Raw genomic sequence first — 284,783 nt, forward strand, 5'->3', positions numbered from 1 at the left:
GTTCTCTCTAACTTGAACATAAAATGGTGAAAAATGCAACGTACTGACATTTTTGTTAAGTTAAAAGATTACTGCAAGAAAGCATATCATGGTTTATACTGTCTGAAAGTACAAACTCTCCCCTTTAACATGATGTATAAACTCTTATACTGTGTGATGTTGTCTGACCACACAGAAAGCATTTGGACACACCAGCACCACCTTATGGTACAATCTTGGAATTTTCGTGCGGACTGGAAAAGCTTAAACAGTTTTTCATTGACATGTATACCCTCTTTAATTATTCGTTCAACTAGCAGGAAGAAACAATATATTAGTGAATATTTTTGTCATTTGTCACAAGTCTACACCTCTTCCATAATTTCACCAAAGAGACTATCAGGTATAATCTACTTCCAGAATCCTCCTTGCTATTTATTTCTCCAATCCTACACTCATTCTGTAGAGGGAAATAACAAAACTGAGGCAGAGTATCAAGCTTCAACAGTAGCCTATCAACCTGATATCAAGAGTTTTGACCTGGGCTCTTCTTTTAATTTCTTTTTCATCTTTAATCTGTGCTCTTTTTATGTTTATGATTTATGATTTGTTTGTAGTTTACTCCTCTTGTAGTGCAAAACAGGCAATTGTGAACATTTGCTCTTGCCAGTATGGAAACACTAGGTCCATTATTAGGCAGGTGCACTGTGGGGTGGGTGTGGAAAACTGAGTGATATCAATCCAGCTGGCTGCCATCTTTACGCATCTGCAACATTGGAGGGTCTGAGGAGAGAGAAAACAATAAAGAAATTCCAGGCAAACTGTAGCTTCAACAGAACCAAAGGGCAAAAGTGCCTTTTTAAAAATATTAGACTTACAGCTGGAGAGAAAGTGCCTTGTCTACACCTTTCAGTGGCTGAAAAAAATGCAATAAATCTAAATAAGGGGAAATGTTTCTATATTTACACCTACATCTCCAAAGAGAAAGCAGCGTACATAGTTTTGCCCGAAAATGTGAGGGTCTGACCTGGATGTCCAATTAGAACAAGCTCAAGAGATTTTGCTTGAATCGATTTACCTGACTTCACTACTGAACTTCCTGCCAGCTCATTGCACTCTAAATTTACATCTCCTCCCCTTGAAAAGTTCCTGTTTTGACATAGCGAAATAAAGGGAATGATTTAAATGAATTCCCTCGGTCATGAGAAAACCATTTGCTCTGAGCTGTTTTGATCAGTTATTTATTGCTCATTGTCTGGGTATTGGTTTAGGGAAATAACTCATGGAACAGAGATGAGATAGGTAAGCAATATAAAGGATGATTCAAAGCCTTGGTGCCGTGGTTTTAGCCCTCTGTTTTGGTGAGTGAAGTAACAGGGATGTTACACTATATGCAAACTCCAATGAACTTCCAGCTTCTGTTCCCTTCTGCAGTCGAGCCTGATCACACAGAACAACTCTGGTTAAAGAAGTGCTGTGTTCCTCGCTCTCATCTCTGCTAACATTTAAGGGAAAATCCAAGTTAAAACATACATTTCACATGTGTTATTTCAATTATGTTGGTCAGTCAAACATGAAAAAGCCTTTCCCAAAGCTGGAAACTCAAGAGCCAAGACTAATCTGTGCCATTAAGACACACTTTGTGGAGGGCTGACTGTGTGAACGCTGAGGCCGTACCTGCTGGGAGTTTCCATGGGTATATTTTCTGTTTCAGAACCGTTCGCAATACTATAAAATGAAGCTCGTTTACATGTAAAAGCTCAAATAATCTTTCTAGTCCATAAAATCAGCCTCCATTCTCAATGAAGAAGCACTAAAACTTAACATCATAGCTCTTGTCTCTCTGGTTTCCAGGTTTAAGAGAGGTATGTTTGTGTCCACAAATACTGATTGAACAGCCCAAGGTAAGAATAACGTGGGTTTTATTGTAGGGTGTTTTTTTCCTCTTCAAATGTAAAGGCCAGTCTCCCTTTTTCTTCCTTCCCCAACTATACATTATGTCGGGAGAAGTTCCCAGGCTGGCTTCTCTTTGTAATCTAGTAAATCTCCTTCATGTATGCATTTCCCGTTCTCCATCCATCATTTGGTGCTGACATCTTGGTTATGAATTACAGAATATTGTTGTGGGTGACTTAGGACATTGTGGTGTGCAATTGACTGTTAATTAAGTGCTCTTTTCCTTCCATTAAACCAAGGTTGGTTTCCCAAAAGTGTATTAAACGGAGAAATCGGGATTTTAAAGGATAATCCCGGTGTTTTTATAAATTTGTGCCAATTGTCTAGGTTGTCCCTCTCCTTTCTGTTGTCAGTGTAGTTGGAGATATCAGGGCTCATTTTCCTCCGATCAGAAGCCATTTGCTGTCATTCGTTTTTGTACAGTATGAAAAAGACCTTCCACAGACTTGAAAACTGCCCAAGCTAGATAATTCATGAGAGTAAACATGAAGCCTTAATTGGGTTTTTCAAAGTTTCTGTTTTATCCTTATATTAGGAATATACTGTATATATATATCCATATATATATTTCATTGTGCCCTAGTGCATTATGCTACACTCTGCTTAGTGTCAATCACCTGACCCCCACAGGAAGAAATGGAAGTCTCCTCCAGGAAATAATCCCTCAAAAACACGTTACAAACACCTTACAAACTTTGTAAAATGATTGGGAGGAATGTAAACTAGATGTAGACAGGAGTAAATGGGCTATAACTCTGGACGACACCGGTATTCTCCTTTAAGAAGTCTCCTGACGTATCATGAATGTGGGAGTCCTTTTCGGTCAGTCCAAAAAACACATACCTCAGTTTTTGCTTCAAAACATGGAGGGAAAAGCGGTTTGGATGATTCCCAGTTCACGATAAACTTGAGATATGCTTCTTCAGAATTATCTCTTAAAAATTTTTGGGAGGCTCACCCCAAGTGTAATGGACGTAAAATACGAATGATAAGCTCCACAAGCAGAGAGCATCTCACAAGGCTAACTAAGCATAGCTTTCTTGAAAAAAAAAAAAAGAGACTAATCTCTTTAACACTATTTTCCTATTTGGGAAACCTGGGCCGGAATTTGGGCGGCGGAATTTCTCACCCGTTGTTCACAGAGCAGCCCCCTTTGCTCTTCTTGAATGATCTCAGTATGAGATCTCCAAGGAGCATCTAATATCCCACCTACCTCAACCCCTGAAACCCAATAAATCAATCAGTTGTGCTTTACAAGCCTGTGTGTGTTACCCATTCAGGAAATAGAGAATCCCCGCTATGGATCACAGCTGAAAACTCATCCTGACTGACAGAACAATGAGAGAGACAGGAGATGGAGGAGGGCTTGGAAGAAAGTGTGTGCATGAATGTGTGTGTGTATGTGTGTGTGTGTGTGTGTGTGTGTGTGTGTGTGTGTGTGTGTGTGTGTGTGTGTGTGTGTGTGTGTTGCACCCCTGGAGCAGCTCCAGCGCGAGAGCCCCCATCTGAGTGTGAGTCAGCCTCTCATCCCGGCTTCTCCAGGGAGGCCGGGCTCTTGGCAGAGGAATGCATGGGAGTGGGCTCCTTCAATAAAGGCAGCTCTCTCTCAGGGCCCGGCGACGGCCCTGGGCTTTACTTTTCATCGTCTCCCTCCCCTGTCTCCCTCAACCCAAGTGGGCCGCTGCCTTCGCTGCTGCTGCTGCTGCTTCGTTTCAAGCATAATGACTTTACCTTTAGGCAGAGGGAGAGAGAAACAGAGGGAGGGAAAGAGGGAGGGAAGGGTCCGGAGCTAAACGCATGACTCACCCACTGCATGCCCATGTTAAGCACTGGGTGCTTAACATGTTGTAAAGGCTGAACTTGGTTTTGTCTGCCATTCAGCAGTGGATGGTGATGGGTTGAGATGCAACATGATCTCATAAAATGTCATACTCTGAAACACAGAATAGGTGTTGTGGACATAAATTATGTCAAGATTATGTTCCTCCACCACAATGTGGATTATATGACAATAGCACAAATTGGATGTGGCTTTTTCACCGCTAACGGTTAGTTTTAGGCAAGTAAAACAACTTTGGTTAAGGTTTAGGTTTAGGTTATGGTTATGGTTATGGTTAGGCAACTAAAACAATTTGGTTAAGGTTAGGGAAAGGCTTTGGTCATGGTTAAATAAGAAAAACTTTAGCTAGAAATGAAATCTTCTTGGTACAAGCTGGGAATCAAACCTGTCCGGAAGTTAGAAAAACTTATTTGAGTTATGAATTCTGATTTATTCTCAAAATTTGAGATCCAGCAGCGGTGTAGGTGTATCCTCCTTTATATGAAGACAGAACAGACAACTAATAGTCTGATGAAGCACAACACAACCTTTATTAAATAAATCAAACAAGACGGTAAACAAGAGCTTTGATTGGGATTTTCTTTACATTCAATTTTGGTTTGAAAGACATTGATCAGATAATTAAAAATCAAGCAAATTATACTATATAGTGTACATCTTTAGGTATTCAGCCCTCCTTGGCACGTGACACTGGATGCATAAGAGGGGACCAGTTAAGATAGGGTTAAGGGGAATCCTCCTTGGTGGTATAATTTATTAATTGCACCCCCCTTTTAAGAATAGATGTTACCTTAAAAGTTAGGAAACATAACAGTTTTACAACCTACCAACCCCTGGTTAAATGTGAACAAATCTGCATAAACAATGAGCAAAGTTTCCTTGTTTGCAAGTTCCAAGCCTTGGCCTTACAGTTAAGTACCTCACTTTCAATGGTCCATTTAATGCATAAATCTAAACTTGCACTCATTGCCGCGCACCCAGTAGTATAGCTGAGTTCTAGCAGGCATGTCAGCAGTTGTGTGGGGCAGAAGCACAGCTAAGCTCTCTAACAGCCGTCGAAGGAGGAGAAGAGAGAGCGAGGGAGAAAGACAAAAGAAAACAGATCGACCAGGAAAAGGAGAAAAGACGCGGGGAACGAGAAAGCGAGATGCATTGGAAAAGCAAGAGAGAAAAAGACAACGGGACAACAAAGAGTGCCTGGCATAGAGAAAAGGAGAGAGGGATTGACAAAGATGAGAAAAGAGGAGAGAGGAAGAAGGAGAGAGAGACAAATGCAAAGAAAGAGAGAGACAAAGATGAGGAGAGAGAGAGAGAGAGAGAGAGACAGAGAGGGGAAGACTGGTCCCTGGCCTGCAGATCAAAGCAGGCAGTGAGCAGCAGCTCTGGGCCGGTCCTCCCAGCACCTGCTCCTGCCCTGCAGCCAAGTCAAACACATTATTCCAACAGACGCACGGCTTAATGGCTTCTGTGGAGAGACCTGCACCGGACTGCAGGGGCCGTCCATGATGACTGCCTCTGCAGACACACACAAACACACACATACTGTACTGTACACACAAACCTGCAAACAAACGCATCTTCAAACTTCATGTCCATTGTACGTTGAGTGCTACATAGAGGGAGATACACATGCAAGAGCACACACAGAAACAACAGGCACAACACACACACTTTCCTATTGGTGATCCATCTGATCATTTTATTGCCCACCTGCTTGAACACTGACAAATCCAGACGCCGTCAGAATCGTAAACCCACTTAAAGTACCCACGCACTGATGAAGCATGCGTACAATAAGAGCCGTATTCACAATAAAACACGTACACACCTGGTTCGCGCATTGTGGTCTGAGCCCCTCCACCCCCTCTGCCCACTCTGTGACGCGGTGCTCTGTTAAAGGGACTTGGGTTATGGTTGGACCGGGGTCAATATTGAGCAGAGAACAAATCATCCTTAGAAAAACAGTAAACATCTGTTTTGCGACTTGGCCACCTCTCTCTGGCAATGTCAGCCTGACCTCAACGAGGCTGGGCCCCTTTTTACATTTTCCATGAGCGCGAGGGAGAGAGTACCAGTAAGGAGGTGACAGCATCTGTAATTTCTTTTTTTCTTTTTTTTTTTCAAAAGGGGGGGAAAAATAAAAACAAACCTTGACGCAATGAAGGCAGGTACTAGGGCCGCTCTTTAAGTGTCTTGCAATATGTCCAGAAAGAATAAAAAACATGGATGGTCAGTTTGTACGGTTTCGGCTCTGGCAAGTGAAGCCTCATTGGTTATTGTTGACATTTATGGCTCACCCCATATGAAATACTGTCTGCTGAAATATCACTTGAGAGCCCTACTTTCCTTGTAGCTTCAAGCCTTCATGGCAGCTGCTTGATTTGTAGGTTGTCAATGATATTTGGATTCACCGTGTGTTTAAGCGCAATGTAGGATATCTTTTTTTTTTCATGGAAGCATTATAATGTGAATCTATATTGAATCTCATAGGGAAATTCTCTTTTCTGTTTGTACCACAATGTATATTTTTCTGGCAATATACCCATGGTACCTTATGCTGAAGGTGGTAGATGAATTATTTACTTAAACCCTTTAAATTGGATTGTAAAGGACTTAATATATGTCAGTTTTAATGGCAATGTAAAGCCATAACATATAAGTGTCTCAGGTTTCAAAATATCACATCATATTACATAAGCATGGAGATAAAGTGGATTGTCTTATCTTACTAAACTAAAACATGAAGATAAAATGGAGTCTTTGGCTCCGATCCAATTGTTCTCCTCTATACCTTCACTACATTACAGATGTTATGGCATGTTGGGCCTGTTCTATCTCCAGGAGCCTCATTTACATCAATGTCTTATGATTTCATTTTTCTACACGTCCAAATATTTCCTTTTCACTTAATTAAAATCTGACAATGTTGAGGTTCCCAAGGCTTCAAATAGTTACAATGGCTCTTTTGCCAGCTCTTATATAGGGCGCCTGAGCTGAAATTCTTGGCCAGGCTCTCCCACTGTGGCACCAATGGACTTTGGTGTGGTGATAGACTTTCCCAGCTGGCCTCTCTGCCCTCTGAATGGCTGCATCCAGCCACAGGGGATCTCTCTCTCTGCCTGGGACCTGGAGACACCAGCACTTCCTCCAGTCCGGGCCTGTGGGCTCACTCACTCTCCCATTTCATCTCTTTCCTTGTGTCTCCTTCTGTCCCTGCCCTCTCCCTCTCTCTTCTTCTCTCATTCTCTTTCTCCTCTTTCTTCTTCTCCACCTATCCTCCCTCTCTCTCCCTCTCCCTCTCTCTCCCACCTCACCCCCCACACTCTGGCCAGTATATCCTGATGGCTTTACCGGCAGGAAGAGAGGCTTTTACGGTAAGGGCTGTTGACCAAGCGGCGTCTGAGAGGCAGCCTGCAGGTTGAGGTGGGTCCTGTCACCACGTTTTACATCTCACCTCAGGCGACATGTTTGACAAGGTACGCTGACTGTAGTTCTTACATTTCTCAGACACTTGTTGACATAGACAAGGGAAAAAATGGCAAGTGAAAGCACATGCAGAGAGAAGACAGAGGCGTGCTGCTAGCTGCAGCACCTGAGCCTCAAGCCACAGCTGCTTACAGTGTTATGATGATGTTATCATCATTAGCAGCATTTACACAAGGACAGAAAATCTATTTATTTGTATTCACACAGGAAAGGACTCCTTTCAGATACAGTAGAGGATCAATTGCAAATGGATGGTGCTAGAGGCAAAACCCGGTCACCCAGGCAAGGAAGACGGGACCTCTTCAATTAATGTGAGCTTCATTTATTGCCCAAGGTTTTAACTTCAACCTCACTTAGGCTGCCTGCCATATCCTGATGAGGATCAACTAGATGGAAAATAAAACTTACAGATCTATGCCACAAATAGTTCAAATTCAGCTCACTTGTCATTTAGAAATCTGTCTGGAACAAGCTCTCACCAAACTGTACAGGACACATAATTCAGCGATTATAATATGGTGTCTGTCTCTCATTTATTACTCTATTGTGTAACGAAATACTCCAGGACAGCACTCCAATTAATTAATTTATATTTATTGCCGCACAGACATTCCGGGCAAGACGCCCTTCTTCAGTGCGCTTTTTAGGCAAACAAACAAACACTATTACTCTATTGTGTATTTTTCCATTTTCTGTTATTGACAGTGCGTTGGGCTTACTAGCCATTCATTATTAGAATTTAAACCTCATATAACCTAACATGTAACCACTGAAGTCCATGTTATGTAATCCACATATTGCTGCCGTTGTGAAAAAAACACTTATCTGCAAATGTTTGCTTTTTCTTACTTGAATTTAACATTTACAGGACCATTTATGTGCTGATTCAGTTTCATGACCATTGCACCCTTGAAACCTGTTATACTGTAAACCTTATGCATAATTTGAAGTTTACATAGGCATCCATGAGAAAATAAGCCGTCTTTTCATCCTTCCTGAACAAGGTACCTTTGGTTTCCGTCGAACAACAGCGATATCCAGCCGCACCTGTCAATATGCAACCTGTTTACTGCTTCTACGTGGAGTTTCCACCAGCGGGAATACAGCTGACCCTGTAACTACACAGGCCTTGTGGAAAATGATGGTAATTCCAATAGATACCTCAGGAGACCTGGCGCGGCTTTAGTCATCCGTCCGGATCCAGCAGAGAGAGGTAGAACATAAAAACACTTGGGATACAGCGGGGGTTGTCATGGCAATCTACCTCCGCCACAACCATCTCTCATATCCCTCCTCCCTCTCTCTCTCTCTCTCTCTCACCCTCTTTGTCTCCCCTTTCTCTCTCTCACTCTCTTCTTTCCTTCTTTTTCTTTCCTTAAAGATTACAATTATTTATGTCTCTCCACCTCTCACGTGTGCACTCTCTCCTTCCCTCATCCTCTCGTTCTTCCTTTCTTTCTTCCTTTCTTTCTTTCTTTCTTTCTTTCTCTCCATTCCTCATCAATAAATATCTCCTTCCGTCAACTCAATTCAATGCAAAAGGTGCTTTATTGGCACGAGGAAGACAATATACATACATACAGTATATAACTATCTAACCAAGAATACAGACATGAGCAGATAGTAATGCAAAAAAAGTCTGCACAACTCATAGTAAACTTTAATTCACAATTCACTGAGAGAGACATAAATTGACTCAATCATCGTTTTGGCAAGCTGTTATGAATTTTGCTGCTATGATTCTCTCCTCTCTTTCTTCCTCTCCCTCCCTCCTCTCTCACACTCCCTAACTCTCTCTCTCTCTCTCTCTCTCTCTCTCTCTCCCTCTCTCTCTCCCTCTTTCAGCCGCCCAGATGAAAGGACGTGGCGGTTTCCCATTCCCAGCGTTTAATGTTTTTTTCTGGGAGTGTTCCGATCATGTGGGAGAGCCCTTTTCCCCGCTGCCTTTTCCCAAGACAGGTGCCTGTTGTAGCAGCTCTGGTAGGCCGTCTGCAAATGACATTGGTTCCCCTCCATTGGTCACATCCGTGTCCCGGATATGATACTGTGATGAGTCTCTGTGTTCCTAGCGGACATGTGTCTGGCTTTGGTTTGCATTACGCTCAATTGTGGGAAGACGGCACTCGGGTTGTAGCCGAAAGCATTTTTACAGAGAGAAGCGGTGTCCAACATGGTCATTTCCATATGTTCACATGACAGAATTAGAGATGGTCAGAAATAGCCTCGGAAATGTTCCAGAGAGCCCTCTTAAAGGTTTCGGCGGGGCGTACCTTGGCAGTCTCAAGATGCGGAGTCCAAATTGAAACGGATACTGTTTGTGAGATGCAGTCCGCAGCTGTTAGGGAGGTGAATGGGCATTTGCTTCAGCCGTTTATTTTGTTTTGAGGATGATCAAATTAAAAATGCTTTAAGTTGAACATGTTCACCAGTGACCGTGGACTGAAAGACTAGATACAGTACATCCACCATGGGCAACATTTTATCAGGAAAAGTGGTTAAAAAAAATGATTGTCCGCACATTGAATTAGAGCTTGTTTCTGAATACTTTATTATGCTATTCAGTGCAAAAAAAAATGTTTTTTTTCCCTGACGAAGACCTTAGGGTCAAAATGCCCTAATTCACCATTTTTCATGACTCTGGCCTAAATATAGGTTGGATCTACACACCTGTACTACCCTTTTTTTCAAGATTTTATCTTATCATTACCAAACAAACATGGTTCAAATAGTACTTGGAAATAATTCACAGTTTTTGTTTTAACCTGCTTGGTTTACCAGATCTGTAGAGTTTGCTGTAATGACAATACAATGACATACAAGACAATCAGGAAAGCATTTGTCTTGTCTATGGCCTTGACATTACTTGAATTGTCATTTGACAACTGCTAAGAATCATTTGCAAATACCATTTGACCCCAGTCTGCTACAAAAGCAATGTATTTTCTTCTGAGTAGTAACATTTCTTCACTCAGGAAATGTACTTTTAGGGCAGACCATAGAGGCACCTCATAAAGAAAGCCTTAGCGCCTTGCCTTGAGTTATTGCTCACTCTCCAAACTTAGTGGGCTAGAACAATATCTAAGTATAGCATGAACCTTCCCTCTGAACACACACACACACGCACACACACACCGCTCCTCTCTCTTATTCACTGTCTCTCTGTTCTCACTCTCACTCTGTATACCACCTGCCGACTCATGCACTCTCCGCCACTGGCTTCAGGCAATTAAGAAAATAAACAGAATGTCCTCAGGTCCCCAGGGTCCATTAATCTTTCTTTTTTCCTATTACACCATACTATAGCTGGCCTGGCAAGGTGCCTGGCCATCAACAATGGGTAACCAGTAGACACCCGCAACTATGTGGCCTCCACTTCACGAGGCGAATGTAAAATGTGTCAGCTGCAATTTAGTCATATTTACCACAGCTCTATGACATGTTGAGATTAAATAGTGATGTGTGGTTATTGGCTCGCCATGGTAACAATAGAGCCCCCTGGGGAGAGCCGGGTCCGTGCGTAGATGTTATTTATCATGTGTGAAAGTCAAGGAAAATAATCTCATATATCATTTTTCACCTCCAATTAACTATAAAGGCATTTTTGTTTCCCCGAGCAAGACGCGGCGGGAATGCGATAGGGTGGCGAGCAGCTTTGGGTCGCGAGTGCACGTCAAGGCCGTTTTTTGATATGATAGCTCAAATAAACACTAGTGGGTGGGAGACCTGGCGCTGCCGACACCTTCAGCCAAAGAGTGAAAATGTCAGCACAGCGGACTGACTCAGCGCTGGAGTTCCATCAGATCTGTCACGACAAAAAAATAGCTTTGATGTGAAATTAAAAAGTTCAAGGAGTCGTCACTCAATGCGTACATTCAGTCAGTGGCAAATCGTGCTATATGTTAGAGCAGAGGGTGTTGAACTTTTTCAGCCCAAGGCCAACATGAGAACATTAGTTTCTTGTCCTGGGGCCCAGGCACATGGAAACATATTGCTATATTTCTCATGTGCAGGCCCACATGAGCGGGTTTGGTCCCATCCCACAATTCAAGGAACATTCAGGCGTTAAATTCATTTACCATCACACAACTCCATCAGTTTCTCGTTATATCACAAGGTTTAACTCAATACCAATAAAGATGCTATGCGCCTGTGGCATGTGTATGCTGACTCCTTGGATTTGTTGGTTGTTTTTTCCAGTTTGCTCTCTGCAAGAGAGGTCACGGCCAAAAGCTTAGGCAGTTCACAAAGTTGTTCAAACAGAAAGGATGTTCGGGTTTTGACAGCCAAAGGTTGAACATCGTCCCTCCTCAACCTTGAGGTCAATGTAGCATCATCTATCTCTGTGAGGAGAGTCTCTTACAAGTATATTGCTTCTCCATTGTGTGTGTGTGTGTGCGCGTGCGTAACAGAGGAATTTTAATGGTCGTCCAGGGGAACGGCGGGGCAAAGTCAATCCCCTGACACAGGTCGTCGCAAAAGTACTGAAACACACACACACACACACACACACACACACACACACAGAGTCCAACCAAATCCAGAGCACTTCATAAACGCCTCAGCCTGTAACGTACATATCCAACTTCAGACACTGTCAGTTCATGGTATGATCATTTTCACCCACTTTTAGCGTATAGACATTCAAGGAGACCTGTTTGATGAAAGAGCTGCTGAGCTGCTGCAGTCTGGAATATCAGTATATACAGTACCACAGTGCCGCTCTGGGCGACACCTCTGTCTGTTTCCATGCTGTAACCTCTCCCTTTCCTCTTCCCACTCTTCCTGTTGTCTGGATGAAAGGAAAAAGGGGGGGATGATCGAAAGAGAAATGCATATAAAGGTTGTCTCCATTTGGATTCATGTCCATTTTATATAGGAAACTGTAGGAAGTATGAATAGAATCAGGCTAAAACGACACTGAATCAATCAATCACTCAAGTGTGTTACAGTTTTTCTCGATCGCTTACACACTATAACTGGGCCTATTAACTAAACATCCCAAACCATAACGCCATCTACCAAAAGACAGACACATTTCCCAAAACTATAAACACTATTCCCCTGTTTCCACACATGATTCAGATTTGTTGAACTTTTTGTGAAAAACTCTACACACAAATCCCTTCATATATCACTGGCTGCACCATGTGCTCATTTAGAAAGCACTGGCATTCAATATCATTAACTCAAGTCATCACAGCTCGAACCCAATTAACACACAATTCCCCAGGTGCAAACACTAAGAGTCAAAATTGTTCACACACCAGTCAGAACCTCAGGATAGATAGATAAAAGGGCCATGGGTCAGTTCACTTGTTTTGTGATGTGAGGTGATGTTGATGAGAATCTCTGGCCTGACCCAGACCAGAGACAGGATGCTGAGGCAGAATAAATGTGATTTCTTTCTTTATGTACAAACTGTTTGTTTGTTTTTCATTGGTTTATATTGGTAAATACATGGAAATTATTTTACTGTTCTACGTTCTTTATCAGTTGCATATTTTTACAGTACATTTACTTTTTCACTCAATTTCAGTTTATTTTACTACAGTACGTTGAGGAATTAAAAATGTTGAAAATGTATACGTGTGTTGTGTCTTTATATTGTGTAATTTTTGCATCATGTAAAGAGGTTGTTCTGGGGGAAAACCATAAGCGCCATTATTCATTGCAGTAACAGGTTTTTACGGTAGTGTTTTGAATTGATCTCACCAGTGTGTAATGGCTGTTTTGTAGTGTATGTGTATTTGATGGCTTTTGTGTGATGTCTGAAGGCAAAGTTTGGTTTAGATGTAAGATTACATGGTTTTGAGTGGAGAGTTTGGTTTTGACATGGAAGTTTGAAGTTTGTGAAGATGAGTGTGCAGTTATGCATTTGTGTTTAGAGTTTTGGGAAATGGAGCATAATTTCAAGAAATGTGTCTTAGCAATCAAAAAAAACTGTAAAGAGACTTAGATCATGACTGTATAAAAAGTTAATACAAAAAGATGATAAAAATATTAAGTTTCTATCTGGATACTGGTAAAGTACTGTGTTGAGAGGAGAGAAGAGGAGGGGAGAGGAGAGGAGGGGAGAGTAGAGGAGAGGAGAAGAGGAGAGGAGGGGAGAGTAGAGGAGAGGAGAGTAGAGGAGAGGAGAGAAGAGGAGAGGAGGGGAGAGGAGAGGAGAGGAAAGGAGAGGAGAGGAGAGGAGAAGAGGAGAGGAGAGGAGGGGAGAGGAGAGGAGAGGAGAGGAGAGGAGAGGAGAGGAGAGGAGAGGAGAGGAGAGGAGAAGAGGAGAGGAGAAGAGGAGAGGAGAGGATTTGCCAAAGAGTTGTCAATCCTGTGAGCCAGCAGGTACTAGCTACTTGGGGAATGGACACACACAAACACACTCTGTGGGAATGGATGCATGATTTATACGGAGTGTTGCCATTACGCCAGGTTACAGCCCCCACGAGAGGCACTATTTATCCAATGTAATAAATTGGATTAATTATAATTTCCCAAAATGTTCTCATTCTCAAGCATCATTTCCAGCAGTGATGAGGAGGCAGAGGTAACTCTGACTCATATCTGACCATCGGTGTAGAAAACCAACAGTCCGTCTGTCATTCAAACCAGCAATGATGTGACATCTGAGCCGTGGTCCCGCATTAAGCAAAACACCAACACTGTATTCTCTCAACCTTGGGTCCCTTTTCACAATATTTCATTTTTTTCATGGATGTCTTAATAGATTTATGCTGCACAGCACTTTGAGGGGGGCAGGTTTGTTCCAAAAAGGTGTGAAGGAAACTTGCACTGCCTGCCAAAGAGGCGCAGTTGACCAGAACTTGATGAGGACCATTTATAAGCAACCAATTTGTTTTTTCTTAACCCTACTAGAAAGAACTGTCTCCTAAATTATATCCCATGACAGTTCTCTCACTGAGCTTCCTAGTATGACTTCACTTGGTTTTCCTTCAACATTTGATGGGATATTTCACACAAGAAATTTTGTTCAAATTCACATTCATCACCTAAAAAAATGTTCTAGCCTGTACTTTTTCATCTACCTGTCTGTAAAATGGTCATTGAGTTGATGGGAATGGGATGGATGTGCCATGACACTGCCAAGGTATGATCTAAAATCTTGAAACTTAACAACCTTGGATGTCACATCCTGAATTTAGGGCAACTTTCTCTTGTAAGACTAGTGTGTTTCAAAAAAAGGGACTACGGAAAAGGGAATAAATCTGTAAATCTCACCATTTAACTGTATCTCTCATATGGATCCATAGAAATCCACCATGTGCCCCATCAACATTGTCCTCACCACATTTCTGAAAGAGATGTCTGACACATTTAGTCCAGTATTTTATCTATTATCAGTAGCTTCTTGGCATTTTCCCTTCCAGTCTTAAGCATGTAATGGTCCAACCACTCCTTGAAAAAATCAAGCCTAGATCATTTGAATCCCAACAGTTTTAGACCTAAATCCAAAATCAACATCACAATTTGGGTCAGTATGGAAACTGCCCTCATAAGGGTACTAAATGATATTCTAATGGCAGCAGATTTGGGTGAAAGTTACTTTAATCCTTCTAGATTTTAGACTAGTTATTGTTTACAGACTATAGACAGCTGTTATGTATCGCCTAGGTTGGCATTAAGGACTCTGCACATCATTGGTTCAACATAGATCTACTGTTTCTCACACAAACTTCTATGTTAAAATTATTGGAAACTCATCATCATCCTCAGCAGAACACGTGGGGTTCCTCAAGGTTCAGTTTTAGGGTCCCATCCTTTTTTCTATTGATATACTCCCACTTGGCCATTATAGACACAATATCTCCTGTCACTGCTATGCTGACGATATGCAGCTAAACCTACTTCTGAGATAGCCAAGCCATTCTTAACGAATGCCTTGTCAACATAAAGTTTTGGATGTTCTTTACAACCTAATGACAAATCAGAAATGGTACTATTTGGCCCTATTTGGCAAAATGACCTTGACACTAATATAAAGCCAACTGTCAGAAACATGGGAGTCATCTTTGATGCTGACTTTACCTTTGATGTTCAGGTAAACAGACTTGTGCAGTCTTGTTTCATTTAGTTAAGAACCATCTCTCAAATTAAGCTGTTTTTAGCATTCAACTCTACAGTTATGTCTTTGACCTCTTAACCCTTTATGAGCCCGAGCAGAACCTTAGATTCCTGCACCTAATTCTAAACGTAAGACTTGTCCCAATACAGGACAAACTCTTTGGATTGCCCCCCCCCCCCCCCCCCCCCCCTTTGTTTTTGGCAATGTCCTCTTCTGTTCTTGTATAACCTTGTCTCTCTGTCTTGATTGAGAAGCACTTCTATAGTGTTACAAGTGCTATGGAAATAAATGTATTACAATTAAAGGTATTATATGTATCGATGCATCATATAAAGCTCACAGATGCTATCTTAATGGCTTGACAAAGAAGTAGGTAAACTCCTTGTATAGCTTCAAATATACTGCCATTTGATAGGCTTAAAGCAGTTCCGATGTTGTCTCAGCTTCCAGTATCACAATACTTTGCTATATCTGCCTCTCCTCCCTAAACAAGCAGTTGCTTAGACTTGAAAATTATTTTAATAGAGCCTACCTTTAGACACCAAATGGGATGCTGCAAACAATGAAACATTAAAATATATTTTAAATCCTCTTTAGCTACCAGGCTAGTTTGTTATTAGGCTGGCTGTTGTTAGTTTATTAAGCAACAAACCCTATTATTTTGGAAGTAACATAGTAGCCTATCTGCACAAAATAGGAAATGTCATAACTTAGCTTAAGTCATATGCACATTTTTGGGCGTGCTATTATTTGCGTGCTATTATTTGCATCAGCCCAGTCATTACTTCAGACACCTAACCAAACAGGTTGAAGTAATGACAATATTCAGCAAAGCATAGGTAATGATAGGTAAGTATGTATCTCTCATCATTTGCTTGCATTGTCGTCAGCCAAGTCATTACTTTAGATATCTAACCAAACAGGCTCCCATACTTCTTTAAAGAGTGACACTTGTTTGAGCCTGTCTGCTGCTGGTTGGATGTGTAGCTGCGAAGCGCCTGGGGGCTGCCACAGATCTCGACATCATCCGGACTGTATCTCCACCTGTAATCCCCATTTACATGCGTCCCATCCGGAGTCCACATTCCTTTGAACGTAGCCCTGCTGGAGGGGCGTGCAAGCTGCGAGTCGGTCTTCACACACCAGCCGGTAACTGTTCACACACCAGGAGAGATTCACCATGGCCTCAGCACTGAATTGCACACCTTTTATGTTGTGTTTTATTTATTGTTCGTTACTTATCAGTAGTGTATATTGCGACGACGATGCAGAAGAGGATGAGCATGCTAAACACACGTACACGGTGGAGATGTTCAACGATGCTGTGCACACCGCACCCCACTTTGTCATGTTCTACGCTCCATGGTAACGTTAAGTGAACAATTTTCAAGTTTTTGTAGACGACATTGAATGAATTGATTGCCAATAACTGCTGCCTTTCTTTAACAGCCCTCATATGCACTGAAAATTGTAGACACTGTTTTTTGAAGTGGGATATGAGCTGACCGGCTAGTTAGCAAGCAAGCAAGCTAGTTAGCTAGCTAGCCCCTTCCCTTTGGTCAGCCGGTGCGGTTAGCTTAGCCTGCTAGCTAGCTTGCTAACTAGTTAGCCAGTTGTATAATGGTTTGAAACACTGAAAATATTCACAAGGCCTCGGGGAGCTAGCTTACTTTAGGCGAAAACTTTTTAGCGAATGTTAAATGTTTATGAACTTTGAAGGATGAACTGTTTTAATTGCTTAACATACATTTTGAGAACTCGTGCTTATTTAAAGTGCAGAGAGGATCCACCACTGTTGCACAGTTTGGAGAGCTGTGACTGTGCCCGCTTACGTGGCAAGCACTGATTGACTATGTCAGTGGTTCCCAAACTGGGGTCCAGGGACCCCCAGAGGTCCTTGAGGGGGCTCCAGGAATTCCCCAACAAAATTGGGATTAGTTCAGTTTCACCGTTAATTCACTAGAAATTAGATGGTGAGAGAATGTATATGAAAGATTATTCTGATCAGAGGCTTAACTCCTCCCACTGTTATCTCCTTACTTACAGTAGAGACAAAAAAAATATCTCAGGGGTGTCCCTGGGACAAAACCTTTACGAAAGAGAGGTCTGTGGTGTCCTTGACATGGGAAGGTTTGAGAACCCCTGGACTATGTAACTGTAGAGATGCATGCACTGTCTGCCTTCTCTATACTTGCCCAGCATATCCCATTATAGCAACAAAGCACTTACCACCACTAGGTTTCAGCTCAAATTCCTGCATTTTGCATTTGTCAGTGACACTCTCTTTCCTTAACATGGAAACATCTTCCCTGTTGTGTCTTTACTATGCCATAACACTATGGCTAGCTGTAATCAGATTAAATATTAGATCTAATATTTTACATAGAATTAGAACTCATGTGGCTTTGAGCGCCAATAATAACTACAGGGATGATATTGATATAAGTAGGTTGCATGGTCCTTTCTTTAGAAGAAGATTAGGCAAACATTTCAGCACTAGACCATCGTCAGCATCATGGTTTTCTGAAGAAGGGAATATTGCCTCAGATATAGCAATTTTAGCCTATACATGTTCATATGTCCCATCTCTTTCCCCTGGGCCCCATTGCATGCAAAGCTTCAACCCCTGTATCATCTTAATGGATTGATCTCTAGGGATAAGTGAACAACAGATGTTTGTGGTCAATTGGAAGGAGTTTGCAATCAAATGACAGCCCCACAACCAAGATCAGTGTTAATGTCTAAGCACCATTTGGGTAAAAGATGTAATCAACCAGGCCTCCTGATGTAAAGTTTGTAGAAGTGTTTCTTTTTCTCATGTTTGTTGGAGTATGTCTGTACTGTTGCTCTAACCCCAAGAGGAATTATTTGGAAACTCTCGTTACTAATGCAGGATAGATGTAGGGTGAGGGGGAATCCTCCAGTGGTTACCACTGTACACCGTCTCCTCTCAGGATTCTCCGTCAGACTGGAAAGCGAGGCCAGTTGGTAAAATCAAAGGTGTCAGGAGGGTTGCTAAATATCTCATTGTTAACATACTGTTGCAAGCAAACAATCACTCAGGCTCAAACGTGATGAATATCAGTGAAAATGGGGAACTTAAAAACACATATTCTTCTTTTTCTATAGCACGCTCACAGTGTTTGTACTGTTGTTGTGTCCAGGTGTGGCCACTGCCAGAGGCTACAGCCAGCATGGAATGAACTGGCAGACAAATACAACAGCATGGACAATCCCCCGGTGTATGTGGTGAAGGTAGACTGCGTCCAGGACACCAAGTTCTGCTCCAATGTCCACGGGGTCAGGGGCTACCCCACGTAAGTAGACACTTCAATACTCAGCAGGGCTAATGCTCACTCCAGTTAATTTTCTTCCCTCTAGCATTCATTTATTAATTCTCTCACTCGTTCAGTCTAGTACTCACTCACTCATTGTTATGCTGCAAGGCCAAAAGCAATCCTTTGCATCCACTTGATGTCAGGATTCCCCAGTGCAGCCATTCTATTAACCGTTTGGTTTCATTCAGTTGTGGATGCAAAATGGCGCGCATGAGTTGAATTCATACCTTTTTTCATTTTTTAGGTCAGCTAACAGAACAGAACAATTAATGGAAACTGGTCTATGCAGTGCACCACATTTTTCCTGTTAACTGATCATTGATTTTCAGATAGCAGTAGGTTTTTAGGCTAAAAATGACTCAGAACTCATACACCATAGAAGCAGACAGTCTCCTTCATCACTGATTGACAGATAAGTGACATATATTTAGTTGAATCTTCAACCAGTATCTTAACTGCATCCTCTTAAACCTGACTGCATACCTGCAGAATCAGCAGTCAATGGATACTGTTTGAGTGAAATACTATTTTTACAGCTATAAACATTACTAAACAAGTCCCAGAGTCTGTAATGATGATTGAATGGACTAGTTTCTGTTGAGTATGATTGTAATATAATTGAGTGGGCCAATTTAGAGGATTGTGTGCGCATGCATGGGTCATTGACTTTGAGTACACTTTCATGCGTGGGTTTAGACTTGAATCTTGACTCTACCGTGCCAGAATTCTCCACAAATATACTGTGTGTGTGTGTGTGTGTGTAGGCTGAAGCTGTTCAAGCCAGAGCAGGAGGCAGTGAAGTACCAGGGGCCCAGGGATCTGCAGTCTCTGGAAACCTGGATGCTCAAGACGCTCCAGGAGGAGCCTTCGGTAAGTGTTGTGCATCCAAAAAGTTTGATCAAAATGCACTTTTTGACTCAATACTCCTGCCCCCAGTTATGTAATAGACCACATAAATAATCTATGATAAACAAAAAAAAAAGTGTACGTGTGTGTGTCCAGGAATATCCTGGAGTAAGTTATCAAGTCTGCAAACCAATCCAACCCAAAGCCCCCAACTCATAGGTGTGCGTGTGTTTGTGTGTGTGTCCATCTGCCCAGAAACAGCTACCAGTCCTCCAGTGTGCAGACTTATCTCAACACACTGGTTGATTGATATGTACTGGTATTATTCTTGTATGGTGGTGCTGATAGACGTTATATTGTTGTTGTGTGTCCTCCAGGAACCAGAGACTGAGCTGGAGCCTCCCAAAGCCCCCGAGCCCAAACAGGGCATGTATGAGCTCACCGCACCCAACTTTAAGACACACATTGCCAAAGGTAAAGAAATAGTAGAAAACACTGCTTATAATGCTTTGAGAGAGTGCTATTGAGCCTCCTAGGCAGATAAATGGGTAACTCATGCTGTGTATTTGCCCAGGTGCATCTTGCCTTGACAATTTTTTTTTCTATTTTGTCTTCATTTTAAATTTTCTGTTTTCAACCATACTGAGTTCTGGATACCTCGTTAGAGAATGGAAACACCTCATTGCCTTGTTTTACATGAGTGACATACACAACATTTCATTTCAGCACTAGTACCTGAGCCACAATACACAACGTCAGTCAACGCAAACCCACTCTGTAACATTTGTCTCCTGTCACCTCACGTTTCTGGATTTTCAGACAACGACTGCAAAAATAAACGTTGGTCACGATAATTGTCTCGTTGAAATTACGGCCCTTAAGCCCTGCTGAAGTTGAATGTTTTGGTTTAGAGGAAAAATAAATGGTTTCTTGTTTGGAGACGAAAAAAGGCAGGATATGACATAGGCATTTTTAAAGCCATGTTTATAGGTCCCACCTTCAAACCCTGGCAACAGTGCTGCAATAAATGTTGTGTAATTGGTTGCATATAACCTCCATATAAGAGGTGTATATTTTCGTTCAAGGCCAGCTATGTTGTGTTTGCAGTGGAATCAACTTTTTATGTCGCTCCATCAAATCAAAAACCTGAACCTATAAACTTCTTCAGCCTCACTTTAGTGTAGCATTGTGCACTTGTGTGTAATTATGCTATCCATGTAATAATTGGTATACATTGCAGTGCATTTAACTGTCTCTCCATACTGTATGTATGTATGTATAATTATGTGTTCTTTTTTGCCTCCATATGTGTTTAAGTCTCTTGCTAGCTATTTCTGCGTCTGCTGTCTTTTTTTCTAACGTCCTCCTCTTCCTCCTCTTACCTCAGGTGCCCATTTCGTCAAGTTCTTTGCCCCTTGGTGCGGCCACTGCAAAGCCATGGCCCCGACCTGGGAGCAGCTGGCCACCACCTTTGAGCACTCTGATGACGTCAAGATAGGAAAGGTGGGTTCTTAAAACGAGTAGAGATTCTGTACAGGCTCACAGCACATCCATGTTGTCAGTATGAAAGGTGTTGAAGTGTTTGTTGACTTGGTTTCATAATAACGGATTAATTAAGTTATGTGATATTATACAAATACATCAAAGAGACTACTAAACAAAAATTAAATACTCAGCGGAAACAATATGCTTTGAATCGCCACAGAGACATTATTTAAATTGCCTGTAGAAAGCTTACAGCCAACTGTTATCTCATTTAATGCAACAGGCGTACAGCATGTTCTTGGGTTTAATGTTAATGTATGCATTTGTCTTTCCTGTTGCTCCAGATAGCCTAGCCTACTTGCCCTGGAGCAACAACTAATAATGATGGTTCTTATAATAGCTTTTGTTCTCTGATCAAGACAGCTGTCAGTTTGAATGACACACTGTTCAGGTGCACATCATTGCGCACCACAACAGATGCACAGTAGCCTAAATGATGGGTTTCACTGCATGTCAGAAAGTTGTTGAAAATTCTTTTGAAAATATTTTTTCCACTCCCTGTCCCCTCTCCAAAAGCTCACCACTCTAGTTGCAGCAATTGCCGACGCCACCCATTTTGTTTTGTCTCCTCTTTCACGCCAGCACCCGAAGACTTTTAAGAGACGGGAACTCGGTGTTCCCGTCTCCCGGGGCACATCACTCTATTTCACCACACCCATCCATTTTATACAGAGATCATTAGTGGGGAAAAATATAGGCCTAATAAAGACATAAAGTATATGAGATGTAAATAATATAAAAACAGCCAAATAAACTTTAAACTCTCAAGTTAAAAAGATGCAGTGAGTCCTGCAGGTGAGACGGTGGAGTGTTTTTTTCCTTCTCAAGACGCACTTAGCGTTAAGTTAAGATGCTTTTCGGAAACACCTCACAAACTAAAGAGGCTTCGTAAGATGGATACTACGATCATCTCAGCCTTAAGATGCTTTTGGGAAACGAGGCCATGATCTGTAGAAAATAAGTTTCTCAAGTGTTGTACTGACTCACCTGAATTTGCCTCTTCATGGCCATGTTGCGGTCGCTATGGCAAAAATAGAGGTCATAAAAAGATATTTCAAAGTCAGTAAGATAAGTCTGCATGCTGTTTCAGAGAAAAGGATCTCAAGGACATTAAATCTAACAAATAACAGACATGTCAACTGCAGTGTCCTTTAGGATGTGCACAGCAGAAAAAGGATTCAGAAATGCCTACCCATCTCATGATGGTACTATATCCACAAATCATGTATTTTTTTTTTAATTATTCATGATAATGTTCCAGCTACACGAGTAAATCTGATATTAAAATGTAAACACTTAAAAAAGAGTAAAAGGGTTCACTCTGTGTGTGGTCTTCTCATCTGCAAATATATATTGTAAAAGACACCAAATATTGTGGCATGGCTAAAATCAATAGAACCGCAAAAGTCTTTGTGTTCACAATAATGCCTTTCTTTAAGTGTTCTCCACAAAAGGAGTTCCCTTGGCTTTTTGTGGCTTTCCCTTTTTTCTTTACCCATGCACAATATGTGTTGACTTTCAGAAAATCTGAATCCTATTTCCAAAGAGCATCCTTTTGATATTAAACAGTTTATTATTTTCACAGAGGTGAAGCTGTGCTCCATCTGCTCTCTTCATTTCAACTTAACTTCCTCTGTGGTTAAAAAAAAAAATAACCTGCTTGGTCATGCTGATATCCGTATGACAGAACAGGATACTGATCATATGACAAGATACCTGTTTGCATATTGGGTTATATAAAAGACTGAACACCTCCTAAGCAAATTTGCATGGTCAGTGTTTGAATGTAGTTTAATCACACATACTGTTTGAAAGGACAGTTAGCCCCGAAGAACTTTGGAAATGGTTTGAAATTGTAGACTTTGTGAAAAGCAAGTGTGAGTTTCAGTAACTTGATGTTCCGTCTCAAACAGTACAGCATGATGAAGCCAATGCAAAGGAGCTTCTCTATTCTCTGTTTCGGTAACTTAATAGGAAGTGCAACTCAGAACTTGTTACAAACCAGTTTCAGTTAATGATCCTCGACACCAAGTTTTTCCTGATTTGCTGTGAAGTAACTTGCTTGTAACGTGCTTGTTTCTGATTGGCTAGGTGGACTGTACCCAGCACTATGAGGTGTGTTCTGAGAACGCCGTGCGGGGATATCCCACGTTGCTCTTCTTCTACAACGGAAAGAAGGTATGGAAAACACAATCGCCACAATCTACCTCAGTCCTGCCAGGTTCTACCGTGGCGGCCATGTTGCTTCTCCTCTCTAGAACTGCTATTCCTTGGCTGCAAAACAAAGTCATCCATAACATCACTGTACTGAGATGCCCAAAATCAAAAAAATAATGCTGGCATATCATCACATTTTGTTTATTGTTTTCGCATCTTGTTTATTTGTTTTTGTTTGTTTTTTTCATGCAGATAGACCAGTACAGAGGGAAAAGAGACCTGGACTCATTCAAAGACTTTGTGGACAACCAGGTGAAGGCTGCTGCTGAGGAGCCTGCAGCTGAGGATCCAGCAGCAAACGAGATCCCCACCGATGAGCCAGCCAAAGAGGAGGTAGAGGTAGGTTTGTGTGTGTGTGTTTGTGTTTGTGCAAGAGAGAACAATATCACACACCCCGTATTCATTTCTAAAGCATATTCCTGTTTTCTCGATTTCCCTCCATTTATTTCCTGCGTTTTAGTGTTGTCCTGATCACAATCGTGATGTTGGTGGTGTCTTTCTGCGTAGTGCCAGTGTGTGCGCTCTTTCATTCATTTCATTCATTGAGACTTTAACTTCCTTATTTCAAGCATGCATTGCCAAATACTGCAAGTACATGCCCTTTCAAGGAATTTTCGGTGAAGTGTTTTGAAGACAAAAGAAAGGCAGTTAAGACTCTTTTGCGGTTAAGTGTCAACTTTGGGATCAAATGCAGAGGCTGGAGTGTGTGTGTGTGTGTGCGTGTGTGCGAGCGAGCATGTATGGCATGTTTAAGCTGACAGCGTACATCTCCAGATAGCTACAATGTCTGTTGAGCAGATGTTTGTACAGTCAGAAATGGACAAAACATGTTTGAAAACAGTGTCAAATAATTGAACTACTGCATTCAGATTATCTTGGCAGATTTAGACATGTACACCACACTTGTAAATTATAATAGATTAAGTGCTTCTTGTAATTTATCAGTGTTAAACTACTATTCTGTCCAGGTGTGATGGAAGAGGTCTTCCCTGGTCTGATCTCACCAGAAACATAACATTTGCCATTTGGTAGATGCTGTTATCCAACTGTGTTACAGTAACATTAGAGTACAATCATTCTTATTATGGGTGGCTTCAGTGTGAATCAAATCCTTAACCCAGGCAGTATTGTGTCATGCTCTACCCATTGAGCTATACATGAGCAGCTTTGAAAGTGGAGACATCACTGAACAACCACTGAAGGTCCATCAGACTGAACTCAACACAGCAGATTGTCCCAACCACACAGTTTCTAAAAATAGAGGAACATCAATGTATTCATTTACTACATTTGTATATGAACTAGGAATTTGATCTGCCAAGTTGGTGCCAAAATGTCATTCCACATTGTTTTTTATTCAGTTTCCACAAAATAACCATGTGGCAGCCATCTTTACCTGGGTGTAGTTATGGATCTGTGAGCTTAGCACCCACTCCACTGTGCAATACTCAACTAGCAATTATGGTTAGGCAAGCTATTTCCTGCTGCTGGATGCCAGAATTTCAGATGGGCAGTTCAGCGTGGACGATGACATCATCAAAACTCCCCATACAACAGAGAAGAGGTGTAGCAGTGGGAAGAAAGCCCATTTCCAATATAATTTAAAGGCAATAGCAGTTTCAGGGAAGTAGTGCTTTTCAGGTTACTGCCTTTGTTTCCCTGATGATATCCCTGCACATCATATTTGACCAAGTTCTTTTTTTTTTTTTTTGTACATTTATTTGCATGCATGCTCGGCAATCCATCACACATTACTAGAAAATTTGGGGCTGATCCCCCCCCACCACAGCCAATATGTCCATCCAAGTCAAAGTGTCCATGTGCAAGACACTGAATCCCTACCTGCTCCTTGGTTTTGATCTCAGCTGCCCCTGCGCTCCGACTCCTCTTATCTGTCTTATCTGGTGAAATCCATGTCTCAGGGGGAAACGTGAAGAAGCTAATTCCTAATTACTCTGTGTGGTCTCTGGCGATTGAAGAGCTCAAGAGAAAATGAAAGATGTTGCTATTTTTATTTTTAAGTTCTACTGTAGTGGTGTCACATTTTTGGCATTAAGGGGACCAAAAACAGTGGACATGGCATCCAAACCCTTAGCTGCTCCAACACACCATTTATTTTTGACAGCATTTCAAGCCCGAGGGATCTTAGTCAGGTCAGCATATAGAAGATCATCATAATTCTGCACAGTGTGATATCAAACTCTGTATTCCTCTTCTCCCTGCAGTCCAGTGTGTTGGTCCTGACAGAGAGCAACTTCGACGAGAAGGTAGCCAAGGGCCTGACCTTTATCAAATTCTTCGCTCCGTGGTAAGACCATGATTTGTTTTTTCAACTCATTACATCAATTTAAGAAAGCCAAAACACATTTTAATTCGATAGCTTGTAGCCTGTATTTGGAATAAAGACATGTTTTGCACAATGTCTCAGTGATCTCAAGGCTTGAAAATCCTTTATCTTGTCTCCTCCCCTCAATTTACATCTGCCTTCCCATGAGTGAAGTGGATTTAATAGCTGAAATCAATAAGGGTTGACAGCTTTCACATGGTTAGTCTGTTTCATGGAAAGATTCAGTGTTAGGTTTCTGTGTGTGCTCAGTGTAATGTTGCATTTTGAAAGCCTGCAGCTATGTGGCAGCTTTTATCTTGGGCCATACTTTGTCACCTCAAGGCAAACATTTGAGTAATGCCCTTTATCAAACCATTAAGTGATATCTGGATAGTCAATATAGCCATGTCTCTTGTATCATTATCTTGAATAAACATTTTGATTATTTACATTCATTCCTAGGTCAGCTCAAACATACATGCAAATTAAATAACCTGTGCTGTAACCTGGCTTTATCTAAGACTGTTGATAAATTGGTTATACCATTTGAGGAAGCTAAATTAGTTACATCACTTGAAGAGGTAATATAAGTAATATTTGGTAATACCTATATTGTTTGTGTTTTTGGAAGAACCTGTGATTTAACAACTTGCATAGAGATGGGATCTTTTTTTAAAAAAAAACATAATGGCTGAAAGAGTTGCAATGCTCATTTTCAAGATTACAAATTTATTTTAGTTAAAACCTGACATTTCATTCCTTCCAACCACTTGTCAGACAATACAAGTGGTTTATTTCCTGTGTCATCCTGCTTTCCAGGTGCGGCCACTGTAAGAACCTAGCTCCAACATGGGAGGACCTTTCCAAGAAGGAATTTCCCGGCCTCACCGACGTCAAGATAGCCAAAGTGGACTGTACTGTGGAGCGCACGCTCTGCAACAGGTTCTCTGTAAGTATCTGGACTTGATCCACCATTAACACAAAGACAAACCATCTTAACTGACCATGCTGCACTCTCTGTCTCTCTCTCCCTCTCCCATAGCCTTCTGTCAGTTTCTCCATTTCCTCCAGATTAAGTGTGTCGTACAGGAATTAATAAACCGAGATGGTGGTTTTATCACATAGCAATAAAACAATACCACTGCCTCATACTTTAATTGGATTTTACAAACTCTAATTATAAAGATGTTGTGGATAGAAGAATGTCACACACACACACACACACCATTTAGATTTTATCCAGAAGATTTTAAACATTAGCTTTAAAACGTTTTTTGGAGTTTAAATGCAGTTATTGGAAGGAAAGTGTTCAAATTACAAATTAGTATTTGGCAACACGCACTTCAATCACATTCAATTATCCTCAAGTTTTAAACTATAGCAGACCTGTTTCCAGGTATCAGCTGTTTTATGATCCCACCTCCTTGCTCTCCTTCCTAGCATGGTGAGTCATTGACTGGTTTTATGATTAACAGCCATGAGAATTTCATGCACAGCCTTGGTCTTGACTTGACAGTCTTGGGCTGCTTCATACGAGCCAAACTAGTCTACAACTTAATTTAGCCAAGCACTCAGTTTCACTATCCTCTCATATAGTCAGGTGACGAGAAGCTCTGAAGTTTGTGTCTTTATCACTGAGTTAGTTCTTGAATTTTCCCTTACTATCTCATGTCATCTGCTATTTTGAAGTCTGATGGTAAATCATTAAGCCACTTGTTAATAGCTGTTTACACTAGAAACTGTACAGCTGCTAGATTGCTGCATCAGAGTTCAAGATCCACACTTGGGAGTGGAGGATCCTTATGAATAGAGTGATAATGCATTATTATAAAATTTACAGTTGTTTTAGTGTTATTAAAGCTTTGCCAAAGAACCAAAGATTTTTCATACAAAACAGAGAATGGCAGTAACATAAAAATCAACTTCATAGATGTACATTGACTGTTTAAGCACTAAGAAAATGGCTTTAAAACAGAAAAAACATGGAATAAGACCCTGCTGTTTTCCCCTCCTTCCTTAGGTGCGAGGTTACCCCACCTTGATCATGTTCAGGGCGGGCGAGCAGGGAGACGAGCACCACGGAGGGCGGGACCTGGAGAGCCTGCACTCCTTCGTGATGAAGCAGGCGAGAGACGAGCTGTAGGACGGTCCAATCAGCACACCACCCTGCCCCGCCCACACTGCATATCTGGCCAGTAGGACTCCTTTCTCTCCTGCAGTGGCCGACTCACTTCTCTCTCTCTCTCCCCTTGGTTTCTCTTCAGAAAAGGAGTCAGTTGATGGGCAACGACTCCAATCTGTTCTTTCTCCAGTGTTCATGTCTTGAGAGCAAGGACAGTATGATTCAGTAGTGTGTTTGGGATGTGAATGTATTTCATTGCTGTTGCTCAACCTCAACTATTCTGCAATAGAGAATGGGATAATCAGTTGGCTCTGCAAATGAATATGTCTGACAACCACTTTGCACGCACCACTAAATCGGTCAGAACCCTAATTCCTGGTGCAAATTGAAATATACATTGGTGATTATTACAAGGGTAGCACTGAAGTTTCTGTCTGTGCAGTTTAAAACAAATCTTGGCTGTCTCTGACAGAATTTCTGTAGCCATTTGAAAACTTTTTCAATGAAACATTTTATACGTGGGATCTGTTGTTAAATCATAAGCCATTAATGTAACGGTACTGCCGCTCAAAAGGTTGAAAGCATTTGCCGCGTCATCCCATCGTGAAGTCGAGTGTTAAGTTGAAGGTACTTTTTATCCATGCCAGTGACGGCCTAACTAACTTAACTCTCAGGGAAACGGCCATGCAGACTAGAAGGAGTAGCGATGGAGGAGTCACTGTTGCCATGGGAGTCAGACATGACGCAGACATATGACCTTTTTTTTCTGAATGATCATGATTTATAGCTTTTTTTTTTTTTGAAGACAACAATCAGATTAATTTCTCATGGAGAGCTTTTCCCTGATTGTGCATTAAAATAAATTCAGAATTAGTGAAAATGTCACTTCTCATGCATCCTACTCCCATTTCTGGCTCCTGTGTTTTCATTGAACCATCCTTCACTACTCCTTCTAGCATATGGAGTCTCAGGCCTGCACCATGTTGCCCCATATCTCCGTTACTGACCATATTTAGAGCTACCACTGTTTTTTGGGGTTTGTTTTTTTTAGAAGTCCCCTACAAATGCAGCTTACCCATCTGGATGAGCTACAGTCTTGCTTGAAAACTTTCCTCAAAACTGCACTTTCGCTTGGCATGTGACCCCCCATGATATCCTCAAAAGTATTATAAAAAGTGTGAATGTAAAGTGTAAATTCTTGAGTCAAAGGGAGTTGGGAACCAATAGGAGGAGCAGGAGAGGACAGTTGGGTCACTGGGAGCCAGTATTGAGGGTAAAACACATGCAGTGCGAGATTTTGTTGTCTCACATGTGAAAATGCACTCTTCTTACTGAACCCTCCTTCACAGCTCTTTGTGACGGCTGCATCCTCCTGATCATCCTGTCAAGTAAAGAATAGGAAGTTGCTCCTACCTAACCCTAACCCTTGCAATAATACTCACCTAAAGTTGGACCTGAAAGGAAAGTTGGCTCTGGCTCGGTCTCAGGTGGGCTAGCCGTCATATCACCTCTCTGACTATGATTGTGACTGTCAGGTCGACTCTTGCCTTTATGATCTGAACCCAGATGTGTAAAAATGGTGACCTGTTGGATTGATATCATTTGGTCCTCCTGGTCCCACCCAATATTTCTGGATGTCCTACCATGCGACAGTGACACCATAACACAAGACCACCATCTTTAGGCACCTAATGCACTGGATCGAATAGATGGGTAAACAATGAGCCAAGTTTTCTATACAGATGTTCCGCATGTAAGAATACAGAAGCATCCATAGATAGGCAATGTCTATGCAAATACTTTGATGCCCCCTTTATGTGAAACCCCTCCCCTTTTGACACTCCACTCAGTAAAGTAACTGGAATTCAAGACCAGTCAGTTAACCTCTGCTACATGGATGGTGGGGTGGCTTGATGATGTGTAATAAGAGTAGCTACACCAGCTGGTGGTTTCCAAATCTCACCAAACACTTTCACTGTGCCACCTGAAGTGATTTGGAAAAGAACAAACAAATTCAAGATTATTCAGTCAGTTACCTGCTGACTGACTGCAACCAAAATTGACCAACATTTGGCTGGTGATAATTTCCCACCCTGTATGTAACCTTTGTCCATCAGATGAATTTGAGGAATCTGATCATATTTGACCAAATTGAAATCTCTCTTTTTGTCTAGCGTATGCTGTATCATAAATGCCAACCCACAAATCCAACATGTACAGAAGGTTGATTGGTGTTTTGTGATTGAACAGAGTCAGAGGTAAAGAACATGTCATCTGCCACAGACCTACTAGTCTAATAGTATTTGCAATTTTGACAATAACAGGAAAGTATTTGAAAATCAGTTTAGGACACTTTTCTGTGATTGATCACTGGCGCTATATGAACAGTCCTGGTGTAATAAACCGCACCCAGCTGTTATGCCATGTCCATTAAAATGCTAAGAATTATTTGCAAATGCTGTTTGACTCAAATTAGGTCTGACAAAGTATGTGCTGTATGAAGCAGAGTACAATAGGATTCAGTGCTCAACCAAGGAACGCAAACACATTCACAGAGAAAGCAGTTTTTTGTCAGTAAAAGTTTTTATGGATAGCACATGGTCTAGGCAACTCCAGTGACAGAAAGCAGTATTTTTTTCTTGTGAGTCATGGGTTGTACACTACCCATGAATTTTGTACAAAAAAGAGAATAATGGCAAGTTGTAACATGAGATTTCGTAATAAAATTTCTTTTTCCAAAAATAAGTTTGTATTTTCATTTTGTTCTCGTATCTGTCTCTGTTAATATGGTATGTGATTTTTCTTTTTAATAAAAGGTGCAATAAATAAGCTGAAAATGTACAATTATTTACACAAAACAGTCTAAAAATGATCACAAATGTAAACAGCAGCTTACCAGAGGTATATTTTGTAATTTCTGATTGGTTAGGCACATAAGGTGTTTCGATTCATATTGGTATTAGTTTTTCATTAAAATACGCTCTCTATGAAAAGTCCATGTCATTCAAAGACACTGTACTCTAAGACAAAGCTCACAGTAACACGTTCAATTGGAGATACATTGCCACTTGACACAAATCTCGACATAATTTCACCCTCGACGTTGAAAAAGCAAAGGGCTAATTTCAGAAAGCTGGCACAGAAAGCGTCTTGCCGGCTGTTTTCGACTAGCTAAATGTTTTTCCACAATCTCTTGATGGGTTGTCAAGGGGTGGAAGCGTTTGTTAACTTTGTGAGTGCAGCGACATGGAAATGGCCATTTGCGGTATGTCAGAGGGATAAGGCTGTATTCTTCGGTTCTTTGGAGGAAAACATCACTTTGGCCACAACATGCATCATGTTGAACCAGCTCGGTGGATCGGGGCTCAGCGTGAGCCCGGCAAATATTGACACGGAGGGGATATTTGGAGCAGTTCACTACTAAAATAGCCTGCGGTCACTTTGGTTCAGTCCATATTATATTTTAGGAAGGCAAATATGGCTTGAGGAGAAAATACATTAGGAAGGGGAAAGGAAATGCGGATCTCGACTGACTCCAATGTATCATTCATTTAGTATTAGATTGTTTGGGTTAACAGCCACGTAACACAACGTATACCATGCATTTGCACTGAAAGGAATTCAGGCTCGGATTATTTTCCCCATCTGACACAAAGCATTTCTACACGTTTTCTGTCATTTGACCAGATGATGTCATCCCCCTACTGTTGGTTTCCTGCGTTGTGATTACACACTGAGTCGATTCCCCAGCGTCGGGCGCGAGAAGAGAAGTAGTTCCTCAGTAATTATGTAAGGGTCTTCTGAGAACTGATCCACCATTTTGTTTCTGGAGAGGAGAGGGGAAGGAAAGCAGCACTCGGACCGGTCCCACAACAGTTCGGTTTCCCCCCCTCGCCCCCTTTCAGTGAGGGAGAAGGGGTGCGGTAGCCTCTTCGGCACACACACACACACACTTACATAAACACATAATATACAAACAGAAACACTCGGTCCCCGCACACACACCATCATTCATTCACTCACTCAGAGACCCAGGAAGTGAAGACTCCACTCCACAGCCAATAGGGAAGGTGACAGGCAACTTGGTGGCTCAACATTGGAGCGGGGCGAAGTTGCCTACAGACAACACTCATAATGTCAGTTCTGCAATGTCCCGCTAAGACTGGAGTCTTTGTTTTTGACTTTGAGAGACAAACGTTAATAGATGGATTGATTGAACTGTCCAAGATCACTGGAATAGCGTGTGGAGATTCTCTTTCAGGGTGGAAATTCCTCGCAGGCTGAGGATTTGGGCGGGGAAACTGGTGTCTAGTTAGGGTCAACCTCACCCAGGAGTCCAACGCTGGTGGATTAGCGGCCCGTTGCCAGTCCAACTGCCAGCCAAACACCGCCGGCCCGGAAGCCGCCCGCAGCGTCAGTGGCAGCCGCAGGCCCGCACCACCATGTTCTTGTATTTCTTCAGGATGACGTTGGAGTTGTCGTCGAAGTAGAGCACGGATATGGCGTGCAGCTTAGTCGGGGCGCAGCACGGCTTCGGGACGTTCTCGGGGTTCATCAGATGCACCTGAGGAGGGAACGAAAAAATCACAGCAAAGATTTAAAACTCTGCTGAAGAGAAGAAAAGAAGATTAATTTATTGCTGCTGGGGCGTCGCAGCAGCAAAGCATAGAGCTGCAGGTTGGAGAACAAAGAGTTAGAAAAGGATGTTTTAAAAAAAAAAATGTAAATAATGATGTATTAATGACAGAATATAAAGTGTGAATTCTACTTCAGTCATTGTGGAGCAACACCACAACGACTGAAGTAGAATTCACACTATGATGGCCACTAAAAAGACAAAGAAAAAGATGTCTGCAACACACACGCTACTACATTCTCAAGCTTTCAACTCGATTATTGTGTGGTCGATGTTTTTGGTCAAAGGACCTTTTTTAAACAAGACGAGATATTTTCAGATGTGAAATTAGGTATCAATATATTATGCAATCTACCAGATAGAGCCCCAATATTCACAGTATTCTTTACCATTATTATGAATGCATAGCCATCCAATGCAAATATAGAAATATAATACTTTAATATGGTGGTTATCTCTCCAATTCATTTGTAATGGATCTAAATACAGTCCATCCTTGTTGCACTGTTGCTGCAATGTTCACCACCCCCACGAGGAATTGCATGGGACGTCCTGCAGCGCGAATACATAATACTTGCAGAGAGGGGAGACTTAGACTTAAAATTACTTCCATTGTACCATTTGCTAAAGTCCGGGTCAGTTGGTCTTACCAGTGTCTGTACGATGGCGTGGTTGGTGGCGTTCATGTGGGCGTTGAGGGGGAAGGAGCACTCTCCATCACAGTAGTTGGCTGCGTAGCCCTCCGGAGCGATGATCCAGTCCTGCAGGAAACACAACAGAGACAACACTGAGTAAACATGAACAGCGGGAGTGCTGAACTGAAATCAGCCTGCCTCCTAAAGCCATATTTCACTTCGGTACCATATTAATGCATATTTACATGTCACTTAAGCGTTTGTGGTGTTTTGTCAGTTATGTTCCGGTGTGAGTTCACGCAGCCACTGATGTTGTTTGTCCTGGCTTCCTGTGGAAATGTCACTTATTTTCATTTGGCTTCTGTCTCGGGAAGTCTGAGGTTCACATACTGTACACAAACTACTGCAGGGTAAGCTAGGCGATCCGTCCTGCAGTTCATCATCACTTAAATTCTTATAGTAGCTTTAGAAAAACAGACCCGCAAAGTCAAAGTAGATGGAATCGATGAAATCCAGTCATTAAACAAATCGCAATGTATTACTAATAGGACTATAAATGTTGAAAAGGCATTATCTGCTCCTACAATACAACAATATTAATGCGTTAGTCTTATCATATTATCATATTCCAAAATGAAATAGGATGCAGGATTGTCCTCAATCTTCCAGAGTCTTGTAGGTTGCAGCAGCCCACCTGAGTCCTGTTGGGGGACTCAGTGTTAACCGAGTCTCTCAGGACAAATCCCTGCTGAAACGCTCCTGTCTGTGGAATCGCTCAGCGAAGGAGTCCTTCTCTCCTCCTTCCTTCCTCCCCGTCTGTGCTACTCTGCTTCTCTGTGTCGTTCCGTCTCTCTCTGACAATGTCTGTCTGTCTTTTACCTCCTTCTAACGTGTTTCCCTGCCTCTTTGTGTGTTTGTTTACCCTGTCTGTATCTATATCTGAGTCTCTCTGTCTTTCTCCTCACACTCGCCTCTGTCTCTTTCTCTCCAGCTCCCTTCCTGTGTGTCAGTGTGTATGCCACTCTGTGTGTGTGTGTGTGTGTGTGTGTGTAAAGAGTGTTGGCAGTCTCCCTCTAGATGTCAGTGCTGTGTTAACAGCAGACAGCTTGTTTGGAAGGACGTACGTAGCTCTCTGCCCTTCTCTACTATTACTTCCTCTGTCTGTCTCCCAACACACACACACACACACACAACCTGCAGCCTGACTGAGCCTTCAAACAGACTACTCCCACCACCCTTGCTCAGGTGTACCTGTGTTCATAATGTGTGTATAACTGACAGTTCACCAAAAAATGTCCTATATACACCTTTCATGATGTACATTTTGACATATTTGGCTGTCAACAGACTGTAAAATGGTAAGAACTTCTAACTTTGTACTACTAAACGGCCTAAAGTCAGGTGTAAAAGTTAGGTGTACGCTGCATGTACACAGATGTGTGTGTGACTCTGTTTTTGAAGACTATGAGAAGTTGTTCCTTACCTGCCAGCCCAACTCTCGGAAGCTGACGTAGAGCTCATGTCTCCTGCAAGCCGTCTTCTGATCGCTGCTGTTGTAATCTGCAATGGAAGAACACAACACAGAATACGTTTTTTTACACACAAATCACATTAACCAAGCAAGTCTCTGTGGATAGGAAACCTTATCTTGGAGTTGCACACAGATTTGATCCTGTACTGCTTGTCTGTCTGCACAAATGTGATGGTTATGTCAGTTATGTCCTAGGTGTGAGTGTGTCTTGACTGTGAAGCAGGGCGGCGCTGAAAAAGAGCATGCACGCTCAGCGAAACCCTTCCCCGGGTAAATAACGCTTTCAGAAATTCCCAGTGAAAATATGCTGCGAATGTGACGCATTGCGATCTGAATCCGAGAGCGGAGGAACGACACAGTATGCCTCATGTAATGCACAGGGTGGAGACGCATGTGAAGGGCGTAGACCCCGAGCGCAGGCACAAATGGCCATTACAGCGGTCAGCGCTCGGCGGGCGAGTCGACTGTACGTGCCTCACATTCATCTGGCTGGCTGATGTGTTTGAACGCGCGCCTAATTGGATTCATCAGCGCTCGCATATTGCTTGGCGCGAGCGCAAGTGGTGACACAGCGACGAGCGCGTGTTTACGGTCGCTCTCGCCCTGCGGTTTGTTCTTAATTATCTCTGTTCCATTCTGCAGCCGCCCAGCAGCGGAGCGCAGAGCGAGAGGGAGGGAGGGAGGGAGGGAGGGAGGGAGAGAGAGAGACGCTCCCAGGTACCGGTCTGCTTCTCAGAGTCAAGAAGGTCATTGCTGGCATCGGCCGCCACGCTGAAGTCAAGAGGGTGACAGCAACTTTCCACTGACGCTTCAACTACTCTCTCCCTCTCCTGCCTCATTGATTTTGTTGTTTTCTTTTTTTTTTTTTTCTCCGCAAACCTCACAGAGAAAGAGAATAATTGGGAGAAAGTACAAGCTATGATACCAGCTAGAGTCCCAATTCCTCTCTAAAGCGCCTCGCCCAGAAGGACCAATGTGGTGTAGCAGCATCTGCAGATACTAAGAGGTCCTTACAGCCGAAACATAAAAACATGTAGATGTGTGCGGTGCTGTAATAACAACCCTGAAGATGGCCTCGCATCAAAACGTTGGATGCTATGCTAGCTATCGGACACTCACGTACACATTTGACAAAAGTCGTCACTTGTGGGTGTGTCATTGGGTGTGTTTTATTTGGCATTTTATAATTTTCTTCATTTCATTTCCATTACGTATGGAAAATTAGTTTTGTGCTTTACTCCAACGAGCTAACTAGCTAAGTGGCTACAGTTATTTGGATGTGATGGGATAAGGCTAGCAAGCTAACCGTACGTGTTTAGCCTGCCAGAGCTAAAGTTAGCAGCTAAACTAGTTTAAGCTACATCCAGTAATGTTACAGGAACCCCCCCTACAGTCCCCAGCTTTTTCCCCGAATGTGACTGATTCTCGCAACTGACACGCTCCTTTACATAATATTAAATGTTTTAAACTTTTCTCATTGCGTCGCGGACTTGGTTCATATGCCACCGTCCCACCATGCTGTGCGAACACAGTTATTTGCTTCCAATAGGAAATAAATGGAGGTGAACTGTTCGCCTCATGAAATCACAAGTTTCAATGTGCATGTTCTACAGTTGCAGCATTTACACAAAACAGTTCCAAGCCATGTCATTGCAATAGTAATATAATAAAGTTCTATGTAATGACCAAACATGCAACTCGTCTCTCCTGAAACTGACAGAAAGGTCATGGGAGAATAAAGGTGTGGTGTGTGTGTGTGTGTGTGTGTGTGTGTGTGTGTGTGTGTGTGTGTGTGTGTGTGTGTGTGTGTGTATGAATGTGTATGACAGAGTCAGGCTGCAGATGGGGATTTGTCACTCAGTCACAGCCACCACCCAGAGTCCGCAGCTCACCTCACTAACTCACCAACAGCAGCTTTGTTTAGTCAGCTGGAGTTGGAGGGAGACACACACACTCACACACACAAAAAACACACCCATTCTGTATAGGTCACCGATGTTGGGTCCTTACATCTCTATCTCTATCATTCACTACCAGTGGTGCTTACACATACACACACACACACACACACACACACACGGCCCTAGCTGCTGTTGTTTAAATGACCACTGTAGTTTATTTGTACAGTGTGTCAGCCAATCCACTTAGCCCCTCATTAAAAGGGAGAGTCGTAATTTGAATTCACCAGTGCTAATTGCATTAGGATTTCATCATCAAATCAAATTTCAGTCATTTTGAACAGGCGCACAAACCAGACTGCCCATACCCATGTGTTTCAGCTGGATTCAGCTCGAGAATGGGGAGAGAGAGAGAGAGAGAGAGAGAGAGAGAGAGGAAATTGGATTTGTCACTTGGATTCATCTCAGCTTGAGGCAAATGAGGAGAGAGGGAGAGAGTCAGACAGAGCAAGAGAGGAGAGAGGTGCTAAGTAGAGCATGGCGCTAACAATGCCAGAGTTAGAGGTTCAATTCCCACTGAGGCCACCCATATTAAAATGTTTTCATGGTACTGTAAGGCACTTTGAATAGAAGCATCTCCCAAATAGCATGAGAGACTGAAGCAAGAAAAGCCCCTACAAATATTTACCATATCTATAGTGGATTATAAAGGGCACTCATAAGGAATTATAATGCACCATAAGAGTAAATGACTGTGAACATATAATGCTTACTGATGCATTATATCAGCGCTCATAAAATGTAATAAGACTTGTAAATACAAGCACCTTATGAATGTTTTTATTACCTCTAATGTTGCATGTTTTGAGATCTATCACTCAACATTATCACTCAACCTAATAAAGATGACATTGAAAATGTGTCTATTTCAGATGCATTAGAAGCCACGCCACTAAAGGCATACAATGGTAACTCATGATGTTACTCAAAACTGTTACTCAAAATGAATTATGATGAACTTTCCTTGACAGAATAACACATGCTGCATGGATCATTGTAGCATACTATGAGCACTTCTAATCCTTAGCCCAAGGTGACTCATACTGAAATACAATTTGCTGTAATACATTTATAACTCTTGTCAGACAATCTTTGATAGATAACTAGTCATAAACATTCAGAAGACATTTGTTCTTATGTTTCATTAAAAGTTACAGCTGTAATGTTTTATGAGCGCTGATATAATGCACCAGTAAGCATTATGGGTTCCTATGAGCATGGTCATAAGGCATTATGGTGCATTATATTCCCGTATGAGTGGCCTTAACATGCACAATAGATATGGTAGTCATAGAAAGTGTTACCAAATATTGTTTACACCCCATAAAACCCATCCTGTTTCCTCAACTTTGCCTCACAAATTTCATTAGACAAATCAGATCATCTGTGACCTAATTCTCTCTGAGCCGGGACAACAACAAAACAGTTTCTTCCTACTGGAGCAGGAATACAGCCATCTGACTGGAGGGTTAATTCTGTGAGAGACGGGAAGTGAAAGGTGAGACCGGTCCGTGCGGGCGGGGGGGGTCAAAGGGTCATCCGTACGCCTCGGACACAGTCAGGTGTTTCCCCGCTTCCCTGTTCCTTCCTGCCCGACAGGGAGGGCGGCTCTCTGGGTTGATGTGGAGGTTATGGGTGTGCGTGTGTTTTTATGGGTGCATGTGTACTCAGTGTATGTTTGGGTCCATTTGCTGTCCTTCCCAAAATGTATGCAGGGTCATGTGCGTGCCGCCTCGTCCGGCCTCCCTGTGGATTGGCCGACCTGTCAGCAGCCTGCCAAAGTCTTCAACAGCAGAAAGCTTTCGGTTTGAGCAGATTTACTGTAGGACCAGTTTGGTTTGAGCAGATTTACTGTAGGACCGGTTTCACAAATGAGGAAAAAGCCTGGGCCCAGACCAGTCTCTGCAGAGTTTTTCTGCAATTATTACAACCAAAAACCACTTTGATCCCAAAAACCACTTTGAAGAAAAAAGTTGCAAGGGGTTTTTGCAGTGTTTACAGTTTTTATATACAGGAAACATCCAAGGACTGAGGGAATTCAAAGGACAAAGTTGAGTTGGTTAGCTTGGTTGTAAATGCTTTGATTGGGTGTTTATTGAGACAAATAATGTGATGCATTGTAAAAAAAAAAAAAAAAAAAAGCATTATTATAGGATGATAGTGGTTTTGCAGAGTAAATGTGTAGCGATTTATCAGTTTGCAATGTTTCAAGCACCTTGGTGTTCCTGCTAGAAAGCCTGCAGAAGTCAGAAGTTGCAACAGACTAACTTGGCTAGATGTCTGTCTGTGTGTGTGTGTGTGTGCGTGTGTGTGTGTGCGTGTGTGTGCGCGTGCGTGTAAATAGTTCTGTAAATAATTCTGACATACATACTGTACATAATGCTTCCAAACTCTGACATACACACTGCCTCAAACTGCACACACACACACACACACACACACACACAGTTTATGGTGCGTGACATTCAGCTGCAGGCCAGGTCCCAGAGTGGAGAGTGTGACTGAAGCTGGCTGTGTGGATCAGTCCCAGTAGTCAGACCTCTACACCGGTAGCCATCGTCAAAGTCCCTCATCATGGCTGCATCTAAACTACAGGCAGGGTGACCAAACCTGATCAGCTGATCACTGATAAATTCTCACATGCGGTGAATTTATCATTATTTAAGATTAGTTTATTATTGTGAATTATCAAATAATTAACAATCATTTTTGTCTTTTAACAGTTCAGATTAGTAAATGCTATAAATTATGTTAATTGATCACTAATAAAAAATGTTAAGTTTATTATTTATATATCGTGTCATAACTGATAAGAGATGATAACAATGGCTTTCTGATAATGTCAGTTAACCATTTATCTCAGTTATCTTGGGTAAAAACATTAACAAACATTTTTGGGTTGCTATTATAAAGTGGAACTGATGTTTAGATGTTACTGTAGTTAGTAAGTAAGTGTTTTATGGTGAACGTTTTTGGTGAATGTTGCTGAAGATGAAAGTGTCGGGTCAATTACAACCAACTGTCCCTACCTGCATCAACTCATTCATACACTGATTGTTAAACTGATATGAGTGTTTGTCAGAAAATGTGGAGTGGGAACAAGGATGTCCATGAATGCATGTGCTCTAAAACATCCTGGGCAGTTGAATTTGAAGTTGATATGCTTATTAAAAAAAATGAGGCATTCTGTCTGCCTGCTTGTCTGACTGTATGTCAGTTTCTGTCTTTTTGTCCTTCTCTTTCTGTTGTTGTATCTCTCACATACTGCACACAAGTAAAGGTACAGCACATACTGTACACAATATTCTCTCTTCCCCTCTCTCTCTCTCTCTCTCTCTCTCTCTCTCTCTCTCTCTCTCACACACATACACACACACACACACACACACATCTACACAGCTCATTTTCCTTACACCTCTTGGCCTTTACAGCCATCAGCATTTACAGTCTGTGGGGCTCTTTAAGAGGAATAAAGCTGATATTTACTGTGGGCTTTCATTGAGTGTAAAGGCCCAGATTTGTGGTGCCCATAAACCACATCTCCCCTTCCTGCCTGTAAAAATTTAATGCCACACAGCTACCGCTGAGCTCCGGCTCCCAAGAGGCTCCTTCACATTTCTTTTTTCTTCTTTCCTTGAAAGGGAGCGGAGGTGGGAAGGAACTTGAAACAATTACTCTACTTATTGTATCTTGAGTAGATTTGCAGAGGAATGCTGCTAGTATTTTTAGTCTGTGCTTACTTGAGCATTTTTTAAGTATTGGAGTACGTTTTATTTTTAGACATAGTAGCAGGGTGTACAGTGAGATCAGTATTTACAAGGACACAGTATTTATAGACTTGTTGAGATGAGCTAAAAAGGAAAGATTTCCCAAAGGTTCCCCAAACCTTGGGCTGATAATGATCCATCAAACTATGTGCAACCACACAAAAATGTATAATCTGCTGATTTTGTGGAGGAAGATTTTGGAACATGCACAAAATCTTGCAAGTAACTAAGTGCTTGAGGGATTTTTGCAACTTTTTTACACATGATTTCAACTGAAGTGACAGTACTTCCATATTTCAGTATTCTTTCTTTTTCCTGCTTCAGTATTTTATTTGATTATTTTTCATACTTTTCTAAACTGAAAACAACCCAGTCACACATTACCAATGTGGGATAAATTTAGCTCACTGGTAAATCAGATTTGCATTGTTCTATGGCCTGACAGTAGTCCAGCATGGCAACACATTTCATAATTATTTGTCAAATTGCCCAACAAATCACTTTAAAGAACTGATTCACATTATTGTAGTTGATCATATGACTCCCATTCAATAAGGATTAGCAGTAGCTAAAGAACCAAACCATGAATTCAAGTTTCACCTGGTTCTTGTGCTACAGTCAGGACAAAAAACATCTGAATATCAAATGGAAAGAAAGCAGGGATTCCTTTGAAGAGATGGTAATGGAGAGTCAGTAGCAGTAAACTAATCTATATGCTCCCATCTAACTTTAGATTCCATAACAGTGTTTAACCTGGAAATGCCTCTTGGTGAAAAGACAAAACATCCATTCGACCACGTGACACGAAAAACCAAAACACATTAAATTCAGTTAGGTGGGGCAGTGGCTGCCGGTTCCCCACCCTGTCTATTCAATAGCAGGGGAAATTCTGCTGCTTACTGATACTAAAGTAGCTCTTTAACATTGTGAATTCTGATATTTATGAGTCCTGGGCTGACATGAACACTAGCTGCCGTTCAGTAAGCCCTCCAATCACGTTCAGCAGCACCTCTGACAAGAGGAAAAGGCAATAAATCACATTTATCACTTGTCACTCTGAAAATATAAGAAAGAGTTTAAAGTTATAGCCAGGGTGTTCCATAGAGGAAGTGTGTGTGTGTGTATGTGTGTGTGTGTGTGTGTGTGTGTGCGTGTGTGTGACATGTGACATTAAAAAGCCATCTTAACCCAGGCAGGCCTCAATCTCTGAAACCACTCTACTGTAATTCCACAGTTTGCTCCAGAGCTTTCTCAAAACAGGAGCCATTTTGGAGCGAGAAATAAAATTTCCACTTTTACAGTAGCAATTACACAAACCCCCGCAAGGGTGGCGGTGACAGAAAACTTGGGTGATATGCCCCAAAAAAAAAGCGGGGTCCTTCACCCGGAAGACGGCAGGAGAGACTCCCAACACCATGAAGACATGAAAGGAGAATGTCGCTGTTGTCCGCGCTGTTTCTCCTCTCTTTTCCCTCCTTCCCTCCCTCGCTCCCTCCGACCTCTTCCACTGAAGTTTATCTTTCTTCCTGTCTTTCATCACAGAGGTTATTAAACCCTGCGAGGGAGCTCCGCCATGTCTAATTACTCCGACGGTAAACAAAAGGAGGTCGGGGCGGAGAGGGAGCGAAGGAGAACGAGGGGGAGGGAGGCAGGAGAGGAGAGGCAGATGAAAAAACACAGCTGGCCGAGCGCCGTGTTATTATAATTCTTTAAGCAATACTGTTAGCGCGGTCAGTCTTTTAGCTGGCGGCTAATGACTGGCTAGGGCTAATTACAGGCCGCCGGTGCTGCGCCGGGACGTGATATTCCTTCCCCGGATGGTTGTTAACTTCCCCCACAGCCAGAGCCCAGCCCCACTCCCATTACCTCCCCGGCCCTCTTCGCCCACAAAACCCCAAATTACCTTTAAAGGTGTTGTATTGTTCTTCTGGCAACATACGGCGCAGCCTTTTCCACTCTGCACAGAGCAGGCACACCCAGAAGGGGGAAGGCATCACCCGTGCTGACAAAAACATTCAGTGTATCCTCCTCCGAGCGGAAAACACGGACGAAAAGAACGACTTATCTGCCCGACACCTGCACTGTAAAGTCGGAACAAGATGGCCGCTCCACCACTCACACCTGTTGCTTTACTCAAACACAAGTGGGACAAGCTGCTGATTCTCCCTCATAAGACAAAAAACTGGTCTACATATATAAACTGTTAAAAGAGCACTTTGCTGAAAAACAAAGATGATTTATTGCGCACATAATCACGCCAATATCTCAAACTGTGAACAGCGCTGCACAAATTTATTTGGCTGAATTTGTCCTCATCTGGAAGACATTTAATATCACATGTCGTGTTAAATCCAGCTAGCTAAAATTATGAAAATGAGAAAATAACATGGCCCAAAGCCAGTGGGGAATACAGTGGGGAAAATATAGTTTCCTAGTTATATGAAGTTGTTTTATATCCTTCGCACACTGAACATTTTTTTTTTTTAGGAATTTAGGTCAAAGCATTACGGCCAAACTTGCGATGATATGAAAACTGACATAAATCGTTCTTGTCAGTTCCGCTCAAGATGAGGACAAAATGGCACGGAGCTGATAAAAAGACGCAGTAAAAACACTGCAGCGGCGAACCACACAGGTCAGGAGTGTGCGCTGTGGGCAGGGGATGCAAACTATTTTTAGAAAACATAGAGCAAAGCAACTCATGCTGAAAAAAAAAGTTAAAAAGCCTCTATATGGAAGCTAGTGCACGCTAGAGCAATTAAAAACAAACACGTGGCTGCCTCCTGGCTTTCATTAGATGTGTTTTGGGAATGGTATCAGGGTGAATTCTGGGTGAAATGCTCCTTTAAGTCGAAGCTGCGGCGGGCTGAACTGCTGCAGCTCTGTGCTGAGCAGAGAGGGGGGTACAGCGTCCACGTTTTGCTTCTCCCTCTGAGCACTCCGCAAGACGGATGCTCTCCCCATCCATCCTGTCCTCCTCCCCGTCTCTGGAGTGAGTGATGCGGTATTGGAACCATATGCCCTCCTGAATTCCTCCCGGATCCTCCCGTCCCGTCCAATCCCAGCAGTCCTCCGCTGGCCGCGGACACTCGGCTGTCGCGAGGGGGGCCTCCCCGCTTCCTGTGTAGGATCTAAATATTTACACTCCCCGTCGTCCCGAGTGGCGAGGCGGAGAGGTCTTGATGTTTTGGGTTATGTAAAGTCCAATCCTCCAGGACGCATATTTAACAGATTGTCCTTGTTAGAGTCTCCGAGCAGATTTCTGAGCAGATTCACTTCAGAGGTTTTCTCATCCTCAAGATACTGACTGAACCACAAAAGTAGACTATAGCCTACCCAACGATCATCACACTGTGGTAACAATTTACTTATCAAGGTATTTTGAGGCGTATTAATTCATCAGAATGTATTATACTTTTGATTCACACACATAATAGCCCTAATTACCCTTGATAACCAGTCTGTTTCATAGTTGTGATGATGAAGTTTCCGATGTTCTTCATGAAAAGACAAAACAATTAGCCTGTTGCAAGAATGGCTCAAGCACATTATAATACAGTGTAGCAAAAGATTCAACAAAAGGACTACACTGACTTTATGGGGGTTTGTCCCATTGGTCTCCTTGTCTAATATAAGACATGAGGATTGGTACCAAGATCATCTCTGTGTCTCCAGCAGATAGCTCTGTCCGGTGCGCATGCTAACACTTTAGCATACAGTAAGTAATCATAGTAATCATAGGCGATATGAGGATAAACCTTTTAGTAATCCAAAGTTGGTATTGGGTTTTTTTCTATGGCCTGTAGATTCATAACTTCTGAAACAAAATCTCAATCTTCATCATTAGTGAAGTCTTTTACAAACAGCTCAAAAAACTTCAGCTGCCTCGCTCACAAGTTACGCTCAAAGCCCGCAGGAGGAGAGATCTTCTGCCATTGGTGCTTTCTTTTTGTCAAATTTCATGTCTGTTTTACCAACAAGCCTGGCAGGTTTAGATGTGTGTCATTAAAATGAACTAACCATACAGCCTTAGAGCTACTACAAGTTCTCATTTTCTCACTTTTAAGATAGTGCTAATCGCCTATGGTTACTTAACATGCTATATGCTAAAGCGTTAGCATGCGCAGAGGACAGAGCTATCTACCAGAGACACAGAGAAGATTTTGGTGCGAATCCTCTCACGTCATATTGGGTAAGGAGAGCAATGGGCCAAACTCCCAAAAACCCAGAGTAGTCCATTAAGCGTTTCTTGCTTTTATACAATCAACTTTAAGGCATTTCTGCTAGCTGATATGATAAATTGTCGAGGGACAGGAAGAATGGGAGAGAGGGGGGATGACATGCGTTAAAGGTCGACCTGGATTCTCACCCATGTTGTGAATACATGGTGTGCACCTTAGCCCACCGATCCACCAGTAGTACACCACAGTATCACCATGTCCTCAAGACTTCTTGACTTAAGTCTGAAGACAACTTAAGACATCTCAAGCCAAAGGTGACAGCTGGGTAGAAGAGTGCAGGGCCCGAGCCAAAACTGAACATGTGGTAGACTCTAACTGTCCTGTAGCATAACGGCTGATGAGTCTTTGTTCTCTGTTATGTTAGCCGAAGAAGCTTTCATCTAATGCAATTACTGAGCAAAAACCCTGCAGGAATTTAACCTACAACCTCTTGTGCTTGCAGCAGCACACTGTAACCTACTGAGATGGAGCAGTAGAGGCGCTACACAAACAGAAAATAGAGCCAACAAATCTCAGCAAAGGATTTTCAGAGAAATAGTGAGAACAAACTCAAGTAGCGCTTGTCCAGCAAATACTTTTGTATAGCGTACGCATGGTATAGCCATTAAATGAGGTAACAGAAGCAGCGAGGCAGAGGTAAATCGCTTATCTCCCTCTGTAAACTCAGCAGTTTCTGCTCTGATCCACAGCCTTGAATGAGCGATTAAATACAGTAATACTATAAACGATATACAGGGATGCAGTGGAAGATAAACCCACCCATCTTTTTATACATGGAATGGGTCTACCTACCTTTTTAGTCCATAAATCCATAGTGTACACTACGAGTCAAAAGTTTGGACATGCCACATTTTTCTTTATTTTGACTATTTTCCACATTTTAGAATAATAGTAAAGACATCAAAACTATGAAATAACACACTTCCCTGTGGGGGAAGTTAACGAAATATGCAGCGACCAAAAAAGTGTTAAACAAATCAAAACTATCTTATATTTTAGATTCTTTAAAGTAGCCGCCATTTGCCTTGATGAATTCATACATAGGCATCAACTTCACTATTTATATTTGTCTAAGAAGCAAATTTCAAGCATTTAAGCATAAGCCTTTAGATCAAAATGGCTTTAAGATAATGAAAAACATAGTACATTCAATCAGGTGTATCCAAACTTTTGACTGGTAGTGTATATAATAGAAAGTATTATCTGACTGATGTGAAGTTACACAATGATATGATGTCTTAAGGCGAAAAGGCATGCATTAATGGAATTTCTGGAAATATAATAGATTTTTGTTTATATTGGTGGTTATTTGCCTTATGATGATCACCAACAGGTCATAGTTAACCCACCTTTTTGTTTAGGCTACCACTACATCACTATATACAGGGCTCTGCTTTGACATAGTAGAGCCAAAGCATTAGCATGATGCTTCATCTGTCAAATTAGCCAAGATCAGACAGATATTAGCAGCAGGCTCATTGAGCGCTGGCTTTACCTGCTACAGTAGTTACACAATGAAGCCTCACAGGAGCAGATTAGTTTTAAGCGCTATAAAGGCTAGCCAGAATTACACAGTGGGCGAAAGGTGGGAGGATTAGGGTTTGATTTAATTTGGACGGCTTATACAGCTCATAACATCAGGCTTATACCTGCTCATTACATCTGCTGCTGAGTAGGGAGAGGGGGGAGCAGAGATTGATGAGGAGGCTCAGAGGATGAGGTCACCCGTCAAGAGGGATTCTCTCTCTTTTCATGCCTCTCTGTCTGAATTCACTCTAAACCTCATTTCACTCTCTCTGGCAGTCTGTCTCTCTCTGACTTCATTTTCTTTGCCTTTCTCTCTTTGACCCTCAATTCTTAAAAACATAATTTATCCATCTCATGCTCTCTTTAGCTTTTCATCTTTTACTGTCAAGTCACTTTTTAACTAAAACCAACCGCCCTCCTATTCTCTGTCTCAGCCTGTTTGGAGAGTTGCCGCAGCACTCCCCATCATTAATAACACACCTTACATAATGCTCCGAAACCCACTAAAGACCCTGCTCAAGATGCAGGTGTTGGGATGAGCTGAAAGTGATACTTTGATGTACAGCGGTCCCATGATGGTTTATGTACAGAAGTCCCATTTGTCATATTATGTTGGCGGCACTGCTCTTACACTGCTGCTCCACCCCCAGTAGAGAGGAAATGGAATATCCTGCAGCACTAATGCAAGATAGATGCAGAGTTTGGGGATTTCTACAATGCCTACTACTGTATTCGTGCAACGACTGTGGTCATGTGTCCACGTCTGCTTTCAGTACCCTTAATCCATACAGAGTATCTACAGTAAAAACAGATTTTGGACATCGTCCCTCAGCTAGGATTTTCATCTGATGTGGGCTGATTAGAGAAAGATCCAGCTGAAGTCAGGTCCAATTTATCAAGCCTCTCTGAGGGGGATACTTCAACCAGACTTCAAACACATGCTACCCGTCCATTGATCTCAACAGGTTTACCATCAGTTACGGATGTAGCGAGGTTAGGCTGCGGTCAGTTGTGTGTCTGGTTGTGTTCATGGTTGCATTGTGTAATGAGGTCAGTTTGCGTTCAGTGTCGGTGCGGCTGACGCGGGACCGACCTGCCGGGCTCGGCCCTCTGGATCCCTCCTGCGGCTGTGTGGATCGGTTGCGGTTCTGCTGGCGCCGTTTGCCGCCGGTGGAGCGGGCGGTGCGGATGTGCACCTCGCTGACCTTGAAGAAAGCCACCATGAAGGGTTGTTTCTCCAACGCACCGTCACGACCCACTAGCCCCGCCTCCTTGGAGCTGATGCTGCGCCCTGTTTCAGAGGACATAGGACCTTAAAACCTTTGTCAAATCATATCAGCCTAAATCACAAAGTGGGGCTACAGAGAGGAGCGTCCTGTCTCCAAAGTTGCCTAATGTAGCTTTAATAAATTGCTGTTGGATGATCATGGCAGTGTAAAGTCATGGGTTAATTTGAGGGGCAATGAGAGGCCACCCATTTAAGGCTCTCATAACACAAATTATGAAATGCATTCACCTTGTTAACTTAAGATTTTGGGGGAAAATGTAAGGAAAAACAAGAATTTCCCTCCCCAGCATCCCCCATGTGAAATCTAAACACACTGCCCACTGTTTAAAACTTATGAAATTGTTGGATACTTGTTGTTTGATCAATATACACAATGAGGCTTGAGGCGTGAAGACAAATGATCAGTGACAGATTTTCTAAAATCCCTAAGCCTTATCCCCCAAAAATGTACAGAAAAAAACAAATATACTTTAATTGGTAATAATTAAAAATGTTAAATGTACTTTAAACTATTAATTGATGTTAAGTTTCATGTGAAATTGTGTGCATTATGTGCTTTAAACTTGATATGTAATCATATAGATCCACAATGGCCTTGACTTCCTAACACCCTATAAAGTCCTGATTCCTACACTCACACAGTGCATGTGTCCAGGATGAGACAAAAACAATATGTTAATTGCCGAGAGGGATATTTGGTGTCCATGAGCTTTAAGTAACCTAACTCCTTACCGCTGCTGGTCTCCACGCTGATCTGCAGGCCCAGGTTGTGCACTGGGCTCATCACCCACAGGTTGCTGGTGGCTGTGATGTCAAACTCCAGCCAGCCCTCCTCAGCCGCCCACAGCCTGCGGGACTCCAGCAGGAACAGGTCTGCCTCTCTGGGGGAACATGGGAGAAAGTAATACGGGTTGGTCAGGCAACAGCAGGCCTCTATCATATCCATGCTGGGGTGAATAATGTATTTTTCATATTTATATATTTATTTATTTATTTATATACATATATATATATATATATATCTGTGTGTACTGTTTAATATGTTCTGTTGAGTGAGGGTTTTCTGCCTACTTGCCTGCATGTATTGAAGAACTACAATAGAACTTCATGATGTGACTTTACAGAGGCAGATTGTAGTTTCAGTAATACAAACATTTCTTGGAGGCAGAGCTGCAGAAATAATCTCATTGGTTGAGTTAAACCTCAGTGGGCGGAGCCAAAGCACCACAGCTTTTCTGGCTGAGTAACATTAGACTGAAGCCCAGTGAAAAAGGTAAGAGGTAAGAGAGGACGTTGCTAATATTATGAAGCCTAGCTCACTGCTACTAACTGAAAAATGCAGCCTAGCCATACTAAATTAGGTTAGGTTAGGTTAGGTTAGCTAGCTAGCTGACCTTCCAAGTTCAAATGCATACTAGCCTATAGCTATCTAGGTAAGCTAGTTAGCTAGCTGCTAATATCATGAATGCCATGGTCACGAATGAATGAAAAAAACAAAGACTACAGTTCCTTCTTTGTCATTCAACTTTGCCAGTTAGCTAACTTGCCCTTTGAAAAACTGTGGTTCTTTGGCTCCGCCCATTGAGGTTTAACTCAACCAATCAGATCATTTCTGCCTCCAGAGCAGCTCTGCCTCTGAGAAATGTTTGTATAACTAAAAGTCCAGTCTGCTTTACTGTGCCCACCTGATCATTATGATGCTGTATGGTTGTTGGTACATGCCATTTTAAATTATCACTAAAGTGAATCAATCAACCCATCATGTCAACACCATAGAGTATAGAGTTATGTAGCACAGAACAGTGACATTACAGTACATGTTACAGGACAGCGAGGACAGGTCTGCCTCTGGGGAACAGAGGGAAAGGAAGGAATTCTGGGTTTGTATCAGGATAATAGTATCAACAAAATGACAGAAAGATGGATCACTGTGTTGGGATGTTGGGATATACTGTATTGTATTCTGCTGTAGTCTACCTCTCTGAGGGACAGGGAAGGGATTAAGGCTTTGGTGTCAGGCTACAAGTATGTTAATATCATTCACAACATTTTGTGTGAGGAAAGTCAGGCTACAAATATTCTAGCAAGAATGCACAGAATGGAAAGGGAAGGAACAAAGTAATGCAGCTGCTCATAATGAAAAGCGAGCAGAGGAGATGTAAGGAGAAGACAGAGTGTGAGTGATAAGAGGGCCTGTCCTCCCTCTGTCCCATTACAGTAGTAATGACACAGCGCCGGGGCCGTCCCATCCTCCTCCTGAGCCAACATCAAAGCCTCGCAATCACCCAGGTGTTCTGGGAATGCCCCTGCAGTCATGCATCGGCAGCCCCTCTTTATTGGTCATTAATGAGAGTGTTTCTGACGGCTTCCATATGAGCCTCTATTCCCTGTTCTCACCCCTCTCACACACACAGACACACACACACACACACAAGCGCACTCCACCCCGTTGCTAAGTTCACACGTTTGACACAGCGTGGGCCAGTGTACCGATGTTTCCGCCTCATCGTCCCAGCCGCCGTTCGGCCGGCGAAGGACCGCAGGGGGTCCGTGGCAGAGCCGCCTGCGGGGTACAAGGTACTAAAGGCCTACTGTAAACCTTCTTATTGACTGACTGCTTAAATGAACTGGAATAATAAGGTCGAGGGTCAAAGCTGTGTTTTTCATTCCAATAAATCTCCTTTATAAGCCTTGTCGATGACTGTTGTTAAAAATGCGGCGCAATGTGGGTGTCGCTCGCAGCTGGTCTGCTTATTTCATGTGCTTTCATCTTTTAAACTGTTGAAAAGCCTTGAAACGCTGAAGACTGACGCAACATACAGTAATAACAATAACAGTGTTATAGCTGAAAGTGTTACAGCAATATGTAACTCAGATATTTGGAGGGAAGGGACTTCAAAATTCTCCATACAGGACGGAGATTAATTTAATTTTGGATCACTTTTGACAGAAAGAATGTGGGAAATATTACCTTGAGCGGGAATTGAAATATAAAGAAAAAAAGTGTTATGAAAAAATCCAGTTAGTCATAATGGCTGGCGACCTGTCTATCTACATTGGCTCTAGATGGTGTTCTGTTGAGTGTTGAATGTGTTTTAGTCAGTGCAGAAACAGCGTTCGCCAGCAGCCTGCCCTTTCTCATACGATGTCAGACACGCCACATTTTCGGCATTGTAATCGCTCACATTCCTCGCCTGCTGTTAGAGAAACCGCCCCAATCAAATTAAAAGTACAAAGGGTGTTAGGCTAATTAACCACTCTATCATTATGGCTTAGAGTCAAAACAGGAGTCAGGTTTTTACGGGAAGGAGGGGCACGAGAAAGTTAATAGGCTCCCTGCTGATCGACCATTACAAAAGGTACAGTTTTTCACAAAGTGAAGTAAAGTCAGCTTTAGTGAAAAAAAGAATAAAAACAAATGATGTCCTTAGTATAGAGCAAATGACTCCTCACACATGGAGTTTATTTTTGCTTATCTTGTTGATTCTGTGAAACTTCAGACATTCAGAAGCTTTCACTAACTGAATGTGCTTATTAAAGATGCGTATGTATAATCAAAGCAGTCACGACTCATACAAAGCATGTAAATGAATTAGTCAGTGAATGCACTTTGCACATCATGCCTTGAATTCACTCTTACAAAGCACAAACACAGCAATTCCTCTCCATCTGATAGCCTGCTGTCCAGGCTGTAATTTTCTTCAAGGTAAAAAACCTGTCCTACAATAATACAGAAATTGGAGATATATGGGCCCTTTAATCTCCAAATATCTCCAAAAATAAAAGGCTTCGCCTCCAGGCTGCGCAGCACAAACCACCCATTGTAGGGATAAAGGAATGCAGCAAATAAGTAGCTCTTGATACCCGTAGAAACCCTTTGACGGACAGAAAAATATACTTTGCCAACATCTAAAGCTGGGGATCTTAAACTTTTTCAATCCGAGGACCCCAGAATGGATCAACTTTAGCCTGGGACCCCAGTCTGAGAAAATTGATTTTGGGGACCCCCACCTGAAGCTATATCATAATTCAGTACAAAATATATACATAATATGATAATATCTCCATAATCTCCATACAGTAGGTGAGGACAGTAGAGAGAGTGAACTCTATATGATCAGAACAACAATTGGTACACATACATACTCATTTTCCTCAATTCTGTCTGAATTAAAAAAGAGCAAATGTATTTATTCTTCTAATAATCTATTCTTAATTTTAAAGGGGAACTCCTCAAGAAGCCCTGGAGGTCCTAGAGCTTCATTTTGAACCACTGCTCTAAGGATAAATATCTGTGCAGTGTTGACTGAATTAAGACTAGAATGCAGTTAATTTGATAATCGTGTATTCATTGATAAAAATGTACTGACCTAAATAAGATATTACCCTGACAGTGTAGCTCAGTGATTCTCCTCTGGTAGGTTCTCATTAGTCAGGCTTTGACAAAACACAAATATCATTCAGCAATCTTATTGGATGTTTGTCTTCCTCCTGCAGCTGCAATGTAAATGTTTGGCATGCGTTAGCTGCTGCTCTCTTGGGGGCCGGGAGGATATTGATGCTGTGCTATTTCGGTCAAATGCGGTTTTGTTTGATTTTACGTAAAAAATATGGCAAGAACCCAGAGTCTGTTTAACACAGAGAGAGAGAGACATAGAAAGAGAAAGACATACAAAGAGACACACAGGTAGAGGGGAAGAGGGAGGGGTCTGGGCTGTGTTTATTTTTTTATTTCATAACTTTATGTATCAAAGGAAAGTCAGACTTTTCACCTCGTTTCATAGTCACACAGTTACATTCTAGGGATTTTTAACCTGTGTGTGTGCGTGTGTGTGCGTTACCTGTCGGGGTGCTCCTTGACCACCTGGTAGACTTTGAGGAGGAAGGTGTCGTTGCGGAAGGCGCGGCTCACGCACTCCTTGTAGAGGCGGAACTCGGCGGCGGTGACGGCCTCGCCCTCGGGGATCTGAGAGAGGTTGAACTTAAACTCCTTGTGGTGACGCCGCTGCGGAGAGAGCTCCCTGTCGTACTCCACTGTGGGGCGGCAGGAAACACACACACACACACACACACACACAGGGATACACACAGAGAGGAAGAGAGAGAGAGAGATATGAGTGATACAGTGGAGTGGAGGAAAATTAAACACAGGGACACAATTTTCTCCTCCAGTTCATCGCAGGTCGCGTCTTAGACATGGCTTGATGTTAACATGTAATTAGGTTAGCATAATAACTAAGAGTGTGCCAAAGATGGATCTTAATTGAAGGCGCCACAATTCCTAAGTCAGACTAAACCAGGAAGTGAATCTGCTCTATATTGTCCTCTGTAACAGTTTATGCTCTCCTGCATACTTTGATACTCAGTGTTTTCTAAAGCAGTGTGATGTTGAGCATTAAGTAAAGAAGGAGTGTCATATCAGCACTGGTTCGGGGTTTGATCCTCACTGTGTTGTTCAGCAGCTGACCTCTGACCTCCGAGGAAGGAGGCGAGCAAAAAGAGATTTACCCTACTCAGATCAATGAAGTATCACCTAATTTTCCCATTGAGAGCAATGCATTTTTTGGCTTTTACAATGCCCTTTTAGTGGTTTGGCCTTGTCCCAGAGACATGACACATCATCTACAAATGGGAGGAAATATGAGCTGTCAATTTCAGAGAGAAGGAGCAAATTGCAGTTTTGCAGACGAGGTTTCTACATGAATATAGTGGGTGACGAGCGGATATCCTATTCACAGACGCAGCGCTGAGGTTGACCGTAGAAGCCTTTAAAACGATCACATGTGATTTATACTTAAGGCCTAATAGGTTTCGTGGCTCCCGGTTTCCCTAAATAAACCCCTCTGTTATCATCCGTCCGAAGCGAAAGCCCATGATTTCTTCGGCGGCAGCGAACTTAGAGACGTCCCGCGACCACTTCTGACGGCGCAAAATGACAAAAACCAACAAATGCGCTCCCTCCTCGGCTTTTAAGTGCAACATGCGCCGTAATGATTATGTGTTCTCCGTGGAATCGGTTCCTGTCGCAGCTGGAGGTTTTCTCTCCCACAGCAAAGGGCCTGCAGAGTCAGTTTGTCCCCGGACACACTGCCACACAGAGAGAGGAGAGGGAGAGGACGAAAGAGGGGAACGTCGACCGCAATGAGGAGGTCTACCCATGCACACACACACACACACACACACACACACACACACACTAGATGTAAAGCCCCCAGTATGTGCTGTGTAAAATACACAAAACCTAGAAACTTAACTGCTTGTGAGCACCACAACACACACTCACACATGCTTCCCATCCTGCATGGACTCACTCTTACTAACAGACATAAACACATTCTCTTAGCCTACACACTGCACATATACAGTAGACGCACCATCAAGTACACACACACACACACAAACACTCTATCATCATCTCCACTCTAGTTTCCAGTCAGTGTAGCTTGGTTCCACAGGCTGTGGTTGCACCGCCACATAAGTACAAGTCCGACCGGATGCCCTGCTAGGAACCACGAGCTGGATTTACGCTACAGCTTTTCACCTGCAGTGGGAACCGGCGTAGAAGTCCGCCATCATGCTTTTTCCTACATCTATCCTCCACTACTACTGCAGCAGCTGTTGCAGCCCACAGTATTCTAGTAAAAAAAAAAGTGAGACCATAATAGCTAGATCTGAACAGACCTTGCCACAGGACAAGTTGTATACAAGATAAACACATGAGCAGAGCTTGATTTGCTCATCACACAATATGTCCACCTTAACAAGTCTGTCTGAGGTTGGGTGGCCTTGTGGTTATAAACCGTCCCGAGACCGAAATGCCACAGGTCAGATCCTCACAACAGCCACTGGTCCTGTGAAAGTGTCCTTACATAACACACTCGCAACTTGCACTTAAAAGTCTGTAATGTTACTGTTGAATTGTCATGTATGCTTAATGTAATGTTTTGTAAGACTGAGGCAAATTACTGTACTTTAAATACATCGAGCACACCTCAAGTCCTTCACATATTAGAGACCGTATTTCATTTGCCCTGGTCTTTGACCCCTGTGATACAAATCTGATCTTTTCATTGCTATCAAAACAAAGTAAAAATCATATTCCATGTGGTTTATTCATTTTAAGACAGCAATGAAATGATCAGATGTGTGTCACATAGGTGATATAATCCGATCGGCGAGTGTAAATCGATCCCTGGATCCAGAATGGGGTGTCTGACTCTGATGGGATTTCCGTGTGTGTGTGTGTGCGTGTGTGAGAGGTGCAGAGCTGGAGCTAGTGGCCCACATTTGACTTCCGCTGCCACTTCAGCCCTCCATCCTTGGAAATAGATGAGAAAGACTGTAAATTCACCAGCATAGAAGAGATGTGTGTGTGTGTGTGTGTGTGTGTGTGTGTGTGTGACACACTTTGACACACTGGCAGCAGAGAGTAGGGGGCCGACATGAAGAGTCTTCCTGACTTGATAAACAACAGCAGGCCGTCCACTAGAAACATCATGGAGTCTTCCTCCTTCCTACATTCCCCTAACACATGGCTTCCAAATTAGTGTGAGTGTGTTTGTGTGTGTGTGTGTGTGTGTGTGTGTGTGTGTGCCCAGCAGTGTCAGTTGCACCGCAGACTGCAATACTGAAGTAGTCAAAAAGTAAAGGGGTAATGCCAAGACTATCCTCCCACACTTCCTTTATTTAACCAGATAAGACAACTGAGAACAGCTTGTCATTTATAAGACGACCAGGCAAAGTGACGTAAGCTGATGTGCAGAGAAAAGAGACAATGAGCTCTGAACACAGATTGAAGTTTTACTTATACAAACATTTATTGGTGGCAGAGAGTCTGGAGGGAGAAATAATCTGATTGGTTGAGTTAAACCTCAATGGGTGGAGCCAAAGAACCAAAGTTTTTTGGAGCGTGAGTTAGCTAACTGGCAAATTGGAATGATGAAATATAAATGTTAATCGCTTCTTTGTTTTATTCATTTATACCGTGGTGTTCATGATCTTAAGTCAGCAAGCTAGCTAACTAGCTTCCCTAGATAGTTCTAGGCTAGTTTGAACTTCTAACTATAGCTGCTAACTAGCTAACCTAGATGACTTGGCATGGTTGCATTTTTTTTTTTTTTGTTAGTAGCAAGAGTGCTAGCTTGATCTTGGAAGGTCAACCAGGATAGCTAGCAAACCTAGATAACCTAGATTGCATTTTTTCAGATAGTTGCAAGAGTTACACTTCATAATATCAGCTCCCTCCTCTCTTACCTCTTATAGTGCAACTCTTTTCCAAGGAAAGTAGCTATTGGCTGCTCAAAAAGTCACTAGAAGTCGGCAGCATCAGCTATGCAGATTTATCATCAAATGCTTTGGGACTTGGTCAGAAAAAGTCGCTACATTTGTCTAGAAATAAAGTTGCCAGGAGGATCTGAAAAGTCGCTAAATCTAGCGATAAAGTCGTCAAGTTGGCAACAGCGCCTCTTGCCTTTTTCACTTGACTTCAGTCTAATGTTACTTAGCCAGGAAACTTCTTTGGCTCCACCCACTGAGGTTTAACTCAACCAATGAGATTATTCCTGCCTGCTGAGAAGCTCTGCTGCCGAGAAATGTTTGTATAACTGAAACTCCAATCTGCCACATACACACACACACACACACATAAGCACATATGCGTATACATATGACAGTACAGCCTGGTGTCCCAGGAGATACTGTAGCCTCGTTACACACTAACACACATGCAGCACACACACAAACACACACCACACACACAAACACACACCACACACAAATTATGTGTCTGACGGTCCTGTGGTCCAGGTCTTCCACCTGCAGAGGAAAAAGAGGGGGAGGAGTGATGGAGGACGCTGCTCAGTCCAGCTCATGTGTGGAGCAACAGGGTTCACTAAAGGCCATCTGTCCCTCCTTTGATCTCCACGTACTATTTGAGGGATTCAGCTTCTAAAAATTGATTTTTTTGTGGAGATTGATTGCTTTTGATACTTTTACAGCCCAAGCGTGAAGTAAGTAAAACGTTGTACCTGAGCCAGGCTTGTTAAAACTCTGGTAATTTTATGATGTGGGGACCCACCCAAAAAAGACCCATGACACATTTTGTTCCCCAAGTCACAGCTGAAGAGAAAATTGAACTAGAGCATTGGAACCAATCAGACTATCCCAGAAGTGGCAGCCCCGCCTCGCACCCACACCCAGGAAGGTCAAAGCTCACCTCTTCCCCAGACGTTTCCAAGTTACATAAACGGCGGACTCGAATAACAAACCGAGCAGAGCGGGGAGGGAGGGAAGGCAGGCGCGTCTTTCCGGCTACATCGCGTCCCCTCTTGACGTTTTTCCGTGGAAGGGGCCAGTGTTGAAGCATATATTGCTGCGGCTCGGTCAAAACGAATGATTATAGTAATTGAAAGCATCTCAGTTTACGACGGAGCCGGTTCTGCCTGTCTGTGCTGCGTGCTTCCAACACTTTCCACCGAGGCGCGGGGAAACCACCTATACAGAATGAGATGTTATTCGCATCAGCGTCAGTGTGACTGCTATCGCTTGTGACAGTGACTATTTCATCATCGTACTCCGCATGCTGCCCACACACACACACACACACACACACATATTCCAGCAGATGTTGCAGTGAGTGTCTGTGATATCGGGCCCGGGTTTGTGTTGAAGGGAAGATAGATCAGCTCGGCTCTGTGTGTGTCAGCGGAGGCTTTAGCCAGAGGTCACGGCACTCTAAACGACTTTCCAACACTCCCTCCAACACCCCCGGGCTTCAAGACTAGCAGCTTGAAACTTTATATTCCCCTATTAAGGAATCTGCTGAGGTTTTGGCAAGCCTTTGATCAACTTACTGTTGTGTGATGAGGAGGTCAGTAGCAGTTTCACTTGTCTGCATCCATTTTTTATTCCGTTTACTGCCACTGAATATACAAAATATTAGGAACACTTGCTTTTCATGAAGTACACTGATGAGGCGAATCCAGGTTAAAGCCATTATTCCTTATTGATTTCCCTTATTAAATCTCTACCAGTTACAAAGGAGGAGATGCAGATGAAGAGAGAAAGATTTTTAAGCTTTGAGACAATTGAGATGTGGATTGTGTAACTCAATATGAGGAAGATGTCCTTAATATTTTGTACATTTAGTGTATGTTTACACTAAGTTGAATATGTTTGGTGGAAGGGAGCAGAAAGTTTAGCATCATCCCAAAAGTGTTAGCGCTCTGCACCACATGCTAGGCAAACAGAGGTGAATCTTTTATCAGATTTCTTATTGTGCAAGAACTTATTTGTGAAAATGTTGGTGCAAGAGAGGGGAGAGAGATGCTGGCCAAGGAGAAAACTGCATTTCCACCGAGGTAAAATATGTCTGCACTGATTTCATTAGGCTTTAATGACACAGGACACAGGACACACATAAACGTTTGACATTTGTTTTCTTCACATCCGAGTGAACTCTCAAAGCAGCTCCTGAGCTCACTCAACAACTCACCGGCCTCAAATTCATCTTTTTTTTATCTCAGAGAGGGGAGCCGCTCAGCACCGGCGGCCACGTGAAGACAAACAATTAAACCGATGAAATACGGAGACAAACGTACGGCGACCGATGAAACGTCTCACATTATCGCACACGTTATCGCCGCGATTTAAAGAAGAGCGGCATGGGAGCCGCAGCGCTGTAGCCGCTAAGTAGCATTCCAGCCGCCTTTCCACCTTCTCGGCTTGAAATTCGATTGGAGCCCACTGAGGGTTCGCATCTGAAATCAAAGGGAAGCGTTCACACGATGTGTTCGGGGAGCGTAACCTCCACACTAATCTGCCGTGACTGCAGCTTTGAGAGGGGAATAAGCACAGAGGGGGAAAGGGATTTAGATCTGGATGATTCAGAGAGGAGCGTTCAGAGTGATTCTAAAGATGGGAAAGATGTGACACAGTGATTATATTAGTGATATGGTGCAAACAGCGGGCAGTGGAAAGTGCAGGGAAAGTGTGTGTGTGTGTGTGTGTGTGTGTGAGAATATGCGTGTGTTTATAATTGGCTATAAGTGGCTCTATTTGTTCTCAAGCTCCCATCTCTGGCCCCCCAAACTTCCCTACATTTACAGCACACACACATACACACACACACACACACACACATACACACAGAGAGTAATTCATGAGTATATACACACAAATATACACAATGACCAAGTTAAGGTTCAATGACACACATTTTCTCTCTCATTTTCACTCTCTCACTTAAACAAACACACACACACACACACACACACACACAGAGCGTAGAGACAGTCATAGCAGACCTGAGAATAGAAAGGAATTTTCTCTGGTGATTCATCCAAACACTGTGGGTGATTTAATCTCCTGAGAGACAGAGACACACAGGGAGGGAGAGAGGAAGGGAGAAAGAGGAAGAAAAGTAGAGAGAGTGAGAAAGAAAGAGGGTGTGAGGGAGGAGAGAGAGGGTGGGAAGAAGGGAGGAGAGAGAGGGATGAAAGATGACTAGTAGTAGCGATGAAGGCGCCAGGAGACAGAGAAGGTGTGAGTGACGTTTTCGTGAGAGAGAGAAAAAGATGAGGAAGGAGAGAGGGAGAGGCAGGCGGAGAAAGAGAGAGTAGGGGAATGTTAGCAAGAGAGAGAGAAAGTGTCCAAAAGACAGAAGGGACAGCAGATAGACAGAAGGAGGGGAGAGGGAGAGAAGGGCAGTGAACGAACGAGCTGAAGAAGAAGAAGAAGAAGAAAAAGAAACAGAGACAGAGGGAAGAGGTGAAGAGAACTACAGTGAGAGGATGATAGAGGAAAAGAGAGAGAGACAGGCAGATGTGAGGAAGAGACAAATTCTGATATATCAAATTAGAAAAGCTGAACAAAGAAAAAATGAAAAATTTCCTCAATATGAAAAGAAAATAATAATAATTACGCTTGCTTGAAGCAGATTTTTTCTTTGACCAAAGAAATTATGTAACACACAGTGATGAAATGCATTTGTTGAATAAATAATGATGTAGGCTTGGCATGATCAGCTCTATGAATGGTTCAGTTTCACTGCACAACATTTCAAAAGTGGCTTTGAATGTTTTCTATAAACATTTCTATATAGTTTTTTTGACGTTCAAGAAGCCTATTTGCTTTAACCCAGCTGATTTAAACGCACCGAATTCACATTTTATTTTTTGCATCATTATCATAAAACATAGCTAGTGAAGGAGAGAGTAACAGAGAGAAGAAAGAGACAAAAAGACAGAAGGCAGAAGAAGTGAAGAAAACAACAGAGAGGAAAAAAGACAGAGACAGAGGGAGACGGGGAGCGGGAGGGACGAGATGGAGAAAGCCACTGGGAGGGAGGTAGAGAGGCGGTCAGAGAGACAGAAAGAGAGAGGGAGAGAGAGAGAGAGGGAGGGAGAGGCGAATGAGATGAGGAGAACTTCAGTGAGAGAAGAGAGAGGAAGACAGCGTCAGTGACGGAGAGACGGAGAGGGTGAGACGGACGAGTCGCAGATCCTCTTGGACGCTTTGATTGGAGCTGTTCTCTCGTTTCCACCTGCGCAACATCTGGCTCTGCTGTCCTGTCCCCAGTGCCGAGGTTATTATGGCAACCCACACACACACACACACACACGCACATGCACACGCACACACACACGCACACACACAAACACACACACACACTGTAGAGTTGGTAGGCCCTGGGAAGCTTTTAGTACCAAATTTATTCATATGGTCCCTATATTTACAGCCAATGCCCACTGCCTAATTATTAGCACATATACCCAATGAACCATAGTATATATTAGTAATACCCAAACATTATTATTTCAGAAAAGAGCGCAGTACACAGTACACACTCACACAGATAACTTTCAGCCCTATCATTAAAAAAAAGTACGATTAAACGGTTTCAAAATGCGGTAACACTTTACAATAAGGGTACATTAATTATGGGTTAGTTAATGCTTAATAAGCATTAACTAACCCTTAATTAACAGTTAACTAATGTGTCTGGTAATCATTTACTAATGGTGTTCATGTTAACTAAGGTATTAATTTATACATTATTTAATAGTCATCTTTATAAACTATTAAATAATGTACAAATTAATATCTTAGTTAACATGAACACCATTAGTAAATTACACATTAGTTAACTGTTAATTAAGGGTTAGTTAATGCTTATTAAGCATTAACTAACCCTTATTAAGCATTAACTAACCCCTAACTTAGTGTACCCTTATTGTAAAGTGTTACCCAAAATGCTTTATAACTTTGTTTTGTTTTGTTTTTTTCTTTAAAATATGACCTGAAATTTATTACTCAATATTTTAAAATTCCAATCATTACAAATTTTAAAAATGTTGGTATTTGGTATAGGAGAAAGTCTAATAATATCTATGTTTTACAATCATGCAATTTTGCAATGAAACTCTTTAGTTTTCCCCTCTTTAGTTTTATTTAATTTGTGAAGTTGAGGTTTCCTCCATCCCTAAGCCAGATAAAAGTAAGGGAGGTCAAACAACAGTCATTAAAATAAAAGTCTATCTCTATATGATTAAGCTGGTTAGAGTAAAGAGTTGTGTGAGAGGAACACCAATGAAAAGTATCCTGATAGTACATACAGTAGCTAAGTATATAGGATGAGGGTATTTTCTCATAATAAAAGGCATGATAAGGCCATATTTTCTGATTCACAACACATAACATTATGATATAGAGTGTACAATTCAAATGAATGACCTATGAATCCACAGACAGGTCAGCCCTCATAAACTGTCAATGAACCAACCTCCAGACTCCAGACTCCAAAACATCTCAATACTCCAGAAATTAGCTTTGGAAGAGCTGGAAGAGCCACTCATGTTTGCAAACACTGATTGCAACATGGGGATGACAGGTAGAGTTTTTTTCCAGTTGTGATGCATGCCCCTTTAAGAAGCAAAGGAAGGAAAAGAGATAAGGTGCTGAAAGAAAGACAAGTGAGTGAAGCTGTGAGCCAGAAGGCTGTCTGTTCAGGGAGAGGCCGGCGGATGAGCGGACAAACAGGCGGACGGGACAGAAGAAGAGAGGAAGATGAACCCGACAATGATCCACATCCACGGAAATGAAAAACGAAGAACGGCGGTTGTTGGAGTCATTCAGTAAACGGTTACAGTAATATTGCCACTTTTCCTGGTAACAAGCAGTGTGACAAAGTATTATTTCAATTTCAGTTACCAATTCAAAAAGTTATCATACCCTCTGAACCAGACTGAAGCTGAATTATCCAAAAAATTGCTTTCCTTAATCATTCAATCAAAGCGCACTGGCAAGAAAACTCGACAAGCTCGACACTGCTGAAGAAAAGAACTATGATGATGAATAAAAGGATAGTATTGAGAGAGTGGGACAAAAGGGAGAAGAGGAAGAAAGGAAAGAAGGAAGACAGACTGCAAGAAAAAAACATTAAAACAAACAAAGCTCAGCAGAGAGGCGGCCGCTGAGCGAGGGAAGAGTAATGCTCTTGGATGCGAGGCAGGAAAGCAGGCTGTGCCGGAGAGGCATGGCAGCGGTTGACAGGCGGACTTGTCTGTGGTCAGTGGTCAGCGCTTTCTCTCACACTCCTGATGCCGTCCAACCAATCCCTCCGAGGGACGGCTGGCGGCCGGCCGCCTGCATCACATCCCCGCTGCCTCGGTTTCTCTTCCTCTCACCCGTCCCACAACCGCAAAGGAAAACAAACCCGACAACCGTCTCTCTTCACTGCAACGCTCTCTCTCCCTTCATCAACACTGTCGGCAGCATCTGACGGGACGTTACGGATGCTTTTCTCCAAAGTGTCTGTGTGCTGGGATTGGTTTTGTAAGGGGTACTGAACTTTTTTCAGCCTGAGATCCAGATGAGTAAATTAGTTTCTCATTCTAATGCTACTGTTGTCATGCAGGAGCCCACCAGAATTAGGCTCTGTCACCCATTTGTAGTCCAAACTCACTGTCAAAAATCAGTGTCTTTTATAGGTGTATCTTCATGCTGAAATACTTTTCCAATTTGACTGTATAGATTTTACTGTAGTATCCATCCTAAAGTGCTGCAGCCTAAAGTGCTGCAGTGGACTGCAGAGTACAGAACACCTGTGACCCAGATAATAGGGTCTTAAGGGAACTCTTATTAGATCTGTCAGTAATATTTTACTAAGTACCAGTCTGATGACAGACTGTTAAAGACAGAGAGAGGCCAGCAGTAAAATTACCAGTCTATGGCTCAGCTCATACTGCCAGCTTAAAAACATTTTTTTTCATTGTCCTCCAGTTACAGACATTCAAAACGCTCTGCCTATCATCCCACTTCAGACAGCAGTACACTGAACCAGTTCTGCAATATATTGTGCCACATCATGTTAAACAGATCAGGGACTGGAAAGGAGTACATGGACTTTACTGTGGAGGGACAATCGATCTCAGATTAGCACAACTACCCAGAAATATCTTGTGCACACCGGCCCTGACCTCTTCTTGCTGTTATAGAAAATAAACCAAAAACACATTGAATCTAAAAACAGAAAAGATTGTACTCGTGTCACATATTTCTGTAAAATAACCAATTTTTGCATTAATCCAACTACAGATGTCCCACAAAATGGGGGGGGGATTAGTACTTATTTATGTTGGTAATTCCTTGCAGTGGGAGAGCTTTATTGTTGGCGCTGTCCGCTGATGGAGGATAAAGCGGCTCTGATGCCATTTGGAAGGTGTACAGATGTTTTATGGACCAGGTGTGTGGATGCAGCCGCCTACTGGACTGCCAGAGAAGATTTGCAGAAAATATGACATTTTTCAGCAAATACCCTGTTACAGACATTCAAACCATTACAGTCTTCTAAGGCTGGTCACTAAGCAGCTCCACTGGAGTGTTTGAGGGTTAGGTGCCTTGCTCATGGGCAACTTGACACTAATTGTTCAGGGAAAAGTGTCTCGCTCACTCTCCCTTCCCCCAAATTTCCCCAGCCAAGATTCAAACCTGCAAGCCAAGCTCTCCTCTCTCATCGTCGGGCTAACGCCGGACGAGACTTTGTTTGTTCCTCCCGGCCCTATCCCATAATGCACCACACAGCCCGGGGTTTACTCGCCCTCTTCCTCTTCATCTGAACAGGAAACAGTGGATGTTGACGTTTGGATGCTTTGGTTTGTGGGACAGGTATGATTAAAGCAGGATATAAAAGAGGCTTCTATCTTTACGCACTGGCACACTGTAGGTGTAGCTGTAGGAGGCGATGTTTAGTTTGAGTTTTTCCTCTCGGGGTCCGCTGAAAGGAATTAGGATGATTGCAATCCTGCAGATGAAAGGCAACACTGACCTCGTTGAACTAAGTTGGAAACTAGTGTAGCTGCACTTCTCTCAACAATACAGCAAGGCTTCCAGCATCTTCCCAATTATCAAGCTTTACGGATATGTGGAGCGTGCCAACTCTGGATACTGAAGATACTCATAAAAAACTGCTTTGTAATTAAATCAGTAATTCACTATTCCCCTCCACATCGAGTTGCCTGACCCACAATGCATCACAGCGGACGAGCATGCACAAGAGCGATAGAGAGTGAATTAGAGAGATCGAGTGAGAATGAAAACACACCCTTCAATTACATTTTCGCACACCAAGAAACTGTCAACATTGTTAAAGACCTTGCGGACGGTTAGACCAATAAAAAAAATGTTCTGGAGTCCAAGGCATGAGAAGAATCCATCTGTGTTTATGTAATTATAGCCCATAATCTGTCTGGTTTTTCTCTCCGACTCGATGGTTTCTGAGGATAGGTCAGATATCTCGATGTCCTCCATTTATCGTTAATTGCTCCGCAGTCCCATCTAATTAAAGGTCTGGCTCGTCAAAACGGCTTTCTCGGGAAGCTTGCGCCGCTCGCTCGATCGGAGCTCTTCGCCCGACTGCCGCTGTTTCAATCAAAAAGAAAAACATCTCATTAAGTGGAGATCTTTATGGCGTAAACACTAGTCTTTCTGCGAAGACTCGAGCCAGCGTTTATACTTCAAACTCTGGCGTTGAGACCTCATGGAAAGATTGGGCTAAAACGCGGAGACCTCTATTGATTCCCGCAAGCTTGCCTCTGACATACAGTACACACACACACACACACACTCATACACACACACACACTCATACACACACACACAGCGCTGTGGTGTGAGCAGCCTGAGGTGCTACCGCTATGCTTGGCTGCCCCCAGGACCAGTTTCCGCCTTCTGCTGAGCCTTCTGGGTTCTTTGTAGTCGGGCAGCTGGCAGGGCAGCTCGTGGGGTCGTGGTAGGGACGGCACGTCCCTGGGGGTCCACTGGGAGTCATCATTAGCTCTGAGCCAGTGTGTCTAGGTATGTGTGTGTGTGTGTGTGTCTTCGGAGACTCATCCTGTGCTCTGATCTTCTCCCCTGACCCAGCATCAAAGCCGACATACTGGGCGCCACAGGACCAGCCAAGGGCCACTGGCAAGAGTGAGAGTTTATGTCCGATGCATGTAGGCACACACACACACACACACACACACACACCATTAGGCAATTTGGAGGAGGGCGTACACACACATGCATATGGGATGGCAAATATGGACAGACACACACACGTAAATGTCAACATGAGAAGAATAAAACAGCACATAAAGAGGGAAGGATAAGGATATTGACACATGCATAAGGGATGGGTCACACACACACACACATTCCCACACACACACACACCCTCTGGTACGCAGTATTCACACACAGTCCCGGAGGTCAGGGATGTGGGAACAGAAGGCCAGGCAGCAGCAGCAGCCCATAGCGAGGATATGAGGCAGTGAGACCAGCCCATTTGCAGACTGTCAAGCCCCATTAGCAAACACAGGACAGCGGCCCAGAGGCTCCGAGCCTGTGTGTCCAGCAGGGATCTTCACACTGATTACACCACTTCTGATTACTGTTGTGCGCTCCCGACAGCGCCGAGAGCGGAGAGTGTGTTTAGCGCTCAGCGGGCCGGGCACCGAAAGTTAGTAATATTTCAAGTTAAAGTCATAATAGTATCATTAAATGTCTGTTTTTCCACTCTCTATCACCGGTTCATATAGCAGAATAGTGATTCAGCCTATATCCAGGTCATGGAAGCTTTGGCATTTGCTATTTTAAATATCCAGTGTGTACTAGGTCTTTCCTGGGAAAAACCCTCTGCCACACAGGAAGTGTTTTATGTTTCCTGCAGCACCAACAGCAGCTTGTTTGGAATCAGTAGAAGAAGAACTGGGTGGTTAGCATGAGCAGCGATAGCCACCATGGCTGAACAGACAAAGAAAAGAGCGCCACCTACAGAAACTGCATCAACAGAAAATCCAAGGAAAAAGACACAGTCACAGTACTGGACACGCTGTTTGATTGACAGCTGATCTAGTGCAGAAACTCCACAGCAATGAATGAAAATGATTTGAGGGTTGCGGTGTATTTGCTGAGGACACACAGCCTTCTCCAGCACACACACACACACACACACTGGATATCTGCTCTTCTTCCATTCCCTCCTACAGGTTACATCATGACCTCACCAGACAGGAATCCCCGAGAACACAGGCCCCATTTGAACCATATAATCACATTTTTCTACAGCCATCATCCTCCATATAATCCTTTAAAAACCATTAGGGTTTCAGAAGACCCATCCAAAACCTTGACACGTACTGTCCCAGTACACACACACGCAAAAACACACGCACACACACTACCAGATTTCTTCCCACCACCCTCAGGTCTATCACCACTATGTTGCATTCCATACAAAAGGATAAAATGGAATCTGGACACACTTCTATCTTTTGTCTTTGTAGGATTTCCAGCTAGCGCAAAATGTGCGTGTGGGTTTGTGTGTGTGTGTGTGTGTGTGTGTGTGTGTGTGTGTGTGTGTGTCTAACCCAGAGGGTAGGCGGATAATTTGCTGTAATTGCTCCTCCGTTGGGGCTTTTGCTAACAGATAGATATCCGAGGTATGGCTGTTGGACTGAGGTCTTGGAACCATAACGCACGCACGCACACACACAGACACACAGACACACACACACACACACAGAGACTATCAGTACTCTCCATCGATGGACTGACAGCTGAATGGCTGTTCAGTCTCCACCAGTCAGCCTGTAGGGAGCTGGATGGTGCGGTGTCATACCTGTGTGTCAGTGGGAGATTTCATTCCATCTCTTCAACGGCTCTCACTCAGGACCCACTGGTGTCTGAACCACGGGGGGGAATATTTGTGTGTGTGTGTGTGTTGTGTTGTGTGTGGGGGTGTGTGGGTATTCTTGTTCTTTTCTATCCTTGTGAGAGCCAGTTTGAGGTTTTAGACCTTCGGAGTGAGGACAATTTTGCGAACTGAGATCATTTTGACCGAATATCACAGGGGTTAGGATTTGGGTTTAGGGTTAAGACTGGAATTAGGATTAGGTTAGTTTAAAGTTAAAGTTAGGATTAGGCATGTAGAGGGGAGGGTTAAGGTTAAGACTTGGATTTAGGGTTTTAAGATTAGAATTAGAACTAGTTTTAGGCAAGGATAAGGGTTAAGGGATAGGTAATGAATAGCCAATCGAAGCTCCTCACAAGTACAGCAAGACAGTAAGTGTCTGTGAGGGAGGGGCCAGTGTGCAGGCGCATATTAACCATTTGCATCTGCGTGCATGTATGCGTTCCATCTTTATGCTCACGTCTACAATCAGTCCTTATATTCATGTCTGCCTGAACACTTGAAGCTCTAAGTGGCCGCAGAGAAACACTCATTGACATTAACGGCCGGTTGCGATTTCCCCAAAAGCCCTCATAAAAACAAGCGCTCGTTTCATTGGACACCAAATCGAGCCAACGACCTGTCAACAAAAGACGGTGCAACATCTTTTTCAGATTTATAAGGAAATTCCATGAAATCAGGAAAGAAACGAGCTGGAAAATAAACAACACCCAAGTTCTTTTTTCCCACTTTCTGGGGATGTTAATAAAAATGTAATTCTACAGCGGAGCAGCTGTCACAACAGCCTTTGGTCAGACTAATGGTGGCCTATACTCTGCTTCAACTTATTATATGAACCCCTATGTAGTTTAACATGGCACTCACACTTCATTTCCAAATGGTAAAAATAAATGGATTCCTGGATCTTTGGATAAAAGCATCCACCAAATAGGATGCATAAGATTTCTGGTGTCTCCATCTTGTCCTCTCTCTCTCTCTCTCTCTCACACATCTTGAACTCTTTGGGGGCCATTTTGGCAGAAACACTACTGGCTGTTTCAGATAGACACGAACAAGAAAATAAACCCAACCAAACACTGCAGTCATAAACAAAAACCAGCGACACCAAACACTTGGCTGTATAATGTATATAACTAACAACAACAATTCCAAAACCAGAATCATTAATCTTGCGATGCGTTGCACGCTAAAGGATGCGTTGTTTACTGCGGGCCGAGTTTTCGGGATTTGCTGTCCGTTTGTTGCCATCGAATACAGGGGGAGAACCATTTGGGTGGCCGACAAAAAGAGGAGGGGGGGGGCGGGGGGTGGAGAGGAGGGGGTGGGGGTGCAGGACCTACAACTCTCTGATATCAGGATTTCAAATAGAGGCTGTAACTTTCCAGCCAAGCTGCAAATCTATAAATCCATCATCGATTTTTGACCATACAGTGATTTTTGGCTACGCAGCTTGGACACAAAGTGAAAACCGAGTCCCAGGATAGTTTTCTAAGATACCATTACTGTCAGTATTTATTAGGAAAATCAATGACCATGGCATATAGGGGATCTGAAGGTTTGAAAAAAAAAAAATAAGCAAACCCAAAAAAGCCCTCTGATCTTGTTTCTTCTTCCTGCGAGATTGTCTGTCCTTGATGTTCGGCTCCATTTCCTCTGCGATTTATACGGCCGATGAAGGCTACTGCTTTCCTCCTGGGTCACGACCGCAGACCCTTCTCAGAAACGGCTCCCTCGGCTGCTGTAGAGATCGGCCGCCATTTAGCGCTAAGTAAATATTCCGTAAACAGAGATGTACTCCCGCGGTTGCTGATGGGAGTCCATTTTGAACGAAACAAAACATTTCTGCGGGTTTTCAGCTTTCGCCAGGCCTCCTTTTCTTTTTTAATGCTGTGCCAAATGGAGGACGATTATCGTCAAGGATCCTCTTTTATTGGCCTGCCAGGCTTTAAGGAAATCTATTTGAAGATTACTCCCTCAGGTCAGTGTGTGTGTGCGAGTGTGTGTGAGTGTGTGTGTCACTCTTTATAGGTATTCCATATACAGTCTTCATTATGTGCACAGTGCAACGTGTAACTGCTTGTGTCCCTGCCTGTATGCGTGTGTGCCTTCACCTGTGTATATTTGTACGTTTATGTTTACCTATGTGTGTATTTGCACCTGTGTGTGTGTGTGTGTGCGTGTGTGTGTGTGTGTGTGCCTCTATTAAGGGGCAGCAGCAGAGGTAGCAAGGAAGCCTGCTATAGTGATCTGCTGTGTACGTCTGCTTTCAGGCAGCAGGTGTGTGTGTGCGTGTGTGTGCATGTGTGCACGTGTGTGTGTGTGTGTGTGTGTGTGTGTGTGTGTGTGTGTGTGCTCGGCTGGTCTGGTCCCAGATTTAGAGGAGGAAGCCGGTGTCAGGGCCGGGAGATGGATCTCTCCTGAGGGATCCGATAAATAAGGAAAAAATATCTTTGAAAAAGGGAAACGCAGCTGTTTCCAAAGGAGAAGTCAAAATATTGGTGGCTTTGCATTCCACAGCCGCAAGGTAGAAGGCCAGCAGCACTAGAGCTCGTTGTGTGACGCTGTGTTTGGGACTCTCTCTCTCTCTCTCTCTCTCTCTCCCTCTCACTGTGCACGCCTCCCTCTCTTTACTTTCCCGCCTCTCTATATGGCCCTCTCTCGCTCTCTTTCAGTCTCCTTTTCCCCCTCTCTGCCATTACACATCCCTATCTTCCCCCCTCTGCCTTTCTTTACCCTCCACTCTCTCTTTCTCTCTGTCATGAGGAGAGTTGAGCCTCAGTGCTATTCCCTTTGGAAAGTCTGCGTTGACCACAATGCATTTCAGCGGCTTAGAAGCAGAGCATATGATCCACTGATAAATCAGTCTAGCCCGGCCTCAATCTTCCCCCTGGGCTGACTTACATGTAAGTCCGACTGCTTGTTTTACACACACGCACAGCTCCAAAAACAGCGACGGTAACCGGATACCTGGATATTAAAAAAGCAGGTGGAGCTGGAGGAAAATCTAGAGAAAATAATCGATGTTTCTAACAATACATCTGTCCACAATGTCAACGCAATATTGGTGGGATTAGAATGTGGAGACCTGATGCTTTCCTCAAGTTTTCACTGAAAGATGGAAATGTGCATCAGAACTGCCCTTCAAAATTGCAAGTATGTATGTTTTCATTGAGGGCGGCCCTAGAGGGAATTGTTCCCTTGACACCCGTAATGTGCAATGCAATGCTGTGAGCATGAGGTCAAAGGGGTGTGCCAAGTGTAAAATAGCATCTAAACGGAGCAGAGAAATGCTGCAGCAGCGGCCGGAACAGACACACACTAAGGCGCAAATTAGTGTGCATGGTCATAATTTTGTTTAATATTGGCTGTAATATATAGATTTAATTCAATTTGGGGCTTTACAGCTCATTGTTTTGATTAAATAATCTGATATTTCAAAGTCAAACAGTGGACCAAGCCTGACACGTTACTTCTGACTGGCAGTTTCCCAATTCATTCCCACTCTAACACTTAAAGTGTAAACCGCTGCTAACGCTGAACAATGCTCCAACTTGCAAAGCTGCAGCCATAACAGTTGGTTTGTTCATTGTTTGTCTTCTGGGTTTGATTTTCTGAGAAAACAGCATGTGAACGCAACACTGTTTAGCAGCTGACTTCCCGAATGTCAGACCTTCCCACCAGCACATGAACGCAGCATAATAGTTATGGCTATGATTATGGAGAGTGATTATGGAGAGTGAGCATGTGTGTGTGTGTGTGTGTGTATGCGTGTGTGTGTGTGTGTGTGTGTGTGTGTGTATGTGAGAGAGAGAGAGAGAGAGAGAGAGCGAGAGTATATATTTGTTGAACATACTGACCATTTTGTGTGTGCAAGAAAGAGAGAGAGCGATGAGCCTCGCCACAAGTATAAAAAAATAGAAAAACGTGACGCCTTCTCTTGCAGAATGATCACATACTGCAGTTTTTACCAAGTAAACAGTCAGAGCAGTCCGAGGTCTGAGGTACGGAGAGTATCCACAGCGCTGGGCACAGTTTCCCAAACACATCTGAACTGATAAGATCCTCTTTGTTCCCTTGTTCGCCAAAGGCATAAAGATCAATTTAGTTCTAATGGCTTTTGGGAAACTAGGCTGCTACCAAACATCCACATTACCCACATTATCTATCTCTCTCTCTCTCTCTCTCTCTCCTCTGTCAGTGTTATTCTCTCCATCTCACCTGATAATGTATCTCAACTGTCTCAAAAGTCTTCTCTCCTGTATATGTATAAAATATATATCTCCTTTCTCTCTCTCTCTCCTCTATAATTGTGCTTACTTTTTCTCTGTGGATGTTATCCCTATGTTACCCTCTCCCCTACCCTTCTTTACTTCTCTCTCTCTCTCTCCCTCTCTCACTCTCTCTCTATGATGGTGTCTCTTGTAATAGGCTTGTAATATCCCTTCAGCTCTCTCTTTCTCCCAACCTGGGTTTCCGTCCAAGTATTTTTTGCGAATAATGATGGATCGAACTAGAAATGGCAAAATGTGCTAACATTTCCACCAATAACACAAAAAAGTTTTTACGCTCAGGTGAATTGGAAAATCTTTTTGTCAAGAAAGAAATTATTTGATAAGTAGCGAACGTATTAGTCGACTAAATGATGATGCAGGCTGGGCATAATCGTCCCAACAAATGGTTCAATCTCACTTGGAAACGCACCTAATCTGCATTTAATTTTTTTGCGACTTTTCAAATCTGTAAAATTCGCTTGACAGTTGGATGGAAACGTGGCTTATCTCTTCTTTCTCTGTGCTCTCTCTTCCTAATCTCACTCCCCCCCTCTCTCCCTCTCTCTCTCTCTTTCCTCTCCCTGCCTCCCTCCATCCCTCTCGTCCCTCCGACTGTTTTCCCGTCAGTATCGTGTTTGGAAAGTCGGCCCGCGGGTCAGCCGGGGGCTCGTAAATTTGTCAGCGGCAGCGCGGTTGAAAGGGAGGCTACTTGCCGGGGAGTGTCGGGAGCAGGGCCGCTCACGGGGGGCCGCTCTCTCGCCGCGGCCCCGCGCTTGTTGTTTCAGGCACGTCCTCTTCGGAGAGGCGACCGGCCTGGGAGCACGAGGGGCCGAGGGGTAGCAGCTTTCCCTGTGACACCGGTGTCAAAAGACTAATTGTGTAACTAGGTGGGAATCCTGGTTGTCTGACATGTGCAGCCATTCATATTCCTTCGTTCACTCCCTAACCCCTAACCCTAACCTTAGAGGAAAAATACACCCTAAAACACTTTAACAGCTACTGGTGATGTACCTTGCATTCCTGGGTTCATTTTGTTGTTTGGTGGTGTATTTTTCTTATTCCTGTGGATAACTGGTTACACTGAAACAACTTGATGTCATGTCCAGATATTTCACAGCTATAATGGAGTTTGTTAGAAGAAAAATATTCAACTGTCTAAAACATCAACGGTAAACATCAGGTTTTGGTGTCAGTCCCTCAGAGTCAAAGAGCGAGAGCTTCTTTCTAGACTCATTTTGCACCGACATTCAACAATCATACAGGGAGAAATCCATCGTAGAAGAGGCAGAGAGACCAATTTCTCCACTGACAGTAGCCTCAATAGACCAGAATGCATTGCAACTTGTTGTGTTTTGAGTAAGGGGCACAACAACCTCCTTGGGCACAACGTTTACTCTCTTGCTGTCACCATCACTATTGCTCTCGCCACCTGCACACACTGAATACAAGTTCAGGCATGTTCTCTGGGAGTTGCCTAATGGCATTCTGGGAAATGTAGGAAATCACTAAATGAAGTAGAAGTAGACGAGGCAGGTTGAAGGAAAGTAGGTACACCAAAATAGTAAATCACAGCAGCACATCATAACAAAGTAACTCCTGGAATGCACTGAACATCATAACAGTATAACAGTGTGAGTGTCTGAGGGTGGAATTTTCCTTTAACCCTCTCCACTACATGCCTCACCTTAACCTTAACATAAACCTAACCCTAAACCCTAAACTAACGCCTTAAAGACATGAGGACAGGTCAAAATGTCCTCATTTTGGAACATTTTCCTAATCTTTCAATGGTTTTGGACATCATGAATACAGAAAAACAAGATCACACACACACCAACCACACTTACAGCTCTGCACACAAAAAAATCCATATGCACATGAATGTACGACCCACAAAAAACATGCACACTCTCTCGCTTTCTCTCTCTCACTTACACACACACACACACACACCTCCTTCCTCTGCCCCTACTAGGTCACTGAAGGCTTTAAATCACGTCTCATGTGTCTCTGGGTTCCTCACCCCTCGCGCAGCATCTGGGTGTGCCTTTTCTCTTTCCCTTCCTCCCTCCTTTCTTTCTCTTCCTCTGTTGTTTTTTTTTTTGTTTTTTTTATTACTCGCCGGAGATAAATCCCCGCAGGCTTCCCGGTGGCTTCACAGAAGAATGTGACGGCGGGCATGTTCGCCGTGACATTTACGCCATTCCCGTCGGCCGCGGCCACCTCCGTCAACAGAGGGACGGAGCAAACGATGGGGTCGTTATGAGAGTGGGGCAGCTCGCTGGTCACACAGGGACACGCCCTGTCCCAGTTCAGCAGGTTCTGGGGTTCACGGCCTCTTTAATGCCGGGGCACAACACAAATTCCAAGGTAGACCTGATTAGCATTTACTAGAAAATGTCAGAGAGAGCGGTAAATCAGTTATCTATCTTAAATCTATCTTCATGCGATACATCAATATATTAAAAGTTGTTAACCAAGGATCAACTAAACTGAATAAATGACTAAAATGGTACAAATAATAATAGTAATACCTTAATACCAATACAGAGACATGCATAAAAGTGAAAGAAAGTGAAAGAAAGTATTGTATTTCAGTATTGTTCATATTGTCTTGTAAGAACAGAAGATGAGATGAATGTTTCTGGCATCGTGTGTGTGTGTGTGTGTGTGTGTGTGTGTGGTGATTCACAGCTGTTTTGCATCAACATACCACCTATGTGTTGATTCAATGCACACTAACGCCACCTATGGCATCCTAGTGTCCACACTTCCTCTGCGTGTGTGTGTGTGTGTGTGTGTGTGTGTGTGTGTGTGTGTGTGTGTGTGTGTGTGTCTATTATGAGGCTCTATTCTGTTCTCACACTCCCATGGCTGGTTCCACAAACCTCCCTACACCCCACCTGTGCTCAATACACACAGCAGGTGGTTTTCAACATTCAATAGTAAAACCAAATTTCCATCTAAGGCTGTTATTTAACACCTATTTTATTTTAGATTTGTTCTATTAGCACTTGGGATGTAACCAGGAACGCAGAAAACAGGGGGAAAAAGCAGGAAACAGGAATCTTCCACTAAAAATGACTAAAATTAAAATCCTGAAAAACTGAATATAGTGTAAAGTGAATAGACAACATTTTTATACCAATTTTCCACTAACCACATAGACATAAATATATAATCACTCACTGGCACACACATAGCTGTTTGCTCTCTTTGCCTCTTTATGAGCTTCTTTGTCCCTCTCTCTCTCTCTCTCACACACACACACATACAAACCTCACACACACAAACATGGGCTCTGTCTCTCTCTCACACACACACACACACACACACACACACACTGACACTAATTCCAAGTTAATGATCTCCTCTCAAGGGCCCAGTACATGGCCTCCTCAAAGACAGTTAAACACAAGACAAAGGCTGACAGGTTTACAGCACTTTTAGTAGGAGAGAGCTAAGCACTCACACACTCTCTCTCTCTCTCTTTCTCACACACACACACACACACACACACACACACTACACTCCAATGCACATGCACTGATTTAGGTCTTCTTACGATGCACGATGGAAAAGCCTCTGAAACAACATTTAGACCGTCATGGGACACTAAAGCTCTCCAGTGAAACCAGACTAATCAAGTCTAAGGCAGGATGACACACTTATTCAGTGGCAGGGAAACTCTAGTATACATTAATGTTGCTGAATGAAGAATTCATCTACAGATCATTTACATTACAGAACAATTAAATGAATGAATAAAATGTGCAAAGAAAATAGCATTTCACTGCAGGTTTTAGGGACTGTTTTTATGTAGCTGTGGTCCAGGAAGAACCTCCATCATATCAGGAGTGGACGACACTGACTGGCCGATATCCAATAATGAAAGGAGAATATCAGCTCGATATATATGGATCTAACCCTATTTTTTGACCAGCTGCTTCTTGCTGCACAGTCTGTGGTCAGGATTTCCTCCAAGGTTTTTGGCGTGGGCCTTGTTCGGACTCAAGGTGCAAGTAAACACAAATGAACTGCAGCGACATTTTGAGGCCCGGCGAAGAGAGAAAGGGAGAGAGACGTATAGGAGAGACAGGTAAAGACAGAGAGAGAGAGAGAGAGAGACGGACAGATGCGGGAGAGGAGAGTCAAGGCACGGCAGAAGCAAACAGAGCACATTCCTCCGCGCCTGCACACAGCGCTGATAGATGGGAGCAGCGGGTCCTAATCAGATGTCCCGCCGGGGGTTATCGGCTCTCCTCGACAGATCGTTAACGGCCCGGGAGTGCGCCGCGCCTCACCTTCTTATCTCCTCGCACTCCTCCGTCCCGCGCCGCTATCACTCCGTCTGGAGGGGAACTGGAATGTCCGAACGAGACGCGAGACTCGACGGGAGAGAGAAAGACAGCGGGTGGGGGGGTTGGATAATCTCCGCACTTGGGCCCCCAATCGCAGCAGCCATCTTGTCAGGTCGGAGAGTTATGGCGTGAGAAGGAGCGATACCATCGGGGTGGGTGGGCGCGGGGGTGGAGGAGTGTGTGTGTGTGTGTGTGTGTGTGAGGGTGTTAAGAGCAGGGTGTGTGACAGAGATGACTTCAAGTGTAAATGGAATGCTCTCTTAAAAATGGCTATCTGCTGACCTCGGGGTCGTCCGAACGTGCGTGTGTGTGTGTGTGTGTGTGTGTGTGTGTGTGTGTCTCTACCTCCTCGTCTATGCACACACCCAAAGCAAAGTACTCCCTGAAGCAATTCCCCCACTTACTGAGGACAATAAAGTCATAACACACACACACACACACACACACACGGTAAGGAAGAAAATCAGACGGACAATGGAGTCGTTCTGCAACACCTCGCGCTTCATGACAGAAATACGGCCCGACTGGAAAAGACATAATCCAGTCAACCGGAGATGTTTCCCCCATTAACCATGTTTGTTTCTCCGAGGCTGCTGCATGTTTTGCCAGCGGGCTTGACAACCAATACAATCCAAACACGAGAAAAAGGAAGCGCTTTAAAACGCTGTAACTCAATAAGCGGAATTATTTGTGTATCTTGGGCCGCTCCTGAACATCACTGGAAGTTCACGTGAACTTGTAGCGGCGGGTTACGTGTTTGATGCTTTAAACACATGAAAACAAACAGCCAGTTTACAGTTTGTTAATGTAACTCTTCCCGCCGTTGCGAGCGGGCATCGGCTGCCAAGTTCACGTCTCAGAAAAGATCCTTTATTCCGTTGCGGCATATCTCGAATTCCTTGCTTAATTTCGAGCTAGCGCTGTTTGCGGTGCGCGCTCACAGTCGGGGCGGAGCGGCGGGTGCTGTTCTTTTCTGCTCCCGTCTTTAAGGCTTTGCAGGAAGCATTTCAAAACGGTTTAGCGAGAATTTTCCAAAGCTCCCCTCTGCATCAAACAATTGACTCTTTGATCGCACCCAGCTAATTATTTGATCATGCTGGGGCTTTGGGACACGTTTCGGGGCGAAAGACGCGGCTTACCTGGGCTTAGGCGCTGAGAAATGCAGCCGGGCATCATAAGACAGGAAAAACAGCCGTTTAATAAGGGCACTTCATTTCAGAATGAGCCCGGGGTTGTCTAGACCCGGCTAATCTTCTGAAAACCCACTTCTTAAAGCTTTCTGGCTTGTTTGCCTTTAAAGTGTGGGAGGCAGGCAGGTAGAATGCCTGGCTGTTGACTTAGCTAAGAGGGCCAGTGACAGCTCAGCTATAGCCATGCAGTGGGGTGTGCAGAGAGGGAGATGAGAGGAGGAGGAGGAGGAGGAGAAAAGGGCGATGAGGGTAGTTGCGCTGTCAAGACCGGTGCAAAAAAGCATATATTTATGAAAATGACTTCAAATATTTGAGCTGCAGGAGGCTCGCTTGATTTAACTCGCAGGACGCTGGGAAAGAGAAATCAGGTCCGCCGATGAGAAAGGAGGGTGGGGACGAGTTCACCTGTGAATCACGGCAACCACAGAACGTAGGAGGGTATTTAGAACCGCGGGGCAAATTTAAAACGAGATCGTCCCCGAGACCAAGGACGGATTTTCCTGGATTATTACGGGACGTTCCCTCTCCTACGACCCAGCAGGCAAACAGAGACGGATGGGAGGGTAAATAAGGGATGGGGCGCTTTGGCTGCAACCTGCGCCAAGCCAAGCTTAGGGAGGCCTCCTCACCTGTCTGTCTGTCTGTCTGTCTGTCTGTCTGTCTGTCTGTCTGTCTGTCTGGCTCGGCGTGGGAGAGGTAAAGGCAAAGCAAACCCATCACAGTTAAACGCAGATGACACAGGAACAACATTTGGAGTTCCTGCTCTGTGAACCGTGAAGCCAAAGCCATTTCTGTGCATCCTTGAGTCACCGTAGCCAAACGTCCACAGCTTAACCACAGTAACCAAACCTGATAGGAATAGCAAATAAGACCATATTTTCCTCTGGTGGCTATTATAGCCCTCACGGTGGCTTATGATATTTGTTCAGCAATATGTCACTCCTCGTTAATTGTGTCTGCATTGACCTCCTGTATTTGTTTTCCACTGGGATGCACCTTGCCAGTGTTGGCCTGCGCCTCTCCCTCCTCGCTCAACAATATATCACCTTGTGAAAGATCCACAGAGGGTCTGTGACCAGAGAGCAGCGTCTTAAAGAGGGGTTTTGCACACTAAGATCATCCTTGTTCCACTAAATACGTCCCAACAGGAGTTCTCTTCAAATCTAAATATGAAAAAAGGACAGTAAACAGGCAGCTTTTAACTGGACTATATGCAGGAAGGGCATTTTTCAGAGGGTGTTTTCAGGATTTTAGGGCTTTTCTGGACACACGCTTCTATTCATTTCTAATGGCAGATTACTGTCCTGCTGCTTTTTCATGCTCTTAATCACATCCCTGTATGTGTGAGGTTTACGATACCCGTTTCCTCTTCTACTCATAAGCAGGATGATGGCAAAATCCCTTGATTCCGCTTTCAGATCCAAGTCAGATCCTGTCTGTTCAAGCCGCACAGAAACCAAATCTTTCTAAGTCTATTAAAATCTCCATCCTGCGACTGTGAGCAGGCCCTCCAGTGTAAACTCCAGTTAGCAGAGTGACCGCTACCATTACCAGAGCGGCCCGCGGTGCGTTGGGACAAGTCAGGAGCCGCAGTGTGTCACACGGCGTGAGTCACTCCGCACACAGTGTCACTTCACCAGACCTCAGTGGAAAGCAGGACGTCCGCGAGGCAAACAGCGATGAACGCGCTATTCTAGGAATGAAGATGAAAACGGAGCTGGAAAATATGCTCCCGGTCCCCCCGATTTTGGAGTTTTCCACCACTTGCTCTTTCTCTTCGATGAGTCAGCGGGTCAATCCTGAACAAGTGATGAAAGCTACGAAGAACGGATGACTGAACAAGAGGTCTACATGAATCACGCTGAGGGGGGGGAAGGAGGCATCTGGTTCGCAGAGAGCGCACTTGAGACTGGATGTAGCGCAGGGGCTCTTAAATCTATCCATCCCCCCAGGAGAATAGCCTCTGAAAATGAGCTCTCTATCTGTGCTACTGCAGCAGCTGGCTGTGAAAGACATCAGCTCAGGCCCGAGCCTAAATCACTGTCATCGTTTTCTTCGCCATGGGTCGGTTTGCGCTATTGCAAGTTGAAGGTTTTTTACATCGACGCGAAGGGAGAAGGGGTTTTGCTAGTGTGAACAGGTGGAGTCCGGGTTCAAATCAGATGCGAACAGCTACGCTTTTCATCAGCGTGAATACAGCCGCTGCCATCTTCTTCACTTCGGGTTGGTTTCACGTAGATGTGGATTAAGCCGGGAAAGGGCCTCTCAGTGAAAATCCTCCCTCGAATGAGCGGCTCGGCTTAACGCGCGTCTGTTAAACCCTGCCCCGCATTTCTCAAATCATTTCAGACAGATTGTTTGGCTCTTTTATTTCTTCTTCCTTTCATTTGTCTCGGTTTTAATTTGTAGCTTCACTTTGGCCGCACATGATATCCAGATTTTTCGGCCGGTTTTTGAAACGAGGCGGACCACCCAGAAGCTTCGCGGGCCTCTTTTCTGCCGTACGGCTCTCGAAGTCACTCAACACGAACCACTCCAATCGAGTAAGAGACACATTAAAAACTAATCGGCTGGCGATGACACACGGTAGTCGTGCACGGCCTTATTTGCAAAGCAGATGGAGAGCCTTGGCCTGTCCAACATTAATTACAATCACATTCGGGGAGGAAGCCGTCCCTCCTCCAGGGCGGTTAGGACTCTGTGTACGACTGGAGGAGATGGCAACCTAATCCCCCCGGTCACCGAAGAAATCTGAGGGAATCGTCAAAAGATGCACAGGACGTGATTAATCAAAGTGGATAGCCAGATGTGCAACAACACAGGAGTATAAACCCAAACTGACACAGTACAGGAATACCAAAACCACAGACACACAAACACCGCGCCACCGCCGTCACACTCCCACACAGAAGCCAACAGAGAGGCCTCGTTATTTGAGAACAAAACGACGGCCTCCTTCTGTCTGAATATCTGGTTTTCATCACCACATGTTGCAACATGAATACTCAGAGGACCAATAAGTAGAGAAGCATTTCTACCTCGGTCTCTACTGTAGCCAATCCTAATTCTATTCTGTGTGGTAGTGTCTGTCTATTAGGCAGGGATTTATAGAGGTGCAGGTTTAAATATTTAAAGCACAGGGCTTTACTATCAATAGACCTGCAGTAAGTGATGAACCCTGTGGCAATAACTTTTCAAGGGGCCCCCGGAACTCCGGCTTATTGGCTCCTCTGATTCAAGATAAGCTGCGAGTTAGAAACAACATCAAACCACATTCTTCTCCAATGATACTTCCCCACTGTTCCCATGGCCAGATAATGACAATGTCCTTAGTTCCCAAGAAGAATGACAATCCATCTGGGTTTAAGCCGCCTTGTCCAACGCGTCTGACTCTGGCAGCGCCTCTGTTTATCTTCAGGCGCTCTGTTTAGAGTCTCCCAGTAAACACTGGAGCTGCTAATGGAAGGAAGGGCCTCGGGCTTTTATGTTCCAAACCCGTTATGATTAAAGTGTCTCTCTTTATCGTCATCTGCCCTAATTAAAGACAATCTGGCGGGGTAACACAAACAATGCGACGCAATTTACGCACAGAAACCGCAGCTCGTAGCCTGGAGGTCAACGGCAGGAATAGCCTTTTATATACAAATACCAGTGGTGGTGGTTGATGGGCTGGTGAGGATAGTATACTAGTTCTATTTTGCTCCCTTAGACATAAATCGTGGAGCAGATTGCACAACAACCCTCTGACCACAATATTATGGTGCTATAAATGAGCCGAGGGGGGCCAATCTATCCTGAGAGACTGCATGCAACAGTAAATTACTCTGCAACAATACAAAGCCCGTCAGTTATGTCGACCCACAGAGCACAAGTGTGAGAACCGGGTTCAGACAGTGTGTTTGTACATGATCCAGTAGGCTACTAAACGTGCGTAATGCTACCTCTGCTGCGCATAATCCCCTCTTGTGCACGGTAATGTAGTAGTAAATCAGAAGGTGGGTAAACTGTGACTTTCAGTAGGTGATCATCATAAGGAAAACAAACACCAATATGAAAATCAATTATATTTCAGAAAAGCATTAGGCCTAATTAATGTGCCACCCCCTTAAAAACCCCATCCTCATATAACTCATAATCAAACATCAGTTTGATACTACTTACTGCATACTATGAATTTATGTCATAAGATATATATCAGCCCAATAAAGTGGGAAAAATCTAGGTGGGTTAACTTAGTTTAGGTGGGTTTACCCTCCACTAGCCTACATCCCCGCTCATGCCCAACACCTGTTCACATTTCAAGTCCACCTCGCAAATTAAGATCGAACAACTGGAAACTGGACAAAATGTCACAGAAGGGCCATTACGCATAAGCATTTTTAAATAACCCATGATATAAAATAGCCAGTGGATTAATTGTCTTTGTCAGAAATAGGGTTTGAATAGCTTACCCAGATTGACAAAGCTCATCACCATGTCGGCATCGTTTAGAAAGGCATTTTCTTGATATGTGGCCAGCGGGGGGCCCTGCGTTGTCAGCATGGACTGGTAGCGGTCCAGCATGCCTTCCACCGGGCTCTTCTCCTCGCTCGATATGGTGTTGTATAAGTCCAACATGAAAAGCGGAGCGGAGTTGTACTTTCCGTGTGACAGATGCGGTCTCGGTCTGTGCGGCAGTCCGAGGATGGACAGGATCTCCTTCTGCATCTCTCTCTTCTCGTGCGTCCGCAGCCGCCGGTGGATGAAACCCGGGTGCACTTCGTTGTTTCCATCCAATAAATAATTACTCCCCGCGACCAGGAACATGCCATAACAAGCGCTCCACCACAATCCGACCAAGGTAAACCAGCAGCTGGTCATGGTGTTGTCCCGCTGTGCTCTCCGGAGTCCCAAGTGTGTCTGGCTTGGCGCTTCAGTCGCCTATCCAAATGTAAATGTGCGTAATGGTAACCAAAGTCTGTCCGAGCGCAGCTATTATCTATCACAGCCGCAGTTCAAAAGCAGCCAAACATGTATCAAGCCATTTGAAATATTTTCCAATGCAAAATGCGTAGATTAGCGCTGGCCCTGCTCTCATTTCTGGTTCCCGTGGCGCGCTGTCCTGCTTCAGGTTAAATGGCACCATGTAAAACTTTATTCTGAGAGCTCCGGCGAGTCTAAATCCAACCCGGTCAAAAGGCAACGTTTGATGCCAAGTTCACCCGTAAAAGAATAACAACTCCTCTGAAAGAAGCCATTTTACTTAAGGGGATGTATTTGCTCTCCGAAATATATCATTTTCCAGCGTTACGCAAAGGAAAAAAGTGACCCTTTAATAGTTGAAGAAGTTTTCCCACTGGTTTCAATGACCGTCCCGTCCTCCTACTGACTGAGTGTGAGAGTCCAACAGGAATCAGCAGGTTGCAGTCTATAATATGTGCGTGTGTGTGTGTGTGTGTGTGTGTGTGTGTGTGTGTGTGTGCGTGTGTGTGTGTGTGTGTGTGTGTGTGTACGCGCGCGTCTTCTGAAACCGCCCAGTCAGTGCGCACTTAGGCAGAGGTGGAGCTTTTCAGGCTATATAGACAAGTCTATCATCATTTCTGCTCGCTGCACTATTAGAGTCTTTCTGCCACAATAAAAAGTTTATCTACTTTGCACTTCACTAACGAAAAGCCTCTATGATGTTCCTGTAATATCCCTATAGGAACTTAAAGTGTCTGTGGTACTCTATAGTGAGCTCATACTAACCTTATGGTACTTTTTGGTATTTTTATTTATCTTCTATGTTATGGATATAGCATTTTCTTTGGTGTAACTCTTACGCTATAGCAGCTGCATGGTAGTTTGAAGTTTTTTAGGTTGTAATTGTATAGAGTATCTTTATAAAACTTAATACAGGATTACTATTCTTTCTCCTAAGGTTTGGATGATTGCGCTCAACATGAATAGCCTGTCGCAGAGCATAATTAATTTATGCCTCAAATCTGAAACAAGTCGGCGTTTTAAGTTATGAAATTGGTGTCAAATCTGCTGTAATCAATTATGAACTTCATCTTTACACGCCTAGAGTGAAGTACCTTCATCGCTGAAGGAAAGGACCGTTGAGGCGGAGGAAATGTTGTCCAGTTGAGGCACGACCCCTGACGATGGAGTGGGAAACAGCAAGTGATCAAGAGCAATGCGCCAAGAGCAGAGAGGATGAGTGAGTGGTGATCCCTCTTAACAACGCTATGGAAATGGATTGTCATATAAGTAGACTAATTAACTGTGTAACTAAGGGGGGGGGGGGGGGGGGGGGGGGGGGGGGGGGGAATTGGTTACATTATGGGCAAAAAACAAATGACCTGTCTGCCCATCCACAATAACTCAAAAACCATAGCCTTTACTTCAAAAAACACATTCCATTTACGGGTCTGGACTTATTCTAAAATCCCTTATCAAACAGCAGCTGAATTTGTCTCAGAAACATTTGATGTGCCTGGCAGCACATTTCATTCTTAGTTTATTGTGAAGAGAGCATAAGGGACTCTCTCTCTCTTTCCCTCCCTCCTCTTCCTCCCCCCTCTTTCCTTTCCTCTCCTTCACCCCAACCTGTGTTTTGTCTCCCTGGCCCAGACTGCGATGGCCCTCATGATAAGGGCCAAGGGTGTCCATATCTCTCTGTCTGTCTCTGCTACTGCTGCTGCTGCCAGAGCCTATCTTATCTGGGAGTGAGGAGTGAGAACCAGCATCAAAGCTACACATACCCCCACCAAACACACACACACACACATGCATACATGATCCCACACCATACTGCTGGCTGGCTTCCAGCCTGTAGCAATTGACTCTCATACTGCTAAGATAACTAAGGGTAAGATTAACATTATTTCTCTTTACGCTGGGTAATGGCAATTCATTATTAAAGGAATACATCTAGGTTTTGGGAGACTGGCCTGTTGGTCAACTTACTGATTAAGTGATGAGAACATAGGCACCAAAATCATCCATGACATTCATTCGCTGTGCAGTGATTTTTAGCTGTACAGTCTTTCATCACCCACTGCCTTCACTTACCATGGAAACAGAGAAAGTAGTCTCTGCTAGCTCACAACCACAGGTTATTTTTCTATCATGTTTTGTCTAAATTTTACCAATCTCCTACAAAAAAAACAGCAGACTTAGCTGCATATGATTTAAAATTACCTACCATTTAGTTTTCGAGATGCTCCAAGTTCTCATTTTCTCACTCAACATAGTGTATGCTAAAGCGTTAGCATGGAGCCAACAATCTATCAGGGAAACATGGATGATTTCAATGTCTGTGTTCTCATCATTTAACAGGAACGTTGACCAATGAGACAATACCCCAAAAACCTGGGGTGTCCCTTTAGGGGGTCGCTATCCTTTGGACCTTGGAACTGCTTGAATGTGAACATGTGTGTGTACCTGTGTACCTGTGTGTGTGTGTGTGTGTGTGTGTTTCTGTGCACTATGGACTCTCAACATCCATTGTTGACTTAGAAGGAGCCAATTCTCAAATCTCTGAAGCAGGGCTGAAGACGTCTCAGTGGGCTGACAGAGAACCAGCACTCTCAACGATGTGATTTTTCAACTTTCAGTTTTTCTTGGACAGACAATTCCTATTCATTTTTAATGAGAGCTTCTGCCTGATTTATACCACAGATCCCATAATACAGCGGCTAAGCAACATGTTGGACTTTTTTGTGCTTTATAAACATTGAGTCATGAAAGACTTGTGGCTGTGGCTCTGGTCGTGTAAATAGTGAATTTCCTCAAGGTGCGGACATTGTTGTCTAGTCCTTCTCTTATTGGCTCTAGCTCTAAACAAGGAAGCGGGGAAATAGTCTTCCACAGAACAAAACCATAAGGGGAAATGGCTCATTTCTACTGCCTCTTGTGAGTCAGCACATGGAGACAAACAGCGTGGAAACAATCTTTCAAACACTTCACAGACCACTAACTTTGGGTATGTGTCATATTACACAAACTGTACATGAGTAAGGACAATGGGACAATTTCAGCTTCTTCAGAGCTTCAGTGCTTTCTGGTAAAATCTGAACAGAATAAAGCAGCACAATGCAGAAACAGGCTTACAGCGATAAAACAACATAACCTCCTGTGTCATTGTGTCGGCCGTAACTTTTTGCTTGAATGAGTGAGTCTGTGTGTGTGTAGGTGTGTGTGTGTGTGTGTGTGTGTGTGTGTGTGTGTGTGTGTGCAGCACCAGAGGAGGAGCAGGTGATGTGTATGGCCTGGGTGTGCTGGAGGCAGGAGGAGGAGGAAACACTAAACAGAGGTTCTGCGTCCTGTCATCACGCTGTCTAGACAGGACACCTCCTAGACCTAATGAGGTCTTTCTCCGTCTCTATCTATCTCTCTTACACACACACACATACACACACACACACACACACACACACGTCTCACTGTCTCTGATTTTAGTTACTTCTTCCTCAATTTCTTGAGACGTTTTTATTTAACAACATCAAAAGTTAAAGGTCATACAAACACACACACAGACTGGATAAGCTCCCATGCATGTCGTGTGTGTGTGTGTGTGTGAGTGAGTGAGTGAGTGCGATAGACATAAAGAGAGCCTCTCCAACACACAAAATGAAGGGGAGGTGTGCTCCAAAACCAAAGGAATGCTCATACCTAGCACAAGGCTGCCTGGAAGTGCTGGATCTCCCATACTAATTATACTGCTATGATTACTAGGACACACACACACACACACACACACACACACACACTTTATCAGAGTCATCAGGTGTTCACTCTAAGCCAGAGGAACAATGGTGCGCTGCTGCAGGTACGCTGCTTTTGATGCCTTTCTACTCTTTGTGTGTTCACAGCCTTCATGTGGCTCCCAGCACATTAAGATATCTTAAATATCTGGGAGACGATGAAATTCTCTTCACTAATAAATTGCTTTGAAAAAAACATATTCAATGCATCAATGTGTGGAGATTCTTGTGAAATCATATCAAAGGAAAAAGACCATTTATTTAAACAGCGTATATTTACAAGTCAAATGAAAATTGCCCTAGTTGAGATGTAGATTAGATGGAACTTTTTAGCCCAAGAGACTGGGCGTCATCTTTGCCTGTGAAACTTGCCTCTGTGGTGTTTCAGACACACAATACACATCAGAAATAAAGTCATTTACATCCGTACAGTGTGAAACATCAACCCAGGGATAATAAATCTAGTATTCTCATAGGTTTATACTGATTGGACTGATTATACAATAGTGGGCCACACCAAACACACCTAGATTCAGTTATCATTACAGTATGAACAGAATTAATATCAATTATGTCTCTACAAAGGCTTGATTTCATCTAAATCTATGGCTCAGAACCCAAAATGGGTGACGGATCTATCTTTGGCGGGTCACGATATGACTGGTGACGATATGTGTTCATCAGCCTTGGAGTTTAGGTGAGATAAAAAAAAATCTCATTTGGGTCTTGGGTTAGCTGACCAGATGGTAGCTAGCTAACTAACCAGTTAGACATTAACAATCTAAACACAAAACCAATCAGGTGTATCAGTGGGGAAATGATCAGTTTCCAGTTAAAACAGCACAGAAGTGAATCATATCTGTTCCAGACTGGTGACATGACTGAGTTGTACTTTAGGAATGTAATCTTTCTCAGCCGTTGTTGCTCAAGAGCTCTGAACCTCCAACATGGCTGCAAGAGGAAGCACTAGTTCGCCTGAAAGCCCTCTGCAAGCTAACTTCTAGGAGAATTTCCCTCCTCTGCCTGTTCCAGAACTGAACCTGGTTGCCCCGGCGACAGCTTCTGATTGGACGACAGGAATTCCGTGGTCGATCTCATACTGCATGGCCTGGGTGAAAGGAGATAAAAATCAACCAATTAAACGTAATATTTTCTCTATTTTTGAAGCTTTTTCTTTGAATAAATAAAATCAGGTGTCAATTTGAGCGGGGGGAATGGCAGAAAATATGAATACTAATATGAAGGGAAGCAAGAATTTACCAGTCCAACAACATAAAAAATTTGTCAATTGGTTGAAATAGTTTTGGTTATCATATGTAACAATATACCATGACTGACAATGGTACTACTCTCCCATGTGCTGCCAGAAAGTGCTTCATGACCTTTAAACCATGGCAAACACTGTATTATGACAAAAACGCAGGCACTCCACATGAACGAATCCACCTGTTATTTGAAATTCTTCTCTATATATTTCTTACGAAGCTGACTTTTCGACACCCGGACAGGAGCATCGGTGTGTGAGCTGTGCACCAGGCGTACCTGTGTGAAGGAGGGAGCGTCGTAGCAGCTGTAGACGGCTGAGGAGCGGTCGGCACGCAGACACTGCTGGGGGAAGGAGCTGATCTGCTCCGCTAACTCCAGGGCTGCTGTAAGAGCTGCAAGGGCAACATCAAGTTAGAGTACATGCACACACACACACACACATGAACAAACACATACAGGACATACACACATACAAACAAATCATACACACACGCAGGACATGCATTTACGCACAGGAAATACACCTACACGCAAATATACAAATGTAGGCCTTATATACACATGAGGGCGTACACACATGTGCAAGCACAAGGATATAAGGTGCACAGATATGCACAGGCATGATTCTCTGTGTGCTGCATGTACATACACATTGCAGTGTATTACTATCCCCTTCTATTATTACATCAACTAAAACCACTTCGGAGCTGCAGCCCTTCAGTGAGTGGCATTCTGCAGTCCAGCCTCCCTGCTGCTGCGCCTGTCTGTGAGCTTAAGCCGTGCCACTTTGTTCCCCGGGCCACATGAAAGCACTGGACCACATCCAGATCTGTCCTATGGAAAAACTACGCCTGATGATGGCAGACTTTGATGCGTTGCTGCTTCTGCGTTTCCCTTCTGATCTGAACCCGCGCTAAGTGATCAACCTCGGAGAGACCAATTAGAGCGAGGCTCGACTGTGGGAAGAGGAACTTCCTAAAAGAATTAACGTAATCTTCTTCTAGCGTCTGAGGAGAGAGGGGGAATCGGGGATGGAGCCGCGGAGAGCACATGGAAAGGCTTTCTGGGGTTTAAGGATACGGCAGCGTTCATGCATTAATATAACACAGGAAATGCCATATTGAAATGCACGCATAGCTTAATCCTCAGACTGCCGCTCCAATGAATGAGGAGCGGACAGCACTAATAGTGAGTTATGGCTTCAGCGTTGTATTGGAGCCAAATAAAGAAAACAGATTCACTGGAACAAATTTTGATTATATATGATTCTCTCTGAACTAACCCTACAAAAGTGTTTCTTAAACTGTGAGTCTGGAGCCAAAAAGGGTCATGGGCCTTTTTCTGGTGGGTCCACACATGACTAGTCGGACTAAATGGCTATTTCACGGGGAATAGCGATTTCTACTTGCACTCCAGAGATGGTGGAGTGTCAGGTCCTCCCATCCATTTGCTACACCCACATGTTGGTCTTCACATCCAAACCATTTGTCTTCTGTGTCCTACGTGGCTGCAAAGGCAAACTAATGCGAGCCAACACACACCGTGAACACACCATCAACCAGCGAGTTTTCAATACCGCCCTCGATTGTGATTGGTTGAGAAAATGTTCTCTGGGTTTTATTCCATTTTAATTCCCACTTGACAACGCCTTCAGCCAGACATTTCTCCTGCACGGCTATAATGCTAAAGCAAAGTAAAATGTGGGGAGAAAGGTCTGGCTATGTGAGACTACCACAGGAATAAAGGAAGCAATCCAACTATTTTCAGATTGACAAACATGTATTTTTGAAATCACACAGTGACTTTTGAGTGTTTTCCATTTGCTCTTCAATCATGAAACTGAACACATATCGGATGATTTATGCGAAAACCTGAAAATCACTAAAATTTGTTTTACAAAGTTTCCACATGACAGCAATGCTAAACATACAAACGATCTCCGATACCTTGTCCATCAGGAACAACTCTGTTAGCCAGTCCATAGGCAAGAGCTTCCTGGGCTCCGATTGGTCGTCCAGTCAGGATCAGGTCGAGGGCCCGGGACAGACCAATGAGACGTGGGAGCCGCACTGTGCCTCCGTCAATCAAGGGAACTCCTGGAGAGAGACGACATGTTCAGTCATGAGCCAGTGTTACCCCCATATTAAACATCTTCGTACCGACTTTTACACGGACAATGATAGAACTTTTACCAAAGAGCGTCAGAGATGTATCCAAGATATCGCAGACGTCTCATGTTACATCTCAGATCCATGCTTTTATAGAAACACCATGTGTAAAAGTCTCCTTAAAACAAGCTTTACACACTCTGAAACAGTCCATATACAAACCTGCTTGACCTGACATGGTCATTTTTCTAGGATACTAGTTGAAAGGATACTAATATCAAGCATATAGACTGGGAACATATTGATAAAGCTATTGTAGAGGCCCTACTTTTTTGCTTGCCGCACTATTGCTCCACCACAAAGTGAAATCATTTGGAAAATCCTTCGGTAATGAAAGACGGAGGGGATGCAGGATATGAGGTTCTTCTAAAATGACTTCCACTTTAGAGGGGAATTCACACTGTAACTATGAAGGTGAAAAGGAACGTTCTGGGCCAGTGCAGTGCGAGCTGTGTGAAAACACTTTAAGAAATGCGTAATATACTGCTGGCGTTTATCTAGGCTACTGCTGTCAGGGGAACAAAGTTTTGAAACAGTTTTAGAGCTTGATACTCCTTAACCATAACTCCACTTTCTTTCCGACAGTATGTGAAACCTCAAACTACCCGATGATCTATATCCGCATGGCCTTCCTCTCAGCCTCTCTGGACACATTTGTATTATTGCTGCGTCCAACGGGGAGGGAGAGGATAGGGAGAGCGAAACGAGAGACAAAGAAAGGGAGAGAGAGGAGAGAGAGGAACGGGGAGAGAGCGTACCGCGGCGCATGTTAAGCCGCTGGCCTGCGTCCTAATTGCTAAAGAGCACCAGCTGGAACTGGCATGGTTTCTACCGCTCAGCGCTCCGCAGTTCCACGCCACCATCCCGACTCCCTAATTCCTCCGAGCCGCTGATTCTATTTGACCGCCCCTTATTGGGAGCACATGTGTCGGACATGTTTTCATAACCCCAAATCATCATGCTAACTTTCGTTTTTTTTTTTTTCTTCTTCTTCTCCTTCTGTGGGGAGTTCCGCAAGGCTCCATTGTGGAAACACTGGGATTCTATTCATACTCCACACAAGCTACTCTCTTTCTCCGTGTCTTTCAAATAAATCACGCCGGAATACATGGAATACCAGTGTTAATACATCTGCAACCAATCCGGGGGCCTAGTTTGAGTCCAGACAGTCAGCACATATGGCAATCTGACAGACACAAGACTATGATTTGGCGGGAAGTTGGGGGAAGGGGGGGGGGTTACTAGATTTCACTCAATAATTCCTCAGTCATCCCTTATTAGTGGAGTGTATTCTATTCAAATGTCAATTGTGGAATGTATGGCTGAGCACTGCAAGCTGACAGAAATGATGCCTAAATTCCTTGTGAAGCAATCATGGAATCACAAACACTAACATAGGTCCTTTCAGCACAGGTGTGTGTGTGTGCATATGTGACAGTGTGTGTGTGTGTGTGTGTGTGTGTGTGTGTGTGCATTTCAAGGTCCTTTCAATATTTACCAAGACAGCAACTGAGGTCGAATGTTTCATGTTTGGAGTTTTGCTCCATGGAGCTTTGTCTTTCACCACACATAACCACAAACACGTACGTGCACGAATGCATGCGTGCATACTCAGGCTTGCGCACACACACACACACACACACACAGACACACACACACAGCATCCTCCAGTCCTCCTCAGGGACGGAGGATAGATTAGATAGTGGTGCAGACAGCCTCTTTATGCCGTGTCCAGCATTATCACCCTTGATTACAGCAAAGGAAAGGAGGAGGATAGGAGGGAATGGAGTAGAGAGAGAGAGAGAGGGGAGAGAGAGAGAGAGGGAGGGGGGGAGAGAGAGGGGGGGGGGGAGAGAGAGACAGAGAGAAACAAGGACAGGAGTTGGACTAGAGAGAGTGAGAGAGAAACAGAGAAGGAGAGAACAAAAAACAGAGAATCAGGTTTGCTTAGAGAGACAGAGAGAGAGAGAGAAGCCAGGTTGACCTACAGTCAGTCTGTCTTTGGTGCTGCTGTTGGCACCATTGCTATCAGCAACCGGAAGGATCTCCCCTCTTATCCTGAGCCCTCGTCTCCAGCACCTCCACCCTCCACCCCCCCCACACCCTCCTCTCCCTCTGATAGTCCCGTCTCAGATGTGTCCTGTTTGCAGGAACACACACAGACCTGTCCTTTGTCCCGCATGAATGGGAGCTGAGAGGTTGGGGAGCATCTCCTTGAAGTTGTTTTAACTCAAAAGGCATGTTTGACTTGAAAGACCCTGACTGAGGTTGAGAGCGCTGGCTTCTGATCCCATATTCAAAGTTCCTTAGTGGGAAACGCTTGGCAGTGATCCTGACACATGATAATCAGTCAGCGTCCACAAGGTCGCTTCAACGCAAAAATGCATTTATTATCCTTACAGGGTCTGAAAGTAATGATCCCAACATTTGGAATGGAGCTATTTATATTCCCTTTCTGTTCAAAGCAGATAAGTCCTTTGTCGAGACTCAGGCTTAGTATTAGCTGGGTTTTACGTGTGTCAGCAAAGTCTATTGTTCCATAACTAGATATAAGAGGTGCTTCTCTTCCTGCAGAGTGGGGCTGTCACAGCTTATCGTCTGACTGACATGTAGACAGTTTATCTACTAGCTACAGTTTGATATAACGTGTTGGTGTATGATAACAGGACAGTTCAGGTCGTTAAAGGGGAATGCCGCCCATTTTCAGTAGTCAAATATGTCTTTGTCTTCCCTTCAGGCAGTACTGTGATCATAGGAAAAAAGTCTGGATTGGTTTCAGAGCCAGAATTGCCAGGCTCAGCTGGGTCAGGTCACATCAGCAGCTCACATACCTCAGAGGCTCATTTGACACGCCCTCTTTTCAGTACAATGCAATGTCAATGGGAGTTTGGATGTGAGACATGAACCTGGTGTTTTGAAAGAAAGAGAGTTTGAGCGTCTCCATCCAAATGAGCCAAGTAATTCTCAAGTGTTGACTGTTTTGTAAAAGAAAAGGTAACCGTGTCTCACAAAGATCCACCAAGTACTTCACTGCTATGCTGTATGGTTGAGGATGGAAATGAGTGCGCATGCGCTACATCAGCCACAACAAACCAACATGGCAGGTGCAGGGAGAGAAAGTACTCAGACTATCGAAAGTGAGAGAGAAAGCAAAAAGAGAATATCTCCTTTGGGGAATAGAGTATCTCAAAATGATAGTACAGTAAGTCAGCCAGTGATTAATGACCTGAGAACTAAGTGTGAAATACAGCAGAATGAGGTGGTGGTGGTACTGGCATCCCCAGCACATCAAAGCAAAACCCACTACAATGGACTCCCATGAGGGTAATGCGATTAAGTTTGATGTGGATTAGCGATTTCTGGACAAATCCAGCCTAAACGGACGGAGGGATGAGAGCGGACCTTCAGTCGGAAGCTCACTTTGAAACGCTCACCGGGAGCCGTGGAGAAATAGCTCGGCTCAGTTGGGTTGGGTCAAAGATGAGTGCCACAATTAACTTGATTTCATGTCTTTAGCCCGCTGAGTAAATACCAGGAGTGTGTATTCTTTAGTTCTTAGAGCGCCGTCATACAAGACCACCGAGGCTGAAAATAGCATGAAACTGTGTATGAAAATGGACGATGATGTGTAGGAATTCCTAAGAAAGAACCAAATCACAGTGAGTCATCATGACCAGATCCTAACCGGAACAAAACCTGCTCTGACCACCCACACACACACACACACACACACACACACACACACACACACTATATGGTCCAATAACATTAACTTGGAGGATTTTCAGTTGTGGTAAAGAAAATGGTTTCTGAAAGTCTGGAATAGTTAGTTCAGCTACCACATCTAAGTGCAAAGTGTTTTGTTTAAGTAAGACCAGTGTTAGCAGTAGTAATAAAGGCAGTCAGTAAAGCCTAGTTGCAGTCTTTTAGGCGTCTTGCTTTTTCTTTGAATGTACAAGGTGTATAAAGACGGCGGCCTCCGGGATTGACATCATTCAGTCCTCCACGATGTCCCACAATGCATTGCCTTCCCACGGCTTCTGAACTGGCCACATCATGCTGAGGTTCAGATGTTTTGAATTGCGGGATGGGTCAAACCAAGAGTTTGGAACATGGAACGAAATGGAAAGTTCATAATGCTATAAGGCATTAAGAGAGACAAGTGGTAATACTAACAATAAGCTGTAACCTGTAAATACCTGGATGGACCGCGTGTATCTATGCTGTCTCAACTCCCTCTACTCACTTTACTGGTGTAACTGTAACAGGAAAAATAATAATAAAATACTTGAGAAGGATGTGCTGCTCATTCACTCTAGAAAAGAAGTTTAAATTTAAGGGTATTAGAAATCTATTAGTGGTAAGACTAATGTAAAGCTATTTGCATTTGCCCAAAATTTGTGCTTAGCCATTTATGATGTTGACTGCTATCCGTTTCGACACACAACTGCTCCGTCGATTCACACTTTATGGAAAAGAAAACCGTAAAGCTTCAACAAGAGTGACGGTTTTGAAGCTGGATGATGTAATCCCTGGACTATGCGATCCACAAACTCACCGAGCAGCTGTTTGAATTGGCTGATGTTGTGTCAGCTTTGGACCGACATACAGCTTCCATTCAACATGTGGCTTCTTCTTTGGCCTTCTTCATCTCGCCCACTTCCAGGTGGGACAGATGACTTCAGCTGGGAGGAAAAGAGAAGGAGGAGACACTGACATAGCAGGATGCTGCAGGTCTGCTGCTGGAGGGGTAGCACGTGAGCAATGGGAATTTTCACCCATTTAGTCGATGTTTCTCTTAGCAAAGGAAAGCGAAGGTCTCCACTTTAAAAAAGGAAACTTGGAAGTTTACTTTATTTCGGGATTTTTCAGGATTTTTATACTCTGAACAACCTCCATGCTTGTCATAATTGACCATGATTTATCTTCGCCACTGCAGAAAAAAGAAAATTCCTGGGATAAAGTAACCATTTAGGTTTCCTTTTCCTGTGCCAACCTGCTTTTTTTTTTTTGCTTTGTGATGTTCCACTGGTTTCAGGAACCAAAATAGCATCAGGGAAGTAGGTAAGCATGGTGGTTTTTCATTCAAGGTATTTTTTCCATTCAAGTGTCTAAAAATTCTACTGAGCAGTAGACACTGTACATTAATACCGAGTCTCCTGTGATGCAACCGTCTCCTCCTTCTCATTTCCTCCTTGGCGGGGCAGAGGGGCCCCAGACAGGAAGCCACAGGTTCAGCGGCCAATCACGTGCCAGGAAGCTGTCAGTTCCTTGTGGTTGCCATTGGCCCACATCAGAGCGGTGTAGTGGGACTCTGAGGGTTTTTTGACTCCAAAGCCACCAGGGATTCCCTCAGGCTCTTAACCATCTGCGCCCGACCCGAAAACGGTTACAGAATTTGCCCATTAAAAAGAAATATTCAGGAAACCTACAGAAACACCAAGGCAGGATCTTTAAATAAACGGTGCCTCCCACTGAGCCACGCCACTTTTGATGTAAAGGGCGAGGGAAGTGCAGTTTTCAATTGTTTAATGTTGGTAAAATAAAACAAACAAAAACGTATGCTTCCGTCTCTTTTTTCCCCTTTAAAACCTGGCTTTCTTAAACTTTCTCAGCTAACGACTCCTAATGAGAAATCTAGTCTATCGTCCCGGGACTGAATCCTGCTAATGTCCTCTAATGTTCCCTCACTGAGACTTTAAACTGCAGTAACTACAGGCTTCACGCAGCATGAGACCAGGGCACCGTATGGGTGTAGAAAACGCTGGAAACCCGCAGCCAAAATAATAATTACTCAGCTAAACGCACATCTGATTAAAAAGCCGCAGCGGTTTAAACTTAAGCCGGAGGAAACGACTCAAATGTGTTGACAAACAAGTCTTGGAGATTTGTGGCAGCAAAGACGCTGAGAGTTAGTTGCTGGGAGGAAATGCTTGATGTGTCAAAACCGCAGCAATGCTCATTTGTGCCTCCCAAACATAGTTATGAACTGATGGAAGAGATTTGAGTGCAGGCATTAGATGAGTTACGCCCCTCATGTGACACACAGATTGTGATTTCTACTGAAAGAAGTTTGATAGTTTGTGTCCCGAGATGCATTCATAATCCTATTCCACGACTAGGAAATCACACATCACCATGCTGCCGTAACGCGGCTTCTCCTCTGTCTCCCTCTCATCCATCCCACTGTTTAACCAAAGAAACAAACACCGGAGAGAGGCTGGAGCATGGCAGCACATGGTGGTCTGGCACACAGATGCCACCAGACTGGGAGGACGGAAAGACAGACAGACAGACAGACAGACAGACAGACAGACAGACAGACAGTCAGACAGACAGACAGACAGACAGACAGTCAGACAGACAGACAGACAGTCAGACAGACAGACAGACAGACAGACAGACAGACAGTCAGACAGACAGACAGTCAGACAGACAGACAGACAGACAGACAGTCAGACAGACAGACAGTCAGACAGACAGACAGACAGACAGACAGACAGTCAGATAGACAGACAGACAGACAGACAGACAGACAGACAGACAGACAGACAGACAGTCAGATAGACAGACAGACAGACAGTCAGACAGACAGACAGACAGACAGACACACAGACAGACAGACAGACACACAGACACACAGACAGACAGACAGACACACACACAGAGACACACAGACACACACACAGACACAGACAGACAGACAGACACACACACAGACACACAGAAAGACAGACAGACAGACAGACAGACAGACAGACAGACACACAGACAGACAGACAGACACACAGACACACACACAGACAGACACACAGAAAGACAGACAGACAGACAGACAGACAGACACACAGACAGACACACAGACACACAGAAAGACAGACCCACAGACAGACAGACAGACAGACAGACAGACAGATGAGGGCACTGCCAGGATGCTCTCCTGTTAAATTACAGGCCCAGGATGATAAGCCCTATAATGTTTACACTCCTAAATCTAGCACTGCCAGTAAATTATAGTACAACAGTTGTATTTATAAACGGCATGGTCGTATTTTAAGCCCTCCAGCAGCATGGCAGCAGTGGTGACAGCAATATGAGAGACGCTGCGACGCTCCAGCACGAGCCACTTCTGCATTTGCAAAGCCAATCACGACTTGCTCAGTGTTTACAGCAGAGGATCCAAGGCACTACTTGTTCTTTTGAAACTGAAGCCGAGTCAGTGGGCAAGCCGTGCCAGCTGGCTGCAAGATGCCAAAAAAGACAGGAAATGTTGTTTATGGGGAAATTGTGTGACATAAATAATATGTAAGCCCTGTTTGGCCGCGCAGTGGAAACCTGGCGGTCGGTCGCTTCCTCTTCTACTTATCAAGGCTGCCCAGCAGACTCGGGCCGCGATGCCAAAAGGTCATGGTCACTGGTGTTATCGCACCGTGACTCGCTCCGCACACACAAACAAGAGGAGGCTGGGGTGATAACAGAGCGGAGAGCAACAGAGTTGAAAAATAGTAACAGCGTTGACTTCCTGGCATTAGGAGACAGATGATGTATGTTTGGATGCAAAAAAAAAAGAAACAACACAAAGATACTTTCATGGACAGATATAATTAGATGAGAGAATACGCTCAGACAGAAGGAGCAACAAAATGTAAAGCGAGAGAGAGAGAGAGAGACACAGAGAGAGAGAGAGAGAGAGAGAGAGAGAGAGAGAGAGAGAGATAAAGTAAGAGAGACTGGGCTAAAATAAGGCCCCTGGCTCTATTTCTGTATGTGTGTGTGATGCTTATGTTGTGTGATGCTTGTGACAATCTAAATACTGTTTTCCCGTCCAAAGATGTTTTTGAGTAAGTCAACATGTAATTGTTGCTTATTACAGTTAGTTTTTTGAAATTACTGTCGTCCTTTTACATACAATCCAGCCCTGTGACCACACACACACACACACACACACACACACACACACACACACGCCCCACATGCAAAGTAGTAGTATCACTAGTACTTGTAGTAGTAGATGTCAAGTAGTAGTACAGTAGAACTCCTATTAACAGTAGTGGTGGTAATTGGGGTAGTTCTAGTAGTAGTAACACTAGTGGTAACAGCAGAGAACTAGTACTACCAGTAACATTAATAGTAGTAGAAGAAGAAGAAGAAGAAGAAGAAGAAGAAGAAGAAGAACAAGTAGTGGTGGCAGTTGAAGTAGTACAAGCAATAGCAACACCAGCAGTAGTAGGAGTAGTTGAAGATGAACTTGAAGTGATAGTAGAAGTGGTAGTTGAGGTAGTAGTATTTGTAGCACTAGTAGTAGCAAGCAGTAGTAGTAGTAATAGAAGTAGTAGTAGTAACAGCAGTTGTAGTAGTAGCAGTAGTAGTAGAAGTAGAAGTAGTAGTAGTTGTAGTGGTAGTAGTAGTAATAGTAGCAGTAGCAGTAGTAGTAATAGAAGTAGTAGTTGTAATAGTAGTAGTAATAGTAGCAGTAGTAGTAGTAGTAGTAACAAAAGTAGTAGTTGTAGTAGTAGTAATAGTAGCAGTAGTAGTAGTAGTAGTAACAAAAGTAGTAGTTGTAGTAGTAATAGTAGCAGTAGTTGTAGTAGTACTAGTAGAAGTAGTGGAGGAAAAACATGTAGTTGTAATAATAGTTGAGGTAGTACTAGAAATAGCAGCACTACTAATAGTAGAACTAGTAGCAGTGGTAGTAGAAGTGGTAGAAGTAGTAGTAGAAGTGGTAGAAGTATAAGTAGTACTATAAGGCAGTAGTACTATAAGGCCTGACACGTACCAAACCTGCGACAGAACACTCCCATCACGGCGCTCTCCTCCACCACTCTCAGATCTGCCAGCAGAGCCAGCTCCAGCCCTCCAGCCACAGCGAAGCCGCTGACCGCGGCTATCAGTGGCTTCGACAGCTCCAGACGGGACGGACCCTGGAGGACACGACGGGGTGAGAATGTCAAAACAGAGATACACACACGATACATGCACGGTCCACGCACCCAAGTAAACAAGCGTTCACTCGCTTACACACTCACTGAAGCCAGCATAGAAGGGAATACACTTCATAAGCAAGGCAGCGACATTGCTTCCTGTAGAAAAGAAACATTCTCACAATGAAAGAAGAGTCTTGGCCTTGGAGCACAAGGTCAAGTCAAACTGGCATAAGACATACAGTGGGTATAAAAAGTCAACACACCCTTTCAAAATGTTATTGCCTTGAGGTCTGAAATAAAAAAAAAACATTAAATTAGACTTTTTCCACTTCCAGGGACCAGCAAAATTGAGGTAAAAACAAAAGGCTATGCATTTCTGACCATGTATTGACTTTTTATATCCACTGTACATTAGAAGCATGTCTATATGCATGCATGCATATATTTTTTGCTAGTTAATTTCATACTTTTTGCTTTTCTGATTTCCATTAAGTTAATCTACGAAAAACATCCCAGAGTCTCTACCTGATTCATGTCTCCAATGCTCAAACGCTCCAAGTTGTGGCTGGGCTGCCACTGAACAAATGAAACACTGTGAGTTTTAATGGAGACACAATGCTATAATTTTGTGTGCAGGAGGTTCACTCAATCCCAAAGACTTGAGATGCGATCCAGACAGATTTTATGGAGGTTGCAGTGTTTATAGCTTTACAGTACATCAAGTCTCCATTCTGTGTCAAGCGATAGTGGGTGTGCCAAAACAGCGAGGGCTTTCCATATATGCACTACACTCACACACACACACAAAACTATAGTGTGAATGCATTCCTTTGACTTACCTTCATTCCCTAACTCCAAACTCTAATGTTAACCCTCACCACTACATGCCTTCCCCAACCTCTCAAAAACACTCATGAAGTCCGCAACGATCCTCACTAGAGAGACTTTTTCTGGTTTTATATTCTGGTGAAGACATTTAGACCTCAGAACATCATAAGAAAATATAGATATAACCCTGACTACTACACACACACACACACACACAAGCAGCCTGAAGAGCGCTCACCATCGGACCGGGACCCTTGGTGACATCTTGCTCCAATTTGAGGGAGGCTGTGTGATTGGCCAGCTCCTTCAGATCATAACCAGCGCAGAAATTCCCTCCTGGAAGAGACCACAAAATTACAAAGTATGGCAGCTGGAAAGCCGGAGAGGAAGGGAAAATGATGAGGATGAAAAAAACAACAAGTTGAGCTGGAGTCCGAAGGGCTGCAATTTGGATAGCGGCTTGCACGGGGGCTGGCTGGCTGGCACACAAACGCTTTTCTTCCCTAAAGAGCCCAGGCCCGCTACATAAGACACAGATACATGCATGCACACACACACACATACAGCACAATATTCTCATTAATGGAAGACTAACGTACTCCAACCACAGCCCCTTCCGTTGGATTCATGTGGTAATTACAACATTACCCAAGAGGCCTACAAACACTATGTCACAGGCTGAGGCAGGGGCTCATAAAACCCTCTCTCTCTCTCTCGCTCTCCCTCTCTCTCTCTCCTTCTCTCTCTCCCTCTCTCTGACGGTAATGAAAATGATTATAACGAGGACGTGCGCCAGCAACACCCATCAACTGAGAGCTTTGATTACAGCTATGGGTCAACGCAGGGCAATTATATAAAAGCAGTGTGTCATGCTGTTTATGGGAGCAGCGATGTGACGGAGCTCCCTAAACCTCTTTTGTCCTCGTGTGAAGAAAAAGAGCGGCAGATCTGGAGGCTGACGGAGGCTCTCGAGGAGCTTCGGAGACTCTGCAAGAGGCGGCTTGTCTGCGAACACAGTGGTTGTATTCAAAGAGAGTGGACGGTGAACGGTTAGACGTCAGCAACTCTCTCCGGGAGTTAAAAAACAAAAAACAGAGGGGGTTTAGTCTAATCGGTGATGCTGTCATGAGAGAAAACCTGGAGACTAACAATGAATGGGCGACTAAGCTTAAGCTTTGTGGACTCAAACAAACTCTCCCCTTCTTCTTCTGTGTCTCTTGATGACACTGTAGAAAAAAAATACTTGGTTCTTGTGTTTCTTGCTGTGGGAGGGACTTCTTTGTGTTCCCAAATCAAGACAAACTGTCCTTCGATCCCACAGTAAGAGTAACATTGCATGGATTCTGATGTGCTGTGAATTTTCCGTTCACATATATAAGGATTGGAGCAGTTTCTTGCTTGTGTTTCAGTTCAATATGGGGGACAAGAGTTTTTATACACACACATAGACAAAGGTTACAGGTTATACTGGTGACATGAACATTTCAGTTGCCCCTGCAGTGACCTGGACGGCGTACCGCGAAGCTGGTTGGCATCCAGACTCTACCTGACCACAAAAGCCCTGCAGAAATCCGATTCCCAAACACTCCAAATATGTGCCAACGCATTCAAAACCTGCAGAAGGGCAATTGCTTTTAATTTCACGAGGTAAAAAAAAAACAAAAACAGTCCGAAAAATGAGAGCAGAGAGAGTGATCGTGTTAGCGCTAATTTGAGCAAAATGGCTTCCTTATGTTTTGCAGAAACAGCATTTCCAAACTGGAGCCTCCGTGCTTGTCATGTGAAAACAGAAGACGGACTGCTAATCACCCTGGAAGCCCAGTCGCCTTGTTAACAGCGGCGCTACAGCGGTACCTGCAGAAAAGTAATGTGCGGCGGGACTATTAAAAGCACATTATAGACACGGTGGGAATCGCAGAAGAGGCTCTTTGGGGCGAGAACGGGCCGCTGCGCCGCTCGTTGCGAACCCGTTTAATGCGAGCCAATTACCCTCCAACACACACTGTTTTCAGTGGCACTCAGCAGCCGCTGCCTGGCGAGGCTCCAGGCTCTGAAGTGTCGGAGTGCGCTGCTCGTGTCTCCCGCGGGGCCGGAGTGCACTTTACAAGGCGGACAGGGAGCGCCGGCCCATCCAGGTTGAAGACATTATTTCCATCGGGGGGAAGGGAGTTCGTTCAGTGTGTGTGTGATGATTATTTTTAGAGGTATTAGGAGCCGTGGCATGGTTCTGGCTCGGGACGGCTGACACAGTGCAGGCCCCCTCGCAGGTGTGTGTGTGTGTGTGTGTGTGTGTTTGCACTGGTCTGGTCACCTCTGCCAGCTTTTGGGACTCAACGTGTCCAACTCAAACTGAGGTGCAATGAGATAGAGGGAGCAGGAAGAGAGAGGAGGAGAGGAAGAGGAGGAGGTGGAGGAGGAGGGTCAAGGGTCGAGGATGGAGGAGTGGGAGAGATGAAGGGGTGAGGGAAAGAATAAGGGAAGCAGAGGCAAATTCCATGACTTTTCCATAACTTTCCCGTCGGGGTACTTCCATGACCAAAGAATGTTCTTCCTTCCTGGTTGATTAATGTTGTTTTTCAGCTCAGAAAAGTTAGAAACGGCAGTCTGGTTTCCTCTATAGTTGGGCTGCTGTGGTGAAGCTGAAAACGACCATAATACTATGAATGTGTGAAGCAAGTTCGAAAACACATTCCTGTCAAATGAGCCATTTGTAAAAATCCCTGATATTCCCTGACTTCCCCAGAGAACTGATCAACCTCTCTGACTTTTCCTGCCTGGAATAAACCTTCCATGATATTCCAGAAATTCCATGACCGGTGGGAAAGATGAAACGATGAGAGGGAAGATAAATAGGAGGAAGAGGGAAGGTAGGAGAAGAAGTTAAAGAAGTTTTATTAGAGGAAAATGCCCTCGAGCAAGGCACTGAATCCCTACCCACCTCCCTGGAGTGTGGGGGGACAAGTGACAAGAGAATTTCCATACAGGGATCGATCACTGAAATCATATTATTATCATTCTCTCCATCATAATTCTGCTGTTCTCCCCCTCTCTCACCTCGGCCGTGCAGGACGGCCACGCTCAGGGCCGGGTCTCTGTCGAAGGCCTCCAGCTCCTGCAGCAGACGCCGCGCCGTCTCCTGGTTCACCGCGTTGCGCGCCTCGGGACGGTTTATCGCCACGGTAACCACGGTCCCCCTCCGCTCCGAGACCACGGTCGGCCCGGCAACTGATGAGAGAGACACAGAGACACGATATGGACCACAACGCTTAGAAAGAGGCTGACCCCGAAAACGTTGAGTATGAACCGCACAGTAGGAGGGATGGAGGAGGAATGTAAATCGTGCTGTGTGGATGGATTTGATGACAGAGTGAGAGAGAGAGAGAGAGAGAGAAAGAGAGAGAGTGAGTGAGAGAGAGAGAGAGAGAGATGATGGTCTGGCTAAGATTGAGCTGGGCTGAGGTGATGGCCCTGATCTCTCTCTCTGTTTCGGTGTGTGTTTATGTGTGTTTGTGTGTGTTTGTGTGTGTGTGTGTGTGTGTGTGTGTGTGTGTTGTGCCCCTGGCTGTGGCTTGAGGTTGCAGCAGGCAGTTGACCTGACATTGTTTAGGGTCATCCCAGGGAATCCAATCCTCAGCCGCAGCCAGAGGCGTCGCAGAGAGAAGAGCAGCAGGAAAAACAAGCTACTGGACACTTTCACCTCGCTCACACCAGGAGGAAGACTGGTGAACAAAACTCAGTGAAGTGAGGGAAGACAGGGTGGGGGGAAAAAGGGTAACTTATCCCGGGCAGACACTTTTCACTGTGCCACCTCAAGCAGCTAATCACACGGTGCAGTGTTTTTAATAAGGGTAAATAGGGCTAGGAAACAATCCAATATTCACAGAAGTGTAATCTAACTTCCAAGAGAATCAACTACATAATGAGTTAAAGATCCAGTGCAATCAGAATTACATTTCTCCATGTCTCTGTGTAATTTAACAAAGGACCTGTTAATGTGAACTTACACCAATTATTATAACTGTCAGCATTGTGGAAATTTGACTAAAAAAAACTCTGAATCAAACAGATTTAGAATTCCAAATTCACTTCCTGGTGTACATGATGTTACATACACCCAGGTTTTAATGAATGCTCTGATTGGTCAACAGTATGCATAGTTAATCAGGTGTTCCAGTTTGCCAGCCAGCTACTTGCTAAGTCTCTGTTCCTCCATTGTTGCTGGGCGTGGAGAGATAGAAATATCTTTTGGCATGTACCAACTAACCATCAAAAACTGAAAACAAAATGATGCTCACTGTGTTAGAAATCAACATCAAAGCTTTCCTTGTACTGGGTCTTTACGCTCTGTGTTCGCCCTATTTGGCCTTGCAGTGGAAACCAGGATGTTCAGAAGCCTTCGTGTTGTAAGAGGACTAGAAAGTTCTCCACTTTCCAGACCGATGAACTGCTGACAGCTAGCATGTGTTTTTTTTTTTACATCATTTGTTTCTGCACTATTTCCCATGAAGCCCCATTCAAATTCGATTTGCCTCATCACCCAAATTGATTTTGGCATCACCAGAGATATCCTATGGACCCACACAAATCAATACATTCAGCCCTTTCATACATTCTTTGTTTCTAAAACAAAGAGGGATTCAAATCTTGGTTTATTTTAGATATATAAATAGTGCTGCTGCAAATATCACCATGTAAGCCTTAAAATCCAGACCAAGTCCATCAGAAACTTCTAGAAGGTGAATCATATACTGCAAATGCTAAGACATAGTTGATTTTTAAAATAAGTTTCCTTTTATCCTCCTTAAACCACCTTTTTATTGTATCTCAAAGATCTGCAAGTTAAAGTGCTGTTATGTCACTGAGTTTCTGCTCAAAAGATTTAAGTTTGAATCAGAACTTTTTACTTTTTGTCCCTCAGAAACTCAAACTATAGAACATTTATTTATTCACTGCTCATAATCTTACCATTTCTGGTCTGACATTGATAGTTGGGTGTCACTGATCAGGTGTAATGCAACTTGTCTTGATTACAATGATATTTATTAGTATTGCAGATTATTCTTACTATGGACAAATGTTACATTCATATCTGTAAATAGAGGGTAGCAAACCCTGTTTTAATTTGATAATAAATGATTTCACTACTTACTTTAAATCACATATGCATGCAAAAATGTCAAGGCCAGAAAAGTGTACATGCCCTCGTCTCAGTCCTTGCTATTTTGAAGCTGTGTTTCTTAATTTGGTGCTCCTTATCTCCAATTTATAATTGCATTGTGTTCCTTTCATTCTTTTAATCTGTTTTTCTACAATTTCTAGCTGCCATTTCATAAAGTTGCTGGTCATATCCACCACTTTTTTTTTTGCTGTTTTTGTGTTGACCATGCATAATGTCCCTCACCTTGTTTTCAAGGCGTACATTCCGTGTATTTAGATAAATTTATTACTATAGTCACATATAAAACAATGTGTCTCTATGCTGCCCCCTGCAGGCCGCGTCATGTTACTGCACGGGTTCCCCGCATACCTCTTCCTGTGTCTTCACCTCCTTTTGCGGTGCTGTAGGATCCTTTCTGCACCAAGCGCACCAGTGACTGTCCAAATACTTTCCTCTGACAGAAGGCTCCTACACGTGCCGCCCACGTCTGACCAGCCTGGAGAGCCATTGGTAAAACTCGCCCGTTAACAAAAAACTCTTCAAACTCACAAAACAGAACGGACAAATTAACTACTAACTAGATTACATTTGAAATATTGATATTCAAACAGTGTCTCACAGCCAAAGCTAGCATGAATAAACTTAAACGTCGAGTAAACGTGACTCAACCTAAACCAAACTCTGATATGATATGCGCAACACTTTTTAACCCCCCATGGAAACAGACACTCTGCACAAGGTTCTGTGATGCAGCATTGGTGCATTGCACAAAAGCAATGCGGCCAGCGGACAGCAGAGGGCGAAATGGAGCCGTTTGAAATGTTCTATCCCACGCAATGTGACCCTGTAGTCCTGGAGCTGAAAATAATCAAAGCAAACTCCCCATAAGATTTTCTTTTTTTAATAAAAGAGATTCCTCTTTCGTGTTGTTGTTTTTTTACAGATCTTAAGGCATCATGCACAAAAAATAAGCCATACTAAAGGCATATGCTTATCCTCTAACTAAAATTATATGTTCTAACATTTAAAGATTTGCTGGTTAAAAATAAGTTTATACAAATATGGCATGTAAGCTGGCATGTCAGTGAATCTCAAAGCAGGTCGTCACCTGCTTTCACAGTTTTTGTAAACATGGCTTTGAGCAAAACAGGTCTGAGGAAAAGACAAGAGAGAGAGAAAGCATGCTTCAACGTGGGACTGGATTTCCCTGAAAAGCATGCAATGCATCCTAAATGATATTTACAATGCATGATTTTTTACCCTAAACACAGATACTCTGGTCTTTTTTTAATAATAACAATTATCATTAAGACATCAAACAAACGTTATGGACATTAACAGACAGACTGACAGACAGACAGACAGAGGGTAATGTCCGTAATATTCCACATACATCCCCGACCCAGAGTCTCCAACTCAGACGTTGTTCAGATTGGTCGTCTTATAAACACTACAAGATTTTTTTTTTAGCAAATCAAGCACTGTGGTTGCCATCCCCAGCAACTGGGGAGCGTTCCAACCCCCAAAAACTTCAAGGAGAGCTGAGACGGAGACATTACACAGAGTAGTTTCCCTGTATCAATTTTATAAATTTGTAAGGGACAACCTAACTAAGTGGGACTAAAAATTTGGTTTAAAAAATCTTGTAGTGTCCAGCATGGCAGACATCCGGGGAGGTGCCGGTGGCTTTGGCACAGTTGTGTCCAGTTGTGCTCTTCTGTGGTGAACTGTGTGCGTTATACGACGTTGAAGACCATGGACAGATACTGTTCATATGAAACCTGGATCCAGCCGTCCTGGTCCGTATCGTACCTCCTGAACACGTCAGTCAGCCTCTGTGGAAAGGAGGGGCAACGATATTGGATTTAAAAACTAATAGCAAAAACTAAGCATTGGTCTAAAGTCTCCAAAGAAAATAAATTTGATTGATAACTAACACTAACACTAACTGCTTCTCTTTCAACGTTTCAGTACAAAGCTTTAACAACTGCTACTGTCTTGTAACTAAATCTACTGTACTTCAAACATCATACTACAGTTAATATCGCTATCCAGATATCGCACTGGAAAAGAACATAAGTACGGATATAGTCTTATTCACATATATTCAAACATGTATTACCATGACAAACAGCCATAGGCATTCACCATCGGCTCTTTGAATAGCAGTAATTGTCTGACTGCTTTGGGAAGGTCTGAGATGCAGATCTGTGAGCACAAGGTCTCCCATTCAATTCCCCAGACCAGCTGGAAAAATGTGGGCAGGGAAAGTGTAGGAGTGACACTTCTAGAGCTGCTGTTTTCCTTTGAGCAAGGCACTTTCAAAAACTACTGATGGAGAGCCTTTGTAAGGACACTCCAACTGTACCTGAAGAGCTGCCAGTAACACACTGGTTAAACTGGGCTCTAGTGTAAAAACTACTGAGAAAGAGCAAGTGCGCTCGACCTTCCCTGGGAAAATATAAATCTATGGTAATGGATTGGTGCAATTAAAAACTGGCTTGTGAATCTTATGAATACAAAAACAGCCTTGTGTTGCTGCAAGTGCTTATCAAAAGACACATACATCTGAATAAATACAGTATGAGCTTGTATTGAATCTGTTACCTGTAGTACGATACAACACTGGATGAAGTCATCAAAGGCCACCTGTCCCTTCCTCTGGCGGTCGAACTTCTCTATCAGAGTGCTGTAGAACTGGTCCGACAGGCGATACCCTAAAGAACAGGAAAGACATGAACAACATACTCAGCTCCCTACACATCTTACATTTCAAAAACAGTTTGGACTGCATTTGGATGTTTTGGTTAGTGTTCATTATGATATATGCTGATGGCGGCTGGACAATATGACTGAACAACAACAAATATTACAACATGCGACAGTGGGTGAGCAACTACAGACAATGTGTGGTCATACTTGAAGCAGGGCTGAACGGTACTTTCCCAACATTTTTGTGAGACTTTTTTTTTTTTAATCCTAATCCATATCCAGGAAAGAACGTGAAAACCTGCCACCAGCCAAATGCTGCTGAATTCAGTTGTTTGGATGTTATCATTTAATATGTACCAATAAATCAGTTTTATTTGTAAAATGGTGGCTGTTGAATTTTAAAAACCATCAGTCACTGTTCCCTGCTGTGAACATGTCACCTCCTCAGATATAACTGGTCTGACAAAAAGTACAGAGCAGCCAACAGAAAGCCTACAGAGCAGTGTCACCATCAGTACTACACACATCTGTCTGAGCTATTTCCCCAAGTTTAAAAAACTTTTGATCGGGGACAGACATTTATTATGACTATTCTGGCATTTACTGACTTTGAATACCCAAACCTTTAGGGATTTCGCTGGAGACTTAGTCAGTACACTATCGCTGGACACAGAATCACAAACAAAGAAAAAGGAAAAAAAACTCACACAGTTAAGAAAACAAGACAGTAGAGGAGTCTGTGGCACACTGCTCTATCCACACAAATGCATGGCTACAGAGAAGGCCTGACCTTTTGACCCAGAGAAAGCCACAGGCCCTCCACCACGGCGACCAAATTTAGATATCAAAGCATACTTTGCTGCTCACCGAATCCAGTCAGCGCCTGCTTGAGCTCGTTCTTGTCGATGAAGCCGGAGTTGTCCCTGTCGTAGGTCCTGAAGATGTTCTGCCAGTCTGTGATGTACTTCCACACGCCGGCGAACTCGTTGAAATTCACCCCGCCTTTGTTTTCCCTGTCAAACATGGCTGAAGGAAGAGAGGGAGGGAGGGGGGAGAAGGAGAGAGGCCGTGAGGTGGGCAGCACTTCAGATACCGTATGATGACACAGACTTTTCTCTCACACAGACACTCACAACCATAGGAGTGGTGCACGCACTTGGGGCTAATCCTGCGACATGAGAGCCAATATGGAGTGACATATTCCTTTAAGAGCGCTGTCAGAGAACTGTGAAGTGCAGTGTGGGTCAGAGAGAGAGAGGCTGCTCACACTTGACTAACCAACTCCCACATCAAAAGACTGTTATTACGGAGGGTGAGAAACTGCTTGATTCCCCCCCCACCCAACCCATCATCCCCCCCCTCCCTCCCTCGCCACCCTCCCTGCGGTTCAATCCAATTACTTCCCAACAAAGGGAGTGTTATCACAGGATATGCTTAGTGCTGGGGGAACATTAAACAATGGATTTACTGCGTATGGTACAGTGGGAAGGGGAGGCGATGGAGTTTATAGGGATTTATTCTGCAAGTCACACAACAAAAGAGGAATAAAGTACATAGGAGACCCGGGGAAAGATATTTTTAACACATTTTTGTTGTTTAAACTATAAACTATGGCTGATAATGTATCAGGGGCTTGGAGAGCCTCAGAAGTGAACAAATAAACAAGTGAGAAACTAAATCAAGCAGCTTATTTCACATTCCAAATGGCAAACAGTAGTTCTGAGTGTAGTTAATACTGCACAGACAGCTGCCAAGATAGTCTTCAACTAAATTTCAAAGTACACAGACCTTAGCCTGAAGTGCATATTACAGATGGCTTAAGAGTATAAACAGATCAATATTTGGAGTCTAAGGCAAGAGGCAGCTGCCTTTTGAGACGAGCTTCCCATTTCCATTCAAATGCTGTTTTCTCCTCCTTTTATTGAGAGCTGCAGGTTTCCACTAGACCAAGAGAAATGTGTTTCTGCTATTTGATTACTCAAAACTAAATGAATTGGGTCAGTTGTCATGGAGAGGAAACAAATAAACAATGGTTGGCGTAGACTCAGGACAGAAGTCAGCTGAGTAAGAGTGAGTCTGGCATGTCAGCAGTTACTTACATATGATGGACCGGACGGTCACTGGGTTAAAAGGAGTCCATGTGCCTGTGAAACAGAAGAATACTGGTTAAGAGCATGGCAGTGGAAATAGGCATGGAGCACTAGTGGGGTGCCGTTTAGATACTGTCTCCATTGGCTGCATTCAACATAGGGCTATGGATATGTTTGAAATCAATATCACAATAATCATAAGAACAAAACAGATTTTTTCAAATAATATTCCTACCATACCTCATTTTGTCAGTTTTTAAATAAAATTTGTTTGTTATAATCAATTTAGACAGCAGAATTGTGTGTCACGATATCCCAAAATCACCATATAATGACAATATGTTTCCACTGAGAGACGATAAACGATAATATTGTGCATTATCGCACAGCCCTAATTCAACATAACCGAGTGGACTAGCAAATTAGGAGGCATTCCATAACTTTCATTGCATTCACCTGTAAAGTGTAAAGCTGATACTACTAGGCTACCTATTGTTTAACCACCATCTATATGCTAAGATGTGGTGTCCTTTTGCTGTGATATTTTGCCGTTTGCTGTAATATCTGCTGTAATATGCTGGTTTCAGTCCCCACCACTTCCCCCTTTTGTATTTGGTACTGAAGTAGTAAGGTTCTGTGTAGACAAATTAATATCAGCGGTTAGTTTCAATTCCCACAGGAGCCCCAAACTAATAATGTGCTGTAAGGAGCGGAGGATAAAAGCATTGGCATATATTATATCTTATCAAGCACTGAATGGTAGTCATCTGGTGGGCTAAATAAGAGTTCATAAGATTTTTTTACACCAATAATATCATCTTATCTATATCTCATTAGAGCAGGAATAAAAACAAGATGAGTTGAAGGTAATTAAAAAAATGTAAAGACTTGAAAGCAGCTGTGACAATTTGGCTCTCAGCACAGTGAGCGTAAAGAAAAAATATTATTTAAGTCAGCTACTTTACAGCGTACCTCACACTCTCAAGACGCTGAGATTTAACAGGGCAACTAAAACCCTGCTGACTCACCATCCACTTTATTACAGAGAGAGGGAGAAAGAGCGACAGTTCAGACAGAGAAAAGAGAGAGGAGAAGAGAGTGTGGGGAGATGGAAGACAAGCAGAGAAGAGAGATGAGAAGAATACAAGACAAGAGGATAAGACAAGATAAGACAAGAAAACAGAAGACAAAAAAAGAGAAGAGAGAAGACAAGATGAGAAAAGAAAAGTAGAAAGAAGACAAGAATAGAGAAGATAAGACAAAAGAGAAGATAGGCAAAAAAAGACAAGGCAAGACAAGAAGACAAGACAGGAAAAGGGAAGACAAGGAAATAGAAAACAAAACAAGAAGAAAGAAGACAAGAAAAGGGAAGACAAGACTAGACAAGAAACAAGAAGACAAGAGAAGACTAGAACGAAGAACAGAAGAGAAGAAACCTGAAGAGATGAGAAGAGAGTAAAGAAACGATTTGCAGTGTAGTTTTTGCTGCAGTAACTTGAACTAGCTAGCCTACTTTCGCTGACCTAAGACTCTCCCCTGCAACTGTATCTGCAGACCCTAACACTGCATCTGCGGACGTTTTTAACATCCCATCATCATAGCGTGGAGCCTATTTCTCTCTGTGCTGGTCCCGGCTGCTTGTTTTCGTTTTCCCTGCACAGTTTGAAATACACCAGCCACAAGCAGGGCTGCAATGGGAGCCATAGGAGCTTAGGAGAGGTGCTCTTTGAAATACAGCGGATCGTAAAAAAAGAAAAAAGTTACAAGCCAAATTGAACATAGAAAATTGGGTTTTTTGCTGATTTATTTTCAGTTCAGTCTGGCTTTTTCTGTTGAAAAAAATGCTTATGTGAGTAGGAAGAAAACGTCGAAATCAAGTGTTCAAATGACAATGGGACAAAAGTGAACTCAGGACTTTGAAAAGATGTGCAACGGTTCTGGGAAACAGGCCCAGAAAAGTTTGGTTCAGTGTTAGAATGAAGACACTAGACACTTCCTCCCTCTTCCTCGGTTTGTTTTATTGATGGGTGAAGCTGTCTGGGATGGTGGCTAGAGCCTTGCCTGGGACCAGGCCTGAGGCTGTTACTAAGCTGGGGCCGGGGCCAGAATCTATATCCATACAGTATCTAGGAACTGATGTGCTGATCTAAGCCAATACACATAAAGTACCTCAGGTGTACTGATGTGAGACCAATTTGTGAAACCAAGTCAAAGACATTTTATGTTTTTTTTGCCGCTGTCCGATGAAAACCTCCTGTCTTCCAGAAGTCAGCTTTTCATAAAAACTGAAGAATAGACTCTTGTTAATGACGAAGTATTTTGGAAATTATACAGTAGGTTTGGAATGCGTTTCATTGTCCATAAGGTCATGAAACTCATTCTGCACATAAGGGACCATGGGAGCTCCTAATTTGAATGATATACGAGTTAGATCAGCTAGAAGAACAGCCTGCCAGTCAGACAGATCTTACATCAGAAATCCTTTTCCTAGCAGCTTTATAAATACTGGTCTGCGTTGGAGGTTTCAGGAAAACAGCCAAAGGCAGAGAAGAGGAGAGGAGGACAAGCAGTGATCTTTCCAGCCACACTAACCTCTCCTACTCACACACACACACACACACACACACACATCTTCACACCAGCAGCTAGTTGTGAGGTCATCAATGTATGCCAAACAGACTGCGGCTGCCCAGTATGAGGTGGTCAGTGAGGTTGAGATGTATATGTGTGTGTGTGTGTTTGTGTGTGTGTGTATATGTGTGTGTGTGTCTCTGACGGTCAAGTGGGACAAGGCACCCTCTGTCCTGCACACACACTAGGCTCTCTCACTGCCTTGCCCAACTCCCAGTGGTGAGGTGGAGAAAGAGAAGGAAGGAGGAGGGGAGGAAGGGAGGGAAGGATGGAGGATAGGAGGTGAGTAGAAAGGCAGGCGGGTGGAAAAACAGGGTGGCTGACCGCAACGCGCGCGCACGCACACACACACACACACACACACACACAGGCCCACTGGTGGAGCTCAGTGAGACCTCTGTGGTCACACACACTCACACACCTGCAATTATACAACACTTGCACATACACACTTGACGCATGCAAGCACATATGCACATGTAAGTTTACACACTTTCTAACACACACACACACACACACACTCCAACTGCTCACCCACACACCTCACAAAGCAATCTCACAGATTTGAACCAAAACACACACACACGCAACATGTCATCCGCCCAAGGTAAAGGTTTGACCTTGAGGTGTAAAACCAACAAAAAACAAAAAAAATACAGTCTACATAAAATTAAGGCAGGAGAGCCAGGCGATGATCATCACCATCTCCCTTAACATCAGCATTATCATCATTATCATAATCACCATCATCAATATAAACCGAATTTCCTCTAGGTCCTACTGAAATCTTGTATTTCCAGTTTTGCCATTTTTGTTTTGCCACTGGAGTTGACAGCAGAGATTGTCTATTATGTACAGAAAATGTTTTATGACAATCATTGAGAATGCCTTGTAAAATGTCAAAAATACACGGCAAACAATGAGGGAGTCACCAAATCATTTTCAGTCCCCAAAGAGTCCGCTTTTTGTAAGATTCAAGATTTATGCAAGACAACAGTGATTTGTATGACGCAGACCAGCAGGCTATGCTCAAGGGATCCACTCAATCATAAACAACACTAGTGCGCCTCCCCTCCCCCGGCCTTAGACCATTAGCTAAAAATGATTGGGTCCAACACGGAGTTGGTGCATAAAGCATCCCATCCCCTAGTCAGCTTAAACATAACGGGCTAAGCAGGATTGAAGATTGATGAAGATGAGCAGGAAGACGATATTGAAAAACTCAACACTGTCCATCAAAAGGCAATGCTTACTGACATTGTCTAACTCAAGTCAATCCCAGCGTAACTGATTTTACAAATGTAAAAGGTTTAGGAGTAAGGGCTTTTTCAACTAGCTCCTCAAGTCCTGCCATTCGGCCAACTTCGCAATCTGCACAGTAAGTGTGCTCTCTATCACGCTTGTCAGCAATTTCAGTGGCTATTACTGCTCCTACACACTGAAATAAATAACTAAAAGGAGTGTAAATCTGTGTGTAGGGGAGTGTGGGGGAGCGTGACGGCTAGTCAGTATGACGGCTACTCACTGCTGAGTGAAGGGAGGCCAAAAAAATTCCACATTTATAGAGAATGGCGTAGCTAAAAGGCATACACACACAGACATGCACACACACTTGGTGTAATGAAAGCGGCTAGTGAAATACGGCACAGAGCCAATCAGTTTCTCATCAGGGACGATGTGCTGTCACACCCAGGACTGGTAGAGGGATGAGGAGGAGGAAGAGGAGAGGGAGCACAAACACACACACAGAGAGAGAGAGAGAGAGAGAGAGAGAGAGAGAGAGAGAGAGAGAGAGAGAGAGAGAGAGAGAGAGAGAGAGAGAGAGAGAGAGGAGAACAGCAAGAGGACAAAGTGGGAGAGAGAAAGAGAGCAAGGGTGAGAGACAAAGAGAGAAAGTGAGAGTGAGAGAGGACAAACAGACAGAGGACACAGCAGGCACTGAGCCGGTGCCATACCCTCCTGAGGAATAAGATGAAATGAGAGGAGAGGAGAGGAGAGGAAAGGAGCCAAACAATGTTGACATCTTATCAAGTCATTTGGTCTCTTACCGAGTCTTAAAATTTGGCTTTCCTTGAGACAAGCAAAAGAAAAACCTGGAAATTGGGTGAGATAATTTCAATGCAGTTTCACTAGTCGCAAGAAACAAGTGACAATATCTTAAAAGAAGTCAGATTGCTCCACTAGCATCGAGATAATGTTACTTGAAACAAGTGAAACTGTTAAAATGGACATTTTCCACAGAGTCAGGAAAAGGAAAAGGGCAGGAGAGGTTGACAGATTTCAGAGATACGAGAAGATAGGAATGGAAAACAGAAAACTGAAAGGAGAGATGAGAAGAAGGGAGAATATCTGGACCAGAGAGAGTGGAGGAGAGAGGAGTGTAAACAGCAACAGCACAGGCCCAACCTCCCCAGCCTCTCCAGCCTCTCCAGCCTCCAAGGCCTCCAGGGCCTCAATACTCTGCACTCTGTTCCCCTGAGGAGGGGAGGAGAGGAGAGGAGAGGAGAGGAGAGGTAGTGAAGGGCAGAGAGGAAGAGACAACAAGAGGTGTATGACGATGGAGAAAGAGGTCAAAAAGGACGGCGGTGGTGAAGGAGACCAAGCTTGGTTGATGGTGTGTGTGTGTGTGTGTGTGTGTGTCTCTTTGGAGCCGATGTAAATAACAGCACCATTTGCAGGGTCAGTGGAGCGCCTACAGACAGCGGCGGGGCTGGTGGCTTTAGCTAGCCAGCTAACTGCAGGACAGGATAGAGCGCAGTTTGTGTTCAGCTTCACTGGCCCTGCTTCATATCACAGGCAGGCTAATGAACTGGAGGGGGGCTGGACCAGGAACCTGGCGCACACAGGCGGACACTACAGGCACATACACAGCATGGCACACACACACGCAAGCCAAATCTGAAACAAACACACAGTGAAACTAACCCACATTATGAACACGGACACAAATAAGCACACGCGCATACGTTCATATGTGCATGTCCATACACACATGCGCGCACACACACAAACACACACACTCACACTAATCAGTATGCTGAGCCAGAGCCACTGCGCAGCCTGATAACAGCTTCTTTCACTGCTGCTGCCTTCGACACTTTTTTCCCCTCCGAGTGTACAGAAAAATGTGTTTCCGAGGAGAGTAATCTGTCCAAAAGTCTTTCAAAAAGCAGCTGAGAGTTTCTGAGAGCAATGCGGCCATAAACTTGATGGGGAACACATTATATTTTGATGAGAAGACAAACTCAACCTGTGCTACGGTGTCTGGGAATGGCGGGAGTCAAACTGCTCTCCAAAAATATGTCTCATTAATCATTACCGTATTTCAACACTCCTGTCTCATTGAGAGCAAGGTCAAGTGGCAGGTTTTGAAAGCGATGCTGCTACAGACGGTTAAGTTGGGTGTGGGCATGGAGCTGGAAATTTTACCAACCCATTACCTTGTGGCAACTCTTTTCAGTCCAAGTGTAAAATTGACTTCACTAGCCAGAATTTGAATGGAGAACACAGCCTGTGTCATTTATTCAATGCTTTTTCCCCAAAGTGCCACTTTTTTGTATAGGTGCCCCAGTGGAAATGGAAGTCTTAATCCTGTTAGCGCCATCCCAAGTCACACCACACTGGCACCAGTAATCCTCAAGTTCAATCCCTGGGTTATTTCACGCTGACTTTTATGATGTTTCCTCTCAGTTTTCCATCTCTCAGATGCAATGCAATTCTACGCTACAGAAAAACGCCCCAGGCTGATTTCAGAAGACCTTTTAGTGATTTTATTCAACAAAACAGGCTTGGATGATGTTGTCCCTTGATGGTTCTCTGGTTACATTTTAAATTTCCCAACTAAAGGTTAGATTTAAGAAGTGAGAAAGCCGGTCCCTGATCGCCACCATACAGTGTTAGGGTTAGCAAATATTCAACTTTTTTTTTCTTTCAGGGACCCAAATGAGAAATAGTCTCTCATTTTAGTTGGGACCCAGGTTTATAAAAACATTTTTTCTCTTATCATGCAGGGAACCACCAGAAGTAAGTCTGTGACACCCATTTAAGTCCTTTTAAGTCCACACCAATGGTTTAAGAAACCAGCCACTATAGTGTTGAGTTGGCCGTCACATGGCAGCGATAGTGAGACACATTTCCTGCCTCATACAGGAAGTAGAGTGTTTCCTTTGAAGCTACCTTGATAAACTTTTCACCTGCTTGTCTGTTGTACCGGGACAAAAATAAGACTCCACTCTCCACTCTTTTTCTGTTCATCTGTCACTCTAGGACAAAAATAAAGTCCCAATCCATTTTGTGCTTAGACCTGGCAGTTACTGAAATGAAAGAAGAGAGCGGCAGAGAGCAATGGTGTGCAACGAGGAGATGGAAAAGAGAGAGGAAACAAGGATGAGGGGGTGAGAGAGAGAAAGATGGAAAGACAGAGACAGATGAGAGAGAGAGAGCGGAACAGTGAAAGAGAGAGAGAGGAGAGAGCCGTGAAAGACAGAGACAGACACAGAAATAGAGAGAAAGAAACACAGAGATGGAAAAGACAGAAAGCAAGGCGGAGAGAGTCAGCATGCAACAGAAAGACAAAGAGAGAGAAAGACAGGAACAGACAGAGAGAAAAGGACACGTACCGTTCGATAAGGCCTGCTGAAGCTCTGAGTCTGATATCACTCCACTCCTGTCCTTGTCAACCCTGGGGAGGAAAACACAGATTAGATACCGCCGCATTAACAACGGCACGCACGCACGCACACACACGCACACACACAATGGCAGCAGGCGTTGGCACTTGACAGCTGAAATTTTATCCTCCTGAGCTCCTGTAAGGATTTCAACAGTCCACTGAGAATGAATGGAAGTCTATGACCAGGACACACAAGGCAGCTTGTACGCTTAGCGCTCCCCTGAGACCAGCCAGACGGGCTGGGTGTGTGTGTGTGTGTGTGTGTGTGTGTGTGTGTTGATTCTGAGAAAGCAGTGAAAGTTGACAACCACACAAGGTGAGACTTTAGCAATGCCGGCGTAGTATCAGTTTACAGGAATCTCACTGTAACATCTTACATAGTGAAATGTGAAACCAAAACTAACAACAAAGTGTTTCCCCAAAGCAGGGCTTGTGGACCTACAGGAGTCCTTGAAAGAGTTTCCAAGGGCTCAAAATGAGGAACCATTTAATTTCAGTGTTATTTCATTCACTACAATTTAGCACAATGAAAGAATAAATTGGACCATCTGCAGTATGTTTCACGCGCTCCACTGTCAACAAAAAACTCAAGCAGGGCTCTTCTCTGATGGGGGTTCATGGCCTGGGGCCCTTGATGTGAAATAGTTTGGGTTTTTTGTTTTGTTCAAAATCCGTGTCAGCATCTAAAGGTAGGTCATGGGGACAGACGGATGAGTTGCCAAATTATTCTGGAGAAATAAATATTAGGAGAGGTATTGGCTATCTTGTCAAAAGGGTTTATAAGCAGCTCCTGTAGTGTAAGCTACAATAAAAGACATAAAGTAGTGTAGACTACTGTTTTTAGGTGGTAAGATGTTTTATTATAACCTCTTGGAGTTTTCTGTCCTTTTCTTTTATTTGATGAAAGTCAAACTAGAGCCTAAAAATAGAGTAAATTCTATAAGACATGCCAACAAAATATCAGGTTTCAGGTTATGAGAAACAGATTGGAATGGTTGGGGAACCACTGACTGAGAGCAAGCATGAAGGCAACTCCCTCATATAAAAAGGCATTCATAATAAATAGATCTGAAAGCCATAAGAGAATCCAGTGTTACAAATTCCATCACAAATAATGGTAAAATGGCTAATGGACTTAAAAGCATCTGACCAAGATTCTCTTGACTTTTGCTGCATCTTCTCAAATGCAAGGCAGTTGATGATTTGATCACCAAGACACTTTTAGAAAACTCAGACCTATTTTTTTAGCCAGCAACACTGTGTGTTTCTCTGAGACCTGAAATCATTAGCGGGTTGATCACTGACGTAAATAACGGGCCTCACAGTTATGAAATGTAGCTTAGTCAATCCTCCAATGACTCAGTTGTTCCTTAGCAACATGCCTAGCCCAACCTGCCGACCTAGAGCACACTCGACAAACAGAGTTTGAATACCAGGAGAGAAGAAGCAGGGAGGGGGGAGGGGGAGGTGAGAGGGGACGGGGAACTCCCAAGCAAAAACCACAGGACCAGCCCAATTCTGACTTTGTGGGCCCGGGTTCATCTCCCAGCTGTAACACTTTATGTACTGTCATATCTCCACGTCTGTAACCCGCTCTGATGTCTGTGCTGTGATCCTCCATGTCTGTGACCCTCTCTCTCCCACCCCCCTGTCTAAATAAAGAGAAAAAATAACAAGGAGGGCAAACTACCTGCCTGGTCTCCTTGGGGGGGGGGGGGGGGGGGGGGGGGGGGTCTCTTAGCATGCCTCCATAAAGGACAGCTTTGTGACACTGTAGGTGAAGAGTGGTTGGGTTAATGGTGCAGGCAGTGGGGGTACCCAACCTTTACCAAACACTGATGGATTGACTGAGCTGTGTGTGTGTGTGTGTGTGTGTGTGTGTGTGTAGAAGCACTCTCCCTTTCCCTCTCCTCATCTTCTCCCTTCCCTCTCTTGCTCATTCACTCATTCACTCTCCCTCAGGTAAACTTACCTCGCCAGGTTTTTACGTAAAGCGAGGTAAAAAAATGAGTACATCATTAAAATTCCTTCTCGCCTGCAGCATAGGCAGCTAACCATCTGGCAATTCTGTCTCAATGCTGTCAAATACAGATCCTATAAAACAGCAGGACAACATAATACACTACGGCAGAGTCAGACGCTATTTTAGTCAGATTTTCCCATGTTTCACTTTTTCCTATGAAGCAGCCTGGTTGGAACATGGTAGGCGGAACATAGCCTGCCCTACTTTTCCACATTAACGGTTGTAAAGCAAGGGCTATGTCACTCTGGCTCCCGTGCCGGAAAAGAGAAACTTTCAATGCAAGCCTGTATTCACAAAGATTTCCAAAGTAATCCTGGTGATCAACAGTCAGTTTCCGAAACCACTTGTCTATATTTAAGTTTCTTAATCTATGGTTTGAGCTGCAGAACGGGTCGTGGGCCTGTTTCCAGTTGGATACCCCGCATGTTTTCATGATCCTGAGACCTCAAATCAACACTGCATTCACTGAAAAAACATATAAGAACCCACGTCTGTATAATCTCATTCACTCTTATTCCTTCATTCCAGGGGAAACTGAACTGTATTACTACAAGGTCAGTCTCTACTAGACTAGCACTCCTGGTATAAAAGGCAGCACCTAAACTTCTTTCAGTCCGTTGTGGTTTAGTCGCCCAGCAGTAGCCAGTCAGTGAACATGTTGTTGTATTCACATAGCAACGCATCTGTGTTGTTGATCTAAATCCAACTCTAAGCCTGCTGTTGTTCTTGACTCTCTTAGGCCTGGGTGCAACACATTTTTGCCATACCAGAGTCATTCATTACAAAGGATGCAAAGACGAAAGAATGACTTCTTCCAGCTCCATCTGATTACCATCTAACGTCAAGGCTTGGGAATGAAAACATGTTATAAAAAAAGATACTGTTTTATTTGGGTCTGACGACAACACCGTTCTGGTCTACTTGTCACGCCAGAACCATTCACCACACAAAACGCCTTGAGAATGAATGGCTCTATTCCTTCTATTGACACGTGCCATCCAGTCATGGAAAGACAGAATCATGATTATTAGGTAGCAGCATGAAAAGAGAATTACAATGTATGACTCAAACCAAAAGGATAGCCAAAAAAAACACAACCGTGGTTCGGTGAGTCATGGATAGGTAGGTGTGTGTGCATGAGAGAGATAGAGAGAGCGGCCTAGCACTTCCACCATGCTCTAGTGACTCTGATCACATGACTGAGGGAATTCCACCGCTGCTCTGCCACATATTCACTAAGGCTGCAGATGAGGCGCCACAATACTCATGTGAGAGCTGAGTGTGTGTGTGTGTGTGAGTGAGTGTGTATGTGTGAGTGTGTGTTCATGAGAGAGATAGTTTGCATTTGTGAGAGGTAGAGTGATCATGACTGAATGTGAATGTGTGTCAGAGAGTGAGAAAAGCAAAAGGTAGAAGTGAGATTTTGTGTGTGTGTGCGCGCGCGTGCGTGCGTGTGTGTGTGTCTAACCTTAGAGTGTTTTCTGAGGGGTTTTGCGTCACCCATAAATAATTCGTTAAGGGTGTTTCGAGCCTCGCAATGCCTGCAGCATCTCAATGTTGTGAGAAAGCAAAGCAGCAGGAAGGAATCCTCTGCAGTATTACATAACTCTATAGCTTACTATAACCAGGGGCCAACGCAACTCAACTATTTCCCTCTCTGCCTACTACTATGACCTTCATAGCAGCTGTTCTTGACACACTTTTGACTTCTAATGGAGAATGAATATCAATAATTAAAAGCCTCCATTGATTCAGTGCCTCATACTTGGGGGAAAAAGGAAATATAGCCTATACAACAGAGAATGTGGACTGGATAAGGATATTACAGAGGTCCCCAACCATTTTCATGCCAGACCCCCGCAATTAGATACACACTGGGTCACAGGCTAACGTTTGGTCAGATTTTGTTTGAGGGACCCCCATTTTATTAGATTTTTGTTGTTGGATATGATTTGGCGCAAAACTGGACAACTGGAAGGGAGATAGCAATGTGGAGAGAGAACAGTAATTCCTGTGATATTCTCTCACTGTCCTATCTTGATATGAAATAGTGGAGTTTAACTATTCCTCTTTTTGCTGGGGGGACCCCCTGGAAACCCCTCAAGGACTCCTGGAGGTCCTTGGACCCCAGTTTGGAAACTATCACTGCTGTACAAGTCAGTTCACTCATTAAACCAGCTCATAGCCTAATACTGGTTGTAACTGGTAATTGCATTTCAAGACCATTCAACGCAAACAACAAGGGTATGTGGAGCTGCCAGCGTACAGTAACGCAATGTACTGTAATGTGACCTGCTGAGTGAAGTGCAGTGTGATTGCTGTAAAACACTAACGGTTAGTATTTCCAGGAAGCTCCACAACTGAAAGGCGGAATTGAGAAATCACATCGACGAGTCAATTTCATCGCGGAGATGTATTCTCATCGAAACGCGAAACTTAGAGAGAAAGAGAACGAGATAGAGACAGAAAATAAAGCTGTCTGTGAAACATTTGTGCCACCACCCAGCCCCACTCCTCCTCTGCGTTACTACGACAGCAGTTTTCAATGCGGAGCGTAGTGAGTGAAGACAGGAGACAGACGGGGAGAAACAAAAACGTCTGTTTTCACTCACCTCTGGAAGATATTCCACAGAAAACCTTGGTCCGGAGGGGCGTTGATATGCGGGGGAGCTCTGTAGGGACTGTGATACGCCATTTTAAAGGGAATGGTCTGTCAAAATTGTGCAAGTAACCCGGCAGACAGTCCAACTGCTGTAGTTTCTTCCAACGGCTTCAATCTGTCACGGAGACTCACTGACGTTCCCCTCCTCGCGCAGAGAGGCGTGGCCAATCATTCACCACTTCCCATAAGAAACGTGACGTCACATTTCCCCCTCTCATTTCAACTGGACTAGAAATTTAAAAAAAAATCACATCTTATTTCAGAGGAGTTCCTACGTGAAAGGTATATGGCAAGATAGATGTTGAGGAGTAGTTACACTCCATGTAATTAAACTAAAAGTTTAACTCCATGTTGCAGCAGCTTGGTTGTAAATTAAAATTTGGGTGGTGGTTTTAGTTGTTTAGCACTAATTATTACTGCAGCTACCAACTATTTTTGGTAACACTCCTACTTTGCTCAGTGAACCTAGATTGTTACTCCCATCCTTGGTCATAATAGTATAAAAGGGTTATAGTAATGTTGCACTGTATATGTATAATGCATATTTTTCATAAGTTAACAAACATGGCTCCATCTCCTAACCCCGAGTTCCCAAGTAGTATTTATTACCATCTGAAAGCAGAGGTGAACATTTTTGCGAGTTTCCGATCGGACATGAATGCAGCATAGCTATAACGTTTACTATAATGAATCTCGCACCTGATTGGTCCAGATTTGACGGCGGGAATTCAGTGGCGCGATTTCAGTCTCATCTGCGGGGAAGAGAAAATTAGTATTATTTCACCAGCCGAGAAATTCCTTAATGTTAGCATCTTTCCCTCAAAACGACTATTGTATCCAGAAACTGTGAAAAAAAAATGTTTTACTACCCAAATGTCCTCCACCGCCATTCTGGATGTTTTTCCACGATTTGGTGAGTTCAAAGCAAAGTGGCTGGCTAATCAGTCTTTCCATGACAGATCAGCTCGTCAGCTAACGTTAGCTGGTGAAAAGAGCTTATTACTGAGTTTCAGAAATGTGTTTTCTTATCCAGGTTGGCAGCCACCAAAGGTATCAGGGTCACTCGCAGAGAGCTTCTCAGGGTCAATGTGAGGCGAACATGGTAAGAAAATCAACAGCCAAATGATTAATGTTAACGTTAGCTAAGCTGTGTAGCTAGCATGATCACATTAGAAAGCCTGGTAATTTAATTGAAGTAGGCCAGATATAAGATGTATTTAATGTTTGTGGGCAACTTTGGGCTTATAATAAAAGTACACATTACACTTGTTTGTTTCATTGTAGTTAACCATTACCTAGCTGTGCAACACAACATTATAATACTTGTTACTACTGTTTATTCATTTCATTTTGTAATCATAATTTCACCACGGTTCGTAGAGCCTGAGTTCACAGCGATGATCCAAATATGTGCTGGGATGCAATTTTAGCGGTCTGCTCACAAGCAATCTGCAGTCTAGTTTAGTGTACAATTATTCTCAACAGCTAGAATTTGAATGCAAAGTAAAGTGGCTGGTATGAAAATGGCAGGGAAATGTTCTCTTTGAGCCACTGCCCAAAATACTTGCTTTCCATCCCTCTATGAATATGAACATTTTGTATCATTTGGGATATAGCGTGACTTATTTAACGTTTCATACAAGGTAAAGTGGCGTATTGTATTCTACCTTTTTGTTATACTTTTGTAGTCAGGACATCGTGGACTATGTGACAGCTCAGGTTCCTCCACCGCAGCCCAACCTGCCAAGGCCTCGATTCTCTCTCTACCTGTCATCTCAGCTGCAGTATGGAGTGGTCATAGTCTACCACAGGCAATGTGGCTTTCTACTAGGTAAGAGAAAAGACAAAGGGGGACAGGAGAGAGTGGGAGGATGAGAAATAGAGAATAAAAGGAGAGTTAACTCATCATTGTGTGTCTTCTGAGGTAGAGAAAGCGCGTGAGACAGTGGACAGAGAGATGTTACCTGCTAGTTTATAGAAAAAGAGGTAGATGGGAGGAAAAGGGGGAGGAGGATGGGTGGCACTTGTCTCTTTACCTGTCCTCCAAGGTACATAGTCTACACACTGTAGCTAGGTGTCCTGCTAGATGAATGAGAGAAAGAGATAGATAGACTGAGGAGAGGGAGTTTGCTTCTCTGTGCACTGACAAAACCCAAATCTGTTTAATTGCTGTGGTAGCAATTTAAATTTACGGCACGTACCTATAATCACATCTAGAAACAAGGGAGTGGGAGTGAGTTAGCTGGCTTTAAATGCTGGCTTAAAACAAGGGTGTGATTTCACTGTTGTTTACACATGGAGGAGTTAGAGAAATACAATGCATCAGAGTAAGCAGCAAGGTTTGCAGCATAACAACAATTATTTTCTAGTGTGAATTGGGCTTTCCATGTTAGGCTGAAATGAAAAGTGAAAAATGTTTTTTGTTTATCTGACATTAAAGCCTAACTGGCAAATCATCTCTGTCAGCTACAAGATGTAAAAAATCATCTCAGAAATGCTGTTTTGTGGTAAAAGCGAGTGCCATGAATAATAAGTAAGCCGTAGCTGCTGCAGTGCTTTTTGGGCCTGTTGCGTCAACCCGGGCTATCGTCACACATCCACATCATGTATTATGTTCAAATCATGCTGCAGAATCTGATTTAGAAGCCAATGTACAGCTGATTCAAGCACTTATCACCAAACCCAGCTCAATACTGTTTTATTCATCTGGTCATAAATCACACTTTCATTGATATTGCAGCCTGCAGGGTCACATTCACACTGTTGTCAGGGTCGGACAATCAAACACAATGCAGAATGATAAGCAGGGGTACAACACACCAACCACCACAGGATTCAGCAATGACATTTTATCCATCAATAGATTAGAATAGAATAGAACATCCCAAAGCTGTCACATACAGTAGAGAGAGTGTGACTTTTTCAAGCAGGTTGAAGACAATTACAGCATTGCTTATCCTCTTATTTATCCTAAAATTATATTACATCATATGATCATTTCAAAGAATATTACAAAAAACATGAATATTCTTTATATGGCATTTATAGTTTGGATAAAGGTAGAAATTAGTTGTAGCTTTTGATGGAAAATCTCAGGAAGTGATTGCAGCCTGTAGAATTTGCCAACAGGATACATTTTTCATCAGTCAAAACTTTGGCTTGGATTTGGATTTCTTAAGCCCAAAATTTGTGCACAAGAACCTTTAATAAATTATAAATGAGACCCATGCTGTGGTGGCCATTTAACTAAGAGGATGCCGTGCGCCTCATTCCCCTTCAACCAGCCTGCTGTATAGAGGAGTATTGGTCATACGGTCACATTCATTACATTCATTGTCATGTCGTATATTTTATACCTTGACCCATGGGTGACGTCTCTGCCTTTCTGCTTCTGTTCCAGAGGAAATAATGCACTTATTATGAAGTGTGTGTGTGTGTGCGTGTGTGTGCGCGTGTGTGAGTGAGAGACACCTTGACCTTGTAATTCCTACCTGTCCTTTTCTGTTTTCCAGAGGAGGTTCAACAGACCATTGAACGCTTGCTGCGCTCTAAGAGATGCACACGCATTGACATGGCTGAGCCTGACAGGTCTTCCCACACACACACACACTTTTATATAGTCTGTCCCACTACATTGACCTGTATATTTATCATATATAAATATATATATTTGAGATTTACTTACTATTAATCTAATTTCTATCATTTTTTATTATCTCATAAATCAAATCAACAGCACACATCAGAAAAGTATGCAGAGCAGAACATGCTAAAATGTCGGTGATTAGTCAAGATGCAGGAGGTGTGGAAGATCTACTTTTGGTTTTTCACTGAAATCAGTGTGATTGATCTTTGCTGCCTCATGGTTAAAGAAGTGAGCTTGGCACCAGATGGTTGCCTGTTAGAATCCCTTGACCAGCTGAAAACATCTGGGCAGAAGAAATGAATGAGAAGCGCTTTCTACTCCCCCAAAATCTATTATCAATGTGCCCTTAAGCAAGGCACTTAACCCCCACCTGCTCCAGTGAAGCTGCTCAGTAGCCAACAGTACAACACTGAATATGTGTGTGTGTGTATGTATGTCGATGTCCGTCCCCCTGCTGCTGCTGTAAATAAGATTGTGCTCTGAGAAAACATGCCCGCTTAAATCAGGGCTACATAAAGGATTTGAGCAGTAACATTGGTATCCCTCCCTCACTCCCTACCTGGCAGGCTGACCTTGGATATGCCTGACAGACTGTTTATGATGGAGGAGGCTGAGAGAGCTCAGGACCCCTTCTTCGGTCTCATGGAACCGCACCAGCTGCCCAGCCCCTATAAAATACACCAGGTACAATTACACACCAATACAACTTTATATGCATTGGTGTAAAATACTGCAGGCAAACCACACACCAAATACAACCTTATACCTGTCACTAGGAAACATCACAGGTAAACTCCACCAATATCAAATGTACCTGTAGTACATTTGTAGTATCTCCTCCAGTATAAAATACCACTGATACAGTAAACCCAAACCCTCCTCTCTTATAAAGGAAGCATTGTTTCATTCATTCGTTGTTTCAACAAATGTATATGATGTTGTTGAAAACTAGCACACACGTCAACCCAAACTCAGCACACTGATGTGTTGAAAATGACACATCTTTTAAAGTTTAGCCTCTTTGAGGTAACTCATGTAAACTATACATATACCAAATACACTCTGACCCAGGTTTCATACTAAATATACCTATAACCTGTCTAAATGCCTCAATGAAACTCCAATTTCCAGATAAAATAGCAGTATATTGATGAAGAACCAGACATGCCCCCTTATGTAAGCCTGTTCCTGGACTTTGGCTCCATTATTCTTTCACCCCATCTAAATAGGAGTAAATGAATAAAAGAACAAAAATGATATTTGAGTAAGGAATCAACACATCTAGCACAAACCCTCAGCTACTAGTGACTCGGTGTTTCTAGCCACTAATCACTACAGAAGGAAGTATAGATCTAATGTAAGTACATACCAGACCTATTTAAATGTACTATATAACATGGCTTCATCTGATAAAATTATATATATATATTATGATTTCTGTGATAATTGTTATTTTTGTGTGTATGTATTTTGTTTGTGCAGGATATCAGTTTTACTGACACATAACCCACACCCATCTCTAATGGTAGATTACATTACACCCTGCCTTTTTCCTGCTTTTTGTGTTCACAGTCACATTCCTGATAAACCATCAACTACCACAAGTGATTCAGTGCTTCAGAGCCTTACACAAGTATAGGTCACTCCCAGTTAAACAGCATATGTACAGTATCCCCCATACAATCCCATGGTCTTCTCAGATACAAATCACAAAACAACTCGTGTTTACCCTGGGTAAAGTAAATCTGGCAGACAAGGACTGAACTTTGCCTTCCTTGTAATCTTTTCAAGTGGCAACACTGTACATGATTTAAACAGTGAACAGAGTAGATGAATAGAAGTGCAAACTCATTTGTTTCAAAATATCATATTCCCAAAGCCCTTGACCTCCCATATGTCTATAATGAGCATTAGTAAAACAATATGAAAAAATACTAATGTGCACAATCATGAGATTTAAGAGGGTCCCTGAACTGGGCTGCACAGGGGCTTTCAGAATGCAAATGAGGGAATGTTATATATTTAGATTCAGTTTTGTACTTCAGCGTTTGTACTTCCTCAGTTTTACATCAGGCTATAATAGGGTAGTGTCAAAGAGTTTCCCACATATTAAAATTAAATACTGAGACCCACATGTCACATTGCCAGGAATCAAAGAAGAGCACTTTGATCTTCTGCCTTTTCTACACATAGAATCAAAAGAAGTGAATTAGATTTCTCTAACAAATAAAACAGATTTGTTCTGAATCAATTTCTTTTAACAACCCCAAACTCGTGATTAGTTTGCTTCTGGCTGTGAAAAGGCAGTATTGGTGCTGATTAATTCATTCTCCTGAATCAACCAAGAGGTTTAAACAAACTTGTTTTCTGTATCACACAGGAGGACGCTCCTGCAAACTGTCAGTTGTGCTTGCCCAGCTTATATTTACTGATGTTTATTCCTAGCCGGTGTTGGTGATAGAAGAGGCGGCTTCACAGCACTCCCTGGTGCCCAGTCCCCACACCACGCCTGACAGGGAGGGTGAGGCTGATACTTTAACATCTGGAAGACTGTCTGATGCAACACTTTACAACTTTGTTTATAACTTTGTGGGGATTTCAGAGGTATTGTTTGGGGCTCCCAAGTTGCTTTGAACATGAAGGATAAATATTATGCTGATTATCATTAGCAGTAGTAGTTGTAGTTATAGTTTGCCTGGTCCTGGTCATGTAATCTGATCAGTCAAACTACTGCAAGGTAATCTGTCTAATGGGTCAATTCACTTTCTATTCCTTGAATTCCCAAAGTGGATTTTCTTCAAAATTCAAACTTAGCATGAGAAGATTGTTATTTCCATTCTGTTACAAAAAATAAAAATAAATGCTCTATCATAAGCAAATTGAATTGAAATTGCATCAGTCTCATTTTAGGCCCAGCCCCAGGTTTCACAGCACAAGTCATCATGCAACTGATCCCATTGTAACTCAGTATCTGATTCTTATGTGTTTGGACATTTTCCATGTTTTTGTCATTGTCCCAGCTTGTTTTTTTCTTCCAAGCTATCAGAACACATCATTCAAGTGCCGTGAAACACTGGTGAAACTCATGCCTGTGTCTCTAGCCAGTCTCACATCATTCTAGTGCTACGAATCTGTGTGGCTCCTAAGTCCTGCTGCTGTGTGAAACTAGGTTTCAGGTCCCCTCCAGCTGCCATCACCCTGAAAGAGAAGGCGCAGCTTGTCATCGCCACTGCTGAGGTAAACTCTGTTAGAGTCCAGGGAGGGGAAATCTTTTTTAATCATTTTTAGGCACAGCAGGGCATCCTGGTGGATCAGTGAGCTAGGGTGCATACCAGTGTGTCCGTAACAGTGAATTCAGGTCCAGCTCATGGTTTTTGTTGCAAGTCACCCCCTCTCCTGCCGGTCTTTCCTGTCACTCTCCGCTGCATGCTATCTGGTGAAGAAGAAGCATTAAAACAAGTACAGATTCTGTACAAAACCGTGCATTTGTGTCAATGATGTATTGTTCTTTCTGAATACAAGCAGAGGTTTGTGGGAGTTGCGTGAAAATTTGCAGCTACGGTGTGAAGATTCATAGTTAAAGTTAAAATTTCACAATAATATAACTTTTACTTTTATTAGGGTTAGGGTTAGTAATACTGCTCAATAAAGAACAATGTAATGAAGTTTGATGGCACAAGGAGTATAGGGGAGTGAAGTGTGTGACGCCTGACTGATTGACCTGAATTGACCTCTTAATGACCACAGTGCCTTGGTGCTGTAGTAAAAAGGAAGGGAGAGGGATTTTCTCTTACTCATGAAATCCATGTGTTTACCAGGTCTAAGTCTAGCTGCGCTTCTACACACTGTTACCTTCCCCTCCCTGTCACTCAGACGCTGATAATGCTCCTCCAGAAGCATCATCAGCTGACGAAATCCATTTCGGCTTGATAAGATCTGACTTAACTACATCAGCCTGCACTCACAGCGTATTGTTTATAGAGACGAGAGCATCAAGTAACTCTATTTCCTCTGTCTTCTGTCTCCTCTCGTCTGTCCCTTTGTTATGAGGGGAGATCTTTTTTATAAGCCCCTTTGTGTTTATTTTCGCCTCGCCTGCACAAATTTGTTATTTTTTTCTCCTCCCGTCTTTGTTGTCATTGTATTTTATTGCTGTGTTTTTTTATCACTTCACTTCTATGTTTTATCACCGTGCAAAGTAAATAGACTAAACTCCCCCGCCTCTCTGTTTCCCTCTATCATATCCCCCCTCTTGTTTTGCTATAATTCTGCCCCCCTCTCTCTCTTTCTCTCTCTCTGATTGTCATTCTCTTCTCTTCTATTCTGTATCAGTGTTTTGAAGGAGCCGAACTTCCTGAAGCCACGGCTAGAGAGATTGACTTGCTGATGGACCAACAGGACCAGTTCCATGGAGGTGTGTGTGTGTGTGTGTGCGTGCGTGTTTCTGTCTTGTAAACATGTAACTTCAGTAATTTCTGTATGATAAGCTTTGAATGTGTATTTTTAGCATGTTTATGTTTAGTCTAATGTCATGCAGTGGGTCTTGTCAGCACTAAATGTGAGGTCTAGTCTAGTCTAGTCTAGTTTGTCAGTCTTGTATTGTGTAACTGTCTTGTGTCAGCACCGATCAACCAGGCCAAATTCCTTGTGCCACTGTTATAATTGGGTAATAAAAGCAATTCTGACTCTGTGCGTGCCTTTTCAGCCAGGGGTCACCTGAAACATTTATTTTCTGGGGACCCCATTTCATATCAGGGGAGCCTGGACTGCCTACTCTCCTTAGCAAAAAGCATCAGGAAAATGTCAATAGTGTGTGTTGAGTGGGGCAGAGGTCATTTCACTTTAAATTCCCTCTCTTCATTAAAACAGCAGTAAATCAATAATTGAAAAAAGGATTTCTTTTTTTTAAAAAGATTTATTTTAGGCATTATTGACAGAGCTAGTGTGAGAGAGAGACAGGAAGGTATGGGAGAGAGAGAGGGGAGGACATGCAGCAAATGACTGTGGGCTGGATTCGAACCCAGGTCGTTGCAGGAAGGACTGAGCCTTATATGGTACGCGCTGTATTCAGTGAGCCACCGGGGCGCACTCTTCTCACTGTTAGCAAGCTTTTTACACTCCAGATCATTCCGGGGGGAAATTATGTTTGTCTGAGCTTCTGTCTGTGTGTGTCCATGCATTGTGTGTACGTTTTTACACTTTGCATGTGTGTCCATGCATTATGTATGTGTGTGTGTGTGTGTGTAACAGATGTGGAGGAGCGGGAGAGAGAGAGGCAGGCGGAGGAGAGAGAGAGGACCAGGGAGTTAGAGGGAGCCATGACGTCTATTGACCAGTGAGTGTTGTGTTTGCGCCTGTTAGCGTTTGTTCTTTACATTTTACAGTGTGTGGACAGCGAAGACAGGAAAATATGCAAACATCAACATGGATAACATCATGAAAGGTGGCCTATGTCTAATAATTTGTCGCACTGACCAAATAATAATATCTTGCCATCACTCATTGCTCCCCTGTGTCCCCAGAAATGTAGTTGATATAAGCAAGACTCACTTTGCCATTGACGCCCCTGCTGCCAAACACAGGAACCTTCCACCCAGCTGTGACAGCAAACTTTGTGTCGCGCAGCGGATGAATAGGTTTGGTGAAGGTAACAATAATTTGTGTATAATTGTGTGTTACCAGGCTGAAAGAGGCGGCGCTGGGACCAGACAGGGACAGTGTGTGGCTGCTGGACGAGGAGACGGGTCAGCCTGTGGAGGTTCCCCTGGCAACTGTTGCCATGGAGACGACCCCCCCGCCAGTTGCCATGCCCACTCCACCCTGTGGGTCGTCTGGAAAAGAGAGAGAGTCAGAGAGAGTGACAGAGAGTCCCTATGGAGAGGTATGATATGCGGGCGTACATGCGTTTCCCTTAGAAACGTATTTTTTTGAGAATTTGAAAATATAATCCAGTTCTTTTAGATGTGCGGTGGCCCAGCCGGTCTGTTCAATAGTACATACAACAAAAGTCAGTAAGCAGTAAGTAGCACATATTTCTACACATATTTCGGAGACGCCCTGTCATTACTGGAGGCATGCATGGTATTCTGCTGCGCTCACCATTAAATTGTTAAAAAGTCATTTCCCACATTTCCTTGTGTGTGAAACACAAAGGTAACAGAGAAAACATTCTTTCTGTTGTTGTGATCTCATTGGAGAACAAACAGATTATTTTTCAACAAGTGCAGTGTTTCCCACAGTTCGGCAGCTGGTGGGGGTATTGTTATTGACATTTCATTTAGCGAGCCCAGTCAACAATCAGCTATTTAATAATGGGTTACCTCCTCAGCATATGGTGTAAGCTGTTTCAAACTTTGCCTCTCTATCCAGTTCAGTGTATTAAATCTTGTTGTGTTTTTTGAAAACTACATCGACAGGAAACACCAAGTATGAACGCCAGCCTTGTGCATCACAGAGCTCAATATGAATCTAAAGCAAAAATGTACTTGGGCGAGGCTGCTGCTGATTTACCTGCTGCCCAAATTCTAACATTGTTTGGGAAACACTATAATGACGGTCACAAAGTGTTTCCTGCTGTGACAACTGTCTGTAACTTTAGTTTACGTTCCACAAAGTGACTCGTGAACTTCTCGTTGCGTACTGGAAACACTCTGGTTTGTGTGTGTGTGTCAATTCATAGACTCATAAGTTCCAGCAGGTGTATTCCCGTGAGCATGAGTGTGATGTCCTTGTCTAGACTCAGTAGTGTTAAAATGTAACATTGAAGTCCTGTCTCCCTCACCCTGCCACTAGGTGGCTGTTCCTCCTAACAAGAGGCACGGTGGAGGCCGCAGGCGTCAGCTGGTCTTTGCAGACCCAGAGGTCCAGATATCTGACAAGGCCATGAAAGAGCAGACTGGAAACCCGCTGGCCGAGACACTGAGCCTGGTACAGAAACACACACACACACGGTCTCACTCATCCACGCATTTTAAATGTTTAATTTAAATGCACTAAATTAAAATAGAATTTGTATGAGATTAAACCATTCCAGAGGTTTAACATGAAGTAAGGGCATATGAAGGTACAGAAAGTGTTGTCCCTGCTGCTACCTATTTCTGCAGAGACTGGATTGGTTTTTCTAGTTATTTAGCCCTTTATTGGGGGATAGATCTGCAATCACACACACACATACAGACACACACACACATACACAGGCACATACACACTCGTCCTCTTTCTCTCTCTCTCTCACACACAGTCACACGGGAACTTACACACATAGATAGAAAAGCATTATGACTTGGACACACATATGCACACACACACATGCACACCATACCCACAGAGGTATATACTGTATATGCATGCACACACACACAAACACACACTCAGTCATTCAACTCAAGAGGATTAAAGAGGGTTCACAGAGACTGACCGATTGATTTTTCAGTCATCGCCATTCTGTAATCAAAGCTTTACCATCAAAGTCTCCATTCAGCAGGGTGTCGGTTAATTAAACCCTAACTCCAAGTTCTCCTTCCCCGCTCTAAGCCCACTGGAATAGTGCTCACTTATTTATTTCCTTCCTTCCTTCCTTCTCTCCTTATTCTTATTCTCATCCTTACTATTTCTTTCATTTTCTCTGAAGCACAATCTCTGTTGCCTTTCATCCCCCCTCTCTCTCTCTCTCTCCCTCCCTCTCTCTCTCTCTCTCTCTCCCTCCCTCTCTCTCTCTCTCTCTCTCTCTCCCTCTCTCTCTCTGCACTGTATACTCTAAAATAAATCAGAAATCTTCTTTGAAAATGCCCCATCAGACTAATTCTTTGTTCTTCCTCTCAGTCGGAGATGCTGCTGGACTTGCCCTCCATGACCAAGCACACCACTCCTGCTCAGCTCTTCAGCGCCCCCTCTGGCTGTCAGTACCCGCTGCTACGCTTCACCCCAAGCTTTTTAAATGCTTTGAGCATGTATTGAACATAATTACAGGGTTCCTACGGTCAGAGAAAACCTGAAAAAGTCCTGAAATGTTTTCAAAGTGTAATGAGTAATGAAATTCCATGAAAAAACAAACTTTCTGTGAAAAGCAATTCCAAGTTATAGTAATTTGAGGGATTTAGCTGCTTATATTTTAGCTTTATCATTAGCAAAACTTGTAGGGCCTCTGTAAGTAACTGAGATGAAACGCCATTAAAGCTAACATTTATAAACTCTGTATCCAGTGCTACACTTTACAACAGTCTGTCAGTTTCACTTGACTTTCCACATCGGCTCTGCTAAGGAACATAGAAATATTGACCAAAACCCGTCAGTTTGACAGCTGTTGTGCCCTTTGACCCCCTCGGCAGCGCTCCTCCACCCCGACCTCCAGTCGCTATGGAAACAGTGCGCCCAGCTCACCGTCCTGCCTCGACATGGGGAAAAAGACAGAGGGGAGGAAGAAGACGATGAAGAGCAGGACAGAGAAATACTGAGGGCAGAGAGGAAGAGGAGGCACTCCAGCATGAAAGAGGTGTGTGTGTGTATGTGCGCAAGAGAGAGAGTGTGTTTGTCTTTCGATTTATTCTGTAGTCTTGCCTTAATTAGGTCACTGAATTGTACATTTGATGGTTTATGGAAATACGGTAACAGCTACTACTTCAATTTAGCCGACATCCTCTTACCTAATTTTTTAGACTTCTCTTGCTTTTTTCTTTATAGCTTTTCTCCTAGAACTGTATAGCGAGGTGAGGTCAAACAGTATCACCTCAGGGGTAAATTACCACACAGAAGGGCATGATTTCCATCAGAAGAGTTGTTGTGGTAGACTTGAAGAAGGCCTGGTGGCAGATTTACGGCAGCGAAATGTCAGAATCATGAAATATTCCACTCAAGCTCCACTTTAATGCAATGCTAAAATCTGAGAGGGCATTTGTGAAAACATGACTGTATAATCAAGGCTCTGCATTAACGAGCTAGCCCGTAATAGCAGTCTGCCAACCTATCTGTGTGAGTCATGTTAGATACTCTCTACTCCTGTTACTAAGATTAAGACTCGGTGGGGAGGCAAATTGGTTTATAAATCTCATTTCAATAACATGGAACTGTTCCTTCCCTCACTGTATTTCTCTCTCTCTCTCTCTCTCTCTCAGATCCCCAGGGATTTGGTCGAGTCAGGACTGCATCCCACAGAGGCCTCATGTAGGATTTTTCCCTCTCTTTTTTAGTGTTTTAGTGATATTCTTAGCAGTAGTGTTGTATTATTATTAGTATTTCAGTACAGCATTTTGGTAGCAGTGTTTTCAGCCGGAGAATTTTAGCATTACCGCTCAGGTTTTGCGTTCACTGGCCCTTTGAAATATGACAAAGTCATTATTTACTGTGTGTGTGTGTGCGTTTTTGTGTGTGTTTGTAAACAGCTGTCTCAGATGTTATCCTGGATATGTCCAAAGAGGACAAATCCCATAGCGACCTGATCACTCCCGTTAGCAGATGGTGAGTCTCAAACAGATAGACAGACAGATAGATGGATAAAGAGATAGATCATTGTTTGTGTGTGTGTGTGTTCATACATCCCTGTGTGTGTGTGTGTGTGTGTGTGTGTGTAGGTCTCCCCAGGAGGAGGCCCAGGTGCCAATGGAGCCGATAGTGGAGGAAAACATTGAGATGCCTGAGGCTCAGACTGAAGCAGAGAGCGGGGACATCGCAGCTCTCAGCCTGCTGAGGTATGACACACAAAAATATACACACAGGGACATCAGCAAGCTAACACATACACACACACACACACACACAGGGGTTGGCATGGTATCACAGTTTTGCCCTACAATACCACACATCGTCAAGGACCTTGTGTATCAACAAAACATTTGTACAAAAACGATGCTTACACACCTTTCCATGTAAACTTTGTGATGTATTAAAAGCACACTTGACGTGAGAAAACTGCTGGTTACCGACACACTGCATACACACACTTTAAAAGGGATTTGGGTGTGGCGTATTGTGATACTGAATAGTAAAAGGTAGGCTGATGCAAAATATGTATATATACAGGCTGTATGACCCAACTGTCTTGTTGCTCCACCATTTAGGCTACTCAGTTTAGAGCGGACATTATTCCCACGATGCTGTGTAAGGTTGGGAATACACTTGTTGCTTCAAGCATCACAGGTTGACCTACATGCTACGATGTTTGATGTCTGCTTTGAAATTCAAAACAGAGATCAGGGATGAAACTGAACAAGAGACACATTCCCCTGTGTCTTCATCAGCATTAGCATTTCTTCTACAAGGATTAGACAGATACATGGAGCGAATCATGGCCTTTCACTAAATATTGAATATTAGCCATCAGTGTTGTCCACCTCTGATATGATGCAGTTTATTTGATTAAATATTTAGTGTATAATTAATCAATACTACACTGGTTGTCTATGGGAAGCCCTTAACTTGCATTGATTCTAATGTGACATTTTGATCGGACCCCACACAAATATGCATGAATATGTTTTGGTAATAGTAATAGTAGTAGTAATGGTAGTAGTAGTAGTAGTAGTAGTAGTAATATTACCCTGGGCTTCAGTGGAGAGTTTTAGTGTTTAAATGCTGTTTCAGAGGCTTTTCTGCCCCACCAACAATAAAAGTTTGGGGGGGGAAACGGAATATACTGTATAACATTTTGGAATTTCATGGCATGAAATCTAAAGCTATTGAATATCCAAATATATCAGTATCAGCCTTCAAAAGCTCATATTGGTTGAACCGTACCATCCACCGCTCGCTCCCTGTCTTCTTCTCCAGTTTGATCTCCTCCAACCTCCAGAGGGCTGCAAAAGTCACCTTTGCCTCTCTGCTGCCCCCGGAGGCCGACCGCACCGCTGCAGCTCACACACTCTACAAACTGCTGGGTGAGGGAATCAGAATCAACTGTTATCTGCAATAAAAAATAAAAAAAAAACGATAGAATTTTGAAACTGAAACTGCTAAAAGAAATATGAAAATGAGCAAAACTTTATTATATACCCCAAATTGTCTTCCTTAACACAGCTAAGCCAGTACTTGTAATTAGGTTTTAATTTTCATAATAAAGAACAAAGAAATGTCAGATTTCCGCAGTTAAGCACCACAACCAAAATTACAAGACAATCACTGGCACAGTGCCTTGAAAGAAATATTCAGCTCATTTGTTTTTCTGCATTTTCACCCATTTTCCACATTGAATTTGGTCAGATTATTTTGCGGTTTATAGTAGTTTACAGTCTGGAGAGTCTGAGGGGGAAAAAATGGGGTTTCAAAGAAAAATAATAAATTATCCTCTTTCCATTCATGAAATCACAGAGGGTGCACTCTTTAGTAGGGGTTTTAGTCAAATTTCTTCATTGACTTGCATGGTGAAACTTGGTACAACTGTGTTAATCTCTGATCCCCCCCCCCCTACAGAGCTGGTGTCTGCCAGACAGCTGACTGTACAACAGACTAAACCCTACAGTACCATCACTATAAACCCTGGACCACTCAGCATGACCGCCTGAGGACACACACACACACACACACACCTACAATGAGTCACACTAAGGTCATTACAGTTCATTACACTCACTTTGTTGGACACTGATTTTGTTGGACCTTTTACTCCAAAATGTTCATCCATAACCAATGAGGATAATGACAATGACAATTTGATCCTGTGACATTTTATCAACATCAGATCATCAAATCTCACATTTTTTATAACACATTTAATTCTAAAAAGATGACAACATGGGTTAAATGTTTTTTATATGAATTGTTTAATTACTCAGAAGGGTGAATTATTGAACTATCCTTCTTTGCTTTTATTCAGTGTTGTAAAGTATATTTTAAAGATTTTTAACCTGGTTCTAATTTTTATATTTATATTCATGTATTTTTAAATATTTATTCCAAAATGATTTATGAATTCCAAATTGGTTTACTGATGCATTATTTCACATACTGTTATTGATGTGTTTTATGGAGGAAGCAGGGTTTTATACATTTATACATTTTGTATATTTTGTATGGGTTCGTATGTTGAATTATTTGGACAAAAAGATTTTTAATAAAATGTGATTTGCTCAATAGTATAGCACATGATCTTGATTTATTTTAACTAGAATCATAGTCAGGGGTGAGGAATCTTTTGATTGTATTGTGATAGTTATTGTTATTTGTAGGACTTTGTAAAAGTGAATGCAGCTTAGTGTTCTTTGATATTCACTGACTGAATACTGTAGCTGTAAACCAATTTTTAACACTATTTTAGATATTTTAGCCCATATCCTGAAACAAGACACTCACTCCATCTACTGTAGTCAAAATCATAAGTTCATCATCTTTACCTTTATTGGTCTTCATGTCAAATCATGAAACAATGACACTGTTTCAACATGAAGCTGGAAGTTTGTTCTTTTGTCTCTTTGTATGCTGTGTGAAGTTGCACTGTAAATGATTCAACACCAAAAATGACTCAGTTTGGGTCCAGAGATGGCACTACTTTAGATATATATTATGTACAGTATATTTGTGTGTATTAGGGTTAAAGTTCAGTAGATGGTAGCAGAGAAAAACATTGGATCCTATGAAGGCTGCTGCATGAAAAGCATCGGGAAAAAATCCACATCTCATGAATCAAACTCAATTATTTTAGGAGCACTGACTTGAGGCTAGTGTGCAGAAAAGTTAGAGAAAATACTGAAACATGACCTGAAAGTAGATCAGGTTTAGAAAGACAGACCTCAGTCCACCCCCCTTCCCACACTCCCTTTCTCACACACACACACACAGAGACACACACAGACAGAAACACACACAGGACATCATTGTGCCTTGCTGGCAGAAAACCCCTGTCTGACCTCATGCCTCAATACCTCCATACAATTAAAGTGTTTGCTTGTTGAATGCATTGGGGATAGCTGTCTGTGTATGTGTGTGTGTGTGTGTGTGTATGCACAAGAGTAAGACCTGTAGCACCTATCTGTGATGAACAGGGCCGGAGTTGAAGGTCGATGCTGTAGTCAGTCACAGATATCTGTTAATATGGCAGCCACAGATCTTTATATTGTCATAGAAATGAGAAGCGGTTTGGTGCCTCAGACATTTTTTGGCTTTTTGAGACTCTTGTACTCAACTGTACAACTTTTTAAATACTGTCAATTCTCACGTTCAAGACAAACGTGTTCAAAGTGTATTGTGGCCATCGTGACACATAAAAACCTTAACCGGTCTGTGCCAAAATTGTCGAGTGCCGCTAATGTATTCTCACAAGACATCTGCTGTGGGCGCACACTCACTATCACTACACCGCTGGCACTGCATTATGTGTGGTAGGACAGAATGTGAGAGTGACCTCAGTGTGTTTACAGGAACACAACACACTGCTGGGAATGCCTTGGTGCTAAGCAGGGTCACAGGCTGGGTAAGGAGGCTTTGATTGGCACTGAAAATGACATAGAAATAGGTGAAATGGCTTTGATACAAATGTATGTCCTTGTAAACCAAATAATAATGAGGAGACCTGATTCCTGCCAAATATGTGATATCTGAATCTGACTCTGTTGGTGTTTACTTGCAGAAAAACCAACACATTCTCCCATAGCCTGCGGTTCAGATAAACAACCAGCATCCAGCTCTTTATATTCCGAAACGGAAAGATCATCTGTATCCGTCCGTGGTGGTGACGCAAGCCTGGAATCTATGTGAGAGGATTTATTGCGTCCGCTCAGGGAATGTGACATGGCGTGTCCAGAATGCTTGTTTAATGGGGAAAAGATCTCAGGACGGTACAAACACACACACACACATGCACCGGCGGCACGGCGCGGCGCGACACGTGTCCCGCAGCCGTGAACACAGGGGCGCTGCTTGGGGCAGTCACAGGCTGAGGGGAGCACATTTCTCAAAAGATGAAAATGTGGCACTGCGCCACCAACGGCCCATACATCAACCCCAAAACCTAAACTGTCGGACAAATGGGAGAGGGAGACACATCATGATGAACAGCCTGTGGGTGTGTGTGTGTGTGTGTGTGTGTGTGGTGGTGGGGGGTGGGGTGGGGTGGGGGGGGGGGGGGGGGGGGTAGGTATCTGAGGTCATCCAACTGGATCACTTCATTACACACAGTCATAAATCTGAATATGAGGTAACTTAGCCTCTTGACATTTTGTTATGTGTTTACTCTTCTGCCCATCAATTCTGAGTTCTTTCTGTTTACAAGGCCGGGGTCAAATTAATTTCAGTCGGTTCGACATATAACTGCCAGTCATTTTCCATTAATAAAGCGTTCATTCTCAATTATTTCTGAACAGGCCGGATGTGACGTTCTCATTGTGCCACAATAGCACCCACTTGCTGGGCTGACTGAAGGTTACTTCAGCCCAGCCTGGGGTCAAACACACATATAGTGTGTATGAGGACATGTATGACCATGTTCTGCAACCTAACCACACACTGACCAGGTGATGCTGTACTTCATCCTGGCCTGGATAGAGCGGTAGTGTTATAACTCACTAGTCGGGACACCTGTCAGATAAAACACACACACACACACACACATTCTCTTGCCGTCTTTCTCACATGCGCACACACACACAGACGGACACCTGGCAATACAAACAACACCATCCATCCATCACCCGCTTGACGGTCTAATAAAGCTAACATCTGAGCGACACATTACACACATTCACACTGGTTGCTTATATCTGCCAGGAGGGCAGAGCACAGGTCTGTATGCAGTCAGACACACACACACACACACACTTTCCAGAGACTTGCATCATCAGAGACGAGAAGAGAGAGTCTGAATCATCAGAAGAGGAGCAACAAGCCAGTATCGACTTGAAAAGAGAAGCAGTGGAAACAACCGGTGCAGAGACGCAGCATCAGCTCCAGAGATACAACAAAGATCATACGGAGAAGAAAGAGAGCAAAGGAAAGCAAGGAAGTAAGGAATAGATCACACTTCTTTTTTTGAGATACTGATCATCAGTCAAGCTGGCGGGAGACGAGACAAACCACTTCTTGGAGGAGGGACAGACCCGCGTGGAGAGCCCGGCGGAGCGGGACTCCCCCGGGCCGGACGGAGTGACGGTACGCGCCGAAGTGGAGTGGGAGATCCCCATGTCGGTCACCCTGCCCATCCAGCTGCAGCCCGACCCGGCCCACCAGCCCTTCCCCTTCCTGGACACAACGCTGGCCGACCTGGGCATCCAAGAGTGAGTCTGGGCCGAGAGAGCTGTGTGCGTGTGTGTGTGTGTGTGTGTGTAGTCCATTTGATGACCATAAGTAAGTGTACTGCATGTGTGTGTATAGATATGTGCAGAAAATGTTATGATGCCCATGGGGAATTTGGGTAAAAAATGAAGATATTTCCATTTAGTTGCTCCTCTGCAAACAGAATCATCTTGTGCTTATAAGAGGGGTCTTCAAAAAGCAATTTGAGGTCAGCCTAGCATTAACAAGTGTGTGTGTGTGGTGTGTGTGTGTGTGTCCAGGTCAGAGGTGAAGGAGAGGGTGGTGTGGGTGGACACCAAGAAGACCCAGGTGAAGAACAAGGCAGGGAAGCTGAAGGAGAAAGAGATCACCATCCTGGAGGTTGGTGATCGATCGTTTTGGGGAATAAAGCATCTTGTCGTTGATGTAGACGGATAGAAACTGGGGTGTCATCATTCCATTTCCTCCTCCAGGTGCGAGTGAAAGCCCAGAAGCCCGGAGACAAGCAGCTGCAGGAGGTCCTGTACAGCACCGAGGCCCACACCGACCGCTCCTTCTGCCGCACCGGGGTCGACATCCTGCCCTGGAAACACAGATACACAGGTCGGGGCAGCACAGACACGGATGGGTTTTGTGTCAGGATAACACAAAAAAGCAGAAAGTAATTGGGGAAATGCAGGAAAACGAAATGTCCATCAGAAAGGTTTGTCCAGCATGTGGTGTCCTGAATTCCAAGAGAGCCAAGGATGAGGAAAGATCGCATCCCTGATGAAGTCCTTTTTACTACCCAGGGTGTGATCATGGCCAGGAAACGGGGTGGAGAGGGGTGGGTGGGACTAATCTATATTTTCCATTGGAAATAAATGGGAGTTTTTTGTACAGAATGCCTAAAAAATCCTGAAAAAGCAGAGACAAATCACATCCCAGCAGGTTTTGGGTGAAAGAACATAAAAATTCTGAGTTTTCTCCCTTGTGTGTCAGTTATGTATTCCAGTGTCCAAACCTTTACAAAGAGTGCTCTTAACTGAGAGTTTCCGTCTAGTTTTTTGACAGTAATTTCAGCACCATAACTCTGCAAATGAGTCCCTAGTGGCAGCAGCACCTGCTCACTGCGTCATCCCCCAGACAGTCACCCAGTCTGCAGAGAAGGCAATTATACTGCAACATGTTGACAACTCACATTTACACCTCAAGCTGGAGGTAATTGTTAATTTATTTGATGTTGCTTCGTGACATCCAATAAAAGGTTTTCAGACAGGTATACTAGCTTGGTGGATGGTGGTGTCAATCTACACACAGTGTCTCCCTCTTTTGTGATTGTATGGGAATTTGGAAACAGAATTGCACAGTCACTTGAGAGACCATAGAGACCTTATTATCTATGGAAAGGAGATACATTTAGGTGCATTATGCAAATGTAAAAATGTTAATGTTATGAAAAAGCTACTTTCTCAGCAGCAAGGAAGGGAAAATGGGTTTAGTGTATGTCAGACAAGCATAACATTAAGGAAAACTCCTTAAGATTTCTTTACACAACCAGGCAGAGGATTTTTATTTTCAACAACAAATGATCTATCTTAGACTGTTGTCATTTTTGGCTTGGGGTTCATATTATATATATTACATATCCATATCATACACAAGGGAGGAAATATTTGCAGCTTATATGTTCAACCATGCCATGAATGTGACCCGCCCCCCGCCGCAGTCTGCAGTGACCTCCCACATGACGGGTGAGCTGGCAGGCTGATGTGGATCGCAGCTATGTGCCGGAGCCCCAGGCAGCCAAATGAGATCACACTAAAGCATTACATCAGTGTCCAGCTAAAACCTCGGACCTCAGCAGTCAACTGATCAGGAATCTGAGAAATGAGAGCCATTTGTTTGTTGTTTTCTTCTCTATTATCAACAGATTAGCTTGGTTCCAGTTTCATGAAGCAGCAAACAGGCAAACTGCAGAAAGAGACACTAATGATAATCATGCCAATTCTATTCTTGTTTCAGTACTGCGTACAGCTTCATACTGGTGTGTCCATATCTGCTATGAATGTGTGGTATTTGTCCTTCCCATCACAGGCCTTTATTGTAATACCATGACCAATATGAGTCCATACTGCTATTTGTGTGTGGTGTAATATAATTGGGAAGTCTCTCTCTGTGTTTCAGAGGAGACTGGACTGGCACCAATGGAGATGACCATGAAGTTGGACATGGAAACACAGCAGCCTAAATTTAAAGAGGCGCAGGAACAACGTGAGATCTGAGGAGCGCAAAAAGAGTCACCAACATCCAAAACAGAATGCAATTCAATGTGAATCAGCCAGCTAGCCTTTTGGTTACGATCTGGTTCACTGTAAAAACATATTAGTTGATGGGCTATTTGTGAACTCAAAATATAATCTGTAAAATAAAGTGTCATCAGCTCTTCTTTCAACAGCAAGGCAAGGGCGAATGCTTGATATAACTATATGGCAAAATTTGCCAGCATTGCAGTGTCCCATTGAATTATTGTAGTATTTGTAAAAATGTCTTGTACTTGTGAAATATGTGCTGTAGGATGCTGTAGAATGGTTTGCTACTAACAGACTTTGTCCAAGGTAATATGCACCAGAAATGTTAAAGACCCAAAACATGTTTTGAGGAAATGACACCTGTAGAGACGGAGCAGTGCAGGGGAAAGTTCTTCAACATGAGGTCACGAGTTGAGCTGAGAATGAACTAACACCTTCCTGCGTTGAACGCAAAGCGTGACAGTGTGTGCCAAGTGTTAAGCTCCAAAGTCAACATGACATGGAAACAATGACATGGAAATAAAGAGCTGCTTTTTATAACAACCGAGTGTGGCCTATTAATTCGGCCATGTACAGTCATTGAACTACGGGGTTCTTACTGCTGGATTTCTGCCAAAGGTTCACATGAGTGCACAGTTGCAGAGCTGGCCCAGTTGAGAAACCCCTTAGTTAGCAGTATAGTGAATCTCTCTGAGTAAGGCAGAGCCGGAAGAGAAAGCATGGTGCTCCATTGTTTAAAGTTTATAGACTTACACTGGGAGATGGGGATGAAAAATTTTGATTTATCAAGAGATCAAATTCATTGCTTCACACTCAGATAGCAAGGCCAGAGATTTGTCGAAACAGTGGTAAAAAAGGGACAGCAGCAATTAATAATCGCACATTACAAGTTGGGCAACAAAGTAACAGAACAAAAAAAAAAAAAGAACAACATACAGGACATTAAACCACATCTCTTAAAATAATAAAAGTTTAACAGCATGCAGACAAACAAATAAATTAAAAATATTAATACTTGGAAACATAACCGCTGAGTGTAATAATAATAGTAGTAGCAGTAGAATGGTTGAAGTGCTGGAGTTTGCAGGAATTCTGCCAAATTTAGGGAACAAAAATCCCCAACTACTGTCCCATTTTTTCCATCTATAGTATAAAAATTCATTGTTTTGGCTGGCTTTCACACAAGAGTGGAAGGACATGTTGTGCGCGGGCTACGAGGCGGCGATGGCGGCGCTCAGCTTGGCCTGCTGCTCGGCAGGAAGTGAGGTCACAGCGCCCTGGAACTCCGCTGAGTGGCGCTGGGTGAACTCCCGCATCAGCATGGCCAAAGTGTTCTGGGTCTCTGTGGAAGGGAGACAAAAAGAGTTTAGAGGCTAAAAACAATATACAGGCTATCATCTAAGATAGAGTACCTCCAGGGTGACAACTTATCACAACAAAATACTGATAAGAATAGTCTGCAATGACTGAAAAGCTTCATTCACTTTAGTCCAATTGGCAGACAATATAATGTCAAGTCTATGAAAAAGCTGGTCCTAAAGAAATTTGTCCAACATCTTGGTCTGAACCATGAAACGTACCTGCATCAAGATCCTTGGTGCCCAGGACTTGGCTGGAAGCAGCAACTATGGGCTTCATTTGGCTCACAACCTGAATGAAAAGAAATATACATGTATAAAGCCGCAAGCATTCATTAGTGGAGTCCAGGCAAATGGACCAAATACACACAGATGCCCGATATATCACAATTTGCAAAGTTGCCAATGTGTTGTCACAGCATTACAGAGCACGATGTAAACGGGGTCTATACTGTACCAGAGCAGGGCTGTGTGTGTAGAGCATGGCCAGGCAGCTGTACACCGTCTTGTTCTCCTCCATGTCCTCTTTCAGGGGAAGACGTTCCACCAGAGCAGGAAACACCTGGGACAGAGTGGAACCAAGAGATTTAACTGAACTGTCCATCCATCCAACACATTGGTCTCAGCGTGCAGAGAGAATTCTGTTAATAGTCGAGTTTCTACTGCATGGCCTGATGCAAATAACAGAATGGAGCTTTTTATCATGTGTTACTAGCAGTTTGGATTGGCCTTAGTGGCTAATAAAATGTTCACCATCTTGACATGGAATAAATTCAATATAATGGGACAGATGATCCAATGACAGATGAATTCTCTCTATACTAGAGATCACTGTAAGGGAGGTAAAGCTTGCTAGGCTAAATGATCACCTCAGTCGTCTGAGAGAGCCTGTTGGCAAGCTGTGAACTATACCTGCTCCAGCGGGACGGCTTCCACGTTGCTCATGATCATCCTGCAGAGGGCGGCACACAGGTTGTCAATCACCCTGCTGTCCGACTCCTTGACCAGCAGGTTGGAGAACAGCGACAGCATCATGGGATAGTCTCTGGGACACACGTCACTAAGGAATAACTTCATTTAGCCTTCGTGGTATTAATTATGCATGAACATACAACACACACCCACACAAACACAGAAGTAAGGAGGATACGATACGACGATGGGTCCAGCGGCCTGAGCCAGAGATCCCAGTCCGAACACGCTGTTGTTGCGGACCTCGGCGTCGCCGTCCCTCACCCCGGCCACCAGCACCGGCAGCAGCCGATTGGACAGACGGCCCGCCACTCCCCTGCCCCCAGACACGCTCACGAGGGCTTGCAGGATCTCTCCGAGCGTCCCCATGGAGAAGGAGCGATCCGCCACCGTGCATGAGGATTTCTTTTAAGGGAGAAAGACAGAATGAATGTCAATCTGGTCTGTCTCTTATTTCTGATACTGACAAAAAAAAAAAAGATGGCACCAAAGGATCTTAATCATTGTGTCATTACAAATTGGATTGGTTTCAGAGGTTTGTAACAGTGTAATATTCTGGTCCTAATCACAGTCTTTTACTCTGGAAAGCTACTTTGATGTCACTCCCCGAGATGAGCAGACAGGAAACCAAATGCCACTGTTTGCATTTAAACTATTCACCAATCAAGAACTCTTGAAGCTCAGTCTCTGACAGAATACAGTTGGGCATAAAGATAAGGGCAATTCCCTCCTCGCTAGACTCCTTGCTGTAAGCAAAGTCGCCAGTCACGCCATCACTATAAGACAGTGGACTGGGATATTATTTGCTGAGAAAATGCCTTTGGGAAAAACTGCTTATGTTAAACCCCTGATGCTGTCCAGGGGTCCAGACTCACAGCTTTGCTCATGATGAGAGGCAGCAGGTCGTTGAGGAAGGGGGCAAAGGTGTCTGCAGGCACAGCTGAGGCCAGCAGGGGAATACCTTCACCAGCAAACTCCTGCAGCATGGCGTCGTACTCCGCCTGAAAGAGACAACACAACATAGCGCACCCTAAGTACATGTACAGGGATGTGAACATGAAAATCTAGAATTAATGGATAAAAAAAGCAGGAAGACTGAAATCTCTGATGGAAATGAGTGGGAGTGTTATGTTCATGTGAACTTCCTCATAAAGTTGTATGTATTTGCCATTTGGTGGACGCTTTTATCCCAAGTGCATATATTGATAGCATGGATGGCCCCAGTGGGAACTGAACCCCTAACCCTGGCAGTATTACTACCATGCTCTACCCATTGGCCTATACAAGACCAAATCAACCAATCAACAAAAATGTCAATTCATCAGTTCACAAACAGGATTCTGATGCAGAAATTCACTGCAAAATCAGGTGATACTGAAGAATAGATCACTTGATGATCTTTATATTTATATTTTCATTGTGCATAGATTCTTTAACTAGGCATGTCCACTTACTATACCAGTTCCTCTGTGTAAATATTCACCTAGTTCTGTGTATGAATTCTGTGTAAATATGTTATTTGTGGAATATTCTGTGTATGACTGTGTGTGTGTTGTCTGACAACTAGTGCCACTGGAATGAGCGTATGTACAATCCAGCAGAATAAAACCCCATCATGTCAATGTACTTGGCAATTTAAGTGATTCTAATAAAAGGAGATACAGAGGAGAGCCAACCTGTTGGTCTTCATCATCAGCTTCATCACCACCACCATCCTGACACACAGTCTGGAGAGACAGAGAGAGAGAGAAAAAAAAAGAAAGGTGGAGGGTCAATAGCATACTACCAGGAAATGCAGATTGTGTAGTGCCATGAGAAGGTCAAAGTTTTTGACTGGCAAATTCAAAGGTTGTATGAAGATACAAGTTATATCATGTTGCAATAGCATTCCTAAGTCACTACAACAAGCTCAATAGCTGTAGCATAGCAGGTTTATTGCCTACAGCTGTAACGACAATTAACAGTCTGGGTTGTGGGGAAATCCTCTGGGAAGTGTGGATGTGGGTCCCCAGAGAAAAACTTTGACAACCACTGGCATAGAGATAATTATGCAAGGACGGGGAACAGACAACAGCAGCACTGTGACTTACAATGTTCTAAATAAGAAGTGCATTATAATGAGAAAGATTAGTTTTGATGATGGACTACTTGCCCTCCTCCCCTCCCCGATAACCCATCCCCATCATCCTCCCCTCGTCTCACCTTCTTCTTGAGCACATCGCGGATGGTGTGGCTGATCTCCTCCAGGCGTGCAGGGCTCTTGAAAGCCTCCCCCTGGCAGGACTTGAGGATGCTGTTCATGGCCTCCAGGACGCCCATCACCACCTGGCGCTCGCGCTCTGTCCGCACCGTCTCCAGGAAGCAAGGCAGCACCACATCAAGCAGCTTCTGTAGGGCTGAGGGAGGGACACAAGATGGACAGGAATGAAGAAAGATAAAGTTTAGAATAGCGTTTAACATGGTCTTAAACAAGCAGAGGTAGTTAGCCTATTCCTTATCGTTTCCCTATATTGGCCTGGTGGTATAATCTCACCCCTCATCCTAACCAGGGTTTGTATCCTACACCTTTTTTGTTTTTTCACTTTATTATATTATATTATATTATATCTATATTATTCTAAAAGGTCATCATAAACATTCTGAGGTAAGGGCAATTTTTCCAACACATGGGACCAAAAGTATATAATTATTCTGCTTCTGTTCCTTTAAGCCTAGCCTCTTATCTCCCTCCATTTTGTTCATTAATAATCCCCATCCCTGCAGAAAGCAGCACTGCCCATCTGCACTGCCTAAAAATATTCACGGTAGAGTGCAGTTCCAGAGAAGAGAGGAGCAGCTTTACCCTGGTGGTTGGCCTCAGTGGGATTCTCCTTCCACACTTTGTGCTGAGCTCTGCAAAACTGGCCCATGGCCCCAAACGCTGCCCTGCGGACGTCCTCATGGGGGAACTGGGGAGGGAGGGGAGAGGGAGGGAGATGGGGCACAAGAGAGCATCAAGTTAGAGCACTATGGGTACTGGAGCGTATAACGCAGACATACACAAATTGGCAACAGCTCGATGGTGTCACGAGCAGACCGTCCCTCAACCGGAAAGCCCAGGTTCAAGCCCCTGTGACAGCAGGCACCTGCCCTGCTGAAGTGTCCTTGAGCAAGACACTGAATCCCTATCAGCTCCAGGGCTGCTTCTCTGTAGCTGACCCTGATCTCTAACCTCTCTGTGGAGGGGGGCAAGCAAAACAACAAGGTTTGCCCACTGGGAGGGAGGGTGGATAATAAAGTATCACAAAATATGTTGTGGTGGGCCAGTGACTACATTGAATGCAAAACACAAGAATCTCACCGATTATCACTTTAATTGTACTGGAGACCTTTTAAGGCTTTGAGGTTAGATATGATTTAAGATGTGTTAAGGCTTTTTCAGAACCTGCAAACATCCTGCACGCATCTGTTGACCCGTTCATTTATCCATCTGCCTACAGACTCACCTATATAGACATGAACACACAAAGACACACACACATATATACGCACACTGCCCTTCACAGCCCATTAGGCAAAGAGGGGTGATAAGGCCGAGCAGCCAGGCAGAGTGACTTACATCTTTCATCTCGTAGACCTGCTGGAAGCTGGACTCCAGGAAGGGCTGGAAGGCAGCACTGCCAGGGGAAACCACAGCAACACGAGTTACAAATTACACACACAAAGGAGATATATTCATGAGGCCTGACACCAGTATTGCATACTTAAGCAGGCTTTTTAAGAATATACTTGATACATACATTATATATTTTCTTCAACAGTGAGTAGAGTTAAATTATCTGCCAATTTAGTTTTTAAATTGTATGTGTGGGATGTTTGCTGATCAGGAAATTAACAAAAACTTTAGCTCATCATCACCGTCTGCTGAATTGGAATTTGGGTGGGAAAACACAGTAAAATGGCTGATGTTTGTAATTAAATGGCTGTTCATGGCGATGTGCCACACTGGAACGAAAATACATAGATTTTAATGAAAATGCTACTAACAAACATCTGATCTGATATGCAAATATGTCTATTACCCAGTGTTGAAGGCAATCTCCCCCAGTGAATCACAGGCGTCCTCCTTCTCATCAATGTAGGCATTTTCCACAGTGAACCTGAGAGAAGGACAGGCTCGGCATCAGACAGCATGACAGCAGTGCTTTGCCAAACAGGAAAAGCAGGTATGTATGCGTGTAAGTCGGTGTGTGCGCGGCATGTGTGTCCCCTACCCTGCAACATCGTGGATGTCAGTCATCTCAGGCTCATCCTCCAGAATAGCATCTCCATCTTTCTCATCGTCATCATCATCATCATCATCCAGTAGGACAAATGTCTTGTCCTCCTCAAGGTGTGCCTGAAAAGAGAGAGAGAGAGAAATATGATAAGAGAACAGGAGAGATAATGAGAGCAAGAGGTAGCACTAAATCCATGCTTGTTGTTCATCTCAGCTTCAGGTCAGTATTTCTATGTATAATTTCACCAGTCTATACAAATTGTATAAAATACCAAGCCAATTCATATTATGTATAATGAGTGTGTATTCTGTGTACCATGACGCCCTCGGTGGACTTGAGGGCGAGCAGCATGACGGTGGTGATGGCAGTGAGGTGAGGAGTCAGACAGTCGGGGCTGACTGTGGACACAGCAGAATACAGACTGTACCTGATAGAGGGAAAGACAGAGGGAGAGAGGTAAAAGAAGGGTTACAGAAAGAGAGGATTTAGGTATTGCTGCGGTATGATTTATGGAGACCATCAAGAAGCAAAAAGGCAGCTATGGCAGGCTAGATGCAGGAGGGGAACAGATGTAATCAGAATACAAAAAAAGGGAAAAATGAAACATCTGGAAAGCCCTTCCATTGAGATGAATGAGTTTTGTGTGTCCAAAACACAAGAAGAGGAGGAGAGACAAGGAAGACAACAAAAGGGAGAGGCAGGAGAGGGGAGGTAGGTGGACAGGAAGAGGAGGACAGAGGGAAGGAAAGAGTTAGAGGGAGGGACATAATAGGAAGGAGGAGGAGACAGTGTCTTACAAGGTTTCGGGTTTTGCTGTAGTCAGATTCACTAAGGCCAACATAAATTAGAAAAGGCATCTTATGGGGGAAAGGGAGGTCAGGTGGATTTTTTACATCTGAAAAATATTTTGTATACTCAAGGTTGTATGTGACTACAGTTATGTTCTTTGTTTTGTTATTTTTGTTGTCCAATTTATGCTATTAAAAAAAATGTAAGAACAGACTGTATGTATGGACTGGCCTGTTGAATGGAGATAAAAAAAGGCATCTCCACACACACACACACACAGTTACATACGTGCAGCGCCTCAGGTCGGGGTCGTCGATGGTGTCGGTGAGGTTGAGGCCCAGCTGAACACACTCTGCAGCCAGAGGACTGAAGACATCGTTGCCGATGGTCCGGGCCAGGACCGATAGAGTATCTGACAGAACATGATCAACATCCATTCATTCAATAAATTTTAGCTCCAGGATGTAAAAAAGAATCCAAGAGAGTAGTGATTTCTGTAGAATTTTTTGTAGGTGTGGTGGGTGGAGGTCATTTTGTTTCCGAGACCCTGACTCACTTCTGGACCCATCTCAGGATCGGTTCCAGTAGGTGTTGCAGGTTAAGAATGGCTTTTATTTTGGTATTTATAATGCAGTTGTGCTGTAACTTGCAATTGTATTTTTTGGGATGAGAGAAGAGGTACTTGAGTTCACCAATAAGGCCAGCTGATGAGTGAATTTTCATTGTATATGTATTTTTGTAACTGTGGGGGCAATTTTCCAGCTGTTGGGTGCCATCGAGGCTAAACAAGTTTAAAGGAAACACTGCATCAGAGGTTCAAAAAGGTTCGAAATCTAATCAATGTCATAGTTTTTCCTTTAGATACAAGATGTTGGGGTTTACCTACCCAAGGCCTGAGTCTGCAGGGACCTCATTTCCTCTGTGGTGGCAGTCAGGAAGCCCTTCAGGCTTTCGATGACTGGAGGGAAGTAGGGCACAAGCAGCTCCTTGGCAGCGTTCGCTGACAATAAGACAAGACAGAGATTCACACTGGGGCTTGGGTCACTTCACTTTCAATACAAATAGAAACAGCATTTTCATTTGCTAGAGCAGGGGTGGGCAATGATGTGCCGTGGAAGACCGAGAGTCTGCAGTTTTTCATTCCAAACAAACACTACACCACCACCTGGTGTAGTCTTTGGTTGGAATGACTGCAGACTGCAGACTCTGGGTCTTCCACGGCACATGATTTCCCCTTTGCTGGCTACTGTGTAGGCTAAGGTGACAGTTTGGGATTGCAAGAAAATGCAGGTCTTCAGACAAAGTTTTGAAAACAACTTACCTATGGCACCAATGGCAGACACAGCCAGCTCTTTGATCTTGAGGTTTTCTGCGTTGTTGAGGGCAGACAGCATAGTGTCCATCAGGGTGGGCAGGTAGGGCGCAATCTCCGCTCCTGCTGAGAGAAAAAAAGAGAGAAAAGATAAAGCATCTAGGATGTTAAAAAGTTCTTGGTGGGAATGAGTCTGTACCATAAAACGTGGATGAAAAAGCTTTGGCTAAAGCCATTACCATAAATATCAATGACATTACGCCTTGGGGGAGTGTAAAGTGAATGCAGTTGCTAACCAACTCTGTGATGAATATCTCAATGAAAACACTGGTTTGGTTAATCTACCCTAGTTTATAGGCCATATCAGCGTGACGTCACAACAACAAAGAACTTACTTCCGGGTGGATAACGTCGGTGGTGCTGCATCGGCGGCGGCGCTACAGTATTTTTCGTGTTATTTAACCAAAGTAAGACCCCTTTTTAAGCTCTTGTGATTAGAAATACACAGACATTATGTAGTTCTGGCTGTCCATCGAAAACGAGACGTTCCTGATGTCGTTGCTGTTGATATTTGTTAGTGTATAACCTAACATAACCTAAATATATAGCCTATTTAAGCATGTGTCCACAAACTACTGTATTTTACCAAAATGTTTAGAAATGCTTAAAAGTTCTGTTTTGGCCACTGTCTTATACAAATTAACCATCTGTTTTTATTTTATATTATGTTATATAGCCAAACAGTGACAGCCAGTGACACAAAGTAGGCTATGTTAGTGTGATTCAGTGAGCAGAAGTTCAAATTCAACTGCTGATCTAACAAAGCAACCTCAAACCAGTCATTCTTTAGTGTTTTGCTTTATAGTAGAAACTGTGGACTGTTCGTTATTTACTTTCAGACTCGATTGTAAAGCATCTTGACTGTAAAGCAGGGTATGATAGCAAAGCCAGATCACAAACCACTGCGTGTGTTGTGCTAGAACCGCGGTCCATTAAAAACCGTGCAGATAAAACATTTGTGGTACTTTGACAATATGTTTTACTCGTGTAACAGAAAAGGGTTCAAGGATTTCAGAAAGCTTATCATGTTGGCAAAATTTCGGTCAGGAAACCTTACCTACATGAAGTGAAAGATTTTACCCGAACGGTTTTTAATGGAATGCCTTGGGACTGGCAGTGCAGTGCCAGTCACAACAGAGCTGCTGCTGTGCTAGACCCAAACGAGACTAGCAAAACCGAGAGACTGTATTACTGTCACTCTAGCAAGCTTGCACGTTATGCTACCCAACAGCGACGTTTATCATTTTTATTACTGACCTGTAAGAAAATGCCTGCCGCAAAACCCGGTCATGAGTGGTTGCTGCCAGCCTGTCCCCAGTTCTGTAGATGCAGACGGCCTGTAAACTATTATCTGTATCCACCGATTCCGTTAGGTTGCTTTAAAATGGAAAAAGCCTAAATCTAATCCATTATGTACCAAGCTATATTTGGCATTACAGCCCCGATTTCGGCATAATCGCTAATGTTTTGTTTAGTTGACTCGTATTTACCGCTGCTTAAAACGAACGATTTCCGCTGCCGACAGGTGCGAGTTATCCACCCAGAAGTATAGCCAATCTGTTTGTTTACAAACATTCTGATTTGGACTATTGCTGAGCTTATTTGTAGAGTTTTGTAGTGGTTCATTGGACAGTTTTGGCTATTTAATGGCAGGGAAAATATCATGTTAATCTATATGAATATCTCATGATTCCCTTTGCAGTGGGCAAGGCTTGCAGGTTCAGATTTGTGAACTACTGTCTCCATTATTGTATGAACCATTTCTTTCATCTTACCCAGGTTCTCCATGAAGTTCTCTAGGGCATAGAAGGCCTTGGTGACGTGGCCCACCTTGGCCTGGTTCAAGCAAGACATGTAGCCCAGCAGCAGAGGCATAATTTCTCCGCAGTACTTACTCACCTCCGGCTGGGGAGCAGAGGTGGAAAAACAGGGAGAGAACAACAGAGAATCAGGAGAGAGCAATGAAAAGTCTTTAGACGCTAGACACTAATTACAAGAACTCTGTCGACTGTAGAGCTACAAACTTAATAGATTATAATTAGGGGTGCACCGGTATCGGGGCCAATGGCAGGCTAAAATGTAAGTACTTGGTACTGGTGAACTGAGCTGATGCCAAGAGCCCCGATGCTGTAGATTGTGTACCGTTTCAAAATACCAAAATGTCAGCGAATAATAAATTCTTTTTTTTTTTTTTTTTAAAGTGGCTTGTGCAGTGATCCATTTATTAAATATTGTCTTCTTAAAGAAGTTGCTTGGTTGGTATATCAATATATGTTAAGTACTCATATGGTACTCAGCATTGGCGAGAACTCAAAATAAATTACTAAAAAATGGTTTTGGTACACCCCTAATTTTAATTTTGCAAACATGGCAGTGGAATAATACAATATGGAATGTAATATGGAAATGCTGTCACTCATAACTCTTTCCACTGCTTTCCTTTACTCATTCCTACTAATGATACACAGAAGGTCACCTTCACTACATCATGAGAAGCAGCTAGGTCCCTCTAAACAACAACAGAAACTAGCTAATGTAATTGTAATGCTGAAATGCATAGAAAGAGACTGGTTGCAGTGCTAAAAAGTTAGTTGTTAGCCCACGGTTGCCTGCGTGGCCTGTGTATATATATATATATATATATATATATTGCAGTGGTATGTGTGTATGTATGTTGTAGTGCTGTGTGTCCTGGCTCACCTGTAAATATTCAGAGAATTGTCCGAGGGCAAAGAGGCCGGCACTGCGCACCACCTGATTACTATCAGAAAGACTCTGGCACACTGTCTGCAGCACTGATGACAGCATCCTAACACACACACACACACACACACACACACACACACACACACACACACACACACACACACACACACACACACACACACACACACACACACACACACACGGGTACATAAACAGATTACAGTACAACAGACTATTTGGTACTAGATCTGCTATGTCAGAGATGTTTAATTCTGAATTTCAGTCTGGTAGCTTCCTTGACCAATCATTTGTCATAGTAGCCAATTAATGTAGTAGTATGAAAAATCATGATTAGGTTTGTGGAAGGACAAACAAGGACTTTTACACTCAATTGTGACAAACTGAAGCCTACATAGAAAACCTTGTGGGGATTTTTTTTTTAAAAAGCTAGAGAATGGTACAACACATTGAAATGAGAGAAACGCAACACAACATACTAAACTAGTAGACATGTTTTCAAGTCTACTGAACTTACTTGGTGCGTATGTGGTCGGCGCATCCTTCAGCCAGCACGGCCAGACACATGAGGCCCCCCTTCCTCTCATAGGGGTTTTCACTGGCAAGGCAGGCCTGGGTGAGAGGCATCTAATACACAAAACACAACACAATACATCATCAGTTGCCTGAGTCAGGGCCGTCGCATACTGTGACAATTAAACTGACCTCCGGGTTAATTCAAGTATGCATATCTATCTAGACCCAGACATAAAAGACTGAAAAAGAAACTAAAACATAGTTCATGTTACCATAACAGATCACATTATTGTTCTAGATGATTTACCAGTTGTTGGAACAGTTTCTCTGGAGGCATGTGGAGTGCCATAGTGTCAATAATCTGGAAAAACACAAACATTTCAATAAGTTAGTTTGTCTTTCTTGAAACTCCAAACTGAAGCTACAAAAGCTTTTGCAAAGAACACTGTTTTCAGGCCATAGGAGAACACGTAATATCACCAAGATTAAATAATGTTGCCCCACCTGAGCGGCACAGTGTTTGGGGTTCTCGTTGTCTGTGCCATCTCCACTGTCATCCTCCTCATCCTCTGGGTCCTCCTCACCAGGTGGGGGCGCCGCACTCAGCACAGGGAAGATGGTCTGCAGAATGGGGTTCAGCAGCTTCTGCTTCAGCACCGTCTACAAAAGAGAGAAAAAAGAACAGGAATGAGACAGTTTCTATTTAACTAATGCAACGTTCTTCAGCCAAGCAATTACTTTTGGTCCAGCTATGTTGAAGTCGAGTGATGAGCCAGGGAAGCAAAGCAAAATTCTTCCCGCGATGCCATTAAACAATTATTTTGAAAGGAAACAGGCAAACTTGGAAAACCAGGAACATTGTTACTTTAGAATATACCATACCTCATTTGGGATTATAATGTGAACGGGCCATGTCCTCTCTCTCTCTTCTACAATGCTAGAAACCCAGTTCTAGCGGAGGGAAATTTCCAAAAGAATCTAATCTGGAGTCAGTTTTACAATTTCCCCAATAAGTGTGGAAAATTAGGTTTGGGGGTGAGTTTCAGTCAATGCACAGGGAAATTTGAAAATATCTCCAATGGCAAAAGAAAGTAACGATGTCAAGGTCTGCTACATCTTCGATCTGGGTATAAAACTTTGCCATTGCTAACTGTCCATGAAAAGCATCTGTGCCGTCTTAAAATTATTTGTCCTTTAGTTCAAAGCTCATGTTGTGATGTCGTCTAGTTTTACTGTGCACTATGAAAAACCAACAGAAGACAGAGGGAGGCAAGACTACCTATCTCCTTAGGAAGAATAATAGATACAAGAGGGGTGGAGGTGCACCATGGCTACAGATAGGGGTCCTTGTTCATTAGGGATTACATACTGAAGGATGGATGTAGGCCATCTATTTATAGCAGCAGATAGGTGACTTTACCTTGCTCTTCAGCCTGATGAGGAAGGCGATGCAGGAGAGAGCTTTCACCCGCAGGGAGTCGCTCAGTGTAGTGTCAGCGCCCACCTAACACACATGCACACACACGTCCTTAAACCTCTCGCCCATGACCCCATAAACATCACAGATAACAAGCAGCATTTGTCAGTTCAGATACCTTGAAATGAATAATTTGCAAAGTCAGAACTCAAAACTGATTTGGAAAGACAAAATACTAAAAACACTCTACAGCTCCCACCTCTAAGCAGAAGTGGACAATGTCAGCGATGTGAGGCACGATGATGGACACCTCACTCTCCATCAGCTCATCAAACACCTCCATGGCCTCGCTGGCTTGGTCCTGTATACACACAGACAAGCCAAATAATTTTATAAGTAATTTTCTTTTAATCTACCCTCATGGAGCACAAAGTTTCCACTTGACCAGCAGCTGTAGCAGCAACACACGAGTAAAATGTCATAAAAATATCCCAATTTACCTGATCTGCCTTGATGAGGTGTTTCAGAGCAACAATCAGACTTGGGATGAGAGAACGCATCTGGTTCTGTAAGAGAGCAAAGCGCCACTTCAATCAATACAAGTGGCCTTGGATTATCAAGCTGTCTAAAATTAAACTTTCAGTGGTTTGGTGACAATGTTTTATATGCACTTTGGTGCTGTAAGTGATGAGCCCTGGGAAAAATAATATCTAAAAAAAAAAATGTAATGTCCTGAAATAGTTCAAATATCAAAAAACAATTTTCAATTATATTTCTACCACGTTTGACAGTGGTGACAGTGCCTCACCATCTCCTCTGAGCCGGTGTATGCGGTCATAGCAGTGAGGGTGAGGATGCAGTAGTACAAGGCTGTTGGGTTGTTGAGGTCCTGTAGCACGGTACCAAACAGCTGCAGCAGCTGGTGGTAGTGAGGCTTGAAGGGCTCAGGGTTGGACTCCACCACCTTGCTCAGCAGCAGGAGGCCCACCTGGGAGGAGAAAAGAGGGTCAATATTACAAGTTCCAAGTCTTTTACTGGCCGAGGACGTGTAAAACAATACAAGAGGACATTCAATGATTTAAAACACTCAAAACAAACTCTAAGTCTAAAATAGTCAAAGAGATAGCTGAAATGGCACTTTGACCCGTTCTCACATCTGACCTGTATCAACCAGCCCAACAGCGAATGCAGGAAATATTTTGCTTTCAGTTGATGACACAGCTATAAACTGTGGCAGTTTTGCAACAGCCATTTTGAATAATTCATTTGGGCATTCACACAGGGTTGGAAATTAACATCAATCAAAAAGTAAGTAAGTGTAAGTAAATCTTTATTTATATAGCACCTTTCAAAACTGTAGTTACAAAGTGCTTCACAAAAAGAAAGATAAAAGGTAACTAAATAAAAGAATAAAAAATGTAAATATATATACACATCCAACATATACACATACATATAGTATATACTGGCATATATGCATATATACACATACATACACAAAGTAGTCGATTTGAGGAGGGATGCGAGGGGATGTCATCCCCTTGAAATAAAAATTGTCAAAAACCATCCCCTTTGTAACACTGCCATCCCCCTTACATCCCTCTTTATGGCACAAAGATATCATTTAATCAAGAAATGTGTAAGCCACTTATTGATATTTAATCATTTTAGAGAATATAGCACATCTGGAGTTTCCAGCAAAACCGAGGGCGGGGGGCACACGCACCTGCATTGATACGGATGCATGTTTTTTTATTGGTTGATGGCACAGCAAAACCTGCAACGCGGCTATGACACCTTGAGGATATTATTTTGGCTATTATAAATGGGATGGTGGGCAGGTAGATCTGCAGGACTTCCTCAAAAAGAAGAAAACTACAGGTGTGAGAAACGTCAGGAGTCATAATGAATATTTTCTATAATTTAGCCTACACTGTTTGAAGCGGGGCAAAAGAGAAACAGAGATTAAACAGAGATTAGATAGCTAGTTGACATTTTAACACCAAAATTATATTAATGAAGAAAAAAAACATTAGGCCATACATTAGGCTACATTTCATCCTCAACTGGATGTTGCCAGGCAACAAAATAAACAGGAAGTCAAGATTAACCTAGGTTGAATTTGGTTGTTCAAGTGGCAGGTAAGCACCGTCAAAGGGAGGAAGCCCTTTGTGTGTCGTTCTCACATAAACCCAAATAAAATTTGACTATGGATCATGGGACTTAGAGCACAAAGGTGTTTACTCTAGTATGTGGTGAATTTTGTGCAGTGGCTCATAATTTGATTACTGCTTTGGGTGGTAATCTATGCTGGTAAAGGAAACGGATAACTGCTAAGGCTGAAACAAATGTGCACACACGCGCGCGCACACACACACACACACAGGAGGGGTACCTTTGTACGAAGTAGCCTATTTGGCCATCATTGAAAAGCTATTGACTAGTCTATATTTTCTCCCTAGATGATAGCCAGATTCAGGAGGATGTTTTAATAGACGATGCAGCAGAGGCAAAGCAGGCAGGGGAGGATGACAAAGCGAGCATGAGTAGAGGTTTGATAACTATAAATTTAAAGTTTGGATAAGATAAAAGTGCCATGAGTATTAAGTTATGTTAAGTTACACTTTATTGATCCCCCTGGGGAAATGTGTCCTCTGTATTTGACCCATATAACTACTTAAAAGCAGCGGGCAGCCACAGTGCAGCGCCTGGGGACCAACTCCAATTCTGAGAACAGTGCCTTGGTTAAAGGCATTGGCAGGAGTATCTGATACCTAACATCCCTAACTTGCATGTCTTTTGAATATAGAATTACCTTTGTGCTGTTACAATATAAACAAAAGGGTAAACAGCTGGTCCCCTACCCTCCATGCTGTCTTCGCCACTATCAAATTGTTTGTCTCCATAAGTACAAATCGACTACTGCATACACATATATAATAATAATAACAATAATAGTCATAATTTGGAGGGCCTATTGCAAAAATCGAATTGGTAAATTGGTAAATTAGTTAAAGTGGCTAGCAAATTTTGCAATTTTAATCGTCTTGAAAGCAACCAATAATGATAAGATAAAAATAAACCAATATATCTACTTTATCTGAATTCCTAGCTATGCCATGAGACCTGTACCTGTCTGTCCTGAGGGTTGTTGCTCTTGGTGGACTGGTTGAGGAGCTGCAGCAGGGCGGGCCAGCGGTCCGGAGTCTCATGTTTGACCATCACCGCGCTCAGCTGGGAGAGGGAGTGGCGCACTGTGTGTCTAGAACATAGAGACATTTAAATAAAGAGTTCAGGCTCATTCAGGTGTGATATATTTAACAGGTGTGTGTGCCTTTGCATGTAGCATGGTTAATGAATACAATTATTTCCATGTCAATGCCATTTTCAACAAACTAAATCTGGGTCATCAAGGATAGTAGGTCATTACTGTACAGAATGAATAGCTTACTCTGATTCCTGTGTGAAAGCCTGCAGCACCACCGCCTTAAGGCTGTAGAAAGAAAGACAACAAACATCTCAATTACAACTGTGACTCAAAATTCAATTGGGTCAAGAGGCATGATAAGCTTCCTACTGCCGAGTCCCGATATGAAACAGTTGCAAGATTATTTTCATATTAACATGGGTGAGCAAGTTGCAACTAAATTTCTCACTTAAGGCTGAGAATGTTTCAAAATGCCTACTCTACAGTATAGTAAAACTGCTCCTTGTAGATTATTAAAGACTGTTCATTAAAATTGACCTTAACTGGATTGAATTAAAATGAACTGAATTATATAGGCAATGGAAAGGAATGAGAGAGTAGGAAAAGCAAACCTCTCTCTGTGATCAGGGCTGATCTTCTTCCAGTGTTTCTTCACTCTCATCCTCAGCATCACTGCTGCTGACTGACGAATCTAAATAAATTGAGGCAGAGGTGAAATGAGGACAAATGAGGATGATAGGACACAAGGACAAGAGTTGATAACCATCTCTCTCACACAAACACACAATCATTTTCAGGATATTTGGACCACTTAGGATAGAAGGGTACACACACACACACACACACACACACACACACACACACACACACACACACACACACACACAATACCTGAGGGTTTTGGGAGCCAGTCATGACAGCACACAGGGCTGGGATAATGGCTGGGTCTTTGAAAGCCTGCTTCAGCTGGGCTGTGGCCTAGAGGGGGCAAAACAATAGACATCACTAGACTGGCTGACATTAATACATGATTGCAGGACACACAAAGCACCAAGACCTAATTTAGATTACAAGTTGTAGTCAAATAATGTTTCAGTAACTAAGCCTCCTTTTAAAAATGAACATACTTCACTGAATCTGCCAGCCCGGTCTAACTGCATGGATCACTGATTGCCCTGGTAACTGTCAAGATTGACAGCTAACGTTGCCGTTAGGCAGGTTAGCTAGATAACCGTTAACTTTAAAGTTGGCTTCCAAACTTGTTAGCTGTCTAGCAAACTAACCCAAGTTACCCATAGCCGGCTTAGTAGTGTTACCTGCTGAATAACTGCATTATCAGGCTGTGTCAGCTGTGAAAGAATTTGCTCAAGTTCCTCTGACATCTTGGCTCTTCCGAACTATCGCCTCCTCTTATGTCTGCGGTACTATTTTTCAAAAGTTGGATAGCTAACGTTAGCTAAATGAGTTGTCCTTCTGCGATGTGGCAACTGGCGACGTCGTCAGTGTAACGTATGCTACACCTGTCAAATATGTAAACAGATCCTATCTGGGAAATTGGCAGTTTTGCTAGCTAGCAAGCTAGCTGTTTAAATCCACTTAAAGATAGTTAAATATCGTAAGTTGTTAAGCCGGTGAAGAGAGGCGGCCAGGTCGGTGGCGGTTGGGATTCGAGTCGTGACGCTCGGTCTGGTCCGTTCTATTCAGCTGGCAGCACGCGGGGCCGAACCGGGCAGGAGTTCCATGTGAGTTGAGTTAAAGGGACATGCAACCACTAGCTCCCCCAGCGTTATGGAAACACACAGCGCCTGCCGCTGGAAAGGAGGCCATGTTGCAAAATCTTCATAACCTGAAAATTACTCTAAACATCACCCGAAGGGGAATCCTTGTATTTCAAATTAAGCGCCTTATTTGACGTTTTATTTTGAGTTTAATTGACCTTATACTGATCATCATGGATCTGTTTGGGGGGTCCTTGATATGAAAACGTTTGGGAATCCCTGGTTGAGACAACAAAAGGGAGTGATAGTCTCACACACTACAAAAACAGTGATACACAAAACACAACTTTCATGACTAATCTATACTCACACTGAATGTGAAATGAACATAAACATAGGATTAAGATACTTGCATGCAACTAAAGACTGTTGTTAAGAATTGCACCAGGCCTAATTCAGCAAAACCTGTTCAAATAATGACGATTATTGGGTAGACAAAGCTATTGCTCAAAAACAGTTTTGCTACCTTTCAGGTAAATTTAGTCTGCTGCTATAGGATAGAAGAGTAAGAAAAAGTTCCAAGTTTCACTTGGTGGCAAAGCAAAAATAATGGGAATTTGCAAATAAACCACAAATCTGCACTGAGATTTGTTCCAGTGCTTGTAAATGAATGTACTGCTACTGTACCTGCTGTACCCTATGTTGACACTAACAAACAACACCTTTCTACTTGGTACAAATGCACCTCCAAAATAGGACCTAATATCAAAAGACAGATGGTAATGCACTGCACACCTGTGCACCGACCCCCTCTCTGTTTTACACACGCTTAATGTCCCCACCCCATCAACCCCCTCCTGTATGTCTACCTGGTTTACACACACACACACACACCCTGTCCAGCTAGAGATCAGTAGCAATGCAAATGTCCCCATTAGGCTCACTGTTCTCACATCGTCTCACCACTAACTGAATCATTACCACGTCAAAACAGGCAAGGAGGGGGAACACAAACAACCACTTGGATGGTAACACAGGGCCTAATCTAATTCATCTTTGTAAAAGGATTGCAAATGGGGGAGAGAGTACCCTACATCAACATGTCCAGCCTATTGTGCAGGGTAAGAGGGCTGTCTGAATTTGAAATTAGTCACTGTCTTTGTTTGAAGCCCCAAAAAGGCCCAGTTAAAAAGTGATTGTTAAACACTTATCTTGTGTTCAATGTGCACAAGTTAAACTCCAGTGTGTTCTGAAGCCTGCTGTGAGGGGAAATGTGGTAACTTTCCTCAAGTAGCACTTCTAAACAAAACATTCAGTTGAATTCTTATCCTAGTCCATGGTTCAAATGAAAAATAGGGATTAGGCTTGTATTTATATTCTGTATTAGGAGTGTAACTATATTTCAAAAATCTATATAGACATTTGTAATGCCTTACAATTAAGGCCAGCTGAGAAGTATCAGTCACGGGTTCATAAACTATTTATGCCTGGAACCCAGATAATATATTTAGTCTATTGCTCTGGGACTCAAGCTCATGAAAATATAATTAATCATGCCATTGGGGGACCCAGGGGACCTAAGCCCCAGGGTTAGGAAAAACCGATATAAGCCCATATGCTGTCATGACCATTGTGTCATGTTTACTTATGACATTATTTAATAATAAGTATATTTGCACAGCCCCTTTTAACAAAGAGACAAAGTTCTGTTTAATGTGCGAAAGCTGATCATGTTGCTTGGGAGATGTGAGGGTAAATGTAAAATTAAAGCAAAGACACTGACAGAAAATGTGGTGGCTACTTACATCAAACAGTAGGTTAGTCTTAAACTGTGGTTAGCACATAAAATTTCCCCTGCCTATTGATCTTTTGTGAGGCAAGAGATCCAAATTCTCGAGATGCCATGTAAAATATCTTTTCATCTTTAACTCGCTTTGTGTTACCCGTGAGTTCCAATACTGCCTTTTCCTTGCTGTAGGAGTCAGCATTATGTTTGCTTCTAAAACATTATTCTATGTTCTTAGAGAGTGTTCAGTCCACAATCTTGTGAAAAGAAAAACGACACCACTAGTAATTATACTAGCTAAGCCTTTCTAAAAGCCGGGAGAACAAATCTCTGGATGGCAAATAGAGGCTTTGGGCCACAATGGAGTGTCACACAGTCAGCAGGCGCCCTGAAATAACACTGAACAAACACTACATTACATAGTCTTTTTACAGCATAATAGTGCTGATAACGTGTGGTTAACATGAGTTCCCTCTTCATCCAAAGACTTAAATTAGAGATGTTCTTTTTCATAGGCTTTGATTCAAAGACCTGAACTTAAAACACCCAGTTTAAGAATCACTTTGAGAAGGAGTAGCCTAAACTAAATCCATACTGTGTCAAAGCCAACCCACTGTAACTAAGGGGAATATATACAACAGGGAGCCTAGGCCAGTGGAAGACTACATGACATTAAACTTGATCAGTGGTTTTCACAGAGACCACTGCTTCAGTTTATCTAAGTATAAGACAATTGTAAAGTCTTCAATACAAGTGACCCAGTGTGGTACAGTTTTAAACTTAGGCTTATGCCTACAGTGTGGGCTAGTACAAAAATATTTTATCTTCAGCAACTACTCATTCTACTTGAATTTCCCATCATTTCCACAACGTGATAAATAAAATTTAAAAGCAATGTTCCTCTCCTACTCATTTCAGAGTGGAAAAAAACAAAAACAAAAAAACAACTCATACCAAAGAGTGTTTAATTTGAATGGAGGTGACCAATGAAATGGTGCTATGGAAGAGATTGGCTGAAATCAAAACACCCACCTACATCTTCAACCACACCCACACACATCTTTATAAACAGCCTGCAGAAGGCTGCCGCTATTTTTTGAAAGACAATTAGTGAGGAGGAAATCCCTCCTATTTTGTCAGGACAGGTCGTGCCCAAGTGTTAGCAGTTTTACCAACAACTTAGGGCGTCGTTTTTAAGTCTTTCTTACTAAGTCTTTCTTCATTTTTTCCCTGTAAAGCAGCTGTAGAAATGGCAGACTGGAAGCCGCAGTTAAGCTACAACTACAACCCATCGTACCATGCCTATGCCTACGGCCTCATGTACCAAGCCGGGCACGAGCAGAACCACGGCAATCTGGCCGGCTGGGGCGAGGCCGGGGTTACCGAGCTGGGTAACTACAACCCCGGGGTGACACAGGCCTACTACACCGCCTCCAGGAGCCGGGAAGAGTCTCCGCCCCAGAGCCCGGAGCAACATGCAGTGAACAGCCACGGTCACTACCAGGGCTCCGGGGTCGTCTACCTCGGTGACACCCAAGCAGGCCGGCTCCTCCTGTCCGGATCACACCGGGCTGCGTACGATACAAGGGAAAAGGAGACCAGACGTGCCGGTAGCGATTCAACGAGTGACTCGGAGGCGCACACCTCCCCGGGTATGTAACGTTAGGTGTAAGCTAGCTTGGATAACGAGCTAAAGCTAACACCTGCCCTTGTAAGTAAGAGACATCTAAGCAGTTGTTGCAACTCCCACACTATTATTTAGGGATTTAGACACCCATCCTTACATTTCCCGGTTCGCTGGCAAAAGCGAGTATTTCGCTCTCTAGTATCGCCCATGAGGTCCAATCCAAAGCCATCTTGGTTTTAAAAGGGGTTTTGAAACATCCCGCCACTGAGTGCAGAGAGAGCTTGGTAGAGCTATGTGGCGACATCTCGCGATGGAATTTGAGAACAGCATCTAAACACAGTGAAACTGGAGCACAATGTTTCACACAAAAGTTTCTCTAAACTGGAGTAGTTTAGGCAGTTACAATGGATCCCCAGTCAAATGAGGAGCAGTTCAATATCAGTCTTATTTCATTAACTGGAAGTTGGCACAGCGAGAGAATGTATAAGAATAATTATTTCTGATCAGAGGTTTCAGTCTCCTGTTAATTCCCCATCTACAGTACAGCCAGACAACAAAACTTTGTCCCTGGGACAAAATCAAATGTATATCCAGGTACTCTTGACAAAAAACCCGGCGCTGTATGATTTCCCCAGAAAGACATCCTTTTATTAACACTTAATCACATCCCTGTTGACGATCCAACAGTCATATGGACTCATAGTTTGTTTCCCCTCGCTCAGATTCATGGAGTTCTGGCAGCAGCAGAGAAGGGAGTCTCCCTCAGGCAGACCCTGCTATGTGGGCAAAGAAAGACCTTGACGATGAGACGGACAGCGGGAGCCCTGATGCCAGGGAGGAAGTTTCCAGCTCTCTCATCGAGGAGCCGCAAAACTTTACTATCACAGGGAACGAGAGCACCAACACCCCTAGCCCTCTACCTGTACCCTTGTCTACCCCAAAGAAGACGAGCACTGCTGCTAATAATGCTAAAGGGAAGGCCAGGACAGCCTTCTCCGAGAGTCAGATGAACGCCCTCGTCCAGCGCTTCAACGTCCAGAGGTACCTGACCCCGGCTGAGATGAAAAACCTGGCAGGACTCACAGGGCTGACCTACAAACAGGTGAGGGGTTGTAGAACCACAGTTTGGTCACATGTTTGTTTGCTATGTGGGAGCACATAGCTATTTTCAGGTTCATGTTACTTGTTCGGTTATTTGCATGCCTCTCACACCCTGCATTTTCGACAAACCCTACCTCAGTCCACATGAACAAGAACATAGTTGAATCCGTGTGCTTAAAAGGCGATCATTGAGCAATTGCAGTCGTCAGCATGAGGAGCGGCGAAAACCACAGCACACAAAATTGTTTAGTTTTGACATACCTTGTTTAAAGGAAAGAATAGCACCCTTACCCTTGTCTTAAAAAACTGACCTGTGCCTGTTATTGTGTAGGTGAAGACTTGGTTTCAGAATCGAAGGATGAAGCTGAGGCGGCATCAGAAGGACACCAGCTGGATGTCTGAGCGCTACACCCAGAACAAAGACAGCCCAAATCCTGCCACCATCTTCACCAACATGCCCCCACATATCCAAGCAGTGAGTAGCTCCCAAGTATTTGTAATGTGATCATTGCTCTGCATTCTGATATTATGTATATATACAATTCATTAATGGAGATGTATGCATAATGCATCTTTTATCTTTATCTCACCATATGTTGTTGATCTTACTCCTCTTGGGAGTTGCGCCAAAAATTTTCAGACATTTGGTTGTTTTACACAAGTACATATTTTACTGATTTGTTTAATTCTCAACATCAAGGACTATGTAGTTCAGTGACATCAGAGGATTGCATTTTCCTTGATACTGAGAACTCAAAAAAAGGAAAAATAAGATTTTCACAATTGGCAGTTTGGAATGGATTTCCCTCTAAAGCAGACAGTTGTCCTGCCCATGTGCCCTGTTGGCCAGTAACAGAGGAACAGCAGGTTTGGACACAGAGTGACACGTCTATAATGGAGGCCTGACCACAGTGCGGTCATGGCTTTAAAGGCACGACGATACACAGCCACAAATTAAACTGATTTGCTATATATTCTAGTGCTTTTAATGATGAATTGTATCTTGTATGCAGTAAAGTAGGATAATCTATGTAAATTCAATACTAACTACAACCTGTTATACAGTATCAGGGCGAGGCCCGGGCCCAGCTGCAGGAGCAGTACAACCAGCAGATGAGAGAAGCGGCAGCTTTCAAGAAAGCGACTCCCCAGAACCTGGCCTACTACCTGGCTGCTGTGGGTGCTGCTGGGTCTGCCGGATACCCCTCCTGGTCCCCCGCCTCGCCCCAGACCGCGGCCGGCACCACCAGGCCCCAGGCGGCCAGCTGGCCCGTGACCCCAGCCGTTGGTCACTATGATTACAACCCCAACGCATTCAGCACAGCCAGCGGTGCCGCTGTAGCAACTACCAGTGTGCACAACCCAAGCTGCGACAGCAAAAATGGGGAGCCAGCCCACAGCCGCAGTCCCTTACATATGGCCATGGTGCATAACTCCAGCCAGTAGTTGACAGTAGTTGGTCAGTCCGGGGCTAGTGGGCAATAAGCTGTTCCATTTAAGTTATCTTGTGTTTTGATACTCTAGTGGCCACGTTAATATTCGCTCCACAAGTTTCAACAAATACTGAACCAAGCCGGTGATTAACTCATTTGAATTTGCGGCTGGGTGTACATATGCCTTGTTCATACTACTGTTTATAAGTATTTTACTTTTTTTTTTTTTTTTACTTGGAAGTTTTATTTTTATACAAGAGTATTTAATATACGTTGATGTATTTGTTCTTTGCGCTTGGTGATGCTCCTAACAGGACAAAGTCCTGCATAGGTCCAAGTTGGATGTGTCTACCATATTACATTGTTTTTGGTGAACTGTCATAAGGCAAAGTACTGATACATATCTGATGTGTTCACATCTTAATGGATTTTTCTTTAATAAATGCAAGTTTACTTTGGCAACTTGAAATTTTGTCCGTTTTTCATTGAGGGTAACATGTCTTAATAATACAGCATAAGCTATTATGTTTGCACATTTACCACAAATAGTTTTTTTTCGTTAGTATAATAGTTTAAGGCCTTAAAAGACCAAAAATGAATTTAATGTTTTAGCTTTTACAAGCCACTGGAATCACAGGGGCTCAATAACAATGCAGTTTGCTTGCTAATGTCAGTTGGCTATAAAATAAGTTTTAGATAAACCTCTACAAAGGAATCAAAGACATTCTCTGAAGCTGTTAGTCTCTGAAGAAACTGAACCCAGAACTGTTCACTGGCAAATCATGGTAAATATTGTAATAAAAAGCATTTTATTGAAAAGATTGTATATTTACATCAGAACCAAAATCACAGTCAATGGTGACCATAGAACACAATGACAATATTGCTCCCATCACCAACATTTTGCAACAGCTCTTCACTCTGCCAGGCATCAGTCCTCTTCTCCACTGTAGGGCCACATGGAGCTTGGCAGGGCCAGTGCGAAATACAAAACTGTATTCTATTTTTATAATGGTCATATCATTTGTGTGTGTATGGGGGAGCAAAATCCCAAAAGTTAAAACTTGCGCTGCTGCATCATCAATCAAAAAATCGGCTGTCAAATGATCTGAGATGGAGCATGTGGATCCTGCCAAGCCTCGATTGACCCTGTAGTGGAAACCAGGGCAGCTGATGCCAAACTGCCAGCCTGCATCATACAATGATAAAACCATTCACGCATACCTCACCATACACATTTTTCCATTCACTCTTGATGGGCCACAATCATCCCTTTATAATGCAATATCCCCCTTTACCCTTAAACTCATGACCCCACCCCTCCCCACCTCACCCTCCATCTGTCCATTCATTCATTCAGCCAATCTTCCCTTATTCCAAACATGACGGCTCTTACAGTCTTTTCGTTTTCTCCCGTCAAATCAAGATAAAAGGCCCCTGTTTCTCCTCCCATTTACCCCATAGGAGGTGTGTGTGTGTGTGTGTGTGTCTGAAAGAGTAAGAGAGAGGAGAATGACATTGTGCGTGTGTAGAATGATGAAATGCGTATTCAGAAGAGTGTGTGTGTGTGTGTGTGTGTGTGTCTCATCTCTAGTCCATCTTGAGGCTGCGGTAGATGTAGCGGATGAACGCCAGCGAGGCCCAGAACGACACGGTGCCCAGCATCAGCGAGAAGACCAGCGCCGTGAGCAGCGAGTAGCCGAAGAACTCGGCGCTCTGCACCAGGCCGCTCATGGACGAGCGGTTCCGGTAGTAGAAGACGGAGTAGACGAAGATGAAGAGGCCCGTGGAGCCGGTGCTCAGCACGCTCCGCCACCACCACCGGTAGTCCTCGCCCGACAGCAGGAAGTAGGTGAGCGCCACGGAGATGCAGGCGCCCACCGAGAGGAGGATGGCGAAGACGCACAGCAGGATGCCGTACAGCGTGTAGTGCTCCCTGCCCCACACCGTGGCGAAGATGTAGTACAGCTCCACCGAGATGGCACTGAGGACGAGGGAGAGGAGGAGGGAGTGGGCAGAGGAAGGGAAGGAGAGGAGGAATAGGGGAAGGAAGGGAGAGGGAGGGGGGGAAGGAAGGGATAGGGAGGGGGGAGATACAAGGAGTACAGAGAGAGACAGAGGGAGCGAGGCAGAGGAAGAAGCATTATTACAGCAATGATGAACTGACCACAAAATAGAATTCAAGAGGCTGTGCTTTCAAGGGGTTTTGTTCAGTCGAGTGGATAATTCCCACAGAACAAAAAAAACAACAACAACAAAACAACTGCTCCCCTCACAGCAGTCTCACAGGGAGGATGAAATGAAATCCAGATCCAGGCAGACTCCACTCAAGACAGGAAAGAAAGCGCTGGCTCGGGACTCAAGATCAAGATCAAGAAGCTAAACATAGCTGACATAAAAGTAAAAACTCATTGTGGGATATAAATTAATTTATTAATTATCTTAAGCCCTTTGCCACCAAATGTTTTGATGATGGGATTATTTTTATATATGAATACAAGTCATGAATTTCAGGTACAAAATATTTTCCAAGATTGTTATATGGCACTTCGAAGACCTTGAAATGTTGCCTTTTCACCTCCTGTGTACATTTTCCTTGACCTATTAACTACTGTTTGTAACCTAACAGTAGTTAATAGGGAGAGGAGAGGAAACATTTTAAACCATTAATGTGTTCATTTATGGCTCTTCAACCCACCTAAAAGACCATAAACTTTCTGTTTTTTATTAAAGCACTTTAAATTCCAATTTATATATGAAATGTGTTATACTAATGCTGGAAAAAAAGTGAAGAGTGGACTTCCGACTCTCCTTCAAAATCAGAACATAGGGTTTATTTTGTTTATTTTGGCAGCTCCAGATTGTACATCAGCATGACATCACAGATTAGAGGCTCAAATTCAGCAGTACTGACTGGACTGTCCTTGGCCATAAGAAACAGTCTCCTGGGTGATGAGTATAACAGTAAATATAACAAATAATAATAACATATTAGTAGGTGTACACCGGACGACGACTCACCTGAAGGGCAGGAAGCCGCCGATGGCCATGTGCACGGCGGTGTGTTTGTACCAGGGCTGCGTGGGGATCTGCCGGGGGATGTTGCGGGTGCGGCACGGCGCCTGGAAGCTGCCGGCCCGGTTCTTTCCCACGATGCCGCCGATGACGGTGAGGGGGAAGCCCACCAGCACCCAGGCTCCCAGCAGCAGCAGCACCGTGGTGGCCGGCAGAGCCTGGGTGGAGCCGCTCCACCAGTGGACCGAGTTCACCACGCTCCACGTCAGGAACAGAGGAGCTGGGGAAGGAAGGAGTAGATGAATACAGGTGGGGATAGGTGGGCAACTTTCTGGGTAACGAAGAAGGCCAAATCTCCCGGCAACAGGAAACAAAATGGGTCCAAAATCCCAGGGTCCAAAATCTATTTGGCTGTTCCCTTACCTACTAGCATTGCTCAAGCATTGTGCCTTTACTGCACAAACATGCTGAATACTGAGATATGATGAGATACGACTGCTGAATTAATTAAAAAATATCTAAATCACAATAGTGACACCTGCAATTTTCCAAACACAGGTGGTTATATTTTTTCACACAGCTTCCTAAACAAAGAACCCGTGTTCTGTGTTAATGAATTATGAATGAATGAATACATCATGTACTGAATAGACTGGTATTGTCACAGTGTGCGGTGCACCAAAGGAGATTACCATGATACACTAGGAGGCACCCTTTCTATCCAGTCTAATTCTATAGATATAGTACAGTATATGAAGTTTCTATGAGCCAGTAAGTCTTGAGTGGAATCATTCCAAGCTTTTTTCATTAAATGTTGGGAGCAAAAGGTGCTCTGAGGAACACAAATAGTAAGTAAAAGGTGTCATGTCTGCTAGCAAAGGCTAATGGGGGGGAAGTGACAACCAGGAACCCTGCCAGTCACATTCATGCATGAGAAAAATCCCCATTCATTTTCCTATCGATCTATGATATAGTTTGCTGTAGCAAAAAAAAATAAAAATTCCAGCCAACATATCAAAATCAACAAAAAGTCTGTTTCAAAACTGTTTTCATATGAAAGTGGAATCTCTGTTACATTTCATTCAATGTACACTGAAGGCAATTTTGGAATAATTTTACTGTAAGAGGTTCAAAGCCTTTTCTCACACAACCAACAGGGGGAGAAATAAAAACTTTGCCTCCCTAAAGCCCCTTAACCTGGCAGCACCCAAGCAGATGAGAAAAGTAGATATTTCCAAAGAGTCTATATCAAATTTTTTTTTTAAATCATTACTTGAAATTCATCAGTCAGAATTGCCAAATCATTGAGTCTGACAGTGTTTTCATTTTGGAAACCCATGACTTAAGTTACCTGCTATCATTCAAAACATACCATAATTCTCACTTCTTTTCTCATAAATATCTCATTTTGGAACGTGTGGATGGGGAAGAGATGGAAAGAAGAAGGAAGTAAAGCAAGGATGGAGAAAGGGAACAGTGAAGCTATGGGCAGAGAGAGGAGGAAGAGGCAGTAAAGAAAGTCCAGGAGGACAGAATATAGGAGGGTGGGAAGGATGTATGGATGAAGAGATAAATGGGTGGATGGATGATGGATGGGTGGGTGGATGGATGTAAGGAAATACAGATGGAGAGAAAATAACTGTGAGCCAAGAAGTGAGGTGTGAGAGAGGGAGTACAGTTTGAAGGTAATTGAATCTCAGTTAAGCGTGCAAATCCATTACTGATAATTGTTTAAAACCTTGTATAAGAAGAAAGAAGTGTGTCCTCCATGCATAAACTATACATGAATATGGTTTATGTGAAAGAAAGTCAACCATAACTCATAAAATATATCTCCCATTACTATTCAGTACATAGTAATTTAGACTGATGGGGTTACCTAAGTGTCACCTGGCTGCTCCTTTCTATATATTGTAAATTTGTTGAATAAAAACTATAAATTGTCTGCTGGCCTCACTGCAGTGTCTGGGAAGAAAGGGGGGAAAGTAGTGAATACTACACTACCAGTCAAAAGGTTGGATACACCTGATTGAATGTGCTATGTTTTTCATTATCTTAAAGCCATTTTGATCTAAATGCTTATGCTTAAATGCTTAAAATTTGTTCCTTAGACAAATATAAACAGTGAAGCTGATGCCTATGTGTGAATTTCTTTCCAAAGCCTTTGCCTTTCCATCAAGGCAAAGGGCGGCTACTTTAAAGAATCTAAAATATAAGATAGTTTTGATTTGTTTAACACTTTTTTGGTCACTGCATAATTCCATTTGTGTTATTTCATAGTTTTGATGTCTTTACTATTATTCTAAAATGTGGAAAATAGTAAAAATAAAGAAAAATGCGTGTGTCCAAACTTTTGACTGGTAGTGTATTTTTATATCAACGTCCTATTACTCTTACTTCGTGGAAAGCTGTGTGTCTTTGATGGTCACTTCACTCACCGGAGAAGAGCGAGGAGGTGAGGATGATGTTCCAGACCCAGCGCTGGCCGTGGATCTGTGTGTAGAAGCTGCACGAGACGTAGCCGGACACACAGCTGGTCAGAGCGTACAGGACGATGGCCGCAGAGTTGATGGCGCCGTGGCGATGCACGTTGAACATTCCCAGCAACGCCATGACGATGATCCCTACAGCAACCAGTGGACAGGACGTTAGTGGGGTCAGGATGCTGTATCTGTAGAAGCTGTAACACTGGAGAGGCTTTTGATTTGGGCAGGAATAAACAGAGTTGGCTGGGTGAGAGGATATAAAAGCATGAATGGCTTTTTCCAGATTGATGAAAGACAAAAACAGTAAAAATTTTGGAGATGGTTCTGGTGGGGGAAGAAGTGTCCATACCCGACACCAGAATTACATTTGGGCAAATAGGGTGAATCTACAGGGTCTCAATTAGTGGGGATGGGACGCTCTTCTCTAATACTTTGTGGTTTAGGCTGATAAAACAGGTGTATTTTTACCTAAACGTCTTGCCTAGTGCAACTTGAAGCTGTAAAATAATTCCGGGACATTCTACATTTGCCAGCAAGTAAATACCTGCCTTCAATGTGCTAATATTTGGTTTTATATATATACACTACAAATAAGGACCACTTTCCTAACCTTGAGTTTCACCCATTTTTGCACAGTGTCTCAACTGAACCAAGGCTTAAAAATCCTTCTTTAGCCTGTCTCCTCCCCTTCATCCACACCTGCCCCTTGTGATTGAAGTGGATTCAATCAGTGAAATCAATAAGGGATCATAGCTCTCACCTAGTCAGTTTAATTCATGAAAAGAACAAGAGGTTTTTGTATATTGTACACACTCCTTGAAATACTGTGGTTAAAATTTAAGAGCAAATTTGCAACGTCAGCTGCAGACAAAGTTGATTCATCATCACCCAGGTAAATGGAGTGGCTGAACGCACCTCCCTATGTCTAGCTGTGTATCTGTGTGCGTTCACACAGCTATATTCTACATGTGTGTGTGCCATTATCGGGTTTCTGGTTGTTATGTCACACTGCCATTCAGTACAAAGAGGGTGCAGCTACGGGTCGGTGCTGCTCACACAACTCGACTGCTCAGTTTTCGAGCAGGACAAAGAAAGTCCCTGATACTCAGTGATTTGGAATTTACCAGACCTGTGTGTGTGTGTGTGTGTGTGTGTGTGTGTGTGTCCACATACATGCATGTGTGTTTGTGTGCGTTTGAGAATGAACACTCACCGGTGGCGAGAGTGAGGAACTGAGCGCCGACTCCCAGCACGGCACACAGCAGGCTTTTGTAAGGGGGAAACCTGAAGACGTCGGTGTGTATGATCTTCCAGCCGTTGTCTCCCTGGTCCAGATCGTCACAGCCGCCCTCCTCCTCCACATTGTACCTGCAGATGAGGCAAAGGCGCTTTAATCCGGGACGTGAACAGGTGCGCGACAGGCAGGAAAACTGCTCTCCCATTAGAAATTAATGGGACTTGTACATGTGCACACACTTCTGTGGGGAAAGTAGATCAGCAGGTGTCTGCAAGTTTCATAACCTTTTGGACACCAATGCCAGTTAGAATGAAATATAAGACCAATTTTGCCACTGAAATGAAAGTGAAAATGAAAAGCTGTAGACCGATCAGAATACAGATCTGTATGACTGGGTTTTAGAACCTCTAAAACTGAACCTCAGACTTAAAAGTTTTTTTTTTTAACCAATTCACAAGATATACAACTATCCCTACCATCATTCCCAATACAGGGTATCTGCAGGTTTCAGAAAGCCAAATGTAAAACATTTAAATGCTATCTGGAATTGAATTTAAGACCAGTTTAAAAAACTAAAACCAGCGTATTTCTGACTGAACACAGCTAATGAAACTTCTGAAACTATACATGGGCAGAATAACAAAAAGGACAGGAAACAGGAAATTTATTGTTAAGGGAAGTCAAACTGTGTTTACTAGACCTGACAGGATGCATACTGCACTACTAATCCTGTTGTGTTTTAATCTAAGAGTAGACATGTGGCTCAAAGAAGCCTGTCATTGCATGGTGAAAAAATAAGACCTCTAATAACTGTATTTTAATACGCATTCAAGACCTGCTAAGACACAAAAATTCCCAAACACTCATCCTGAACTCCAAATAATCGCTGACTGACCTGGCGAAGTCGTTCTTGAGGACCCGCATGAGGATGATGATGACGAAGCCCAGCAGCAGCACCACCAGCACCAGGGAGTTGATGATGGACAGCCAGTGGATCTCCAGCGTCTTGGGGAAGAAGGAGTAGTCCCTGAGGCGCTCGGCCCGCCGGGCGTGAGGCAGCGACGAATCGAACCAGTGCACGCTGTAGGTGTGGGTGACCTTCAGGCTGCCGCCGCCCACCCCGACGCCGGCCACCGCCCCGCCCCCCTCCTCCAGGGGGACGGGCTTCACGTCCTTCACCGAGACGTTGGCGAAAATCACCGAGTCGCCGTTGTACTCGATGTTGAAGTCCAGGTGAGTCCACAGGCCCACCTGAGGGGAGGGAGAGAGAGAGAGAGAAGAGAAGAGAAGAGAAGAGAAGAGAAGAGAAGAGAAGAGAAGAGAAGAGAAAGTGACAGATAAGAGATGGTGACAGATAAGGAGTGCCAACTGAAGTTTCAAAATAGCTGAAACAGGAACTTTGCATAAAGCGATAACAAAATAAAACAAACTCACACAGTCTCTCTCTCTCTCTCTCTCTGTCACACACACACACTTCACCCTGTAACTGTGGAATCCAATCTAGCGTATCCCACAAGCCCTCCGATACACAATCTCTCACACACTCACTCTCTCTCTCTCTCACGCTCACACACACAGCTGCAGGTTTACCTTGTGACTGTGAGGCAGGAAGCCGCTCTCCTCCATGTATCCCACAAACCCCCAGATTGGAATGTCATCCAGGACAAACTCAAAGTAGTACAGCTCCTCTATGGCCTCACGAAGCAGGTCCACCTGACACACACACACACATCCAGGATCACATCCCACCTGTTTTAATGATGGCTACGAGTCCTAGTCAACTGTACAAACCGGTGTGAGACAGCACTTTCAGGATTGATTTAATCTGAATACTTGGGGGGAAAAGAAGATAAAGACTGCTTGATTTATCATTCAATTCAACAAATCATCTGTGATGATCGTCCACACTTTCCATTAACATCCGAGCCAGGTTTCCACATACAGTCGGCACTCACTTAAAATAGCACAAGACATTTATATCAGATCCTGTGTATTGGTAAATATCTTGCAAGTCATGGAGGCCGTTTAAGTCTTGGGCAAGAAAAGCCAGCACACCTCAAGAAGTTCAAATGTTCAAATAATAATTAAAAAAACAACACTATTTGATTATATATTTTGACTAAGTTTGTAATTTTGTTAGTGTTAATTTTGATGCAATGACTTTTGTAACTTGGTTTCAAATCATTCAAATCAAATGGCATCTCAAATCATAATATAGACTCACCCGACATTTCTCAGAGATGCAGAGAACTAATTAATTCAGAGATTCTTTAGCCATGATAATTATCTGAATTATCTCAAAAGTGGGTCCTAATACTGTACGATTTGAAAAAGTGCGTGGAGGAGAAGGAACTAACTTCATCCCTGCAGCTTCCACCATCCCATGATCAATTTACACCATACCAACACCAGTCATTTACATTTCAAATCCTTAAAAGCTCGTCAATAAATAATACACATTTTAAATCATCAATTTACAGTTTTGCAACATTTTTTTCCACAGTTTGAGACCACTGATATCCCATGATGCCTGCCTGTGATGCAAAGAGTTGAGATGAAAGTGGACTGGACCGGTGCAATTAAATACCTGTTTCTCTGAGAGAGTGAGCTGGCAAAGTGTTTTTTTCTCTGTGTTCACTCCGAAGCGGATGTGATATAATGACTCTGCCATTCTGTCGCCGTCCAACACTTCCCCCAGACTCAGGGACTTGTGGTGCACCTAAACAAGACGTGTTACAACATGAAGGACAGACAGAGCTTTCGCTGCTAATTCCGTTAGCTAGTGGATTTCAAAAGAGCACATAATGCTCCCAGGTAGTCACAGCAGGTACGGTGAGAAAAAAATGTGTTTGGCTGCAATCACACTTCATCGCTGCCTCGTCGTGTTTTATTTACACATTCTAAAAAGGTGTGTAATCAGTTACTACTGTTGTGCATCTTGGCACCGTCACCAACACCATGCACAATCACACTCTTTTGCCTATATTTACTTTCCTTCAGAGCCATGAGTCATGAATTAAGCCCTGATTTCCATGTCATGAGGCCTTTAAACAAGAGAGAAAAAAAGCCTCTTATCTTGACAAGTGTAATTTCTCGACAGCAAACAATGAATGAATGAATAGGTGGATAAGTAAGTAAATAAATAAGATTAGCAAGTGGATATTCAAGTGGTTAATTCCACAATTTCATATAACATTTGAACCTGAAGTTTCATACAGCCTGACAAAGACCTCTAGCTCCTCTAAGAGTTATATCAGCGGATCGCAACAAAGACTGACCTTCTCGGGCCTGCAGACGGGCAGAGTGTAGTAGTGATACGTCTCCTGGGGGTTATGGTAAGGGCCCACTTTGTTGACATACAGAGTCACGTTATCCCCCCGCTTGTAGCCGACTGCCCAGCCCGGCAGGAGGCACAGGACCAAGACGCAGTACAGGCCCATCGTCCTCAGACAGCCACCTGGCAGGTGTCCTATTCCCAGCTGCATAACCCCTGGAGCAAAGACACACAGTTCGTCAGTTCATATGGGACAGGGACGGCTTTCTACCCAGAATAAACTAGACTGTCTGTCCTGAGATTTCTGCCTCTCATTTCAAGACTAGGAATAAGCTGAAGATGTCCACAGATGTCATTTAAGGATAATATCTGAGGGCTTATACTGTATGTCAAGTGGTACGAACAGAGGATTCCTGCAGCGTCACTACTACAAAGTTAAAACAAAACACTGCAGAAAATTGAGAAACAGTTGTGAGACATGGTGTAACCACGCTGAATTACACCGTATTTCATCAGCTTAATCAGTCAAGGACGTCTCTCTACCTGGAATAAAATGAGCTCTGTTCATTCTGGGCTGTCTGTCATGAGTTTGTGAGACTAGAAATAAAGTGACACGACACATAGATGTTGATCTAGGGATCAGTTTGAGCTTTCTCTACTAAATACCATGACATATTAACATGTTAGGGCAATGTAGATGAGTAAATAATCATGACCAACCACATTGTTTCACTACAATTGTGCACCTTATGTTAGCCATATAGGTTTTGTTGCATCACCACATCCTTGGTGAAAGCATCTCTGTTGTCTCAAAAACTGGATCATGTATCATCACCTTTAGGGTAGAGGGGAATTTCAGAGGTTGATCCCTAGTCAGTGCTAAAGGGCAACTGTCTGCCTCAGCTTTTTTGACAAACAGTGGTCTAGAATCACTGGTCAGGTCTCACTGACATAAATTTCACTATTATTCACTTAAGTTGAATATTTGTACTTTTTAGTATCCATACTCTTATAAGAGTTTTTTCTGGGGACCTGCAGTCAGCCCCACTTTCTTACATTCAAAACCTAGTATATAAATTGTAGTTTTACTGCATCTAAAACCAAGAAAATTTGGACTGGTAATACACTTCATTCTGCATCCTCCAAATTTTTAAGACGCAGTATTGCTGGTTTGCAATAATTTGGGATAAAAAGTAGTGAAGAAATAAATCACGGTGACAGCAGATCCCCAGGACAGCTAATGTTGGAAGTTGACTGCTCCTGGACCCCTAAGGAGATGCGCCTGCTGAATAGTGAACAAGTTTTACCACTGTGAAATATGGCTTTGAGAGGAAAGCTGGTTTCAGATCAGTACTCTGATTTCCGCTTTAACAGCTACCAACAGACCTGAGGTGGTTCCCCTATAGGTGCAGAAAAAAAAGGAGAGGCTCAAGAAGCTGCTCTCTTGCTCGAGGGTGTCTCACTGTCTCCTGCCCCCTCACACATGGTAGTATCTCCAATCTGGGCCTCCTAAACTTTTAGATAGTCAAATAGATACACTTTAAGACCAAAGAAAAAAATTGCCCCAAGAAACCCCATCTGAGAAGATATTTGTTGGCAGATATGACAAAATTATTAGGTGGGGAAGTAACAACAGTAGAGAACCTGAAACCTATGATGGAAACAGTCCTGCTTTTATAAACTCTCGCTGCACTAATTTCTAGTGAGTGAAATAATAGTGAAATTAAACTATTCCTCATTTTGCTGTGAACCCCCTGGATCCCCCTTAAGGACCCCCCGGTGGTCCCCTGACCCCAGTTTGGGAACCTAAGTGAGAACAAGGTGTCAGAGTGTCACAAAACAATGTAAATTGCACTGCAACTGTATTTGGCTTCCGCTTTCAGTGGTTAAAAACAAACGATTGATCTACATCCAGACTGCATAATTAGAGAGCTGCGCCTTGTATTTTGATAAGACGTCTGGACTCACTAAAAGACAACAGTCAAGACAAATAGTTACTATACTATTTTAGTTTGTATCACTGTTACTGTTGTGTGACTATAGTCCTCTCTACCGAGCACATCCTGTAATGCTGCAGATCCGACAAAACCTGCCTGTCCGCCGGATTCTTCGGATTCCAGGCCCCAAGAGTCTCCTCTCTCCTCCAGTATGCGCCGATAGAGAACCAAATCCTACACGTTTATAAACATCTTGGAAATTGTCGTTTTTTCTCCCCCCGAGTATTATGCATTCATTATGTGCAGATCCGGGAACACCGAGTACTTTTATCGACACATGAGACGAGCTTGAAGAAGGGGACCGACTCCACGTCACCTCAGAAAATAAAAATAATGACGGTTGAGTTTTCCGGAGTGGGCGGAGAAAGTAAAAACACACCTCCAACGTTACCTTACTAACCGGTAATATGTCCCACTAAAACAACATCTGAGACGAACGCGGGTGATATATCGTGATTTAACGCGACTGAAATCCAATATTAACCTGTTTAAGTCGTTACCAGAGTGACTCTATTATTTTGCTATCTTGACCGGATTTCCTTCAACCTTAATGAACCAATCGAATGCACTTCCACTGCTTCCCCTGTCGGACCCAGACAAAACTAATCGGTACCGCACAATCGATGGGCAGTGCTCAACGGTGCTATCTTCGATCGGTCGTTACATGATGCCTGTTTTTTGGTTTCCCGCGAAACGGACGCATTTTCCTCGCGCCCGAGCCACCGGGACAAGTGCACAACCTCGAGAGCAACAGCTACCCGGTGAGTCTACTGTAAACAATTAAATCGTCTACTTCACTATTGACTTTTAACCACATTAGAATGTACTGTCGGCTACAAGATAGCATTGACGCTGTAATGATTTTATGTAGCATTGCTCATGTTTTAGCCTTCTATCTGCAGATGTGCAGCCTTGTAACCTCACCTAACTTAGCTTAGTTAGCCAGGATACGCTGCGTTATCTGCATCCCAAACTCCTTTAAAAAATCTGAATTTGATGTGGTCTTACATTTTTTGCAAACGCACACACCTCTTTGAACATGGCTTAAAACGTTGTGCGAATCGGTAGGAGCAACTCTTCAATTCGGCGTGCACTGGATAGTCTAAGCAGCGCTTATTTCAACAAAATGTCAACTTTTAGATCCCACAGTTAATCCACCTTAATACAGCGTGGTGGGCTATAGCAGTGTGACCAACTCTAAAAGTTGAGATATTGTTAAAATAAGTGCTGGTTGGTGGACTGGATGTATGCCGATTTGAAGAGTGGATTCTAATGATTCCTAAAAGATCCCAAATCCTGTTGTAGGAGGTCAGTACTACATGTACATTATAAGCAAGGCACACAAGTGATAGAGTTTTGCATGGAGTTTGGCGATACAAGAGAACTGAGCGCGTCAGGGCTGCTGCAGAGTGGAGGATTGACTCACATTTCTTTGTTTTCCAGAGTTTGGTGATTTGACGCTTCAAGGTTGAGCTCCAGTCTGCCGCAATGGGAATACACGGGCTTGCCAAACTGATTGCTGACCAGGCGCCTGGGGCTATAAAAGAGCAAGACATCAAGAGCTACTTTGGTAGCTAGCAGTTCCCACTCTTAGATATCGCTGATTCGGCCTACATATGAGATTACATTACATTTTAATGATCCCCTTGGGTAAATTGGGCAATTGCTGCTTCAAATAGTAGGAGGATACACAAAAAAAGAGAATATAAATATAGCCAACAAGCTATTATGAAAGTCAGCTCTAAGAGTGACAAACCTGTCAGTGTGTAGTTATAGTCTAATCAGTGAGCACTGCAGTTCTTTCAGCCTGGGACCCAAATCCAATTTGTTCTTATCCTAGAGTCCAAGCTCACTGAAACCTTCTAGTATTTGTGTCATATGGAGGGATCAGAGCTGTCTTTGCTTTGTCTTGACTAAATAAATCAAAGACAGCTCCTTATTATGTCTGCCACAAGATCCAGTTTGAACTCACCAAGAGAGCCCAGCTGTTCAGCTGTAAAATCACTCACTCATGCAGTGAGTTCCATGAAGACTACGTGAAGCCTCTTTTGCCTAATTCAGTTCTCACCTCAAAGACAGAATACAAAAACAAATCCAAGTTGAAGGAACACAACTATTAATTTTATCACTCTCAGTTAACCCAATACACAGAATCTTATTTATCTTTCCGTTGTGCTGTAGTGAATGTTAATTATTTTTTGCTTTGATGTTGGCTGACTTTGCTGTTCTGTATGTGCCACTTGCAGGGAGGAAGATTGCTATTGATGCCTCTATGTGCATCTACCAGTTCCTGATTGCGGTGCGACAGGACGGCAACGTGCTGCAGAATGAGGATGGAGAGACGACAAGGTAAAATCCCCACGCTAAGACAAGCATTTCTTATTTACACTGGGAAAGAAGAGTGGGAGACGGGGTAGGAGAGATACAGGAGAGGAAGCTCTGATCCTAGACCAGTGGGAGCGTATATGTGGTACCAGAGGCAGAGGATGAGCTCTGAATACAGACTGAAATGTTTCAGTTCCCAAGTGAGTTTCTTGGTCTGCTCTCACTCTCTTCCTCAGCCACCTGATGGGAATGTTCTACCGGACGATCCGCATGCTGGAGCATGGCATCAAACCTGTGTACGTGTTTGACGGCAAGCCGCCACAGCTCAAGTCTGGGGAGGTTAGTATGTGATTTTCTGCTTTACTCTGCACTTTCCCCAAAACTTTGCTGCTCTTTCGCTTGTCATTGTTGAAGTGGTAATCCGCAAGATCCTGTTTTTCTTTTGTTTGTTCTTTTTTTTTTCTTTGGTGCCATGTGCTCATTGCTGTGGTGTTTCTGCACTGCATTACCTGTCAATCAAACAGTGTGTCCAGTACTGTGACGTCTTTTTTAGGGGCCGGGCAGCTCTGCTGCCGGTCCAGCTTGTATTTGCCAATGTTGTTGTTGTTGTTGTTGTTGTTGTTGTTGTTGTTGTTGTTGTTGTTGTTGTTGTTGTTGTTGTTGTTGTTGTTGTTGTTGTTGTTCTTCTTCTTCTTCTTCTTCTTCTTCTTCCGAGGAAATCTAACTTCCCAGTCCTATGCCAAACTTCCTCAACTGGAATGGGGAGCCAATAGTCCTGATGGTGGCGCTACAGCAACCGTCTAAAGTTCTAAACTTTGAAAATTCATTCAAAATCAGCCGTATGTGCTACGGCTTTGCAACTTCAACCTCAATGTAGGCCCAAGTGTGAAGAAACTTTTGTAAACTTCAACCTAGTGCAAATTATGAAGTCCATCACTCTGTTTTTATCAAAAACTGTAAAACTAATTAAACCTATCTCCTCCCACATTTTTTGCTCAATTGACACCAAACTTGCTACACTGCATCTCCAGACTGTCCTCCACAAACGATCCAGCCAGATTTTTGAATTATCAAAAATTGAGCCCGCAGTGCATCAAAATGTTTTTTACTGTAAACAGCTACTGCAAATTCTTGCAAAATAAATCTTCAATGTTCATGAAAAAAATTGACAAAATTTGCTGTCACGGTAGATGAAGTGTGTTAAATTTCAGAATTGTATCTCAAAAACGGAATTTTTGAAAGCATTTTGAGTTCTGCCCTCATGTAAACTATTGCAGTCAATGGAAATAGAGCATCTTTAAACATCAGTTTTTCACTTATGGAGCAATCCATCTTTGTAAAAAGAAATTACAGACATCTCTATGTTGTCTAGATGAAGTACACAAATTCTCAGAATTTTGTCTTGATAACTGAATTTTTGACACTAGTTTGAAATCTGCCTTTACATGCATGGACAGCTGTTATCCTGCACCTTGGTGGTTGGCTAAGTCATAGTGTGAAGCCACCTCTAATTTTCCCACCTCTCAGGTAGCTCAACTCGATCACAACTTGCCATTGGTGGCAAAGGTTGTGAGTTCGAGCCCCGGGGGATGCAGATTAAACATGAATAAACAATGCCTAGTCAGGCTCCTGATTGACCCTCATGTATTTCTCATTCATCCTCCTCTTCTTCTTCTTCCTCCTCTTCTTCTTCTTCATCTTCCTCCTCAAAATGCCCGGCCCCGACACTGCTGCGCAGCAGCTATAATTTATTTTTTCTTTCTTCTTATGTTGATGAAGTTTGATTTTCTGTAGGTGGCGCTCTTTTCTTTCTCTGTCCAGCCATGGTGGCTATCACTGCTCATGCTAACTACCCAGTTCTTCTTCTGTGTATTCCAAACAAACCTGCTGCTGCTGTCTGAAATGTGTGCCAGAGGAAGGATGTTTTGAACAGCAAATGTAAAAGCTTTCATGAACTAGTTATAGACAGAATCAAAACAGACATTTATATTTATATGAAAATGTCACAGATTATTACTTTAACTACTATCACACTATTAATTAATTATATTTTGTTATTTGTTGTAACCCTTGTGCTCTGCCTCTCATTTTCCTCTCTCTTACTTTCTTCTTATCCCCCCCCCCAGCTGGAGAAGAGAGGGGAGAGGAGGGCAGAAGCTGAGAAGCTGCTCGCTCAAGCCCAGGAAGCAGGTACAGTTAATCTTCTGTCACACATTTCTATGAAAAACTAGCTGTGCCCTAGATCAAAAATAAATAAATACATTGCAAGGTTAATGAACACTTTTTTACTTTGGTCATGTATTGAAATGTTTGTCATAACCCAGGGGAACAAGAGAACATTGACAAATTCTCCAAGCGTCTGGTAAAAGTGACCAAGCAGCACAACGAGGAGTGCAAGAAGCTGCTGACCCTGATGGGCGTTCCCTACGTCGAGGTTAGATCAAGTCTCACTCTACAACTCTGACTGAGTTTGAGCATGTGTCCTCCTTAGTATTGAAGATGATGCTGGTAACAGATTTTGTGTCCCTACGGCCATCATAATAATAATAATAATAATTGATTACATTTATATAGCGCTTTTCAAGGCACTCAAAGCGCTTCACATATCGGGGGGGGGGGGGGGGGGGGGGTTATCATGGATTCTAATCTATACTATTCTATTCCTCTACCATTGTCTCCTTTGTAAGAGAAAACCGTAATCTCAACAGGACAAACCTGGGTAAATAAATAATTTATTTTCTGTGTTTTATTGCAGGCTCCGTGTGAGGCCGAGGCCAGCTGTGCCGCTCTGGTTAAAGCAGGGAAGGTCTTTGCCACGGCAACAGAAGATATGGACGGGCTGACCTTTGGGACAAATGTCCTGCTCAGACATCTCACCGCCAGCGAAGCAAAGTACTGCTGCTCCTCCATCCTGCTGTTACTACATCATGTTTTCCCCTGTTAGGCTGTGTAGCAGACATGTTTGGGGGGATCTTGGGGTTGGTTTGACATCCTTCCCTGTTTTCGTTCTAGTGCTGGGTGTCACATTGAAACTATCTTATTGGGATACTTGATAATGACAAAACTGCAAACATTCTCGTTATACTTAATTGTGTTTTGGGGGAAAATGGGGCCAAACTATAACACTTGTTTTAACAATTCACATTTTTCCTCATAGCGATGACAATGTTGTCGTGGTGACCCATCAGTGTTGAATAAATGCAGGGGAAACATTGCACTAGATGCTACTAACACTACTGCCACAAAACTATCCAACAGAGTAGCATTTTTCCCAGTCTCCTTAAAGTAATACTAAATCTTGTATGGATAACTTTGGTGATGTGTGGCAATCTGTTTCAGCAGGAGCCAATAAGAACTCAATATTTATTAAGTAAATCTTTTCTTACTTTCAAATCATTTGAGTTTAGGATAATTGCCTAATCAAGGCCTAGAGTAGAATACAGTATGCTCCATGTCACATGTTCCAAATTCACAGTTTTCAGTAATGTCAGTAGTTCTTCTATGTTCTCTTTTCCAGTGAATAATGGAGTAAGGAGTTGTATCATTTAACAGAATATGATTTCAATCTCCCTGTCTGTTCCAGGAAACTTCCGATACAAGAGTTCCACTTCAGCCGCATCCTGCAGGACATTGGTCTGACCAACGAACAGGTATGGTTCTCGCTGACCTTGAGAAACATGTAGGGGATAAAAAAAAAGCCAAATAGGTCTTATCATTCTGCTTCTAAAGCTTCCATTTCTTCATTTAAAGTACTTTCATAATGCCAGACACGATCCCATCTATGTTGTGACCAGTATACAGTATAAAAATAACCAAGCCACTTATATGATTGCGGGTTTGTGTACCTCCCTCCTCCCCCTTTGGACAATACACACTTTTGCCTCTCATTATTCATTTCACTCTTGGCATTGATCGATGGACTTTATTACGCCCCATGGAGATATTTTGTTGTGGGAAGCTGCTGTCAGCAGCAGAGCAAATCCATAACAAATGACGCAACTTGTCCTAGTCATAACTATCATCCTTTCAGTTGTCACTTGATTCATCAGCCCATTTTTATAAATATAACCATCACTCATGCTTTTCCCACAGCAGTGTGGGTATCAAGAGCCAAATTCAGGTCAGTCAGGGTTGAGGCTCTTCACTCCTCTGCCTGTGAGCTATCAAACCTCATCGCAGTTTGAAGCTTTTGAGAAAAACAATCTACTAATCATGCCTGTTTATTGAGCGGTATCTAATTAATAAAGGGAAGGTAAAGTTCTCCTATTGTCAAAATTCAACTGCAACTGTGCAATCTTCACCGCTTGGCTGCAAATTTTCACACAACTCTGACAATCCTCCTCTAGTATGCAGGAAGTACTATAGGTCATGGGCATTCATGCGCTGTGGGACTGTACCTGCTCTTTTTTTTGTCCTTGCGTTAACTCCTCTTCCACTTCCACTTCCTCTCCCCGGCGGCCCATCCCAGTTCATAGACCTGTGTATTCTGCTGGGCTGCGACTACTGCGGCACCATCAAGGGGATCGGCCCCAAGAGAGCCATCGATCTGATCAGACAGCACGGCTCCATCGAGGAGATCCTGGAAAACATCGACACCAATGTAAGTTCACACGAACAAGGCGCCAACGCTGTCAGCAGTATGGGGTTCATTCCCTCTGGGGCCGCCCACGCTAAATGTGTAAGCACTCACAGTACTGTGAGGTACTTTGGATAAAAGTGTCCACCAAACGGCAGATTTTATGTTCAGTGTTCCCACTGGTCATGGGATTCCTGGAATATCAGGGAATTTAGAGAGATGCATTCCAGTCAGGGAAAGTCAGGGGATTTGATAAAATCTCTATGCAAGTCATGGAATATCAGGGAATTTTACAAATGGGTCAATTCACAGGAATTTACCAGAATGTGTTTCACAACCTGTTTCTCACATTGATTGCATTATATGGTGGTTTTCAGTGGGTTTTCTCCATAGCAGCCTAACTGTAGAGGAAACCAGTTTTTTACAACATTAACCCACCAGGAAGGAAGAACACGTTTAGATCTGTATGTTATCTGCCACTGCATTAATAAGTTTAACCCGAATATGATTTAGTGATTACCTGGATTGCTTGCTTGTTTGTTTACTTACTTAGATGCACACACTTTTTTCCAATCTTTCATTTATTTTATCACTAATTCATATATTCAGTAAAGATTCCATTATCTTAATTGATCAACCCATTTATTGACTTACTGACTCCCCCCATGCAGAAGCACCCGACTCCAGAGGACTGGCTGTTCAAGGAGGCCAGGGGTTTGTTCGTGACGCCAGAAGTGGTGGATTGTTCCACGGTGGAGCTGAAGTGGAGCGAGCCGGACGAGGAAGCGCTGATCCAGTTCATGTGCAACGAGAAACAGTTCAGGTACTCTTTGTAAACGATCAGCAGGCTGTCTTTAGCTGTATTTGCTATTTAGGAGCCAGAAATAAAGGATAAAGCAGACAGTGAGAAAACAGAACACTGCTATAAAGTAGTGAAAAAGTTGGCGCCAATATCGTCTAATTCATCTATTTCTTGGGCCACTTGTCATTGATTGATGAGTGATTGACAGGCCTTTTGACTTGAATTTGCTCTCAGCTAGCCTGCTTTGTTCAGTTGAAATCACACTAATTGAAGTGCTGTTCATAATGTATGACACTGATTAGGTTACAGTTTAGGGCATTTAGCTGATGCTCTTATCCAGAGCCACTCACACTGAGGGAACAGGCTGGGTTCAGTGTCTTTCTGACAGACACTTTGACAGGACACATGGCTGTTGATGGACATGACACTGGTTGGTGCAGGGATCAAACCAGACAGCCTCTCTAACCACTAGGCCACACTGTTAGCCAGGTAGAGGCAGACTTCACCACTCTGGCAGCACTTGAGCCCAACACACTGGGAGGTTCAGTGTGGTCTCCAGAGCCACATCATGTTGGACTCTTTGCACATGGTGTATCCCCTTTGCTCATTGGTGACATCATTAGATATAACCTCTTGAGTTGGTATGCATTCAGTAGGCAGAGTAGTCCCTTCAGCCACTCTGCCCTTGGAGTCAGTGGAAAGTTATGGTGTGAAACGGTCTAAATGCTGCTTCAGATGCTTGTCTATGCTGCTAAGAGAAAGTTCAGGGGGATATACACCAGTGTGCATATGACAATATTTAGCTTTTCATTTATTTGTGTGTGTGTGTGTGTGTGTGTCTCTGCAGTGAGGACAGGATCCGTAACGGCTGTAAGAAGATCGTGAAGAGCCGGCAGGGCAGCACACAGGGACGACTGGACTCCTTCTTCACTGTCACCGGGTCGCTGTCCTCCAAACGCAAGGTGACTACAGGAAAACTACAGTCGTGCAAGCATGCTGGCTCAAATGGCCCTTAATTAATTAGACGGGATGATTAATGATTAATTGAATAAACTGATCTAAGCCTCTTATCATATGATTTTGTAGTCCTTGTTTTTTAATCCTTAAGAGTAAGCTGCTCCTGTAAGTGTTCAGCAGGCTGTCTGTAGGTTCATGCCAGTGTTATATTCTACGACTCCATTTCCCCCTAATCCAGTTTGTATGATGTCCTTGTCCAATCCCTGTTTTTGACTTCTCGGTCTTAGAGTAAGCTCCTATTGTACATGTTCAGTAGTCTTTAGTGTTGTGCTGAACGTTGGACTCATCTGCTGTATTTCTATGTTCTTATTTAGGAACCCGAGATTAAAGGATCAGCGAAGAAGAAGCAGAAGACCGGAGCCACACCAGGGAAATTTAAGAAGGGCAGATAGACTGCAAAGAGGAAGCGAGGCAGGAGGAAGTTGCAAAAATAGGAGAATGTATGATTGGGTTAACTCAGTTTACCAACTGTGTATTGTACATGACCAAATATGTCTCTGTTTGTTTGTTTGTCGAAATCAATACAAACTAGGAGTGTTTTAATAACTGAAAAGTTGAACCAACACAAGGTTTTATGAAAATGTGTCTTTTCTGTTATGGAATAAAAGTAATGTAAGCTTTTTGTGAGATTAATTTTGTGTTTGACTGCTGATAGTTATTTGATAATCTGAAAAGCCACTGCATGCATAGCAACTTAGCCAAGGTATTAGATACTAAAAGTAGTACATTTAACATAAAAGGGCATTATCCAAATTAACATCACAAAGTTTTATTTAGTCATTTAATTCTGATTATTGTTTAAGACTTAAGACTATTTCCTTTTACTATCTACGTTCAACATAATCCATTGATATTATTAGTGTGTCTCAACACCACAAACAATCTTTTAACATGACAAGATAACACTAGCATCAAATTCATGCACTTGGTAGTGAAGAAGTCACTGGATTAACATTCTGTTTTCAGTCCCATGTTGAGTGTGTTACTGATGTCCTAGTGGAGCCAAGCTTCATGCTTTTTCCCTGGCCAGCATTTGGTTTTATCTGTGTAACATACAGTACATGCCTGTACAAGTCCTGAACACTGATCAGTTGTTGCTCTCCAAGCAGCTGTTCATTCATTTATTGACTGTGCCAGACATGTGACATCAGTGTGAGAATATTATGTGAAGGCACTAAGCTTTTTGTGCTTCGCCTGTCTGGTCAAACAATTATTCTGTCTTACTGAAATAATTACAGTGCCCACCTCCAGAGAGGCAGAAGCACTGAACCACAACAACACACATCGCAATAAAAAAAATCCACATGAATGCAGGAAATATAGAAAGATTACACTTGCCGCACTATTGCTCACCCTTGCTTGAGACATTTTTTTTCATGTGGCAAATAAATGGATGACACTGACAAAGATGAGAAGTTTAAATAAATTGAATGAATGAATTTGCTAAAGATTTAGTTTCCCACCCTTATGATACAAGTGCATTATTTCTATCAAAAACACATGGCCTTTATTAAAGAACCGATTTTGTCTTGCTTTAGGCTGGTAGAGGAGTTCACCTCAAAGCCCAGCACCCCTAGACAAGAGTGACTTCCTCTCTGCTAAATAGACTCTCAGTGACACCCATTGTCACCTTGATTTCTTGCCAAGCAATTCATAGGCAAGTAAACATCTGAACCATCTATAAAACACATTTGCTTTTGTCTGTATATTTTATTGAATTGAAGGCATGATGCCCCATGCTTAGTCCAGTGAGTCAGTAATCTGATGTAATTCCTACAACTGGAAAAATAAAATCTACACACCTGGCCACCACCCATCTCTTGTCGTCATTATATTGCATCTCACAGTATTTAATATTGTATTGAAGATGTCACTCTAAATGTGATTTCTGATAACTTTGAAAATGAAAAATAAGCTTTGAATAAAAATTAGGTTCAGGTGTCAAAGGGATGTAGTGGAGGGTAAACCCACCTAAAGTCAGTTTACACGTCTTGTTATTGGCAGAATGGAGTTTACTTACATTTTTTAGGTCAATATGAATCTTTATTAAATTCATAGTAGTCTATACATCGTAGTAAGTAGTGTCAAACTGTTGTAAGTCATAGGAAGATATTGCCCTTTAAGGAAAACATGTTCGATCTATCTATCTATCTATCTATCTATCTATCTATCTATCTATCTATCTATACTGTAATGCATTGAGGTAAACACTGAGAACCACTGTTTACTGTAACAGGGAACTTGTTCAGTCGGCTCTCACACTTCAGCAGCATCTTTTCAACTACATTTTGCTTCATTGGTAAGGCCGGACTTGTGTAGCTGAATTATTTGTGACTTAAACATAAACCTATTACTTTTTTTATACAATGTTTAATGTCGCATTTTCATTAATACAAGTGTATTTAATTAATAGATATCAGGAAATCAAATTCATCTGTGGATTGTGACAGAGAACATATTTGGAACACATTATTTTTTGCCTATCATCTGTCAGCCTATAATTCATTCATGATTATGAACAAGAAATAAAGGACAGAGCAGAAAATAATCAATTTGATCTGCGTCACTGTCCTTAACACAGTGCATAACACAGTGATAAATAATAGTTTGCGTACCCTACAAAATATATATATATATATGTGATAGATGATAGATGGCTCAGTATTAGGGAGCCACAGGTAATTCATGCAACATTTACAGATTTTTATAGAACATTATACACTTCTCAGGGAGGCGACGCGGCTTCAACAGAGGCTTTCCTAAACACTTTAGCTGTTACTGTTATATCAGAGGAGGATCGGGAGAGTCTTGAAGATGATGAAAAGGGCTATATACTGTCTGCCGGGGGACAAATCGCCTGGGCCAGATGGATTCCCAATAGATTTTTATAAGAAATTCTTACCTGGGCTTCTTGACCCCCTGGTAGACATGTAGGGAGACTCTTGTCAATGGCAAGCTACCCGATACATTAGAGCAAGCATTAATTACTCTGCTACTTAAACCAGGGAAAGATGCTAATCTTTGTGGTTCATATAGACCAACATCTTTACTGAATTCGGATTACAAGATTTTGGCTAAAATTATTGCTACTAGATTGGCACGTTTAATACCTGGTCCTGTGTCCATGAATCAAATTGGATTTGTCACTAATTGCTCACCCTGTGATAATGTTCGAAGGCTCTACAATATTCTTTATTTTGCTAAACAGATCGAAGTGCCTATTCAAGGAGTGTTCTTAGATGCCGAAAAGGCCTACGACCATGTCGAATGGAATTTTTTGTTTACCGTCCTTGAGAAAATGAACTTTGGTCCAAGATTTCTGGCCATGATTTGAATTCTCTATAAATATCCAAAAGCAGCGATTCTCACCAACTCTGACATTTCCTGTCAAGGGGTACCCGGCAGGGGTGTCCTCTTTCACCCCTTCTTTTCGCCCTTGCAATTGAGCCATTGGCTATAGCAATTCAATCACATCCGCAGATCCATGGAGTACAAGTCGGGAATGTAAAACATACCATGTCATTGTACGCAGATGATATTATGCTCTATTTAACAAAGCCTGGGATCTCCCTTACAAATTTGGTTGAATTGCTGGATACCTATGGTGCTATATCAGGCTATAAAGTAAACGCCTCAAAGAGCATTGTCATGCCATTGTCATGAATTCAGCAGCAGAAGTAATGTCCAAACTGAACGTACCCTTTTCATGGAACGATAGTTGTCTAACTTACCTTGGTTTACAAATTTCAAATAGATTAGACCACACATTTTCCTTGAACTACAGCCCTCTGCTCAAGAAGGCAGAGCTACCTACCTCTTCACTTGTCATTGTGGGACATGTAACCTTCAGCGGGAGAAAAATCAGTGGGAGAAAAATCTGGCAAAGCAAGACTGATAACCGGCAACATTTCTCTGTAGGTACGTTTATTTTGGCCATTAGCCTTTATGCACGGTTTGTCCTTAAGGGCTTCCGTCGCCCAGTCGTTTTGCTGTGTGTGTTTAGAAAATGTGTTGCGGTTTTCTGTCACCCTCTAATGGTCGGAAAATCGCTTAGTGTAGCTTAGGCTGGTATTGCTGGGAGATTAATCTATATTGCCTTCAAGGAACGGTCAGAATATTAGATTTATCAAAATGGTTTTGATTGCAGCAAATAAGTGTATTGCATTAAGACTTGAAGATAAAAATAAAATAAAGAATAAAAATTACATCAATAAATCAAAATTACAAGTTCATCATATCAGAAATTGTCCATTGTCCACCCTACACCATGTCAAAAGTTCTTGGTTGCTTCTTCAAGTTATACATTATCTTTTCCGGTGGAACATAAGAAGAAAGCTCCTTCAGCCACATAGTATAGCATGGTCAGCTGTCAGCGCAAGTTTCATGAATCCCACGTAGGATTTTCTTATTTTCCTCTTATTGCTTTGTGCAAGAACAAATATAAGAGAAAAATAAGAAAACATTCATGCATGAGGCCCGATGTTTTTGTGGGAGTTTTTCCTTGTTCTCATCGAAGGTCTAAAGTTGGGAGATGTCATTTACATCCAATGTTTCATAATGTGGCCGATGTGAAGCCCTGTGACACTGTAACTGTGATTAAGGCCTATACAAATGACTTGACATGTATTGCTGTTTTATAAAAGCAATAAGCCACTTGGGGCGGTGCTTTACAGTGATGTTAGAACAGCTAAGAGGCAATGTTAGGCACGATGCAAAGTGAGGAGCCTGAAAACCTTTGAGCTGTGGCAAAATCACTGTAAAGCACTTTCTGTCTCACCCCCACTCTCTCTGTGTCGTTTCATTTTCCCCCCAGGACACAGTGGAACCAGACTGCATCAACAAGGTGATCGAGTAGGAAGCATGTGAACCTGTTGACGAGAGCCTGAGGAGAAGAAGATGACATGTTAACCACAGTTGATTTCATATTATTATATGTATATTCTTTTAAGAAAATGATGCTGCAGTGGACCAGTGTCCACAGGTCCTGACCAGCAGATATTAAGAGATATTATTTGGTGAATTTGATGAACAACACGACTGCAAACTTGGGTCAGTGATATTTTAATGTAACTTCTTGTTCTTGAGTGCAAGGACAGAGTATGCTATATTCTACAGTATGCTGTACTCTATTTGGCTTCTAAAAAACTAAAACTAAATACATCTTCTTTAATTTCATAATTTGGGCTGATTGGTGGCTTTTGGTGTTGTTTTGTAATTTAATGTTTTTGTCTTTTTTTGAAGATAAGGAGGCCAGTTTCCACTCAGTTACTGTGGGCCTGGATTCTCTGCAGAAGATTGTTATTCATGTAATTCCTTCTCTTCACTTTATTAGTGTTTTGTTATTTGTTTGCATGTGCAACTAAGCTTAACAAAAAAAAGGAAGTTTAAAAATAGATTAGAAGATGAGGAAGAACTAGAAGGAGTATAGAAAAAGAGTCCCAGCAAGTTCCAAGGTCCTTTTTCCACGCAGGAGAAAGTGTGGAGGAAAAACATTTTTATTGCTCATTCTGTCGTCTGTATTAACACACACAGAGGTTTACAATCACTATCCCATAGCTGTGTAACAGACTGATGATATAATGTGATACCCAGCACAGCTTTGGCTTTGTAAAATATACTTTGCAATGACTCCTAAACTGATTTGCTTCATTTATTTATTGTTTAAATTGTTCATTATGCAAATAAAAGCGTTTGGAGTGAAGAAAGCATTGAGCGGCTCTTCATCAGGTTCAAGTCCGTACAAGTCAGCTAAACCATTTTGAACACAGTAAATACACACAATGCATGAAGTACATATTTCCATCCTTTCAAATATGGCATTATTACAATATTGTTTGTAACATACAACGTCAGTAAATAACAGCATAGCCTATTGTCCTGCAGTGAGTCATGCAATTAAAATAATACATCCATGAGAACTACTGTAATACTATATCCTGAATTTCCCCAAGGGGATCAATAAAGCGTTATCTTATCTTATGTTATCTTATGTTGTCTTATGTTGTCTTATGTTATGTTATCTTATATTATCTTATCTTATGTTATCTTATCTTATGTTATCTTATGTTATCTTATCTTATATTATCTTATCTTATGTTATCTTATGTTATCTTGTGTTATCTTATGTTGTCTTATCGTATCTTATGTTATCTTATCTTATATTATTTTATATTATCTTATCTTATGTTATCTTGTTATGTTATCTCATATTATTTTATCTTATGTTATCTTATGTTATGTTATCTTATATTATCTTATGTTATGTTATGTTATCTTATATTATCTTATGTTATCTTATGTTAGGCTATGTTATATTATCTTATCTTATATTATCTTATGTTATGTTATGTTATCTTATATTATCTTATGTTATCTTATGTTAGGCTATGTTATATTATCTTATCTTATATTATCTTATCTTATATTATCTTATGTTATGTTATGTTATCTTATATTATCTTATCTTATCTTATCTTATCTTATCTTATCTTATATGAATACAAGTCAGAGCCTTTCAATAAGTTTTAGGGCTTCTTTGTAAAAGACATTGCCAATGCCTTAGCATCATATGTAGGTACAAGTGACGTTACACAGTTCCTGTGTGATAATTGATTGCAAAGAGGAAGTGCAAGACCACAGGAAGTCAGAGAGAGATAATGACATGGATTCTCTTCAACTTTTGTCTTGTTGAAATCAACCAGTTGCTTATTTTGAATTATGTTCATCTACTGTTCATTTTCAATAAACCTTCCCTTGGTTGCATTTTCCATTTTCTGTTTTTTGTTGTAGACTTTCTGAAGGCATTGACTTCACAAAACAGCACAGGAAATGTTAAAACCTTGTTCTGACTCAGTAATCCTCGAGAAATAGTGTGTGAAAGAGGAAATTACATTTTTGTCTCAGCTTGATGTCGTACTCCAGGTAATTATAAACAGTAAATTGTACAAATGTTACAAGCCAACTTCATTATAGAGGTAGAGATGAATAGATGGGAGGGAGAGAGAGAGAGGGAGAGAGAGAGAGAGAGAGAGAGAGGCTGTTACAGTCAGTGGTTTGGTTGAACATACTAATTGGGATGTGTAACATGTCTACGTACTGATGAGTGATCCTCTAAATGAACGTACCATTTCCTGCATTGTGCCTCACATAAACCGCATGTTGTGCCCCATTTGTTACTCAAATACCTGAGTGCAGCATCTGTGTTCCTTTCTAGGAGCACAACTTCCCCATTTCTAGGAGCACAGATTTGGGGGAAGTTGTGTTCGTTGGGCTTCAGCAGCAATTCACAAATTGCAACATTTTGTTTTTTTGATCACAAGAACTCACTCTTTCTTTCTTTTTGCTGTGGATTTGTTTTTGGTAAGGTAAGATTTTACTGTTCTCTCTAAAACAAGAGGTTTAGAGTGTACTTCATCTAATTGTCTTAAATACAAGACTTAACTATTTAGCTTACGTAGGTTTACTAGACTGTTTTATTATTGTGTGCTTTCACATGAACTGTACTGCAAACTGCCTTATAAACTATTTTATTTGTTGGGGTTTGGTTTAGCAGAAGTGAGACTCATTTTAATGGACTGAAATACTATATACTCACTGTTGTGGGACAGGATAAGGGTGTGTGGATTGTGATTTTAGGTTGAACTGCAGATATATTTTACACTGAATATCATCATATTTTCAATGTGTTGCTCTGCAGATGTTAATCACTGCTTACAGCGCAGTAAAACACAATAAACTGAATAAAAAGTTTTACTGTAAAGTATTATTGTGTTTGTTTGCATATCCAGGAGATGAGCTTCATGGCGGCCCTGCATGTGAATACTGTGATGCTCAACATGCTACTCTGTGTTTTCTTTCTGTCAGGTGAGCTGTCTGTTCAATCGGCTTTATTTGGAAGACATTATTTGTATTATTCATCATTTGAACGTCATTCAGTAATATGGCAGAAAGACCGGTGCAGATAAAGCTACTTTTTCAATTGTAAATGTTTTGAACGCAAAGGAATATGTTGTATGTTGTAATCATTTACAGTAACAAGTCATTGTGAGGGTGAAAGGGGCAGAAAATGCAACATAGCCTACTGCTGAAGTGTACTTTGTGTAGAATGAATTTCCTCTTCATAGACATTTTCCCTGCATTATGTTAATAACCAGACTGGTATTACAGGAGCTTTGGCAGATTGTGACACATCAGCCCTATCCATTACTACACCGGGGAGGATGGAAGCACTGAGCGGCTCTTGTCTGCAGATCCCATGTAGCTTCAGAGCTAAAAATGAGGAGGAGTTTAACAGCAGCAGACCTGCCGTTGGAGTCTGGATTAAAAATGACCCTAGATTTGGTCAATTTCCAAACAATGTGATTTTCCATAGTGGTCGGGCGAATAATATCTATCCAGTGGATATCATTGGAAACCTGACTCAGAAAAACTGCACCACTATATTTTCCAGTTTGAACACGAGTTTTACTGACTCATACTTCTTCAGGATTGAGAACAGTCCATTCCTGGCAACAGATATTTGTCGTCCTCTTGGCATAACAGTTAAAGGTAAGAAAGTTTTTATTAAGATTATTATGATTATGATTCAGAATGAAAAGGAAAATTGTTCAGTTCCTGCCTTGGCCTATAGATCAAACCTCTTCGTAATTTATGAACCCAAATATGTACTGTAATAAACAATATCAGTGGCAGCTTCATGTTAAAGAATGCTTGAACCAGCTAGAAAATGTGTGTGTGTGTGTGTTTGGGGGGGGGGGGGCATTACCAAATAATGACTGTAGGGGAGACTGGGGCATTGAGACAACTTACCCATGTGACAGCTAGCCCCGCTCTCCCCTACATTATTTCTTTTGCTTGAGTTATTTTTGCTTCTTCACATTTATCTTCCATTTCATCTACATGCACAAGTCTTTACTTTTTGTCCTTTGTTTCCCAGGCTCAGAAACGCAAACCAACATATGCAAAACAAAAATAGTGCTTTTCCAATTTTGCTTTGCTATACTAGGCTACTACTAAAGTGCTGTGTTTAAGGTTAGACTGATATCAGATTGCCGGTATATCAGGCCGATACTAGTTTTAGTGTCCTTGGATGAGGCTTTACCACCCTGTTAGAAATAAAATTATGGGTGAAACACTGATTTTTAATAAAACATATTTTGGTGTGAAAATAGTCACATTTCAAGATATTGAATATCGGCACAAAATATCTGACATTTACAGCACATTCCAGTGTAACACCAGTGTTTGCCTTTAAACCACAGATTCACCTCCTCGTCCCAGAATTAAGATCTCAGGTGAGCAGAGGGAGGGCGAGCTGGTCAATATCACTTGCTCAGCCGTCGCTTCCTGTCCACGCTCCCCCCCTACACTGAGGTGGAATCTCCCATGGGATGCTGAGAACCAAACGGAGGAAAATGCAGACCGGACCATTACAGCTACACTCCAGGTGAACGTCACTCTCTCAGACGAACACGATGGATTAAAGCTCACCTGCTCTGCCAGCTATCCTGTGAATGAAGGAAAAGACACAAAGGCAGCAGAGGAGACTGTGACTTTCAACGTTTCATGTAAGAAAACCTGTGTTAGTTACTGCATTTTGTCAGCGCATAGTGAGCACAAGTGGATGTGATAGACACTCAGCATGCTGTTGCACATTTGATTTGGTGTGTGGCCACCATAAGTACATTATGATTTAGGGAGATTTTCATTGAGTGAAGTATTACCTAGCCTAAAACACTCAACTTGGTTAGGGTTAGGGTTTTCATGTGTTTCTCACAGGATGACAGATTAATTTCTTCTAGGGGATTGACAAAGATAGCTAATATCTCTCTCCTCAGGGTCTGATGCAAAAGTCATCTCTGAAAAGTCTCCCGATCTCTGTCACATTTTCCCCAGACTCCCCTAAAAACACCTTGGCGCGCGTCAGTCCCTCTGCTGGGCCGCTGTCTCTCGGCAGCTGGGTGAACCTGACCTGCTCCAGCAGAGCCAAGCCTCCTGTCAGTCGCTTCACCTGGTTCAAGAGCAGCAAAGATGGTTCCATGAAAGTATCCCAAGGAGATTTTTACAGCTTCAATGTGAGCAGCGTCGATGATGGAGGAGTTTATTACTGCGTGGCCACGAATGATCTTGGTAATCAGACATCAGAGATTCATCTGACTATTCAAGGTAAAACTAGAACTTACTGCATGGAGTTCAGATGTTGTTAGATACAGTGTGTCATGTATTAGTAAAAACAGACGCAGAAGTGTGAGAGCTTAACTATGGAAAGAGATTAGTGCCAGCAGTGAATTGTATAAATTTGACAAGCTCACATTGAGTTAAAAAAAAAAAAAATCTAAAGAATGAATTCAAAAACAGAATTTGTCAGGTATAATGTTAAACTGAATGTAATGGCCACTCACTAGTCTTTTGGTTTCTGGTCTTTTGACGCACATTTTATGACTAGTTCACGACCTAAAGGTATAGTAATATTGGCAAGACATGAAGACAAAACTTCAACTAACTAGTGAAAACTAGTAGTAGCACCTGTAGGCTCTCCAACGTTATTGGATTGAGTCTTTGCTCGTTTTCTGTTCAAGTCCCCAGAATTGAGAAAATTAAATTTGAAATGATTTCAATTCAATAATCACTTTCAATTCATTACATCCGTGCCTTATTTTGAATTCTATTAAAAAGATTTAAAAAAAAATCTTTTAATTGAACAGTTCAATATGGGCATGACAAATTCATGCAATTCAAATACAATCTCCTCTGACCTAATCTATTTCCATACCTTTACTGTGTGTAAAATGTTCATTCCCTACCATGACTGCAAAGAGAGATAACATGCAACACATAACCATCCTGCATCTGATCTTTGTTGGTTTAGACTATAAGTTTACAAAATATTAGGCCCACCTGCTCTTTCCATGAAACATACTGAGTGTGACGAGGTGGTAAGGAAGTGGGAAGCCAACAACGCCACCTTGGGAATTTCACCCAAGGAGAAAACTCATTAAGCACTAGACTGAATACCCAAAGTAGTAATGCATAGGCTCATCCACTGAGACAGAGACGTATTTCCAAACGAAAAATGTAATTTATTAAAAATTCAAAAAGGAGACTGGAAGGAATGGGTTAGGCAATGCAGAAATAAACTACTATAGGCTATTATGAAAGCAGTAGAAAAATAAGTAGTTTATTTTTATTGCAATGAAGGCACAAAATACAGTACCTTCTTTTTAGTTTTAAACTACTTCCAGTCTCGATAAAATCTAGGATTACTAAGAACTACAATTATTAAAAACTACGACATTGTAGTAAACCACTAGAGTGGGCCGAGGCCGCCGAAGGGAGCTAGACCAGGAGGGCAGGTGTCCCAGGGGGTGCAGTACTCACCACTCCTGCAACCACAGCAAAACCAATTGAACCACAGCAAGACCAAGCTTACCAGGTGCCCAGTGCTCGTACTCTCAGCATGCAGTGAAGGGACCTCACCAGGGTGACTAACCCCACCAGGGTGGCACTCAGCTCCACTGTAGAATCCTACTAAATCTCAAAGACACATGCCTCCTAGGGGGAAATATTAAGTACACCAGTTTACAGACGACTCAAGGCGAGCAGCACTGTAGACACTCATAAACATAAACATAAATCAACGTAGGCAAAACTGCAGCGGTGGCAGGGACCTATGAAAAGACATACCATTAATAAGGTGCCATGCTAACCCTACAATAAACCAAAATATTACCTCAGGTGCTCTAAAGCACCCTACTTACCACGTCTGACGTATCACAGGCCGATTTCAACCAGAGCAGTTACCTCAGCTGATGATGCACCAGCCAGCGCTCACTCAGCTTACAGATGGCCTTCTGCTACCCAGAGCAGATGTCAGCAGTGGCCACCGACAGGAAAGCTACCAGTCTACGAAGAAAAGAATAGGTTAAGAGAATCAAACACAAAACATGCTAAGACCCAAGTAGCATGATATTACCTAGCTCCCTGCCTACCTCAAGCTGAGGAATTACACAGACAGACCACAGCAGGGGGAAACATGGGCTCAGCAGGCAGAGTCAGGAGTGCACACACCTGCCAACTAGCTCCCTTTTATACAACCTGCACTGACTGAAAGCTTGGCTAGTGGGAGGAGTTGTCACTGTGCTATATGGGATCCTACTGGGGGTGCAGTGGATAGTGCAGTGGATGCAGTCAGGAACAGTGTTCCCTGCTACATGAGCGGGAAAAAGCTATGATCTCCAATAAATATACACTTTGGAAAGATGTAGATGAAGAAGAGGAGACAGGACTTGTCTTGAAACAAGTGAGACATGAATTGTGCCACTGAATATAAAAAAGATCCTCCTGATATTTTGCACACTCGGTGTAATTGGTTGCTCAGTGACTCATATCCTTTGTTGCATATAATCCCCCTTTTCCCTGTAAATCCATTCAGCGGTGAATCATATAAAGAATGTGTTTGCTTCTTATGAAATCCTACAGAAAAAAGAAAGATCTGGCTCATATGTGACATGTTGAGTAATCACCCCCCCCACACACACACACCCACCCCCCCACCCACCAGCTACATCAGTAGAAACATACACATTCAACCATGACTTCTTCCAGTCACATATTATAAGAACAGGTTTTGTTTTCATTGAACTAGGACCACCTGGACCGCTCGGCTCTGGACCTTTGGAGGTCATTCTGGGAGTGATCAGTGGGATTATTTTACTCATCTGCCTGGTTGTCTTCATTTGGTAAGTATACATATCACAAATTAGAGCACAGTTTTTTTAGCACCAAGGTTTCGGCCACAGCCACATTCAAGATAAAGGTGCAGATGAGGATGTGAGGTCCTGTTGTCCTGTCACTACTGTATGTCTCTGCACCAATGTCTCCGACACAAATTCCTGTGCATCTACTTGCTAATTGAGTGATTCTGATTGTGAATCTGCCACAAGGCATCTGAAGAAAAGTATGACTTAGAAATGCAGCCTTAGATAACTGTCAGTGGGAGTGTTGGTGTGTCAGCGGAGTTGCATTCAACTCAACCTTTGTCACTTTCTGTCTGTGTCCCATCTGTCTGTTTAACCTGAAGCATCATACATGAAGCTGACAGCTCTCTCCTGTCTTCCAGGTGGTTAAAGTCAAGACATACAGCTCTAATGACACAGGTGGGAAAATACTGTACAGTATAGTATATAGTATACAGTATACTGTATACTGGACTAGACTGTACTACACTATACTACACTACTGTAACATACAGTACTGTACTGTACTATTTATACTATATTGTGCTTTACTATGCTATACTATTCCTTACGATATTATACTATACTACACTACACTACATTCTACTATACTATACTGTAGTGTACTGTACTATACTATATATACTATATTACACTACAATATGCTATTTATGTTTCAGATGTAGACATTTGTTGTTGCTTGTTGCGTCTTTCTCCGCCTCCTTGTACTGTAATATTTTGTGTTCAGTGACTGCACTGGAATTGATGTATCACAGTTTGGGAGGTTCCTCAAATCATGAAGAAAGCATGCATGCATCTGAAAACATCAAGAAACCGTACATGTGACAAAACATTCTGCGAAGTAGGAACTATCAGTCGGTTAGCATTCCACTGTTTCTGGAAACTGTGAGCATTCAGTCTCCAAGACTGTAAAATCACACAAGATTACACAATCTCATTTTTAACTCTTTGTGGCACAAAATTGATCTCCTTATGGTTGTCTAAACAGAAATAAAAATTACAGAACTTGATTATTCCCAGTCATGATTTGGTTTTTTTTGACACTCTTTCGGCACCAGAAAATAACCCAAATAAAACCCCTGCCCCATCTCCCCTTGGGACAGGGGCCCTATTGCACCTTTTCTCAGTAAGGCAGAAATCTCGTTGGCCAAAACAGCACAACGAGATTTGTCCCTCACCTTGGTCTCCAGAACGCCTCGAAAACGAGGGGGCCTGGTTGCAAACTGCAAGCGGGATCCGCGCTCCAGGGTGCTGATCACCCACGGGCATGAAGTGCACTGACGCCAGGCAGAGAGGTGAGAAGCGGAAAAAGCCGCCGCTGTGACGACCCCGCCTCTTTTGACTGTTGGGCTGGCTGCTTGTCTTTGTGTTTTGTGTTGCAGACGCCCAGTAGGTGTGGTCGGGTCGTTCATGGATTGGGAACACCTGGGCCCGGTGTTCCCAGTCCTATAAGAGCGCACCCCACTGGTTCCATGATGGGAGAGAAAGGGGAAACTCTGCTCCTTACTCTCCACGCTCCCCATTCCTGTTTTGTTCTACTTTTGACATACAACACTTCACTCACTATTTTAGCATTCATGCATACACGCTCTCACCACTGATTCACTGACTATCACACCCCATAGCATTTTTTATATTGTTGGTTGTTACCAATAAATGATTGGTTGTTCCTTTAACTTTTTGTGTCACCTCCTGTTATTTGTCATGGTTCTTGAGCCGGCCATGACACCGCGCACCGTCAGGTACGCTGCTGCGGCTTGGAGGATGAACGGGTGGTTTGCTCTCTAAAGCCGTGGGGCAAAACTCTGCCTGAAATTGCCAGAACCCCGGGAAGGGCCCTGGTCTGCACCAGACCGCTGCAGGCCAGCATGCCTCCCCTGGGATCCCCGAGACAGGGGTCTGGACTGTGCCGGTTGATGGATAGACTGCGTCCTCACCTTAACCTTCTGGGCCTCATCCAACGCGCCTCCGCTGCAGGCCCCAACACCTCACCGGGGGTTACACCAGCCTCCAAACACAGCAGCCCGGTCCACCTCTGCCAGACCAGACTGGCTCATGCAGACGTGTCTCCGAGCTAGGGTCAGCTGGGCTAGAGTGTTGCCCAAGACCCTAGCCTGAGCACTCGCACCCTGTATCACCACATCAATGACCTTTGCCATCTCCGACATCAGGTCCGCTGGGTCTTTGGACTCCAAGTCTCTTATCAGACCCTCCAAGTACTCCAAGAGGAGAGCATTAGTATTAGCCAGCCTAGAGGCCATGGCTGTTGACTGAAAAGCCTTCACCACCAACCCGTCAGTGGCACGGCACCTCTTATTAGGGTGACGAGCATCCCTACTGCCAGAGGCTGTGGCCCCAACCAACATCGCAAAGGTCGACCCAACCCTTGTGGTTCCGTCCAAACCATGCTCTGCAGCCCCACCGAGAATGGCGAGCGCCGAGCGGGGAGCTGTCACCTCCCTAGGTTTTGCCCAAGACATCTGCAGAGGCTTGACAAAATCTGGAAACACCGGCAATGGAGGCTGTCTCAGCCCCCGCGGGTCTCGGTCCAGCACAGAAGCCCTAGGAGGGGATGGTGGAGGGGGAACACCAGCAGCTACTGCAGCACGCGAGACCAAAGTCTCGACTGACAACTCACCAGCCCCCGAGGAGGAGGTCTGACCTACCCGGGAATTGGCATCGGCATCATCCATTCCATCATAATCATCCTCACCCTCAGAGGAGCCTTGGTCAGAGCCATCGGTCTTATCCAGGTTATCTGAGGCTGTAAAGGACAGGGCGTCAGGATGGGCGTGCTTAGGGGGGAACCCCGACCCTGCCCACTCTGCAGTGCAAGCAATTGGTGCAGACTTGCAGCCATATTTTCTATGGTCTTACGCATTTCCTCAAACTGCCTCTGCATGAGGTCCACCCGTGGATCACAGACTGGGACGGATTCTGTCCACTTCCTCTTCCTGGAGCACTTCCTCCCCTTTGCTGAGCCACCTGCATCAGGAGGAACTTGAACCTGGCCCAGCGGCATTACCTCGTCCGGACCACTGTCTCTTGCATCACCCTCCTGGGATGCCATCCTCCAACTGTTAATTAGCAAAACACAATTACCGCAAATATGCGTATATGTATGGGTTTGTTTTTTTTACTATGACTTAATATGCAGGGCAAAAATATAAACGTGAGGCAATCCCCCTTTAAATTAGACTGCCACTGGGGAAACACACACACACACGGTTGAAGAGAGAAGAGAAGAGAAAAGAACCCTCCTCTCTCTCACTCACCAGCGTCGAATCCCCGCTTGAGTCAAACCCCACGCCATCTCTTCCCTCTAAGAAGAAATCACAGCAGCAAAACAGGTAATAACAAACAATATAATTGCTCGTACAATATCCGCGCTCTTAGCGCAATTACGGGACGCCGCCGGGGTGCCCAAAGCAGCCCGAAAAAAAGTTAAACAACCGTGAAGTAACAATTTTGTGACGACTTCTCAGCATATGCTCTTACCGACCAGGAGGATAAAAAGAGAGTGAGGGTGTGGGTGCGCAGCAGAGATATAGCGCACACAGGTGTGATTAATTTGGCATAATGCTCCTGACCCAAGGGTAGATAATCAATGATTACAAGTTCACTGACATGAAATAAAACGAAAGGGCCGAGAAGCAGACTTATGAATGGAAGACACTCTCCAAACAGACTTTGGCAAAATGTGGGGAAGTAGATGAAGGCTCACTGTATTTCTTGTTTGTGTGCCTTTTCACTGGTTCATTTCCACAGAACCAACTAGGTGAAGAGTCAGCCAGTGAAGCAGAGGAAGAGATCCACTATGGAGAGATTGACTTCTCCAAGCTGGAGCCCAAACGGTTCTCCGACGCGGTGCAGGTCGGAGAGCAGCAGGACACGGAGTACGCAGAGGTCAAGGTGTCCCAGCCTGCAGAAACCCCGACACAGATAGCTGACGTCCCAGAGGACATCTACGCTCAAGTGAAGAAACACTGACTGCATTGACTTGTACATCAATATATTATTATCATTATTATTTGGGATAGGCAAGTATTACGTTTTGGTAGGATTCATGCAATTACCATATTATATTTTGAATGTCCCTAAGAAACTCCAATCCTCATACCATTCACTATTAGTTTTCACAGGTTGCATGAGCTCATTTTCCACGTGATATTCACAACATTGTGTATATTCATGTATACAGGGATATTAAAGGAATAGTTCACCCAAAAATGAACATTCTGTCATCATTTACTCACCCTCATGCCAAATGAAACACAGGTGAAATTTGTTAGTCCATATAACACACAGGGTGGTTGCCAGCACAACTTCGTAGCAGCCTTCTCCAAAACAACTGAAGTCAATGGGGACCTGTTCCAAAACAAAAACAGCCAAACAATCACACTGTGAATAGAAAGACCTATACACCATTATTTGTTGCAAATCAATCAGCTGTAGTTAAGATTTGCACTAAATTATGGTGTAAATATACTGCAGGTCTTTTTGGAACTCTGAAGAACTGGTCCCCACTGACTTCAGTTGTTTTGGAGAAGGCTGCTATGGAGTTGTGCTGGCAACCTCCCTGTGTGTTATATGGACAAACTTCACCTGTGTTTCAACTGGCATGAGGGTGAGTAGATGATGACAGAATTTTCATTTTTGGGTGAACTATTCCTTTAAAGATTAAGACAAAAAGCTCATGAATAAGACACCAACTGGGATTCAAACCATCAGTGTCAGTTCATATACAGCATATACAGGGCTTGAAATTAACACCCGCCAACCCGCCAAATGCGGGTAAAAATGTACTGTGGCGGGTAACATTGTAAAGTTACTAGCCAATTTGGCTGGTGATGAACCAAGCTCTAAATATTTGAAGGAGGCTGTGGGGTAGAATCGTTTGCGCGAGACCGCGAGTATACAAAGCAGTGTTGCCAACTTTTCAGACCCCCCTGGCGACTTTATTTCTCAAAAGTGACTAGCGACAAATCTGGCGACTTTTTCTGACCATGGGAAGCAATGTTAATGTGTTGAATCCCAAAGCATTTGGCAATAAATTGGTTCGGCTGATGCCGGTTTTCTCTACTTGCTTGTCTAATCCAGAGAGGTCTGATGATCACAGCGCTTCCCACACAGCGCTGCCCCCTCCCTTCGCTGAGAGCAGGGACTGTAGGATAGGGTCCACTTGTAATTTCTACCGGCGTACACCGAAACTGGCCCGGGTGGGCGGAGTCAGCACTTATATTAAAACGGGCTATGCCGCGGCGTGCATAACAAGTGCAGCATTATATATTGATATGCAAATTATCGTATGACGTCATCTGGCGACTTCTAGCGACTTTCTGAGCAGCCAATAGCTACTTTCCTTGGAAAAGAGTTGGCAACACTGAGGATAAAAATGAAAACAAAGGCAAAAGAAGGCGAAAATGAGGACATTTAATGCCAAATGGCGATCGGGTCGTGAGTGTCAAAGACCACAAAAACTGCGAAGAGCGACCTCCAGAGCTTGACAATCAAGCAGGCCAAGACAGGTGTTTTGGAAGACAGTGTCGCCGTTAAGAGCCTTGTATCGATGAAATCCACACAATTTGAAATCAACGCAATTTATGAATATCAGTAAAATACTGTAATTTATAGATATATTATGCTAGATCTTTTATTTTTACTAATACCTATGCTTAAATTAACCCAGTGGCACTCATAATCTGGTTTATTTCAAGAAAAACATTTTGGCTAGTGGAAATTCCAATTGGCTGGTAACTTTAAAATCTAGTAGCCATATTGGCTGGTGATCAAAAAAGTTAATTTCAAGCCCTGAGCATATCATACTAAAGGGCGTTCAGTGCTACTTAACATCCTGTTAACCATGTTAATACTGTAATTTTGGTCTGTGGATAGCATGTCGTTTTCAAAGTCAGTTTTCAAAATGTTCACATTTGGATAATATATATTTTTATGACTGTGCATGTTGACCCCACCCATCTCTTGCTGTGTGATTTGCAATGTCAGATACATGCAAATAAAATGTATATAGGGATGTAACCAAATACGGTTCTGTAGTCATATTAACAGTAGTAGTACAGTATTAGTGTAGTATTATTAAGTTTAAATTGTTTTTATAAATACCAGAGATTATTTTTTATTTTGTTTGCTCATGCATCACATTTTTTTTTTAATCATACATTCATTTGCACTTTAATTACTGTAAAAATAAATATGAAGAGCCCACACTGTGTCTGAATTTGAGGTTGAGGTTATTTATTCATTGCACTGTAATAAAAACGTTGACATCCAACTTTTAATAATATCTAATAATCTCAGTCTTGCTTATTGGTCCAACATTTCATATTATTAGTGTGTAAACATTACCTGAAATCATACATTTCAATCAGAAACAATACAAAAAGTGGCAAAATGAATTATGCATAATGAAACTCTACCCCACTGGAAATCTGATACATGTTTTGACTAGTTTCTTCCCTAACGGACTTCTGATAAATGGTTTTTGGGTATCAATCAAACTCAACTTAAAACAAAGGGCTTTTTCTGGAGATGTAGTCAAAAGAGTATTAAAAGAGCCGCTGCTCGAACTCGCTTAAAAGCTTTTGAGTAAAAATATTAAAATTTTGTCAGAACTTTGCCAAAAAGATCTTTGGGGTGTAGCTTGTAAACATCAGGAGCCTGAACACTGTATTGTAAAATGTCTGGAAGGCACTACTAGGCTCGGTTGATTGTGCTTTATTACCCTGCTGGGTTAGCCTGGCCGTCTGCATTACTGACCAGGAGTAAAGGGAGAAACCGCGTGCATGACACCACATTACATGATAACTATTGCTTCACGGAAATCTGGACCTTCATGTTGAGAGTCCAACTTCCACTGAACAGTGTGTTTGACAGTTCACTTGTTCCCTTCCCACAGTATTGCAGCATCAGTGTGTGAAGTAGTGTCCAAAAGGTAGGTTATAGTTTTGTAGCTCTTCAGCTTTTACCCACCCCTCTCATTTAATTCCTTCCTGATTTCTCTCCATAAGAGGAAGAGAGAGGCAGGAGTCACTGGTACCTTTACATGCACAGTGTCCCGGCTACTGGCCATACTCTGGCCAACTCACGGTTTACTTCAACCTTTGATATCCTGTGACTGATTATCCCTTTTGTCACGAATGAACACATTAACAGAATATTCCTATTTACCTTCAGAACCCAATTCTCTGTGCATGTAAACGTAGCTAATGGCTGTGATTGTACCCCAACAGCTGAATCCTATGTCATCCGTGACTCCTTCCTTACTCCCACTAACCTCCTCCCCCCTCCCTGACGGTAGCGTTTTAATTCCGCACCCTCTCCTCCAGCGCCTTCAGCTCGGCCTCCACCTGAGGCGGCAGGTCGGCCCCCACCTGCTGGGTGAAGTAGGCTCTCAACTCCTGGGTCTCCTTCTGCCAGAAGGGCTTGGGCAGGTCGAACAGGGCCCCCATATCCACCTTGCTGCCTAGCCCTTTTGTATCGATGGCGCCATCTTGTGGCACCCATCCAATAATGCTCTTTCTGGCCGCCTCGTCCTCCCTCTCCCGGCTGCAGCGCTTGAAGATCCACTCCAGCACGCGGGCGTTCTCCCCGAAGCCGGGCCAGAGGAAGGAGCCGGTCGCGGGGTCCTTCCTGAACCAGTTGACGTGGAAGATCTTGGGCAGCTGAGTGGGCGCCTTGCGGTTCTCCATGCTCAGCCAGTGAGCGAGGTAGTCGCCGAAGTTGTAGCCGAAGAACGGCCGCATGGCGAAGGGGTCGTGCATGATCACCTTGCCTGGGGGAAAAGATTCATTTCATGTAAACAAACTCCAAGTCAGTACCCGTATCACTGAGAATGAATGAAGCCATAAAACACACATCTAAAAAACTAGCAATTATTTTAAAATGGATCCTGGTTTTCACATGTGAATCAGTACCAATGCAAATAGGATACCATATGTCATACTCATAATACAATAGCATATTTTTTGTACACATTTACAATACAAACAGGCATTAGAGCTTATGAAAATCTGAGGTTTGTGAGTCTGTACCTTTATGCTCAGCAGCTGCTGTGGACTCGGACCTCATGGCGGCTCCAACGAACACACCGTGGCGCCAGTTAAACGTCTCATACACCAGAGGGACTCCTGACAAATGCACAGGGTCAAAGGTCAACCACACGATATCAACAATTCATCATGTTTACTTCATGCTCACAGCTGCTCGTAACACAATTTGATGTGTGTATTGTGTTGTTGTTGATGTGAGATCTTGTTCTAATGACTCTTAAACATTTAACATGCTGCAAACTAGTTTTCCTGTGATGATAATGAAGTCTGTAAATTAGAAGGAAACAAGCATTGTGCAGCCTGAAGCAGGGCATGTATACGTGTATCTGCATGTACATATACTGTATGTTCAACCCTCTGATCAATGTTTTTCATAATAAGTGGGTATGACAAGACGGTGACATCTGACCTGTCCTCTATTCGTTCATTCACCACGTCAGTGCTCAACTGAGGCAAGGTCAGCAGTGTGGGAACATCATGATCATCATGAGCCACACATGCTAGAATTTATCCTTAGCTTTATTTGGACTGCTTGAAAAAGAATTACTTCTCCTACCCTTGTAAATTATATTGACCTTGAAAAGGTCAATATATACAAGGAAAAGGCAGATATAAAAGGAGGATATTAAAAAAAATGTAATGCAACATGTGGCTATTTTTGTTTTTTAACAAGTTGGGGAAACTTTCTAGTTTTCCACTTGTCTCTTCAACTTCTTTACTAAATTGGCTACTTGCAATCATGGCAATTCTTGAATGTTGATTTATTTACTGTTTTCACTTGAGGAGTTCATTGCCAAAATTCCATAATTTTGTGTTCTCATCATTTTCATGTGATATCAATAAAAAAATGCCATCTCTCTCATTAGCTCTTATTTTATTGTTAGGACTGCAGTGCTGTGTATTTATTTGGTGCTTGTAATGTTGGTGATCTAGGAATTTAAGCTCACTCTGGATAAGAGTGTCAGCTAAATGCCTAAAATGTAAATGTTTTTTTCCCAAACAAAACTCTTGATGTGTATCAAGTCGGAGCAGCACTGACCTTCTGGCCTCCTGCCACCAAAGACAATGGCGTCGATGGGAACGCCCTCCTCGCTCTCCCACTGGGGGTCGATGATGGGACACTGAGAGGCTGGGGTGCAGAACCGGGAGTTGGGGTGGGCACACAGAGCAGAACTTCCTGTTGACAGAGAGGGACAAACAGTGTAAATTTAGTGTAAATAAAGTTGGAACATGTTGTTGAGTATCTGCTGTTATCATTGCTGCTGTTGTGTAAACCTATTTTTGTGCTGTAATGTTTTTCTACCTTTGTTATGTAAAATGTTTTACTTTTACTTTATCAAATAGAGTAATTAAGCAAAAAATATCATAACCATCTACATATGAATATTACATGGCCATCCATACTGTGTGTTGGTGTCAGTAATGTAATTTAAGGAAATTCAGCACATAGACGGTCATATAAATAGAATATAAAATTTAACAAACCTGACCTATATAACAATTTAACATAAAATGATGTTTCTTAAACTGAGGCCACACAAATTAATTCCACAGCCAATGACTTCAATCATAAAACAAACAGTCATAACTCTCACTGGAGAGCAATGCTGCGCTTCAGGTCACTCTGATACTAAAAAGGTCATCGCTTGGGAGCAGTAAGTACCACTCCATACCACCAGGTGGCACCGTTGACACTATGGCTCTTGAGTTCACCTCTTTGCGTTTCATTGGTCATGATGTCTTTGTAAAACATACACAGTCTTTGGGCTGCAGTTACCTGTCTTCCAGGTTTTGCCATGCCAGTCTGTGAGTGTGACGCCGGATGCGGGGGCGTCCAGGCCTTCCCACCACACTCCTCCATCGCTGGTCTCGCCGACGTTGGTGAACACGGTGTTTTTGGCGATGGTGGACATGGCATGGGGGTTAGTCTTGGCTGAGGTTCCCGGGGCCACGCCAAAGAAACCATTCTCTGGGTTGATGGCCCTCAGTTTACCTGGAGAATAGTGTTGAAAAGTGGTATGGGTGGGGAAAACAGGAAGAGGTACCGCTCTATAAATGTATTAACAGATGTGTGTGTGTTTGTGTGTGTGTGTGTGTGTGTATCCTCACCCTGGCTGTCGAACTTCATCCAAGCGATGTCGTCTCCCACACACTCGACCTTCCATCCCGGCAGAGCTGGTTTCATCATGGCCAGGTTGGTTTTACCACAGGCACTGGGGAAGGCCGCCGCTACGTAGCGCTTCACTCCCTGAGGGTTGGTGATGCCTAGGATCTGAGGAGGAGAGGAGAGGAGAGGGGAGGAGAGGAGAGGAGAGGGGAGGAGAGGAGAGGAGAGGAGAGGAGAGGAGAGGAGGGGAGGGAATATGAGAGTGGTGAGTAAAGCTATGGAAAGGACAAACACTCCCTAAAATGCATTTCTGCATGAGAACAGTAGCATCCCAGCAAAATGTGTCTAGCAAACCATCACACTGTATGTCAACACGTCAGGAATAATCCTCACTCAAAAGCAAAGTGCAGCTTAGCCAAATTATGTCCAGGTACTTTTGGAGGGACAGAAGCCACTGTTCTTTCTGCAGTAATCTACAAAACATGCAGGGAATCTCCTGCACACTGCCTTGTACTTGCAACTACAACATTTTATTGAAAATACACATTTCCATCCTATGTTCAATGTAGGGTAAAAGCAGAAGAAGATACGGCTGGACAATTATGGCTAAAATGATAATGTTGATTATTTTGAATACTTTCATAATTGATGTTTTTTTTACTGCAGTGTTGGCTTTGTGACTATTTTCACCTACAGCAGACACTGTAAATGTAATGTAATGTTTCAATATCGTTGTGCATCCTCTTCTTCAAGCCCTTCCTCACCAGCATGTGCTCGGCCAGCCAGCCCTCGTCCTTGGCGATGCGGGAGGCGATGCGGAGGGCAAAGCACTTCTTCCCCAGGAGGGAGTTTCCTCCGTAGCCGCTGCCGAAGGACAGGATCTGCCTGCTGTCTGGCAGGTGAGATATCAGCACCTTTTCTGGGTTACAGGGCCACGAGTTGACCAGGGGGGCTGGAGAGGAGAGAGAGAGAGACAGAGATGGGAGAGGGATGGGTGGTGGGATGAGAGAGGGGGAGATGGATGGAGAGAGAAGGAAAGGCGGGTTTAGGGAGCGAGGGAAGGAGGGTTAGGGGTGGAGAAACGGAGATGGGATGACAGACGGGATGATGGAGGAATGGAGAAAGAGCCAAAGGTAAGAGGGAGGGAGGGATGAGGGAGGAAGATGGAGGTAGGCAGAGATGGATGGAGGGATGGGGGTTGGGAGGGAAGGATAAATAGAGGGAGGACAGAGAGACCAGAGAGGAGGATGGAAACGGTAGGATGGGCGGTGGGGATAAGATGGAGAGGTGGGAGGGATGAGGGGAAGGAGAAAGGGAGAGAGACGGAGTGAAGTTTAGGTTGAGAGGGAGGGGGGGGGTGGAGGGACCGCAGGGTGATATGCAAGAACGGGACGGGAGAGATGGAGGAAATAAGGAAGAGAGGAAAGAATGGAGGAGGAAAACAAGGGGAAGGGGGGATGGAAGAGAGGAAGGGATGTGAAGAGTGAGGGGGAGGTAGGAGGGGATAATTGGAGGGAGGGATGGATGGGAGGATGGACAAAGGACAAATGTATGAGGATTGAAGGAGGGAAAGGAGGAGGGAAGGGGGAGACAGATAGATGGAGATGTAGTGATGGATGTAAGGAATAAAATGTGACAATTGGGAGGGGAAATGGGGAAAACAAAGGTGAAGCTCATGTTGGGCGATCATGGTGAAAAACTAAACCTGTATGTATGATTCAAGATATGAGCATTATTATGTTATTTATGTACGAATCAAAGAATAGCTTCACACAAACACACTCCTTACAGATGTAGCCACTGACATGTCCCTCTTTGCAGAACATACAAACCTAAATCTTTCTTATCTTTTAAATCATTTTTTCTCACTCATTTCGCCTTGCTTTTTTGTAACAATCCTATTTTTTTTTATCTCCATTTTATGTTTTATTTTTATGTTTTTCTTATCTTGCTTTCATTTATTTTGCAAGGTAAGATTCTGTATGCTTTTTACTCCTTTGCAAAGATCTTTGTAACTGTGCTTTGAAAAGTTCTATATGAATAATAGACTACTATTATTATAAACCTATCAAACCTTGTAAAATGAGTACAAAGCACAAAAAGAGCTTGGTTCATCCCCTTGCAACTGGTACCTTTGAGTGGTAAGGGCCGTCCTACAGAGTGTTGGCAGCGGACGAACTCCACCCCTTCAGCCAGTTTGCTCAGGACCGGCGAGCCCATGCGCGTCATGATCCCCATGCTGGCCACGACGTACGGCGAGTCCGTCACCTGGAAGGACAAGAAACCGTTATCATACTTCTCTGCGAGGTCTTATGAGGATAAAAAAATGATTTACAGTGATTTTAGTACAGCTAAGAGGCATTGTACGGCACAACAGAGCGGTTTATTGCTTTAATAAAACAATTGTAATACACCATTGCAATAAAAAGAGGACGCAAATGTCCAATAAACCTTAATTTCAAGCAATAATAATTAAATAATAGTCACAATTAAATGTTACTCTTCCACCAAGCAATATAGTTCAATATGGTCAGCAGTAGATAAACAAAGTGGATGCTAAGCGACATATAAGTACGAGTATGAGTGGTGAACAGCTTTGAATGTGACTCAGCCAATCAGAGCTGAGGACTGGAACTGTCAAAAGGTTTTATAATTTTATATCTACATACATAAAGTATCCAATTAATATGGAGACTACATGTTATGCTGTACTACCATGAAAACTCGACTACCTTTCAGTGAGAAATTAGCCTTACGGAGATGAAAAAAATTCATGAAAAAGAAGACAATATTGCCTTTCAGTCAGTACATTAACTATTAGGCATACAAGCAAACTGGTGACTGCATCTTGTACATATATTAAAGCAAGAGTACAGTACAGTAAACTACAGTAAAGCTGTGTTTCTTGAACTATAGGCTGGGACATAAAAATTTAAGGTGAGTCCCCACATTGTACGAGTACCAGGATGTTTTAATGAACATCGGCCCCAAGGTGAAAATTTGGTAAACAAGGTGTCACCCTGGAAGAGGCTCATTAAAGCATATTGTAACTCAAGGCCACAGTTTTGATTCCCAAATCATAGCTTGAGAAACACTAAGGTAAAGTGTAAAGTGAAGCGGAGTCAGTACCTGGACTCCATATTTAGACAGAGAGGAGCCTACTGGCCCCATACTGAAGGGGATCACATACATGGTCCGACCTACAGAGAGGGTAAAGGGGAGAAGTTAATACAACACATTAATGAGGTTTATTTTTCTATCATCATAGGCAATACTTAAAACATTTATCAGACTGACAAATGTTGGAAAACTTTAATTCAGGCCCCACCTTCCTCAAAATGTATAAATGAAAGATTTAGTGAATATTAGGTTGAAGATGTCATGGGATTTTCTCATTAATGTATTTCTGTGACATTTGTGGTAATGACACAAACAGTAGTGCCAATGACTTGCATCATGCTTTCGTTTTGGCTAAAAGTCACACATAAATAAATAACATAGCAATAATATGCATTTTTAAGTAAATAAGTGTATTTAACAGGCACTCCACCCACCTCTTCCTCAAAAACAACATTGGGCCAATCTCTTTTACAAGAAAAAAAGAAAAAGAAAAGATCAATTTCCTTGTTTATTCCTGTTAATCATTTCGTTGTGTCCATTTGCCAATGAGTAAAAAATTAACATTCGAACATGTAACACTTTCAAAAGCCATTTGAAAAGGAGGGAAGTTGAAACCCATCTCCTCCATGGCAACAAGGGACAAACATGATTTTTTCTGTTGGTATTGTGTTGTGTACCTGCCATGCAGCCGGGGAAACGCTCCTCTCTGGCCTTCTGCCAGTCCGCCTCGCTCATCCAGCTGCCCAGCTGGCTCTTGGCCCCCCCGCTGGGGATGGGGATGGTGTCCCTCTGCTTCTTGGTCACAATCACCGTCTTGCTCTCCACCCGAGCCACGTCCTTGGGGTCTGTGCGCGCCAGCCAGCTGCCGACAACAACCATCGTGAACTCAGAGCACCGTGCAGAAAAATTATGAATTGTGAAGGAGGATAATACAAATACATTCACACTAAGAAGCGAGGCTGGGAGAGAGTGCTAGTATTGCTAGCGATGTAGCTGTAAGCACCCAGATGGTGTGTATCTAAAGTCTATTACAGTCTGAGTTTGTATGACCACAAACATATCAATATCTGGATGTAACTGTAAGTAAATGCAGTAAAAAATGTAACTCAATCCACACGTTAGCAATCTATACTCCTTGCCCATATTTCCCACCAATACAGTCTCTATAACATGCAGCTGAATCAACATCATACATTTGTAGATATTTGTCTTTTTTCCCTGCTGCATCCTCTTACTTTTGCTACTGCAACAATATAATTTCCCCACAGGGAATCACTTAAGTGTCATCTTATCTTATATTACATAACCGTCATAAATGGTCCATCTGGTTACTGTAAGTGCAAACGTGTAAAAGCAACAGTGAAGTACTGCTGCAGTATTGTTCTGCTCTACAGGATCTGTCACCTGGATGGCTGAGAGACAAGTTTTGTGTTACAGTTTGGCTATTCAGTTCTGTTTTATAACATTTGTTTGTATGTCTGTACGTCCTTTCACCACATTGGCAGTAACATTACTATGTTATTACTATACTGTGATATGCATACACCAAATGACCAGGTTAAAATCCTAGTGCTTTCACTGACTGAGAAAGAAGAGGCTACAGCAGCTACAGTACTACTGCAGCAGAAAGTGTCCATGATAGTGGACAGTGCAGCTACTGGCTCTCAGCCCACATCCATAGCTTGTCATTTTGGAAACCTGTCTCATGAAGGCAAACAATAAAAGCTGCTGTACTGATAGCTAAGTATAATGTATTACGTCTAATCAGCAGTGATGAAAGTTCATTAATAATACACCTTTAGCTGTCTTATCTAGTTTTATGACGTGAGAGGGCTGGTGTCTGTGTGCCTGGCATAACTCATGGTTGGCTTCAGGTCCACAGTGTGAGAAACGTGACTGAGAGGCAGACTGATCTTTGTGTTGTAGAGAGGAGTTGATAAAATAATGTGATTAGAGATCAGCAAACAGCGGCAGATATAGATACTGAGGAAAGAACGGGACAACCGGTCAGGGTCATGCTACTGCATGATTTGTTCTGGTTCAATATAGAAGCCCTGATCCATTATTGGACTGACTTTAGCTTTTTATCTTAGTGTGGTTTGGTTGTGAAGTTTATTTTGAAGCACTGTCATTTTAGAAGTGCTATATAAAGAAAGGCTATGATTATTATAAACCTATGAAACCTCGTAAAATGAGTACAAAGCACAAAAAGAGCTTGGTTCAGCCTCCTGGAACTGTTGACATTGATTATTGTTATCACTATTGTTGTTGTTCAAGACTGTAGTGACCCAAATACTACAGTGAATACTAGAGCGAATTAGGACAGCTGACTAATCTTTCGACAAGCATCCTCCCTGCTGAAGTGTCTTGAGCAGGGATCAATGAAATATAATGTTAAAACACTGCATCACATCATATTACCCATTGCCTTGTTTCAGCGACAGGGGATGTTTGCAGGGACACGTGAAGCCCTTACCAGTTCTCATATTTGGGAAGCCTCTTGACCATCCCTTCCTTCTCCAGGCCCGCCAGGATGTTGGCTGTTTCCTCCGGCGTCCCCGTCACCACGTGCACACCGGCAGGCTTGCACTCCTCCACCGCCCCCTTGACAAACTCCGCCACGGCCGGGGGCAGCGAGGGGATGGAGGCCAGGGAGCGAACCCCGACACTCGCCCCAACACCACCCCGCCTGGAAGAGAGGGGAAGGGACAGCCCGGGTTAGAGCAGTGTGGCATTAAGTGATCTATCAGTGAGCTAGCTAATTAGAGCAGAGATCCAATAGAAACGTCTAGTGAAGAGGTATTATATCTCCATGCAGACTAATGTGATAATACTGATTTGCTTTTTTGGCTTGAGAATGAGGCTTTTTAGTCTTCTTTAAGCCTTTGGGCAGTGGGCAGTTTTTGGTCCAAAAACAGAGTCCAGGACAGAAAGTCTCAGCACCTGGCAAAGTAATGGTTGAGTCATTGGTATTGATCAACAACGCTATCAACCCCTGCAGATAGATTATGGTCCTTTTGTGCTATGGGGCAATAAAAAATCTTACATACTGCCCCTTCAAGTTTTACATTGTCGTTGACACTGAAGAACAATACACACTCCCAAGAAAGTAGGTGGCAGCATTCACCTTTCTCACAGGTTTCTGACCTGCCATTAAACATAGAGCTGAGTCCCGGGCAGACTAAAATAGATCCACAAATAGCAGTTCATCTTATTTACACACATTTCATATAAAGGTAAATATTGTGTCATCTACTGAGATAAGATTTGAAAGGCGGATCTCTATCAACAGTTTCAAAATGAAGACGACCGGCACATCTGGAGATGGAAAAGAGAATAGACCGCTGGCCTGAAGAGATGGAGAGGAGGGACGGACAGAGGAAGGAGGGATGGAGGGATGGGAGAGAAGGAAGGGTGTATATCCAAACACGCTGACACTTTGTTTTTATGACCTGGGTATTCTGGGTACTGCACGGACAATAAAGAAAACAGGCTTGAAGCTACGACACCGTTCAAAACAACATGGAGACGGAAGTACCAGAACGATAACATGTATTTGTTTTGGCTGTCGTATATCAAGAGGACGATACCGATATCAGTTTTTTTTCACAAACAGCAATCTGTCTAAGGATTAATTATTAAAGTCAATACATTGATAGCATATATATTAGATCAATCAGTCACTATTGAGAGACTGAGAGAGAGACAGAGAAAGAGACTGATTTCATTCAGTGGTAGGAGATCAGTGGGACAATTTGCATTTACGATGACCTGTGGTTGAACTGGGCGTAACTCTACACAGTTAGGACAGACTCAACAACCAACACGTCTATAATGCATAATACAAGCCTGATCTACTAATGCAGTGTTCTTTCCACTGTGTCGGGCTTGCCCCTGTGTGTTACACCCTGCGAGGATATTTATTCATGCAAAACCTGCAAAGGGAACAGCTCTTCTAAACAGGAACTGATAATTGTTTGGGGAGATATAAAATCTGAAACGTCAGGTAATGGGGGTTTGTGATCTATCATCTAATGCTGCAGTGGCCTGGTAGAAAACTTAATTGTCCCTTGATAGTTCCTTACTGGCTATAGATGCATCACTGAATATAGAGGGAATAGAAATGTCCTACATGGAAAACACATAAGCTCCTCTGTCATCTCATTCAATCATTTTCTGGCATGCTCATATTACCGTGGTCTGGTTTAAATGACTGAGGATCAACTGGATGGACCGGCTCTGACCAGAGTCCTCACTGACTGAACTGGAGAGACGGTCTATCTCCCTCTAGACATCCTTATTAAATACTAACCTTTGTTGACCTTTGTCAACTTTTAAATCACCTTTTAAAAAGCATTTTACACGCAGGCTATGATATGTTTCCCCCCCCGATACTTCTGTAACCCTGTTTATAACTGATGTCTGGAATTTATATTGATTGCCTCATTGGTTTTTATTAATTGTTGTTTAATTGGTTGTAAAGTTCCCGCAAAAAAAAAAATCTCATAATACCACAAAGTTCCCATAGATGCCCATTCATTTTTGACACTGTTTGGTTCTGGTTGGATTTAAAGGCCATTGGGTCATGAAACATTCACAACACATAAAGGACCACAAACGCTTTCAATACAAGTAAAAAAATCCCAAAAGTGGAGTTAGATGGCTTCCATGTGACAGCAGTGACACCGAGATGCCTTTGCTGCCCCGGGGTAGTTAGTGCAACCTGAGAGCCTGGAAATAGACGCCTCCACATAAAGGGAGAGGCATGTAGGGGGCCAGCCTATTGTTTGTTGGCAGTACGATATTCACAAACACAAGTCACTGAAAGGGCAAGCTGTTAAAATACAGGCCTTGTGTGTGTGTGTTCCTTTATTTCCCTTTTGTCGAGCAATGGTCGGCTAAACTGGAAAAAGGCAGTGTGTGTGTGTGTGAGTTTTGCGTCTGACTGTCTGCGCCTGCGGCCCGACTGGTTGACCTGAGATGTCCTCTTCAAAAAAAGAATGTGGATTTAGATGCTGCACTGCTCAAATGAGAAACCCAAAAGGAACTGTAAAGAAACGTTTTACTTGCTATAACAAGTAAAGAGCTGGTTTGCGCTTTAATTTGACTCACATTCCAGCTTGTGTCCAAGGCGGCGGATACTTGGAGAGACTAGGAATACAAATCACACTCCTCTACTTCGGCCGCTGGTTGAAAGAGAGAGACGGGGGTGCCCTGTTAAGCGGAGGCACGCAACTCTCAATTGGCTGCATTGAGTGTGTCATTACATATCATGTGCACACACACTTACAGACACACATACATCTGGTCAGAGCGTACAAAGGGCACATGCAGTACGCAAGCCTAGAAGCACTCACTGAGAAGATAACGTGTAACTTGATGGTGAGCGGGCAGGGAGCCAAGAACATGCCAACCTCAGGGTTCAAACTCTCACAGGACATTTATCCTTTAGCAAGCCAGCTGTTTAACCATTGATGTATTGGTAATTAATCATGAACAACCTGCAGTTTATGCTGCCAATGTATGCCTGACATACAGTGAAAAACATATTTAGATTGTGAGTTAAAGTTAGTCTTGTTTTGCTTTTTGCTCATCTACAGAGTAATATGGATTTTACATCCAAAGCTGAGTATAAATGTGATGTGTTTGATATGTTTACTACCAGTTTTGGATTGAGGACTTTATTAGACTATGGTCAACTTTTATCTCATTGTCTCAACACTTATGCTTCTCAGAATTAAGCTTTGCAGATGTACAGGGGTTTTCCTGCATATTTAACTGTTTAACAGTCAGGCCAATTGTATTTTCTGACCAACTAAACAAAAATTTGACCTCCAAGATGCCATACAAAACACTGATGCAATTTCTCTTGCATTTGGGATTCAGAATTTCCAGCTGCATTGTCTGTGAAGATTGTTGGTTGGTCTTATTAGAAGTCTACATCCCCCACTCATCAGACCCTCTCTACTGGCCAATTTACCACCTACGTCCTTGTAAAAGCTTTGGAACAATACTGATGTGTAGCAGAAATCAAACGTTTTTTTCAAAGACGTTTAAACACTTTTCGACTAAGGTCTAAACAAGTAAATGAAAGATAAATGTAAGTGGAACAAAAAGGAAGAACAGTGTTATAATTGTACCCATGACTGACCTTTTGCCCTAGAAGTATTGGACCAAGGCAAGCCCAAAAAAGCACAAGCATTTTGTCAGTCTTATCTGAAATTTGATGAGAATCAATCTACTTCAAGGAGGTCTATAGCCTCTACTTCACATGAACTTATAGTCTTTTCCCCCCCAGAAAATCAATTAAACATGCACCCAACCAATCCGCTCTGTCATGCCACTGATTACCATAACCATCCGTGTGGCGCTGAGCATTATCTCAAATGTGATTAGGATTAGAAAGGAGATGAGTTGCAGTGAATTTAAAATGAACTAATAGAAGCAAAGCATTTGTTAATTGTTAATTTGTTCAAGTGCTAGCTGACTCGAGATAGAGAATGAAGGAGAAAGCAGTGGGTTGAGATCAGCACCTCTATTCTTCCCTCTTTACATCAAAATCTTTTATTAGTCCTCAGCAGCTTCCGATGACCTTTGCCCTCCCAACTGCCCCGCTCATTCATCCCTTCAGGCCTGTCTCTCTCCCTTCCCCGATCCCATCCTCCCTTTCCTCTCCCCATCCCCCATATCTGATGAGCCACACTGCAAGTTGAGCATGCTTCCATTTAAGAAAATCGGCATGTAGATTTAACAATGTAAAACACCGTAAAACACCATAAAACATCATAAAACAGTCTACAGAGGCTTGCAAACCCTTTCTACATGCTCTAGACTGACAAAAAGGTGGAGACTACCTTGCAGCATTTAAAAGTTATAATTGAATTTCCCATGATGACTTCTGAGGGAGGGGGGATTTTGAAACAGGGCATCTTGAGTGAGAGCTTTTGTAAGCAGGGATGTTATCCAGAACAGAGCACCTGAGTGAGGCATGGCAAGAACAGATAACGATGTGAACGCATCAGCTCCCCAACCCCTGTTCCCCCGGGCCGGCTCTTGGCTCCAGCTGGGCTGAGAAGGGGTTCCTTTTCCCCCAGAACAATGAAACACACCTCCAAAATCAGCAGGCCAATCCTCATGCACCACAAGCAGGCACACCCACACTCCCCCCCCCCCCCCCATCGCCCGGACTAGTCCTGGTCAATAGTCTCATAGGGCAGAGTCTACCCATGAAGCAGGGACATGCACAAATACTGCATACATGAGGCTTACACATGCCAAGGTGAGTACAGAGGGGGGGAAATACATGAGAAGTCCTTCAGGGTATTCAGGCAGATGGAAAGATAATGGTAGATGCAGACTCCAGCCCCTGGTATCTCTCAACTAGAAACATATACAATACCACAAATGCACAGGAACATGGGCCCTTCTTTAGTTTTGAGCTGTCACTCACTCACATGCCCTCGCCACACAGCCAGTCAGTCACTCACATGCGTCCCCCCCCCCCCAATGGGAAACAAAAGCACACACACACACACAATGCCACGGAGCGCTCACATTTACTCCCCGAGTCCCTGTGTGACACGGTATCATCACAAACCCTGGAGGAAAGAGTGGCGAAGAGAGGGAATGTAGAAAGATGACAGTGGCTTTTTTTTTTTTTTTAAACCACACACAGCTTTGAAACCTTGTCTTATCACAGGCTGTTTCTCTGAAATCAAGTCTGTCAGGTTTTTGGAAGCAGGCTGACAGTCAATACCCAAACAGTTTTCACTACCAGGTTAGACTTTGTGGCGTGGTATAATGGCAAATAAGGACATTTGTGGTCCATTTTACTTAAATGTCACCCTTCTTGGAAATGAAGGCTACTCTAGAAGTTGAGGGATGTGTGATTCCTGTGCAGTAAAAGCATACAGGATGAATGTTTATCTAGGAATAGTGCCAAAGACCATATCTCAGATTGGTTTACAGCGACTGGTTTCAAGAATCTTTATCTATCCAATATGTTGTTAAAACCTCTAAGACAATAGTCAGAGAGGCTAAAAATCTGTCTTGCTCGCCCAAATTACACTGTGAAAATGTTGCCTCAGATAAAGTGGTAAACAATTATCAGACTGAAACTTTGCAACAAAGTCCAGATCAAACAGGCAGAATAGGCCTACAGTTACCCCTAATACACTTTATATAATATGTTTCAACAACATACGCTTCGAAATATACCAAATTGGCCAAAAATGTATTTGTACATTTAGATGACATTCAGTCAAAATACGTTTGTTTTGGATATCCATGCAAATATACAGTATATTGGCAACAACACATACGAAGAAAAGAAGAAACAATGAATGACACCTACATGTACAAATACATTTTGGCATTTTTTTGTTTATTTTGAACATAAAGTTATATCTAAACATATTCTTAAGTACACTGAAATGGGTTTTACTGTGGGCCCGTGTACTGTTAATGAAAGGTACACACTGTGCCCATTACATGTGCAAACGGAACAACGTAATAATAATGATATAAAGACACAGAAAGTCATGAGACTCACCTTCGTATAACTCCGAGCAAAAGGCACGACATCTCCGGGGGAAATAAAACTAGCTTATCAAATATAAAACGCTAAAGTAAAAAAAAAAACACATACAGCTGAAGAGGTAAAGTGCAGAGCTGTGGCTAGAGCTGCTCACAACTCATATCTGACTGGTCTGCAGTGAGAGGACCGAGGACCGAGGACCTTGCACTTTGCAACACGTGTACATTCACAAAGATACACCTTGATGCAGCCCGGTAAACAGTACGTCGTCCAACTAAACTCCAGCTAGGAGACTCTATATTAGTATTAATCCACACTTTAAAGATAGCTTCCCTAAGTGACGATACGGTCAGTACCGGCTGTACAAATCTTTAGCTTATTCTAACTACTTCTGCAGCTTTTTCAAGTAAAGTTGTGATGCTGGTCACCGCGTCCAGCATCAAGACCACCGTTCAAGACAGCGCGGAGGCGTTTCTCGTCGCTAAATAAAAGTGCACTTCGTCTCTTAAAAAGGACATGAAAACAGCATTTAAACGACTGTCCATAAACTATGATATTCTGTATCCTACTTCGCTTCGGCTCACATCGCAGGTTGCGCTCATACTGTTGTGTTTTCTGCTAAAATCACGAACTGACCGCCCCTGCTGGCTGATGCAAGTTCCCCAACTAGTTCCTCCTCGGCGAACAGACCCGCGGAGCGAACCTGTGGAGTTTCAACCCGGAAGTACGGAGGCCGGGGTACGGAAAGGGATCTTCACTGTTGACAGTAATGTTAAGAAGCCCGCTTTCCCTCACCTTAGACTTAGACTGCCAGCAGTTACTTTGAGTTTCAGTGAAATCTATGACATGATACACGCGTTGCTATTGACATACTTTTCTGTCAGACAACTGCTCGACCAAAAATGGGCTTAATTTAGGGTCACGAAATGCTAATGTGACACTATATTTGGTTGGAATGAACTACTAATGTTTGGCTGACAACCTGCATCCAGTCTTAGGTCATGATGGTACGACTGAACACCACTGCACTAGAGGATTATCGGTCTGATTTACACCAGTTGAAACAGTGGTTAAGTTTGCATGTCCACATAAGATGCTTCGTTTCAGCTTTCTCAAAAAACTGAAGTGGCCGGGTCCTGGTTCTTTAGAATTCCAAAAAGGGCAAAAATGACCATAAAATAACTCAGAACAGCCAACATTTACGGTTACTAATACATATTTGTTCTCACTACTGCAGGAATTTTCTCTTTCCCAACTTTCTGCACTGCAAATACACTACTTTTGCACTACTTTTCTTTTAAAACTGCATGAGAAAAATGGGGCTTTCAGGTGAGACAGTGCATGGCTGACATCAGCTGACTGCATATCAACCTATCTCTGAAAAAACAAATCTATCTTATCAGACCATTCACCTTTACTTGTAACATTACTAAAGGGAGCATGCAAAACCTGCTCTTACACAACAGTGTAACAGTGTGTTCAGTTGGCTGAACTTTTTTCACAGCTTCTACCCCCACCAGCCACAAAGAAGAAATTTAGATCTGAGTTAACTGTCGTCATGTTACATGATTTCTGGGTAGTGAAGTCCTCCAAACAGTTCCCTCTTGCTGCCATTGGAGGCTGCAAAGGAGCAAAGTTGCCTACTGCAGCATTAAGTAATGATTAATGAATCTTATGGGAGAATATTGCTGTAACTAATTATTCATCTCAACACACTCATATGTCAGTTGAATGAGTGTCACTGATTTTGACTGTGACACATGGGCCAGCCCTCCTTCCTCAAGAGGTTTGTGCCTCATTCTAAATGTACAAAGCAATCTAGTGTGTCCCAGTCTGGTTTGTAAATTGTGAATTTCCTGTTAATGTTTCTACACTGGGAACTGGGGGAGGGGTCACACACACACACACACACACACGCACGAGGGGAAGTAAAGGGGTGGGGGTTGTACAGTAGGACACAGATATGAGAGAGAGTGAGATAATACAGTCCGACATGTCTGGTTAAACTTCTGCCCTCATGCCTCATGTTCTGATATGGCCTGCAGAGTCAGCAGCCAGCCATACAGGCTCCTCATGCACATGGGTACTCACACACACACACACACACGTTATGAATTAATGCATACATTCTTCCTGCCCAAAAATGCAGCCCATGGTTATGAAAGGGAACATTCAGAAATGCTGCAAAAAATCGAAACAGTGAGAAGTCATGACATCTATAATCATTTAACTGTGTGACTTGAAGGAGTGCGTTAAGTTGCAGTCACATTTGACATGTAGTGTACTTGGGTGTGACTGGCTTACTGAACTATATTTGTCTGTTAAAGGTCACAAAGGCTGATAGTCCATCTGTAACTATTTGAAGTAAAGTCTTGTCCTGTGACAGTATCTCACCCTGCTTTTTAAAGGCCAGGTTCAAACACACAGCATCACCAGCACACAGTATGTAGCTGAACCCACTGAGCCAGCAGCACACATACTCACTCCTCCCAAACCTTAACCAGGAGGTGTAACTGAACCCTAGAGCCTTCAGATCCGTACATGCATGTGCATAGTAATTTTAAAAGAGAGAAAAGCTGGTCTCAGATCAGCTTGTCAAGACATGTGATGCTCGTGGCCCGCGGCCTGCAGCGGCATGAGAAGGTCTTCTTGTTCGTTTTGACTGCCTGCACTTGAAGATCATTTGGAGAAAAGAAAAAAAAAATGACACAGTAACATCTAAAAAAGAGACTGAATTCAGAATCTGTATTTTCTTGTCTGTGTTATATTGATTAATCAAGTAATTGAATTGTAACATGCTAGTTATTGACTGTTTCTTGCAATTAAATAGTAATAAGAAGAAGGTTTATGGTACATGCTTGTGTTTTCATCAACATGTGATGATTCTGCAGAGGGGAAAATCATCAACATTTGACAGACTACTACCAAGACCTGAGGTTATTTAAGTATGAGAGAATAGAAGGGAGAGGAGATCTGAAGCTAGTTTGTTGTATTGAAGGATTACCTTTACCAGGCTTGTCACATTATGGCAAAACGTTTGAACATTTTGTCCTTCAGCTATTTTAAAAATGGTTTGTTAGCTTTATTAGCATTTCTCAGTCAGACCAAGCTGCAGATTACTAACAAACTAGCTTGGGGCTAGCTGTAGCCATTAGTCTGTATGTGGAATGCTAATGATGCTACCTTGTTGTAGGGCTGTTTGGTGAAATTAAACGGCAACACGGAAACTTTTCTCCTACATTGTGCCTGGTGATGATACATAACAAAGCAACAGTCAAAAGGTATTTCTATAAGTCACATGTCTTGTTACACAAGTGATGCTATAGCAGTGCTCCTTTTCCTAGACACTCCAAGAATGTGTGCCCAGTACTGCAATAATCCGAATCAAAATGACTATATTTCGTAAGTAAAACTAATGTACAGGAACTACAGGACCTCAAATCCAGTGCAAGGGAACAGTGAAATATATACAATAGACAGTAGACTATACATATATGCATTCAGCATTCTGTCACTAGGCATTAATATGGCCTCACAGTATGACTATAGCTGTACAGTATAGGTATAGGTGAGACAGTGTACAGTGAGATAATTTGACTGGGGTGAGAAGCACTAAATACGTTCTATGTATTATCCCATACTCCTTCCCTCCCTCCATCTGTTTCACCCCCATCTCTCTCTCTCTCTCTCTCTCTCTCTCTCTCTCTCTCTCTCTCTCTCTCTCTCTCTCTCTCTCTCTCTCTCTCTTTCTCTCTCTCTCTCTCTGTTCTGTTCAGAGGCATGACCTTTGTCCAGAGTATTTCTCAACAGCTACCCTGAAACAAATAGCACTCTTCTGAGTTTTAATCACTCACTCAATCAAATCAAACAATCAATAATTAATGGTTTTCACATAACAAACAGTTCTGAATGCAACCTTTGGCCTTTGGATCTAACCTTGACCAATCATGCCCGAGGTAATACTGTATTTGACTGTATTGTCAAATACACAAACTGGACAAACTGTATTTGACTGTATGATCAAGTACACAAACTAGACATTTTGTAAACTTTAAGCTTAATTATCACTATCATTTCTTGTCTTTTTAATATATTATATAAGCAGAAAGAGAGAAAGTATCTAACTGACCAAAAACTGATAGCAAGTAATCACCTCTTTTAAATTTCATTCATCAACCCAATGATTTAATTTATTCTTGGGTTTATTCATCTTAATGTGATGAATTAGATAATAGATATGTTCCATTTAACTGATAACACCCTACTCTACCGTAACACTGCATGATGGCATTACGGCGATGATAGCAGTTTAACACTGTAGTCTACCTGGACTGTGTTTACAATGGGTGGCTCTAAGGTCCTTTTTGTCCACTCAGGAGCCTGTATTTGTTTTAGGCTGCCTGGCTCTTTCCACACAACTCCTGATGCAAGAGCCCATGTGACACTGTACGACAACAATTACCTGGAATAGTTGCTGCAATGGTAGACACACTTTGGCCTTAGCATTATGGGGAGTCCGATCAATAGTGAGCTAAAGCGGACCCTTCCTGCTGCTGTGATCGTTTCAATGTGTTTCAACATGGAGGACAGTGAAGACGTGGATTCAAAAACTGGCACTGGTTAAATCCACATTACACTTCAGATGAGTTAACAGAGAAAGACTACTGTATATTCACCGTTATCGTAGTATTTTTCAATATATCTCATGAAAAATAGACTGAACTAGAATGAGAATCATATTGATCTTTCCAGTTGCAATAAAGCAACAGGTTGGTGAGATATTATTTTGCGGCTAATTTCAAGGACAAACTGGCATTCATTCTGTCTCTTTTAGTGCAGAGTCTTCTGCTTTTTTACCAGCCTACATACTGGTATTAATATTACAATATATACTTGTGTTGTGCTAGTTACTGTCCTATTGCACAGTAGACTAGTACTGTATGTTTATATAGGTTTATAAAGCTATTTAAACATATGATTTGGATAAAAAACACCCACCAAATGGCATATGGAGCTTCATCCAATATGATGTTAATCATTATCTATTACAGTAACAGTGGTTTGAGTGTTGAGCAGCTCACTGAGCCTCTCCGTGTCTCCACCAGGAGCAGCAGCGCCATCTAACGGACACAGGCAGAACTGCAGCATGTCAAGTCAGGCAATGCAGCCTATAAAATCTATAAAATAGCCTCCATCAGCATCAGGGGTCCCACACCCTATTGAACCTTTTCACGTTAAGAACCCCTAAACTGTTAAGCATTTGACCACGGGCCCCCATTTGATAAGACTGTGTCTCAAGGAAGATTTTGGTTGTTAGATGAGTTAGAAAAGAATTACATGATAGTATATATTAACAATAATAGCAATGGAGAGAGGGAAACTCCTGATCAAAATGGTGTTTGTTATACATTCTGTTATTGTGCTAGTGAGTTAAAATATAATGCAACTGAACCAGTTCTAATTTTTACTGGCGACCCCCTTGAACCATGTCAAGTCCCCTAAAGGTCCCCGAACCCCACTTTGGGAACCACGCCCTATATAACACAGTAGACTAAATAATTATCTTTTATAAAGTTAATGGAAGTTATTTTTGTCCACAAACCAAGTTTTAAATATGGAAATAATGACAGAGATACAAATAACATGTAATTTCTATCAAAAGGCGACTTGACTGATCTGTGCCTCCTAACGGGGTTTTCCAAAACGAACCGTTTAAAAACTACAAGTCCCACAATGCACGCGGGATCGCTCGCTGCCAAAGTGGAAAGTACGGAACTGTCTGCAAAATCGGCTGCATTTAACTTTCATTTTCACTTTTTATGCTGACTAACTGTGAGTAGTTTTCCGTGTCGTGCATGGCATAGTATTTACCAGCTAAACCTTTCTTTCTTCACACCGTTACCGAAGATAAAGTGTGTTTTACTAACTGAACCAAATCACTTTTCATCAACAGAGGCGATATGGCTTCTCTGGATATTCGCCCCGAGTCGAAGAAACAGGTGAGCCACGCAGTCTGGTGGCGTGTTGTCCGTTGACATTTTCCACCCAATAATCCCTCATAAACTTGTTTTGTGTGTTAGTTTTTGTACCAGTCGAGCTAGTGAAGTGTTTTGATAACGAGGCAGGCAGCCGGGGTCATATCAGGTGAGCGGGGAGTTGAACTGGACCTGGTTATTAGGCAGGCAGCTGGGAAAAGGAAAAAAGGCCCGTAACTCGTTGTGTCATACTGATTATCGTTCACGTGCCCTGATTGTATTAAACAAAGGTGAAAATGAGAAAAACATCAACAACCATGACCTCTTTTCCAGGTGGATGACTTCTGCCAGCAGCTCACCAAAGAGGTAATTTACTATATTATTAGACAACTTTCTGAACTGTCACCTGAATTTAAGTTTTACAAATTGATCAGAACTGTGTGTGCAAACTGGGTAACATAAATATTGTTTTTTCTTACAGGCAGAAACCCTGGTTTCAACATTTTTCCCTCAGAAGATTGCAGAGACGGAGATGCTGTTGAAGGTATCAGTGTTCTGTGGTGCCCAAACTGGGGTCCTGGGACCTCCAGGGGCCCTTGAGGGGGCTCCAGGGGGTCCCCAGCAAAATGAGGAATAGTTTGATTTAATGATTATTTCCTTCACTCAAAGTTAGAATGAGAGAATGCAGCATCCCTCTCTCCACCTACAGTATAGACAGTTATCCATTTCTCTGCCAAGTCATTTCTAACAATAAAAGTCTTCTCTGATGGAGACAAAATCTGATCAAATTGTGGTCCGTGATCTAATACACATCTACCTGATATTAAAAAGTTGGGGAAACCCCATTCTATAACACAATCATACCTGCCTTTTTCTGTCCAGCTCAAAGCTATTTGTATGCAACTGATGGTTTCCTTCTGAAATCTCATATCTTTAATGTTGCTTCATTATTTACTGTAATCAGCTGATATTGCCGCCTCCCCCACATCCAATCCAAACCTTAGATAACATATTGTCAAAAGTGCATTGGGATTGTCTAGAACTAGCAGGACACTGATGACTTTTTGCTTTCTGTCAGACGTCTCTCAGCTTCGATGACCTGGCGTCCCTGAAGGCTCCACTGGACATCCCCATACCAGACCCGGCTAAAGAGGAGGCCAAGCGCAAGAAGAAGGAGGAGGTGGGTCTATACTTTAGACTCAGTGAATCTAACATAACTTACTTTAGGTTTGATTTTGTAGAATGAGAATTGGCACTGTAATGCTGTTATACAGATGATAATAATGACGTTGCAGTATATTAATAAGGTTAATGGCATTAGCTGTGATATTATACACATGTAATCTTGTGTTCAGGTAATTGCCAAAATAAGGAAACGCCAAAGCCATAACAACATAAAGGGTTTTCATCTGTAGTCTCTCAGGGGTTGGATATTAAATCCCAGTGCCAGGTTTCATAAAATGTCATAAGTTTCTACATTAGGAGCCTCACTTAATATTTCATTTTCCATAACCTTTGGGATTTGTTTGGGAGTGTTGCATAAAGCCTCTCAAACGGGCTCCTCAGCCAAGGGTTTATATTTGGTGTTTCATTTAATTTCAAGGCAGACCGCTGTAATAGAGTCCCTTGTTACCATGGCAACCACTCACTGCACAATTGGCAGGGAACACTTTTATTTTGGATCATATTTAGAAATAAATTATATTTACACCTCAAGCTGCTGTGAATTATACATTTATTTGGCATCAAATCATATTCTGTTTTATTTATTTTTTTTGCTAAACCTTTTTGTCTTTGACTAGGAATAGCAATCTAGTGGCACCTGGCTGGATAGCTGAAAGAAAAGAGCCAACAGTAGCTTGGCCGATAGCATGAATTAACAGTATCTGCTACTGGCCTTGAAACCCTTTAAGTTTCCTTAGCTGTAAGGAAAATGCAGCAGAAAAGTCAGTTAAGGAGAAGGTGACCATCAGAGAAAGCTTCAGGACTAAAACTGAAGTTTTTATACAGCCAGGCTCGGGAAAAATTCACTATTTATTGTATCCCTCATTTACTCAGATGTCTCTTTATTGTGGCAGTTGTTGTCACATTACCTGCAGGGTTTCAGAGGCACAGGCTGTAGTGTTGCCGGTGTGGTGAGGTTTGTTTTTTCATGGGAACAATTTTCCGGCTATTGGAGTGCATTCAGAAGCCTTAACCAAGGAGCGGGGACTACTGGAACTAGGTTAGATTTCTTATGAAAAGAAATTTGACATCTTCATTCAGGCGGCCAGGAAAAAAAAAAACACTTGGGTGGGCTGTCTAAGAGATTAATAGGCAATGAAAAGCCCTTGGCCTAACGCCTCCTGTCCTTATGCTGCAGAAGGAGGCAAAGGAGGGGAAGAAAGACAAGGACAAGGACAGCGACAAAGAAGATGAAGACGCAGGTAAATGAAAAGACACAAACGGTGACGACTGATAAAAGAAATCTACTGAGTGTGAAAGAAATAAGGTTGTTTATATCACACACAGCGGTTGTAAAACACTGTGCAACACACTCACTTCATTCATTTAGACAAGGACATGCCTGTTTATTGGAGTCCCATGTTTCCTGTATGAGAACATGGAGGCTGAAGGTTTCATCTCTGGAGCATCAGAACAGTCTCAAAAGGTTTATTGGCTAAGAAGATATCTCACACAGTTTCAATTCACAAGTGTCTGATTGCGAGAGACAAACTGTGATAACACTAATGCTCGATCGTCAGTCTTCTTTGTGAAAAATGGGCAGCTTTGTAGTCCCTCTCGAGTCATGGGAATCGTTTCTGAAAGGAGGAAAAGAAACACTTCAGCTACAAACACTTTGGGAAACCATCCACAGCTAGAGAGCACCACTTCATACCCGTTCTCTATCCATTAAGGTTTAAATAGAGGACTCACACTGTAACGTATGAGAAAGCAAAGCCCACCTCAGCATTGGTTTGTGGACTGGTTGCCAAGCTAACTGGTAGTAACCAGGGAGCTTTCTTTTTCTTTTAAGCTTTCACCTTTTTTTTTAAATCCTCATGTGCGTATCCTACATTTAGAAAGAAAACCTCTTAGAAAGCACACCATGGCTAAGTTAGAGAATATTAAAACCAAATAAAACTGTAATACCTTCAAGGTTGTTCTGGACGCCCCTTACAAACAAAACATGGTTATATCATGGTTAGGAACATATTAACTACAGTAAACCAGGGAAATACCATGGTTAGCAGCATAATAACCATAGTTACCATAGAACACCATAGTTAAGCCATAGTTACCATGGAAAAACTATAGGATATTGTCATAAGAGGAATCACTGTTGCCCCTATAATCACAGTAAAGAACACCTTCTCAGGTATTATTGCTAAATGAATCAATATTGAGGATGTTGTTGGTTTGTTTTCTCCTCCAGGGCCTCCCTGTGGTCCCATCTGCTGCAACGAGCGTGTGGAGAGCCTGCTGCAGGAGGTGAAGCCTCACATCCAGACGCTGAAGGAGAAACTCAACACGGTCAGTCAGTCAGTCCCACTGTCTCCTCAGACTCTTCATGTCTTGGATGTTTTGCTATTGTGCGTCTTGTGCTTTGTTCTGCTTCCTTGTGTTCGTCTTACATCACTCTGTTCCATGTTTGATTGTTGATCAGTTAGATCTACTGTAGTTAGGCTCTTAAGGAGTATACAAATAAATGAACTTGACTTAAGTATGTGCCACAAGCTCCATTTACATATGAAACAAACAAAAAGAAAGATACATAGTTAGACAGGAGCTCACATCTCATATGTAGACATCAGTTATGGAAATGGATAGGAAACATGTATCTCCAGCCGCCTGTGTTTAAATTGGGCTTAGTCCCCTGTTTTGACAAAATGTTGATGTATCATTTATTTACATTAGGATTTTAACGGTCTTGATTTCTGCACTAGAGATTCATAAATTCTGATTTTCTGGCAGGTGTCCATGTGGGTGCAACTCCAAATTCCTAAAATTGAAGATGGTAACAACTTTGGAGTGGCTGTACAGGTCAGTGACTGTCATCATTTGGTGAAGCAGTAAATATTGTCACTGTTATACTATGATTTAACATGTTGGCAAATACAAGTCACTCATGGAAAGTTGGCAGTTTGTGCTTTTGCCGTCATCTTTGAGGTGAAATCCCTGTTACTCTGTAGATGAGTGAACAGTCTTTGCCAGTTTGGTTTTATATCTTTGCACGTGTCCAACAGGAAAAAGTGTTTGAGCTGCTGACCAACACACGCACCAAGATCGAGGGGTTCCAGACTCAGATTTCAAAGTAAGAGGTGGAGTTAATTTATCGGTGGTGTTAATGGAGTGGAATGGAGTTAATTTATGGGAGACATTTTTATTTGAATGATATGACAAGTGAAATGATGCAGGCACCCCTTCGGCCAATCAGTAACAAGATGCATCAGAAACAGACCAGTGGTGTAGCAGTTCAGGCCTTTCAAATTAATTAAGGTAAACTCTGACCTTTGATTATAGTGCTCCCATCAGGCCAATCAGTGTAATGTTTTTAACCACCAGAACACGTCATCCCACAAAGATTCATCAAAATCGACTAGTGGTGTCTGAGATATCACATTTGATTTAGAAATATTGACCTTTATTATAGTGCCCCCATTTATAATTTGTAAGAATAGCTGGATGTGGGGGACAATTATGAATGAATCATACATGTTTGTTGTTTGGTCTGTCAGATACTACAGTGAGAGAGGCGACGCCGTGGCCAAGGCCTCCAAACAGCCCCATGTGGTCAGTATCCCAGGTTTTGTATGTGTGTGTGTGTGTGTGTGTGTGTGTGTTTTGACTTGATAACAGTAGTACATGTTGTCTAATTATATTTTAGCTTTTAATCAAAGCACGTCTGTAAGAGTGTGTGTGCATACTGTATATGCACTGCATGTGTGTATGCACTGTGTACGTGTACTGGTGCATGTATGTGTCTGTGTGTTTATGCTGGTACACTTTGCCAGCTAACTTTGTCTATATCCCAGATCAGAGATAGAATTGATAGTTATACTAAGATATGCGTGTTTATTGTGTGCACACTCTGCTGAATGTATGTACTATATGTGTGAGATAAGAAAAGCTAAGGTTCTCAATGGGGAAGTTGGTATATACATACTGTATGTATGTGCTGTGTATGTTTTTGTGTATACACTCTGCTAACAGCCTCTGCTTGTGTCCTCTGCTTCTGCTGCAGGGAGACTACAGACAGCTGGTTCATGAACTGGACCAGTACCAGTACTGTGAGCTTCATCTCGTGGTCCTGGAGATCCGCAACACATATGTAAGACACCTACTCCCTGTTGTTTACTATTAAGCCTATATAAGGTCATATTGTTGTAGGGTTTGTATGCATACAAATCTGAAAATGAATGAACAAACAACACTGAAAACTCCATTTGGCTCTTATACATTCAGGTCTGTATTCACATTGCATACATTACAGTGTCTTGTTTATCTGAGTATTGTCAAACCTCATCAGAGAACATGTATAACATTCACTGTACCACTTGGTATATTGAATAGCCTGTTAAGTGCATGCATTTTGAATCATACAACCCATTTTGTGTATAAAATATTCCGTCTGTGTGCCAACAGAAGGGATGATGGCTAAATGGAGTCCATTCCATCCTAATAGGAGGGTAATTAGACTAATTGCTGTGCCTGGGTTCTGATTGATTGACGCTCCATCTCCTGTTCATTAATCACTATTTGTCTCCTTCCTCTCCCCATTGTCCTCCTGTGTTTGAAGCTGTAATGAACAGGGCGGTACAGGTGATGATGAAAGGAGCCATTTCAGGCAATTATGGCTCTGTATCTGGACATATCTCTCATGTCTCTCTCTCTTTCTCTCTCTCTCTTTCTCTTTATGTCTTTCTGTCCCTTTATGTCTATATGTATCTCTCTCTCTCTCTCTCTCTATCTCTCTCTCTCTCTCTCTCTCTGCAGGCTGTCCTGTTTGACATCATTAACAAGAACTATGACAAGATTAAGAAGCCAAGAGGAGACTGCAAAGCTCTCATCTACTGAGACCGACTTCTACACACACACACACACATACAAGCACGTTTCCTACAGACACGCTTTCAACTAAGATACAGCTAGTGTTGTGTGACACTCCTATTAAGTAACAATACACCTGCTCTGTCGACAATGTTTTCATTTTCGCTTGCAGTATGACTATTAACATTTTTTCTCAGATTACAAAATAAAGCAGCGTGATTACCATAATACTGCCTGCATGTACTTTCTGTCCAAATGGGAATTTTTAAATTGGGTTTCTCTATATTTCCTACATTATTGTCCTACGAATGAAAGCAATCCTGCAAACTGAACTCTTAAGATTTTGTTTATACAAGACTACTAAATATTGCTGAATATTCCTCTGATTAGATATGCCTATAATTTTGCAGAAAAGGAGTTGGATGGGAAAGACGTCAGTTAGACTTACTAATCAACCACATAGCTCTTAGTCAGTCAAGAGTCTTGCAATCTGTTAGAGACTGATAAAAATGATGAAACTTCACTTGGAACTGTTGACCTCTATCTCTATTTTATCATTTACAGTCTGCACTCTAACCCAGGGGATTAAAAAGGAGGAGTCATGGTGCTCTGTCCAGTCATTCAGGGAAATTCCCCTCCTCTCATCTAAAGTCTCAATACTCCCACAACACTTTCAAACTACTCTAACAACTCAGCATTTGCTCATATTTCTCTGTTCTTCTGTGTCCATGTTGAGAAAGTCCTCTTGGGAGACTAAGTGTGTAAATGATGAGAAGTGTCTTCTTCTTTACAGTAGTGTACACCTAGATCTTTGACTGGCCATAGAGACACACAGTTGTCTTCCTAATTACCAGTGATACATATGGATCACAGAATACATACTTCTTCTGTAGTATATGTATCTCCTCACCCAACACAACCTCACTGATTGTCTGCAAAACCTTGATGAGAAGCCTTTTTCTGGACTTTTCAGAAGGTTATAACTTATAATGCCCGACCAAAATTTGTGCTGTTGTAGTGTATAACACTATTGTGGATGTTTGCCGTCGTCTGTGTCGATCAGCAGTCCCTCTCCTGGCAAACCGGGGCGGCCCCAGCCGGGTCCGAGCCGGTACCACCCCTGGTAGAGTCCTTTCCACCCCAGGTAGCCCAGAGCGCCTCCTAGCTGCTGGGAGGGGAACGTGGGGAAGTGGGCGAGCAGACACAGCAGCAGGAACACCCAAAGCACGAGCAGAAACACACAGAGGAGGAAGAGGATTCTCAAGGGGGCTCCCGGGGAGCTCCGCGGGGGCTTCGCCTGGGCCAGGTGAGGGCCGAACACGGACATTTCCTCGACGAGCAGGAGGCAGCAGCAGCAGAGGATGAGGGCGTCCTCGGAGACCTCGTGCCCGCGCCACAGCATGCCGGCTTTGAGGCAGGAGGCCTTGGTCTGGTCCTGGTGGAGCAGCAGCAGGGGCGGTCCCACCTGGTTCGCGGCCCCGTCCTGGGCGGAGGCCAGGGGCTCGTAGCAGGTCCCCGCCGCGTTCTCCAGCAGGGTCAGGAGGCGCCGGCAGCCCCACCACAGAAAACCCACCACACCTATCCGAGAGAGGTGGCGCAGGGAGAGGGAGAGGGAGCGGCGGGCCGAGAAGGACAAGAGGAAGATGAAGGAGCCTGTGAAGATGCAGGTCCAGCTCCAGGTGGACAGGAGGAACTTCCTGGGAGTCAGTGGTGCAGCAGAGAGTCAGTGTTAACGTGGATAGTACAAATTGTCGAAAACACAATACGATAAAGCAATATAAAATCAAGCCATCAGGACTTTGTATACGCACACACACATTCTATACAGCATAGGCAGTAGATTTATTGTAGTTGAGGGTTCATGCAAGTTTAATGAGTTTCCACCTCTCTGCCTGGGCATGACAGACTGTAACCACCTGGTTACCAATAGACACATATGGTTTAGGACTACGCCACTGATATATAGGCCTGAGCTTGAATTATTAATAGAGGTATGGGTTCTGTGCTCAGTTCTTTCAGCTAAACCATTTACAGTTGATGCACTGCCAAAGGAAGAATGATTGCACTGCCACAATGACTTTTGGCTTCACTTCACTTTACAAGTTAAGATCAAAAAGCATTAAATGACCCCTTCAGTGATGTCACCTAAAATCTGCAAACTTTTAGCAAAGCCATATGAGCAAATAGTTAGTTGAGATGTAAACATTTATCAACCTATGCCTATCTGTTAAAACAGGTGCAATTGGATATCTGTCCACGATTCACCTTCTGCACAGTTGAACCATATTTTGACTGCAGTGTGACTATACATAGATTTTTGAAGTGAACCTTTTTCAGACGATGACAATGACACGATTGAAAGGACAGAATAAGACTGACCTTCATAGAGTGTATATAACCATGTGTTCAGCCAATCAACACAGCTGAAAAATCTTCATCATGCCTGTCATCATGGGATTCACATATCACTAAAGGAAACCTGCCGGAAAATCACATAACTTCAATTCTGGTGTTTTCGGTTTTGTTTTGCTTTTCTTGATTTGAAAGTTTATGGTTCTTAATGTACTGGGTGGATTTCACGACCCATAATGGTGCATGGTGCATAATGACACCCATTAAAAACCCATTGTTTAGCATAGGGGTTAGAGGAAGTTCAGCCAGCTTGTCTCACTTCCTGGTTAGAGATATGAGATGTACACCTGTAAGCAGAGATGCAGTAACACACTTTGTATTTGCAGACTTCTCACCTGTACAGGTAGTGGTTCCTGTTAGCGAAGATGCTGTACTTGGACACCCAGAAGCTCAGCACAGGTCCGAACAGCACCAGACCAGACAGCACCAGGTGGAAATGGCGTCTGACTAGGCTGCTTCCTAAAATTGTGGCCAGCAAATTAGTTACAAACACCAGAGCGGCATTCAGCAGTCTGAGGAGGAACCTTCCCAGCAGGATCAGCTCTGCAGCCATCTTGTGTAATTTCTCCAAGCTGATCTCTGGCATGGAGCCATTCGATGAGGTTTCAGTCTTTAGATCCATGGTCGTGTTTAGTTCTTGTTGGATTATCCCTTTTGTTCAGTTGCAGCTTTAGTTTTCCTCTTCTTCTGTCTTCCCTTTTATTTCATCTTCTCTGGTTATGCCAAACATAGGAGGTCCCAATTAAAGCCCTGTGGTGGAGTCTGCTCTCTCTGTGTTTTTGTCTGTGTAGTGTGGAAGGCACACCAGTCCTGCTCTGGGACCCTTTCTACTTTATCACTGTCAGGCTTGTAGCAGAGCACATGGTTTATAAAAATACTACCCTTCTCTCCCCTTTACCCTGAAAGCCCCTCCCCTCCCCTCCCCTGCACAACCCAGATTGGAAGTGTGGACACGGTAATGGCTGCTGCTGTGACCCAGTGTTCCCAAAACAATGTGATCCAACACTAATCTTAGCTTTGAACCTGTGTGATGGACGTTAACGATGAATATGTGTCCGGAAAAGAGACTGCAGATTGTTCATGGTGGCTTAAAATAATATCCGTTTGCAATCTGACTGATTTTGTACTTACTGGTGCAATGCAGCATTGTTCACTCCCCAGCATTTAGCATCAGAAGTGGAATGTGTACGCTTGAACCATAACAATCACTCTCACATGAAACGGGTCATTGGCTCCTTTTTTGGCCATGACTAACTTTTCTCTTTGGTTCTCCTTTAGTCTCTCCTTTCTTAGACTCAGCTGTTGATGCCAAAACTAATTTAAGTTATTAACTGTTGCCAGCCTGCATTTGGCACCAGGAACAGCTGCCTTCCTCACAGCACATTCACTCTTTTTTATTACAGCCCCAGTCCTTAGTCCAGGCCTTCTGAAACTTTTTCAGCCCCTGCAGCCAAATTGAGTAAATTTAGTCTTGCCATGGGACTCATGCTCATTAAAACATACTAGTGCTATTTTCACGACCCGGGAAATCCAGCCCCGCTACCCGTTTGGCCTCCCAATCCATAGCAACACTGCCTTAAGAAAAGAGCTTTAAATGCTGGACCCACAACAGAGTTTCAAATAGTGAGGCACGGCTCTTGTAACAACAGCAAGAGAATAACAATAGCTGAAGAATTATTAATTTACTAACAATTAAGGGGATCTTCTATACTGTTCTATGAATTCATTCACTTTGCTGTTTACTTCATTCATTCAGATGCAAAATCCTGAATGGCTTAATCAGACAGAATTACTTGTATTAGTGATGGGACAGGCAGCTCCCATTCTTCATCTGGTATATACTGTATGTTCCCTGAGCTTCTTTCCCTTCCTCTCTTCCAAAGGCCACTTCTCCACACCCGGATGTATTTATAATAAAGGATCTAAAGCACTATTCATTGACAAATTATCTGTGTTGGTAGCGGGTTACTATCAGAATCACAGTCTTTACTGGGGGGGCAAGTTAAGTGATATAAACAAGTACGTCCTTGTTTGGCTCTGTGAATGAAACCAGGCATATGGCTGCCAGAGACTCTAGGTCTAATTTTAGACCACTTACTGCATTCCTGTCACTACAATGCCCTCCAAGGCAGCTTCGCTACGGCCCCTATAGCAGCTAATTATCTATCAGATGTCTGTAACTACACTACTGACAGTTGTATATCCAGTAGGGGCATCTAGCCTGCCTCAACAAGAGGGGCTACTGAAAAGATCAGGACAAGGAAACTTCATGAAAAAAGTTAGAAATCGCCTTAAAATGCTAATTTTCAGTGAGTTTCATGTGATATTTTGATCAATTACACATAGTTATAGGAGATAAGTGCAAAAAGACACTTACTTGTATGTACTTAACTCTATTTATCCTGTGAAATTATTACATTTTATCAGTGCTTTTGTCTGTTCTAAGCCTGATAAAGTAAATTTAACAAGAATTTTTTATTTAAATTTTAAAAGTAACCCTTACCATCTGGCATTTCGGTATGTTAACACCAGGAACCATCAGCACGGTAAAACTGCAGTTGTAGCAAAAATACTCCATGAAATTACATTTAAAGAAAGGTTTTATTATTACTGTAAAACAACGGTCTGAGAGTGAAACATGGGCTTTGATATAAACATACTCGAAAATTGCATACACAGATCAGTGTGTAAGTGTGTATCCACACACACATATATTCCCAAACCCTTCACCAAGTCTTGACCTCAACACATCGTTGACGCACATTCAAATCTTCTGAACAGATCACGTTTATGTCGGCCGACAAAAGGATTTATTTTCCTCTTCAAAGCCAAGGCTTGTGTTCACAAAGTTGGAGTGCTGACCCAGGATCACCGATAAGACCTCGGACCGTGTTATTCGTGATAATAGGAAAAGTCAAAACGGATTCCACATCAGCACACGGACTACTTTGTGAAAACACTCCCTGAACACTTATACCATTAAAATACTATACATTATTTATACAGAATTATCATCATAATTTTCAGAGCTTATCCCTGCAATATCTAACATTGATTTAAGGTATAACTAACTTACCATTAATTGGGCGAAACTGCTTTTTCCTCAAAGCACCATAAGAACTATCAGTGAGTGTGCAGTTTTATTTGATAGCTCATTAAGTAAGTGCTTAGGGGTTTGAGCTTCAGTACATCTTACATGAAGCGTTCCGGGCCAAATTGAGCCGCTTTGGCCGATTCATTTCACACAGGAAAGTGAGGCGGATAAAAAAAAAAAAAATTCAAACAGGCCATCCTCTTAGGTGATTCACCAAATCTCTGCCCTAAACTGCACTTTTGACAATACAAGGTTATAATGCCTTCCAAATTAACACTTCACAACCACACTATAATTATAATTATTAATATCCAGCATTGAATTCAAAAGATATTAAAGTCTCTCTCTTCGTGAGCTTATAGTCTCCCTCTGTTAGGGCCAGCCTCTTCCTGTCTGTGGTGATGTCACGTCCTCTGACATCGATTCCTCAGGTCTCTCCTCTCCTCTCGCCGTTTCTTCCTCCTGTCGCGGCGCTCCGGTCGTCAGTCTCTCTCCCGCTCTCTCTCCTCCTCTAGAGGATGGGTTTGTCTGTGCTCCCACATGCGCACCGCTCCGTCCCACTGCGGAGAAACGAATTGTGGAGGAGGAGGAGAGGGATGGAGGTGAAAATGGGAGAAAACTGCTTTTGCCCTATTCGTTTTAATGTCAGTGCTTTCTACTGGGTTCACACCATGGCGCTGATTTGAAATTCAATGACTTCTACATGACTTTACATAACTCAGTTGGAGTGCCACCATGACTTAAAACTTGGTTCATGTTGTTTTTCAGCTCAGAAAAGTTCCAAAGGAATAAATAGTAAAATTTCCACTACTGCTGTGGAGAAAAACAGCTGAAATTCACCATCTAATGCAATGCAATCAAACAAGTTGGAAAATACCACCTGGTATATTCCTGTAAAATGACCTTATCAAATTCCCTGACTTTCCCAGTCTGGAATAAATTCTCTAAATTCCATGATATTCCAGAAATTCCATGACCAGTGGGAAACCCGTTTCTACGTTTTTTCCCACTTGTAATGCTCCAATGCTTTGATTTTGCTCTCATGTTTTTATGTTCCGGCTCTCTTTTTCATATAGAGCGCTTTGCAACTTGGCTTTTGCAAAGTGCTTTTTAGATTAAATGTATTATATATGATCATTAGCTTTCACGTTGAGTGTAGATTAACAGTTTGAAAAGAGCTTCAGAAAACACTCACAGAGCTGCTGACGATGTTGTCCTCGTACGGGTGCCAACTGACGTCCCTCACACACGCGTCATGGCCCGACAGTCTGGCTACCACAGTGCCTGTTAGCACATCATAAACTGGACGGACACACACACACACACACACACACACACAAAGAAATCAACCAATTTACTTTTAGGAATATGCCGTACATCTGGTCTCTTTGTGTCTCTCTCATACACAGAAGAATTGCTGTTATTTGCCGTGTACAATGGGTGCACAAAGAATTTGACTGGGTTAATTGGTGCTGACAAATTATAAGACAGTTACACAATAGAGGATTGACACACTGGGTGAAAGACAAAAACATAACAAGACCACACACTTAGTGCAGACAAGACGTACTGTGTGAGAATAGACTAAACATCAACACGCTTCGCACTTTTGACTGGGTTGAACAGAATCGGAACAAGTAGAGAAAAGACGCTGAGGGCTTTGGCGGTGTGAAGTGCCAAGGATCTACTGATACAAAATAGCAAAAGACGGATAAATGTACTTGTGCTTACATCTGCTTGCACATAAACAAGACACACACAGACGCGCATATTCACACGCAGGCACATGCCGGGACTCACTGATGATTTTGCCGGTGGAGCAGCCGGAGTAGATGAACCTCTGGCCGGTGCTGAACTCTGGCGAGAAGCGGCAGCGGATGAGGGTGTGCAGGACGCCGTGACCACGGTAGGTCATGACCGAGGTGTCGCCTGTCAGCTTGTGTCTCTTCAGGGCTGCGAGGGGACAAAGGGGCCAGGGCCGGGCATGTAAACAACCCATCACTGTAAGCAGAGATCATCTGCACGTGCATCTGTTGTTTAATGCATCTTGCACTTTTTGTCCGATTTTCTTAAAAAGTTGTTTTTTTTTATTTTTTATTTCAACCAGACATATGTTTTTGCTTTAATGGTTTCCTCAGTATACAAGTACTAAGGGATGATGGAGTAAAATTACCAGGTGGGTAAACTGGGTTTAGGTTTTACCCTCCACTACATCTCTGCTAGATCTCTCATTATTGGTGCTCCTATCCTTCACCTCTCCTCTACTCCTTCCCTCATCATTAACTTTTGATGATAATAACTCCTCCTCCCCCCCTACTAGCTTTTAACACTGTCACATCCTCCACTTATCCCCACCACACACACACACACACACTTCATCTCTGCATGGATCACAGTTCTGCTGAGATCCACTGAGAGCTAGTTCTACCTTTTCCCTCTTTTACACCTCCATCTTTTCATCTCTAGTCTCCTCCTCCTTTTGCCCTTCATGTGTCCTCTCCTCCTCTCACCCTCCATCTCCCTTTCTTCTCTCCTCTCCTCCACTCTGATTCATTTACCTCCTCTGTCCCTCTCTTCTCTCCCTCCCTCCCTCCCTCTCTCCGTGCGTCCTCTCCTCACCTCTCTGGGGAACCTGCTGCCAACGGTAATCCCAGTTTTGTTGGGTGACAGCCACGCGCGAGGCAGCCAGCCCTTCCTTGGGCGAGAACTTCCTCACATCCCAGAGCTTGATGGACTGGTCCTTCGAGTTGCTGATCAGATAGCGGGCATCGCCCTGCCAGAGTCACGCCATGAGAGAGGAGACCAGATAGGAAGACAAAAACACAAAACTGTCATGAATAACTAAATACGTACAACTCTAACAGGACAACAACAGCTCCAGGGCTGCTGTCTCTAACTGAGCCTGACCTCTGACCTCCCAGTGGAAGGGGCAAGAGATAAGAGAATTTCTCTATGGAGATCAATAAAGTATCATACTATCATTATTATTTGTAGTTGAAGTAGTGGTAGTGTATGTAATATGTTCATTTTAGAACCATGTGATGCTATGTGAATTTCACTGTACTCAACATACAAGTGATGGATTTTATGTTCTCTACAATGGCTGGATGGATGTTGTTTAGTAACTATTAGACAATTTAGAGTGCTCAGTAACACAGCGTAATTTGGATTTTTTTTTTTTGTATATCCCTCTTTCTCTTCTTTTTCCCCGTATTGTTTTTGATGTATTTCTTTGTTTTTATTGGATTGTTGTCTACTGATTGGTTAATTTCTCTGCTCAGTTTGTGTGCTTCTTGTTGTCATTTATTTTTTGTTGCATTTTTCTAAATTGTTAGCTTGTTTTTTTTTTCGTTTTTTGTTATTGTTTGTTTTTCTCCTTAAGTTGAGGGGAGGTCCGTTGTATAAGCCTGTGGCTTCTTGACCTCTCCTGTCACATTTTTTTTTTCATTATCTGGATTTTATGCAGTTTTATGTGTGTGCAAATAAAAATAAATAAATAATAATAAATAAATAAAACATAGACAGGAACCCACTGCACCAGAGAGCTTCAGCCACTGCAGAGGCCTTACAGCAGGCAGGGGGTCAGTGTCTTGCATGAGGACATTTTGACAGAAATGGATACATTGGCTGTTGCTGGGATCGAACCTGTGACACTCCGGTTCCAGGACTGTCTAACAATTGCTTAGTTTCTAACTATTAGGGTTAGACCGATATACTGGACTCCAGATATATCAGGCTGATATTGGGCTTTTATTACAAATTAGATACTGGCTGGTGTTGTCCACGTCTGATATGATGGATATGATGCAGTTTGCTTGATTATGTATTTATTGTATAATTGATCAATACTACACTGGTTGTCTATGGGAAGCTTTGTTCGGATCCTAGATAAGAGATGCATTAATATGTTTTATTGTTATTACTACTCCTGGGTTTCAAAGGAAATTTTTCGTCTCCTATGGTCTAAATTTTGTTTCAGAGTCTTCTGGGGAAAACATTTAATACTTGTAATATTTGAAAAAATTGTGGCATGAAAACAAATTTAAAGACACTGAATAACAGCTCAAAATATCGGCGGTTTCAATCTAAAAATATCCCATAATCGGTCAAACCCTACTACCTGTCAGAGTGGAGAACTTTCCAGTGACCACTGACAGATTCATAAACTACCGACGGCAGTTTCCTCTCGCACCCCCCCCCACCTTGCTGTGGATGAAGGTGACGCCGTCTCGGTGGCCGGCCAGCTGTCCGACAGGCTGCGGTCTGTCCTCCCGCAGCGTCCGTCTGTCCCACACCTTGCACAGCGCGTCGTCGCTGCCAGAGAAGAGCAGCTGGGAGGAGCTGTCGGCGAACGCCACCGCATTCACGTCATCCTCATGGGCATCAATCTGAGGAGGAGAGCGGGAAGAGAGACACAGTCAGTGTGTGTGTGTGTGTGTGTCAATGCATGCGTGATGAGTGAGTGAGTGAATGGGTATGTGTGCGTAAGAGTGTGTGAATGCCTGGGCGCGAGTGAGTGTGTGATAATGTGTATGCCTGTGTGAAAATATGTTCTTCTGTGTGTGTTTGTGCATGCTTGTGTGTATGTGATATATAGTGAAGGAGTAAGATAGAGATAGTTGGGGAAAAGTGTGGGACATGAGTAGCCGAGTAACCGATTCCTAATATTTTCCCTGCTTTTTGTTTTTTTAAATAAAAAATAAAAAAATAATTCATGGACTCAAATTCACTATTTAACTGTCTCACTCTCTTTTTTTCCCCTGGCCTGCTGCGTGTGAGAGTGACTGTGAAGCACAGTGAAGCTCAGACAGCAGTGTGTTCAGTTCAGCTGCCTTGTAGCTGAAGCTCATCGCAGCAGAGCGAGCACGGCGACGCTAAAAAAGAAGATCCAGATCCAAGATTCAGAATGTGGCTGCACTTCGATGTAGAGTCTGGTTTCTCCTCTTTGTATCTGCGCTGCTCCGAGCTTCAGCAGCAAGGAATGTGCCCCCATTCTGTAGAGAGCGGATCTGTACACACACTCTCCTCACTGCGTCACGTCTCAACCCCACAGTCACACCCAGCGTACAGCGGTGTGATGTGTGTACAGATTTAGAGGCTGGAGTCATTTTGGAGTCAAGGGTACTGCGAGTAACACAGTAAAACAATAACACAAGAGGCGCTTGAGCTGCCTAATGTCCCACCATGATACATTAAACATAACCAGTTATGCTAATTAGGTCATTAATTAATCTAATTAATGTATTAATTAGCAATGTCGAAATACCTGTCTTCACATAACACATGGGTGGTATTAATATGAAAGCATTAAGGAGTTACAGTAGTTTCAAGAAAATCTGTTTTTCCTCATTAATATGCAAATTTATACAGCAAGGAGCTCCAAAACCTGATGAGATCGTCTGCTCTATAGGGGGAACCTGCGGTGCAACTATGAAGTTTCTATCATGTATTGTTCTGGAGTTATGATGTTCACAAGCATGTGTCTAACACAGACAGATAGACAGGCACATGCCACCATGACAAAATAATGACAAGCATACCATGCACCATGGTGGAAAACAGCATGGTATGAACAGTTAACAGTACTTTTTATTCATTCTAATTTGGGATTGGTAGCAGAATTTCAATCAATTCTGCAGAATTTCAATCAATTCAGCTACAGGCTTGGTATATTTGGGGTGGTATCAAGGCAATATATAAGAAAGGAACCAATAAGGAATTGACATTGATAAAATCTCATAAATTTCCAACCCCAGACATGAGGGAATGAAAGAATGGCAAAAAAAAAATGGGCAAGAGAAAGAAGTTCAGCAATAGAGAGCACAGACAGACACAGAAACTCAGAGGATGAGAGATAAGGGACGGACAGAACGAGAAAGAGAGTAAGACAGTGATGAAGCAGATGGTAGAGGTCAGCGAGTGACTTCTACACAGAGGGGGTTCGGGGAGGAGGGAAGAGGTGGGGCACACACCCCCCCCTCCCCCCCCCCACCTCCCCCCGCAGGGTGGAGCTGGACTCTCTGCTACTATATTACAGTCGGCAGGACGGTGTGAAACCTAATGTGAGCCGACACACATTCGGGTCTGCTCGCATCCGGCTCACCTTGACCGCGGAGCGAGCCGCAGACAGGCAGAGGTGAATGTGACTCGGAATCGGGCTGATACAGGCAATTAAGCACGCGAGCACATCCGAAAACAAAAACGGCAGTTGCGTACACAAAATGTGAAGGTACAGTCACGAACACACTAACCTTCAGCGTCCTTTTATTCTGCTCGCGATCAAAGACATAGAGGCAGCCGTCGTTCGCTCTGAAAGGAGAGAGAGGCGGAAAGAGAGACTGAAAAAATCTGGTGTTTCAATGTGACTTTGACAGCGCTGGATAGGGTAATCTTGAATACTCAAATATGAAGAGGATACTTAGGATATTCTTTGAATATAAACTGCTTTGTCAGTATTGTTTCAAGCAGGGCTGGGTTCAGTGTACTTTATATTCAGCGAGGTGGATTTTCTTCACAATTCAAGTATTCAGAAACTTTGGCCATGGGAAGGCTATCATATCCAACTTCCATCCAGAACAAACGGCTGATTAGCTGTTTGAATTTACATTTCGGGGCGCGACTCAGTCCTGGTTCCCACTCCATCAGTCATGTCTTTGAAACATGAAAGAGACTCACCCTCCCAGGATCTCCTTGCCGTCTGTAGACGCAGCCAGCGAGAACACGCAGAACCTCCTCTCGTCTGGACTACAAAACACAACAGCGCACACACAACCAGGTCAGCACTGCAGCAAGTTACCTGGATCACAACTACACCGTCTACACCATCCCATAGCAAAACAGCTTTCAAAGAGCACGATGAGGACTCACATCACCTCTAAAACAACGCTATTGTTAGGACTGTTATGAGTTCAATGGACGTCTTTTGTTGAAATGGTCCATAATGATCGTTCCAATTAACAAAATAGCACACACACAGTGAGCGGATGGATGGTTGAGGTGACAAGCTCTGACAGCATCATTCATCCAGGTGGTAATGAAGGGGGAGGAGGGCCGGCTGGTAGGGAATGATAGATTACCTGCTCCGTAATGCTATAAGTTACTATGAGGGAAACACTAACTTGAGGTCCAGGGCGGTGTGGCTTTCACTGTCTCCATCTACGCTGCACACATGAACTGGAAGGAGGACACAGAGAGACAGAGAACATATGAATAAAACAACATATCATTGTGTAACTGGGGGCAGAACCAGCTATCTAGTGAGAGTCATGCTGCTGAAAATAGCAAGGACCTAATTCCCAATACTTCCTGAAGCAATGTTCAATAAACTAATCTGCTAGACAACAAATACAACTCCAGACGGTTTTGACTAATATTGCCTAACAGCAAAAGTTAGATCCAAAAATTTAAGGATTCACTAGGGGCTTGAAATAGTTCCAGATTGCTTCATGTCCCGACATAGTTAAGATACATGACACAAGGTTTTGCTCTGGAAGTATTTTAGGAAGCTGAATTACCCAATTAGCAGGATAACTGGAAAAGATTTATAAGAAATTCTTGACATTTAAGATAGAGCGGTTACGTCGAAATCTGGAGATTTTACTCCTATAGTTTGGTTCATTTGGGCAACTGAGAACACCATTTGAACTCGGGTGGTACCAAATAGCCGCACTGAGACGCCTGGAAATGGCACATTCAGCTATTTCTCCATGCGTTCTTAATTAGTATGCAGAGCAGAGAGGGTCAATTACGGCAAAGAGTTCAGACAAGTCCACACTTAGCTTAAATTACAAGGACTGGAGTCGGATTTGTTTTGACTCCCCTCACTGCTGAAATCTCTGAGCTGGCAGGATGACGAGATACCAAAACCTTGTCCACTAGACAAGCTAGTTGTGATTCCATGTGACTTCTATTTACAAGCCCTGGTTCACTTGTTATTGGGGAGTATAAACCTAAATGAACCAAATACAAAAATGCAGTTTTTTGAGAGTAATTGCACCCTTAGTGAAATTTTAACTTTGATAGTGGCTCTTAGGCGATGTGTAGCTGTCCGAGCCACGACTCCTGCGTAGCGTAACGTCGTACTGATTTGCATTGTTGACTTGTTGCATCGTGTCTTACTGGTCCCCGAGCCTTACTGTAGTCAGACCAGCTGGAGTAGAGAACATGGTGCGTGTCGGGGGTGAAGCAGACGTCCAGCACGCTCCAGCCCACGTCCCGGGCCTTCACCGTTTGCCGCAGGGTAAAGCGCCCCCTGGTGGTGTCGTACAGGCGGATGTTCTGGTCTGCAGTGAGCAAAAGAAGAACATTTACAGTACTGCACTAAATCAGAGGTAAACTCATTTTGAAGGGTCTGATGAGTTAATCTATCAAATTTATCAAGTTTTCTGGCTAGAAAATTGTCAAAAATAGTCAATTCACACTGTGGATTCTCTGAAGAATACATGGGGAAATGATTTGGGGGAAGAAGTTACAGATGATGTCTGCCAGAAAATAAGAGAGATAATTTATTCATCCTCTATTTGTCTAAAGTGTGCTGTAGTCCAGTTCAAGGATTCTGTTCTGGACTTGTACAAGATCGTACTACTTCTGGAAGTCCATTTTTGAGGCTTTTTGCAAGATATTTGAAAAGCCAGTGGATCCGTCTCCTCTTATGGCATTATTTGGTGTGCCACCCCAGGGTGCTCCTCTGAGACTAACATGCACCCTACTGACCAGACGGCTTTCCTGTTTAAGTGGAAAGACTCCTTACCTCCTATGTAGAGCCAATGCATCAGAGAGGTCATGCAGCACCTCAAGCTAGGATTCAGTATTTTATTAGAGAGACTGCCATGGGATTTTTGCAATTTGGCAACCGCTCCTAAACTTTGTGGAGAATATGGAAGCTGACAATGTAGTTTCATAACGGCCTTTTAAAACTGTGTAATGCTCCTCCCCTCCTTCTTCATTAATCAACTTATTGATTTATGCTTGGTCATGTTTTCAACTGTGTTTTGTGATCCCCATCCCTCTGTGACCAAGAAAATAAACCAATTTTGGACCATTTTGCACATAGTATATGAAAATACTTTTTATGGTTTGTTTTGTTTAACACACTGAATACATTTAGACAATAGCAGGAAAGTATTTGAAAGTCAATTTAGTAAACTTCTCTTCTCTGTGACTGATCACTTGCCTGACCCTACCTGAATTGTCCTGATGTGGTAAAACCCAAACCATTTGGGACACCGAGCACTTTAAAGCAAACACTAAGAATCATTTGCAACTACAATTCAGTTCGTCAGGGTTCTCATTTTGATTCTGGGTTATTTACCTTGGCAGGCAGAGAGAAACATGCTGCCATCTTCGCTGTACACCCCACAGAAGGCTTTCTGCTGGTACGTGTCCTTGTGGGATACGTAGTTTGGCAGGAAACTGTGAAGGAACACAAGTGTTAAAATCCTTGTAAACATCTTGTCTAATGTATTGCAAGTCGTCACAGAAACTTTATCAATCGGTCACATTCAACAACAATCAATCCTCAATTAAGACTGTTTTATATACGCGTTGCCTCCCACAACATGATAGAACTGATTATTTGTGGGACCAAGTTGTGCTCAATTCCTTCTATGTGTCACCTCATGGAAATTCAGTGAGAAACGGTATGTGGATGTACTGTTTAAACACACTTACTGTGTGCGAATGCGACTGCACTCTCCATGGGAAAAACTGGAGCCTCTACACCTGCCTTGCTCCCTCTAAGAGGCACAGAGCAAGAAAATCGGTCAATATTCACCATTTACAGAGCATAAAACTGACAGATCAAACAAATGATTACCATAATGTGAAACATTTGGACATACTGGGTTGAAAACATTGGTAGCAAGTGGTGCTAAAATTTCCTTGTAAAACTGCAAGATGGAAACTAAAAATTGTGCTTAATGGTCATTAATCACTCTCGCCATCTTATTTTAGTGTTGGAAATTTGCCAATGCTGATGATCCATTTTAGTCTCTGATACCACTATCTGTTTCAGTGCAGCCTTAGTCTGGATCTCTGTGGTCTGACCTCTGTGAGCATGTGGGTGAAGCCGTGTCGGCCTTTCAGGCCGGAGGAGGCGGTGGCCAGCAGGATCTGAGTTCGGATCTCACTGCGGTCCACATCCTGTGTGTCAGGCTGGGTGTCCACTGGCAAGACAACACAACAAAAAAAGTCAGAATTTATTTAATTTTTAAAAATCAGAATTTATTATTATTTGACGTCAGCCTTTCAAAACCTATTACCTAGATTCTGATTCCTACACATTTGTTTCCTTTTCATTTTTGAGCAAGAGTAGTCAGTCAGCTCTCATCTTAGTATTTTTTATTGAGACAGAGGAGTAAAGGAGACACAGGAGAGAAGGTTCTGGCAGGGTTCAATCCTTGGCAAGCAGCGGTATGTATGAGTCCAGAGACGGGAGTCTTAACCACACTAAACACTAAATTTTATAGTTGATTTGACTGTCCCAAGTCTTATATTGTCTCACTACAACTACCAATTTCCAAATTTATTCATATTCTGCAACCATTTTTTTATATTGTCCCCCTGAGTTTCAAATGATGTACCACCTGCACCATTTACTATTAAAGAAAACATCTAGCAAGTCACCATCTCTTTGTTATTTGACATTTTCTTTACATACTACGAAAAACAAAGTGTCTCTGTTTTGTTACCAGGTGAGTGTAGCAGTCTCCATTCATTCAATATGAAAGGAAATATCTAGCAAACTAAACACTGACTGGAAAAAAGCACTCATCCTGTTTCAGGTGCTGTGTTAGGTGGAGTCCAATAACAGAAAAACCAAACAGCAAAACTATGTCCCAAAACACCAATTAATACAGAAAGACAGTGTCTCTGCTCTAGTGTACCTTCATAAAGGCTCAAAGTAAATCCCTATTCCCTGCCACTATATGGAACATGGTTAGAGAAACCTTGTACTTTCAGCATTTATTTAAAAGGTACTTGCAGCATAGCATTTTTTCTTTTTTTTTTCTCTCTTTATGTCCGGATAGTGAGAAGTGTTAATAACAGGTTACCGGGGGGATTATAGCGGTCACCCAGCCGACCCTCCCAGGCTCCGTCGCTGTCCTCATCAGAGTCTGAGTATGACTGGACCAGCTGCAGCCCTGTCGCCCCGCTGCCATGGACCAGCCGGACCTGGCCCCTGCACACACAGCACACACATCAACTCATCAACCAATCAGTCAAAGTGTCAATATGCATGGACCAATTACAGCCTCATATCACACAACAAATTAATCAATCAAACAACCAATTCATGGTCAGATGAATCAATCACTCAACAGGGATAAGTACAACACAAAAAAGAAATCTAAGGAATAACTGGGCTATATTTGGGCACAACCACAGTTTTGCCACCGAGCAGCTCCACTGGAACAGCAGGGTTCAGTGACTTGGTCCAGGGTACTTCAGTGCTAACTGAAGTGAGAGGGGAGAGTGCTACTTATTCGTTTCCCCTCTTCCAAATCCCATTACTTCCTGGTTCTGGCTGGTCTGCTGTGTTACTACTACAGCCCCACGCACCAGTTTTGGTGGAATATTCAGACATTCCCCAGCTACTTTCATTAAATTAAAATCTAAATTAATATTTGGAATAGAAAAATGATCCCAACCATTGCCAAAATTTACCAGCATTTTAACGTAATGTAATATCTTATTGATTCCTGAAGGGAAAGTCTTCTTTTCTTTTGCCCCCCTCCACAGGGAGGTCAGAGGTCAGGTTCAGCTACAGGGCAGCAGCCCTGGAGCAGGTAGGGATTCAGTGTCTTGCTCAAGGACACTTCAGTAGGGCAGATGCTTGCTGACATGGGGGCCTAAACCTGGGTCACGGTAATAAGAAAAACTCAGCACCAAACAACAAGCTGGGCCCAGGAAAGCAACATACATCGCAAATCACTGTTTTTTAAAAGTGCTACAGTGTTTGAAACTAAAAGTCCGCCCAACTCACCTCCTCAGAAGGTAAGCCAGCACTTCGGCTAAGTCGACGTCCTCCTCTGATGCTGACTGCCTGTCCCCCTGCTGCCTGTCAGCCGTCCTGCGGCCTCGGCTGCTGCCGCTGCTACTGGTGCTACTGGTGCTGCTCTGGTTGGGTTCTGCTGGTTCTGACTGGTCTGCTGGGTTGCCACTGGAGGAGCCCCTTCCACCAGACATCCCAGAACTGGACTGCGAGCCCATAGACTGAAGAGACCGAAGAGAGCCTGGCAAGGAGAGCGATTGAAAATGCTGTAAGTAATTCAATAGGATGTAGTTTCAGCAAATTATTAAAAGTTTTGGATTTGCCTGAGAGCAGCCAGGCGCACACAAATGTAGTTCCTTCCGTTCAAGTCAAGTTCATTTATTTATATAGCCCTTCATCACAAGCATGTCTCAAAGGACCTACAGAGAATGAGACGACCAAGATCTAATGTTACTTAACCATCAATCAATCACATAACAAAATGATGTAACACAGTATGTAACAAAATATTACACAAGGAAGCCAAACAAAGCACAAGACACACTATTATGCATCAGTGTAAGAATGTGTGTATATAAATAAGAGAGAGAGAGAGAGAGAGAGAGAGAGAGAGAGAGAGAGAGAGAGAGAGAGAGAGAGAGAAAATAGCTAACGTTAGCCTTGTTACCCTCGAGCAAAGCAAGACAAGAGTTAGAAGTAAAGGCTGATAGGCAGGAAACAGATCATCTGTACAAACTAAGTTGACATCAAAACAGTTTGATTATTTACGCAAACCACAATATTTCCACTTCTTCCTGCTGGCAAACTAGCTGTCTCCCTGAACAACTCGGCCAGCTTATTGCTGTAACGTTAGCTCTTGAAGAAGATGCACTGGCTCATTAGGTTTAGCTGGCAATGCTAACGTTAGCAAACTAGCATTACCGTTTGATTATCAAACGGTCTTCTTGACAGCTCACCGGTCCAGCGCTTTGTCGGTGTAGCACAAACTTAATAATTTGCCCGATGTATTGCTACCATTCGGTTTGATATACAGCGTTTATCGCATGAAAAACTTGCGCCTTTTGCAGCACAGTGTTTCAGCGAACGGCTAACAGCAGACTTGCCAGTCCGTGAATCGCCATGTTGTTTACAAAATGTAAAACCCCTGCGCGAGCCCCTGCCCTTTCGCTGTCATGTGACCTGCACCGCTGCCGCGAGACTCAAACAACCCTGTTGGCTCTTGCTGCTGTGACAACTGTGGTTTGGTCTCTTTTATTGGAGGTACAGTGAAATTACAATCGCATTTCTAAATATCACGGTATTTAAGGGGCGTGTTTATGTAAAGTCAACCGAAATATCTGTGTTGTGGAAATGCCTTTTGCTGTACTTTCCCTCAGGTGGTCGATAGAATCATAACGTTTTACATGTCCAGTCTACTTCCCAGTCTAGGCCTAAATTATGTCAAATATGCCCAGATTTTAATGAATGATCTGATTGGTCCACAGTATGCATAGTTAATGAAGTGTAGTCTCTCAGTGTCAGACAGCTGCCTGCTTGCCCAACTAGCCAAAATCATATGGGTCGATTATGTAGGCTAGTCTTGTCATGGGTGCCGATGTTCCACCACTGGGTATTTTCCCCCAAAGATAAAAAAAATATTGGTTTGCAGTGTATGGCACAAGTAGAGAGAAGGATTAGGCTCTCACACTTGATTGGATTTTAGAAGCCTAATTTAATGTTGAAAAAATGAGCGGTAGCATCACTTTTTATAGACCAAGAAATCACAAACTCAGAGGTTAGTGATACTAACGCTTGGATAATCAACTGGATAATCAACTTGTCTTTATGTAATGACCTCCTGGTTTGACATCATATACTGTCTTTAGAACTAAAGATGAAACATTGCTGTTAGTGCTAAAACAGTAAAATCACTTCACTGCATATCTTGCATTGCAAAAATATTTTTATTTAGCATTAAGCATGTAACATGCTATTTTAATCTTCATACATTTGTACATCCAACACTTTCCTTATAGCAGCTTTGTTCCATTTAAAAATGTAATTATGGTTTTCCTGGTATACAATTTGGTGGCAGTGTCATTACTCTTTTTTTAACAGTATATTGTGAAACTGATATATCTGCCCACCCATGCTATAGTGCAAAGCATCCACACATTTATATTAGCTTACTAAACGTTTTTTGAATTTAGGAACTAGCACTGAGTGGGCGAGGCAGAGAACGGGATGGAGCAGGAGGCCTGGGTGATGTGGAGGCAGCCATCTTTGCACACCTGGTCCATTTGTTCATAGACTGCAAGAAACATCCAACTGCTGACTTTAGCATAGCAAATGAGGGTGTGGCTTCTCACAGGACTGCAGGTAAAGCTCCTGTTGCAAGACCCTCGTACTGCACTGGGGTTCACCACACATTCCCCACCTCTTCTTCTGGGATTGTCTAATTACATGTCCAACTATTAGTCTTCTCAATGTAATTTTGGTACAATAATACAATCATGATTAGAGGTGTATCCACAGTATGACGCCCCCTCCAGCTCCACCACTCACCACTACTCCCACACTCTGCATCATACTGCCAGACCGCAACAAAAACTAGACTATTGTTCATGGTAGATGGTAGAAAGTCAAGTACAGATGACAACAGCCATGGAACTGGAGTGTAAACTGGTTTAATATGGTTAAATATCCAGTGTCAGTACTATTAAACTACATATGTGTGCATAAAGAATCTGCCCTGCTCAGTTACTTCTTTAACACTGATCAAGGTTTCCCAAAGTCTTGTTTATCAAAATCGTGTCAGTTAGTGATCTCAATCTTTTTTTAAGCCTCTTGTGTTTCAGGTTTTCTTGGAACAAAGTTTGTTGCTAAGCAATATGAGCCAAATTTCTTTGTTTTGGTGGGAGTTTTATTTGTTGCCGTGCAACATTCGCTTATTGAACAGTCTGTTGCAGAGCTGTGCTGATTTCAGTGCAATAACTATTTCTAAATCGATTGGTGTGATAGAGATCCAACCTTTAGGGATCACAGCATGCACATTTGAAGCCTGTTAAAAGTTTATCATTGTTCAATATTAAGCATCTTCATAAGTACAGCCATGTTTGGTGAAAGACAACTAAAAAAAATATTTTCCATTTTAATTCATCAAAATGCGTTAGGCTATTCCAATAAATAACACCTTTAATTTTACATATGTGAATATGTACATGCCATAAAATAATTAGATATCATACATATAATATCCTCTACAAAACATGAGCACTGAGGAGTTTTGCATAGTGCTCTGGGCGATTCCTTTGAAGGTAAATATTCATTTTCCCTTGAACTCGCTGATCCCCAGTCAGACCTGTGAAGAAGTGAATAAAACATACAAAAGAGGATTAGGGAATTATTATGCCAATAGTGTGATAGCACAGGTAGGCAAGTCATATGATTATGTTAAAAATGTACAAAACACACAAAGGCCTATATACTTATAAAAATCCGATGAACAGGAACACTGGAATACTGGTAAAGTCACATAGCATCTTCACTTTAAAAATCTTCTCTGTGACTGAAGAGACAAGCCAGTCACAGAGTAGCAGAATATCCATATGAGCCCAGGAGTAACACTGCATTGTATTTCATGTATTAGACGGTCAGGCTGTGCCCTCACCCAGCTTTCGAGCTGTTCTTTCAATCCTCTCCAGGGCGGACTGCACCTCTTCTCCCTCAGGCACCAGGACCTCTATCTCCCCTACATGGTATCCAAAGTCAGCCTGGTCCAGATCTATCTGCACTCCCTCCTCCTCCAGAGTGAAGGAACACCGCAGCGTTGTAAACTCTGCGAAGCACGTCAGATTCAGCCTGCTCAGCCAAGACTCATCCTCCTGTGAAGAGCCGCCACTCTTCCCTTCTTCTTCTATCACTTTTTCTGCCGGTTGACACGCACTCTCCCCTTCCTCACAATTGTGTTTTACGACTTCTTTCACCCTCTGTTGGATCTCAGGTAGATTGGTTATCTCCTTGTAGCGAGTGCACAGCGCTTCCCCTTTGGGTTGCTCTCCACTGGTCTCCTCTGACCCGCAGACTGTCGTTGTTGGACACTTGAGCTCCCAGCATCCTTTGCGTTTACGCAGCCACATGTCGCTCAAAGTGAGCTGGAAGTCGGGGGTGTCGAAGTACTGGTCGTGAAACTGGCGCTGACCGACACACACCGCTGGGCAGAAGGAGATGGAGGAAGAAAGAGATAGAGAGATAGATGATGAAAATAGAGCCACATTTGCATCAACTATTCCTTTCATTCCCAGCTATACTAATGAGGCTGATACAGATAATGAGTTAAGCTTTATTATGAACAAGAGACAGATGGCCAGTGTCCCTACAGTTTCAGTGTACAAACCGCAGTGATTAGTGTCACTACATGTTGGAACAGCCTTTCAGTGACCATTTGGAAGCTGATGCAGATCACAGCGTCGGCTAAATGCCTCAATTCTACATTTACATTTGTAAATGTGTGGAAGACACTGAACACACATACCTCCAATCCCCTCCAGTGTTTTCTGAGTGTCAGCATCGCATACAAATTTCCTCTCCACCTCCACGCTCATCTGAAATGACAGTTTGACCAATAACATTTACATTTGCCATAATATATTATTGCAGTTCACCCATCTTTTAGGCTGACGTACATCTTTAGGACTTAAATTCATAGGATGCGTCTTACTAAGTAGTAACAAACTGGTGTAAGTTATGAGATAGGGTCATTTAAGGTAACAAAGGCATTAATTAACACTATTTGGAAAACAGAATGGATTTTTGTTTATATTTATGATTGTTTGCCTTAACCAACTCAAGGTCATAGTCTAACCCCGCCCCCTTTAATTAACTAAACTCACCTAGATGTAATTTATTTAGAGTTAGTTTCATCTTTTAAATCACTTCTTAAAACCCATTTTATAGACTTGCTTTCATGTGATGCCTTTACCCTATTATTTTTACTCTCATATTGTCTCTTTGTATTCTTACCTTTTATCTTATGGTGCCTTGTTTTTACTTGTTTTGTGATGCTATTTCGTTGTATTCGGTTATCACATTGTAAACTGATGTTTACATTGTAAACTGTTTGAAAAAATGGTTAAAAAAATTTAAGTTTATTGTTACCATTTAATTATAATAGGTGTACAGACAGTGTGCCGCGGTAGCTACATTGCTGCACCTGTCTCATTATAATCAGGCACTAAGGAGTCGAGTAGGCAGCCCAGGCTGCCGCCGTAGAGCTCGCGCATGAACGCCAAGCCAATATCACAATACAGCACCCACACACACCTTTTAAAGTCACGACCAGACGTCCAAATTCATTGACATCAAAGATTGAGCGAGCGATCCGAGCAACTCCTACACGTCAGCAAAGTTTATTTTGCACAGGCGCAATTAGAGACACCTATCAGGGTATTCACGCGCATCATTTCCTGTCCCAGTAACGCAGGGGCATACAGATGGTGCAGTTTTAATCCTCTGCTTCATAAATATTTATTCCGCACGCTACACTGTTGATGTGCGCCACACCTATCATTAGATTTCAAATATGATATCACTCACGTGGATAATGTTTACTAAAGCATTTATGGCCATATATCGATTATTTGGTCTTAATTGACTCGCTGTGATATCTTCAGACACAGTCCAAGTTGGCAGAATGGGAGGTAATTCTTATTCACCTTGAATATGAAATTGAGGAAGGGTTTTTACATTGGAATGGATTCCCCGCAATGCAAACATCACCATACTTTTTGGAAATCGTCCTTTAAGTATATTTGTTGTCTTACCTATTTCTCAATAAGTCAGCGGTGTTTCAAAACGCATAAATAATCACTAATATCTGTAGGGTTACATAAGGGATTTGATAGCCGTGTCTCTGTCCCTTCTGAATGTCAGCAATCAGCCTTGGGGGGAGCTGTGGTGTGTTTACTAGAGGGAAGAGGGGAAGGAGAGAGGGATAGGGCGAATGAAGGGAGGGGGAGAACAGGAGAGAGGGAGGGCAGGCAAGAAAACTTTTCACTTCTGAGGAGCCACAGAGGAAGCGTGTGTGCTGGAGCGGCGACCATGCAGGTAAACGCATTAGCTAATTGCTCTGAACTTAATTAAACGTCATTCGCGATCGCTTAATTATGCCGATGTGAGCAGGGAGAGTGGCCTGCGATTGATATAGGATCGAGCAAACGACGGATTATGCCTCATACTAATCCGATCCCTTATAGAAATCCAACATTAAATCCCAAACTTTTTCTGCCTCGGTCTCCTTTTCGCCTCTTCTCCACACCACCCCCATCGCCGACCGCCGTGCACGTAGTCCGTTTCAAGTAGCTTAGCGTTTAATTCTTTCGCCAATTACGGCGTGAAGCTGTTTAAAATGATAGTTTAGATGACCATGTGTTGCACCGCAAGTGTTTAAGATATGGATTTGAGCACTAAAACGCGTCAAAAGGGGGTCCGTCGGACGAAGAGGGAGGAGGGGGTGCGAGTGTTTTTTAACACATCTGTAAACGGAGCCCACATTCATTAATTAAATGGCTTTAGTCCGGCTAGGCCTCAATTTGCGCTGTTGAGCAGCAGGCGGCGGGCGGTGTAACACTAGATGCCCGATTGGCAGCCCACAATCAGAGGGGTAAGGAAATAACTCGAGGCCGAGGTTTTTGACGAGCTTACTAAAGCCTAGTGAGTATATTTTCTATCCGGGGCGAACTCAGTCGGTGTATTGAAGCTGCAGTTACACCTGGAGCAGGCAGAGTTTTTGGGGAGTGGAGACTGTTGGAGGAGCGGTTAATTATCTCTGCTTGCTAACAGGCTAGCTAGCGAAGTGCCACGACTGTTATTAGCTCAACCCTTTTGTTTATTAATTTAATGGCCGTCCAGCTTTAGCAAAGAGCCAACAACAAGATTATGCTGACGTCTGCCATGTCTTTTGCAGTTTTAGAGAGCTGCCTGGCTATCATGCAGGATTATTTTCAGTAAATTAACAGCTAACCAGCATTTCCAGAAACACCACTGTAATGCGACGGTAAGGGGGGGCTTCACAACCTAGCTTGCTAGCTAATTGATTCATCACTGGTCGGCATAGCTAATTAGACTGCTCATTAATTAGCCAACTACATAGCAAAGAGACATCAATGTAGTTATATCTCATCTTTTAATTATGAATCTCGTGATGAGGAGCTTTTGTACATGACATCCAATGCAGATGTAGACTCTTGTCGAAATATTATCTGGTCAGATACCCTGCTAGCTTGCTAATTGGCATGACGAGGAAGTGAGGAAAATAGCTGTGTTGGTATTCCTCCTCATGGGCATATTTTCGCGGCGAGAAATCCAGGTTTCATCAAGAGCTTTGATCGTGAATACTTACGGTAAAATTAATTGAGCTATGTGGTGCAATCCTTGCTAGTAGTCTGTGTGATTTTGATTGTGAAACTGCATGGAGGTAACTGTTATTTGATAGTTGATGTCGTGCTAATGCAGCATGGTGACCTCAGATAATCTTTTATATAATGGCCACAGTTTACTTGTCCGGGCCAATTATCAGGCCACAACTTTGGCATAATTACTACATGTAGAGACAGTATACCCGTTGTGGTTACAGTCAGACAACATATTTTATGATTGTACTGAGTGTTAATCTAGTATATTCAGCATTCAGGACATTGTATTTGCTCATGTAATATCAGATCAGTTTGTTGAAAGTTTGTTTGAATAGAAAGGCTGGCATGAGATAAAAATGGAAACGCTGTTATTATGTAGAACCTATTTGGAGCATAAGCTGAATACTTCTTTAAATTACTGTACATGAGTGTCATTGAAATAATTACAATATGGTGTAATTTGATCCATCACTGCAGACAAAACATTGGGAAACTCCCTATAAAATGTGGTTATGGTTGAAAACAATTTTCAAAGACTTAAGAAGGAGTACTGATCTAGGATCAGATTTTCTGTGTTAGAAAGGATAAACATGCCTATTGAAGTGGTTATGGTACCTGGCTTCTCTTTGTGGGCCCACATTGTTAAACATGGCAAAGCATGAGGTGTGCAGGTCACCTGGCTGAGATGTGTACAGTATGCTTTTTATCTTAGTGGGTTCCAGCTCGGCTCTTGACCTTTGTTGAATGCAATTCCGTCCTTCTTCCTGTCTTTCTCCACTGATAAATTGAAACTGCCCCACAAATATTCTCAGTAAGGTAGGGCTCTCTAACAGCCATTTTTACTTGTTAGGAGGAGTCTGGAGAGACTGTGTGCAGTGACAGCAACGGGGTGGCAGAGTGGCTGTGCCCCCTGTGCCAACAAGGGCAAGTAGACAGATCCTCCCTGTCTCTACATCTCACTGAACAACACAACGTACTTCCATCCTGTGTCGACAAACTGCTGGACATTGTAAGTATAGCTGGGCAATATGGCCAAAATATCGTATCACAATATTATTATTCTTTTGATTTTTATGTTTTTTCCCCCAATACAAATTACTCTTTATAAAAAAGTAGGACTCTAGGAATTCAAGCAATGAGTTCACATAGGTTTTTCCTTCCCCCCCCCCGATTGTTTTCTCTGAGGAATAAATCTTTGTAGTAAACAATAATAAAATACATTATTAACTCATCAATTAACTATCAATTGCATATATATCCTAAAATGACGACCCCCCCCCCCAAAAAAAAAAAAAAAAACAACAACAAACAAACAAAAAAACCCAAACAAAAAAAACCAATTTTCCCAAAAGTTAGAGCACTTAGCACTGGGTGATATGTTATATTTTAAGGTATACGATAATGGATTCACATCCAGGTATGCACTGGGCAGTCTTATAAAAAGCAAACAAAGTATGTTTATGTAAATCCATACCCTTATACGTTATTTCTGATCTCTTCCGTGCTCATCTGTTTAGTGTCTTATTTCAGCTCTCACTTGTTTCAAATAACAGTACAATGATATTTATCCAAACATAAATGATATGATAAACATGACCTACTTTGGATGTTTTTGTCAAAAGCAGGGCATCATAAATTAATATTCCTTAAATGGGGTGGGTGGGGAACTTATCACATAGACCTGTCAGCGTTGTTTCCATGGTGTTTATCGACAACTCAAACCTACTTCAATCATCTAAATTGACTGTGTTAACCCAATATGAATGAAGAGGGAAAATATATTTTATTTACTGATGCATTACCTGTTGATGCATTAGTAATTAGAGTAGTTTTAACTGCAAATTAGATGGTGCAGGGTTTCTTTGGCTGTGTTTGCATGCATTGTTTTTGCGAATCCACTTTGGCCAATGTACAGTACTTAAGTAATCTGGATATACAGTGTTTGGATTAACCAGCTAGTTCTGTGTGTTGTGTGAGTTAAGAAGTATGCCTATTTGCTGACTAGATTTCTATAGAACTTGAGCAATTAAATTAATATATTTGGAGTTAATAGGTCTGGAACAATTTAATTATGTGAAGTGAATGTATTTATGGATGGAATTTTATACGTGGATAAAATGATGGAACACAACTTAATTCATGCCTTTAGGCTAAGTGGCAAATTAGAGGTTAGGCGGGCTTGCTATGTGTAATATAACTACACATTAATGAGTCACGCCCATATTGGCACCGTGATGTCCCAATGCTAGATGGCATTCACCTCATGTGAAAGGAGGAGTTGCACAGTAAAGTTTGCCTTGTGATTTTTGCTGACTGAACGTGTTGATTTTTCTGTTCCTTTTCTTTAACAGGCTGCTCCAAAACAGTGTGCCAGTGGAGAAGAGGACAAAGGTGCTCAGAAAGCCTCAGGTGAGTGTGAAGGGTTCCACTTGACAGAAATGTAACATTCTTTTTATTTGTTCTGGTAATAAACACTGCTCATGTGTATAATTGCTATCTTGATACATAGATTGTTGGCCCAACCTGGTTGGTTGACTCACATTTCATGTGGAATTGGGTCAACAAAGGCCATGCAAAATGTATTAAATATGTAACATTTGTTTTTCAGAAACACAAGCAAAGGGAAAAAAGATTTTTTTGAAAAAGACAGGGTAGCAATGAAATGATGTAAAAGCAAATCTTCAAATTGATTAAAGGCAAAATTGGTTGTTTTGAAAGCAAAATATGAACTTCCCAGGGAAGTTTTGAAGAGGAATCAAAGAAATGCATTTAGAGAGGAACATTGCCTGTGATGTGGGTTGGGCGAGTGCAGATACTTAGGAGAAAAAAAAGGCTGACATGGGCATGAGTACAAATTACATATGCAAATGTGCTGTTTCAGTTAAAACAGGTGCCCCATTTACTAGAACATAATAGTTGAACGTAATAAATATATGCATATATTTTTTTATTCTGTTAGATCTTGCCTCTGTACAACAACTGAAGTATGGTGAAGACTCCAATTCAGAACCCTGCCAATCCAAGGAGAGTTCATACGCTGCCCAGCTGCCTGGAGACAAAGTGATGGAGGAAGAGAAGGTGATGGAACAGGAGGGAAGCAAAACTCAGCTACAGTCGGAACAGGAGCAACCCACAGGAGCAAAACAGCAAAATACAAATACAGAAATGCCAGACACTAATGAAAAGTCAACAGGTAAAAATGGTGTGGCAGCTGAAAATAATACCCGGTCATTCAGATGCAACGCCTGCCTGGAAACCTTTCCCACCAAGACGGCTTTGAGCGTTCATTACACCTCCACGTCCCACATTCAGAGGATGACAACAGGCTCAGCAAAACGGGGTGGGGAACACGAGCCCCAAACTCCCCTTGTTCCTGTCCTGTCTCGGCCATATGTATCAAACAAACCCTATCAGTGTGCTGTGTGTCGAGTCTCTTACAATCATGCCATCACCCTTGAGAGCCATATGAAATCTGTCTTACACCAGACCCGCAGCAGAAATGCTGGAAATGCTGCCAACAGTGCAGTGGCCGCTGGTAGTTTGGGAGGTAGCAGCAACAGTGTTCCAAACACAGTAGTGGGCACCCCTGGGTGTGGAGCCACTCAGTTAGTCACCACCACCAACTGCGCTGCTCCTGGGACCTTGATGGTGACTGCAAAAGATGGGGAGCACATCCAAACTTCGCCAGCAGCTCCCTCCCTCCTCTCCTCCCCTGTGGCCTCAGCTCAGGCAGTCTCTGCCTTTCTCACCCTCCTCACATCTAGCCCCAGCTCCATCTCGCACTCCCTCCTCCCCTCCCTGTTTGCAGCAGGTGCGGCTCCCGGTGCGGCCGCGCCTCAGCTTGTGCCTCAGCCGCAGATGCTCATGCCCTTGATCCTGAATGGGCTCCAAGCCCAAACCCAACAGCACCCAGAGAACCAGCAAGGCCAGCTCCTGACCCAGTGTGTGCCATTACTAGGTCTCAGCGCAGCCCAGCAAGCCCTCCTAGCCCAAAGACTCAGCAGCTTACAAAACCAGTGGCCCTCTGTGGGAATCCAGACAAACGCACAACCCTGTCCGGAAGAGCAAAAACAGGGTATTAAGTGTGAGGGAGAACAAGTGAGGCAGGCGGGCGATGAGACAGTTGAAGAGAAGGGCTCAGTCCAGATCAAGGATAGGGACAGTTGGACTATGGAAAGCATTAAAATAGAGAGAGACAAGGAAGAGGACAGTAAAGACTTTGCACAGGGTCTTAAAACAGAAAGCAAAACAAAGGTTGAGAATGATGAAGACAATGGCAAGGCACATAGAGATAGCACAACAGATGGAGACAGCTCGACTGATCAGTTGGACCTGGAAGGTGATAAAGCAGCTAGCTTAAATCTCTCCCCGATGGGCACAGAGAAAAGCTTCCGCAATAACAACCTCTCGCCTTCTGCATCTGTGCCCAGCAACTCAAGCCTCAGTCCTGTAAATTTAAACCTTACACTTAGCCCCGATTCTACTCCTCAGAAGTCACAAACAGGCACAAGCCCTTGCGGCTCTCTCGGCACCCCAAAAACCAGCCCCTATACAAATGCCTTAACTTCCCCCGACCAGACTCGCCCCTATTGTAATATGATGGCACGCATTATTTCTCCAGACCTTCCGGTACTGTCAGAGTTCCAGTCGGAGGTTCTCTGGGCGTTCTTTGAGTCACGTAGTGAGGCTGATGCTGCAAGTCCTCCCCATGAGGACTGTGAGGCGCTGGGCAGAGAGGTAGGGCTCTCCGAGGATGAGGTACGCAGGTGGCTGAGCCAAGCCCGGCATGCCAAAGGGAGGCAGAGGGCCGCGGGGCTAGAGCACATGCATGCCTTGGCAGGACTGACGAGGCATGTCCGAGGTTCTGATAATGACTATGATGAGGAGGAAAGCTCACTGGTAATAGCAGAAGGCGAGGATGATGCCGAAGCTTCAGGTAGTCAGGCGATTGATTTGTCTAGTACAAGAGGGAAACGAAGACAGAGAGAACTGGGAAGGGAGGGCCAGGGAGACTCCTGTCTGACTTCTGACTCTGAAAATGAAGTCTACACCTCTGTTATCGTGTCTGATGAGGAAAGTCAGAATGGGTCCATGAGGGAGGGGCCTGACAGCCCTGTGAAAGATGAAGCACCGCGGGAGGTGCTTGGTGATAAGGGCTTGGGTGGAGGAAAGGTGCTGCGCTCCACCACCGTGTTCCTCTCTGATGCAGAAGATGAGTATGAAGAGGAGGAGGGTGGAGCAGGTCAGAGGGCCAAGAGGAAAAAAAGAAAGGGTGAGTTTGAGCGCGATGATGTCGAAGTCAAGAAGGAGAGACAGGACCCAGATGTGGATTTAGAGTTGGAGGCCCAAGGGGATCCTCCGAACACGCAGACCCACTCCATGGACCACCCAGAGCTTCCAAGTGGCATCCTCCACTCCCTCCCTCTGTCTTTGTCCCTTGCTCCCTTTTCTACTCAATTCCTCAGCCCCTATGTCCTCTCTCTTCCTCCTTCGATGGTTGGAGATGGGAGCAAAATACCCATCTTTTCCAACCCACCGAATATCACACGCTTCTCCGAATCTCTTCTGTCACAGTCTCTCTCCTCCCACAGCCAAACTCACTACCTATCCAACGGCGGTGACTGTGAGTCGGCTCTGGATCTCAGCATGGGGAAAAACAGCAATTCAAAATCTGTTTCTTCCTCATCATCATTATCTCTGGCTGATAAAGCACAGAAGGGACGGTTGCTTGACGGGCTCGGCCTGAGGCCCACATCCAAAGGCCTGGTAGTCGTCCAGGTTAAGCCTGACTCCATGCCTCCCAACAGCAGCACAAGTCTGGTCAACTGCAATAACATGACAAAGTCTAGTATTTACATGAGGGCAGCAGAGAAGATGAACGCCACACTATTGGAAAGGGAGCGAGAAAAAGAGAGAGAGAAGGAAAAGGAGAGGGAGCAGCAGCAGCAGAGGAGGTCCAAAGGCAAACGGTATCGGGACATGCGGCGTTCAAGGACCATCATCCAAGCTGAGCAACTTGACATACTTTATGGCTGCTATTTCAAAGACCCAAATCCTGGGAAACATGAGTTTGAACAGATTTCAGAATGGGTCCATCTTCCAAAGAAGGTCGTCCAGATTTGGTTCCAGAACATGAGGGCGAGGGAACGGAAGGGTGAAGTCCGATTCATCAGTGATGGGACTTTGGCAGCGGTTGGAAAACCTCTCATCAAATTCACCTGGCCTCTCTCCAAACCCATATTCTCAAACAAGCCAGTTGCAAACAATACTGGGTGCATTACAACTGCCCCGATTGTCCGCACCCTCATGAAGACAGACAAAGAGCCTGTGAAGGAGATGGGCAAACCAGCCTTGGTGAAAAAACTAACCCCAGTTCCTATCAAGCCCAAGGAGATTGTTTCTTCCACTGCAGTCTCTCCTGTGAGCAGCAGTGCTTCTGCAGTGCCAAAGACCAAACTAGAAACCACCAGCAACGTCACTATGGTCAAAGTCGCACCCAAAGTCACCACCCCCATTCTTCTAGCACCACCCAAGGACCCTATCCCCATTGCCCCACGCCCAGCCCAGAAGCGAAAGTTAGAAGAGGAGAGTGACGAAGACAAGACGGATGAGGAGAGAGACAATGAAAACGAGATGGGACCGGGACACAGACCAGGAGCCATTAACCGCATGGTGCCCAAACTCCCCACAACGCCCATCAACAACAAGCCTCCTGCCACAACAGCGGTGCCACAAAAACAAAACGGGCTGAACTACTGGACCCCTAAAGGCCCCTTTAAGATCAACACGCTATCGAGAGAACAGCTGGCTCTTCCCACGCACACACCACCTCGTACCATACCCCCTCCTCCCACCCCCAGCATTGCGCCAGTTAGCCCGAATACCCCCAGCTCTGCCAAAGTGGCCAGCCCAACCACCCCGGCTGTGGCTAAATCAAGCCCAACGGAGGGCAGCTTCCTGCCCCACTCGTCCAGCCGTAGGCCACGCACACACCTATCCTGCCTGCAGCTGTCCATCCTGCAGTCCTGTTACGAGACCTGCGCCCACCCCAACGCCATGGAGTGCGAGGCCATCGGCTCGGAGCTCAGCCTGCCCCTCAAGGTGGTGCAGATCTGGTTCCAAAACACCAGGGCCAAGGAGAAGCGCTGGAGGCTGCAGCAAGAGAAAATGGTAAGCTGGCAAGAAGACCTACACTCAATAGTATTTATTAGTGTTCGGTACAAAATCACATAACATTAATGTACATTGATAAGACATACTATAGTAAAATGTACAACAAGAATGCTGTCATGCACCCAATTTAACCCTACCTTTTTCTTCCAGGCTTCATTTTTTTTTCTATACCTGGATTCAAATCTTTTTCCTCCAAGAAAAAAATGTATCTGAACACAACCTTTATTAATTAATATAGCTACAGTGGGAATACAAAGTCTTAATCTTTTACTGTTAAGCACTGATAATTGTAGTATTTATTGATTATTCAGAGCACTGATATTGGCTGGCTTAAAGTACTCAATAGCTTTAGGGAACTTGTTCTTACATTTTATAGTCTAATTTACAAAAACACATGAAATATAAATAGATGGAACCAACTCAAATTACGATTCAATAATGGAGGCTTACTAAAATCTTTATTCTTTTTCATTGTTTTCATAATGTGGCCGTTATGAAACCCTTTGAGATTGTAACAGTGGTTAAGGTTTATACAAATAAACTTTATTTAAAATGCTATAGAAATGAGTAATAGTTATTCAGAAGGCTTGAATTTTGTCTGGCCAAATCTAAACCTACGACAAAATTCAACTTTAAAACAACTGACCTTTTCTCTCTCCCATTCCCAGTCTCCTCTGTCGGGTGGGAAGATGGACATGAGCTCGGGAAGCTACCTGCAGTACAACGCTCTGAGAGCCAACCGTCCCATCCTGCCCAAACCTGTCCAGCTGACGGTTATCGAACCCGCAGCTCCCCCCGTGGCGGGCCAGCCGGTGCCAAAGGAGACCCTGACGGGCCGCTGCGAGGCCTGCAACATCTCCTTTGAATCCCGGGCTGCGGCCAGAGCCCATGTCTTCTCCCCACGTCACCTAGCAACCCTGAGAACCACTAACTTTGGCCAGCCGACAACACTCGTCAACAAGAACGGAACCGGTAGTAGTGGATCTGTCAGTGTTGTGCCGGGCTCGCAGGTCTCTCACTCTGCTCCGGTCACGAGTTCTGGTGGCAGTTCTGGAGGGGAGATGGTTGTTGAGTCTCCTCCACCTATGGCCACCAGCAACAGCTAAAGACTCAGATCAGGATTGATCTGCAAACTGACTCTTCCTTGACCCGTTTGGGCTCCTCAGATTTTAATAAACACAAATTTGAGCACTAATACTCAAAAGCTAATGTTCTTTAGTTTTTGAAGTTGGCTCTTCCCACACCCTCTATCCCTTGCTCAACCCTCACTGACTGGAAACCCGTTACACATTTAATCTATAGAGTTCACCTGGAATCTAATACAACAACAGACTATTGCCGCACTGCTTCACACTTCATCAGCAGCTATCTGATGAGTGCTGAACACGTCTCAAGTCTCCCTCGACCCCCACACCCCTCCCCCAAACATTTTTGGTCCTAGGCCTGTGGTTATATATTACCTTACTTACATGATCCTCCTATAATTTCTAAAGTCAGTCAACTTGCCATGCTTGTACTGTCCTACTACCCCGAAGACTGATGCAGTGTTTGTGGCCGTTTGACTTTGGGCTGGGAAACACTTTTTGGGACAATAACATGAAATATTCACATCAATATCTCCCAGTTTGCTCCTATGGAATTGTTTGTTTATTATGCCTACCTTCACTTCTAGGGCAAAGATTGCTTGGATTTAATAAGAATGGATTGAACCAGTGGGAGAGGCAAAACTGCTATTGACTGTGTCACGTTTTTATTTGCTACAGGTTTGTGGTCTGAAAGAGCATTGTGTGTCTACTCACTTGGGATATAAGAGGTACTTTAGCAAGAATAGGGCTGTTCACATTTTCCCCATCTACAATATGTTCACCGTTTTCATGACAATCCAAAAAGACAGGGCAAAATGAGAGGATGAGGAAGGTAGACTCTTGGCATACCGCACTTTGACGCATTTTACATTGTATGAAATGTTTTTTTAAGCATTCTAATGCAGTGTCTTTTTATGAAAAGATACATTAATGCATGTTGGATGCCTTAATATAAATCACATGAATTAAATTGATGATTTTTACTAGTCTAATAAAACATGCTTTAGGTGTGACCATACTGTTGTGCAAGAAGCAGACCTGGGTTTAAATGAAGGGTTCTGTTCCAAATTGCTATATATCCATTTTGTGGGGAGGAAAAACATTAGCTGGACTTAATCATTCAATTTTTAGAATATAGCGAATCCTGTCTGTAAAAGTATCATCATTGTGTAAGCCAAGGACTTAAGTTACCAACTGTCGTACTTATTGTTGTGCTATCAGTCTCTTTGAAAGAGAAAGATTCACTTTCCCCCCCCCCCCCCAAATGATGGATATCTCACTTTGGAATGCAACTCTTCAAATCTGTCTGGAAAATAAATGTTTTCTACTACTGGAGGTGTGCCAGAAACATGACAGCCTTAAAAAGAGGAAACGCCACCAGGTAGATAAATTCAAGCCCAAGTGCTCCTCATGTAATGTTTGCAAATGAATTTTACCCACGTCTGGCAAGGGGGGTCCATACAAGTCCTGACTGTTTTTGTTTGGTAAATTTACTGTTTTCTTTGTCGTGAATACTGTGTGAAGCAGGAAAGTAAGTACTCATTTTTATTGATTTTAATGTCTACAAATGAGTTGATACAAGCAAATAATATAAACTGGCGTAACTGTTTTAGGTCAAAGCCAAACATCTGGAGATATTACAAGAACAGGGCTTGAAATGGTCTGTTTCCCCCACTTTTTTTCTTTTTTAAGTTTTGAAACATAGTTGCTAATTCTGGTAATGTACGTGCTGGGAAATGAGATCCAACCATGTCTGGAAACCAAGACAAGGGAGAGATGGGTATTTCCAGTAGCCTTATTGGACTATTGGGCACTCGAGTCTAGGAAGCAAATTGGGAAGCATAAAATGTGTAGACTGAGAGCTAATAAGATGGTGCTGTTTTGAAGGACACATGACATACTAAAGATGTTTTCCTTCAGTTTAAGTTGTATATTATTGTTATTAATGTTACTATCAATAGTTTTAACAAAATGCAAAACTAAACATGAACTTTTGTAAAGAAATATATTAAGAAAAAAACTGATATTCCAAAGTAATCCTCCCTTTGCTTTCTGTCATTCAAAAAACCAAAAAGCAATCTTGAGGTCGACAGAGAGCGGGAGAGGTGTTCCTAAATGCAAACTGTAAAGGACGTCCCATGGCTTGACACTTGCACCAGTCCACAATTTTTGCACAAGCTACAGGCATTTCAGATGAACACAGCCATTAACACAACGTAAGAGTCACTTGATGTGGTTTTAAAAGCTAAGGATGGTAACAAAAACGTCCTTTCATAAGTAATAATTTTTATTGCCGTTAGAAGCTGTATCTTGTGTGTAAAGCAAGGACTGGAGTGCTTGAGCCTCAAGACTGGGATTATACACACACACACAGACACGGTGTTGCACTGTCCAAACTAGATAGGTTTTTATGGAGATCTGCTTTTTATTCTCTTACGTTTCATTGTCACTTTGATTATCACTATTGTTATAACTGTACTACTACTTATCCTATTGTTATCATTACTACTCATCACTGTTTTGATTATTATTGATCCATAATGGTTTTTAATGCCACCTCTCTGCTCAAAAAGAGTATGGTATTGCTATGAATATTGAACAATAATGGTGGCAGTGTTGTTATGAATTGTTAGAATTTTGATTAAGCTTAATTTTTTCCTCCTCACTTGTACCTGCCTTTTTGTGTTTGGTCTCCATTATGCTTTCTTTGATATACAGAAAAATAAATAAAATCAGTTGAACAACAAAGCTTATTTGTGTAATTAAGATGTCATTACAATATTTGTTGACTATTCTTAGTCTCACTTGAGGTTTCTATTCTAGGCCTGGCCATACAATTGTATTTTTCTGAGGTTCCTCTTGACTGGTAAATTCACAGTTTTCTGTTTAAACCTTGTGATTGTATCGCGTTTTCAAACAAAGGTCACCAAGGTCGCACTGAGCAAGACAATTTATATGACACCGACTGTAATGTGCTTCGAATTAATTTGCTGAACAAATGGGTTAGCCAGTCTTTATGACTAACAGATAAGTGATTGGCAGAAATGTAATCGAATTAAAGGCACATATGCGAGTCTGGAACCGGAATGTCCTGCTCGATTATCCAATGGGAACCCAGGAGACACAAATGAGGTTTGTCTAGAATCTTCCACTGACAAATAGGATTGAGAGTTTACGCCTGCAGTGATACATGACTCCGCCCCCGGCTTCCATTTCTGAACTGAAGGGACGCCGTTCTCGCGTAGAGTCCTCGCCTTTTATACACATATTCAAGTAAATAAACTAGGTTCTCTGCCGTAAATCAGGACCATTAACCCGGGACGGCGAGTGAAACGGTAGTCCTTGTGTACCGTGGAATGCTGTTTGAGTAGTAGCTGGGAAGGAAGCTGGCATTTTATTTCACATTTTAACTTTCCTAAGCGGCGTTTTCCGCCGTTTTTTTCTTTCGCCCCACTCACTCTACCCCTTGCGTGAGTAGGGGCCTGCAACGTCGGTTTAGCCACGAGGCGCGTCGGTACAGAGGGAACAGGGCGATGGCGGAGTTCGGTAACGGACTGGCGGAGGAATCCCTACTAGATTCAGACCCCGGCCATCCCGAGCTAGAAGACCCGGGTGTCGGTGACGAGGAACCAGGATTAGAAGAGGGAGAGGCCGCGATTGAAGACCCGGTAAGTGAAGGGCATTGTTTCAGCTGTGAGAGCCACATGAAAACCTCTCACCGTATACGTTTGGTCAAGTACAAGTTCTTGGTGTGTGAAGCCCCCCTTTTTGTTTAGTTTTCTTTTACAAATCTTGTGTCACATGCCGTGTGCGTTACTGCTATCGCCATGTCGATATTAACCGCCATTGTGGTTCACGCAGTGCAGTAGAAATGGGTGGTGACATGCGTGGTACCGGTAGCCATCTTGGTGCAACAGTGGTGCCAGTTTCTCTGCGCCAGAGAGCAGTTCGACCTGGTGGGGGGAAAATCCTCGTCGCAAAAATGCGAGACGGAGATGTAGGAGACAGTCAGGGGCGAGGGTAGGACAGGCCGCCGCCATTAGCCGCCGCAGTGCGAGTCTACCTGCTGAGAAGGCGACCTGCTAACGGTAAACACGCCTTTTATTTTCTTCACCATCGCCATATGCTGACAGCTGCTGCATTTCAAGCGCCGGTGTGTGCACATGTAATTGATCAAGCGGTAGCAGGCTAGCTTAGCTAACGCACTAGCATCAAGCGTTGTAGCTAACATGACCACCAGACCTGCTGACCGCGGTTTAAATCGCTAGCCACAAGATGAAATGCGGCATTTGTTCTTTTACAGTGGCTAACCACTATTAGCTTGCTAGCTGGATGTTAGCCTTATAAGTTCCATTGATGATGAAATGGCTCTGACTGGCACGCTGGTTAGCAAGTTAGCTGACTTTAACAAAGCTAGGGTGGAGATGGCAGACGTGCACCTGACTGACCATCCTTATCATGTATTTTGGACGACGTGCCACAGCATCTGGGATCAAATATCGTCGGGACATCGGATGCGCTTCGTCTGGTTAGATGGTCGAAGGTGCAAATGGCGCTAGTTGGACTATTTCCAATTTTCATCCCCTTTACATTTGTGCATATGCTCTAGTATCGGCTTGGCAGCCTGTCCAGGTGGGTTTTAAGGCTGTGGCACAGTCGGCCAGTGAGAGCATAGAACGCAGAAGCAGGGGGTTGCGGTATTTGAGGGGCTGGGTTTGCATCCTTCAGTGTTTTGCTGGAGCAAGGAGAACGAGAGAAGGGAGGGGAGTGAAAGAGCTTGCACTGAATATGCGACAAAAATATTAGCCACAACGTGTCAGAGCTGGTCAGCTATATGCAACACGCTATATACTGATATGAATGTGGATTGATATCCTCCTCCCTGTTATTGAAACGCACGCATGAGATCTGTAGCTGAAGGCTTGTTTGAAATATCAGATTATAGGGCTCGTCAATATAGGAAGACTGTGTTATGATGGGGCCACATTGTCGTTATCATCATGTGCTGTGTGTCACTGAGCAGGTTTAATCCAGTGGCCTGGGAGGACTTTTTACGTGCCTGGATGGGGTGGTGAAGGGGGGGGGGGGGAAGCTGTACCTGACTTTTGTGAATCGAACATGTTCTGTGCCAGCCCACTGCACCCAGCCGTGTGCTGGGACGGGCTTCTAAAAACAAATCCTGTCAGTGTCGGCAGCAGCCCTGGATGGAGCTGGAGTGACTCCCACTGTGCTGCAGTGCACCACTGTCAGACAGGAGAGCCGCTCCACTGTGAGGACTCGGCCATCACTGTGTTCACCAGAGGAATTTTTAGCTTTTGGCAGCGGTGGTTTGAGGATTTCAGTTTTTGTTCTGACCTCGGCCCGATCAGAGTCTGTTCCAAGACCCTGTTCCAAAATGGCTTTTATTTGAATGTTTATCCTGTCATACTGTGGCTATTTTGGCTTTATATTTATTTGTTTATTGGAGATGAGTAAAATTTGATGATGCCTTGTCATTGTTTTTATGGCATTTCTCTTCTCTAGATAGGATACGGACAGGAAATATGAGTGAAGAGCGTGGTTGTCATGCAAATGTCAAACTTGATTGGAATCCACGATGTTTCATGTACCTGTTATGTATCTTGCTTGCAGAGCCACTGGGGTGCCCCCCCTCTTTTCCCCCTTTTTCTTGGCCTTGGGGGCAAATTTCAAGCTCTAGGTGTTCTCTACTACCAGATTTATGTTGGGGGTGGAAACATTGGTTAAAAAAAAAAAAGGCTAGACGAGCAAGGCAGTGTAAAATTAATAAATTTTTAGATGAAACTAATGTAGAGTTTTGGATTTGCAGTTTGGGCAGAAACTAACAGCCCAAACGCACATTTCCCATCCTTCAAGATTGAGGTCATGTGTGACGCTGCCTTTCACTCGACACCGGTAGACAGGCAGTCAGTGCAACACATGCATACAGGGTCAGCATAGGCTGCAGTGCCATCTTCTTAGAGTGATACTGTGTCACTCGCTTATGAGAAAGGCCATTCATTAAATTTTCATCTCTAGGTTTGGTAGTTTGTGTGAACAGGATTTCATTTTTTTGTCAGATTCATTCATTGCAGTTTTGGGTTGATAGTTGCTTTCTGCAGATTGTCTCAACTCTTGCTTGTGTGTGTGCTTATTACACTTGTGATGACAGTTGAGGGGTGTGGACATTTTGGTCGGTCTTTTGAAAAGGGACCGTTGGAGAGTGTTTGGGCCAGGGGTTAGAATATCACTCAGTGCAAGGTTCAGCGTGTACTGGTGCGGATTATGGTTAGGTAACTGTTGTAGTCGGTTGAAGTATACCAATGTTTGTGTTTATGTGTGTTGGACCGAGTCTGTGTAAGCATATATACTGACAACTGTGCATTGGAATTTGCGTCTGTTCTGCAGGAGCTGGAGGCAATCAAAGCCCGGGTGAGAGAGATGGAGGAAGAAGCGGAGAAGCTGAAGGAGCTACAGAACGAGGTGGAGAAACAGATGAATCTCAGCCCCCCGCCAGGTTTGTGTGTTTGTGTGTGGGTCTGTCTGGCTGACTGTCTGTCTGTGTTGAAGCAGACTGTGTAAAGCGAGGGATGCCCTCCCTCGGTGACTAAGTATTGGGCTGGTGCCAGGCTAAAATGAAGTATCAGAGTTTCTCCCCAACATTAAAAAGTGGTTCTGAGAGCCACGTGTAACACATCAAGAGATCAAAGCAGAGCGATTTGATCATCTGCCTTTGCCTTCACACAGAAAAATTAATAGTCTAACTTTATATTGTACAATAAAAGTAATATAATCCATACTTGGTTATCAGTTGATCCAAAGTTAGGTGGTTTGGTGAGGGCTGAGTGAAAAATTGACACACCAATACATTGTGGTTTTATTTATTTATTTTCCTTTCCATTTTTATTAAAAAAAATTCCAGTTCTGAATCTATTCTACAAATCCTGCTGTTAGTAGGCTACTTATAACCCCTGTTATTTTACAGCTACAGAAGAGCAGATTTCTTTTTGTATTGAAATCAAATCATATCCTTACCCACTTTATCAAAATCGTGTCATGAGTTCCTTGTTAATACCCAGCAGTAGTATAGGCGTGTCGAGAGTAGAAAGTTGTTTTTTTAAAGTCGACTAATTCAAGAATTATTGTTTGAATTGGGATCGTAAACCACGTGTGTTAAAGCTGCACAATTAATTGAAACAAGATAGAAATTGCAATACAGCAAGAGGCTGCAGTGTGTTATTGGGAGGAACAGTGTTTCAGACTCATTAATAAAAAAGACATTCTGGCACAGAGTACTCCCCGCCTCCAAATCAAGTCGTTTGTCAAAGAAAATCACCTTTAAAAAATCAACTTTATTCAGACTGAGGTATTCAGCAAAAAATTGGAGGTAATGGGTTTTTATTAAGCAAAAAACATTGGTAATGTTCAGCAAAAATTACAATATGATTTGTGTGTGAGAGAGAAAGAAAAAAATGTGAATGGAAAGAAGTGTGCAATACACAAGAAATGGCCAATAAACCTGCTATGAAGTTCTGTCAACCTGGCCAAGTTCCAGGCATAATTTTTCCATAATTTGACTCGGATCCAGATCCATATATCCCTAAACCAGCTGATTAAAAGCCAGGGTCTTTAACCTTTCCCTGCCCAGGGCTCAAATGGGTTTTAGTCTCGTCTTTGGACCCACTCTCATTAAACCACGTGTCTTTGTGTCATGTGAGGGACTCACCAGATGAAGACCCACTTTGTATAACAGCCCATAGTTTAAGAAACCAGGCTATTAACTATTTTTGATTTATTATAATGAAAAGGTCTTGTCGCTCACGTGGATGTGTGTATTTTGTTTATCTCTCTCTCATATTAGCCGGCCCCGTCATCATGTCCATTGAGGAAAAGATGGAAGCAGATGGCAGATCTATTTACGTCGGAAACGTAAGCCACTTCCCCGTCTCATAAACATTGTTATAAAGTATATTTTTTTCTTTTTTTTTGTTTTATCCTATCCTATTATTTCTTGCCCCTTTGTTGTTGTGCCCGTTTACTTTCCTGTTTACCACTGACTGTTCTTGCGTTTCCATCCAACTGTCAAGCAAGTTTTAAGCAAACTTTTGAAGTGTTACAAAAAATAAAACCAAACCATTTCCATCAGCTTGCTTGAATGAATCAATAGCCCTCCTGAACATAGAATATGACTACATTAGAAAATCCATTCATAAGAAAAATTGAACTTTTGCACTGACTGTATCATTATGTATTTCACAAATGTTTCCATAGCTGTCTATCACATAATTTCTTTATAAAAAATAACATTTTTAGAATCCAAAGAGCATAAATACTCTATATTAAGAAAACTTGATCCTTCAATCCTTTAATTCAGTGCATTATAATTGACATAAAGAAATTGAATAAAAACCCAGCAATTGACTGTCATTTGTGTAGATTATATGGAACTACAAGCTATGTTTTATGCCACATTAGATGACATGGCAATCTTCCCAATGTCTGTGTCAATGCATCAGCCTTTTGTTGTTGTCAGTTGTTTGTGTGGATCTCTATCAAAATGCAACACTAATACCCAAGTGAGCCACCCTGACACATCCCCTTTCTAAGCTTTATCACAATGTGTGCAAACTAATCTCAAACATGCTATTATACTGAAATAACATACATTTGATCTAGAACTAAGTGTACATGCTCCTGGTTGTGTATGTGTGCACTCCTGCCTCTGACTGTTTCCCTCTCTGTCGTCAGGTGGACTATGGAGCCACGGCAGAGGAGCTGGAGGCTCACTTCCACGGCTGCGGTTCCGTCAACAGAGTCACCATCCTGTGTGACAAATTCACAGGGCATCCCAAGGGGTAAAGACAGATATAACACCTTGTTCTCCATGCTGTGGGTGGATGAATGGATGGGAGGCTGTCAACCAGCTTGTGTGGCAAACACACAGGAGAAATGACACTTTTCGTTGTGGATAGATGGATATGGAGTGTAAATACTGATGACGCTGTCTTCTTTATCTGTTGTAACGGCGCAGGTCTAGTGTTAAGTTTATTTCCTCTCCCTCTGTAAACAAAGAAAAGAGGAAACAAAGGGATCCCTGAGTTGACAATTCTGCCATAGCATATTTTAAGTGTAGAATTAGATTCCAGTGGTGGCGGCGTAGGATTGTTTCCGACCCGCGTGATCCATACATTTCCAATAACTCCAAAGCGTTGTAAAGTCCAAAAAAGTCAAAATTTATTGAAAAAAGATAGATGTAATCTCTTCCGAAATTCACAACATGTTTTTACCTAACGAAATATTCTTCTTCAATTATATTTGTTGGCGTTTAGCCTTTCAAAACAAAAACATTCAAAACATTTCACTGCGGTCAAAAAACTGTTTGCTCTCCCGCTTGCCACACACAAACGGAGGACCGCACCTGTATTAAAGGGGCCGTCTAGCAGCCATCAAACAGCACCTATGGCTCTACCTATCCACAGTGCTATGTCATACAATAAAAAATGTAACAAAATAAACGATACTTAAATAATTTGACCCATATAATGTCTGCATGCAAACAATATAACTAGATTAAATACATTTACATATTTACATACTCACAATAACAAAAAATCTATTTCGGCTCTAACATTAAGTCTTACTTTCTATGTTTTCATCTGCATGTGTAAAATGGGAGTTGATACAGAATAGACTACATTGCCATTCCATAAACTAGTCCCACCTCATTCTTCAAATGGCCTTGGCTTACTCAAGATACAATAGCTACCCACGCACACAGAAATCCCTGTGTGTTGATGACGTCTGGGACGCATTGTTCTTTTTCTCTTCATCTCATCAGCTTTTATTTGTAGTGAGTGATTAGTCTAAATGTTCAGCAAAAGTTGTAGGAGAACAGGTTTCCTTTTACAACCGTTGATTATCTGAGTAGGGCGCCGTTCTTGATCATTGTGACATTAAATGAAGGCCATGCAATCAAAATACATGAATGATGTATTATGTACATAATTAATGAAAACAGGGAACCGTGCTGCTCTTTTGTTTTGACTCAAACATATTGGCTGTCTGTGTTTGCATTTGAGTACCAATACATTTATATTGCGCCTGACTATCCCTCTAATTGGTTTGGTAATTATGTCATGAGCAGTTTGTGTTGTCCGTTTTGCATGTTTCCCCACATTGGGTTCAAGTGAGTTCAGACTGCAGCTGATTATTTCTGTAGTTGATTGATCATTGATTACAAGTGACCTTGTCTTTTTCTAGGTTTGCCTATATTGAGTTTGCTGACAAGGAGTCTGTCAGGACGGCCATGGCTTTGGACGAGTCCCTGTTCAGAGGAAGGCAGATAAAGGTAAGAGAAGTTCAGCAAGTGATTGAGTCTTTTTCTCCGTTAAGTAGACTGTAATGTGGTAGTTCCCACACTAGCGTTAGCCCCCCCCAAGTCATTCAACAGTGGTGGATCAACACGGCAAGAAAATGCCACCATTGCAATAGAGTTGTCACGGTGTCGTTTCCCTCCTCAACACCGGTCACACCGGTTATACCGCCTGTCGCCACTAGAGGGTCAAAGCGCTATCAAAGTCAGCGTCACTACAATGAAAGTGAAACATATAATTCCTCTCCAAACTCATGTTAACGGCATTTGTAAACGTAACACTTTTTAATCAGCGATTTATAACACTGCTCAACACTCAGGTAGTTAATGTGAGTGCAGTGCAGATTCTGGCATATTGCCCTTCTTTAAGGGGCGATCACACCGAGAAGCGTCGCTACAGGCGCATCCGCTTCAAAAACGCCTAGGCAGACTGCGTCGGGCAAAACAGCTTGATGGCCTGTGGAGCAGGGCTGCGTGTGCGACCGGGTTAAAGACCGCTAATATCAGCGTTTCATCTGTGTTTTCCTCTGTCCCACCGTTCCCACCACATCAAACCACATCAAAACAGGAAGGAAAGCCCGCCTTCTGCTTGATTTGATTGGTTGCCTGGCCCAAATGTGACATTGACGAGCGGTGCGACTCCGCGCCTTGCGCTGAAAAATTTAAAATATTTTAACTTTTATGTGCGCCTAAAAACCGCCAGAAAAACGTGACGCGTGTCGCAAGAGAAGAGCACGCGCCTTACCATAGGAAAACAATGGTTTTGGTGGCGACACGTTTCTAGCGACGCTTCTCGGTGTGATCATTTGGATTGTACTGGACACATTGCTGTCACTAGGTAAGGACAAATAATTAATCCTACTCATCCTAATCTGTCATATTAGTGATCAGATTTAGTGATCAGTATGTTGGTAGTATGTCCATTTATCATTTTGTAGCCCAACTTGAACATGGAAGCTCTGAATATGTGCTTTTATTTTACAAAATACAAAATAACGGTATTCCCGGTGTGGGGCTAATGCCACCGGTGTGGACTCCAAAACCGAATGCCACCGGTAACACCGCCCACCGCGACAACCCTACATTGCAAGAGAAAATGGGAAATGAGCGAAAGTTAAATGTGGTTCAATTTCCCTTTTTTAAACAATCCCCAAACAAGGATAAACCTAGTGATTAGAAAAAAGTGGTTTTATCATGGTAAATTATCCAAATCGGAATACTTGCCACATTTACCAAATGATGTGGAACCAAAACCAAAAATAATCCCAAGCACCACTGCAACAGAACGATTACAGAGGAAGCACCGTGCTACCTAAATTTAGCCATTGCTGAAGCTGCCAAAGCTGAATTTTCATAATTCTTGGTCAAATCTACGTAAATCAACAGCAATACTTCACTTTATAGTAAAAGGCAATGGCTTTGCCAAAGAAGCATGTCATGGTTTTCCCTGTATTCTTTAAATTCATATTTTCCGTGGCTAAATATTGGTGATGTTGGTATGACTTGACTGAACTTGCGTGAACATAGGTTTTCATTCCAACCAGACATTATAGCAGCTCATGTAAATTATTATTTTCTCTCTCTGGTTGCAGTTGTGCTGTGAAATCAGCTGATGTAGTGTTTGGTTGGAATGAAAACCTGCATATTCTGGTCTAACATCTGCCACGGAAAGCTGAAACATAATTCTCAAACTGAAAGGAAAAATCTTTTTGAATCTGGGCATGACATTTATTTAACACTCACACTGAAAATTTGTTCAAAGAAAAATCAAGCCTAGATCTGTCCCAAGGCCATAAGAGTTTTCTTTTAATCTGTGAACACTAGAAAGAGGAGAGCCACAACACTCTGTTCGATTGTGTAACCGTCCCTCTCTCCATCCCTTCTCTTTAGGTGGGCGCTAAGAGAACAAACAGACCAGGCATCAGCACCACAGACCGCGGGTTTCCCCGGGCCCGCTTCCGCTCACGGGGAGGAAACTTCTCATCATCGCGCGCACGCTACTACAGCGGCTACACGCCACCCAGGGGCAGAGGACGGGCCTTCAGGTGAGCTGACGCCGAGACGCCTCCCACCTTCTGACACCCTGGGAAGACACTGCACTCACACACTCTTCACCTCACACGCTGTCTGACACCGGGAGGAGGGGGAGGACAGGACCAATGAGGAAGAATGAGGAGGAGGCGACGCTGTCATGTCCAATCAGAGCCGGGGGTGATTATTGGCGATCGCACAGACCTCCAGTTCTGACAGACATGACAATATCGTCTGCTCCTTATTCTTTCATAGGACAGGACAGGGATGGAGCTAGGGAGGAAAACAAGGAGTGGACAGTGTTATCATGAGTGACATGAGTTGTCTGTACCACACACTGCAGCGAGACTTTTGCAGTGTGACTGATGTTTCTTTCGTTGCTAAATCATGCCACAACATAACACACGTTACATTTTCAGCTCTGGACCTCCATGACAGTCAGGGGCAACACTGTCCTCTCCCCACATGATGCTGAGAACTCACAGGAAAACAGAGGGCTGGGATAATAAAGCAGGGACTGGAAAATGATGTCAACATTAGGAAACTCGGACTTTGGGCCATAATAATTGCATAGTGGCATTTTTGTTTTGGTTCACGCAGCATAAAAGCACTTACCAGTGTAGTGACATTTGTCACTGTGCAATGTATGATATCTCTTGTGTTTGAGTCTGTTCACGTTATAGTCCAGTCCTTGTTTTTTTACTTCTGGCTAAGAGAAGGGACAGGATAGGATGGGTAGGACAAGGAGAGAATGGGGGATAGGGAGGAAGTGCTTGTGGGTCAGAAGCCACATTTAAAGGATTGGATAGTATGTTTCTTTTGTTCTGAGCAGGTAGAAAGGTGAGAGTGGACATGTGGAAAAGATCTTTTTTTGTACCTCATGATTGGGTAGGATAGAGAAGGTAAGTATGGAAGGGCAAGAGAAGGTGAGTAGGTAAAAGTTGAAGTGGGGAGATGGTTGAGAAGAATAATGTGCAACAAGGTCAGTTTTGGCAGTGGAGAGAAAGTCAAATTCACTTGGAACGGTTTCATTCCAAAATGCTTTACATATTGATATTGAAATCTGTGAAATTTACTTGGCACTGCTTAAAGAATATAGCTGATTCTCATCCTCAAAAATGTTGGTTATATAATATCCATAATTAATTTGACTTAAATATTGATCAGAATTCTGTATGAGTACCTTTCTAAATAGTGGGTACCTCATTTTGGAACGAAACACTTCATTTTTGGAGATCTAGACTAGAGGAGGGTGTATCAGAGACACATGCACACACAAACACATGGCCTGTAGCCAGGTTATGAATCACAGTCAGTCACAATCAGTTTGGCGATTGAAAGGCTCGTTGCATGCAGCATCACGTATAACCATTTCAGTGGAGGCAAACAGACTCTGTGCACGGCAATTTGGTCTTCCCAGGCTGTACATACACTCTGTACTCTTTGTATCTGCTGGAGCCCTGTTTGGGTCTGTGCCAACACAATCTCCTGCAACTTAGTGATACAAGAAAGGTAATGTGCAAAGCTCCAGTAGCTGCACTTGTTTTTCTTGCTCCTTTTTGAAACATTGGAAGGCCATTTAGAATCGGCATGGGGGGACGTCATTCATTTTGTATGGCCGAGAGGTTTGGGCTGTGCTACTGGCACTACTAGGATTTGATGGAATATGTTATATACAGTGATTCACTGTAGTGCAGCGTTGTGTTTCGGATGCTCCATCCCATCCATAGAATGTTCAGAACCTGTTGCAACTGACAATTTGCTTGTGAATTTGATTTAGAAGCGGACTTGTTGCACACACTGATGCACTGTTTAGTGGGGATGGATTGGATCTTCATTCATAGCTAAAGCAACTGGTCTGCACTTATTGGCATCCACATAACAGCAGTTTTTTTCCAATCTGTACAAAGGCCTGCTCCCTTAGTTTGTAAAGCCTGGCAGAGATCAGAGTGCTGTGCACTGGGAGTCTGGTGGCTCTCTGGGGTGTCTGTGAAGTGAGACGGGGTCTCTCGTGATTACTTTGGTCAGATTAGAGTGAAATTTCAATGGGCTTCACTGTGGCGCTCCGCAATGGGGCTCTTAGTAAGACTTCAATGTAGCCCAGTTACTACTGTAGGGTCAAGTGGGGCTTGTCACGGCTAACTTAAAATGTTAACAGCATGTGATCAAAGGCACTGTTTGTTCATTTTTAAATGGAGCCCAACTATATACATTGTTTCTGTACACAACAAGAGGCAAAAGAATCACAAAAGATGTTGTTGGGGGACAAATGAACAACAAAGACCTCATGTAGGCCCTGGCAGGCCCTGGCTGGCACTTGTAGGCACTGAGAAGGCAAGGCTATGGAGAATCTCAGCCTGGGAACTCCCAGTAAGCTCCATGGTGGAGCTCCGTCTGTGGAGCCATGTTCTGTTTTTCTGTGTAGATGTTGAGAGACTGAAAGAGAGGAGGTGTGGTGCCAAGCACAGTGATCAGCATGCCAGCCTCCTCACACATGCACTGAGCTTTTGAAGTGGAGAGATTCTGATTTTAATCAGCCCAGCAAAGCATCTGGATCCTTTAGACCATGAACTATGGCATACTACTTAATGTTCCAATAAAAATCAAGAACATTTTTCTGAAGCAAGATGGTGCAGCAGGGCTTGAAAGCAGAGGTGCAACTTCAGCGATGAAGTTTGTCAAGTTATTCAAACACACCTCCATTTAGTCCTTTTTATCTTGCTTGATTTCTTGTTGAATTTCTGCCCTTGCTGTTGATTGAATGAGTATTTCTGCACTGAATTCCCATCTGAGCGAGCCTGCGCTCTAATAGCCACCAGAAAAGGTTACATCTCTCTTCATTCATTTGTGTGCGAAAGTGTCTGAGCCTCAAGGTCAGAATCTCTCTAATCACTCTGTGTACTTACCCCAGCCACTCCTACACATACCAAGAAACCCAAACCCTGCCAATTCACTCACTGGGATTTGGCCTAGCTGCAGGACAAGGCACCCCTGGTCTTGAGGAGAAGCTGAGAAGTTTTTGATCCAGACCTGATATTTAATCAAGTCTCCAAGAGTTTTAAAGTGTTGATCAAGGATAGCGTGCTGGCCCTAATGGAATGAGGACATTTAGCATACCTTGACATTTACAATTTTAGTTTTTTTTCCTTACCAGGAACCTGGCACTTGAGTTGAAAGCTACAGATTAGCTTGTTAGCTAGTACCCATAGCATAGCCAAATGACAGATTGTGAGCTTTGAATTATAAGGTTTATCTGGGTGGAGTGCGGCTCCACCCAGTTATTGAGCATCAAAAATATGACATCCCATCTGGCAAAGCTGTTGGGTACTTTCTATCTTTTTTTTTAAATGTTCAACCCCAAATGTTTCTTAAAAAAAATAAAATAAAAGGAAAAGCAAGAAATATTCAAAGATAATGAAATATGTTTAACTGAATTTTGTTGAAAAAGTCGGATAGACTCATTCTAAGCTCACAAAATGTTGAAACTTTTTTTCGTCCTCAGTAATGTGATAGTAATGATCTTACTCATAATCGCACTAAGCACTCTCCCGGGTATTATTGTTATATTTTAGCAAAAGTGTTTGTAACAACATAGTGTATCTGCCCACTGTCTAACACCGCTGAATATGAACAAATCACCCACTGAGAATAGCAGTCAGAGAAGCATTCTTGTTAAATAGGCGACCAGAGGGCCGTTTCACTGGCATCGATCACTTCCCCTCACCCAGGAGAGCAGGAGGGCCGGCTGGTCGCTACATCACCAGTGTACTTCAGAGAAAAGTGCAGGACAGAATCGTGCTCAGATCTGAACCAAATGACTCAGTGGTGCCATGTCCTGTAGTGGGAGAACATCCAACACACGCCCAGTTCAAAATCTTTGCGTTGACCCTTCCTGGGCTTGGGAAGATGTCACATGGCTTGGCTTTGATAGTGCGGTGACAGTCTTGGCAGGATGCTCCCTAATGCATCTCAGTGTTAAGATGGGCTTTGTTGTATTATAAGCAGAAATTGTGATGTAACTAGCCCACAGCAAGTGTTTTCTGTTCAGGTGAAAGCAAAGCTGCCTCATCTGCCAGAATTTGAATGAGCGCTAATGGACAGTGTTGCCAAATAGTGCTGCTGGTCCAGCGCCTTAAATCCTTAAAGCCTGATTGTAAGAACAAAGAAGATCTTTGTGTTAACTTGCTTTAAAGAAATCTGGCTGTGGCTGCAAAAGCATTTTCACTGGTATTGCATCTATTGACATTAACATAGCTGTTATCTTCCCAACCTTGTGTAAGCATGGGGGATAGCCTGAATTTTGATTTGAGCCTGCAAGGCTGTCACCCAGAAAACACACACACACACACACACACACACACAAGTACTCATGTGTAAGAACCGTTTGGTTCTTCTATGCTTGTGTGGGGATTTATGTCCTCACACGTACATGGACACTCAAACTCAGACTCACCTTTACAGCGTTCACTCCCAGAAACGAGGGTTCATTCCTGCAGCCTGACCTCAGCATCTAGCTTACCCAACCGCTGGTTTTAGCCCCAGTGTGACCTCTTGTGTTTGTTGCCACTGGATGCCTTGCCGTGAGTGTGTGTGTGTGTGTGTGTGAGTGTGTGCAAGCGAGCCAGGGAATGGGGGAAAATATGTGCTTTGATACCACCTGGCTCTGCGTGTGTCAGTTAGTGTTTTGAGTGTGTGTGTACATAAAGACAAATGATGGTGCAGTCCTGAGTCCTGTCCCCCAAATTGTCAGGTGTGTGTGTGTGTGTGTGTGTGTGTGTGTGCACCATGTCTTGCTGGGGGTATATGTGTGGTGCTGTTTGTCCTCAAGGTCTTTCCCCACAGTGACCCCAGAGGCGGCTCTCGCAGAGAGAGACAGAGAGAGAGAAAGAGGGAGAGAGAGTGCCTTTACTGTCCCCTCACACCCACACACTAATCGTTATCCTCATATTTGGAAATTAAACACATTTTTTCCTCTGTTGGCAAAGCTGCTTTCAGCTTCTTTCAGCACTGCAGCCTACTCTTTCAGAATGATTTGAACTGTTGTAACGCAACACCATGTAAGACCAAAGGCACAATACCGTTAAGATGGTATAAATGTCTATCTAGTGATTTGTGAACACTTCCTCCTAAACATTTTGTCATGCATTTTGATACTTTTTCCCCCCTCAGTTTACCTCAAGGACTGAAATTTCAGCAGACCCTTCCTCTGCCCGCAAGCACACACATACACATATCTATCTACTATACTATACTATATCACACCTGGAAATTGGTGTCCGTCTTCTTAAGCCAACCAGAAAAAACTCACCCTCTTTTTCTCTCTCTTTTCCAGGGGCCGAGGGCGAACAACATCGTGGTATTCCCCTTACTAATACACCCCCCCCCACCCACCCAACACTCCTTAACTATCAACCTTCTCCCCCCTTTGTTCCCATTAAAAGAAAAAAAAAAAAAAGAATGAAAAAAATCCTCCCCCTTCCCCCCCAATAAAAGAAGAAAAACCCCCAGAAGAGAAAAAAAAAGACAAAAAAAAGGAAAAAAAAAACTTCTCCTGGACAGAGAGAGAGACTGACTGGCCGCAGTGTGCGATTGTGTGTGAGCGTGCGTGTGCGGAGGTTGATGCGGTCACCCCTGGTAAGGTATAAGCTGGCCATTGGGGGAGAATATGGTGGCATTTTTTTTTTTTTTTTTTTTTTTTGTGTTTTCTTTACACTTTCTGTTTTTTCGGGGTGGGGGTTTGAGAGAGGGGAGGGGGAAGGAAGAGAGAGAGAGAGAGAAGATGGTATCTCAGGCTGCAGATGTGTCTCCTTTGGTCTGGCTGTGACCTCCTGCTTTCACACCATCACCAACACGGCCCACCCACTCCCCCCTCCCCTCTCCACCAACCACCCAAAAAATGAAAATATGCTTGCAACAACAAAAAAAAAACAAAAAACAAGGGAAAAAGACAGCAACAAGAAAGGATGTTGTGTTCATTTTTTTTTTTTTTTCTCTTTTTTTTTTTTAAATGTACCGTACATATGTGCAACTTCCACTAGCCAGACTGTTGTTGATGTTGTTGGTGTGTTTTTAAGTTTGTGGTACTGGAGTATATCATTATCCCCCCTCCCTTCCTCCCTCTTTTTGTGTCCGCCGTTTTCTGCTTCCCCACCCGCCTTCGCCCCATCTTCCTACATTTTAACTCATTGCTTTTTGTTAGTCTTTTCCCTCTCTTTGGCTCATCCCGTCATCCCATGCCACTAGTTCAGTGTCCACTGCTGTTTGGACAGTAACAG

The 284,783-nt window shown here is 43.0% G+C and overlaps 18 protein-coding genes across 25 annotated transcripts in view; 9 read left to right on the forward strand and 9 right to left on the reverse strand.

Moving 5' to 3' along the window:
- Positions 1-16,471: 16,471 nt before the first annotated feature.
- Positions 16,472-28,578, forward strand: txndc5 (thioredoxin domain containing 5). Its single transcript, XM_071908872.2, has 10 exons — positions 16,472-16,700; positions 18,500-18,652; positions 19,438-19,543; positions 19,897-19,993; positions 20,907-21,022; positions 23,156-23,242; positions 23,474-23,620; positions 25,507-25,589; positions 26,427-26,556; positions 27,628-28,578. Exons 1-10 carry the CDS (start codon positions 16,516-16,518, stop codon positions 27,748-27,750), a joined length of 1,227 nt encoding a protein of 408 aa, XP_071764973.2. The 5' UTR covers positions 16,472-16,515; the 3' UTR covers positions 27,751-28,578.
- A 1,719-nt stretch (positions 28,579-30,297) lies between these two features.
- bmp6 (bone morphogenetic protein 6) lies at positions 30,298-81,727 on the reverse strand. Its single transcript, XM_071908844.2, has 7 exons — positions 80,820-81,727; positions 52,154-52,346; positions 48,045-48,193; positions 47,118-47,315; positions 34,484-34,560; positions 33,016-33,126; positions 30,298-32,293 (listed from the first exon to the last, which is right to left on the reverse strand). The coding sequence occupies exons 1-7, from the start codon at positions 81,226-81,228 to the stop codon at positions 32,144-32,146; spliced, it is 1,287 nt and encodes a 428-aa protein (XP_071764945.1). The 5' UTR covers positions 81,229-81,727; the 3' UTR covers positions 30,298-32,143.
- Positions 81,728-85,336: 3,609 nt separating this feature from the next.
- Positions 85,337-104,109, reverse strand: LOC139919197 (enoyl-CoA hydratase EchA19). Its single transcript, XM_071908847.2, has 7 exons — positions 103,811-104,109; positions 101,338-101,508; positions 98,522-98,619; positions 97,308-97,452; positions 88,310-88,459; positions 86,640-86,755; positions 85,337-86,205 (listed from the first exon to the last, which is right to left on the reverse strand). Exons 1-7 carry the CDS (start codon positions 103,947-103,949, stop codon positions 86,098-86,100), a joined length of 927 nt encoding a protein of 308 aa, XP_071764948.1. The 5' UTR covers positions 103,950-104,109; the 3' UTR covers positions 85,337-86,097.
- Positions 104,110-104,326: 217 nt separating this feature from the next.
- On the reverse strand, positions 104,327-120,349 carry pdcd6 (programmed cell death 6). Of its 2 annotated transcripts, none has more exons than XM_071908860.2 (6): positions 120,182-120,349; positions 115,494-115,555; positions 108,253-108,297; positions 107,021-107,179; positions 106,049-106,158; positions 104,327-105,276 (listed from the first exon to the last, which is right to left on the reverse strand). In XM_071908860.2, the coding sequence occupies exons 1-6, from the start codon at positions 120,262-120,264 to the stop codon at positions 105,178-105,180; spliced, it is 558 nt and encodes a 185-aa protein (XP_071764961.1). In that variant the 5' UTR covers positions 120,265-120,349; the 3' UTR covers positions 104,327-105,177. The 2 variants fall into 2 exon arrangements, with proteins under 2 accessions (XP_071764961.1, XP_071764960.1); XM_071908859.2 differs by having other exon boundaries at positions 107,009-107,179.
- A 739-nt stretch (positions 120,350-121,088) lies between these two features.
- On the forward strand, positions 121,089-135,499 carry rec8b (REC8 meiotic recombination protein b). Its single transcript, XM_071908883.2, has 18 exons — positions 121,089-121,144; positions 121,265-121,333; positions 121,920-122,062; positions 123,744-123,819; positions 124,444-124,561; positions 126,323-126,398; positions 127,047-127,114; positions 128,210-128,291; positions 129,128-129,212; positions 129,560-129,758; positions 130,670-130,804; positions 131,699-131,774; positions 132,205-132,370; positions 132,996-133,036; positions 133,255-133,330; positions 133,444-133,560; positions 134,639-134,745; positions 135,278-135,499. Exons 1-18 carry the CDS (start codon positions 121,089-121,091, stop codon positions 135,367-135,369), a joined length of 1,782 nt encoding a protein of 593 aa, XP_071764984.2. The 3' UTR covers positions 135,370-135,499.
- A 2,116-nt stretch (positions 135,500-137,615) lies between these two features.
- On the forward strand, positions 137,616-141,333 carry LOC139919195 (uncharacterized). Its single transcript, XM_078291544.1, has 5 exons — positions 137,616-137,637; positions 138,846-139,071; positions 139,351-139,450; positions 139,543-139,672; positions 141,236-141,333. Exons 1-5 carry the CDS (start codon positions 137,616-137,618, stop codon positions 141,331-141,333), a joined length of 576 nt encoding a protein of 191 aa, XP_078147670.1.
- ipo4 (importin 4) lies at positions 140,611-159,665 on the reverse strand. 3 transcript variants are annotated; one of them, XM_071908853.2, is made up of 30 exons: positions 159,292-159,665; positions 158,867-158,953; positions 158,587-158,657; positions 158,219-158,260; positions 157,900-158,029; positions 155,576-155,755; positions 155,268-155,333; positions 155,027-155,128; positions 154,771-154,854; positions 153,855-154,010; positions 153,658-153,711; positions 153,352-153,461; positions 152,811-152,919; positions 151,886-152,015; positions 150,060-150,176; positions 149,625-149,738; positions 149,027-149,150; positions 148,265-148,376; positions 147,944-148,068; positions 147,752-147,829; positions 147,289-147,346; positions 146,533-146,638; positions 145,893-146,086; positions 145,367-145,417; positions 144,566-144,691; positions 143,869-144,095; positions 143,631-143,763; positions 143,176-143,280; positions 142,941-143,010; positions 140,611-142,702 (listed from the first exon to the last, which is right to left on the reverse strand). In XM_071908853.2, exons 1-30 carry the CDS (start codon positions 159,355-159,357, stop codon positions 142,572-142,574), a joined length of 3,258 nt encoding a protein of 1,085 aa, XP_071764954.1. In that variant the 5' UTR covers positions 159,358-159,665; the 3' UTR covers positions 140,611-142,571. The 3 variants fall into 3 exon arrangements, with proteins under 3 accessions (XP_071764954.1, XP_071764952.1, XP_071764951.1); XM_071908851.2 differs by having other exon boundaries at positions 150,060-150,173; positions 158,587-158,666; XM_071908850.2 differs by having other exon boundaries at positions 158,587-158,666.
- A 3,063-nt stretch (positions 159,666-162,728) lies between these two features.
- On the forward strand, positions 162,729-165,653 carry nanog (nanog homeobox). The gene is made up of 4 exons (XM_071908881.2): positions 162,729-163,131; positions 163,829-164,208; positions 164,539-164,682; positions 165,273-165,653. Exons 1-4 carry the CDS (start codon positions 162,729-162,731, stop codon positions 165,651-165,653), a joined length of 1,308 nt encoding a protein of 435 aa, XP_071764982.1.
- A 779-nt stretch (positions 165,654-166,432) lies between these two features.
- On the reverse strand, positions 166,433-178,177 carry tm9sf1 (transmembrane 9 superfamily member 1). The gene is made up of 9 exons (XM_071908867.2): positions 177,746-178,177; positions 175,657-175,868; positions 174,966-175,097; positions 173,969-174,091; positions 173,274-173,629; positions 172,355-172,509; positions 171,094-171,279; positions 168,662-168,935; positions 166,433-167,624 (listed from the first exon to the last, which is right to left on the reverse strand). Exons 2-9 carry the CDS (start codon positions 175,861-175,863, stop codon positions 167,231-167,233), a joined length of 1,827 nt encoding a protein of 608 aa, XP_071764968.1. The 5' UTR covers positions 175,864-175,868; positions 177,746-178,177; the 3' UTR covers positions 166,433-167,230.
- A 188-nt stretch (positions 178,178-178,365) lies between these two features.
- Positions 178,366-186,991, forward strand: fen1 (flap structure-specific endonuclease 1). The gene is made up of 12 exons (XM_071908870.2): positions 178,366-178,410; positions 179,093-179,219; positions 179,896-179,998; positions 180,211-180,313; positions 182,101-182,164; positions 182,299-182,408; positions 182,730-182,866; positions 183,558-183,624; positions 184,443-184,574; positions 185,222-185,373; positions 186,200-186,314; positions 186,684-186,991. The coding sequence occupies exons 2-12, from the start codon at positions 179,138-179,140 to the stop codon at positions 186,759-186,761; spliced, it is 1,143 nt and encodes a 380-aa protein (XP_071764971.1). The 5' UTR covers positions 178,366-178,410; positions 179,093-179,137; the 3' UTR covers positions 186,762-186,991.
- Positions 186,992-193,639: 6,648 nt separating this feature from the next.
- Positions 193,640-203,329, forward strand: LOC139919213 (B-cell receptor CD22). 2 transcript variants are annotated; one of them, XM_071908876.2, is made up of 8 exons: positions 193,640-193,733; positions 194,157-194,232; positions 194,536-194,916; positions 195,630-195,935; positions 196,264-196,533; positions 199,013-199,106; positions 199,487-199,523; positions 202,893-203,329. In XM_071908876.2, exons 2-8 carry the CDS (start codon positions 194,160-194,162, stop codon positions 203,112-203,114), a joined length of 1,383 nt encoding a protein of 460 aa, XP_071764977.2. In that variant the 5' UTR covers positions 193,640-193,733; positions 194,157-194,159; the 3' UTR covers positions 203,115-203,329. The 2 variants fall into 2 exon arrangements, with proteins under 2 accessions (XP_071764977.2, XP_071764978.2); XM_071908877.2 differs by having other exon boundaries at positions 193,649-193,728.
- Positions 203,330-206,374: 3,045 nt separating this feature from the next.
- Positions 206,375-221,574, reverse strand: pck2 (phosphoenolpyruvate carboxykinase 2 (mitochondrial)). The gene is made up of 11 exons (XM_071908848.2): positions 220,972-221,574; positions 214,897-215,109; positions 213,098-213,282; positions 212,430-212,500; positions 211,433-211,568; positions 210,065-210,252; positions 209,303-209,465; positions 208,971-209,186; positions 208,233-208,370; positions 207,176-207,271; positions 206,375-206,916 (listed from the first exon to the last, which is right to left on the reverse strand). The coding sequence occupies exons 1-11, from the start codon at positions 221,001-221,003 to the stop codon at positions 206,447-206,449; spliced, it is 1,908 nt and encodes a 635-aa protein (XP_071764949.1). The 5' UTR covers positions 221,004-221,574; the 3' UTR covers positions 206,375-206,446.
- A 5,137-nt stretch (positions 221,575-226,711) lies between these two features.
- psme1 (proteasome activator subunit 1) lies at positions 226,712-233,189 on the forward strand. The gene is made up of 12 exons (XM_071908849.2): positions 226,712-226,788; positions 226,910-226,955; positions 227,265-227,297; positions 227,413-227,475; positions 228,010-228,111; positions 229,294-229,357; positions 230,347-230,444; positions 230,886-230,954; positions 231,158-231,225; positions 231,650-231,704; positions 232,156-232,242; positions 232,908-233,189. The coding sequence occupies exons 2-12, from the start codon at positions 226,917-226,919 to the stop codon at positions 232,986-232,988; spliced, it is 759 nt and encodes a 252-aa protein (XP_071764950.2). The 5' UTR covers positions 226,712-226,788; positions 226,910-226,916; the 3' UTR covers positions 232,989-233,189.
- Positions 233,190-233,988: 799 nt separating this feature from the next.
- Positions 233,989-235,995, reverse strand: fitm1 (fat storage inducing transmembrane protein 1). The gene is made up of 2 exons (XM_071908841.2): positions 235,709-235,995; positions 233,989-234,658 (listed from the first exon to the last, which is right to left on the reverse strand). Exons 1-2 carry the CDS (start codon positions 235,993-235,995, stop codon positions 233,989-233,991), a joined length of 957 nt encoding a protein of 318 aa, XP_071764942.1.
- A 1,960-nt stretch (positions 235,996-237,955) lies between these two features.
- dcaf11 (ddb1 and cul4 associated factor 11) lies at positions 237,956-251,581 on the reverse strand. The gene is made up of 15 exons (XM_071908868.1): positions 251,381-251,581; positions 250,451-250,700; positions 249,519-249,646; positions 248,512-248,630; positions 248,137-248,201; positions 247,778-247,878; positions 246,603-246,749; positions 245,586-245,640; positions 245,143-245,211; positions 244,719-244,776; positions 242,670-242,855; positions 241,087-241,240; positions 240,268-240,420; positions 239,663-239,769; positions 237,956-239,027 (listed from the first exon to the last, which is right to left on the reverse strand). Exons 2-15 carry the CDS (start codon positions 250,675-250,677, stop codon positions 238,950-238,952), a joined length of 1,647 nt encoding a protein of 548 aa, XP_071764969.1. The 5' UTR covers positions 250,678-250,700; positions 251,381-251,581; the 3' UTR covers positions 237,956-238,949.
- An 881-nt stretch (positions 251,582-252,462) lies between these two features.
- thtpa (thiamine triphosphatase) lies at positions 252,463-255,853 on the reverse strand. 2 transcript variants are annotated; one of them, XM_071908865.2, is made up of 5 exons: positions 255,761-255,833; positions 255,461-255,553; positions 254,973-255,042; positions 254,109-254,651; positions 252,463-253,799 (listed from the first exon to the last, which is right to left on the reverse strand). In XM_071908865.2, exons 3-5 carry the CDS (start codon positions 255,040-255,042, stop codon positions 253,699-253,701), a joined length of 714 nt encoding a protein of 237 aa, XP_071764966.2. In that variant the 5' UTR covers positions 255,461-255,553; positions 255,761-255,833; the 3' UTR covers positions 252,463-253,698. The 2 variants fall into 2 exon arrangements, with proteins under 2 accessions (XP_071764966.2, XP_071764967.2); XM_071908866.2 differs by lacking the exon at positions 255,461-255,553 and having other exon boundaries at positions 255,761-255,853.
- A 599-nt stretch (positions 255,854-256,452) lies between these two features.
- Positions 256,453-268,856, forward strand: zfhx2 (zinc finger homeobox 2). Its single transcript, XM_071908863.2, has 5 exons — positions 256,453-256,543; positions 258,701-258,859; positions 260,202-260,259; positions 260,810-265,020; positions 265,692-268,856. Exons 1-5 carry the CDS (start codon positions 256,538-256,540, stop codon positions 266,127-266,129), a joined length of 4,872 nt encoding a protein of 1,623 aa, XP_071764964.1. The 5' UTR covers positions 256,453-256,537; the 3' UTR covers positions 266,130-268,856.
- A 471-nt stretch (positions 268,857-269,327) lies between these two features.
- The window catches only part of pabpn1 (poly(A) binding protein, nuclear 1), a 16,509-nt gene continuing 1,053 nt past the window's right edge, over positions 269,328-284,783 (forward strand). Inside the window, exons 1-7 of one of the 3 annotated variants that reach the window (XM_071908857.2) lie at positions 269,328-269,776; positions 272,514-272,622; positions 273,967-274,034; positions 274,854-274,960; positions 276,366-276,453; positions 278,368-278,522; positions 283,841-284,783. The exon at positions 283,841-284,783 is cut by the window's right edge and continues 32 nt beyond it. In XM_071908857.2, coding sequence (XP_071764958.1) covers positions 269,642-269,776; positions 272,514-272,622; positions 273,967-274,034; positions 274,854-274,960; positions 276,366-276,453; positions 278,368-278,522; positions 283,841-283,880 — 702 coding nt within the window. In that variant the 5' untranslated portion in view covers positions 269,328-269,641 and the 3' untranslated portion in view covers positions 283,881-284,783. Of the gene's footprint in view, positions 269,777-270,070; positions 270,197-272,513; positions 272,623-273,966; positions 274,035-274,853; positions 274,961-276,365; positions 276,454-278,367; positions 278,523-283,840 lie in introns of those variants that run through there. The other 2 variants (XM_071908856.2, XM_078291388.1) reach the window with 2 other exon arrangements.

The sequence above is a fragment of the Centroberyx gerrardi genome, chromosome 22 (assembly GCF_048128805.1).
Source record: "Centroberyx gerrardi isolate f3 chromosome 22, fCenGer3.hap1.cur.20231027, whole genome shotgun sequence".
Taxonomy (NCBI): domain Eukaryota; kingdom Metazoa; phylum Chordata; class Actinopteri; order Beryciformes; family Berycidae; genus Centroberyx; species Centroberyx gerrardi.

Coding starts and splice junctions, on each gene's coding strand:
- txndc5 (XM_071908872.2), top strand. CDS start 16,516: ATGGCCTCAGCACTGAATTGCACACCTTTTATGTTGTGTTTTATTTAT. Junction 19,994..20,906: donor TAAGACACACATTGCCAAAG/GTAAAGAAATAG, acceptor CTCTTACCTCAG/GTGCCCATTTCGTCAAGTTC. Junction 26,557..27,627: donor CGCTCTGCAACAGGTTCTCT/GTAAGTATCTGG, acceptor CTCCTTCCTTAG/GTGCGAGGTTACCCCACCTT.
- bmp6 (XM_071908844.2), bottom strand. CDS start 81,228: ATGACCAGCTGCTGGTTTACCTTGGTCGGATTGTGGTGGAGCGCTTGT. Junction 52,347..80,819: donor GATGAGCTTTGTCAATCTGG/GTAAGCTATTCA, acceptor GCCGCCCCACAG/TGGAGTACGACAGGGAGCTC. Junction 47,316..48,044: donor CAGCGTGGAGACCAGCAGCG/GTAAGGAGTTAG, acceptor CCTCTGAAACAG/GGCGCAGCATCAGCTCCAAG.
- LOC139919197 (XM_071908847.2), bottom strand. CDS start 103,949: ATGGCTCTCCAGGCTGGTCAGACGTGGGCGGCACGTGTAGGAGCCTTC. Junction 88,460..97,307: donor AGTGTTCTGTCGCAGGTTTG/GTACGTGTCAGG, acceptor GTCTCTCTCCAG/GAGTTCCCTTGATTGACGGA. Junction 86,756..88,309: donor AGTTGTTCCTGATGGACAAG/GTATCGGAGATC, acceptor TTGCCCTTGCAG/CTCTTACAGCAGCCCTGGAG.
- pdcd6 (XM_071908859.2), bottom strand. CDS start 120,264: ATGGCGTATCACAGTCCCTACAGAGCTCCCCCGCATATCAACGCCCCT. Junction 115,556..120,181: donor CTGTGGAATATCTTCCAGAG/GTGAGTGAAAAC, acceptor TTTCCTCCCCAG/GGTTGACAAGGACAGGAGTG. Junction 107,180..108,252: donor GACCGTCCGGTCCATCATAT/GTAAGTAACTGC, acceptor CTCTTCCTTCAG/CCATGTTTGACAGGGAAAAC.
- rec8b (XM_071908883.2), top strand. CDS start 121,089: ATGTTTTACTACCCAAATGTCCTCCACCGCCATTCTGGATGTTTTTCC. Junction 123,820..124,443: donor GACATGGCTGAGCCTGACAG/GTCTTCCCACAC, acceptor CCTACCTGGCAG/GCTGACCTTGGATATGCCTG. Junction 131,775..132,204: donor CTTCAGCGCCCCCTCTGGCT/GTCAGTACCCGC, acceptor CCCCCTCGGCAG/CGCTCCTCCACCCCGACCTC.
- LOC139919195 (XM_078291544.1), top strand. CDS start 137,616: ATGGGGAAAAGATCTCAGGACG. Junction 137,638..138,845: donor GGGGAAAAGATCTCAGGACG/GTACAAACACAC, acceptor ACTGATCATCAG/TCAAGCTGGCGGGAGACGAG. Junction 139,673..141,235: donor CTGGAAACACAGATACACAG/GTCGGGGCAGCA, acceptor TCTGTGTTTCAG/AGGAGACTGGACTGGCACCA.
- ipo4 (XM_071908850.2), bottom strand. CDS start 159,357: ATGTCAGAGGAACTTGAGCAAATTCTTTCACAGCTGACACAGCCTGAT. Junction 147,830..147,943: donor GACATCCACGATGTTGCAGG/GTAGGGGACACA, acceptor TCCTTCTCTCAG/GTTCACTGTGGAAAATGCCT. Junction 144,692..145,366: donor CTGATGATGAAGACCAACAG/GTTGGCTCTCCT, acceptor TGTCTCTTTCAG/GCGGAGTACGACGCCATGCT.
- nanog (XM_071908881.2), top strand. CDS start 162,729: ATGGCAGACTGGAAGCCGCAGTTAAGCTACAACTACAACCCATCGTAC. Junction 163,132..163,828: donor GGAGGCGCACACCTCCCCGG/GTATGTAACGTT, acceptor CCCCTCGCTCAG/ATTCATGGAGTTCTGGCAGC. Junction 164,683..165,272: donor TGCCCCCACATATCCAAGCA/GTGAGTAGCTCC, acceptor CCTGTTATACAG/TATCAGGGCGAGGCCCGGGC.
- tm9sf1 (XM_071908867.2), bottom strand. CDS start 175,863: ATGCAGCTGGGAATAGGACACCTGCCAGGTGGCTGTCTGAGGACGATG. Junction 173,630..173,968: donor TCCTGCCTCACAGTCACAAG/GTAAACCTGCAG, acceptor CCCTCCCCTCAG/GTGGGCCTGTGGACTCACCT. Junction 172,510..173,273: donor CTCAAGAACGACTTCGCCAG/GTCAGTCAGCGA, acceptor CCTCATCTGCAG/GTACAATGTGGAGGAGGAGG.
- fen1 (XM_071908870.2), top strand. CDS start 179,138: ATGGGAATACACGGGCTTGCCAAACTGATTGCTGACCAGGCGCCTGGG. Junction 182,867..183,557: donor CTCACCGCCAGCGAAGCAAA/GTACTGCTGCTC, acceptor TGTCTGTTCCAG/GAAACTTCCGATACAAGAGT. Junction 185,374..186,199: donor TGCAACGAGAAACAGTTCAG/GTACTCTTTGTA, acceptor GTGTCTCTGCAG/TGAGGACAGGATCCGTAACG.
- LOC139919213 (XM_071908876.2), top strand. CDS start 194,160: ATGAGCTTCATGGCGGCCCTGCATGTGAATACTGTGATGCTCAACATG. Junction 194,917..195,629: donor TCTTGGCATAACAGTTAAAG/GTAAGAAAGTTT, acceptor TTTAAACCACAG/ATTCACCTCCTCGTCCCAGA. Junction 199,107..199,486: donor TGCCTGGTTGTCTTCATTTG/GTAAGTATACAT, acceptor CCTGTCTTCCAG/GTGGTTAAAGTCAAGACATA.
- pck2 (XM_071908848.2), bottom strand. CDS start 221,003: ATGTCGTGCCTTTTGCTCGGAGTTATACGAAG. Junction 209,187..209,302: donor GATGAAGTTCGACAGCCAGG/GTGAGGATACAC, acceptor ACTATTCTCCAG/GTAAACTGAGGGCCATCAAC. Junction 207,272..208,232: donor TGGTGGCAGGAGGCCAGAAG/GTCAGTGCTGCT, acceptor TGCATTTGTCAG/GAGTCCCTCTGGTGTATGAG.
- psme1 (XM_071908849.2), top strand. CDS start 226,917: ATGGCTTCTCTGGATATTCGCCCCGAGTCGAAGAAACAG. Junction 227,298..227,412: donor GCCAGCAGCTCACCAAAGAG/GTAATTTACTAT, acceptor TTTTTCTTACAG/GCAGAAACCCTGGTTTCAAC. Junction 231,226..231,649: donor TTCCAGACTCAGATTTCAAA/GTAAGAGGTGGA, acceptor TTGGTCTGTCAG/ATACTACAGTGAGAGAGGCG.
- fitm1 (XM_071908841.2), bottom strand. CDS start 235,995: ATGGATCTAAAGACTGAAACCTCATCGAATGGCTCCATGCCAGAGATC. Junction 234,659..235,708: donor AGGAACCACTACCTGTACAG/GTGAGAAGTCTG, acceptor ACTGACTCCCAG/GAAGTTCCTCCTGTCCACCT.
- dcaf11 (XM_071908868.1), bottom strand. CDS start 250,677: ATGGGCTCGCAGTCCAGTTCTGGGATGTCTGGTGGAAGGGGCTCCTCC. Junction 249,647..250,450: donor CTGGCTTACCTTCTGAGGAG/GTGAGTTGGGCG, acceptor CTGTGTGTGCAG/GGGCCAGGTCCGGCTGGTCC. Junction 247,879..248,136: donor TGCAGTCGCATTCGCACACA/GTAAGTGTGTTT, acceptor GTTCCTTCACAG/TTTCCTGCCAAACTACGTAT.
- thtpa (XM_071908866.2), bottom strand. CDS start 255,042: ATGAGCGTGGAGGTGGAGAGGAAATTTGTATGCGATGCTGACACTCAG. Junction 254,652..254,972: donor AACACTGGAGGGGATTGGAG/GTATGTGTGTTC, acceptor CCTTCTGCCCAG/CGGTGTGTGTCGGTCAGCGC. Junction 253,800..254,108: donor AAGAACAGCTCGAAAGCTGG/GTGAGGGCACAG, acceptor ACTTCTTCACAG/GTCTGACTGGGGATCAGCGA.
- zfhx2 (XM_071908863.2), top strand. Junction 258,860..260,201: donor TCGACAAACTGCTGGACATT/GTAAGTATAGCT, acceptor TTTCTTTAACAG/GCTGCTCCAAAACAGTGTGC. Junction 260,260..260,809: donor AGGTGCTCAGAAAGCCTCAG/GTGAGTGTGAAG, acceptor TTATTCTGTTAG/ATCTTGCCTCTGTACAACAA.